This window comes from Diceros bicornis, chromosome 19 (assembly GCF_020826845.1).
Source record: "Diceros bicornis minor isolate mBicDic1 chromosome 19, mDicBic1.mat.cur, whole genome shotgun sequence".
NCBI lineage: Eukaryota > Metazoa > Chordata > Mammalia > Perissodactyla > Rhinocerotidae > Diceros > Diceros bicornis.
This window is the reverse complement of record NC_080758.1, coordinates 29,874,880-30,134,883: the sequence shown is the minus strand read 5'-3', so window position 1 is coordinate 30,134,883 and position 260,004 is coordinate 29,874,880. Positions and strand designations below refer to the sequence as shown.

The 260,004-nt window shown below is 44.5% G+C and overlaps 5 protein-coding genes and 1 long non-coding RNA gene across 12 annotated transcripts in view; all 6 read left to right on the top strand.

The window, feature by feature from the left end:
• The window catches only part of LOC131418203 (signal-regulatory protein beta-1-like), a 16,964-nt gene extending 9,629 nt beyond the window's left edge, over positions 1-7,335 (top strand). The window contains exons 3-5 of the mRNA XM_058562199.1: positions 650-969; positions 1,563-1,892; positions 7,229-7,335. Of these exons, the coding sequence (XP_058418182.1) occupies positions 650-969; positions 1,563-1,892; positions 7,229-7,335 (757 nt within the window). The remainder of the gene's footprint in view (positions 1-649; positions 970-1,562; positions 1,893-7,228) is intronic.
• A 31,115-nt stretch (positions 7,336-38,450) lies between these two features.
• On the top strand, positions 38,451-114,305 carry LOC131418586 (signal-regulatory protein beta-1-like). Of its 2 annotated transcripts, XM_058563047.1 has the most exons (6): positions 38,451-38,553; positions 46,500-46,853; positions 48,534-48,854; positions 49,445-49,774; positions 55,158-55,266; positions 110,426-114,305. In XM_058563047.1, exons 1-5 carry the CDS (start codon positions 38,481-38,483, stop codon positions 55,262-55,264), a joined length of 1,185 nt encoding a protein of 394 aa, XP_058419030.1. In that variant the 5' UTR covers positions 38,451-38,480; the 3' UTR covers positions 55,265-55,266; positions 110,426-114,305. The 2 variants fall into 2 exon arrangements, with proteins under 2 accessions (XP_058419030.1, XP_058419031.1); XM_058563048.1 differs by lacking the exon at positions 110,426-114,305 and having other exon boundaries at positions 49,445-49,800; positions 55,208-55,323.
• Positions 100,729-165,739, top strand: LOC131418588 (signal-regulatory protein beta-1-like). Of its 3 annotated transcripts, none has more exons than XM_058563051.1 (5): positions 100,729-101,079; positions 102,780-103,100; positions 103,673-104,002; positions 109,682-109,790; positions 165,190-165,739. In XM_058563051.1, exons 1-4 carry the CDS (start codon positions 100,812-100,814, stop codon positions 109,786-109,788), a joined length of 1,026 nt encoding a protein of 341 aa, XP_058419034.1. In that variant the 5' UTR covers positions 100,729-100,811; the 3' UTR covers positions 109,789-109,790; positions 165,190-165,739. The 3 variants fall into 3 exon arrangements, with proteins under 3 accessions (XP_058419034.1, XP_058419035.1, XP_058419033.1); XM_058563052.1 differs by lacking the exon at positions 165,190-165,739 and adding an exon at positions 113,844-114,305; XM_058563050.1 differs by lacking the exon at positions 165,190-165,739 and adding an exon at positions 110,426-114,305.
• On the top strand, positions 143,853-160,845 carry LOC131418202 (signal-regulatory protein beta-1-like). Its single transcript, XM_058562198.1, has 6 exons — positions 143,853-143,953; positions 152,105-152,465; positions 154,160-154,479; positions 155,073-155,407; positions 155,729-155,767; positions 160,789-160,845. Exons 1-6 carry the CDS (start codon positions 143,881-143,883, stop codon positions 160,843-160,845), a joined length of 1,185 nt encoding a protein of 394 aa, XP_058418181.1. The 5' UTR covers positions 143,853-143,880.
• A 28,476-nt stretch (positions 165,740-194,215) lies between the features above and the next one.
• Positions 194,216-212,358, top strand: LOC131418585 (signal-regulatory protein beta-1-like). The gene is made up of 6 exons (XM_058563046.1): positions 194,216-194,341; positions 202,618-202,971; positions 204,660-204,980; positions 205,569-205,898; positions 211,312-211,420; positions 212,054-212,358. Exons 1-5 carry the CDS (start codon positions 194,269-194,271, stop codon positions 211,416-211,418), a joined length of 1,185 nt encoding a protein of 394 aa, XP_058419029.1. The 5' UTR covers positions 194,216-194,268; the 3' UTR covers positions 211,419-211,420; positions 212,054-212,358.
• Positions 212,359-225,891: 13,533 nt separating this feature from the next.
• LOC131418591 (uncharacterized) lies at positions 225,892-243,679 on the top strand. 4 transcript variants are annotated; one of them, XR_009222925.1, is made up of 5 exons: positions 225,892-226,128; positions 226,838-228,518; positions 233,454-233,627; positions 240,427-240,535; positions 241,169-243,679. It is a non-coding gene; the product is annotated as an uncharacterized LOC131418591 (long non-coding RNA). The 4 variants fall into 4 exon arrangements; XR_009222924.1 differs by lacking the exon at positions 225,892-226,128 and having other exon boundaries at positions 226,135-227,415; positions 228,455-228,518; XR_009222922.1 differs by lacking the exon at positions 225,892-226,128 and having other exon boundaries at positions 226,135-228,518.
• Positions 243,680-260,004: the final 16,325 nt, after the last annotated feature.

Genomic DNA, 260,004 nt, shown 5'->3' with positions numbered 1-260,004 from the left:
GGAAGAGCCTGGCCCATAGTAAGTGATGAATAAATTTGCTAACCAAAACACTGAACAGGAAGCCAGCATTGCTCCTTTTCATCGGTTTTTCAAAGGTTCAGAATGCCCCTTGCATTCAGCCCCTGAGGCCCAAGGTGATTGGGAAGCTGTCCTCATCTTCAGCCACATCATCTGCAATCAAGCATTCCATGTCAGCACCCAGAGGTGCCCTTTGTTTCAACAGCTACATCACATCCACTGTGTGGAGACAGCATCCTTCATTTTAGTCTTCCATTGATGGATACAAAGTTGTTCCCAACCTTGGGATATTAAACCAGTGCTGCACCACTCTAATCAAGTGGGAGGTGCCCACTGGAGGTGGCATTGCTAGGTCAGCAGATACGTGTATTTTAATTTGTTGGATATTGCCAAATTTCCCGCCTAGAGGTGGTAGCAATTGAGTATCTCCACAACCCTGCCCCTTCCTCAGAGTTCACCTCTGGGAACCTGTGTGTCCTCCTCTGTAAGATGAGGATGGTGACCCGCCCTCCCAGCACTATTAGAAGGATGAAAAAATAACATATGTAAAGGGTCATAACAGTGTCACACATTTATGGTCAGTGATGATAATCACAATCATGTTTATTGTTTATAAATGTTCCTTTTTTAGCCAACCCTCTCCCCCTGTGGTATCAGGCCCCATGGCGAGGGCCCCACCTGAGCAGACAGTGAGCTTCACGTGCGAGTCCCACAGCTTCTCCCCCAGAAACATCACCCTGAAGTGGTTCAAAAATGGGAATGAGCTCCCAGCCTCCCAGACCAACATGGACCCAGAGGGAGACGGCGTTTCCTACAGTGTCTCCAGCACAGCCAAGGTGGTGCTGGCCCCGGGGGATGTTCGCTCCCAGGTCATCTGCGAGGTGGCCCACGTCACCCTGCAGGGGGGCCCTCCTCTTCGTGGGACGGCCAACTTGTCTGAGACCCTCCAAGGTAGACGCCCCTCACCCCAGCCCAAGCCCACACCTGCCCCCACGCCCCCAAGCCCCCAAGCCCACTCCTCCCCCTGCTGTTTGTTCCAGGCCTGAATTTCCTAGAATCTAGTTCCTGACCATCCTTCCCAATCACCAGGCACCTGGATGTGCTGGTCACTCACCTGTTTTAACGGCAGCTGCCAGGTGAACACCTGCCCCGTGCCAAGCTCTGTGCTAGGTCGTGTCGTCCACTTTACCAATAGCAGCTCCAGTTACTGAACACCCACTCTAAGCCCAGCCCCTACCTGCTTGGTGATTTCATTTATTTTGCTACAGTTATGCTCCCACTGTATGCCAGGGGCAGTGCTTGTTGATTTCACTCATTATGACCCTAATAGGAGCTACCAGTCCCTGAGCACCTACTGTGAGCCTGGCACTGTGCTTTGTGATCATTCATATGCAGAGAGTCCTCTCAGTGTTTGAGCGCCTGCTTCATGCCTAGCACTGTCCTGGGTGATTTCCATCTGGGGTGGTGGGAGCTAAGGTATGGAGCCCCTCCTCTGTGATCTGTCTGTTCCATAATGTCAGAGCCTCTGCCCTGTGCTGTTTCAGTTCCGCCCACCTTGGAGGTTTCCCAACAGCCCACGGCAGGGAACCTGGTGAACGTCACCTGCCAGGCGGACAAGTTCTACCCCTGGCCCCTAAAGCTGACCTGGTTCGAGAATGGAAACGTGTCCCGAACAGAAACGGCCTCAACACTCATAGAGAACAAGGATGGCACCTTTAACTGGACGAGCTGCCTCCTGGTGAACTCATCTGCCCACAGGGAGGATGTCGTGCTCACCTGCCAGGTGGAGCATGACGGGCATCCGGCGTTCACCAAACACCATACGCTGGAGGCCTCTGCCCACCAGAAGGAGCAGGACACAGGTGGAACCCCTGGTGAGGCCTCCACTCCTACTGACTTGGCTCCTTGTAAATGGTATCTTTTTTAGATATTAAATGTAGTAATTAATGCGTATTAGAGAATAATCTAGAAGTCTATAAATATAAAGCAGAACTTGGAAGTGAGCTCCCCTCCCCCACATCCCACAGCCCAAGAGTCACCACCGGTAAGAGTTTGGTGCATATCTTTATAGATGTTTTGACATAAATACATATTAAAGAAAGAAGTAGGGAATGAGGAGGGCCATCCTGCTCATCCTGTTCAATCATCCTGCTTCTTGCTTTCTTCACCTGACAATGATTATGTTCACCATCCACATCAGCCCACCTCCCTCTTCCTTGCTGTCTCTAAACTCTGCCTAGTCTCTATTCCATCCTAGACTTATCCATCCATATCACTAATGCCACCCCAGTAGACGCCTGCCCCTACTAACTACCCTGTGAAATTCTCAGAAGGGAGCCCTGAGGACGTGGGGTTTGAGTCTGGACCAGCCACCTGGGTGACCCTGAGTGGTCAAAACACCAGCCTGCTTTGTTCCTTGATTTCTGACAATGGTCCAGCAATAATCACAACCGCTCACTGCACATTTACTATATGCAAATTCCAGTTCCTCTGTGATCTCCTTTCCTGCTGCAACCACCCTGAGAGATTTGAGTGTTACCAATGAGACTTGAGGGGCAATGGTCAGTATGTTGTTGAAGAATTTTTGCTGTTAGACCAGGTGATTGGGCTAAATTAATCAAGGTAAATCTGAGTCCCTGAGGACAGGGACCACCAGCCTTTACAGGACATATCTGCTAATTAGAGACCCATTCCCCCTCTGCTGGGTATTGTCCCAAGGACCTACAAAGTCCCCCTTTCCGTGAACAATATACGTCTCATTTCTCTCTCATGTAACATCAGAAGGGAACAGAGTCAGGTTTCCAGGAGTCTTGACTCCAGAAGAACTTTCAAAGGCCCATGTTCCTTCCATCTGCCCTATGGTGTTATCCTCATCTGCTGGGTCAACTCTTGGACACCAGTGTCCATGACCCTGTCTTCTGAAAGAGTAAAGATGGGAAAAGGAAGACAATTTCCCTTAAACCAAGAGACAAACAGAAGCTGCATAACTGTGTCCACTAATAACTTGGTCAAGTATGCACATCCAGATGCAAGTGGCGTCCACTATTGTGTGGTCTATGATTAAGGACATTGGTTTTCTACAAAGCCAATACCATTACACGCTTAATAAAGTTAACAATAATTCCCTAATATCATCTAAAATGGAGTATACATTCACATTTTCCCAAATTTCTTTTATAGCTGTTTTTTTGCACCAAAATTGTTTTAATTCATCCATAAAGGCTTGGTAGAATATTCCTGTGCAACCATCAGGGTCTCAAGAATTCTTTTTCATGAATATTTAAATTATGAGTTCAATTTCCTTAATAGTTTAGGGCTATTCAAATTATTCATTTCATGTTGAGTGAATTGTGGTAGATTGTGCTTTTTGAGGAATTTGGTCCATTTTCCCTAAATTGTCAAAGCTGTCTGTAGGATTGCACACAATCTCCCCTTATTATCCTTCTGACATCTGCAGGGTCCATAGTGATGTCCTGTCTTTCATTCCCGATTTCGGAAATGTGTCATTTCTCCTTTTTTTATTGTCAGTCTTGCCAGAAATTTTTCAATGTTATTGATCTTTCCAAAGAACCTGCGTTTTGTTTCAGGGGTTTTTCTCTATTGTTTCTCTGTTTTCAATTTCATTGATTTTTCTCCTCTTTTCTGTACTATTTCCATCCTTCCTTCTGCTTTGGGTTTATTTTGCTCCTCCTTTTCTAGTTTCCTGAGGCAGGAGCTTAGATGATTGGTTTTATGCTCCTCTTTTCTCTAATGCCATCCTGGTCTCCTCCTGTGCTGGGCAGTCAGGAGAGTGGAATCTTGACCCCTGGCCGCTGTGTTCTCCCTCCAGTCCTCAGGGCCCAGCCAGTCTGCTTCCTCGTCCTCCTGTCAGCGTCCTCCTGTGCTTGTACCTCATGTTGTTTCTAGGAGTCAGAGTTGTACTGAAGGGGGAGAGTAGGGAGAGATGGGTCCACACCATCCTGTCTGGACCAGCCTGGGTTTGCTCCTCAGTCTCCACCTCCCCCGGGGCTCAGACCAGGGCTGTTAGTTCTGGTGCTCTCAGTGTGCCTGACCGAGCACCCTCGCTAGTGTACTGAGTCTGGAAATGGTTTTTGGGTTGTCCAGGTTGGCGGGCTGGAGCAAAGTGCAAGATGCCTCCATGACCCTGCTGCAGCAGGATGCCCAGCCTGTCCCGGGCATCTGAGGGCTCCAGCCACTGCAGTCCTGGGTTCAATGGGCCTGGCGTGAGGGTGAGCATCTTTGGGTTTGTTTGTATGTTGTTGGGGTATTTACAATATTTCTAGCTTAATGACCCTCTCTTCTCTCAGTACAGTATAAGCCAGGTGTGTTAATGGAGTTTGGGTGGGTTGGTTGGTTTTGACAGTGAGACAAAGGTTCTGAGGCCTCTGAGTTTTTTGGTTCTCTTTTTCTTCAGGATCTTAAATTTCCCTCCCCCCGTTTCCTTTTTCCCTTCACTACTCAATTGCCAAACAGCGCTTCTTCCTTTTTTTCTGCCTTTTTGCCCAGAAGTTACGCCCTTTAAATTGAGCCCATCCCTTTTGTCACATCTGTCCTTTGAAATGTCCCAGCCTCCTTGTATTAGGTATCTGTTGCCACTGTAAAAAATTACCACACTTTCTGTGGCTTTAAACAACACAAATGTATTACCTTACAGCTCTAGAGGTCAGGGGTCCACAGCGGGTGGCAGGGCTGCGCTCCTTCTGGAGGTTCTAGGGGAGAATCCGTGTCCTTGTCTTCTCCAGCTCCTAGAGGCTGGCTGCATTCTTTGGGTAAGGGCCCCACCTCACGCTGACCTCTGACTCTGCCATCACGTCTCCTACTCAGACTCTCCTGCCTCCCTCTTTCACTCTCAAGGATCTTTGTGATTACCCTGGCTCCACTCAGATAGCCCAAGATGATGTCCCCATCTCGAGATCCTTAACTGAATCACCAAGGTGAGTATCGTTTGCCATGTAAGTAACATATTCACAGATTCGGAGGATTCTGTGCCAGCCCTTTTCAATCAGGAATACTTTGAAACCCCCTCTGTGCTCTAACCTGCAGGACAGACACTTTTTCAATATTCTCAAATTTAATGTGGATTTACTAGTGATGGTGGGATTTCTAAATAACTCTCAGGCTCACCTTTTAGCTGCCCTTGTCACTTTTCTCATGGCTGAGTGAGGCTGGGATGGCAGCCTTGTGACAGACGGCGTACTAGGGTGTGTTGATTTTTCTCTTTGATTCAGTTATTTTGCAGTTTTAGCATTTTCTCTTCAGCTAATACTGGGCGCCAGTTTTGTGTGCAATTTACTTTCCCCGCTTTGTGTTTTCTTGTGGTTGGAGAGGTCGCTTTTGAGGTAAGGAGCTGTGCTGCTGCCATTGTCCTTGGTGCCCAGAAGTCACTGAAGATTCCTGAGTGCCTTGGCCCATGTGTCCCTGTCCCACCTCTCAGGGCCCATACGTCCCCATCAGGGCCCTATTCTGGCAGACAGGCCCACTGCCCTTGAGAGTTCAGACTCCTCTGTAGCTCTGCTAATATAATTGTGTCCTGGGCACATCCTCAGTTCTTCTGCCCCCTGGCTCTGGGATATGAGACTCTGCAGTGCCACCAGGAAGTCCTCTGGCTTTCACACTTCACCTTTCACTTGTGATTAATCTCTCTTACTTTTCATTGTCTTTCTCCAAAGGATTGATCCCCAGCAACAGGCATCCAATTCCATAGTCCTTATAATTACCATTTCCTATTCAGTTTCAAATGCTGGACACCAAGGTATTCTCTTGCTCTGGTTACACCCTCCCAGTTCACCACTGGTGAAGTCTGAACACTCGCTCAACTAGGAGAAGTAAGGGCTTCACCTGCTCTATCTCCTGCTAGTGCTGGGGTCCTCTTGGCCAGCCAGCCCAGTCATCCAATTCCAAATTTGCATTTAGAGTTTGCTTTCCAGACCACTCTCAGATGGACACCCATATGTCAGTTATGGTGGGAAGAGACCCTGAAGTGGACATAAGAATGTGGAAGTTTATCATGGAGTGCAGCCAGGGTCAATATGCCTGTGGGAGTGAGAGCAGGACTGGGACAGGGAGCTGGTGACCTACAATCAGGGCACAACACAGACTCGTGCTCTCACAGAGCTGTGGAGCCAGGGTGGTCTTTCAGAGCTGTTTTCAGTGGATGGGAAAGGGCTGAGCCTCTATACTCCAGTTCAGCCAGTTCTCTGATGCGAGCTCCCCTCCAGAAGGAGGTGCAAACTTGGGCAATGCAGCTTCTTCACCTGAGAGAAAGTCCCAGAGAGCTGCTCATGAGAACTGTCATCCTCCAGGACCCCAGGAGCAAAAGAGGGTGAGGTCTCCTCTCCTTCCTTAGAATAAATTCATTTATAAAAAATTATTTTAATATATTTCTTTAATTTTAAAATCAAAAACTGCCTATTGTAAAAATGCAAAGAACTCAAACGTACTTCCCCAGATACAATTTTCTGAGTCTAACAGAAAGATTTCAACTGACACAAGACCTGGGCTCAAGGTGGGCCGGATACTGTTAAAGCCCCTCCAAGCATGAGACCTCATTTCCTAGACTCACCAGGCTGTTCTCCAGACAGCAGCTCTCATGAGATCAAGCTACTGTGAGGGCTCCCTTAGCTCCTGACAACATGGGGTAATCCAGCCTCACCCCTGCTATGAATGAGGGCAGCCTTGCATCTCTCTCACCCACTGTGAAACCTGTCCTCACTCCACTTGCATGCTGTGTGGACATTCATTCCTAGGACCCTGAGAGTATGGACTTGTCTTGGTCCCAAAGTCACGGTCTCTGGTCAATCTACAGAAAACAGTGATGGATTTCCCCAGGATTGAATCCCACTAATCTTGTGACCCTCCCTAAACTCTCTGAGCCTCCATTTCCTCATCAGAATGAGGATAGTAATACCCGCTCCAGAGAGGTATGAGGATCAAGTAAGTAAACCAGGAGACACACTTACAGGTCACTGAGTACACCTTCTCCACCCTTCCCTCCTAGGGGACAACTCTCGCATCCTAACAGTGGGGTGAATGAGAATGAGGAACATCTTAACCCTAATTTCTACCTCAAGGTTGAGCACAGGGCAGGATGTAGGTTCAAAAGCTTCCAAATGTTGATGGACCCAGGTAGCCTCAGAGGGAGTAAGTGGAGGCCCTAGGAATGGCTCCTGTGTGGCCCCTCTAATAGCTCCTCCTGTCCCTTGATTTCTAGGCCGAGAGCTGTCTACTGTCCCTCTGGTACTCCTCCTCCTGAGCACAAAGCTGCTGCTGGCCATCAGTGTCTCTGCCATCTATGGCCACAGGAAGTTGAGGGCCTGACTGTAAGTTGTGGGGCAGGGACGGCAGGACACGGTCTGTCCCATAAAGGGTAAAGTCGGTAACAGGGGCCATCCCACAGGTCACACAGGGTCAGGACACACGTGGAGTTAAGAGAAGGTGACACACCTCCCTAAATACTCTCAGGAGTATTCTGGATCCCTCTAAGAGGTTTTCAGTCCCAGGAATTGTGTGGGGTCCTGCAGCAGGAGGGCTGGATTAAGGGTTTTCAAACGGTATCCACAGAGTCCTAGGGGTCCTGTAGTGGAAGTGGGCGGAGGGAGGCTTATTGAGGGACAGCAGAGTAGGTGGTTTCCTTGGAGATCATCTCTCAATTATTTGAACGCTCGGGCTGTATGAGGCTAAAGGAACCCACATTTTAGAGTAATGCTGAGAAGTCCTTGATGCTGCTCTGAGTGCAGTACATGCTCTGACCCTCTGAGTGACAGAGTGGAAGGGATGGGGAGGGGATCAGGACTTGGGGAGGAAGGCTGAGGTGACAGAGTCCTATCACAGGGTCAACCTGTCCTCTCACTGCAGGTTTCTCAGCAGGAGAACAGCCCCGGGGACGTAGGAGGCACACAGGGAACGTTTCTGTAATGATGAGCAGATAATTAAATGTGGACATGTTTCCCACAGCTCCTTCCTTCCTTCCCTGCTGTGTGCCACCCCCAATCTCTGCTGCTCCCCTCTCTCTGTGAGGGGCCTAGCCTAAGAGAAGGAGCCTACCAGAAGCTTCCATGACTCTGTTCCAAGAGCCTCCCCTCCCCGGAGACCTGCCTGCTCACACATTCCTGCTGCTCCTTCTCCCAGTCCCTGATGCCCCCGGAGCTGGGTCTTCATACATGGTCCTGAGCAGGGGCCATGGGACCTAGCACTGGGGACTGGCTCACGACATCTCCCTAGAAAGTGAGAAACAAGTCAAGTCTACACACATTAGGACATCTCTCATCGATCGCCTTGGGACTTGGCCATGAACTACACACCCATGCCCATGCACCAAGAGTTATTCTGTCTTCTGGATTCCTGTCTACCCCCAACTCCCCAGCCTTTTTGAGTTGCTCTATTTCCTCTTCAGGTCAAATGAACCCCATTCTGATTTTAAGCAGAAAAATTATTCTCCTTCCCCCTTGCCTAAATGTCCTGCTCCTCAAACCCAGAAAGTTTTTTCTAATCTCTCAGTCACGAAGGCACTCGTTCTTCTATCATCCAGCACCCTTTCAACCCCTTGCTCATGGTACACATGCTGTCAGTTCAAAAGCCTAGGAGTCATCTGTGATTTCTCTTTCTCTTATGTCCCATATTCATTTCTGCCTTCAACATGCTCATGTCCAATGGTGAGACGGCAAATGTTGAACAATTGATTCTCCAAAAGAAGAGAGAAAGCCTTATTTGTAGTGCCTGCCAATTTCTGGGATGTAAACTCTCCCAACGAGGCCAATTTCAAGCTACTAACAGTTTAACAACCACCTTGCAAAATTCCTGAAAATGTAGCGCTTTGCTCTCATGAGCCTATCCAAGCCTTCCCCTGCACACCACTGAGTTATCTTCATAATCTGCACACTTCTCACGCCATCACTACTCCCTGGCCCCAGCCACCATCATCTCTTCCTGGACCATTGCTAGATCCTCTAACTGGCTTTCCTGTTTCAACTACAGCAGGTCTTTAGAAATGTGAGTCAAATCCTATCACTCCTCTGCTTCTTCCCCAGCATATCTGCATGGTTCACTCTTTCCCTTCTTTCAAGTCTCTGCTCAAATGTCACTCTATAAAGGCACCTTCCATAAACCACCCTACGTAAAATATAAATTCCTCTCTCACCTGGCATTCCAATCCCTCTTGACCTGATTAATTTGTTTCCTTAGCACTTATTATCACCTGACATACTAAATATAGGAAGTGCTCACTTTGCATGGTAGTGCAGGAGTGTAATAGTGAGTGTGCAAACTGAAACCACGGAAAGTGATCTCAATAATCAATGAGATTAATAATGACTGTGCTGTGACCTTTAAATTTTTTTTTCATTTTGTTGGAAAATGTCAGTTTTAAATGTATAGGAAAAAGACAAAATAGAGAAACTAATATTTACTTAGTATACTGTCATTTGAAGATTAGAAACATTGAGAATTAAAGTGTTTGATATCTTTGTAAAAACTTATCAAGGGCAGTTTGAACAGTGTTTGCCTTCTTGTTGCATAATGTACGATACAGATCAAGCAGCTTTTCTATGCCTTGGTGAATCATCATACGCCTCTCTAAATTTCGATCAGATTCTAACATTTATCCCTTGTGCTCTCAATGTTGTGAAATCTTGACAAAACTTCCTTTAATTTGAAGTGTTTGCTTGTGTCACTGCCTCAGGGACATTTTCATCCTTTTCCTCACCACCACTTTCTTCATTTATGTGGTAAGTTTGCTGTCACTCAGTTCCTCTGGCTGCACATCTGGCATCTTTCTAACAGCATCAGTGTCGTCATTCCCACAGGCAGCTGTTCCTTCTATGACTCCACTTACTTTCTGTTTGCATTTCACTTCCAGCTTTATCACTTTTCATTTCTTCATTGCACTTTCATCTCTGTTGCCCATTCTCTTTTGCAATAATTCATTATTGTAAAATGTCATGTGGGTTCATCACTGGGAGACAAGGAGTCAACACGACTACACGCTTTGCTGTCTATACATAAACTGAGTAACAGAGTCACAGTGATCAATCACTGCAGACTGTGAAAGAAATCACGTGATTGGTTACTGATCATGATGAGCTTCTGTCAGTTACCTGGTGATTTGTGGAGTAAGAAGAGCTAGCAGCAAAGTTTGTGCTTATGCAAATGCTCAGAGTGAATTTACTGTGGTAATTGTAATTTTCACTGTGTGATGGGGACTGATGTTATTTAACTGAGCTGCGGTACCTGAAATTCATGCATATCAGCACCATGCAAAGTGAACCCTGCCTGTGTGTGTCTCTTCCTCTAGAGGATGTCAGTTCTAACAGAGAAGGGACTATCTATCTGTATCATCAGATGTCAGAACAGTGACTGCCGGATAGTAGATCATCACATTTTTAAAAGAAGAATGAATGAATACTTCATTGAGGACATTAGTTTCTACTAGATGTTGGGTTTCAAAATAAAGTTTCTCTTCATTTGACCATCTGATTTTTGTCTTCTGAAGCCCTTTTGTTAAAGACTACTCTCCCTTCTTCGTGTTTAAAAAGTCCCATCAAAAATTCAACATCATCTTGAGGCTGGCCCAGTAGCATAGTGGTTAAGTTCGGTCACTCCACTTTGGCAGCCTGGGGTTCACAGATTCAGATCCTGGGCACGGACCTCCGCGCTGCTTGTCAAGACATGCTATGGCAAGCGTCCCACATGTAAAGTAGAGGAAGGTGGGCACGGATGTTAGCTCAAGGCTATTCTTCCTCAGCAAAGAGAGGAGGATTGGTAAGAGATGCTAGCACAGGGCTAATCATCTTCACCTAAAAAAAAAAAAAAAGTTCAACATCACCTAGAAAATAAGGAAGTACCAAAAAAAAAAAACCTCATTGATTGGAGTACACGAGAGTGGTGCAGGAACCAAATGAAAGAGCTCCCAAAGGCCAAAGATGGAACAATTTGAGAAAGAAAATAAAATTGTATTATGTGATGGTCTGAATGTTTGTGTCCCCCTGAAATTCACATGTTAGAATCCTAAAGCCCAATGTGATCTGGTTAGAAGATGAGGCTGCTGGAAGGTGATTAGATCATGAGGGCTCCATCCTCATCAATGGGCCTAGCGCTCTTATAAAAGAGACCCCACAGGGATTCCTAGCCCCTTCCACCTTGTGAGGACACCATGAGAAATCTGTGAGCAGAGGAGGGCCCTCACCCAACCATGCTGGCACCCTGATTTTGGACTTCCAGCCTCCAGAATGGAGAGAAATAAATTTCTACTGTTTAGAGTGTTTTGATATAGTACCCCAGCTGAAACAAAATATGGATAAACTATGAACTTTGGTTAATAATAATGTGCCAATATAGGTTCATTAATTGAAATAAATGGACCACACTAATATAAGATGTTACAAATAGGGGAAACTGTGTGCAGCAGTACATGGAACTCTCTATTGTCATCTCACTTTTTATGTAAATCTAAATTTGCTAAAGAGAATAAATCTATTAAAAAGCCAACATCTTCTCCTCAGCTGGATCCCTGCTTCTTGCACCTTCTAGGGGAACAGCACAAGGAATGTGTGGTGGGGAGACTTCTGTGTTAATATACCCAAGTTTCATCTCACTTCCCACGTCTGAGGTTCCTTCTCTTCCTTCCTCTGTCCTCTGCCAGAGCTCACCCCAGACCTGGGCACTCAGAGATTGCAGAGGAAGCTGCTTCTCAGTCCCCCATGATGTTCATCCTAAACTTCTCCAATTAGTAAAGCCCAGGTCAGACCAAGTGAGGTTGGAGAACTTTGGATAGCTGGGTGAGATGAAGTAGCTTTGATGATCTAACTGGGGGGAGTTAATACACGTCCTGAGAAAAAGGACTCCCACCTGGAAGATGTTCCGAAGAGGCTGGTGGGTGCTGTGATGCACCAGGCTGGAGAAGATGGCCCTCAGCTCTCAGCCCTCTTTGGAATTAACTCAGCTGAGGAGAGCCTCCTGGCCCAGGGTCATGCCTGATAACATGCCACATCCAATGACGAATCAGCATGGTGATATAAAGGCCCAGCCCTCTCACTCCGGCTCAGGACACTCTGAAGGACCAGCCTAGCACCAGAGCTCCATGGGAGGTCAGCTGAGGACTTCCTTGCCGCTCAACTTCTCATTCTGTCCTGTCCTGCTCCTTCTCCTGCCTTCCACAGATATTGATCTTAAATGTAGTCTCTGAAAAATGATTTGCTTGTTAGTTTTCATCTCAGAGTCTGTTTCCCAGGGAACCCAACTTGGGACAAAGAGGCTGTGTTGAGAACGGGAAGAAGTGGATATCCCTTTGTTTCTAGGGGCCAAGCAGTCAGGGAACGAGAGATTGTTTATACTACCACATATCATAGACCATATAGTCTTACCATGCTAAGCGCAATGAGAGTCCACAGTAGCGTTTGTACAAGAAAGGGTGTAATCAGACCCGTGTTGTCAAAGACCCTCTGGATGAAGTAGGAGGAAGAGATGACATGGGGCACAAGAAAATGGGGGTAGCGTAGTTAAGAGGTAATTGTTTTCATTCAGACAATAGATAATGCTGGAGATGGAGAAATAGCTTCAAAAGGTATTCAGGAGGTAAACCCAACAGGGTCTGGTAGGAGACAGATATGGGTGGATGACTGAGGGTGTAGAACATGGGTCCCTTCTTGGTTTCACCCCATGGGCAGATGATGGGCCTCATACTGAATAGGGTGGGGTGGGAGAAGAGAATGTTTGAGTGGAGATTATGAACTCAGTTTTGAATATTTGAGGCATACAAATGAATATTTCAAGGTCAAAGTGTATATAGGTCTGCATGATGGGCTCAAGATTACTAAGCTACCAGGGAATGGATTTAAGATTTGAACCTAGATTGTATCTTGACATCCAGTTGGTTCTGAGGAAGAGGCAGGGGTCACAAGGAAGCAATGGGGAAATGGCCATAGCAGTCAGTTTCTGGTTATGGAGGCTTGGAGATTAAAGGGTCACCAGACGAATGTGGGCTGAGAATCCTTTTAGACAACATTTGTGCTTGAGTAGAGTCCATTCCAGAGGTGAAAAAGAAGGAGGTCCACATGCTGGTTCCTCTCTCTTTCTGACAGTGTTTCTTCTGCCCCTCCACTCTTCTTCTAAAGCTGGGCCCTGATGCAGCACAGACAGGAGAGGCAGCCCTCACCTAACCAGGTGTATTTCCAGGTGTGTTGCTTTCCCTTTTGGAGAGACTTCTCCGAGGCCCACTTTCCCTGGAGGGCCCCTCTATCCTCTAAAGCAGAAAACATCACGATCTCCAAAACTCTAACCTCTTTCCCAGTCAAACACAATTTCTCTGCAGGAAGGACAAGGAGGCAGCTTCCTGTATTGTATGCAGGCATCCATAGCAAACCTAAGAGCTCACAGCAGACGTTGCATCAGGACTCATTTTTACCTCTGACACCTCTGGAGTGGGGGTAATGGTCTCTTGTAAGGTTCAACTCTATTTCCAAGAGAGTGAGGCCATAGAGATACAGCCTCCTTCGTGCAGCTGTGCAGCTCAGTGAGGCCCAGATGTTGGGTTCACGTAGTATCTGGACCACATCTGCCCATCACGTGGTTCCAGAAGCCCCTGGCCGAGACACGTCACTGGGGCTCATAGATAGGCAAGGACTATGGGGTTGGGGAGAAGCTCAGATGGAAGGAGGCTCAAGAAGAAGCACTAACCTGCAGAAGTTGTGTCCCTCCACTCTGGACCCTGGACATTTCCAGCAGCAACTTCTGAGCCTGTAGCCACATTGTCTCTCCAATTTATAATCACAAAAAAGTATCACAGTCCCACAGTCTTCCCTCTCATCACAGTCCTCTTCCTCTGACCTCATGGCAGGAAGAACTGTCCTCTCTCCTCAGAGCACAGAGTCCTGGGCCTCTCCAGAACCACATCGAGACAGAGCAGGCTCCAAGGGCCACCACGAAGCCTGTCCCTGCCTCCTCGCCCTGCCCACCTCTGCCATCCCTGCTGCTGGGACTCACAGGTGAGTGGGACCTCAGGTATGCATGGTGTGGACTACCTCTGCCTGTTTATGGTGTTCTCCCCACTGATTCCTCCAGAATTTCTTTTGGGGGTGTTTTCTCTGTCTCATCCCAGAACACCAGAATTTAGAGAACTAGACTGGGATCGCATCCAGCTCACAAAATCTCCCAGTGGCCGTGTCATTTCCACACTCTTTGTGCAGGTAATGGACTCACCCCCATGGTCACAGGGCTGTGCCCTGCACACATCACAGCTCTCATCCCCCAGCCCCTGGGAACTGAGGATCTGTCTTTTAAACTTATTACCACCACACAAATGCTACCTGCTCAGTGGAGAAAAACATGTTGAAGAACATGAAATTGTAAACCAAGAGAAGAATCCACAATGCCTCCTTCCAGAAATAATCACTGTTAAAATTGGCAGAGGTTTGAGTGCTCATGGAACACTGGCCAGAAGTGGTCACTAGAGGTCTCTCTGGGTCAGTGGTGGAAGCTGAGCCCCGCAGGCTCCCCACAGAACTGCACGGTTCTGCCTCTACACGGTGAAGAGCTGAGCAGCCATGGGGAGCCCACTCCCCAAGGCCATTGGTCCTTTAGCAGAGGCTTTGAGTCCCAATTGCCACAGCAGATGGCTTGAGGGTTTCAGACCAGAGGAAAGAGGAAGGAGGACCATTATCTGAGCAGGAGGAAGGTGGAGGAAGGTGTCGATATTCGAGGACGGAATAAAATGTTTGAGACATGCAGGCCCACTGGAGAATTTTAGCAAACATTTAAAGAAGAATTAACACCAATTTTATACAATCTCTTCCAGAAAATAGAAGAGGAGGGAACGGCTCCCTGCTCATTTTATGAAGCCATTATTACCTTGATAGCAAAACCAGATAAAGACTGTACCAAAAACAAAACACAACCACAGACCAATATCTCTCATGAGCTTAGATACAAAAATCTTCAACAAAATATCAGCAAATAGAATTTAACCATGTGTAAAGCTATATGTCACGACTAAGTCAGATTTATTCCAGGTATGCAAAGCTGTTTCTGAAAATCAATCACTATAATCTATCACATCCACAGGTTAAAGGAGAACAATTGCATGATATATCAATTGACGCAGAAAAAGCATTTGACAAAATCCGACATCCGTTCATGACAAAAACTCTCAGCAAACTAGAAATAGTGGGTAATTTCCTAAATTTGATAAAGAACATCTACAGAAAAACCTACAGCTATCATTATCCTTAAGGGTGAAAGACTGAACATTTTCTCCCTAAGATAAGGAACAAGGCAAGGACATCCATTCTCAACCCTTATTCAACATAGTCCTGGAAGTTGTAGGAGAGAGAGCGAGAGGAAGTAGGGAAGGAAGCAAGGAAAGAAGGAAGGAGGAAGGAAGGACAGAGGAAAGAAGGAAGGAAGGATTGTAGAGAAGGAGGGAGGGAGGAAGAAAAGTGTAGAAATTAATAAAAGAAACTTAACTAAATTGGAGTAGGGAAGGCCTGTAGAGGGAGCTCTCATGCCCTATCGGACATCATCAAATACTGCAAAGTCAGAGAATTACCTTTGTACTTTCCACAGGAAGTAAAACTACTTTACTACTGAAGGAGAATTTCTCTCCCACCCAGGAACAGCCCAGCCATCAGAAACATCACAGCTCAGCCAACGACAAGCCGTTGCCACCCTGAACTGTTTAAGCTGAGGATGAAGGTGTTCAAGTTTCCCTGGATTAGGATGAAACTGTGCCTGTACCCACAAGGTTAACATGGGAAACAAAGCAACCAAAGTTTCTGAGCTTGCTTTTCAGAACATCAGGAGGATCGCTGATAAAGAGAGTAGCTTGCTGGCAGCCCTCCGCCTGACTGAGCATCTCGCAGGAGAATTGAGCAGTTCAAACTTCAGCCTCAAAGGCCACATGCTCCCCTCCCCGTCTTATTCTCACAATGTGCTTTGGAAAAACGCTTAGAACTGCACGTAGGCAAGCTACTCTGTGACTGGTAGAAAGAATAACGTGTCCTCTGCCCAAACTGTTCCTTCTGTCCCAGATAAAGAAGTAATTGAGATTTTCTTGGTTTCCTCAGTTCTGCTACAGAGAGGCACTCAACATTCTGTGGTCATCCATCACCTGACATTTTGAGCCCCCTCCCCAAACCCGTTTGCCTTAAATAAGTCATTTCCAAATCAGTTCTCCCTAAGACGGGTTTTTTGAGGACGATAGTCCACCGTCTTCTGATATGCTAGCTTATTGCTTATTAAAGTTCTTTCTCTTCCACCACTTGGTTGGCCTTTTATCTTGCCAACAGATGGAGCAGATGGAGCCCTTGCTCAGTTCCACTGTTACTTTCCTCCAATGGACTTTCATTAAGAACAGCCCCTCCCTGCTCTCCCTTTTTCTCTGTAATGGCAAGCTCCCCTCCTTTGTTGTCTGGATTTGTCTATGATTCTCCACAGCATGCACATCCAAAATTGCAATTCTTTTGTCTATTCCCAAATAAACTCATTTTGAGGATAAATTAACAAGTGAATGTGTTTTCAAGCTGACATATATGGCGTCAGAAAAGTGACATCCAAAAGAGGCGACCCTGGAGAGACTGTGACCCCAAGAATCAGCTGAGGTACCCCCACCCAGCCCCTTGTGCTCATCGCTTCTGAGGGTTGCTACTGCTTTCGGTTTGGTGAGTGTCCTCTCAGATTCTGAGCTCTGCTCTCCTCGTGTTTTGAGCTCTCAGGCTTTATTCAGGATCAGAAGAGTCTTTGTCCTCTTAGGAGAGGAACTTTGTCCTCCTGTTCAAGCCTCTGTCCTTGGGCTCGAGGCATTGTCTTGGTGAGTACTCAGTTGTTTTCTGAAGGTAGCACAGTTCCTTTTGGGGCTCAGGAAATAACCAGGAGTTTTTCTCTTTTATGTTTAATTTATTTTATTGAGGTTATATTGTTAATAACATTATGTAAATTTCAGGTGTACATAATTATATTTTGACTTCTATATAGACTGTATCTTGTTCACCACCAAGAGTGTAGTTTCCAACGGCCACCATACATATGTGCCCCTTTACCCCTTTCACTCTCCCCCGACCCCCTTCCCCTCTGGTAGCCACCAATGTGTTCTCCATTTTTACGTATTTGTTTGTTAGTTTATCTTTATACATATGAGTGAAGTCATACGGTAATTGTCTTTCTCCGTCTGACTTATTTAACTCAGCATAATACCCTCAAGTTACATCCATGTTGTTGCAAATGCCACGATTTCGTCTTTTTTACGGCTGAGTATTATTCCATTGTGTGTGTGTGTGTGTGTGTGTGTGTGTGTCACATCTTCTCTATCCATTCATCCATTGATGAGCACTTAGGTTGCTTCCAAATCTTGGCTACTGTGAATAATGCTGCAATGAACGTAGGGGTGCATATATCTTTTCAAATTACTGTTTTCATATTCTTTGGATAAATACCCAGAAGTGGAATAGCTCGGTCATATGGTATTTCTATTTTCAGTTTCTTGAGTAATCTCCGAACTGTTTTCCACAGTGGCTGCACCAATTTGATTCCCACCAGCAGTGTGTGAGGGTTCCTTTTTCTCCATATCATCTCCAACACTTGTTATTTCCTGTCTTTTTTAATAATAGCCATTCTGATGGGTGTGGGAGATATCTCACTGTAAATTTGATTTGCATTTCCCTAATAATCAGTGATGTTGAACATCTTTTCATATGCCTGTTGGCCATCTGTATATCTTCTTTGGAAAAATGTTCGTATCTTCTGCCTGTTTTTTGATCGGGTTGTTTGTTGATTTGTTGTTGTGTTGTATGAGTTCTTAATATATTTTGGATATTAACCCCATATTGGATATATGATTTGGAAATATTTTCTCCCAGTTTGTGGGTTGTCTTTTCATTTTGTTGATAGTGTCCTTTGCCATACAGAAGCTTTTTAGTTTGAGGTAGTTCTTTTCTAAAATTTTTTCTTTTATTTCCCTTGCTTGTGGAGATATGATATTCAAAAAGATAATGCTAAGACTGATATCAAGGAGCAAACTGCCTATGTTTTCTTCCAGGAGTTTTATAGTTTCAGGTCTTACATTCAAGTCTTTAATCCATTTGGACTTAATTTTTGGGTATGGAGTTAGATAATGGCCTACTTTCATTCTTTTGCATGTGCCTGTCTAGTTTTCCCAGCACCATTTATTGAAGAGACTTTCCTTTCTCCATTGTATGTTCTTGGCTCATTTGTTGAAAATTAGCTGTCCTTAGATGTGTGGGTTTATTTCTGGGCTCTCAGTTCTGTTCCATTGTTCTGTGTGTCTGTTTTTGTGCCAGTACCATGCTGTTTTGATTACTATAGCTTTGTAGTATATTTTGAAATCAGGGAGTACAATACCTCCAGCTGCGTACTTTCTTCTCAGCTTTATCTGTTCAGGGTCTTTTGTTGTTCCACAGACATTTTAAGATTTTTTGTTCTATTTCCATGAAAAATGTCATTGGGATTCTGATTGGGATCACATGGAATCTGTCGATTGCTTTAAGTAGTATGGACATTTTAACTATGTTTTTTCTTCCAATCTATGAGCACAGAATATCTCTATTTCTTCATGTCTTCAATATATTTCAAAAATGTCTTCTGGTTTTCAGGGTATAGTGTTTCACCTCCTTGGTTAAATTTATTCCTAGGTATTTTATTCTCTTTGTTGCAATTGTAAAGGGGATTTTATTCTTTTTATTTTTTTTGTGAGGAAGATCAGCCCTGAGCTAACATCCATGCCAATCCTCCTCCTTTTTTTTTTTGTTTCCCCCAAAGCCCCAGTAGATAGTTGTATATCATAGTTGCACATCCTTCTAGTTGCTGTATGTGGGATGCCGCCTCAGCATGGCCAGAGAAGCGGTGCGTCGGTGCGTGCCCCCGAACCAATCCCGGGCCGCCAGTAGCGGAGCCCCCGCACTTAACCACTAAGCCACGGGGCCAGCCCCCTGGGATTGTATTCTTGATTTCTCTTTCTACTCTTTCGTAATTAATGTATAGAAATGCAACTGATTTTTGTATGTTGATGTTGTACTCTGCAACTTTGCTGTATTTGTTAATTATTTCTAATAGCTTTTTGATGAATTCTTAAGGGTTTTCTATATGTAGAATCACGTCTTCTGCAAATGGTTACAGTTTTACTTCTTTTCCCATATGGATACCTTTTATTTCTTTTTCTTGCCTAATCGCTCTGTCTAGGACTTCCAATACTGTGTTGAATAAGAGTAGTGAGAGTGGGTATCCTTGTGTTGCTCCTGTTCTTAGAGAAATAGCTTGCAGTGGGACTTCCAGTACTATGTTGAATAGGAGTGATGAGAATTGGTATCCTTGTGTTGTTCCTGTTCTTAGAGAAATAGCTTTCAGTTTTTCACCATTGACTATGATGTTGGCTATGGGTTTGTCATATATGTCCTTACTGTGCTGAGATACTTTCCTTCTATATCCATTTTATTGAGAGTTTTTATCGTAAATGGGTGTTGGATCTTGTCAAATGCCTTCTCTGAATCTATTGAGATGATCATGTGGTTTTTATTCTTCGTTTCTTAATGTGGTGTATCACATTCATTGATTTGTGGAGGTTGAACTGTTGCTGCATTCCTGGAATAAATCCCATTTAGTCGTGATGTATGCTTATAATGTACTATTGTATTCATTTTGCTAATACTTTGTTGAAGATTTTTGCATCCATGTCATCAGTGATATTTGCCTGTAATTTTCTTTTTTTGTGTTGTCCTTCTGTCTTTTTGGTATCAGGGTGATGTTGGCCTCATATAATGAGTTAGGAAGTGTCTCGTCCTCTTCAATGTTTTTGAAGAGTTTCAGAAGAATTGAGAAGAGTTTGAGAAGGCATTAAATCTTTGAATGATTGGTAGAATTCACCAGAGAAGCTGTCTGGGTCCTAGACTTTTGTTTTTGGGGACATTTTTTATGACTGTTTCAATCTGTTTATGTGTGATTGGTCTATTCAGATTATCTCTTTCGTCATCTTTATTTTAAATTGTGGTAACAGTTTATAACACTATATACATTTCGACTGTACATCATTATGTTTCGACTTCCTTGTAGATTACATCATGTTCACCACCCAAAGACTAATTACAATCTATCACCATACACGTGTGCCTAATCATTCCTTTCACCCTCCTCCCTCCCGCCTTCCCCTCTGGTAACCACCAATCTAATATCTGTCTCTATGTGTTTGTTTGTTGTTGTTTATATCTTCTATTTATGAGTGTGATCATATGGTATTGACTTTGTCCCTCTGACTTATTTCAGTCAGCATATTACCCTCAAGGTCCATCCATGTAGTCACAAATGTCCAGATTTCATCTTGTTTATGGCTGAGTAGTATTCCATTGTGTATATATACCCCATCTTCCTTATCCATTTGTCCCTTGATGGGCACCTAGGTTGCTTCCAAGTCTTGGCTATTGTGAATAACGCTGCAATGAAGAGAGGGGTGCACATACCTTTACACATTCATGTTTTCATGTTCTTTGGGTAAATATCCAGCAGTGGAAGAGCTGGATCGTATGGTATTTCTATTCTTAATTTTTTGAGGAATCTCCATGCTGTTTTCCATAGTGGCTGCAGCAGTTTGCACTCCCACCAACAGTGTATGAGAGCTCCCTTTTCTCCACATCCTCTCAAACACTTACTATTTCCTGTCTCTTTCTTGTCGTAAGTACGGGAGTAATGAGCTTCGAGCTCTTTCCATGTCGGAGTCGAAACGAGAAGGCCCTGTTGTGGCCATTTTCGTAGCATCGAACTGCAGCCAGTGAGAGACGTTAAGGGTCATGAAGTCAAAGGACTATAACCTCCTTGGAATCACAAAGACTTTGACACATAGACTCAGTTTTCAACTGGGGAATCATAAATTCTAAGAATCAAGATTCTCCAGATTGAAACTCTCCATGGCTCTCCCCTGTTTACAGGATGACATCACATAAGGCGTTTCATTGTCTGGCCTGTTCCACCTCTCCAGCCTCATTTCTCACCACCTATGTCACCCCACCCCCATCCTGTCCTCACTGCCCCTCCCCCTGGAAAACAAACTCGGTGTCACACTCAGGGTTCCCACCGTGTCCTAAACGAATTGAGATCCCCTGATGCACCTTGAACATTGTCTAGAAGTTGGAAAACCTCTATGACCATTTGTTAATCTAATTAATGCATAAAATGATAAAGCTCTTATCATAGTGTGTAGCACATAGAAGTATCAACAGTGGCCAATCTCTATCATACACCTGATTTGTGCCTGAAACTCTTCTGAGCACTTCACAGCTATTGTTTATTTTATTTTCATAACATTATGGGTGGGTACTATTATTATTTCCCTTTTAAAGATGAGGAAAGTGGGGTACAGAGAGGTTGGCCTCTTGCCCCAGGTTACCCAGAGGGTAAGTGGCAGAGCTGGGATTCAAACTCAGGGAAATCTCAGCAATGGGTTGTAATTAGCATGAAGGTCCTACTATTTCCCAGGCACTGTGCTAGTGCTAGATGCATTACATCTGTGATCTCTAATTTCATGATAACCCCCATTTAAAACATGAAGAAATGGAGGCCCAGAGACATTAGGTGACTTGCCCAGGGTCACATAGCTAGAAAAAGCTAGAACTAAAGATCAAGCCACTCTGCCTGCTGTAAATCCCACACTCTTTCCTATTCTCAGCGTGGCTTCTGGGCTGTCACTTAAGGAAAGGAAGCCATCAAACTCCTATTCTTCCTTCAAAACACAGCTCAAGGGTCCCTTCTGCTGTGACACTTCCCCTGACTTCTCCCTCACCCGACCCCAGTGCCCCAGTCAGTCCCTTCCTCCTTGAGCCTCCACACCCCCAACCCCTGCCCTTCACACAATGGTCTAGTGGTTAAAACTACTGCCTTGTGCTCACGTCTTGGGTTCAAATCATGGTTCTGCTGGGGAATCTTGACTAACCATGTGTGTGGTCATTTGAGAACGATTATTTTCTCATCTGCAGAGTGGTGCTGAGAAAAGCACCTCCCTCACAGTGTCGGGTGAAAAATGCACCAATCCTAGCCCAGGGCTGTGAAGCACTTACCCCGCAGTGCTGTAATTGTCTGTTTCAATGTCTGTCTCCATCACCAACCCGAGGGCAGGAACTAATTCTGATGATCTCTCTGCCCCTAGCACCCACCCTGGCTGAGAAGGGCTATTAAATAAATGTGAAGTAAATGAATGAAAAAGAAATAACGGAATCTTAGAATCCTGGTCTCACAATTTCATACATAAAATCTAAGAACCTTGCCTCAGGTAACTGCAAAGTTGAAAGGATCTTAGAGACCAACTTCCTGAGGATTTCCATCTTTTTGACTACCACCCACAGTTAGTAACACACTTTATGTTCCCATTCAGCACAAACACACAAATACACACACACACACACACACACACACACACTGAATGTTTCAAGAAACAGTACTTTCCCTCACTGTGTGCAATAAACTCGGATATTTCTTTCCTCTTCTCTTCTCTTCCCTTTCCTTCCCTTCCCTTCCCTTCCCTTCCCTTCCCTTCCCTTCCCTTCCCTTCCCTTCTCATCTCATCTCTTCTTTCCTCTCTTTTCCAATTTTAACAATTGCTACTTTAGGTCCACTAAATTGATGCGTGACCATGATCACGTTGTGGCCTCTGGTTTGAAAAACACTTCTCCAGTCCAGCTGCTCAGTCTGTGTCTTCCTCCAGCGTCCCTGACCTGAGCCTGTACTTGCACACCCCTGGAAAGGGAAGTGCCCCTCAGAAGGTGAGAGTTTCATTGTTGGACAGCAGGAATTGTTAGAAACTCCTTTCTCTGAAGTCAAAACGAGCCTGCTGTAACTTCCCCGTTGGTGCTGTCTGGTTTGCTGGTCTCTCTGGATGCATCTTCTCAAGCAGGTGATTTCACCTGACTGGGGTCACTTTCTTCCACTTGCTCCCACACATGCGCCCCACCTAAGTGCATTGTGCCTAAAAGTCTATCATCAAAGCCAGATTTGGGGTTAAGGCCTTGATCTTCACCCATCATCTCCCATTATTGTATTTGTGAGGGTCACTGGAGCCAATCCATCCGTAGTGGCTGAGTCTTCAGCTCCTGTACGGAGAAGAGTGTTGGGACTGTGTGGGGTATCAGAGTCTGAGGGGTGGTGGGAGGGTGCTGCTGGTGATGTCAGAGAAACGGATGCCACAGAGGGGCCCTGCAGGTGTCCTCAGTCCTGCCACACAGCAACCTGAGGGGGCTCCTACCCCCTGCATCATGCCTGCTCCCTCTGGGGTAGTTTGCCTCCCCTCACCTCAGAAGGCCAAGGGCAGGTGGCAGCACAGACCACACAATTAGCAGAACCTGGTGCAAACTGAGAACGCAGGGCCTTTGTTCAAAAATCAGGAAGTGTTTCAAGACAGAGAGCAGAGCAGTAAATCAAGCATGAGCCCCTCTGAGTGTGGGACCCTGGCAGCTGCAGCGTCGGATACCCATGATGCTGACCCTGTCCCTGTGCCTGGGAGGCAGGCTCAGCGGCAGTGTGTGAGTGAGGCCTGGGACCCCCGAGTGCAGGAGAGGGCACCAGCCCCGTGAATATTCGGGGAAGAGGGTCCTTAGAGATCTCCTGGCCCAAACTCCTCCATGTCCAGTTGTAGAACCTGAGGCCCAGAGAGATGGCGCAAGGTCACCCTGCAAATTGGTGGCAGAGCCAGATCACAGCCCTCCCTCTGTTTCCTCTCCATTCCTTCTGGAGTTGGTCTCATCCTATGCGGTGTCTTTAGAAACCGTTCACACGATGACAATTTGCAAATGTCTATCCCCCCTCCCCACCACCCATCTCTCTCCCCCCAGCTCCAGACCCTGTGTCCAGCTGTCCACACCTGCAGGGGCCTCAGGCTTCCTCTCCTCCCCCCGCTTCCCCCTGACCCTCCCACCCACTCCCCCACAGCCACCAGAGTGAGTTACTAATTTATAAATTGGATCCTGCCACACCTCTGCTCTCAGTCCGCCGATGCGTTGCACACAGATTACAATTCCACCTCTTTACCACGGCCTGCGAGACCAGGCCCTGCGGTTTCTCCCATGATTGTCTGGCGCCCCCCCACCTCTCCTACCACACAGTGACCTTGCTGGTGCTCAGACGCCCCAGCTCACGCCTACCCTGCGTGCCACCTTCCTTCTCTGGAGCACTCTTCCCCCAGATCTCCCCGTGGCTCCCTCCTCCCTTCATTCAGGGCTCAGCACCTGTGCCCCTTCCCTCAGAGGTCTTCCTATGCACCCTGTCCCAAGTAAACCCCAGCACTCTCTCTCCTCTGCCTTCTTTATTTTCCTTCATGCCAGTTAACCCTCCCTGAAATAACATTGCACATTTTTCTTTTATTTTCAGCCTCCCCTCTAGAATGCAGCTTCCTTGAGGGTCGAAACCTGTCTTGCTCAGTAGCTCAACGTCTTGAATGCTGCCTGGCGCATAATTGGCGCTCTATCAAGAGCTGTTGTAGGAGTGAAGAAACTGATAATGAAATGAATTAATAGAGCAAACGGATTCAGAGGTTACTCTGTGTCAGGCCCTGTGCTGGGCTCTGAGGACTCAGACAGGGAGCAAGTGGACGTGAAAGGGTCTCTGCCCTCAAGGAGTTTTGTCATCATCTTGGGGACAGATGGATCTTTGTTTGGGGAGCAGCAGAGTGACAGGAGTGGCCTGTCTAAGCTGGGGTAAGCCTGTCTAAGACGATGGGGTGAGGGTGAAAGATAATGGATCCCTGCAGCAAAGGGTTGAATTTTAGGGACCATTGATGTCCCTTTTCTGAGGAGCTAGGGCCTCTCTGTCCCTCTCTGTTGCTTCAGCCTCTGACGCCAGGGCTGGGGCCCATATTCATGATGAGGGCTTTTGGGGCCCCAGACCCTGTAGGAGGCGGGGCTTACAGATTAGGTGAGACCCACTTCCTGCTGGCGCTGGACTCAAGAAGAAGACTGGCTTGGCTGTACCCAGAGGAAACCGAGCCTTGCCCAGTGTGCACAGGCCCCAGCCTGAGGGAGCCCTGTGGGCACCTTGGCCCTCCTCAGACCACCCCCAGAGGACTCCAATCTCCCCACTTCTCCCCGAGCCTTCCAGCCTCACAGAGCTGGCTGCCCATGTCTACCCAGCCCCTGTAGCCCCACCCTTGTGTGACCAGTCTCCTCCTTCCCTGCAGATGGGGTGACTGAAGCCGAAGGGCAAATGCAGGGGCCCTTGAAGGGAAAGTCACCACCTCCAGGGAGTCTCCTCTGCTTTCTCATTGGTAGTGCTTCCTCCTTTTTCTTACCCCCATAGCACAAACCCTCTCATTTATTTATCCAAGCATCCATCCATCCATCCATCCAACAAACACTCACTGAGCACCTACGACACTCCCAGCGCTTACAGTACTGAACGAGAACGCGGTCCTTGCCCTCGCAGAGCTTACAGTCTAATGAGGGGAAGAGTCCTATTGCAGCCACAGTCATGCACTGCATAACGATGCTTCCACCAGTGATGGATGGCATATATGATGGTGGTCCATATATGGTGGTCCCATAAGATTATAACGGAGCTGAAATGCTCCTATCGCCTAGTGACATTGTAGCTGTAGTAACAACGTAGTGCAACACATAACTCACATGTTTGTGGTGATGCTGGTGAAAACAAACCTACTGCACTGCCAGCTTTGTAAAAGTATAACAGATACAATTATGTACAGTACATAGTACTTGATAATGATAATAAATGACTATGTTACTGGTTTATGTATTTACTATGCTATACTTTTGTCATTATTTCAGAGTGTACTTTTCCTACTTATAAAAAAAGTTCCCTATAAAACAGTGTGCTGTGTTACGTTGCCAGCAGCCTCATACGTCTCAAATTTACCACATCTTTTGATTGCATCATTTTCTTTTGTGAGTTTTTTCTTTCTTTTGCTCATTATGGCCCCTAACAGTAGGAAATCCACTGCTGCTGTTGCCAGTAAGAGGCCACATTGATGATAGACCTGGAAACAAAATTAAAGTGATTAAGGATGACGAAGGTAGAAAATCAGTGATGGTTATTGCTCGCCAGTCAAGCACGTCCCATTCCACCATAGCTACGATCTTCAAGAACAAGAACAAAGTGATGGAAGCTGTTAAGGATCTGCTTCACTGCAGGCAGTGAGACTAACAACAATTCGAGAATGGTCTATATCAAACATGGAGAAACTTCTAGTGACCTGGATTGAAGACCAGTCACAGAAGCATATCCCTCTCAGCACAGTGACAATCACAGACAAAGCAAATGTTTGTGATGTTGAAGGAAAAAGCTGGACCCGATTATGATGTTGAATTTACTGCTAGCTCTGGGTGATTTAAATGATTCTAGAATCATTATTCATGATGTAATGTGAGTGGTGAGTCTGTGAGGGCTGATGTGAAGGTAGCTGAAGAATTTTTGAAAATTCTAGATAAGCCTGATTGTGGAGGAAAATTACCTGCCAGAGCAAATATTCAATATGGATGAAACTTCCCTATTCTGGGAAGGGATGACCAAAAGGACTTTCATCCATAAGGAGGCCAAGTCAATGCCGGGTTTCAAAGCTTTTAAGGACAGGATAACAGTCTCGCTTGGGGGCCACATTGCAGGCTACAAATTGACACCCTTTATGATCTGGCACAGTGACAACGCCAAGGCTTTCAAGCATGTCAATAAACACACAACGCCAGTGTACTGCAGGAGCAGTAAGAAGTCATGGATGACCCAGCTCCTCTTCCAAGATGCCCTCCTGGATTGCTATCCCTGAAATGGAGAAGTACTGTTTGGAGAATAACATACCTTTCAAGATTTTGCTTATTGTTGATAACGCTCCTGGGCAACGTCCTTTTATTGCTGATCTTCATTCCAATATCAAAGTGGTTTTTCTCCCTCCAAACACCACCTCTTTGATCCAACCAATGGATCAATGTGTTATAGCAGCTTTTAAGGCCTACTACCTGAGGAGGACCTTTGCCCGGGCTATTGGTGCAACTGAGGAAGACACTGATGCAATCCTGTAAGGATTACAACATCTATGACTGCATCAAGAACCTGCTTGGGCTTGGGGTGATGTCACTGAGGAGCGTATGAATGGCATCTGGAAGAAGACACTCATGAGGTTCGTCCATGACTTCAAAGGATTTACCAAGGTGAGGAGGTTGCAAAAATCAACAAGGCTGTAGTTGAGAAGGCAAACATTTTTAACTGGGGTGTGGATGAGGATGACACTGAGGAGCTCCTAGAGGTGGTTCCTGAAGAATTGACTAATGAGGAGTTGGAACTGGAACAGGAATGCATGGCTGAGGAACAAGCAAGAGAAAAGGAAACTGCAGAAGAAAAAGAAGAACCCCCCAGAAAATTCACAGTGAAGAGTTTAGCAGAAGCTTTTGCAGACCTCCACAAGCTCCTTAAAACATTTGAAAACATGGACCCCAACAATGAAAGGTTTTCATTAATAGAGAGGAATGTTCATGGTGCATTATCCGCTTATGCAAATCTGTGATGAAAAAAAGAAACAAACCTCCATGGACATATTTCTGAAAAGAGTGACACCTCCTCAAGGAGAGCCTCAGGCAGGTCCTTCAGGAGGTGTTCCAGAAGAAGGCATTGTTATCGTAGGAGATAACAGCTCTATGTGTGTTATTGCGTCTGAAGGTCTTCCAGTGGGACAAGACGTGGAGTTAGAAGATAGTGATGTTGATGATCCTGACCCTGTGGAGGCCTAGGCTAATGTGTGTATGTTTTTATTTTAATAAAAAAGTTTAAAAAGTAAAAAAATAAAAAATAAAAAAATTTAAAAATAAAAAAATTTTAAATAGAAAAGAGCTTATAAAATAAGGATATAAAGAAAGAAAATATTTTTGTATGACTATACAATGTGTTTGTGTTTTAAGCTAAGTGTTGATACTAAAGAGTCAAAAAGTTAAAAAAATTAAAAAGTATAAAGTAAAAACGTTACAGTAAGGTAAGGTTAATTATTGAAAAAAGAAAATTTTTTTTATACATTTAGTGTAGCCTAGTGTACAGTGTTTATAAAGTCTGCGGTAGTGTAGAGTAATGTCCTAGGCCTTCACATTCTCTCACCATCACTCACTCAGTCACTCAGAGCAACTTCTGTCATGCAGGCTCCGTTCACAGTAAGTGCCCTATAGAGGTGTACCATATTTTATCTTTTATACCATGGTTTTACTGTACCTTTTCTGTGTTTAGTTATGTTTAGAGATACAAATACCATTGTGTTACAATTGCCTACAGTATTCAGTACAGTAACATGCTATACAGGTTTGTAGCCTAGGACCAATAGGCTATGCCATAGAGCCTAGGTCTGTAGTAGGCTATACCACCTAGATTTGGGTAAGGACACTCTAGGATGTTCACACAATGATGAAATCGCCTAATGATGCACTTCTCAGAACATATCCCCGTCATTAAGCGACACATGACTGTAATTGCAAGTTAAAAATTAAATACAGCTGTGATACATGCTATGCTCGAGAAGTACCTGAACCTCTGGGGGTGTCAGGGTGGGGAAGGCTTTCCTGAGGGAACAACTTTCACCCAAGACTGCGCTGTCCAATATGGCAGCCACTGGCCACACGTGGTTGTTGAGAACTTGAAATGTGGCTTGTGCCACAGAGGAACTAAATTGTTAATTGTATTTAATCTTCATTAATTGAAATTGAAATTTAAAAACTGAAGCAGTGTAACATAGATATATATTTTTTGTTAAACACAACTTTATTGTTTTGGCAGGACTGCATTTCAGTTTGTTGAACATTTCCAAGACTAAAGGAAAAAATAATGTAAAATATCACAATATATTCTATGTTGTTTACATGTTGAAATGATATGATTTCAGGTATTGGGTTAAATAAAATATATTGGTTAAAATTAACTTCACCTGTTTCTTTTCGCTTTTTCAACGTGGACACTAGAAAATCTAAAACCCCCTATGTGGCTCACACTGTGTTTCTATGGACAGAGCTGAGCTATGAGCAGAAGGGTGTGGGAGGAGTTAACAGGTGGAAGCAGCGTGAAGGGTACGGGGGGCAGGTCACATTTCTTAGGGTGGAAACTCACATTTATTTAGCGCCTGTTTTATGCTCAGCACTTTAGACTTCATATGCACAAGACCCAGTCACAGGCAGATGTCACTAGCCTGTTGTGACAGATGAGGAAACGGAGGCTTGGTCTTGACCAAGGTCCGGTGGCTGCTGTGACCGCTTCATTGAACTGTCTGCACTTTGCAGGGGGCCAACCTGAACTGGTTCATTGGTTTCTGAGCGCTGCTTTCACCTCTGCTCTGTCAACTTTCTCCTTCCTGCCTCTCTCTGGTCTCTCAGGCAGAGCCCACGTTTCTGGACACCTGCAGAATGGGACCACGGATGAATCGTTTTATCAAACTTTCCTGAAAAAGCTATTCTGTGTCAGGCCCCATTTAAAGCCAAGTCCAAGCTAGGCTGGTTGCCACTGTCAACATCATATCCAGTGTAGTGTCAACATCACACCTCCCTTATCTCACCACAGCCAGCGCTGCCCACAAATCTCTGCTGAGGGATCTGGAAGGGCTGGATGCGAAGCGTTCTTCTGTTCCCCCTCCTTTCCCTGAATTAGGTCACAGACGTGGATCCTTTGGCGGGCCATGCGTGCGTGTGCGTGTGTGTGCATGCATGTGTGCATGCACTTGTGTGTGTGTTGTAGGGGGCTCCAGCTGCACACCTTTCTCGTGTATGATCTGATCCAGCTCCACAGCTCTGGCCCCTGGAGTCCATGCTGCCATGTCTTGCTTGAAAGGCCATCTTGATGGGCTGTGGACAGTATGCTCTGAGCTCTCTGAGGACCTCGCCCCCTTCCACTCTCCATGGGAGAAGTTCAGGCTGTTGCCCTGCCACCCCATCCCTCTGCCCTGTCATCTCTCTTCAGTACCTTTTTCTCCTGCTCAGGGCAGCAAGTCCACGGTGTGCCTTGGAAGACACCTGGGGAGGAGAAGCCGGCCTCCTCCTCCTGCAGGCACCCCGATCTCCAGAAGTTATCTTCTCGGGGTGCCTTGCTTGGCTGAGGCAGCAGTGGAGGTTGTGAGGGGAGAAATTCCACAGCAGTCTCCCCTAGGCAGACTAGTCCCGCCACAGTTAGCTGAGTGTACAGAGCACGGGGGAGATGGGATGGCTGGGGGCACAGGCCGGACTTTGCTGCTTTTTATCAGCCCTGGAACATACCTGGCCCCAAGTGTTCATTCATTATTACCCAGTACCTACTCTGTGCCCACCACGGCACTGGGTGCTGGTTACAGCAATGGGTGAAAGACAGCGATCCTCACGGCCAGTCGTTTTTCATGGGGAAACAGATCATAACAAATAGGTGTATATGTCAGGGCTGGCCACTGGGAAGCCAAATCGAGCAGAGTAAAGGGATGGAGAGGGACCAAGGGGAGAGACCAGGGCAATAGCTGCTGTGTTGAACATTCATCTTCCCCCAACTCGGAGCCTGGTACACAATTCTGGGCAACAGGAGAAGCCCCGGCCGATGCTGTGAGAGCCTAATAAAGTGGTGGGGCAGGGGCTGGGTTTCCAAGTCTATGCTCCGTCTTTGTTTTATTTGGTTGTACATGTCCAGGCCCACTTCACCAACCCTTCCTAAACCACATCCCATCCCCTCTGTGGTCCCAGAAGCCATCCCTGGGCCTGGGCCAGCGCAGGCTCTCCATCAGTCTGTTCATCGTGGAGCAGGCTCACCACATCAGAGGGAGCTCTGTGGCTCAGTGCTGTGAGTGGAGCCCAGCGCCTTCCCACTCTGGCTTGTGTGGCATCAGAGATAGTCAGCACCCAGCCCAAAGGCAGCAGACGCCTCCCAGGCTGGAGACCTCAGGCCTGAAGGTTTGGGGTTTAGAAGGAGGCTTGGGCCACAGTGACCACTTCTCTCACTGTGGCTCCAACCACTGCTCCAGGCCTGGGGTGGATGGGTGGCCAGGATGCACGTGGCCCTCCCAAGGCTGTCAGGAGACCAGGCAGTGCCTCTGGGCTCATGCAGAGCCTCATCTGGGGGTTGGTGCCTGGCATGGACCAGAGACTCTATGAAACTCTTGCCATGACTGCCACACCTGGGCAGGCCCTGGGCTCCCTCTTACCCACCCTTCTGCTGGGACTCGCAGGTGATTTGAGTCTTGCCCATAGAGACCCTCAGAGCAGGCAGGAGGCCCTCTAGGATTACAATCCAGCCACCTTGTGTTGCAGGTGGGAGACCGAGGCCCAGAGGACCTTACTGAGCCATGTGCCTGCCGGCCAGGGGGCTGTTTTGCATCTTTTCCCCATGTGGACCTTGTGAGAAATGGAGATGATGGGAGCTTGGGGGTCAGGAGGAGGACGATGTGACATGATTATGAGGTACCAGGGGAGGTCAAAGAGTGAAAGGGGAGCCCACCTCCCACCCAGTTTCCCTGACATTATCTCTGGTCTGGGTGGCTACGACATGTAGGTCAGAAAGGGGGTGAGGGTGGGAAGACAGAGGGAGAGAGTAACCCCTGAGTATGATCCCAAGTCAGGTAGACCTTTGTAACATCCCTTCTGAGCCACTGACAGGTCACGGTGTGACCTTGTGCAAGTCCCTAAACCCCTCTGAGTCTCTGTTTCTTCTTCTGGAAAGTGGGGACAATAATACCAGCCTCCTACGATTGAGATGCAGATGAAAATGAGCACCTACACCTGAAAGTGTTTTATAAATCACAGAGTGCTGTGCGGGTGGGGTGATGATTACCAGAGGAGAGGAGAGCACGATGCAGAAGGTACCAGAGCTCTGTGCTAAGAGGACATGCTCCCATGGCCTTCAGAGCTGCCCTCATCACCCATCACCCTGTGTTTTCAACGCTGGTTCGTTTCCCCACACACCTGACCAGATGCTCCTTGAGGGCAGGGGTCCCATCTGACACATCTCTGTGTCTCCAGCACCCAACTCCCATGAAGGCTTAGAGCAGGTGCTCAGGAGATGCAGTGAAGACATGGAGAGGTACCTGCTGTCAGATCTCTGTCCTCAGGGGGAGGGAAGAGGCTAGTCCTGCAGTTGTCCTGGGATGACTCCAGGAGACAGGTCTTAGGTGAGCATCCGAAATGTCTTGTCCTAGTCCCAGCTTTGTGAGCATGGAGGAAACTGCCTCAGGTGGAGAGCTCCCCGTCACTGGAGGTGAGACAGCAGAGGATGGAGGCCTGATGTGGTGTTGATGGGAAGGACCTGATTAGGAAGCACAACCATCAGGGCCTGCAGTGATTCTTGACTTCACACTTACATCCAAAATGGAAACCTTGATTCCTCACCACACCTCTCTCATTCCAAGTGGGTCCAGTTTTCCCCATCTTGAAAACTAGAAGCAACATCCACCTAGATGCTCAAGAAAAGAACCTAAGAATTATTTACCCATAATTCATTCTGTCCCTCATCCCACATCCAGTCCATCACCAAGTCCTGTTGGCTGTATCTTCCAAACATATCTCGGGTCCCTCCATGTCTCACCACCCTAGTCCAGGCACCATCACCTCACACCTGGAGGTCTGTGCCATTCTCCTCGTTGGTCTCCCTCCCTGCTCTCGTTCTGCCACCCTCCTCTCCACTCACCACAAGGCAACCCCAGTTGTTTCCTAAAACATGTCAATGAGATCCCCTTGCCCCTCTGTTTAAAGTCTCCAATGGTTTCCCATCACACCCAGAATAGAGTCAAGAGTGTCACCATGTCCCAGAAGGCTCTTCTTGATCTGGACCTCTTTGCCCACGATGCTGGAGTCCTAGAGACCTGTCAGTTTCCAAGTCCACCAAGCTCTTCCTATCCGGGATACTTCTCATCTGCTGTTCCCACTTTCTAGAATGTTCTTCCCCTGCACCTTCCCATGGCTGGCTCCTATCCATTCCTCAATTTCAGCTCAAAATGTCACCTCCTCCAGGAATCCGTCTTCCCCCACCTTTCTAGAATAAGTCCCCGCAGCATTTTCCATCTCTACACTCTTTGAGTTTCCCTGAAGTCATTGAGATCCAGTCGTAATGATATATTTGCTCATTGCTTCTTGTCATCTGTTCATACACTCCCTGACGCTGGAGCCAGACACGGCGCACAGTAAGTCTGCAGGGCCTGACCCACCACAGGCATCTCTTATAGGCTGTTGGTGTTGGATATGTCCTGCTCTGTGCAGTCACATGCCCTCTTTCGTAGCTGGGCAGCCCTTCACCTCTCTGACGGGCACGTCTCGGAGGACAACTCCTGAAAATTGGGTGCCTTTCCATACCACCGCTGGCCCCTTCAGCTCCTGGCATTTCAGTGTCACCTGGATGAAGGACAGAGATGAGCATCAGCCTCAGCTCAGCACCTGGTGGCTGACAACAAAGGCAATTACTCCATCACGGCCACAGCAAGGTGTGGGTGACACTGGCCTGACAAGATGTCTCCTTGGAAGTCACCAGTGAAGTCACCCGCGGGACCCTTGCAGAGACCCTCCCAAGTGCTCCAAGGTGAGCCGGTAGTGGGGTGGGGTGGGGGCATTATTTTCTCGGCAGCATTGGCTCTCAGAATCTTTCGCCTGAAGCCCCATTTCACATATGGGAAACCGGAATTTCTCATTACCGTGGCTGATCTCGTAGGACAGCTGGTGAAGGCACAGGTTCCAGAGCTGACCACCTGGTTTAATCCTGGCTGTCCCGCTTCACAACATGTGATCTTGGGTAAGCTACTTAACCTATCTGTGCCTCAGTTTCCTCTTAGAATGAGAATAAAATTAAGGCCTACCTCATATGTTTCACAAGAAGATTAAATGAGTTAATCTTTATGAAGCACCTAGAACACCACTTGGCACACAGGGATTTGTTTATGAATATTTCATCTTATTATTATTATTATCTGCGCCCAATCTTCCATTCCAAGCATCTTTACTCTATTACTATCATTGGGCCTAGTTTTTAATTTTAAATATTTATTATTTATTCAACATACATGAATATCTACTGTGTGTCAGGTACTGTTCTAGGTGCTGGGGATACAGCAATGACTAAAACTAAGTCCCTGTCCTCATGGGCATCATATTTTAGTAATTCTTAAATTATATTTCATGCTATGAAATATTTGAAACCTACAGAAAATAAAATACCAGAGACCCAAGATTTAGGTCCAGACACACCTGCCCTCATCTTTGTGGCTATCCTCCTGGGCCTCAAGGTGCCACTTGTGATGAGTTTCATAGTCACCTACATTCACAGGGCAGAACCTGTAACAGGAGAGTTGGGGGCAGGCCATAGTCCTTAGGGAGGGAGGTCAGGGCCACCGTCATGGGCTGGAAAGAGAAGTCCAGAGCAAGCCCACAAAGTGATGATCCAGCCTCAAGAAAAGGTAGTGAACACTCTTATTTTCTCCAACTGTCTCTTGGAATTCTCAGAGGTTTCCAACTCTCACACATTGTGCAGTTCCCTGGAGTGTGAAGGTTTTTAGATGAAGTTCATTTGGACTGTGGAGGTGGGGGTCCAAGTTATGGAGGTGGGATGAAGGTCAAAATTTTGAGACCCAAACTCCGGAGTCCCCCCATGAGTTGTTTTCATACGATATATCTTCGGAATTAATAAGGAAAGTATTATTAAAATCAACCACTAAAGTCTATCAGAGGGACTTCAGGGTGCTACTAGTGGCAAAGATGAATGTGGGTGTGGGAGAGAGTTCAGAAGTCAGAAAGAGGTGTTGGGGTGTAATGAGTAGGGTCTTCATTTCTGATCTGTGCCATGAATGCAGGCCAATCAGAGTGTCTGCAACATAGTAGGTGCTCGATAAATATTTGTGAAATTAATACTTGAATGAATGAATGAATGAATGCCTGTTTCTCCCTACAGCTCCTGCATGCCCTGTGATGCATTGCCTCCTGCCCTCCCCAAGGGGCTCAAGGGGGGAGAAGCTGCTGCAAGGACCTGGAGGTTACCCAAGAGCCCTGCTCTTGACTCTACGATCCCCACCTCCACCACGGACATGCTCCCTCCACACACCCTCCTGATGCTCCTTCTCTAATATTTGCAGCTGAGTCAAGGATGGACTTTGGTCATGGGGGCTCGGGGTGTCTGGCCCCTGATGCATTGAGCTTCAAGCTGGCCCTGCCTCCACCCAAAGAGAATCAAGCATGTCAAGAAAATACGTCTCCATCCTGCCCCTGATCATGAGCAACCCTTAATTCTCAGAGCAGATTGTATTTTTATCCAGAGCTTTTGAAGTATGATTTCTTTTTAACACATATGCATTTTGAAATCACTAAGTTGCAGAAGCATTTTTCTCTCCTGAAATATGTAAAAAACAATATAAAAAATATCCATGGACCTACCATCCTGTCTTTGCAAAATATTAACATTTTGCCACTATGTTCTTCTGTTTCTTTTAAAAACACTGTCCTGAATTGGTGTCTATCATTCTCAAGCATGAGTTTATACTTTCATGACATGTATAAATCCTTAAGCAATATTTAATATTACTTTGCTTGTTTTAAATGTTATATAATTGCAGTTATACTGTATACAGTGTTCTGGAACTTGATTTTAATTTTTATGCTTAGTAGTTTGTGGGATTTATTCATGTTTACATATGTAGCTCCACTTTCTACTGTAAGGATATGCCACTGCTCTGTAGGTTTCTGTTGTAAGAATATGCCATGATTTATCTATTCTTCTCATGATGGATATTGAAGCTTTATCTAATATTTTCCTAGGACAACTTTGCAACAAACATTCTTACCTTTGATTCCTTGGGCACATACGGGAGAGTCCCTCTTGTTCCTGTAGCGTGGTCCCCAGTGCAGCAGTGTTGGTATCATTTGGGAGTTTTTGTTCCAGAAAAAGGAGTTTTTAATTTTTGGTCAAGTTTTGTTCTTTCCATTTATACCTTTGATCTAGTTATATTTTTCAGCTGTGTGTGTGTGAGTGTGCGTCTGTGTGTTATAGGTGGAAGAGGTCTTATTTTTTCTTCCACGAGGATAAATTATCCAGCACTCAGTGATCTGTACTCCCACCTTTGCTATATATCAAGTTTCTGTAAATTTGTGGGTTTTTTTAATGAGGTCTTTGCTCCATTGAGCTTCTTGTTTATCTCCCTGTCAAGACTACACTCTATTAATTAGAATCGCTTTGTGATAAATTTTGATTCTTCTTTTGGGAAAATCTTCCCACATTTTCTTGTTTTCAAAACTATTGTCGCTATTCTTGGCCCAAATGCTTTTTTTTTTTTTGGTGAGGAAGTTTGACCATGAGCTAACATCTATTGCCAATCCTCCTCTTTTTGCTGAGGAAGATTGGCCCTGGGCTAACATCCGTGCCCATCTTTATATGGGACGCCACCACAGCATAGTTTGATGAGTGGTTCATAACTTGATCCAAAGCTATTAATCCCAGTCCACTAAGCGGAGCATGGGAACTTAACCACTATGCCATTGGGCCGGCCCCCCAAATGCTTTTTTGAATCACTTTGTCAAGTTTCATGAAAACCCTTTTAGAATTATTATTTGACTGCATTGAATTTATATATTAATTCAGGCAAACTGACATCTTTCCAATATTGAGGTTTCCCTTTCATGGATATGGTATACCTCTATTTATTTAGGTTTGATTTTGAGCTGTTCAACTCACAATTTTCTAGTTTTTTTCCCCCATAACGGTCTTATGCATCCCTAATTATAGCTGTCTTTAATGTTTCCTCATTTATGGAATCTTTAAAAATTATTATTACTGTTTTCAGTGGTTTTTGACTAGTAAATAGAATTGTAATTGAGTTTTAAACATCAATCTTAGATCCAGCAAAATTATAACATTCTCTTACTGGTGTTAATAGGATGGGCATTCTTTTCATGTGTCACTCTGATAACATTAATCTAATTAACTAAAATGAGTTTCCACCTTTGCCACAGTTACGGATGCACGTGTTTTAAGAGTGGAATAATTCTACAGGGTCTACATATAGAAACCGGAGTCTCCCCAACCTTCCACCATTCTCCACCTCCCAGGGGACACCATTTTCAACCCTTTAACTGATTATTTTATATTTTACTGCCCTACTATTGCATACAGTAGCGTTTATATTGCTACTTCTTGATTTCTCACCATTAGGCATTATTTATTGACTTCCCACTATGGAAGGGGGGGATATAATGTTCTGTTACTCCTGACCTCATGCCGCACATGCACACTTGCTATTCTCCATCACCCTAATATAATCATAGTATAATTTTGGATAACTTACTAGTCAGCATCTATGTTATAAAGACTATGAGAGTGTTATTTATGCTGAATCTTGTATCACTCCCAGGTTTTGCTTATGCTGGTCCTCTTATGTGTGTATCTGTGTAACCACCACCATATCAGGATCAGAACAATTCCATGACCACAAAGGTTTGCCTTGTGCTGGCCCTTTAGAGTGACACCCATCCCCACTGTACCAAACCTCTGGCAAATGCCAATCTGTTCTCTATCTCTGTAATTTCAAGAATGTTCTGTAAATGGAATCATACAGTACATGACCTTTTGAGATCGACTTTGTAAACTCAACACAATGCCTTCAGGAAACTTACAAGTCGTTGCCCATATAAGTAATTCATTCCTTCTTATTGCTGAGTGGTATTTCCCTGTAATGGTTGCAGCACAGTTTGTTTAACTATTCACTTATTATTGAACATTTTGGTTGTTTCTAGTTTTTGCTATAGAAAGAAAGCTACTATAAACATTCATGCACAGGTTTTTGTGTGGACATCAGTTTTCATTTCTATGAGACAAACACTTGACAGATTAATTGCTGGGTCATGGAATCCACTTCCTCTCTGAAAGAAGTCAGGAAATGATTCCTTCTGTTGGATACATTCACATACAAGTTCTGAGGTCCACATTGCTTGGTACATTTGGGCTAAGTTTTACAAGTTACCTCAATAAAGGGTTGTAATAGGGAGTCATTCAGGAACAGACCAAGTTTCGTCCCAAAGCTGAGCAGGCCCTGGAAAACCCTCTTCCTTCCTCCAGCTGAGTAGCTCTTGGTTGAGGCTGGTGCAGAATGAGGTCACAAGCCAGCCACATCCTAGGTTGCTGGGGTTTGGAATTTGGGACCCAGCCCACAGCCACAGATCCTTCTTGTCCTGGGGCTCCCAAATGGGGAATCACCATGAAGACCTCAAGATGGGGTGAGGGGCCAGGTGGAGAGAGCAGAGGCCCCACGCAGGGAGGAAGCATTGTTTCTGCTAGGCCTGTCCAAGTCTCTCCGAAAACAGAAGATGAGCAACTCCTCCACTGTAGCCACCTTTTCTTCCTGATTCCTATTTCACAATCTAGAAGCAGGAACTGTCTAGAATCTGGAAGAAGGTTACTGTCACAGCCATGTCACTGCATCATAGGCGCTTCCTCTTATATCACGGGAGGCGGGCCTTCCCTCCTCTCCACAGAGCACAGAGGTCAGGGTTCTCCCCAGCACACACACTGGGACAGAGCAGGCTCCTCAGGCCTCCAGGATGCCCATCCCTGCCTCCCGGCCCCTCCCCCCTCCTCCTTGCCTGCTGCTGACTCTACTGCTGGGACTCACAGGTGAGCATTCCTTGGGGTAGACTCCTCTCCCTCTGTCTGGGGACTTTTAGGGTCTCCAGGTAAATACACGCACACCACCCAGAGCTACCACAGAAGGCCCAGACTGGGCACTATCTGAGAGCATGAAATCGGGGATCTGAGTGCTTTCTCTGTGGATCCATCACCTGCTGGTCACCAGAGGCGTCGAAACAGATGGTGCTTCAAACAGCAACAAGGACAACTTTGTGCTTGTTAACTTGTCTAATCCTCACAATGACCCTGTGATAGCTATGACCATTATCCCAGATTTACAGATAGAGAAACTGAGGCAGACAGAGTAACTTGCCCTATGTCCTCTACCCTAAGGCAGGGGAGGAGCCAGGATTCAAGTCTAGGCTGACCAACTCCAGAGTTCATTCCTTTAACCATGTTATGCTGCTCAGCTTCTCGGAGGAGGCAAATTGCAGAAAAATTAGAAAATACAGAGAAGCAAAGAGAAGGATACTCATCACCATCACTCATCATCTGGTGATCACTGAGAGATCACCAGAATTCCAGTTCTGCTGTGTGCGCTCGCAAACCTTTGTTAATGATGTGTTGGGTGATTCCCATGTGCCCATTGTTTTCCTGAGCTTTTAGTATGTATTATAATTTTATTTAATCCCCCCAAATCCTGTACACTACCATGCTAGGCCACATTTTTATATCTATGTGTGAATGTGTATATTTATGTTTGTGTGTATGTATGAGTGGGTGTGAGGAAGTGTACACACACACACAGGAATTTTTAAAAGACTTGCCTTACAGTTTTATTCAAATCATTTTCAGTCTACATGAAATGCACATTGAACAGATGTTTAACTTTCTCTGTCTCTCAGCCAACATCCCTCATTTCTGCTTCCCTAAATTTACCCGTTACCCTGCCTAAACTCTTAAGAGAAGTAAACTTCTCTCCTCCGTGTGTTACTATCTTGGAGTCCCTCTTGCATGCTGGATAGAGGTCAGGTGGAGAGAAGGGGACACAATATACAGAGACTCCTGCCTATCTGATCTGTATCTATAATTATATCCATATCTGTATGCATATCTACATCTATACCCTCTAACGTGAGCTGAAGTCTCCTTGCCTCAGGAATCTAATGAGTAATAACTTCAATTTCTTGAACACTCCCCATGTCCAGACCCTGTCAGTAATGCCTATGCCTGTTATCTCATGTGATCACTATTTCCAAGGCAGATACTCTTGTCCCTTCTACCTTACAGAAAGAAAATAGACGCACAGGGAGCTTCAGGGTCACTCAGTGGTCAACAGTAGGGTTGTGATTTGAACTCAGGCAGTTGACTCTAGAGCTCATGGGTTTAACCGTTACCCTCCTTCCATCCCATGAGATTTCTGCAGTTCCTGCCACTGGGTGTGGGGAAGGGTGGGTGTGGGGAAGAGGGTTTGTGGTTTTCTTCTCCTGGGCTTTTCTGCTTCCTGAGTAAATGCAATTTGCTTTTGTTTTTCACCAAGTCATCTACAGGAGAAACTCATGTTATGACACAATTTCTACAGAGATTACCCACTTAAAATAGACTTCAGAGTCTCAAGGAGGTGCCACACTGGGAAATTCTGATATACAAACATTTTTTGGATACCTACTATTTACTGGGAGCTGCTATAGGAAGTTGGGGTGGATTGGTGAATAAAAGAGAGAAATTAGTTGCCCTCATGGAGCTTATATCTAAGTGGGGAAATGACAGTAAACAATAGACATGATGAATAAGTAAATAATACAGTCTATTAGAAAGTGATAACTGTTAAGGAGAAAACTAAAGTATAGCTGGATAAGAGAATTGAGAACTGACTCTGTAGGTTGGGATGTATTTTAAACAGGGTAGAGGAATCACGGAGAAGGGGAAATTCAAACAAAGAGAAAAAGAAGGTGCAAAAGTGAGCCACGTGGTGATCTGGGGGAGGAGCCTTCCTGGTACAGAACAGCATGTCCAAAGGCCCTGAGAGTAGGATCCTCCTGCTGTGCTCAAGGATTTGGGCTTTTGCTCTGAGTGACATGGCTGCCATTGCGAGGTTTTGAAGAGAGAAGTGACATGATCTGATATGAGTTTTAAATTATTCTAGCACTTGGTTGAGAACAGACTACATCAGGACATAGATAGAGGAAACTAGAGCATGTAAGAGGTCACTGCCTTCCTGCGAACAAGAAGAAGCGGCTTCCACCAGGACAGTAGCTGGTAGAGGCAGGGGAAAGAGGCCAGATTTTGGATGCGTGCTGGAGTGGAGCCAACAGGATTTCCTGATGCATAGGATTGGGATGAGAGAGAAAGTCTCTAAAGGTTTGGGGCCTGAGCATCTGGAAGAGTAAGGGTGCCTCAGCTGAGACACAGAGGGCTGTGGAGGACATTCAGGAGTTCAGTTTGGGACATGTTAACTGTAGATGTTTATTTCCATCCAAGGAACATGTCCAGTGGGTGGTTGGACATACAAGTCCAGAGTTCAGGGGAAAGGTCTGGGCCAGAGAAGTAAATATGAGAATTACAGATACACAGATGGCAGATGCATCTTGACCCTCTGCTCCTCTACTCTCCTCCCTCCTCTATTCCTTCCATTTGTCCCTCCGATATTCATCCATATTTCTCCTCATTTTTGTCTTAGCAGTTCGTTTCTTCCTCTCCAGACTTACAAACCCAAACCACCTGATGTTCTGGGCACACCAAAGGACCTGCCCTGTAGTAGCATGTGCTTCCTTAGGAGGCAGGTTTGGTTACAAGCAGTGCTAAGTGGATGGGTTTCGCCAGCTCGCCCTCTGCAAAGGTGAACACAAATATTCTCCCTGAGGAGTAGCTAAGAAATAGAAAAGAGCACAGGATTTATTTGTGGCGTCACAACAGCCTTCTCCCCTGATTTATATGCCTGCCACCAGAATCTATGACTGTTTTTTTAGGACTCCTCAAACAAGAAGGAATGCTTTTCTATTTCTCTGTGTGTCCAGAAACTGGCTAGTCACTGAGGCAGTGAAATGGAACTGGAAAGTCTCGCCCCTGCAGTTCAGTGATTGGCCCAAAGGTGACTCGTGTCCCTTCAACTCATAACTCATTGTCCAAACACAGTCAACCACCCACAATTCTTTCAAAACACAAGTTTGAAGTCTGCTGTTTCCTTGCTTGCTCCCACGGTTCTATCTCCCCATTCAAGTTCAGGTTTCTCCACTCTATCAGCCTTTGGGACCACACATTTTATCTTTTTCCTTGAGCCATTTCATCCAATCCCAAGGCTCTACATGGGGCGATCACCTTGTGTTAGTACTTATTTTTGATTGTGGTAAAGTGTACATAACATAAAACTTACCATTTTAACAGTCTTTAAGGTTACAATTCAGTGGCATCAAGTACATTCACAATGTTGTGAAACAGTCACCACTATACATTTCCAGAAATTTTCAACATCCTAAGCAGAAACTCTGTTCCCATTAAACAGTAAGTCCCCTTTCCTCCTTCCCTCCAGCCCCAGTAATCTCTGATCTACTTTTTGTATCTATGCGTTTCCCTGTTCTAGGTACTTCATATAAGTGGAATCATAGATTTGTCCTTTTCTATCTGGCTTATTTCACTAGCAAAATATTTTCAAGGTTAATCCAGGTTACGGGACGAATCTGAATGTCATCGCTTGTTAGTGCTGAATGACATTCCATTTTATGTATATACCACCTTTTGTTTATCCCTTAATCTCTTGATGCAAATTTGGGTTGTTTCCACTACCTTTTTGTTATTGTGAATAATGCTGCTATGAACATTGATGTACATGTGTCTGTTTGAGTCCCAGCTGTTAATATTTTGGGATATATACCCAAGAGTGGAATTGTTGCCGTCATATGGTAGATACTATGTGTAACTGTTGAAGAAACCTTCACTGTTTCCACAGTGGCTTCCGCATTTTATATTCCTACCAGCAATGTACAAGGGTTTCGATTTCTCCACATATTTGTCAACCATTATTTTCTGTATTTTTATCTTGTTTTTCATAATAGCCATCCTAAGGGATGTGAAGGAATATCTCATAGTGGTTTTTGCTTTGCATTTTTCTAATGACTAGTGATGTTGAGCGTCTTTTTATGTGCTTACTGATCTTTTGCATACCTTTTTTGGAGAAATGTCTATTCAAGTCCTTTGTCCATTTCTTAATTGCGTTGTCTGTTATTTTGTTGTTGAATGGTGGGAATTCTTTATATACTCTGGATATTAATCCCTTATCAGATTATGCTTGGCAAATATTTTCTCTCATTCTGTCAGTTGTCTTTTCACTATCCTGATAGTGTCCTCTGAGGCACAAAAGGTTTTAATTTTGATGAAGTCCAATTTACGTATTTTTTCTTTTGTTGTGTATACTTTTGGTGTCATAGCCAAAAAAATCATTGCCAAATCCAATGTCAGGAAAAGTTTCACTTCTGTTTTTTTCTCAGAATTTTATATTTTTAGCTCTTACATTTAGGTCTTTGATCTATTTTGAGTTCATTTGTTTATATGATACAAACCAAAGGTCCCACTTCATTCTTTTGTATGTGGATATCCAGTTTTCCCAGCATTATTTGTAGAAAAGTTTGTCCTTTCCCCATTGAATGGTCTTGGTACCCTAGTTGGAAATCACTTGACCATATATTTAAAGGTTTATTTCTAGGTTTTCTATTCTATTCCATTGGTTTATATATCTGTTCTAATGTCAGTTCCACAGTACTTTGATTATTGTAGCTTTGTAGTAAGTTTTTTCTTAAGGAAGTGTGAGTCCTCCAACTGTGTTCTTCTTTTCCAAGGTTGGTTGGTTATTTGGGGGTCCCTTGAGATTTCATATGAATTTTGGAATGTATTTTTCGATTTATGCAAAATATTTCTGCCATTGGGATTTTGACAGGAATTGTATCAAATTTGTAGATTGCTTTAGGTAGTAGTCAGTACTCAACCTAATAATATGAAGTCTTCCAATCCATGAACAGGGATGTTTTTCCATTTATTTATGTCTTCTTTAATTTCTTTCAGCAATGTTTTGTACTTTTGAGTGTATAAGGCTTTGATTTCCGTGGTTAAATTTATTCCTAGGTATTTTATAATTTTTGATGCTGTTGTAAATGGAATTGTTTGCTTAATTTCCTTTTTGGATTGTTCATCACTAATGTATAGAAATGCAACTGATTTTTGCCTGTTGATTTTTTATCTTGCAAATTTGCTGAATTCATTTATTAGCTCTAACAGTTTTGTGTGTGTGTGTATGTGTAATCACTAGAGTTGCTACATATAAAATCATGTCATGTGCAAACAGATAGCTTTACTTCTTCCTTTCCATTTTGGATGCTTTTCATTTATTTTTCTTGCCTAATTGATTTTTCTGGAATTTCGAATATTGCCTTGAATAGAAGTGGTGAAAGTGGGCATCTTTGTCTTGTTCCTGATCTTCAGGGGAAAAACTTTCAGACTTTCTCCGTCTAGTATGTTGTTCCCTGTGGGTTTTTTATCGTTTTGTGGAAGTTTCCATCTATTCCTGGTATACGGCCTGTTTTTATTATTAAAAACATTGACTTTTGTTAAATGCTTTTTCTGCACCAAATAAGATGATCGTGGGTTTTTTTTTCCTTCATTCTATTAATGTGATATATTACATTGTTTGATTTTCGTATAGTGAACCATTGTTGTATTCTGGGAATAAATCCCAGATGGTCATGTGGTAAAACTCTTTTAATATGCTGTTGAATTTGGTTTGCTAATATTTCATTGTGGATTTTTGCATCAATTTACATAAAAAATATTGGTCTGTAGTTTTCTTATAGTGAATTTGTCTGGCTTTTGTATTAGGATAATGCTGGCCTGCAATTGAGTCTAGAATGACTCTGAACAAGATAGGAAGACTTCCTTCCTCTTCAATTTTTTGGAAGAATTTGAAGAGGATTAGTGTTAGTTCTTTAAATGTTTGGTAGAATCCACCAGTTGAGTCAAGTGTTCCTTGGCTTTTCTTTTTGGGAGATTTTTGATTATTGATGCAATCTCCTTCCTAGTGGTAGGTCTATTCAGATTTTCTTGTTCTTCATGATGCAGTCTTGGTAAGGTTTGTGTTTCTAAGAATTTGCCCATTTTATCCTGGTTGTCCAATTTTTTGGTGTACAATTGTTCATAGTACTCTTTTATAATCTCTTTTACCTCTATAGAATTTTATTAGTGTTCTTTAATTTCTGATTTTAGTTATTCAGGTCTTCTCTCTGTTTTTCTTAGTCAATCTAGCTAAAAGTTTGTCAGTTGGGGTGATCTTTTTGAAGAACCTCTGTTGGTTTTGTTTATTCTATCTGTGGTTTTAATATTCACATTTTATTTATCTCTGCTTTGAAATAATAATAATAATAAATAATAAAAATTAATAAAAAATTTAAAAAATAATCATTTTTATTCTCTTCGTTTTGCTAGCTTTGGATTTTAGTTTTATTTTTCTCTTCTTTTTCTAATTTATTAAGGTATATAGTTAAGCTATTAATTTATGATCTTTCCTCTTTTGAAATGTATGCGTTTACAGCTATAAATTTCCCTCTAGCACTGCTTTCACGGCATCTTAAGTTTTGGTATGTTGTGTTTATGTTTTCACTTATCTCAAGGCATTTTCTAATTTCCCTTGTGACTTCTGTGACTTGATTTTTTTAAGAGTGTGTTGTTTGATTTCTATGTATTTGTGAATATTCCATTTCTCCTTCTATTATTGATTTCTAGTATTGTTATTCAAACTAGTTCACTGGTGCACTGCTTGGATAGCATGTCTTCCAGTTTCCAATCAGTTTCCTTTTCATTCAACCTGTGTGACAATGCCACATACATAGGTTTCTGTTGTGGCATCAGGTTTCTGAAACAATCAGAAGGGATCTGTGTGGTAGACAGAACAACAGCCCCTCGAAGAGGTCCATTTCCTAATACCTAGAACCTGTGAATATTTTACTTAATAAGGTAAAGGGATTTGGCAGGAGTGATTAACTTAAGACTCTTGATATGGGGAGATTATCCAAGATCACCAATGTGATCACACGGGTCCTTATAGGAAGGAGGCCGGAAAGTCAAAGGTAGACAAGGCCAAGACAATGGAAGCAGAAGGCTGAAGTAATTGGAGTAAAAAGAAGTAATAGGAGTAACAGAACCATGAGGAAAAGAATGTGGCAGCCTCTAGAATTAGGAAAGGCAAGGAGAGAGCCTTCTGTATTTCCAGAAGAAATACAGCTAAGCTGACACCTTGATTTTAGCCCAGTAACACCAGTTGTGGACTTCTGACCTCCAGAACTGTAAGATAAATTTCTGTTGTTTTAAGCCACTAAATTATTGGTAATTTGTTACAGCAAGATTAGGACACTAATATAACACGATTACACTGTGGAAAAAAATCCCAGGAACTTGAAACAATGTTTCACTTCTTATTTAAACTACATGTTCATTGTGTGTCGGGAGCTCTGCCCGTCAGTGTCACTCAAATATCCAGGCTGATGGAGCAGACCCATCATGAGCATGTGGAAGAGGGAAAATGATCCATAGAGGTTCTGAGAGTTAAATGCATATCCCACAAAATACATCCATCACTTCTACCGCAACTCAGTGATCTAAAGAAGTCTCCGGGCCCCGTTCAATGCAAAGGTCCAGAAATGCAACACTCTGTGAGGCCAGAGAGTGGATATGCAGAATTATTTGGTGAATCAACAGCCCTAGAGAGGGCTCAGGCACCCAGAGCGGCTCTCTACCACAACACTTAACCTCTCTGTGCCTTAGTGCTTCGTTTGTGATTCGGTCTCACATTACATACTTGTTGTGAAGGTTACATGCAGTGTCCATGCAATGTGCTGAGTTCAAGGCCCACCTGTGGCGTGCACTCAGTCAGTGAAAGCTGTTATTGATAAACGCTTGAGAAAACCTACAGGATAACATAAGCATGAATAAACGATCGGTTTGTTTTTCTCCAGGAGCAGCAGGTGTGGAGGAGCTGCAGGTGCTTCAGCATGAGTCAGTGACCATAACAGCCGGAGGGATGGCCACTCTGCACTGCACCCTGACCTCCCTGCTCCCTGTGGGGAACGTCCAGTGGTTCAGGGGGACAGGGCCACGCCGGGAGTTAATCTACAATTTCAAAGGAGGCCACTTCCCTCGAGTAACTAATGTTGCAGACACAGCAAAGAGAAACAGCACGGACTATTCCATCCACATCAGTAACATCACCCCAGCAGACACTGGTATCTACTACTGTGTGAAGTTCCAGAAAGGGAGCCCTGATGACGTGGAGTTTAAGTCTGGACCAGGGACACAGCTCACCGTGAGTGGTGAGTACAGCGGGGGCCTCCTTTGTCCCCTGGTGTGTGACAGCAAGTCAATAATAATGCTCTCCATTCTTTGAGCCACAAGTATCAGGTGTGTTGGAGGCTGCTTATGTTAATGATCTGATTTCACCCCCTTCCACAGATTAGGGAAGTTGAGGTCTGGAGAGGTCGTGCTAGTTGCTCAAGGCCCCACTGCTGGTAAATGGGGGGAAATGTCTGAACCCCCATCTGCCTGGCTCCACAGCCCTTGACTTTCCATCCCGTCCAGCCCTTTGTTCTAGGGAGGGGGGAACTGAAAGTCTGAGTGACTCGCCCAGTCACACGGTCAGACCTCGCCCCTGCCCCCAGAAAGTGCCCCTCAATGTGGCCGAGTCTTCCTTTACTCAGCACTTACTGAGCACCTACTGTGTGCCAGGCTCTGCTCTGTGCTGTGGAAGCAGCAGTGGACACAGCAGGCAAAGGCTCTTCTCCCAGGAAGCTCACGTCCTCTTCCCTTCCTGTGAGGAGAAATCCAGGCAGGGCAGGGAGGGAGAACGTGTGTTTCTTCATTTCATCCTCAGAAACATCACACTGAGAGGAATCCCTAAGAGGCCAAGACTCTCTGTTTACTCTGACAGCCTGGCTGGAGGAGATGCACAGAGATTGGGTGTTCTCTGTGTGTCTGTCCAGAAATCCTCGTGTGATTCAGGGACCAACTCACACAGTCACTGAAGGCTCCCGGCAGAGCTAGGTCATCTCAGAACGTCCCTCACCCAGGGAAGAGGTTCCTCATGTAGGTGATTTAGGGGTTCCCCGTTGAGGCAGCAAAGATGCTCATTTAGGATTTTCTGCCAGAGGACCAGGATACTGAATCCTGAAAAGTCAGTGCACAAAGGACCTTTAGGCCCATCCAGCCCCATGCCCATGTACAGATGGGGAGCTGGGCTACGTGCCCACGGTCACATGGTCAGTGAGTGAGGGGATCATTCCAGAACCCAGATCTGATTCCAGGCAGGCTCCGTCCTGCCTCAACCTTGGACACTCGTTCCCTGTAAGAGCCTGGCCCATCATTTGTGCTGGATAAAAGCTTGTTACATCAAACCATTGAACAGAGAGCTAGCATTTCTCCTTTTCTTCAGTTTCCCAAATGTTCAGAAGCCCCTTGCATTCAGACCCCGAGCCCCGAGGAGACTGGGAACCTCTCCACACCGTCAACCGCATCATCCCCATTCAAGCGTTCCATATCAGCACCAAGAGCTGCTCGTTGTTTCCACAGCTGCAAAACATGCATCATATGGAGACAGCATCCTTCATTCTACAGTCTTCCATTGATGGATACAAAGTTGTTCCCAACCTTGGGATATTAGACCAGCGCTGCACCACTCTACTCAAGTGGGAGATGCCCACTGGAGGTGGCATTGCTATGTCAGTGGTTCTGTGTATTTTAATTTGTTGGATATTGACAAATTTCCCTCCTAGACAGGGTAGAAATTGATTCTCCCTACCACCTGGCCCCGTACTCAGAGTTCACCTCTGGGAACCCGTGTGTCCTCCTCTGTAAGATGGGGATGATGACCCTCCCTCCCCAGCACTATTAGAAGGATTAAAAAATAATATATTGAAGGTTCTTAACAGTGTCACTTGCCTATAGTAAGTGATGATAATCATGATCATGTTTATTTTTTATAAATGATCCTTTTGTAGCCAAACCCTCTCCCCCTATGGTATTGGGCCCCACAGCGAGGGCCATGCCTAAGCAGAGAGTGAGCTTCACCTGTGAGACCCACAGCTTCTCCCCGAGACACATCACCGTGAAGTGGTTCAAAAATGAGAATGAGCTCCCAGCCTCCCAGACGAACGTGGACCCAGAGGGAGATGGCGTTTCCTACAGCGTCTCCAGCACAGCCAAGGTGGTGCTGACCCCGGGGGATGTTCACTCCCAGGTCATCTGCGAGGTGGCACACGTCACCCTGCAGGGGGGCCCTCCTCTTCGTGGGACGGCCAACTTGTCTGAGACCATCCGAGGTAGATGCCGCTCAGCCCCAGCCAAAGCCCCCACCTGCCCCCAAGGCCCCAAGCCCGCTCCTCCCCCTGCTGTTTGCTCCAGGCCTGGATTTCCTGGAATCTAGTTCCTGACCGTCCTTCCCGATCACCAGGCACCTGGATGTGCTGGTCACTCACCTGTTCTAATGGCAGCTGCCAGGTGAACACCTGCCATGTGCCAAGCTCTGTGCTAGGTCGTGTCATCTACTTTACCAATAGCAGCTCCAATTATTGAGCACCTACTCTAAGCCCAGCCCCTACCTGCTTGGTGATTTCATTTATTTTGCTACAGTTATTATGCTCCCACTGTATGTCAGGGGCTATGATTCTTGATTTCACTCATTATGACCCTAATAGGAGCTACCAGTCCCTGAGCACCTACTATGTGCCTGGCACTGTGGTTTGTGATCTCATTCATATGCAAAGAGAACCCTCAGCGTTTGAGTGCCTGCTGTATGCCTAGCATTGTCTTGAGTGATTCCCATCTGTGGTGGTGGGAGCTAAGTTACGGAGCCCTCCTCTGTGATCTGTCTGTTTCATAAGGTCAGAGCTTCTGTCCTGTGCTGTTTCAGTTCCGCCCACCTTGGAGGTTTCCCAACAGCCCACGGCAGGGAATCTGGTGACTGTCACCTGCCAGGTGAACAAGTTCTACCCCCGGCACCTAAAGCTGACCTGGTTGGAGAATGGAAATGTGTCCCGAACAGAAACGGCCTCAACGCTCATAGAGAACAAGGATGGGACCTTTAACAGGATGAGCTGGCTCCTGGTGAACTCATCTGCCCACAGGGAGGATGTGGTACTCACATGCCAGGTGGAGCATGACGGGCAGCCGGCGGTCACCAAACACCATACCCTGGAGGACTCTGCCCACCAGAAGGAGCGGGACACAGGTGGAACACCTGGTGAGGCCTCGACTCCAACTGAGCTGGCTCTTTTAAAATTTTATCTTTTTTAGATATTAAAATTAGTCATTAATGCTTGTTATAGAATAATCTAGATTTTATAAAAATAAAGCACAACTTGGAAGTGAGCTCCCCTCTCCCAAATCTAACACTCCAAGAGTCACCACTGGTAAGAGTTTGGTGCATATCTTTATAGATCTGTTGACATAAATATACGTTAAAGAAAAAAGAAGGGAAGGAGGGAGCTCATCCCGTTCATAGCATCCGCCTCTTGCTTTCTCTACCTAACAATGATTATGTCACCATCAACGTCAACCCACTTCCCTCTTCCTTGTTCTTTGTAACCTCTGCCTAGTCTCTATTCCGTCCTAACAATGACTACGTTCACCATCCACGTCAGCCCACCTCCCTCCTCCTTGCTCTCTCTAACCTCTGCCTAGTCTCTATTCCATCCTGGACTTTTCCATCCACATCAGTAATGTCACTCCAGCAGACACCTGCACCTGCTAACTACTCTGTGAAATTATCAGAAGGGAGCCCTGAGGACATGAGGTTTGAGTCTAGACCAGATACCTGGGTGACCCTGAGTGGTCACAACACAAGACTCCTTTGTTCCCTGATTTCTGACAATGGACCAGTAATCACAACCGCTCACTGCACGTTTACTATATGCAAATTCCAGTTCCTCTGTGATCTCTTTTCCTGCTTCAACTACCCTGTGTGTTTGGAGTTTTACTGATGAGACTTGAGGAGCAATGGCTAGTATGTTGTTGAAGACTTTTTGCTGTTATACCATGTGATTGGGCTAAATTAATTAAGGTAAATCTGAATCCCTGAGGACAGGGACCACCAGCCTGTGCAGGAAATACATGCTAATTAGAAACACTTTCCTCCTCTGCTGGGCATTGTCCCAGGGACCTACAAAGTCCCCCTTTCTGTGAACAAATTATGTCTCATTTCTCTCTCATGTAACATCAGAAGGGAATAGAGTCAGGTTTCCAGGAATCTTGACTCCAGAAGAGCTTTCAAAGGCCCACGTTCCTTCCATCTGCTCTGTGGAGTTGTCCTCATCTGCTGGGTCAACCCTGGGACACCAAGTGTCCATTACCCTTTCTGCTGGAAGAGTAAGATAGGAAAATGAAGACAATTTCCCTTAAAACAAGAGACATGCAGAAGTTGCATAATTGTGTCCACTAATAACTTGGTCAAGTATGCACATCCAGGTGCAAGTGTAGTCCACTATTGTGTGATCATATGATTAAGGACATTGGTTTTCTACAATACCAATACCATTACACACTTAATAAAATTAACAATAATTCCCTAATATCGTCTAAAGTGGAGTATACGTTTACATTTTCCCAAATTTCTTTTATAGCTATTTTTAATCCAGCAAAATGGTTTTAATTCATCCATAAATGCTTGGTAGAATATTCCTGTGCAACCGTCAGGGTCTCAAAAATTCTTTTTCATGAATATTTAAATTATGAGTTCAATTTCCTTAATAGTTTAGGGCTATTCAAATTATTCATTTCATATAGAGTAAATTGTGGCAGATTGTGCTTTTTGAGGAATTTCGTACATTGTCTCTAAGTTCACAAATCTATCTGTAGGATTGCACACAATCTCCCCTTATTATCCTTGTGACATCTGCAGGGTCTGTAGTGATGTCCCATCTTTCATTCCTGATTTTGGAAATGTGTCATTCCTCCTTTTTTATTGTCAGTCTTGCTAGAAGTTTTTCAATATTATTGATCTTTCCAAAGAACCTGCATTTTGTTTCGAGGTTTTTCTCTATTGTTTCTCTATTTTCAATTTCATTGATTTTTCTCCTCTTTTCTGTACTATTTTCATCCTTCCTTCTGCTTTGGGTTTATTTTGCTCCTCCTTTTCTAGTTTCCTGAGGCAGGAGCTTAGATGATTGGTTTTATGCTTCTCTTTTCTCTAATGCCATCCTGGTCTCCTCCTGTGCTGGGCAGTCAGGAGAGGGGAATCTTGACCACTGGCCACTGTGTTCTCCCTCCAGTCCTCAGGGCCCAGCCAGTCTGCTTCCTCGTCCTCCTGTCAGCGTCCTCCTGTGCTTGTACCTCGCGTTGTTTCTAGGGGTCATTGTACTGAAAGGGTAGAGCAGGGAGAGATGGGTCCACACCATCCTGTCTGGACTAGCCTGGGTTTGCTCCTCAGTCTCCACGTCCCCCAGGGCTCAGACCAGGGCTGTTAGTTCTGGTACTCTCAGTGTGCCTGACCGAGCACCCTCGCTAGTGTACTGAGTCTGGAAATGGTTTTTGGGTTGTCCAGGTTGGTAGGCTGGAGCAAAGTGCAAGATGCCTCGGTGACCCTGCTGCAGCAGGATGCCCAGCCTGCCCCGGGCATCTGAGGGCTCCAGCCACTGCAGTCCTGGGTCCCGTGTATCTGATGTGATGATGCACATCTTTGTGTTCATTTTAATGATATCTGGCTGTTTTACAATATTCCTGGCTTAATGGCCCTCTCTTCTCTCAGTACAGCATAATCCGGGTGTGTTAATGGAGTTTGGGTTGGCTGGTTGGTTTTGACAGTGAGACAAATGTTCTGATGCCTCTCAGTTTTTTGGTTCTCCTTTTCTTTCAGGATCTTAAATTTCCCGTTTCCTTTTTCTCTTCACCACTCAATTGCCAAACAGCACTTGTTCCTTCTTTTCTGCCTTTTTGCCTCAGAAGTTATGCACTTGAAACTGAGCCCACCCCTTTTGCCACATCGGTCCTTTTGAAATGTCCCAGCCGTCTTGTATTAGGTTCCTATTGCTGCTGTAAAAAATTACCACACTTTCTGTGGCTTTAAAGAACACAATTTTATTACGTTACAGCTCTAGAGGTCAGAGGTCCACAGTGGGTGGCAGGGCTGTGATCCTTCTGGAAACTCTAGGGGACAATCCGTGTCCTTGTCTTTTCCGGCTCCTAGAGGCTGCCCACATTCCTTGGCTAAGGGCCCCTCACTCTCACCTCTGACTCTGTCCTCACATCTCCTTCTCTGATTCTCCTGCCTCCTTCTTTCGCTTACAAGGCTCTTTGTGATTACACAGGCTCCATTCAGATAACCCAAGATGATGTCCCCATCTCGAGATCCTTAACTTCATCACCAAGGCTAGTGTCTTTTGCCATTTAAGTAACATGTTCACAGACTCTGAGGAGTCTGTGCCAACCCGTTTCAATTAGGCATACTTTGAAACCCCTTCTGTTCTCCAACCTGCAAGACAGACACTTTTTCAGTATTCTCAAATTTAATGTGGATTTACTATTGATGGTGGGATTCTAAATAATTCTCAGGTTCACCTTCCAGCTCCCCTGGTCACTTTTCCTGGTGACTGGGTGAGGCTGGGATGGCAGCCTTGTGAGAGATGGTGCACTAGGGTTTGGTGATTTTTCTCTTAGATTCAGTTATTTTGCAGTTTTAGCATTTTCTACTCAACTAATACTGGGAGCCAGTTTTGTGTAGAATTTACTTTCTTTGTTTTGTGTTTTCTTGTGGTTGGAGAGGTCATTTTTGGAGACAAGGAGCTGTGCTGCTGCCATTGTCCTTGGCACTCAGAAGTCACTGAAGAGTCCTGAGTGCTTTGGCCCATGTGTCCCTGTCCCACATCTGAGGGTCCCATACATCCCCATCAGGGTCCTATTCTGGCAGACAGGCCCACTGCAGTTGAGAATTCAACCTCCTCTGTAGCTCTGCCAATATAATGATGTCCTGGGCCCATCCTCAGTTCTTCTGCCTTCTGGCTCTGGGGGATAAGACTCTGCAACGATGCTAGGAAGTCCTCTGGCTTTCACACTTGACCTTTCACTTGTAATTAATCTCTCTTACTTTTCTTACTCTCTTACTTTGGTCTTTCTCCAAAGGTTTGATGCCCCAACAACAGCCATCTAATTCCACAGTCCTTATAATTACCATTTCCCAACTCAATTTCAAATACCAGACACCAATGTGTTCTCTTGATCTGGTTACACCCTCCCAGTTCACCACTGGTGAAGTTTGAACACTTGCTCCACTAGGGGAAGTAAGGGCCTCCCCTGCTCCACCTCTCGGCAGTGCTGGAGTCCTCTTGGTCAGCCATCCCAGTGATCCAATTCCAAATTTGCATTTCTAGACCACTCCCAGATGAACTTCCATAGGTCAGTTATGGACTCTGAAATGGACGTGAGAATGTGGAAGCTTATCATGGAGTGCGGCCAGGGTCAACATGCCTGTGGGGGTGAGAGCAGGACTGGGACAGGGATCTGGTGACCTTCAATCCAGGCACAACACAGACTCGTGCTCTCACAGAGCTGTGGAGCCAGGGTTGTCTTTCAGAGCTGTTTTCAGTGGAGGGGAGAGGGCTGAGCCTCTGCACTCCAGGTCAGCCAGTCCTCTGATGTGAGCTGCCCTCCAGCAGGAGGTGCAAACTTGAACAACACAGCTCTCTTCACCTGAAAGAAACTCCTAGAGAGCTGCTCAATGAGAACTGTCATCCTCCAGGACCCCAGGAGCAAAAGAGGGTGAGGTCTCCTCTCCTTCCTTAAGGATAAATTCATTTATAAAAAACTATTTGAATATATTTATTTAGTTAGTTTTAAAAGCAAAAACTGCTCATTGCAAAAACGCAAAGAACCCAACTGTACTTCCTCAGATACAATTTTCTGAGGCTAACAGAAAGATTTTAGCATACACTTGCCCTGGGGTCAAGGTGGGCCAGATGCTGTTTGAAGCCCCTCCAAGCATGAGACCCCATTTCCTAGACTCACCAGGCTGTTCTCCAGACAGCAGGTCTCATGAGGTCAGGTCACCCTGAGGACTCCCTCAGCTCCTGACAACATGGGGTCATCCAGCCTCACCAGTGCTATGAATGAGGGCAGCCTTGCATCTCTCTCACCCACCATGAAACCTGTCCTCACTCCACTTGCATGCTGTGTGGACATTCATTCCTATGACTCTGAGAGTTTGGACTTGGTCCAAAAGGCACAGTCTCTGGTCATTTGCAGACAGCAATGACGGATTTCCCTAGGATTGAATCCCACTAATTTTGTGAGCCTCCCTAAAGTCTCTGAGCCTCAGTTTCCTCATCAGAATGAGGATAATAATACCTGCTCCATAGAGGTATGAGGATCAAGTAAGTAAACCAGGCACCACAGTTACAGGTCACTGAATATACATTCTCCACCCTCCCCTCCAGGAAGACAATCCAGGCAGCCTGAGATGAGGAAGAGTGAGAATGAGGAACATCTTAACCCTAATTTCTGCCTCTAGGTTCAGCACAGGGCAGGATGCAGATTCAAAAGCTTCAGAATGTTGATGGCCCAGGGAGCCTCCGATGGAGTAAGTGGAGGCTCCTGTGTGGCCCCTCTAATGGCTCCTCCTGTCCCTTGATTTTCAGGTGAAGAGCTGTCTACTGTCCCTCTGGTAGTCCTCGTCCTAAGCACAAAGCTGCTGCTGGCCATCGGTGTCTCTGCCATCTACGTCCACAGGAAGTGGAGGGCCTGACTGTAAGTTGTGGGGCAGGGAGGGCAGGACAAGGTCTGTCCCATAAAGGGAAACATCAGTAACAGGGACCATCCAAAGGTCACACAGGGTCAGGGCCCACATGGAGTTAAGAGAAGGTGACACACCTCCCTCAATACGCTCAGGAGTATTGTGGATCCCTCTCAGGTTCTCCATCCCAGGAACTGTGTTCCTGGAGGAACTGGAGGAGGGCTGATCAAGGGTTTTCAAAGGGTGTGCACAGAGTCCTATGGGTTCTGTGGAGGAAGTGGGCAGAAGGGGGCTGAATGAGGGTCAGCTGAGTGGGTCGTTCCCTTGGAGACCATCTCTAGATTATTTGAACGCTCGGGCTCCATGGGGCTAAAGGAACCCACGTTTCAGAGTAATGCTGAGAAGTCCTAGAGGCTGCTCTGAGGGCTGTACCTGCTCTGACCCTCTGAGTGACAGAGTGGAAGGGATGGGGAGGGGATCAGGACTTGGGGAGGAAGGCTGAGGTGGCAGAGTCCTATCACAGGATCAACCTGTCATCTCACGACAGTCCTTTCAGGAGGAGAACAGCACTGGGGACATAGGAGGCACACAGGGAACATTTCTGTAATGATGAGCAGATAATTAAATGTGGACATGTTTCCCACAGCTCCTTTTTCCTTCCCTGCTGTGTGCCACCCCCAATCTCTGCTGCTCCATTCATTCTGTGAGGGGCCCAGCCTCAGAGAAGGATCCTACCAGAAGCTTCCATGACTCTGTTCCAAGAGCCTCCCCTCCCCAGACACCTGGCTGCTCACACATTCCTGCTGCTCCTTCTCCCTGTCCTTGATGCCCCCAGAGCTGGGTCTTCATACATGGTCCTGAGCAGGGGCCGTGGGACATATCTCTGGGGACTGACTCCTGACATCTTCCTAGAAGGTGAGAAACAAGTCAAATCTACACACATTAGGATATCTCTCATCGATTGCCTTGGAACTTGGCCATGAAGTACACACTCATCTTCATGCATCATGAGTTATTCTGTCTTCTGGATTCCTGTCTACCTCCAACTCCCCAGCCTTGTTGAGTTGCTCTATTGACTCTTGAGTACAAATGAACTCCTATTCTGATTTTAAGAAGAAAAATTGTTCTCCTTCCTCTTTGCCTAAATGTCTTGCTCCTCAAACCCAGAAAGAATTTTCTCCTAATCTCCCTGTCATGAAAGCACTAGTTCTTCTATTATCTTGCATCCTTCTGAATCCTGTTGCTCATGGTACACATCTGTCAGCCCAAAAGCCTTGGGTCATCTTTGATTTCTCTTTCTCTTATATCCCATATTAAGTTCTGCCTTCAACATGCTTATGTTCAATGGTGAGATGGCAAATGTTTAACAATTGATTCTCCAAAATAAATAAAACAAAGCCTAATTTGTAGTGCCTGCCAGTTTCTGTGGTGTAAACACTCGCAATGTCGCCAATTTTAAGCTACCAACAGTGTAACAGCCAGCTTGCAAAGTTCCTGAAAATGTGGCAGTCAGCTCTGATGAGCCTGTCCAAGTCTTTCCTGCACACCACTGAGTTATAGCCATAATCTGCACACTTCTCACACCCACCACTACTCCCTGGTCCCAGCCACCATCATTGCTTCCTGGACCATTGCTAGAGTCTCTAATTGGCTTTTCTGTTTCAACCACAGTGGTTCTTTGGAAATGGAAGTCAAATTCTATCACTCTGCTTCTTCCCGCAACATATCTGCATAGTTCACTCTCTCCCTTCTTTCAAGTCTCTGTTCAAATGTCACTCTATAAAGGCACCTTCCATAAACCACCCTACATAGAATATACCTCTCTCACCTGGCATTCCACCTCCTCTTGACCTGATTAATTTGTTTCCTCAGCACTTATTGTCACCTGACATACTAAATATAGGAAGTGCTCACTTTGCATGGTAGTGCAGGTGTGTAATAGTGAGTGTGCAAACTGAAACCATGGAAGGTGATCTCAATAATCAATGAGATTAATAATGATTGTGCTGTGACCTTTAAAATTTTTTTCAAAACCTTGGAAACTGTCAATTTTTTGTGTGTGTGTGTGTGAGGCGATCAGCCCTGTGCTAACATCTGCCAATCCTATTCTTTTTTTTGCTGAGGAAGACTGGCCCTGGGTTAACATCTGTGCCCATCTTCCTCCACTTTATATGGGACGCCACCACAGCATGGCTTGCCAAGCAGTGCGTCGGTGCACGCCTGGGATCCGAACTGGCGAACCCCGGTCCGCCACAGAGGAGAGCACACACTTAACCGCTTGTGCCACCAGGCGGGCTCCTGTCAGTTTTAAATGAGGAGGAAAAAGAAAAAATAGAACAACTAATATTTACTTAGTATACTGTCATTTGCAGATTAGAAACATTGAGAATTAAAGCATTTTATTTCTTAGTAAAAACTTACCAAGGGCAGTTTGAATGGTGTTTGCCGTTTTCTTATTGCATAATTTATGATACAGATCAAGCATCTTTTCTATCGCTTGGTGAATCATCATACTCCTTTCTAAATTTCGAACAGCTTCCAACATTTTTATCCCTTGTGCTCTGAATGTTGTGAAATCTTAACAAAACTTCAATTAATTTGAAGTGTTTGTTGGTGTCACTGCCTCTGGGACATTTTCACCCTTTTCCTCACCACCACTTTCCTCACTTATGTGGTAGGTTTGCCATCACTCAGTTCCTCTATCTGCACATCTGGAATATTTCTAACAGCACCAGTGTCAACATCCCCACTCAGCTGTTTCTTCTATGACTCCACTTACATTCTATTTGAATTTCACTTCCAGCTTTATCACTTTTCGTTTCTCCATTGCACTTTCATCTCTGTTGCCCATTCCCTTTTGCAATAACTCATTTTTGTAAAATGTCATGTGGGTTCATCACTGGGAAATAATGAGACAACACAACTACATGCTTTGCTGTCTGTGCATAAACTGATTAACAAAGGCACAGTGATCAATCACTTCAGACTGAAAGAAGTCACGTGATTGGTTACTGATCATAATGAGTATCTGTTAGTTACACGGTGATTTGTGGACGGAAGCAGAGCTAGCAGCAAAGTTTGTACTTATGCAATTGCTCACAGTAAATTTACTGTGGTCACTGGAATTTGAATCGTGTGACAGGGACTGGTGTTTTTTAACTGAGCTGTGGTAACTGAAATTCATGCATATCAGCACCATGCAAAGTGAACCCTGCCTGTGTTGTGTGTCTCTTCCTCAAATAGAATATCGGTTCTAACGGAGAAGGGACTATCTGCATCCTCAGATTTCAGAACAGTGACTGCCGTCTTACTAGATCATCACATTTTTAAAAAAATAAATGAATGAATACTTCATTGAGGATATTAGTTTCTACTTGATGTTGGGTTTCAAAATAAAGTTCCTCTTCATTTGACTATCTGATTTTTCTCTTCTGAAGCCCTTTTGTTAAAGACTACTCTCCCTTCTTTGTGTTTAAAAAGTCCCATCAAAAATTCAACATCATCTTGGGGGCGGCCTGGTGGCATAGTGGTTAAGTTCAGGTGCTCCACTTAGGCAGCCTGGGGTTAACAGATTCAGATCCCAGGCATGGACCTATGCACCGCTTATCAAGCCATATTGTGGCGAGCGTCCCACATATAAAGTAGAGGAAGATGGGCACGGATGTTAGCTCCAGGCTAATCTTCCTCAGCAAAAAGAGGAAGATTGGCATCAGATGTTAGCTCAGGGCTAATCTTCCTCACCAAAAAAAATAAATAAACGAAAAAAATTCAACATCATCTAAAAAATAGGGAAGTACCAGAAAAAAAGAAACCACATTGATGGGAGTACATCAAAGTGGTGCAGGAACAAATAAAAGAGCTCTCGAAGGTTAAAGATGGAACAATTTGAGAAAGAAAATAAAATTGGATTATGCAACGGTCTGAATGTTTCTGTCACCTGAAATTCATGTTAGAATCCTAAAGCCCAATGTGATCACGTCAGAAGGTAAGGCTTTTGGAAGGTGGTTAGATCATGAGGGCTCCATCCTTATCAATGGGATTAGTGCTCTTACAAAAGAGACCTCACAGAGATTCCTAGCCCCTTCCACCATATGAGGACGCCATAAATAATCTGTGAGCTGAGGAGGGCCCTCACCCGTCTGTGCTGGCATCTTGATTTTGGACTTCTAGCCTCCAGCACTGAGAGATATAAATTTCTACTGTTTAGAGCATTTTGCTATAGCATCCCAGCACAAACAAAATATGGATAAACTATGGACTTTGGTTAATAATAATGTGCCAATATAGGTTCACTGATTGAAATAAATGTACCACACTAATATAAGATGTTAATAGTAGGGGAAACTGTGTGCAGCAGTACATGGAACTCTCTGTATTGTCATCTCACTTTTTCTAAATCTAAATCTAATATTGATAAACCTAAATCTAAAATTCCTAAAAAGAATAAATCTATTAAAAAAACCAACATCTTCTCCTCAGCTGGATCTCTGCTTCTTGCACCCTCTAGGGGAACAACACAAGGAATGTGTGGTGGGGAGACTTCTATGTTAATATACCCAAGTTTCATCTCACTTGCCAGGTCTGAGATTCCTTCTCTCCCTTCCTCTGTCCTCTGCCAGTGATCACCCCAGACCCGGGCACTCAGAGATCCCAGAGGAAGCTGCTTCTCAGTCCCCCATGATATTCATCTTAAACTTCTCCAATTAGTAAAGTTCAGGTCAGTCCAAGTGTGGTCAAAGAACTTTGGATAGCTGGGTGAGATGAAGTAGCTTTGAGGATCTAATGGTGGGGGAGTTAATACCTGTCCGGAGTCCAAGGATTCCCAAGTGCAAGACGTTCTGAAGAGGCTGGCGGATGCTGCGATGCACCAGGCTGGAGAAGATGGCCCTCAGCTGTCATCCCTCTTTGGAATTAACTCAGCTGAGGAGAGCCTCCTTGCCCAGGGTCATGCCGGATAACATGCCATATCCAATGACTCATCTACGTGGTGATATAAAGGCCCAGCCCTCTCACTCCAGCTCAGGACATTCTGAAGGAAACTTCTAGCACCAGAACTCCATGGGAGGTCAGCTGAGATCTTCACTGAGACTTCATTGCAGCTCAACTTCTCCTTCTACCCAATCCTGCTTCCTTCCACTCCTTCCACAGATATTCATCTTAAATGTACTCTCTGAAAAATGATTTGCTTGTTAGGCTTCATCTCAGAGTCTGTTTCCCAGGAAATCTAACCTTGGACAAAGAGGCTGTGTTGAGTACTGGAAGAAGTGGATATCCCTTGGTTTCTAGGGGCCAAGCAGCCATGGAACGAGGGATTGTTCACACTACCCTATGTCATAGACCATATAGTCTTACTATAATAAGACAGATGAGAATCCACAAGTGTTTATGCAAGAAAGGAGTATAATCAGATCTGTGTTGTCAAAGACCCCTCTGGGTGAAGCAGGAGGTAGAGATTACAGGAGACAAGAGAAGATGGAGGTAGCATAGTTAAGGAGCAATTGTTTTCATTCAGGCAAGTGATGATGATGGAGATGGAGAAATAGATTCAAGAGGTGTTATGGAGGTAAACCCAACAGGGTCTGGTAGGAGATAGATATGGGTGGATGAGTGAGGGTGTAGAACATGGGTCCCTTCTTGGTTTCACCCCACGGGCAGAGAATGTGCCACATACTGAATAGGGTGGGGTGGGAGAAGAGAATGTTTGAGTGCAGATTATGAACTCAGTTTTGAATATTTGAAGCATACAAATGAATATTTCAAGGTCAAAGGATATATAGGTCTGCATGATAGACTCAAGGTTACTAAGCTATCAGGGAATGGATTTAAGATTTGAACCTAGATTGTATCTTGACATCCAGTTGGTCTTTGAGGAGGAGGCAGAGGTCACAAGGAAGCAATGGGGAAACGGCTATAGCAGTCAGTGCCAGGCACTGGAGGCTTGGACATTAGAGTCACCAGTTGAGTGTGGGCTGAAGTCCTTTACACAACATTTGTGCTTGGCTAGAGTCCATTGCAGAGGTGAAATAGAAGGAGGTAAACATGCTGGTTCCTCTCTCTTTCTGAGAGTGTTTCTTCTGCCCCTCCACTCAAGTCTTCTAAAGTTGGCCCCTGACCCAGCACAGAGAGGAGTGGCAGTCCTTATCTAACCAGGTGTATTTCCAGGTATGTTGCTTTCCCTCTTGGAGAGAGTTCTCCAAGGCCCACCTTCCCTGTATGCCCCTCTATCCTCTAAAGCACAAAATATCACCATCTCCAAAACTCTAACCTCTTTCCCAGGCAAACACAATTCCTCTGCATGAAGGAGGAGGAGACAGCTTCCAGTATTGGACGCAGGCATCCATAGCACAGCCAGGAGCCCATATCAGACATTGCATTAGGGCTCATTTTTTATCTCTAACACCCCTAGAGTGGGGGTAAGTGTCTCTTGTAAAGTTCAACTCTGTTTCCAAGAGGGTGAGGCCATAGAGATCCAGCCTCCTTCCTGCAGCTGTGCAGTTCAGTGAGGCCCACATGTTGGGTTCATGTAGTAGCTGGACCACATATGCCCATTACGAGATTCCAGAAGCCCCTGGCCGAGACATGTCACTGAGGATCCAAGATAGGCAAGGACTATGGGGTCGGGGAGAGCCTCAGATGGAAGGAGGCTTGAGAAGAAACACAAATCTGCAGAAGTTCTGTCTCTCTACTCTGGAACCCTGGACATTTCCTACAGCAATGTCTGAGCCTGTAGCAACCTTGTCTCTCCAATTTATAATTTCAAAAACGTAGCACGGTCCCACCATCATCCCTCTCATCTCAGTCCCCTTCCTCTGATATCAGGGAGGCAGAAACTATCCTCTCTCCTCAGAGCACAGTGTCCTGGGCCTCTCCAGAACCACATTCTGACACAGCAGACTCCAAGGGCCAGGATGCCTGTCCCTGCCTCCTTACCACGCCCACCTCTGCCATCCCTGCTGCTGCCTGTGCTGCTGGGACTCACAGGTGAGTGGGACCTCAGGTGTGTGTGGTGAGGACTCCCTCTGCTTGTTTACTGTGTTCTCCTCACCTGTTTCTCCAGAATTTCTTTTGGGAGTGTTTTCTCTGTCCCGATTCCAGAACAGGTGGAATTTAGATAACTAGACTGGGATGGCCCCCAGTTCACAAAATCTCCCAGTGGCCGTGTCTGGTCCATACCCTTTGTGCCGGTAAGGCACTCACCCCATGATCACAGGACTGAGCACAGCACACATCACAGCTCTCATCCCCCAGCCCCTGGGAACCGAGGATTTGTCTTTTAAATTTATTGCCACCACACAAATGCTACCTGCTCAATGGAGAAAAATATGTTGGAAAACTTGAAATTGTAAACCAAGAGAAGAATCCACAATGCCTCCTTCCAGAGATAATCACTGTTAAAATTTGCGGAGGTTTGAGTGCTCTTGGAACATTGGCCATAAGTGGTCACTAGAGGTCTCTTTGGGTCAGTGATGGATGTTGAGCCCTGCAGACTCCCCACAGAACTGCAGGGTTCTGCCTCTACTTGGGGAGCCCACTCCCCTAAGCCATTGGTCCTTTAGCAGAGGCTTTGAGTCCCAATTGCCACAGCAGATGGCTTGAAGGTGTCAGACCAGATGAAAGTGGAAGGAGGGCCATTATCTCAGAAGGAGGAAGGAGGAGCAAGGCGTGGAAGTTTGAGGAGAAAATAAAATATACGACACATCCAAGCCCACTGGAGAATTTTAGCAAAAATTTAAAGAAGAATTAACAGCAAATTATACATTCTCTTCCAGAAAATGAAGAGGAGTGGAAACCTCCCTACTCATTTTATGAGGCCATTATTACCTGGATAGCAAAACCAGATGAAGACTGTTCCAAAAACGAAATAAAACAAAACTGCAGACCAATAGCTGTCATGAGCCTAGACACAAAAATCTTCAACAAAATATCAGCAAATAGAATTTAACAATGTGTGAAGCTATATACCAAGTCATATTTATTCCAAGCATGCAAAGCTGCCTCTGAAAATCAGTCACTGTAATCTATCACATCCACAGTTTAAAGAAGAAAAATTGCACGATATGTCAATTGATGCAAAATAGTCATTTGACAAAACGCAACACTCACTCATGATGAAAACTCTCAGCAAACTAGAAATAGTGGGGAATTTCCTAAATTTGATAAAGAAAATCTACAGAAAAACCTACAGCTATCATTATAATTAGTGGTGAAATACTGGAGGTTTTCTCCCTAAGACAAGGAACAAGGCAAGGATGTCCTTTCTCAACCCCTATTCAAAATAGTCCTGGAAGTTGTAGCAGAGAGAGAGAGAAAGAGAAAGAGAGAGGAAGTAGGGAAGGAAGGAAGCAAAGGATAGAAGGAAGGAAGGAATATAGGAAGAAATGGAAAGAAGGAAGGATTGGAGAGAAGGAGGGAGGAAGGAAGAAAAGTGTGGGAATTAATAAAGGAACTTAACTAAATAGGATTAGGGAAGGCCTGTAGGGGGAGCTCTCATGCCCTATCATACATCATCCATTACTCCAAACAGGAAGAGATTTACCTTTGTGCTTTCCACAGGAAGTAAAACTGCTTGCCTACTGAAGGAAGATTTCTCTCCCACCCAGCAGCACCCCAGCCAATGACAAACACCACAGCTCACCCAATGACAAGCCATTGCCACCATGAACTGTTGAAACTAAGGATGAAGGAGTTAAAGTTTCCCTGGATTAGGATGAAACTCTGCCTGTACCCACAAGGTTAACGTGGGAAACAAAGTAACCATAGTTTCTGAGCTTGCCTTGCAGAACAGCAGGCGGACCGCTGATAAAGAGAGTAGCTTACTGACAGCCCTTCACCTGACTGAGCATCTCACAGGAGCATTGAGCAGTTGTACCTGTGCAGAAGACTCTTCTAACTTCAGCTCCCAAGGCCACATGCACCATTTCCCCATCTTATTCACACGATGTGCTTCAGAAAAAAGCTTAGAACTGCACATAGGCAAGCTATTCTGTGACTGGTAGAAAGAATAACTTATCCTCTGCCCAAACTGCTCCTTCTGTCCCAAATAAAGAAGTAACTGAGGTTTTCTTGGATTCCTCTGTAATGTTGCATTCAGCAGATCTGCTATGGAGAAGCACCAAATGTTCTACAGTCATCCATCACCTGAAATTTCTGACCCTTCCTCCCCAAATCCGTTTGCCTATATAAATCATTTCCAAATCAGTTCCCCTTTAAGATGGGTTTTTTGAGGATGATAGTCCACCATCTTCTGATATGCTATCTTATCACTTATTAAAATTCTTTCTCTATCACCACCTGCTTGGCCTTTTAACTTGAAGCAAGCAGACTGAGCCCTTGTTCAATATCAACTTGATGACCCAGATGGGATGATATAGTTCTGCCTATGGCTAGCCGACCATGGATGGACACTTTCTTGGTTAAGTCCCTAGCAGCTGCCAAGGCCCTTTTGTCTCAGGGATTTGTCCCTTTTGATTTCCCGTACCAATTCTGGCTGCCTCTAAATACTGTCTGTGGTGGAAAAGAGAAACAACTATGTGGTGAGTTGAGAATCCCAGTCTGGAGTAGGGTAAGTCACCTCAGGACACCCATGAACTCCCTTCCCATCCATCTGGGGTGCTTCCATTTATGATTGGGCCATCTGGTCTCCCTTCCATTCATGGAAAGGCCATCTGGGGTCCATTCCATTCTTGGAGGGGCCATCTGCAGTCCCTTCCATTTGCAGAGGGGCCATCTGGGGTCCTTCCCATTCATGAGGGGCCACCTTGGCACACATTTGGAGTGGGAATAGTTGTAGGACTTTTACCTGGAATCTGGGAACCCGTTCACTGCACTGGTATCTGGTTTTTCTGTGTCTGGATCTGTATGTCTGTCCATCTCTGTGTATTGGAATGGGGAACGTGCCATCTGTCCCGTAGTGGAGCCCATTTGGGCTAATTCTGAGTAGATGGTCTGATTATAGTTATAAGCTATTGTCTAAAAAGGGATGATTTTCTTTTGTAACACCACAGGGCCACAATATTCTTTGGACTCCAGAGAGAACAAATGGCCAAACAGTGGATCCTTAAGTTGGAAAAGTTTTAGAGAGCTTTCAACATCAAGAACTGTTTTATTCATACTTATGAAAAAAGAAATACGATGACTAGTCTTAAGAACTTAATCAAACTCAGAGTTTCAGTTTCCATTCATGGTCTTACAGATGCTAATGAAGGCATTGAGTTAACAGAGGAGTGAATGGAAGCTGGGAGAGAAATAAGGGGACTCCTCTCAATCAGGTGGATATTTTTACAGGAGTTTTAAAAAAATAATAAGGTAAATAAGACAGTCAGGTAAATGATGCAAAGATTTAAAGAGGAAAAAACAGAGAGGAATCAGAAAGGGAAGAGTCCTATGACTCTTGAAAAGAAAATTTTATTAATTTTCTTTATTAAAAAGAAAAATGGGATAAATGAAACAGACGTGAATGAGGTTAAAACAAAGGTTTTAATAAAACACTGCCTAAGATTGGATGGGCTAAAGGGACCCTCTACCAGCCCCTCCATCATTAAAGGACCTCAAACATGCCCCTTATATTCACTCTAGTTTGAAAAAATTTTTCAAAGCCAGAAAGCAGAAATCACAATGAGAAATCTGACCAGCAATTGCTTGGGCAACAGTTAGGCTGCTAAGGTTAGTAAAATTATCAAGATTAAAGTGTTTAAACTAATATCATATGAAGAGGTCATGTGAACTTTGCCTGAATGTTTTTTGGAAATGGATGTTATATCTAGCTGGAAATGCTTCCCCTACCAAATATCATAACGCTGACACATGTTAATGTAATCCTAATAGGAGTTTAGCTCAGAGTTATAAAAGTTGATAAAAATCAAGATAAAACTTTGAAAAAATTTTGTGTATTTAATGGGCGTTATGTGAAAGGATTGCATCTCTTTTGCCTGATCGTATTATAGATTATGTTATAAACATTGTATATTACTGGGGAATGTTTCCCTTGCCTGATATTGTAAGACTATATGCATCCACCCTTCAGGCAATGTTAATTAAACATGCTGAAGGAGATCTCACTTTAAAATGGCCATTCTGGGGAACCTCTGTTTCAGACAAGGCAACCTTAAGGGGACACCCTTAAAAGAGAGGATTCAAAACCTCTCGTAACGGAATACAATCTTTGATTGATATGCAGATACTTCTAGAAGACAAAAGGATCCTTACAGCAAAAAAAAAAAAAAAAAAAAAAAAAGAATATTTAGTGAAAACTTCTGTAGCCAACTGAACAGGTCCATCTGCCAGGGCGACATTTGGTTTCAACTATGCTTTTGAGTTTTGTACCTGAGATCTTCCTAAAATTTTGAAGCTCTCTGTTTGTGTGTATCTGACTCTGTCTATATTTGCCTGCCTCCAGATAATATAATTTATAAAGGATCTCTATTTAATTGGCTTGAAGTAGGTGCTTATCTAAATTATTTCTAATGGTAATAGAAACTTGTCCAGATGTCTTTCGAGTTAACATGATATAAAATGATCTTTGGTAAATGAAGGCTTGTTTACGTTTGTTGGTTTGGTTGAAATAAACAAGGTTTCAGAGTTATCAACATGGGATATGATACAAACATGTTCTCTCTGTTACAAAATTTGTCATTAAAAATAATAACTTAGAATAATAGCTGATTTTGTCTGATGTCTTATGAGGGTTTTATAGGCAATCTAAACGTAATTATTGGGATTAAGTAAACTAAATAGATGTGTTATGGTGTATGTACTTAACACAACTTAAGATGATGGATAACTGATTTACTGTCACCTGAAGTTTTTATGAGTAATTGAAACGTAATTGTTGGGAACAAATGACTTAGAGAAATGAAAATGGGTAAGAGTTTTTGGGTACAATAATTATGTTTTATGGTCTATTTACTTCCAAAATCTTTCGGTAACTTAAAACTTTAGAGTTTTGCTAAGTTAAATTAAATGATGACATTTATTGAGTATCTAGGTCATTTCTACATAAGACAAAATATTAGAAATTTATTACTGGCCATAGATTTGTCTGCCTTTGGTTTCTTATCTCAGAGAAACTGAAGGATGCTTAGGCTCATTGATGAACATGTTTTGTTGCAAGCTGGAGAATTTTCTATGAAAAAGTACATGTTTCTACACAGTCTGTATATAAAAATGGTAAAATGTATTTTTTGTTTTTAGTGAGGAAGATCAGCACTGAGCTAACACCTATTGCCAATCCTCCTCCTTTTTCTCCCCAAAGCCCCAGTAGATAGTTGTATGTCATAGTTGCACACCCTTCTAGTTGCTGTATGTGGGATGCCGCCTCAGCATGGCCTGACAAGCGGTGTGTCGGTGCGTGCCCAGGATCCGAACGTGGGCCACCAGTAGCGGAGTGCACGCACTTAAACGCTAAGCCACAGGGCTGGCCCCGTAAGAAGTATTTTTTCAAGAAGGTATTCAAAGAAGGTATAAAGAATAGAAATGTTTTTATTTGTTTAAAAAAAAGAGGATAAATTTTTCCTAAAGTACTAGGACAAAATGAAGGAAAGAAGACACGGGACAAATTCTGAATGTAAGAGCAAGTGACAGAAGGTTTGTGGAAGTAAAACCCTGAGGAGTTTTGTGCATAGTCAAGTTGGCTGAGATTAAAATGAGTTCAAATTAATTAAGGAGTTTCAATATCAAAAGTAAGCTGGTGCAAAATTAGAATTTGGCTTTCTCTCTCTTAAAAGGGTAATTTTCTTGACCCTTTGGTCTGCTCCAGATAGAGCTCTAGGTAAAAAGCTTATAAAAGGTTTTTCTTTACCTTTGACTAAGTTTACCTAAAAGACAGAAAATCTATATTTTGTTAAAATAATTTCCTATGTTCAAAAGGACTGAGATCTCTCTATTAACGTGGTTTTTTTGACTGTTTTAACTCTCTGTTTGCCTTTGACTATTTCTCTTGTCACTTTGATTGAATGAATAACTAAGCATTGTCAAAAAAGTGATAATAAACTTTCCTAGGTTATATTGTGTAGGTAAATGTTAATCTTATTAATATAGGTGTTTTAAGAAAAATTATATAACTTTCCTAAAATTCTGATATGTCCTGGTTGTCAGTCATAATTCTGGTTATTATCTCAAGTGTTATATGTCATAGTCATTGTCAATTGCCATTTTTGAATGTTTTGTTATTTGCAGACAGTTGTTGTTTTACTCAATGTTTTTGAAGATGTGTTTCAGCTTCAGAGAGATTCATGGAAAGAACTCTGACACTTGCTCTAAAATGCAGGTTGCTGATAAACTTTCAGATTGTAAAACTGAGTTGGATAAGAAATTACAGAACTGTAACATGGAAACTGATGGCCTCGTGAAACTGCTAACAGAAGATCAAGATTTAGTATCTAGGACTAAATAAATTGATGAAGATGATTATAATTTTTATGTCTTTTAGTTTAAAATATTGCTGATTTGTTAAAATGTTTTGTTTTCCCAGAACTGAGGATAACTTTTTCCTATTTTCTCTTAAGGAACTATGAACTATAGCAATTTGTAAGCAGAATTGAGGCATTTATCTTTTTCTCCCTATCGGATCCCTCCAGAATTTAAAAACTCTTGATTAGTGAATGTTCTTATATTCATGGCAATATAGTTGTTTGCATAAGTTCAATAGGAATCTGTTCTCCTTATAACAGCACACAATTGGAAACACTGATTATATTACCAAGGCTTTGACTGGAATATTATATTTGAGAAAAACATGCATAGACTCAAATTTGACCATACAGCTTTTGAGGAACAAAGGTTGACTTTATGAAATAGACCCACTTGGAAATATTGGTCTGGTACCTTGCTTACAAGTGAACAGGTCACTTCCCTGGCAGGTATAAGGAACCTCAGGATATCTGGGAAACCTCAAGAGAAGAAAAGAATTCACCCAAATTGTATAGGTATTGCAGGCGGAGTCTGATGACAAGTCCTTGGCTTGGCTTCCCTGGCCTTGAGAGGCCTTTAAAGTTCAATCTGAGATTCCTTATGGAAAGTTCCAGCAAAGCAGATTTAAAAAGAGCTTATATGATCAATTGTTATTCTTGCTGTGTTTATGTAAATAATTGGGCCAAGTTCATTGAAACTAGACTTACTTTACAAACCAATAAGTCTTAATTTGACTATCTTTGGTAAAAATGAGGGTGACTATAGAGAGAAAAATTTTGTTTCAACAGAAACTATAATACATATTTGTAAATATAAGATTCTGGTTCTGTAAATTGTCTCTGAGGTTGTTGTTTTCTATCTGTAAACTGGATGGGATCCTGAATTCCTCTAGTTTCCTCAAATATCTGGTTCAGATCTCCAAATTAATGTTTTCAATTCTTTCCATCCTTTTCATTTGGAATCATTTCGAACTGAGACCACTGATTTTCCTGAAGCCCTGCAAACTAAAACTGGACAACTTGATGTAAATGTAAGAGAAAGCACAATGACAGACCATGTATGAACAATCTTCATGCCTGTTGCTGTGTAAGTCACTCAAAAAGTTTACCTGAACACCTGATGATGTCACTGGAGACATTTTAAACTGCAAAAGATGCTTTGACTCTGACATCTAGAAGTCTTCTTGACTGGCCATCCCCTGGGCTCAGGAATTAGTTTATAATTTGTGCCAAGCATTAACCTAGTTTTTCTTTTGTTTCTCTAGAAAAGCTTCTCTCAAATACCTGGTTACTTGCTTACACAAGGTAGGCCTAACTTTAGGAGACCCTTCCTATGTCCTAGAGATGATCCAAAAGACTCAGAATAAAAACTTAAACTAAGGAACTAGGCACTGTCAGATGTTCCTCTGCACCATCTTTGTTGTGGAGACTGAGTCCTATTAAAATCCTAGAAACACAAGATGGGACCGTATGTGAAATACCAAAGGGAATGGAAACCATGCCATAGAAGTACATCACAACCTGGATCCCCCAAACCTTGGCTAGCATCATGCTCTAGACAATGACTTTTCTGAATGGACAAACGAAGCCCTGACAGACAACAAGTTGCTGTTCAGAAGATGGTCTCCTAAAGATAAGTAATTAATGACTCCCCGGTTCTTATTGTACTTGTTGGACTATCAGACAGCGGGCTACTTGGCTACATCAGATTTCACTTGAGATTCCGGCCCCTAACCTTGACTGGTTTACAAGCCTCTTCTTCTGGATTCCCCAAGGATTAAGGTCCATTACAAAGGGATACTAAAATTTGAGCTGTCTGTTTTGCTAATATGTGTGGTCATCTATGTAATTATAAAATGTAAACTTAAATGTTGTTCCAGAGCCAATGATCAGAGTACTGAAATATTAGTCATGCAAACCATATCTCAGTCTCCCCACCTGGTACCCAAAATGTTTTAAAAAGAAGGTAGAACAGTTTCATTACTCTGATCCTGATCGTCACCCTTTCACAACAGGAAGCAGCTACAGCAGTCTTCATCTCATTGCTCAAGATTGAGGAATGATCATCAGACAGTAGGAATTGAAAGCAGGGATGAAGGAGTTAAAGTTTCCCAGGACTAGGTGAAACCACGCCTGTGCCCACAAGGTTAATGTGGGGAACAAAGTAATCAAAGTTTCTGAGCTTGCTTTGCAGAACAGCAGGAGGACCGCTGATAAAGAGAGTAGCTTGCTGACAGCCCTCCGCCTGACTAAGCATCTCACAGGAGAATTGAGCAGTTGCCCTTGTGCAGAATATTCTTCGAACTTCGGCTCCCAAGGCCACATACACCCCTCCCTGTCTTATTCTCACAATGTGCTTTGGAATAATGCTTAGAACTGCACATAGGAAAGCTACTGTGTGACTGGTAGAATGAATAATTTGCCCTCTGCTGAAACTGTTCCTTCTATCTTAGATAGAGAAGTAACTGAGGTTTTCTTAGATTCTTCAACAATGTTGCATTCAGCAGATATGCTACAGAGAAGCACCCAACACTCTGCGGTCATCCATCACTTGACACTTCTGAGCTCCCTCCCCAACCCCGTTTGCCTTATGTGAGTCATTTCCAAATCAGTTCCACTTTAAGATGAGTTTTTTGAGGACAATAGTCCACCATCTTCTGATATGCTAGCTTATTGCTTATTAAAGTTCTTTCTCTACCACTGCCTGCTTGGCCTTTTATCTTGTGGTGAGCAGATTGAACCCTTGTTCAGTTTCACTGTTACTTTCCTCCAATGGACTTTGATTAAGAACGATCCCTCTCTACTCCCCGTTTTTCTCTATAAAAGCAAGCTCCCCTCCTTTGTCTTCTGGATTTGTCTATGATTCTCCGTAGCATGCACATCCAAAATTCCAACACTTTTGGCTATTCCCAAATAAACTCATTTTGAGGATAAATTAACAACTGAATTTGTTTTCAAGCTGACATATATGGTGTCAGAAAAGTGATATCCAAAGGAGGCGACCCTGGAGAGACTGTGACCCCAAGAATCAAGTGAAGTACACCCACCGAGCCCCTGTGCTCCTCACTTCTGAGAGTTGCTACCTGCTTTCAGTTTGGTGAGTCTGCTCTCAGATTCTGAGCTCTGCTCTCCTCGTGTTTTGAGACCTCGGACTTTACTCAGGATCAGGAGAGGCTTTGTCCTCTCAGGGGAGGACCTTTGTCCTCCCGGTTCAAGCCTCTGTCCTTGGGCTCGAGGCATCGTCTTGGTGAGTTGTTTTCTGAAGGTAACACAGATCCTTTTGGAGCTCAGGCTTGCTAAATAACCAGGAGTTTTTCTTTTTTCTATTTATTTTATTGCGGTTACATTGTTAATAACATTATATAAATTTCCGGTGTGCATTATTATATTTTGACTTCTGTATAGTCTGGATCTTGTTCACCACCAAGAGTGTAGTTTCCACCCATCACCCAATATATGTGTCCATTTACTCTTTCACCCTCCCCATATGCCCTTCCCCTCTGGTAACCACCAATGTGTTCTCCATTTCTACGTATTTGTTTGTTAGTTTATCTTCCACATATGAGTGAAGTCATATGGTAATTGTCTTTCTCCGTCTGACTTATTTCACTTAGCATAATACCCTCAAGATTCATCCATGTTGTTGCAAATGGCACGATTTCATCTTTTTATGGCTGAGTAGTATTCTATTGTATGTGTGTGTGTGTGTATATATATATATATATATATATATATATATATATATATATATATCTCACATCTTCTTTATCCATTCATCTGTTGATGGCCACTTAGGTTGCTTCCAAGTCCTGGCTACTGTGAATAATGCTGCAGTGAACATTGGGGTGCATATATCTTTTCAAATTACTGTTTTCATATTCTTTGGATAAATACGCAGAAGTGGAATAGCTGGGTCATATCATATTTCTATTTCCAGTTGTTTGAGAAACCACCATACTGTTTTCCATAGTGGCTACACCGATTTGATTCTCACCAGCAGTGTATGAGGGTTCCTTTTTCTCCACATCCTCTCCAGCACTTCTTGTTTCTCATCTTTTTAATAATATCCATCCTGATGGGTGTGAGATGTTATCCCATCATAAATTTGATTTGTATTTCCCTAATAATTAGTGATGTTGAACATCTTTTCATGTACCTCTTGGCAATCTGTATATCTTCTTTGGAATAATGTTCACACTGTCTGCCCATTTTTTGTCGGGTTGTTTGTTGTTTTCTTGTTGAGTTGTATGAGTTCTTCATATATTTTAGATATTAATCCCATATCAGATACATGATTTGGAAATATTTTCTCTCAGTTGGTGGGTGGTCTTTTCATGTTGCTGATGGTGTCCTTTGCCTACAGAAGCTTCTTAGATTGACGTAGTTCCATTTTTGAATTTTTCCTTTTGTTTCCCTTGCCTAAGGAGATGTGATATTCAAAAAGATATGGCTAAGACCAGTACCAAAGAGCATACTGCTTATGTTTTCTTCCAGGACTTTTATAGTTTCAGGTCTTACATTCAAGTCTTTAATCCATTTGGACTTAATTCTCGTGTATGGAGTTAGATAAAGGTCTACTTTCATTCTTTTGCATACGGCTGTCTAGTTTTCCCACCATTTATTGAAGAGACTTCTTTTCTCCATTGTATATTCTTGGCACTTTTGTTGAAAATTAGTTGTCCTTAGATGTGTGGGTTTACTTCTGTGCTATCAGTTCTGTTCCATTGATCTGTGTGTGTCTTTTTCTGCCAGTGCCACACTGTTTTGATTACTCTAACTTTGTAATATATTTTGAAATCAGGAAGTGCAATACCTCCAGCTGTGTTCTTTCTTCTCAGCCTTGGCTATTCAAGGTCTTTTGTTGTTCCATATACATTTTAAGATTCTTTGTACTACTTCTGTGAAAAAATGTCATTAGCATTCTGATTGGGATTGCACGGAATCTGTCAATTGCTTTAGGTAGTATGGACATTTTAACTAGGTTTATTCTTCCAATCTATGAGCACAGAATATCTCCATTTCTTTATGTCTTCTACAATTCATTTCAAAAATGTCTTATAGTTTTCAGGGTATTGTCTTTCACCTCCTTGGTTAAATTTATTCCTAGGTATTTTATTCCCTTTGCTGCAATTGTAAATGGGACTGTACTCTTAATTTCTCTTCTGCCCCTCTGTGATTAGTGTATAGAAATTCAACTGATTTTTGTATGTTGATTCTGTACCCTGCAAGTTTACTATATTTGTAAGTTATTCCTAATAGCTTTTTGATGAATTCTTAAGGGTTCTCTCTATATAGAATCATGTCATCTGCAAATAGTGACAGTTTTACTTCTTCTTTTCCCATATGGATACCTTTTATTTCTTTTTCTTTCCTAATCACTCTGGCTAGGACTTCCAACACTATGTTGAATAAGAGTGGTGAGAGTGGACGAAATGTGTTGTTCCTGTACTTAGAGAAATAGCTTTCAGTTTTTCACCATTGACTATGATGATGGCTATTGGTTTGTCATATAAGGCCTGTATTATGTTGAGATATTTTCCTTATATAACTATTTTATTGAGAGTTTTTATCATAAATTGATATTGAATCTTTTCAAATTCTTTCTCTGCATCCATTGAGATCATCACGTGATTTTTATTCTTCATCTTGTTAATGTAGTGTATCACATTGGTTGATTTGAGGATGTCGGACCATTGCTGCATCCCTGGAATAAATCCCATTTGGTTGTGGTGTATGATACTTATAATGTACTATTGTATTCAGTTTGCTAATACTTTGTTGAGGATTTTTGCATCTATGTCATCAGTGATATTTGCCTCTAATTTTCCTTTTTTGTGTTGTCCTTGTCTGGTTTTGGTACCAGGGTATTGTTGGCCTTGTACAATGAGTTAGGAAGTGTCCTGTCCTCTTCAATTTTTTTGAAGAGGTTGACAAGGATAGGCATTAAATCTTTTAATGCTTGGTAGAATTCACCAGAGAAGCCGTCTGGGTCCTGGACTTTTGTTTTTGGGGAGGTTTTTGATTACTGTTTCAATCTGCTTACTTATGATTGGTCTTTTCTGATTCTCTATTTCTTCTGCTTCTTTTTTATTTTTTTTAAGTTGTGGTAACATTGGTTTATAACATTATATAAATTTCAAGTGTACATCATTATGTTTTGATTTCTGTGTAGATTACATCATGTTCACCACTCCAAGACTAATTACAATCTTTTGCCATACACATGTGCCTAATCATCCCTTTCACCCTTTCCACCCCTTCCCCTCTGGTAACCATCAATCCGATGTCTGTCTCTATGTGTTTATTTCTTGTTGTTTTTATCATATATTTATGAGTGAGATCATACAGTATTTGACTTTGTCACTCTGACTTGGTTCACTAAGCATATTACCCTCAAGGTCTATCCATGTCGTCACAAGTGCCAAGATTTCATCTTTTTTATGGCTGCATAGTATTCCATTGTGCATATATACCCAATCTTCTTTATCCATTCGTCCCTTGATGGGCACCTAGGGTGCTTCCAAGTCTTGGCTATTAAGAATAACGCTGCAGTGAATATAGGGTTGCATATATCTTTACGCATTTGTGTTTCCACGTTATTTGTATTAATAACCAGCAGTAGAATAGCTGGATCATATGGTAGATCTATTCTTAATTTTTTGAGAAATCTCCATACTGTTTTCCATAGTAGCTACAGCAGTTTGTACTCCCCCCAGCAGTGTTTGAGAGTTCCCTTTTCTCCACATCCTCTCCAACACTTACTATTTCATGTTTTCTTGTTGTGAGGACAGGAGTAATGACCTTCAAAGTCTTTACATGTTGGAGTTGAAACCAGAAGTCCCTGTTGTGGCCATTTTCATAGCAATCTAACTACAGCAAGTAAGAAATATTAAGGGTCATGAAATCAAAGGACTATAATCTTCTTGGAATCACAAAGACTTTGACACATAGACTCAGTTTTCAACTGGGGAATCATAAATTCTAAGAATAAAACTTCCCCAGATTGAAAATCTCCATGGCTCTCCCCTGTTTACAGGATGACATCACATAAAGTGTTTTTCATTGTCTGGCCCATTCCACCTCTCCAGCCTCATTTCTCACCACCTATGTCACCCCTGCCCCCATCCTGTCCCCTCTGCCCCTCCCATTAGAAAACAAATGGTGTCACACTCAGGGTTCCAGCCATGTCCTAAACGAATTGAGATCCCTCGATGCACCTTGAACATAGCCTAGAATGTGGCAACCCTCCACAACCATTTGTTAATCTAATTAATGAGTAAAATGATAAAGATCTTATCACATTGTGTAGCACATACAAGTATCAATACTGGCCAATCTCTATCATACACCTGATTTGTGCCTGAAACTCTTCTGAGCACTTCACAGGTATTGATTTGTGCTATTTTCATAACCTTATGTGGTTGGTACTATTATTATTCCCCTTTGAAAAATGAGGAAACTGAGGCACAGAGAGATTGGCAACTTGCCCAAAGTTACCTAGATGGTAAGGGTCAGAGCTAGGATTCAAATTCAGGAAACCTCATCAATGGGTTGTAATTAGTGTGAAGCTCCTACTATTTGCCAGGCACTGTGCTAAAGCTAGATGCGTTACGTCTATGATCTCTAATTGCATGACAACTCCCATTTACTACATGAAGAAATGGAGGCCCAGAGAGGTTAGGTGACTTGCCAGGGTCACAAAGCTAGGAAAAGCTAGAACTAAAGTTCAAAACATATCTGCCTGATGTAAATCCCAGTGATTCCTATTCTCAGCATGGCTTCTGGTCTGTCCTTAAGGAAAGGAAGCCATCAAACTCCTATTCTTCCTTTAAGACACCGCTCAAGGGTCCCTTCTGCTGTCACACTTCCCCTGACCTCACCCTACCCCCACCCCAGCACCCCAGTCCGTCCCTTCCTCCTTGAACCTTCACACCCTCGACCCCTGCACTTCACACAATGGTCTAGTGGTTAAAAATACAGCCCTGTGCTCACGTGGTCTTGGGTTCAAATAATGACTCTGCTGGGGAACCTTGACTAATTCTGTGTGTGGTCATTTGAGGATGATTCTTTTCTCATCTGCAGAATGGGGCTGAGAAAAGCACCTCCCTCACAGGGTTGGGTGAAATATGCACCAATCCTATCCCAGGGCTGTGAAGCCCTTACCGCGCTGTGCTGTAATTGTCTGTTTCAGTGTCTGTCTCCATCACCAACCCGAGGGCAGGAACTGATTCTGATGATCTCTCTGCCCCTAGCACCCACCCTGGCTGAGAAGGGGTATTAAATAAATGTGAAGTAAATGAATGAAAAAGAAATAACTGAATCTTAGAATCCTGGTCTCACAATTTCATACATAAAATCTAAGAACCTGGCATCATGTAACTGCAAAGTTGAAAGGATCTTAGAGACCAGCTTCCCGAGGATTTCAATCATTTTTGACTACCACCCGCAGTTAGTAACGCACTTTATGTTCCCATCCAGCGCAAACACACAAATACACACACACACACACACGCACACACTGAAAGTTTCAAGAAACAGTACTTTCTCTCACTGTGTGGGATAAACTCAGATATTTCTTTCCTCTCCTCTCCTCTCCTCTCCTCTCCTCTCCTCTCCTCTCCTCTCCTCTCCTCTCTTCTCTTCTCTTCTCGTCTCTTCTTTCCTCTCTTCTCTTTTCCAGTTTTAACAATTGCTGCTTTAGGTCCACAAATTGATTTGTGGCCACGATTGCATTGTGGCTTCTGGTTTGAAAAACACTTCTCTAGTCCAGCTGCTCAGCCTGTGTCTTCCTCCAGCGTCCCCGACCTGAGCCTGCACTTGCACACCCTTGGAAAGGGAAGTGCCCCTCAGAAGGTGAGAGTTTCATTGTTGGACAGCAGGAATTGCTGGAAAGTCCTTTCTCTGAAGTCAAAACAAGCCTGCGGTAACTTCCCCGTTGGTGCTGTGTGGCTTGCTGGTCTCCCTGGCTGTGAATTCTCAAGAAGGTCACTTCATCTCGCTGGGCTCACTTCCTTCCCCCTGCCCCCACACATGCCGCCCACCTAAGTGCATTGTGCCGAAAAGCCCATCATCAAAGCCAGTCTTTGGGGTTAAGGCCTTGATCTTCACCCATCATCTTGCATTGTTGTGTTTGTGGGGGTCACTGGAGCCAATCCATCCGTAGTGGCTGAGGTCTTCAGCTCCTGGAACAGAGAAGTATTGGGACTGTGTGGGGTATCAGAGTCTGAGGGGTGGTGGCAGGGTGCTGCTGGTGATGTCAGAGACACGGATGCCACAGAGGGGCCCTGCAGGGGTCCTCAGTCCTGGCACATAGTAACCAGAGGGGTCTCCTGCCGCCCCATCATGCCTGCCCCCTCTGGGGTAGTTTGCCTCCCCTCACCTCGGAAGGCCAAGGGCTGGTGGCAGCACAGACCACATAATTAGCAGAACCTGGTGCAAACTGAGAACGCAGGGCCCTTATTCAAAAATCAGGAAGTGTTTCAAGACAGAGAGAGCGGAGCAGTAATTCAAGTGTGAGCCCAAGTGTGGGCAGCTGTATGGTTGAATACCCGTGATGCTGACCCCGTCCCTGTGCCTGGGAGGCGGCTCAGCGGCCGTGTGTGAGTGAGTCCTGGGACCCCCGAGTGCAGGAGAGGAAACCAGGCCCATGAATATTCGGGGAAGAGGGTCCTTAGAGATCTCCTGACCGAAACCTTCCATGTCCAGTTGTAGAACCTGAGGCCCAGAGAGATGGCCCAAGGTCACCCTACAAATTGGTGGCAGAGCCAGATCACAGCCCTGGACCCTCCCTCCGTTTCCTCTCCATTCCTTCTGGAGTTGGTCTCATCCTGTGCGGTGTCTTTAGAAATGGTTCACACGATGACAATTTGCAAATGTCTATTCCCCCTCCCCACCACCCATCTCTCTCCCCCCAACTCCAGACCCTGTGTCCAGCTGTCCACATCTGCAGGGGCCTCAGGCTTCCCCTCCTCCCCTGGCTTCCTCCCTGACCCTCCCACCCACTCCTCCACAGCCACCAGAGTGAGTTACTAATTTATAAATTTATCCTGCCACACCTCTGCTCTCCTTCCACCGACGCGTCGCACACACGTCACAATTCAACCTCTTTACCACGGCCTACAAGACCAGGCCCTGTGGTGTCTCCCATGATTGTCTGCTCCCTCCCCTCTGCTCCCACACAGTGACCTTGCTGGTGCTCAGACGCCCCAGCTCACGCCTACCCTGCATGCTGCTGTCGTTTTCTGGACATTCTTCCCCCAGATCTCCCCTTGGCTCCCTCCTGCCTTCATCCAAGGCTCAGCTCACGTGCCCCTTACCCCCAAGGTCTCCCTATGCACCCTGTCACAAATACACCCCAGCACTCTCTCTCCCCTGCCTTCTTTATTCTCCTTCATACAGTTAATCCTCCCTGAAATGACATTGCACATTTTCCCTTTGTTTTCAGCCTCCCCTCTAGAATGTAGCTTCCTCGAGGGTGGTGACCTCTCTTGCTCACTGCTCAGTTGCTCAGTGCCTTTAATGGTGCCTGGTACATAATTGGCCCTCTATCAAGAGCTGTTGTAGGAGTGAAGAAACTGATAATGAATTGAATTCATTTAGCAAAGCTGTTCAGAGGCTACTCTGTGTCAGCCACTGTGCTGGGCCCCGAGGACTCAGACATGGAGCAAGTGGGCAGGAAAGGCTCCCTGCCCTCCAGGAGTTTGGTCATCGTCTTGGGGAGAGATAGGTCTTTGTTTGTGGAGCAGCAGAGTGACAGGAGTGGCCTGTCTAAGCTGGGATAAGCCTGTCTAAGACGATGGGGTGAGGGTGAAAGATAATGGGTCCCTGCAGCAAAGCTTGGATTTTAGGGACCATCGATGTCTCTTTTTTGAGGAGCTAGGTTCTCTCTGTCCCTCTCTGTTCTTTCAGCCCATGAGGCCAGGGCTGGGCCCCATACTCATGATGAGGGCTCTTGGGTCCCCAGACCCCATAGGAGGCGGAGCTTGCAGACTAGGTGAGACCCACTTCCTGCTGGCACTGTACTCAGGAAGAAGACTGGCTTGGCTGCATGCAGGAGATGAGCCTTGCCCAGTGTGCATGGAGCCCAGCCTGAGGGAGCCTGAAGGCACCTGAGCCCTCCTCAGACCAGCCCAAGAGGACTCCAATCTCCCCACTTCTCCCCAAGACTCCAGCCTCACAGTGCAGGCTGCTGTGGCTACCCAGTCCCTGTAGCCCCACCCTGGTGTGGCCAGTCTCCTCCTTCCCTGCAGATGGGGAGACTGAAGACGAAGGGCAGGTGCAAGGGCCCTTGAAGGTAAAGTCACAGCCTCCAAGTCTTCTCTGCTTTCTCATTGGTAGTTTCTGCTCCTTTTCTTTACCCCCATAGCTCACGTAACCTCTCTTGTTTATTTATCCATCCATCCATCCATCTAGCCATCCACCCATTGATCCATCTATCCATTCATCCGTTGATTCATCTATCTATTCATCCAACATTCATTGAGCACTTAGTTCACTCCTGGCACTTACTCACAGTAGTGAATGAGAGCTTGGTCCCTGCCCTCACAGTGCTTAAAGTCTAATGAGGGGAAGAGTCATATTGCAGCCACAATCATGCACTGCGTAACAATATTTCCTTCAATGATGGATGGTATACATGATGGTGGTCCCATAAGATTGTAATGGAGCTGAAAAGTTCCTATCACCTAGTGCCATCGTAGCCATAGTAACATCATAGTGCAACACATAACACATGTTTTTAGTGATGCTGGTGTAAACAAATCTACTGCTCTTCCAGTCATATAAAGTATATCACATACAATTATGTACAGTACATGATACTTGATAATGATAATAAATGACTATGTTACTTCCTTATGTATTTACTATATTGTAATTTTTGTCATTATTTTAGAGTGTACTTTTCTACTTATAAAAAAAAAAGTTTACTGTAAAAGAATGTGCCATATAACACTGCCAGCAGCCTCATACATCTCATATTTACTACGTCTCTTGATTGCATCATTTTCTCATGTGCTTGATTTAATCTCATGTTATTTTGTTCATTATGGCCCCTAAGGGTACAAAATCCACCACTAATGTTGCCAGTAAGAGGCCACATTGAAGATTGACCTGGAAACAAAATTAAAATGGATTAAGAACTACAAAGATGGAAAATCAGTGATGGTTATTGGTCACCAGTCAGGCATGTCCCATACCACCCTAGCTACGACCTTCAAGAACAAGAACAAAGTGATGGAAGCTGTTAAAGGATCTGCTTCATTGAAGGCAGTGAGACTAACAACAATTCGAGAAGAGCCCATATCAGACATGGAGAAACTACTAGTGACCTGGATTGAAGACCAGTCACAGAAGCGTATCTCTCTCAGCACAGTGACAATCACAGACAAAGCAAAAATTTTGTGATGTTGAAAGAAAAAGCTGGACCTGACTATAACGTTGAATTTACTGCTAGCTCTGGGTGGTTTAAATGACTCAAGAATCATTATTCATGACGTAATGTGAGTTAGTGGTGAGTCTGCGAGTGCTGATGTGAAGGCAGCTGAAGAATTTTAGGAAACTCCAGATACACTGATTGTGGAGGAAAATTACATGCCAGAGCTAATATTGCGTATGGATGAAACTTCCTAGTTCCGGGAAGGGACGACCAAAAGGACTTTCATCCATAAGGAGGCCAAGTCAATGCCAAGTTTCAAGGCTTTTAAGGGATAACAGTCTTTCTTGGGGGCGAGTTACAGCTACAAATTGAAACCCTTTGTGATCTGGCACAGTGAGAACCCCAGGGCCTTCAAGCATATCAGTAAGCACACACTGCCAGTGTAACTGTACTACAGGAGCAGTAAGAAGTCATGGACGACCAAGCTCCTCTTCCAAGATGCCCTCCTGGAGTGCTATCCCTGAAATGGAGAAGTACTGTTTGGAGAATGGCATACCTTTCAAGATTTTGCTTATTGTTGATAATGGCAACTTTCTTTTATTGGTGATCTTCATCCCAATATCAAAATGGTTTTTCTCCCTCCAAACACCACCTCTTTGATCCAACCAATGGATCAAGGAGTTATAGCAGCTTTTAAGGCCTACTACTTGAGAAGGACCTTTGCCCAGGCTATTGCTGCAACTGAGGAAGACACTGATGCAATTCTAGAAGGATTACAACACCTATGACTACATCAAGAATCTTGCTTGGGCTTGGGGTGATGTCACCAAGGAGTGTATGAATGGCATCTGGAAGACGACACTCAAGAGGTTCATCCATGATTTCAAAGGATTTACCAAAGACAAAGACGAGGAGGTTGCAAAAATCAATAAGGCTGTAGTCCAGATGGCAAATAACTTTAGTCAGGGTGTGGATGAGGATGATATTGAGGAGCTCCTAGAGGTGGTTCCTGAAGAATAGACTAATGAGGAGTTGTTGGAACTGGAACAGGAATGTACAGCTGAAGAAGAAGCAAGAGAAAAGGAAACTGCAGAAGAAGAAAAAGAAGAACCCCCAAGAAAATTCACAGTGAAGAGTTTAGCAGAAGCTTTTGCAGACCTCACCCAGCTCCTTAAAAAGTTTGAAACCCTGGACCCCAACACCAAAAGCTTTTCATTGATAGAAAGGAATGTTCATGGTGCGTTATCTGCTTATAAGCGAATCTATGATGAAAAAAAGAAACAAATCAAGCAAACCACCGGAGACATACTTCTGGAAAGAGTGACACCTCCTCAAGGAGAGCCTCAGGCAGGTCCTTCAGGAGGTGTTCCAGAAGAAGACATTGTTATCACAGGAGATGTCAGCTCGTTGTGTGTTATTGCCCCTGAAGACCTTCCAGTGGGACAAGATGTGGAGGGGGAAGCCACTGATATTGATGATCCTGACCCTGTGTAGGCCTAGGCTAATGTGTGTGGTTGTGTCTTAGTTTTAATAAAAAAGTTTAAAAAGTAAAAAACAATAAAAATTTTTAAAAATAGAGAAAAGCTTATAGAATAAGGATATAAAGAGAAAATATTTTTGTACATCTGTACAATGTGTTTGTGTTTTAAGCTGTGTTGATACGAAAGAGTCAAAAAGTTAAAAAAATTAAAAAGTTTATAAAATAAAAAAGTTACAGTGAGCTAAGGTTAATTATTGAATAAAGAAAAATACTTTTTATAAATTTACTGTTAGCTAGCGTACAGTGTTTATAGAGTCTACAGTCGTGTACAGTAATGTCCCAGGCCTTCACATTCACTCTCCACTCACTCACTGACTCACCCAGAGCAACTTCCATCCTGCAGGCTCCATTCATGGTAAGTGCCATATACCGGTGTAACATTTTATTATACTGTACCTTTTCTGTGTTTAGATATATTTAGATACACAAATACCATTGTGTTACAGTTACCTACAGTATTCAGTACAGTAACATGCTCTGCACGTTTGTAGCCTAGGGGCAACAGACTGTACCATAGAGCCCAAGTATGTAGTAGGCTGTACCATCTAGGTTTGTGTAAGTACACTTTGTGATTTTTGCACAATGATGAAATCGCCCAATGACACATTTCTCAGAACGTATCCCCATCATTAAGTGACACATGACTGTAATTGCAAATTAAAAATTAAAAACAGCTGTGATGTTTTTAATGCTATGCCAGAGAAGTATCTGAACCCCTGGGGGTGTCAGGGTGGGGAAGGCTTTCCTGAGGGAGGAACTTTCACCCAAGACCGTGCTGTCCAATACGGCAGCCACTGGCCAGACGTGGTTGTTGAGCACTTGAAATGTGGCTGGTGCCACGGAGCAGCTAAATTTTTAATTGTATTTAATCTTAATTAATTGAAATTGATATTTAAAAACTGAAGCAGTGTAACATAGATATATAGTTTTTGTTAAACACAACTTTATTGTTTTGATAGGAGTACATTTCACTTTGTTGAAAATTTCAAACACTAAGGGAAAAAATAATGTAAAATAGCACAGTATTTTTTATATTGTTTACATGTTGAAGTGATATGATTTCAGGTATTGGGTTAAATAAAATATATTAGTTAAAATTAATTTCACCTGTTTCTTCATACTTTTTCAATATGGATGTTATAAAATCTAAAACTCCCTTCGTGACAGAGCTGAGCTAAGAGCAGAATGGTGTGGGAGAAGTTAACAGGTAGAAGTAGCGTGAAGGGTATGGGAGGCAGGTCACATTTCTTAGGGTGGAAACACATGTATTTAGCTCCTGTTTTATGCTCAGGACTTTAGACTTCACTTGCATAAGACTCAGTCACAGGCAGATGTCACTAGCCTGTTGTGACAGATGAGGAAACTGAGGCTCAGGCTGGACCAAGGTCTGGTGGCTGGTGAGACCACGTGATCGAACTCTCTTCACTTTGCAGGGGGCCAACTGAAGTGGTTTCATTGGTCTGTGAGCACTGCTTTCACCTCTGCTCTGTCAAATTTCTCCTTCCTGCCTCTCTCTGGTCTCTTAGGCAGAGCCCACGTTTCTGCACACTTGGAGAAAGGGACCATGGATGAATCATTTTATAAAACTTTTCTGGAAAAGCTATTCAGTGTCAGGCCCTGTTTAAAGCCCAGTCCAAACCAGGCTGGTTCCAAATGTCAATATCACATCCAATGTAGTGTCAATATCACATCCTCCTTCCCTCACCACAGCCAGCGCTGCCCCCAAGTCTCCACAAAGCGATCTGGAAGGGGTGGAGGCGAAGCGTTCTTCTGTTCCCCCTCCCTTTCCTGAGTTGAGTCGCAGGTGTGGATCCTTTGGCAGGCCATATGTGTGTGTGTGTGTGCATGTGTGTGTGTGCATGTGTGTGAATGCGTGTGTGCATGTGCTGTGTGTGTTGTAGGGGGCGCCAGCTGCACAGCTCTCTTGTGTATGATCTGATCCAGCTTCACAGCTCCTGCCCCTGGAGTCCATGCTGCCGGCTCTTGCTTCTACGGCCATCTTGAGTGGGCTATTGACAGGATGCTGTGAGCTCTCCGAGGACCTTGCCCCTTGCCACCCCACCCCTCTGCCCTGATGTCTCTCTTCAGTTCCTTTCTCTCGTGCTCAGGGCAGCAAGTCCACTGTCTTCCTCAGAAGACACCTGGGGAGGAGAAGCCGGCATCTCCTCCTGCAGGCACTCCGATCTCCAGAAGTTATCTTCTCGGGTGCCTTGCTTGGCTGAGGCAGCAGTGGGGGTTGTGAGGGGAGAAATTCCATAGCAGTCTCCCCTAGGCAGACTAGTGCCCCCACAGTTAGCTGAGTGTACAGAGCATGGGGCGATGGGATGGCTGGGGGCGCAGGTCGGACTTTGCTGCTTTTTATCAGCCCTGAGACCATACCTGGCCCCAAAGGTTCATTCATTATGACTCAGTACCTACTCTGTGCCCAGACAGTGCTGGCTGCTGGTTATAGCAGCGAACGAAAGACAGCAATCCTCATGGCCAATTGTTTTTCACAGGGAAACAGATCATAACAAATAGGGGTATATGTCAGGGCTGGCCATTGGGGAAGCCAAATCGAGCAGAGTAAAGGGATGGGGAGGGACCAAGGGGAGAGGCCTCAGCAATGGCTGCTGCCTTTAACATGCATCTTCCTCTAACTCGGAGCCTGGTAGAAAATTGTGGGCAACAGAAGCCCCAGCTGACATGATGCGAGCCTAGTAAAGTGGTGGGGCAGGGGCTGAGTTTCCCATCCATGTTCTTCCTTTGTTATATTTGGTCGTACATGTCCAGGCCCACTTCACCAACCCTTCCTGGAACCATCCCATCCTCTCTGTGGTCCCAGAAGCTATCCCTGGGTCTGGGCCAGAGTAGGCTCTCCATCAGTCTGTTCAGCGTGGAGGAGGCTCACCACATCAGAGGGAGCTCTGTGGCTTGATGCTGTGGGTGGAGCCCACTGCCTTCCCACTCTGGCTTGTGGGGCATCAGAGATAGTCAGCACCTAGGCCAAAGGCAGCAGACACCTCCCCAGACAGAGACCTCATGCCTGAAGTTTGGGGTTTGGAAGGAAGCCTGGGCCACAGCAACCACTTCTCTCACTGTGACTCCAACCACTGCTTCCAGGGCTGGGGGTGGGTGGGTGACCCAGAAGCGCGTGGCCTGCCCCATGGTCTCAGGAGACCAGGCAGTGGCTCCTGGGCTCATGTAGAGCCTCATCCGGGCGTTGGCGCCCGGCATGGACCAGGGACTCTACGAATCTCTTGCCATGACTGCCACACCTGGGCAGGCCCTGGAATTCCTCCTGCCCACCCTTGTGCTGGGACTCGCAGGTGAGTCTGAGTCTTGCCCACCGAGACCTTCAGAGCAGGCAGGAGGCCCTCGGGGATTACAATCCAGCCACCTTGTGTTGCAGGTGGGAACCCGAGGCCCAGAGCACCTAGCTGAGCTGTGTGCCTGCCTAACAGGGGGCTGTTTTGCATCTTTTCCCCATGTGGACCTTGTGAGAAATGGAGATGATGGGATCTTGGGGGTCAAGAGGAGGACGATGTGACACAAGGGTGAGGGGCCAGGGGAGGTCAAGGAGGGAAAGAGGAGACTACCTCCCACCCAGTCTCCCTGACATCAGCTCCAGTCTGGGTGGCTACCAGATCTAGGTCAGAAAGGCCATGACTTTGGGAAAGATAGAGGGAGAGAGAAACCCCTGAGTGATGATCTAAGGCCAGGCACCCCTGCTTAACATTCCTTCTTAGTCATTGACATGTCATGTGTGACTTGTGTAAGTTCCTAAACCTCTCTGAGTCTCTGTTTCTTCTTCTGGGAACTGGGGACAATAATACCAGCCTCCCACGGTTGAGATGCAAATGAAAATGAGCACCCACGCCTGAAAGTGTTTTATAAACCACAGTGTGCTGAGTGCGAGTGGGGTGATGATTATTAGAGGAGAGGAGAGCATGATGTGGAAGGTACCAGAGCTCTGTGCTAAGAGGACATGCTACCATGGCATCCAGAGCTGCTCTCATCACCCGTGTTGACAGCTCTGGGTGTTGTCAATGCTGGTTTATCCACCGCCAACACTCACACACACACCTGACCAGATCCACCTCGAGGGCAGGGGACCCATCTGACACATCTCTGTGTCTCCAGCACCCAGGTCCCATACTGGCTCAGAGAAGGTGCTCAGATCATGTGGTGAAGACTTGGAGACGTCCCTGCTGTCAGATCTCTGCCCTGAGGGGGAGGGCAGACATCACCCTGCTCAGGCATCAGGCTGGGGAAAGGTGAGTGTGGCCTCTCACCCAGCCCCTCTGGGCAGCATGGCTGGGAGGGTCAGGGTGAAAACCTGGGCCTTCTGCCTGGAGTGTAGACAGCAGTAGGTCAGGGACTCAGGGCAACTGGATGAAGGGAAAGGAAGGGAGGACACCTTAGGCTGGAGAAAAAACTGGCAGGCAGTCCCCCCTAATTTCCACTCCTCCCTCCCTCCCCCACACCCCCACCAAGAAGAGGGAGCGGGACCTCCCTCCCCAATTCCCTGCACTCTTCAAGTTGAAAGATCTCAGTCTTAACAATTGACTGCAAGAAATGGCCGAGATTAAGTTAATGACTGTTTGGCACCAAAGTGCCTTCGAGGAATGCTATTAATCAAGATTGGTTCAGCTGGAAGTTTTTGGAAGTCAGTCTTAAAGAGAGACCAGAATTCTTGACTCAGCTGGGAACAGGGTGGGTGCAGGTGCGGGATTCTCATTCTCTCTACTGCTCAGTGTGCTCTCTCTCTCTCTCCTTTCTCTACCTTTCTTTCTCTCTTCCTCCTCTTCTTCCTCCTTCTTCTCCTCCTCACCTGCCCCTTTTCTGTCTCCTCCTCCCTCCCTCTCACCGTTTGTGTCCTCAGATGACTTTCTCCACTAGGGGGGAGCTGCCCACTAGACGTTCAGACCCAGAGGAGAGCACTGCTTTTCTTGGTCCAGCTTGGATCAGCTTGCGAGAGTGAATGACTGGCTTTTCCGGAGAAGGGAAAATGAGGATTGGCCACGCCTGGGCGAGCCAGAGGTAAGCAGAGGACTGACAGCTCACCAGAACTGCATGAAGTGGGCAAGGACAGCTCCCCACAGGAATGTGAGCCTCTGTGCCTGCCTGTGTGTTTTTTAGCCCATATCATTACCAGTGAGAGGGTGAGGGGAATGCTAGGCTGGCAGAACAACACATCTTCACAACAGGGGCTCTGACCTGCATTCTCTCTCTCCCTGAGAGAGCTGGCTTTCAGCTGCCTGCTGTAAGAATTCTCGCGGATGATACCATTCGCCGTTCAGTTTCTCCTTGCCCTTTTTTGTTGTGCAGCAGAAATAAGAAAAATGTTCGCCCAGCGGGATATGCAGATCTGGGTAAAAACCTCCAAACTGGTCATTTCTGATGGGAAGCAAGTTACATTATTTGCGCAGTGACAGTGTCCCAGTCTTCACCCTCCTTGGACTTGGTGACTCTTACCTGCCATGCGCAGAAATTCCATCCAGAGAGTGTGCATCTCACATGCCTGGAGAACTGCCATGTGTTCAAGGGAGCTGAGCAAGCCACATCTAAGCAGAATGGCAATGGGACCTACAACCTGGAAAGACTGCAGTTGGTGAATCTGTCGGTACAGGAGTCTGAGTGGGTGCTCATCTGTAAGGTTCAGCATGAGGCACAGCCTCCCATCCAGGTCAACCTCATATTGTCTGCAGCAGGCTACTTACAAACCCATTGTTAGCCCAGGTAAGCTCACCGGTACTCAGCTCTACAGGTGAGCAGCTGGTTCCCCTCTATCTCCTGAATGGAGTGAGGTATTTAAACTCACAGAGCCCCATTTGGTGTCTCCTTCTGCCCATTGGTATTTAGGTCCAGAGACGCCTGCCCTTATCTTTGTGGCTATCCTGCTGGGCCTCAGAGCGCTGCTGGTGGTGAGTTTCATAGTCTTTGCATTCACAGGTGGCAGAACAAGTAACAGGAGAGTTGGGGGCAGGCCACAGTCCTTAGGGAAGGAGGTCAGGGCCACCAGCATGGGCTGGCAAGAGGAGTCCAGAGCCAGCCCATAAAGTCACATGGTACCTACAAGGGTGATCCAGCCTCAAAAAAAGGTTGTGAACACTCTTAGTTTCTCCAAATGTCTCTTGGAATTCTCAGAGGCATCCAACTCTCATGCATTGTGCAGTTCCCTGGAGTTTGAAGGTTTTCAGATGAAGTTCATTGGGACCGTGGAGGTGGGGGCTCCAAGGTATGGAGGTGGGATGAAGGTCAAAGCTTTGAGACTCAAACTCTGGAGTCTGCGCATAAGCTGTTTTCATAGGATACATCTTTGGAATGAATAAAGAAAGTATTACCAAAATCCAGTACTAGAGTCTATCTGAGGGACTTGGAGGCACTGACTAGTGGCAAAGATGAATGTGGGTGTGGGAGAGAGGTCAGAAGTCAGAAGGAAGTGCTGGGGTGTAATGAGTAGGGTCTTCATTTCTGATCTGCACCATGAACCCAGGACAAACAGAGTGCCTGCCAAACAGTATGTGCTCAATAAATATTTGTGTAATTAACAAATGGATGAATGAATGGATGAATGAATGCCTGCTTTTCCCTACAGCTGCTGCATGCGGTGTGATGCATTGCCTCCTGCCCCCTCCAAGGGGCTCAAGTGGGGAGAAGAAGCTGCAGGGACCTGGAGGTTACCCAAGACCCCTGCCCTTCACTCTACCACCCCCACCTCCACCACGGACATGCTCCCTCCACACACCCTCCTGACGCTCCTTCTCTCTGACATCTGGAGCTGAGCCAAGGATGGACTTTGGTCATGGGGCTCAGGAGGTCTGGACCCTGATGCATTGAGCTTCAGACTGGCCCTGCCTCCACCCAAAGAGAATCAAGCAGATCAACAAAACAGGTCTCCATCCTGCCCCTGATCATGACCAACCCTTCATTTTCAGAGCAGTTTGTACTTTTATCCAGAGCTTTTGAAGTATGATCTCCTTTTAACACATACATATTTTGAAATCACTAAGTTGAAGAAGCATTTTTCTCTTCTGAAATCTATAAAGAATGATACAAAAAATATCCACAGACCTACCATCCTATCTTTGCAACATATTAACATTTTCTCATTGTGTTCTTCGGTTCCTTTGAAAGACACTGTCCTGAATTTGATATTTATCATTCTCAAGCATGATTTTATACTTTTACAACATACGTATAAATCTTTGAGCAATATGTAATATTACTTTGCGTGTTTTGAATGTTATATAATTGTTGTTATACTATATGCAGCATTCTGGAACTTTACATCAATTTTTATGCTTAACACAGTTTGTGGGATTTATTCAGGTTGATACATGTAGCTCCATTTTGTTAATTTTCCACTGCTCTATAGGTTTCTATTGTGAGAATATGCCACAATTTATCCATTCTTTTCGTGATGGATATTGAGGCTTTATCTAATGTTTTGTTAGGACAACTTTGCAACAAACATTCTTATCTTTGTTTCCTTGGGCATATGTGGGAGAATCCCTCTTGTTTCTCCCAGTGTGATCCCCAAAGCAGCAGTGTTGGTATCATTTGGGAGTTTTTGTTGCAAAAAAATGTTTTCAATTTTTGATCAAGTTTTGCTCTTTCCATTTACACCTTTGATCTAGTTAGATTTTTCTGCTGTGTGTGTGTGAGTGTGTGAGCGTGTCTGTGTGTTGTAGGTGGTAGGGATCTTATTTTTTTCTTCCACAGTGATAAATTATCCAGCATTCACTGATCTGCACTGCCCCCTTTGCCATATATCATGTTTCCATAAGTCTGTCATTGTAAATGAGGTCTTTGTTCCCTTCAGCTTCTTGGCTATCTCCCTGTCAAAACTACACGTTCTTAACTAGAATTGATTTATCATAAGTTTTGACACCTCTTTGGGGCAAATCTTGCCACCTCTTCTGGTGGTTCAAAACTGTTGTGGCTGTTCTTGATCCAAAAGCATCTTTGAATCACTTTCTCAAGTTTTATGAAAAACTCTTACAATTATGATTTGAGTGCACTGAATTTATATATTAATTCCAGTAAATTGAATCTTTCCAATATTGAGTTTTCCCATTCATGGACATGACGTACCTCTATTTATTTAGGTTTACTGGTATGACTTTCAATTTACAATTTTACAGTGTTTTTTCGCCTATAATGGTCTTATGCATCCCTAATTAGAACTATCTTTAATGCTTTCCAGTTTATGGAATCTTTTTGTGTGTGTGTGAGGAAGATCAGCCCTGAACTAACATCCATGTCAATCCTCCTCTTTTTGCTGAGGAAGACTAGCCCTGAGCTAACATCCGGGCCAATCTTCCTCCACTTTATGCAGGATGCCGCCACGGCATGGCCCGAGAAACGGTGCGTTGGTGCGCGCCTGGGATCCGAACCCCGGCCGCCAGCAGCGGAGCGCACGCACTTAACTGCTATGCCACGGGACCGGCCCCTAGTTTATGGAATCTTTAAAAATTATTATTATTGTTTTTGACTTTTTGTTTTTGTTTTAGAGTGGTTTTTGACTACTGTATAGGATTGTAATTGAGTTTTGAACATCAGTCTTATACCCCATAAGCCTATGAAACTCTCTTACTAAAGCTAATAGTATGGACATTCTTTTTATGTGCAACTCTGATTACATTAATCTACTTATCTAAAATTAGTTTCTACATTTATCAAAAGTACATACACACATGGTTTGAGAGTCAAATAGTCCTACAAGTTCTACAGATGAAAACGGGAGTCTTCTTAACGTCTCATTTTCCACCTCCCGGAGGCGGCTATTGTCAACTTTTTAACTGATTATTGTAGATTTTACGGCCCTATTGCATCCAATTCACTTATATTGCTACTTCTTGATTTCTCACTCTTAGACATTATTTATTGAATTTCCACTATGAAGGGGAGGATATAATGGTCTTTTACTCCTGACATCATGCCATACATGCACACCCTCTATTCCCCATCACCCTAGTATAATTATACTATAATTGTGGATGACTTAATACTCAGTGTCTATGTTATAACGACTATGATATTGTTGTTTATGCTGAATCTTGTAACATTCCCACCTTTTACTTATGCTGGTCCTTGTGTGTGTGTGTTTGTGTAACCCCCACCGTATCAGGATCAGAACAATTCCATGACCACAAAGGTTTGTCTTGTGCTGGCCCTTTAGAGTGACACCCATCCTCACCATACCAAACCTCTGGCAAATGCCTGTTTTCTCTCTCTGTAATTTCAAGAATGTTATATACGCAGAATCATGCAGTATGTGACATTTTGAGACTGAACCTGTTCACTCAACATAATGCCTTCGAGGAACTTACAAGTGTTGCACATATAAATAATTCATTCTTATTGCTGAGTGGTACTTACTTGTAATGGACGCACCACAGTTTGTTTAACCATTCAGTTATTATGGAGCATTTTGGATGTGTCCCAGTTTTTGCTATTACAAAGAAAGCTGCTATAAACATTCATGCGTGGGTGTTTGTGTGGACATCAGTTTTCATTTCTCTGAAAAAAATGCCTGGGAGCGTAATTGCTGGTCATATAACCCACTTCCTCTCCTGAAAGAAGTCAGGAAATGATTCTTTTTGTTGACAGGAGGAAGCATTATTTCTGCTAGGCCTGTCCATGTCTCTCTGAAGATAGAAGTTGAGTAACTCCTCAATTGTAGCTGCCTTCTCTGCCTGATTCCTGTTTCACAATCTAGAAGCAGGAACTGTCTAGAATCTGGAAGAAGGTTGCTGTCACAGCCACGTCACCCTGTCATTGGCGCTTGCTCTTATATGACTGGAGGCAGGCCTTCCCTCCTCTCCACAGAGCACGGAAGTCAGGGTTCTCCCCAGCACACACAGTGGGACAGAGCAGGCTCCTCAGGCCTCCAGGATGCCTGTCCCTGCCTCCCGGCCCTGCCCTCCTCCTCCTTGCCTGCTGCTGACTCTACTGCTGGGACTAACAGGTGAGCATTCCTTGGTGTAGTAGCCCTTCCCTCTGCCCCTGGACTTTTAGGGCCTCCAGGTAAATATGGATACAGCACCCAATGCCACCACAGGTGGCCCAGGACCAGGCACCATCTGAGAGCATGAAATCAGGCATCTGAGTGATTTCTCTGTGGATCTATCACCTGCAACTGGTCAACAGATGCGTCGAAACAGATGGTGCTTCAAAGAGCAACAAGGACAATTTTGTGTGTATTAACTCGTCTAATCCTCGCAGCAACCCTGTGTGATAGCTATGATGATTATCCCTGATTTACTGATGGGGAAACTGAGGCAGAGTTGGAGATGCCCAGTGTCATCTACCTAAGGCAGTGGAGCAGCCGGGATTCAAGTCCAGGCCGACCAGCTCCAGAGTTCATTCCTTTTTGTGAGGGGAACTAGCCCTGAGCTAACATCCGATGCCAATCCTCTCCTATTTCCCTTGAGGAAGATAGGCCTGAGCTAACATCTATGCCCATCTTCCTCTACTTTATGTGGGACACCGCCACAGCATGGCTTAACAAGCTGTGCGTCAGTGCAAGCCCGGGATCCAAACGCCGACTCCGGGCCGCCGAAGTGGAGCGCGCACTTAACCGCTTGCGCCACCGGGCCGGCCCCCAGAGTTCATTCCTTTAACCACGTTATGCTGCTCGGCTTCTCAGTGGAGGCTGATTGCAGAAAAATCAGAAAGTACAGAGAAGCAAACAGAAGAATAGTCATCACCATCACGCCCCTGAGAGATCACCAGAGTTCCACTTCTGCTATGTGTACTCGCAAATCTTTGTTAATGATGTGTTGGGTGGTTCCTATGTGTCAATTGTTTTCCTGAGTTAATATATATAACATATGTTATGATTTCATTTAATCCTCCAAACAACCTTGTATACTAGTGCTAAGCCACACTTTTATAACTATTTGTGAATGCATGTATTTATGTGTGTGTGCAAAGGTATGAGATGGTGTGAGGAAGTACATACACACACACACACGCGCGATTTTTGAAAAAACTTTCCTTATTGATTTCTTCAAATCATTTTCAGTCTACATGAGATACACATTGAACAGATGTTTAACTTTCCCGTCTGTCAGCCAACATCGCTCCTTTTCTACTTCTGTAAATTTAACCCTTACCCTCCCCAAACTCTTCAGAGAAGCAAACCTTCCCTGTTTTGTGTGTTACTATCTTGGAGTCCTTCTTCCATGCTGGACACAGGTGAGGAGGAGAGACGAGGATAAAGATACAGAGACTCCTGCCTATCTGATCTGTACTATAACTATATTCATATCCATATCTTTATCCATATTCATATTCTATCATGTAATGTCAGCCGAAGCCTCCATGCCCCAGGAATCTAATGAGTAATCACTATAATTTCTTGAACACTCCCCATGTCCAGACACTGTTGGAAATGCCTAGAGCTGTTATCTAATGTGATCGTTATATCCAAGGTAGATACTCTTGTCACCTCTACCTTACAGAAAGAAAACGGAAGCAGAGAGAGGTTCAGGGTCTCTCAATGGTAAATGGCAGAGCTATGATTTGAACTCAGGCAGTGGAGCTCATGAGTCTCATCATAACCCCACTTCCATCCTATGAGATTTCTGCAGATTCTGTAACTGAGTATTGGGAAGGATGGGGTGTGGGGAAGAGGGTTTGTAGTTTTCTTCTCCTGGGCTCTTCTGCTTCCTGTATATATGCAATTTACTTTTGTTTTTCACCAAGTCATCTACTTGGGAAACCGAGTTTCTGACAGAATTTCCATAAAGATTAACCACTTTAAATAGACTTCAGGGTCTCAGGGAGGCGTCACACTGGGCAATTCACACATCATACAAATATTAATCGGATACCTACAGTGTGAGAGGAGCTCACATGGGAACTTGGGGTGCATTGGTGAATGCAAGAGACAAAGCAGTTGTCCTCATGGAGTTTATATCTTAGTGGGGAATTTACAGTAACAATAGACATAATAAATAAGTGAATAATGTAGTGCAGTAGAACGTGATAAGTGTTAAGGAAAAAATTGAAGTAAGCTGGATAACAGAATTGGGAGTCTCTGTTGGGTGGGATGTATTTTAAACAGGTAGTCAGGGTGGGCATCCCTGAGAAGGGGAAATTTAAGCAAAGAGAAAAAGAATGCGCAGAAGTGAGCCATGTGGTGATCTGGGGGAAGAGCCTTCCTGACAGGGAACAGCATGTGCAACAGCCCTAAGAGTAGGATTTCCCTGCTGTGTTCAAGGATTTGGGCTTTTGCTCTGAGTGGCGTGGCTGTCATTGCAAGGATTTGAAGAGAGAACTGACATGAGTTTTACATTATTCTAGCATTTGGTTGAGAACAGACTACAACAGGACTTAGATAGAAGCTACTAAGAGCGTTTAAGAGGTCATGGCCTTCATGCAGACAAGAAGAAGTGGCTTGCGCCAGGACAGTAGCTAGTAGAGGTAGTGGAAAGAGGCCAGATTTTGGATGCGTGCTGGAGTGGAGCTAACAGGATTTCCAGATGCATAGGATTGGGATGGGACAGAAAGACTCCTAGGGTTTGGGACCTGAGCATCTGGAAGAGTAATGGTGCCTCAGCTGAGACACAGAGGGCTGTGGGGGACATTCAGGAGTTCAGTTTGGGACATGTGAACTATAGACGTTTATTTCAATCCAAGGAACATGGCCATGGTGGTTGCACATACAAGTCCAGATTTCAGGGGAAAGGTCTCAGCCAGAGGTGTAGCTATGGGAGTTAGAGATACACAAATGGCAGGGGTTTTGCCATTCCATGGCTCCTTTCGACCCTCTGCTCCCTCTTCTCTCCTCCCTCCTCTATTCCTTCCATTTCTCCCTCCAAGATTCATTCAGATTTCTCCCCATTTTTGTCTTAGCCGTTCCCATCTTCGTCTCCAGACTTAAAAACCCAAACCACCTGAGGTTCTGGGCCCACCAAAGGACCTGCCCTGGAGTAGCATGTGCTTCCTTAGGAGGCAGGTTTGGTTACACACAGTGCTTAGTGGTGGGTTTTACCAGTTCACACTCTGCAAAGCTGAACACAAATTTTCTCCCTGAGGAGTAGCTAAGAAACAGAAAAGATCACAGCATTTATTTGTGGCGCCACAACAGCCTGCTCCTCTGATTTATATCGCTGCCACCAGAATTGATGCCTGTGTTTTAGGACACTTCAAACAAGAAGGAATGCTTTTCTATTTCTCTATATATCCAGAAAGTGGCTAGTCCCTGAGGCAGTGAAATGGAACTGGAAATTCTTGCCCCTGCAGTTCAGTGATTGGCCCAAAGGTGACTCGTGTCCCTTCAACTCGTAACTCATTGTCCAATCACAGTCAACCACCCACAATTCTTTTCAAAACACAAGTTTGAAGTCTGCTGATTCCTTGCTTGCTCCCATGGCTCTATCTCCCTGTTCAAGTGCAGGTTTCTCTTATCTATCAGCCTTTGGGACCACACATTTTATCTGTTTCCTTGAGACATTTAGTCCAATTCAAAAGCTCTACATGGGACTATCACCTTGTTTTAGTACATGTTTTTGATTGTGGTAAAATATACATAACAGAAAACCTCCTATTTTAACCATTTTTAAGGATACAATTCAGTGGCATGAAGTACATTCACAATGTTGTGAAACAAGCTCCGCCATACACTTCTAGAACCTTTGCAACATCCTAAGCAGAAATTCTGTTCCCATTCAACAGAAAATCCCCTTTCCTCCCTCCCTGCCCCCAGCCCCTGATAACCTTTGGTGTACTTTTTGTATCTAGGCAATCTCTGTTCTAGGTATTTTATATAAGTGGAATCATATATTTGTCTTTTTCTATCTCGCTTATTTCACTTACCATAATATTTTCAAGGTCCATCCGTGTTATAGGACATTTCAAAATGTCATTGCTTCTTAAGGTTGAATTACTTTACTTAACACATATGTGTATATATACCATATTTTGTTTATCTATTCATTTCTTGATGGAAATTTGGGTTGTTTCTACTACATTTTGGCTATTGTGAATAATGCTGCTATGGACATTGATGAACATGTGTCTAAGTCTCAGCTTTTGATATATTGCGGTATATACCTAAGAGTGGAATTATTGTGTCCATATGGTAAATTCTACATTAAACTTTTTAAGAAACCGCCACAGGTTTCCACAGTGGCCGCACCATTTTATATCCCTACCAGCAAGGCACAAGTGTTTCAATTTCTCCACATCTTTGCCAACACTTATTTTCTGTTTTTTATTTTGTTTTTGATAAAAGTCATCCCAAGAGTTGTGAAGGAGCATCTCATAGTGTTTTGATTTGCATTTTTCTAACGACTAGTGTTGTTGAACATCTTTTCATGTGCTTACTGACCATTTGTATATCTTTTTTGGAGAAATGTCTATTCAAGTCCTTTGTCCATTTTTTAATTGTATTGTCTGTCTTTTTGTTGTTGAATTGTAGGAGTTCTTTATGTATTCTGGATATTAATCCCTTATGAGATATATGCTTTGCAAACATTTTCTCCCAGTCTGTGAGTCCTTTTTTCACTGTCTTGATAGTGTCCTCTGTGCACAAAAGTTTTTAATTTTGTTGAAATCCAATTTACATATTTTTGTTGTTGTTGCCTGTACATTTGGTGTCATATCCAAGAAATCATTGCCACATCCAATGTCATGAAGGGTTTTACTCTTGTTTTTTCTCAGAATTTTATAGTTTAACTCTTATATGCAGTCTTTTATCCATTTTGAGTTCTTTTGTGTATCTGGTGTCAAGTAAATGTCCAGCTTCATTCTTCTGCATGTAGATATCCAGTTTTCCCAGCATCATTTGTTGAAAACACTGTCCTTTCCCCATTGAGTGGTCTTGGCACCCTTGCTGAAAATCACTTGACCATATATGTGAGGGTTTATTTCTAGGGTTTCTATTCTATTCTGTTGGTCTCTATATCTGTTCTAATGTCAGTACCACACTATGTTGATTATTGTAGCTTTGTAGTAAGTTTTTATATCAGGAAGTGTGAGTCCTCCAAATATGCTCTTCTTTTTCAAGGTTGTTTGGTGATTTAGAGTCCCCTGAGATTCCATATGACTTTCAGAATGGGCTTTTCTATTTCTCCAAAAGATATTTCTGCCATTGAGATTTACACAGGGATTGTATTGAATCTGTAGGTTGCTTTATGTAATATTCAATACTCATCTTAACAATATGAAGTCTTCCAATCCGTGAACACGGGATGTTTTTCAATTCATTTATGTCTTCTTTCATTTCTTTCAGCAATGTTTTCTACTTGTCAGTGTACAAGTCTTTCATCTCCATGGTTAAATTTTGATGCTATTGTAAATGGAATTGTTTGCTTGATTTCATTTTTGGATTGTACATCACTAGTGTATAGAAATGCAGCTGATTTTTGTCTGTTGATTTTGTATCCTTCCACTTTGCTGAATTCATTTATTAGCTCCATTAGTTTGTGTGTGTGTGTATAATCTTTAGAGTTGTTATGTATAAAATCAAGTCATGCACAAACAGAGAGAGTTTTACTTCTTCCTTTCCAATTTGAATGTCTTTTTAAAATTTTTCTTGCCTAACTGCTTTTTCTGGAACTTCCAGTATTGCGTTGAATAGAAGTGGTGAAAGTGGGCATCTTTGTCTTGTTTCTGGTCTTAGGGGAAAACCTTTCAGACTTTCTCCATCTTGTATGATGTTCGCTGTGGGTTTTTCATATATGACTTTATCATTTTGTCATTTTGTGCATTTCCATCTATTTCTAGTTTATTGATTGTTTTTATCTGAACAATGTTGACTTTTATCAAATGCTTTTTGTACATCAAATAAGATGATCATGTGAGGTTTTTTCTCTTCATTCTATTAACATGGTACATTACATTGTTTGGTTTTCATATGTTGAACCATCCTTGCGTTCCAGGAATAAATCCCACTTGGTCATAGTGTACAATTTTTTCACAGGCTGTTAAATTTGGTTTTCTAATATTTTGTTGTGGATTGTTGCATAAATTTTCATAAGACATATTGGTCTGTAGTTTTTTTAAGTGCATTTGTCTGGTTTTGGTATTAGGATAATGCTGGCCTGTATATGAGTCTAGAATGACTCTGAATAAGATAGGAACACTTCTTTCCTCTTCAATTTTTTGCAAGAATTTGAAGAGGATTAGTGTTAGTTCTTTTTTAAATGTTTGGTAAAATTCACCAGCAAAGCCTAGTTGTTGTGAGATTTTCTTTGTTGGGACATTTTTTATTATTGATTTCAATCTCCTTCCTAGTTATAGGTCTATTCAGATTTTCTATTTCTTCATGATGCAGTCTTGGTAAATTGTGTTTCTAGGAATTTGCCCATTTTATCTAGGTTATCCAATTTATTGGTGTACAGTTTTTCACAGTACTCTGTTATAATCTCTTTTATTTCCGTAAAATTTTAGTAGTGTCCTTTAATTTGATTTTAGTTATTTGGGTCTTCTCTCTGTTTTTCTTAGTCAATCTAGCTAAAGGTTTCTCAATTTTGTTGATTTTTTTGAAGAACCACTCTCGGTTTTGTTGATTTTCTCTGTTGTTTGTCTATTCACATTTTATTTATCTCTGCACTAATCTTTATTATTTCCTTCCTTCTGCTACCTTTGGATTTTGTAATTATTTTGCAATTCTTTTTCTAATTTCTGAAGGTGTATAGTTAAGTTATTGATTTATGATCTTTCCTCTTTCTAAATGTCTGCATTGACAGCTGTACATTTCCCTCTAGCCCTGCTTCCACTGCATCTCATAACTTTTGGTATATTGTGTTTTGGTTTTCATTGGCCTCAAAGTATTCCCTAATTTCCCTTGTGATTTCTTCTTTCACTTATTGATGTTTTACGAGTACATTGTTTGATTTCTGTATATTTACAAATATTCCATTTCTCCTTCTGTTATTGATTTCTAGTTTTATTTTTCAAACTATTTCTCCAGAGCACTGCTTGAATAGCCCTTCTTCCAAATTCCCATGAGTTGCCTTGTCCTTCACCTTGTAAGACAATACCACACACCTAGGTTTCTATTATGACAAATGGTTTCTGAAAGTTAGGAGAGATGAGTGTGGGAGACAGAACATTGGCCCCTCAAAGAGGCCCATGTCCTAATACCCAGAACCTGTCAATATTTTACTGTATCTCGCAAAAGAGATTCTGCATGAGTGACTAAGTTAAGACGTTTGATATGGGGAGATTATCATTGATTATCAAAGTGAGCCCAATGCAAACACCAGGGTCCTTATAAGAAGGAGTCAGGAAAGTCAAAGATTGACAAGGACAAGTGACAATGGAAGCAAAAGGCTAGAGTAACAGGAGTAACAGGAGCAATAGGAGTAATAAGAAGTGACAAGAATAAAAGGATCCAGGGGTAAAGGAATGTGGGCAGCATCTAGAATTTGGAGGGCAAGGAAGAGAGCTTCCAGAAGAAATGCAGCTTGGCTGACCCCTGGATTATATTCCTGTAACAGCAGTTGTGTACTTCTGATCTCCATAACGACAAGTCAATAAATTTCTGTTGTTTTAAACCACAACGTTTTGGGTAATTTGTTACAGCAGGAGTAGGAAACTATAAAACATGATTATGCTGTGGAAAGTAATCCCAGGAACTTGAAACAATGTTTTAGATCTTATTTAATCTACATGTTCATTGTGTCTTGGGAGCTCTGCCATCACTGCCACTCAAGTATCCAGGCTGATGGAGCAGACCCATCATGAGCATGTGGATCTCTGCGGAAGAGGGAAGTTGATCCATAGATGTTCTTGCAGTGAAATGCGTATCCCACAAAATTCCTTCATCACTTCTGCTGCAAACCAGTGGTCTAAAATACTTTCATGGTCCCACCCAATGCAAAGGTCGAGAAGTACAACCCTCCATGAGGCCAGAAATTGGACATCCAGAATATTTGGTGAAGCACGAAACTCCCAGAGAAGGCTCAGGCACTCAGACCCACACTCTGCCGCGTCGCTCAGCCTCTCTGTGCCTCAGTTCACCATCTGGGGTAGTCTCACATGACAGGCTCGTTGTGAGGGTTACATGAGGTTTGGTCTATGCAACGTGCTGAGCTCAAGGCACACTCATTGTGTGCGCTCAGTCAGAGAAAGCTGCTGTTGACAAACACTTGAGAAAACCCACAAGATCACATAAGGATGAATAAATAACGGGTCTGTTCCCCTCCAGGAGTGGCAGGTGAGGAGCTGCAGGTGATTCAGCCTGAGAAGTCAGTGTCTGTTGCAGCTGGAGAGACGGCCACTCTGCGCTGCACCATGACCTCCCTGCTCCCTGTGGGGCCCACTCAGTGGTTCAGGGGGACAGGGCCAGGCCGGGAGTTAATCTACAGTTTCAAAGGAGGCCACTTCCCCCGAGTAGAAAATGTTGCAGACACCACAAACAGAAACAGCATGGACTATTCCATCCGCATCAGGAACATCACCCCAGCAGACACTGGTATCTACTACTGTGTGAAATTCCAGAAAGGGAGCCCTGATGACGTGGAGATTAAGTCTGGACCAGGCACCCAGCTCACCGTGAGTGGTGAGTACAGCGTGGGCCTCCTTTGTCCCCTGGTGTGTGACAGCAAGTCAATAATAAGGCCCGCATTCTTTGAGCAACAGCGAGAATCAGGTGTGGCAGTGGGTGCTTATATTCATGATCTGATTTCACCCCCTTCCACAGATCAGGGAAGTTGAGGCCTGGAGAGGTCGTGCTAGTTGCTCAAGGCCCCACAGCTGGTAAATGGGGGGAAATGTCTGAACACCCATCTGCCTGGCTCCACAGCCCTTGCCTTTTCCATCCCGTCCAGCCCTTTGTTCCAGGGAGGAGGGAACTGAAAGTCTGAGTGACTCTCCAAGTCACACGGTCAGACCTCACCCCGGCCCACAGAGAGTGCCCCTCAATGAGGCTGAGTCTTCCTTTACTCAGCACTTACTGAGCACCTACTGTGTTCCAGGCTCTGCTCTGTGCTGTGGAAGCAGCAGTGGACACAGCAGGCAAAGGCTCTTCTCCCAGATGGCTCACGTCCTCTTCCCTTCCTGTGAGGAGCAATCCAGGCAGGGCAGGGAGGGAGAACGTGTGTTTCTTCATCTCATCCTCAGAAACATCACACTGAAAGGAATCCCTAAGAGTCCCAGACTCTCTGTTTACTCTGACAGCCCAGCTGGAGGAGACACACACAGGTTGGGTGTTTGCTGTGTGTCTGTCCAGAAAACCCTCGAGTGATTCAGAGACCAACTCACACAGTCACTGAAGGCTCCCGACAAAGCTGGGTCATCTCAGAATGTCCTTCACCCAGGGAAGAGGTTCCTCATGGGACTGACTTATGGGTTCACTGTTGAGGCAGCAAAGAAACTCGTTTAAGGTTTTCTGCCAGAGGCCCCGGATCCTGAATCCTGAAATGTCTTGCACAGGAAGGACTTTCAGACCCATCAAGCCCAATGCCCCATGTACAGATGGGGAGCCTGAGGCCAAGAGATGATGGGGGTGTGCTCACAGTCACATGGCCAGTGTGTAAGGGGATCATATCAGAACCTGGATCTGATTCCAGGCAGGCTCCTTCCTGTGCTGACATTGCACACTCTTTCGATGGCAGAGGCTGGCCCATAGTAAATGCTGGATAAAAGCTCGCTTCACAAAACCACTGAACAGGGAGCCAGCATTTCTCCTTTGTGTCAGTTTTCCAAAGGTTCAGAAAGCTCCTCACATTCAGACCCTGAGGCCCAAGGTGATTGGGAACCTCTCCCAACCTTCAGGCACATCACCCCCAATCAAGCAATCCATGTCAGCACTAGAGCTGCCCGTTGTTTCCACAGCTGCATAACATCCATCGTATGGAGATAGCACATTCATTCTACAGTCTTCCATTGATGGATACAAAGTTGTTCCCAACGTTGGGATACTAAACCAGTGCTGCACCACTCTACTCCAGTGAGAGATGCCCACTGGAGATGGCATTGCTCGGTCAGTGTGTGTGTGTATTTTAATTTGTTGGATATTGACAAATTTCCTGCATAGGCAGGGCAGGAATTGAGTTTCCCCACAACCTATCCCCTTCCTCAGAGTTCACCTCTGGGAACCTGTGTGTCCTCCTCTGTAAGATGAGGATGATGACTCACCCTCCTGGCACTATTAGAAGGATTAAAAAATACTATATGTGAAGGTTCTTAAGAGCGTCACACACTTATGGTCAGTGATATAATCACAGTCATGTTTATTGTTTACAAATGCTCCTTTTCTAGCAAAACCCTCTGCCCCCGTGGTATCGGGCCCCATGGCGAGGGCCCCACCTGAGCAGACAGTGAGCTTCACGTGCGAGTCCCACGGCTTCTCCCCCAGAAACATCACCCTGAAGTGGTTCAAAAATGGGAATGAGCTCCCAGCCTCCCAGACCAACGTGGACCCAGAGGGAGACAGTATTTCCTACAGCATCTCCAGCACAGCCAAGGTGGTGCTGGCCCCGGGGGACGTTCGCTCCCAGGTCATCTGCGAGGTGGCCCACGTCACTCTGCAGGGGTGCCCTCCTCTTCGTGGGACGGCCAACTTATCTGAGACCCTCCGAGGTAGATGCCCTCACCCCAGCCCAAGCCCACACCTGCCCCCAAGGCCCCAAGCCCACTCTTCCCCCTGCTGTTTGCTCCAGGCCTGAATTGCCTGGAATCTAGTTCCTGACCATCCTTCCCAATCACCAGGCACCTGGATGTGCTGGTCACTCACCTGTTCTAATGGCAGCTGCCAGGTGAACACCTGCCATGTGCCGAGCTCTGTGCTAGGTCGTGTCATCTACCTTACCAATAGCAGTTCCAATTACTGAGCACCTACTCTAAGCCCAGCTCCCTGGTGCTTGGTGATTTGATTTATTTGGATACAGATATTATGCTCCCACTGTATTGCCAGGGGCTGAGCTTATGACCCTAAAAGAGCTATCAGTCCCTGAGCACCTATTGTGTGCCTGGCACTGTGCTTTGTGATTTCATTCATATGCAGAGAGTACTCTCAGTGTTTGATAGCCTACTGCACGCCTAGCACTGTCCTGAGTGATTCCCATCTGTGGTGGTGGGAGCTAAGGTATGGAGCCCTCCTCTGTGATCTGTCTGTTCCATAAGATCAGAGCCTCTGCCCTGTGCTGTTTCAGTTCCGCCCACCTTGGAGGTTTCCCAACAGCCCATGGCAGGGAACCTGATGAACGTCACCTGCCAGGTGAACAAGTTCTACCCCTGGCATCTAAAGCTGACCTGGTTGGAGAACGGAAATGTCTCCCGAACAGAAATGGCCTTGACACTCATAGAGAACAAGGATGGGACCTTTAACTGGATGAGCTGGCTCCTGGTGAACTCATCTGCCCACAGGGAGGATGTGGTGCTCACCTGCCAGGTGGAGCATGACGGGCAGCCGGCGGTCACCAAACACCATACCCTGGAGGCCTCTGCCCACCAGAAGGAGCAGGACACAGGTGGAACCCCTGGTGAGGCCTCCACTCCTACTGACCTGACTCCTCATCTTTTTTTTTTATGTTAAAAGTAGTAATTCATGCTTATCATAGAATAATTTAAAAGTCTATAAATATAAAGTAAAACTTAGAAGTAAGCTGCCCTCCCCCAAATCCCACACTCCAAGGGTCATTTCTGGTAATATTTTGGTACATATCTTTGTAGATCTTTTTTTTTTGTGTGGAAGATTACTCCTGAGCTAACATCTGCCAATCTTCCTCTGTTTTTGCTTGAGGAAATCAGCCCTGAGCTAACATCTGCCAATCTTCCTCCATTTATATATGGGTCACCACCACAGCATGGCTGATGACTGGTGTATTTCCGTGCCTGGGATCTGAACCCATGAACCCAGGCCACCAAGCAGAGTGCACCTAATTCAACCACTTCGCCACAGGGCCGGCCCCAATACAGGTCTTTTGACATAAATATACATTAGAGAAAGAAGTAGGGAAGGAGGTAGCTCATCCTGTTCATAGCATCCTGCCTCCTGCTTTCTTCACCTAACAATGATTACATCACCATCCATGGCAGCCCACCTCCCTCCTCCTTGCCATTTGTAACCTCTGCCTAGTCTCTATTCCATCCTAGACTTTTCCATCCACATCAGTAATGTAACCCCAGCACACGCCTGCACAACCTACTCTGTGAAATGCTGGAAGAAGAGCCCTGAGGACATGGGGTGTGAGTCTGGACCAGTCACCTTGGTGACCCTGAGTGGTCACAGTACAGGCCTCCTTTGTTTCCTGATTTGTGACAATGGACCAGCAATAGACAACCACCGGGGCACCTTTACTACATGCAAATTCCAGTTCCTCTATGATCTCTTTTCCTGCTTCAACCACCCTGAGAGTTTGGAGTTTTACAGAAGAGACTTGGGGAGCAATGGGGGAAATATTGTTGAAGACGTTTTGCCATTAGACCAGGTCATTGGAGTAAACTAATCAAGGTGATTCTGAGACCCTGATGACAGGGACCACCAGCCTATACAGGACATATGTGCTAATCAGAGACACGTTCCCCTCAGCTGGCCATTGTCCCAAAGACATACAGAGTCCCTCTTTCTATGAAGAAAATATGTGTTATTTCTCTCTCAGGTAACATCAGAAGGGAGTCGAGTCAGGTTTCCAGGAGTCTTTACTCCAAAAGACGTTTCAAAGGGCCATGTCCCTTCCCACATGCCCTGTGGTGTTGTCCTCATCTGCTGGGTCAACCCAGGACACTGAGTGTCCATGACCTTGCTTGGTAGAAAAGTGAAGATAGGAAATTGTCTAATTTCCCTTAAAACAAAAGACATAACTGAAGTTGCATAATTGTGTCCACTAATAACTTAGTCTTGTAGGCACATCCAGGTGCAAATGGAGTTCACTACTGTGTGGTCATATGATTAAAGACATTTTTTTCTACAAAACCTATACCATTACACGCTTAATACAATTAAAATTAATTCCTTAATACCATCTAAGTGGAGTATATATTCACATTTTCCCAAATTTCTTTTATAGCTGTTTTTGTCTTCCAACATTGGGTTTAATTCATCCATAAATACTTGATAGAATATTCCTGTGAAACCATCTGGACCTGGAGAATCCTTTTTCAGATTTGAAAAAGAATTTGAGGAGTTTGGGGCTATTTAAATTATTTCATTTCATATGGGGTGAATTGTGGAAGGTTGTGCTTTTTGAGGAATTTAATCCATTTTCTCTTGTTTCTTGAGGCAGGAAATTAGATGACTGATGTTACACTTCTCCTTTGTCTAATGCCATCCTTGTCTCCTCCTGTGCTGGGCAGTCAGGAGAGTGGGATCTAGACCCCTGGCCGCTGTGTTCTCCCTCCAGTCCTCAGGGCCCAGCCAGTCTGCTTCCTCGTCCTCCTGTCAGCGTCCTCCTGTGCTTGTACCTCACGTTGTTTCTAGGAGTCAGATTGTACTGAAGGGGGTGAGCAGAGAGAGGCGGGTCCACACCATCCTGTCTGGACCAGCCTGGGTTTGCTCCTTAGTCTCCACCTCCCGCGAGGCTCAGACCAGGGCTGTTACTTCTGGGTGCTCTCAGTGTGCCTGACCGAGCATGCTCGCTAGTGTACTGAGGCGGGAAACGGTTTTTGTGTTGTCCGTGTGGGCGGGCTGGAGCAAAGTGCAAGATGTCTCTATGACCCTGCTGCAGCAGGATGTCCAGCCTGCCTCAGGCGTCTGAGGGCTCCAGCCACTGCAGTCCTGGGTCCAAGGGGTCTGGCGTGAGGATGCACATCTTTGTGTTCATTTCTACGGTGTTGGCGCGCTTTACAATATTCCTGGCTTAACGGCCCTCTCTTCTCTCAGCACAGCATAATCCAGGCATGTTAATGGAGTTTGGGTTGGTTGGTTGGTTTTGACAATGGGAGAAAGGTTTTAGGCCTCTGAGTTTTTTATTTCTCTTTGTCTTTTTGGACCTTAAACTTCCTTCCCCCCCTTTTCCTGTTTCCTTTCACTACTCTATCGCCAAACAGCACTTCCTCCTTCTTTTTTGCCTTTTCCTCTCAGAAGATATACACTTCAAATTGAGTGACAACAGTCACATCTGTCCCTTTGAAATGTCCCAGCCTCCTTGTATTAGTTTCCTATCCTGGCTGTAACAAATCACCACACTTTCACTGGCTTTATTTTTTATTTTTTTCGTGAGGAAGACCAGCCCTGAGCTGACACCCTATGCCAATCCTCCTCTTTTTGGCTGAGGAAGACTGGCCCTGGGCTAACATCCGTGCCCATCTTCCACTACTTTATATGGGACACCGCCACAGCATGGCTTAATAAGCGGTGCATCGGTGCATGCCCAGGATCCGAACCGGCGAGCCCCAGGCCACTGCAGTGGAGTGCGCGCACCCAACTGCTTGCGCCACTGGGCCGGCCCCTTGAGTGGCTTTAAACGACACAAATTTATTACCTTACAGCTCTAGAGGTCAGGGGTCCACAGTGGGTGGCAGGGCTGCGCTCCTTCTGGAGGCTCTAGGGCAGAATATGAGTCCTTGTCTTTTCCGGCTCCTAGAGGCCGGCTGCATTCCTTGGCTAAGGGCCCCACCTCACGCTGACCTCTGACTCTGCCATCACGTCTCCTTCTCCGACTCCCCTGCCTCCCTCTTTCACTTATAAGGATCTTTGTGATTACACTGGCTCCACTCAGATAAACCAAGACAATGTCCTCATCTCAAGATCGTTAACTTAATCACCAAGGCAAGTGCCTTTTCCCATGTAAGTAACATATTCACACACTCTTAGGATTCTGTGCCAGCCCTTTTCAATCAAGCATACTTTGAAACTCCTTCTGAGCTCAGCTCTGCAGCATACTTTTGAAACATTTTCTAATTTATGATGGATTTAATATTGGTGGTGAGTTTTCCAAATAACTCTCAGGACCCTTTGTTCTCCTGAGCCATCATCACTCTTCCTGGTGGTTGGGTGAGACTGAGATGGCAGCCCAGTGACAGATTGTGCACAGGGTTTGGTGATTTCTTTCTTTAACTCATAGTTATTTTGCAGTTTTAGCATTTTCTCTTCAACTAATACAGAGATCTAGTTTTCTGTAGAATTTTCTTTCCCCCCTTTGTGTTTTCTTCTGGTTTGGAGACGCCGTTTTTGGAGACAAGGAGTGTGATGCTGCCCTTGTCCTCAGTGCCCAGAAGTCACTGAAGTGTCCTGAGTTCTTTGGCCCATGTGTCCCCGTCCCACATCTCAGGGTGCCATACGTCCCCATCAGGGCCCTATTCTGGCAGACAGGCCCACTGAAGTTGAGAATTCAGCCTCCTCTGTAGCTCTGCTAATATAATGATGTCCTGGGTCCATCCTCAGCTTCTGCCTCTGGCTCTGGGAGATAAGACTCTGCAGTGTTGCCAGGAAGTCCTCTGGCTTTCACACTTGACCTTTCCCTTGTGATTCATCTCTCTTAATTTTCATTGTCTTTCCTCAAAGGATTGATGCCACAGCAACAGCCATTAATTCCATAGTCCTTATAATTACCATTTCCCACATCAATTTCAAATGCCTGACCCCAAAGTACTCCATTCCTCTGGTTACACCCTCCCAGTTCACCACTGGTGAAGTTTAAACTCTTGCTCCACTAGGGGGAGCCAGGGCCTCCCCTGCTCCACCTCCTGCCAGTGCTGGGGTCCTCCTGGCCAGCCAGCTGATGAGTGGTCCAGTTCCGTATTTGCATTTTAGAGTTGGCTTTCCAGACCACTCCCAGACGGACTCCCATAGGTCTACTATGCTCAGAAGCAGACTCTGAAATGGACATGAGAATGTGGAGCTTCTTCTGGAGTGCAGCCAGGACCAACGTGCCTGTGGGAGTGAGAGCAGGACTGGGACAGGGAGCTGGTGACCTACAATCCAGGCACAACACAGACTCGTGCTCTCACAGAGCTGTGGAGCCAGGGTGGTCTTTCAGAGCTGTTTTCAGTGGAGGGCAGAGGGCTGAGCCTCTATACTCCAGTTCACCTGTTCCTCAGAAGTGAGCTGCCCTCCAGAAGGAGGTGCACTCGGGCAGTGCAATTTCTTCACCGGACAGAAAGTCTCAGAGAGCCGCTCAATGAGAACTGTCATCCTCCAACACCCCCAGAAGAGGTCTCCTCTCCTTCCTTAAGGATAGTTTTATTTATAAAAAATTATCTTAGGGGCTCGCCACATGGTATAGTGGTTAAGTTCAGTGCACTCCCCCTCGGCAGCTGGATTTCAGTTCCCAGGTGTGGACCTACAGCACTCGGTGGTGGCGACCCACAAACAAAATAGAGGAAAATTGGCACAGATGTTAGCTCAGGGAAAATCTTCCTCAGCAAAAAAAAAAAAAAAAGTTATTTTATTATCATTATTTATTTAATTTTAAAAGCAAAAACTGGTCATTCTAAAAATGCAAAGAGCCCAAATGTACGTCTTTAGATACAATTTTCAGAGTCTAAGAGAAAGATTTCAGCTGACATCCTCACTGGGGTCCAGGTGGGCTGGATGGTGTTTGAAGCCCCTCCCAAGCATGAGACCCCATTTCCTAGACTCACCAGGGTGTGCTCCAGGCAGCAGGTCTCATGAGGTCAGGCACCCTGAGGGCTCCCTCAGCTCCTGAGAACATGGGGTCATCCAACCTCGCCCCTGCTGTGAACGAGGGCAGCCTTGTATCTCTCCCTCTGACCATGAAACCTGTCCTCACTCCACTTGCATGCTGTATGGGCATTCATTCCTATGACTCTGACAGCTTGGACATGTCTTGGTCCAAGAGACAAGGTCTCTGGGTCATTCTACAGGAGAACAATGATGGATTTCCCTAGGATTGAAGCCCACTAATCTTGTGACCCTCCCTAATGTCTCTGAGCCTCAGTTGCCTCATCGGAATGAGGATAACACCTGCTCCATAGAGGTATGAGGATCAAGTAAGTCAACCAGGAGACACGCTTATAGGTCACTGAGTACACATTCTCCACCCTTCCCTCCAGGGGGACAGCACTGGTAGCTTGAGAAGGGGTTGAGTCAGAATGAGGAACATCTTCACCCTAATTTCTGCCTCAAGGTTGAGCAGGATGCAAGTTCAAAAGCTTCAGAATGTTGATGGCCTGGGTAGCCTCAGATGGAGTAAGTGGAGGCCCTAGGAATGGCTCCTGTGTGGCCCCTCTAATGGCTCCTCCTGTCCCTTGATTTTCAGGTGAAGAGCTGTCTACTGTCCCTCTGGTAGTCCTCCTCCTAAGCACAAAGCTGCTGCTGGCCATCGGAGTCTCTGCCATCTACGTCCACAGCAAGTGGAGGGCCTGACTGTAAGTCGCGGGGCTGGGAGGGCAGGCCAAGGTCTGTCCCATAAAGGGGAAGGTCAGTAACAGCGGCCATCCCACAGGTCACAAAGGGTCAGGACCCACGTGGAGTTAAGAGAAGGTGACACACCTCCCTCAATACACTCAGGAGTATTGTGGATCCCTCTCAGAGGTTCTCCATCCCAGGAACTGTGTGGGGTCCTGCAGCAGGAGGGCTGGATCAAGGGTTTTCAAAGGGTGTCCACAGAGTCCTTGTGGTTCTGTGGAGGAAGTGGGCAGTGGGAGGCTGAATGAAGGGGAGCTGAGTGAGCGGTTCCCTTGGAGACCTTCTGTAGATTACTTGAACGCTGGGGCTCATGGGGCAAAAGGAACCCACACATTAGAGTAATGTTGAGAAGTCCTAGAGGCTGCTCTGAGGGCTGTTCCTGCTCTGACCCTCTGAGTGACAGAGTGGAAGGGATGGGGAAGGAGAATCAGGCCTCGGGGAGGAAGGCTGAGGTAGCAGAGTCCTATCGCAGGGTCAACCTGTCGTCTCATGACAGTTTTCTCAGGAGGAGAACAGCACCGGGGACATAGGAGGTACACAGGGAACGTTTCTGTAATGATGAGCAGATAATTAAATGTGGACATGTTTCCCACAGCTCCTTCCTTCCTTCCCTGCTGTGTGCCACCTGCAATCTCTGCTGTCTCCTTCCTTAGCTGAGGGGCCCTGCCTAATGGAAGGATCCTACTAGAAGCTTCCGTGACTCTGCTCCAAAATGCCTTCCCTCCCCGGAGACCTGCCTGCTTACACACTCCTGCTGCTCCATCTCCCAGTCCTTGATGCCCCCAGAGCTGGGTTTGCAAACATGGTCCTGAGGAGGGGCCATGGGACTTAGCTCTGGGGACTGGCTCACAGCATCTCCCCAGAATGTGAGAAACTATTCAAGTCTACATCTATCAGGATATCTCTCATCCATTGCCTTGGGACTTGGCCATGAACTACACACTCATGTCCATGCATCAGGAGTTATTCTGTCTTCTGGATTCCTGTCTAACCCAACTTCCCAGCCTCACTGAGTTGCTCTATTGCCTCTTGAGTACAAATGAACTCCCATTCTGATTTTCTTTTTTTTTTTCAGGAAGATCAGCCCTGAGCTAACATCCATGCCAATCCTTCTCTTTTTGCTAAGGAAGACTGGCCCTGAGCTAACATCTATTGCCAATCCTCCTCCTTCTTTTTTTTTTCTCTTTTTCTCCCCAAAGCCCCAGTAGATAGTGGTATGTCATAGTTGCCCATGCTTCTAGTTGTTGTATGTGGGACACGGCCTCAGCATGGCTGGACAAGCGGTGCGTCGGTGGGCGCCCAAGATCCGAACCCGGGCTGCCAGTAGCAGAGCACGGGCACTTAACTGCTAAGCCATGGGTCTGGACTCCTCCCATTCTGATTTTAAGAAGAAAAATTGTTCTCCTTCCTCTTTGCCTCAGTGTCCTACTCCTCAAACCCAGAAAGAAGCTTTTCCTAATCTGTCTGTGATGAAAGCACTAATTCTACTATCATCTTGCATCCTTCTTAACCCTGTTGCTCATAGTACACATGGCATCAGTCCAAAAGCCGTGGAGTCATCCTTGATTTCTCTTTCTCTTATATCCTGTATTTAATTCTGCCTTCAATAGGCTTATATCCAGAGGCGAGATGGCAATTGTTTGACAATTGATTCTCCAAAAGAAAAAAAAGCCTAATTTGTAATGCCTGCCAATTTTTCTGGTGTAAACACTCCCAACGTTGCCAATTTTAAGCTACCAACAGTTTAACAACCAGCTTCCATAACTCCTGAAAATGTAGCAGTCAGCTCCCCTGAGCCTGTCCAAACCTTCCCCTGCACAGCACTGAGTTATCTCCATAATCTGCACACTTCTCCCCCACCACTGATCCCTGATCCCAGCCACCATCATCTCTTCCTGGGCCACTGCAGGAGTCTCTAGCTGGCTTTCTTGTTTCAACCATAGTGGTTCCTTGGAAATATGAGTCAAATTGTATCACTCCTCTGCTTCTTCCCCCACCATATCCACATGGTTTACTCTCCCCTTTCTTTCAAGTCTCTGCTCAAATGTCACTCTAGTAAAGGCACCTTCCATAAACCACCCTACATAAAATATAAATTCCTCTCTCACCTGGCATTCCAATTCCTCTTGACCTGATTAATTTGTTTCCTTAGTACTTATTATTACCTGACACACTAAATATAGGAAGTGCTCACTTTGCTTGGCAGTGCAGGAGTGTAATAATGAGTGTGCAAACTGAAACCATGGAAAGTGATGTCAATAATCAATGAGATTACTAATAATTGTGCTGTGACCTTTAAAAATTTTTTCAAAACATTGGAAACTGTCAGTTTTAAATGTAGAGGAAAAAGAGAAATAGAAAAACTAATATTTATTTAGTATACTGTCATTTGAAGATTAGAAACACTGAGAAGTAAAGTGTTTTATTATCTTTGTAAAAACTTATCAAGAGCAGTTTGAACAGTGTTTGCCATCTTCTTATTGCATAATTTATGATACAGATCAAGGATCTTTTCTATGCCTTGGTGAATCATCATACTCGTTTCTAAGTTTGGACCAACTTCCAATATTTCTATCCCTTGTGTTCTCAATGTTGTGAAATCTTTACAGAATTTCCTTTAATTTGAAGTGTTTGCTGGTGTCACTGCCTCCGAGACATTTCCACCCTTTTCCTCACCACCACTTTCTTCATTTATGTGGTAAGTTTGCCGTCACTAAGTTCCTCTGTCTGACACATGGAATCTTTCTAACAGCATCAGTGTCGTCATTCCCACAGGCAGCTGTTTCTTCTATGACTCCACTTACATTCTATTTGCATTTCACTTCCAGCTTTATCACTTTTCGTTTCTCCATTGCACTTTCATCTCTGTTGCCCATTCCCTTTTGCAATAACTCATTTTTGTAAAATGTGATGTGGGTTCATCACTGGGAGACCAGGAGACAACACGACTACATGCTTTGCTGTCTGTGCATAAACTGAGTAACAGAGTCACAGTGATCAATGGCTGCAGACTGTGAAAGAAATCATATGATTGGTTACTGATCATGATGAGTATCTGTCAGTTACATGGTGATTTGCGGCCTGAAGAAGAGGTAGCAGCAAAGTTTGTACTTCTGCAATTGCTCACAGTAAATTTACTGTGGTAATTGGAATTTCAACCATGTGATGGGGACTGATGTTATTTAACTGAGCCATGGTAACTAAAATTCATGCATATCAGCACCATGGAAAGTGAACCCTGCCTGTGTGTGTGTGTGTGTGTGTGTGTGTGTCTTCCTCAAATAGCATGTCAGTTCTAGCAGAGAAGGGACTATCTGCATCCTCAGTTGTCAGAACAGTGACTGCCATATAGTAGATCATCATATTTTAGAAAAAATAAATGAATGACTACTTCAGTGAGGACATTAATTTCTACTAGATGTTGGCTTTTGAAGTAAAGTTTCTCTTCATTCCACCATCTGATTCTTGTCTTCTGAAGCCCTTTTGTTAAAGACTACTCTCTCTTCTTTGTGCTTAAAAAGTCCCATGAAAAATTCCACATCATCTTGGGGTGGGCCCGGTGGCATAGTGGTTAAGTTCACGCTCCACTTCACCTGCCTGGGCTTCTCAGGCTCAGATTCCTGGCACGGACCCAGGCACTGCTTCTCAAGCCATGCTGTGGCGGCGTCCCACATATAAAGTAAAGGAAGATGGGCACAGATGTTAGCCCGGGGCCAATCTTACTCAGCAAAATAGGAGGATTGGCAACAGATGTTAGCTCAGGGCTAATCTTCCTCAAAAAAAAAAAAATTCTATAGCACCTAGAAAATAAGGAAGTACCAAAGGAAAAATAAAACAGCTCATTGATTGGAGTAGGTCAAAGTGGTGCAGGAACCAACTGAAAGAGCTCCCGAAGGCCAAATCTGGAATAATCTGAGCACCAAAAAAAATTGGATTATGCTGTGGTCTGAATGTTGTGTCCCCCTGAAATTCACATGTTAGAATGCTAAAGTCCAATATGATCATGTTGGAAGGTGAGGCCTTTGGAAGGTGATTAGATCATGAGGGCTCCATCCTCATCAATGGGATTAGTGCTCCTATAGAAGAGACCCCACAGAGATTCCGAGCCCCTTCCACCTTGTGAAGACACCATGAGAAATCTGTGAGCAGAGGAGGCCCTCACCCATCCATGCTGGTGCCCTGATTTTGGACTTGCAGCCTCCAGAGCTGAGAGAAATAAATTTCATTGTTTAGAGGGTTTTGTTATAGTACCCCAGCTAAAACAACATCTAAATAAACTATGGACTTTGGTTAATAATAATGTGCCAATATAGGTTCATTATTTGAAATAAATGTACCACACTAATATAAGGTATTAATAATAGGGGAAACTGTGTGCAGCAGTACATGGAACTCTGTATTATCATCCCAATTTTTCTGTAAATCTAAAATTGCTAAAAGAAATAAATCTATTAAAAAAATTCAACCTCCCCTCAGCTGGATCTCTGCTTCTTGCACCATCTAGGTAAACAACACAAGGAATGGGTAGTAGGAAGACTTGTGTGTTAATATACAGAAGTTTCATCTCACTTCCCAGGTCTGAGGTTACCTTCTCTTCCTTCCTCTGTCCTCTGTCAGAGCTCACCCCAGACCCAGGCACTCACAGAACCCAGAGGAAGCTGCTTCTCAGTCCCCCAGGATATTCATCTTAAACTTCTCCAGTTAGTAAAGTCCAGTTCAGACCGAGTGGGGTCAGAGAAACTTGGGTTACCTGGGTGAGGTGAGGTAGCTTTGAAGATCTAACTGGAGGTGTTACTAGACGTCCTGAGTCCAAGAATTCCCAGGTGGAAGACATTCTGAAGTGCCTGGTGAATGCTGTGATGCACCAGGCTGGAGAAGATGGCCCTCAGCTGTCAGCCCTGTCTGGAATTGCCTCAGCTGAGGAGAGCCTCCTTGCCCAAGGTCATGCCTGATAACATGCCACACCCAATGACTCATCAACATGGTGATATAAAGGCCCAGCCTTCTCACTCCAACTCAGCACACTTTGAAGGACCATCCTAGCACCAGAGCTCCATGGGAGGTCAGCTGAGGTCTTCGCTGAGACTTCATTGCAGCTCAACTTCTCCTTCTACCCAATCCTGCTTCCCTCTCCTCCCTTCCACAGATATTGGTCTTAAATGTACTCCCTAAAAAATGATCTGCTTGTTAATCTCAACTCAAAGTCTGTTTCCCAGTGAACCCAATCTGGGACAAAGAGGCTGTGTTGAGTACCAGACAAAGTGGGTATCCCTTTGTCTCCAGGGGCCAAGCAGTCATGGAAGGAGTGATTGTTTATACTACCATATATCACAGACCATATAGTCTGACTATACTAAGAGCAATGAGAGTCCACAAAAGTGTTTATGCAACAAATGTGTGTAATGAGACCCGTGTTGTCAAAGAGCACTTGGGTGAAGGAGGAGGAAGAGATGATGGGGGCACAAGAAGAAGGAGGTTAGCCTAGTTAAGAGGTAATTGTTTTCTTCAGGCAATAGATAATGCTGGAGATGGAGAAATAGATTCAAGAGGTATTCTGGAGGTAAAACTAACAGGGTCTGGTAGGAGACAGATATGGATGGATGACTGAGGGTGTAGAACCTGCGTCCCTTCTTGGTTTCACTCCATGGGCAGATGATGGGCCTCAAACTGAACAGGGTGGGGTGTGAGAAGAGAATGTTTGAGTGCAGATTATGAACTCAGTTTTGAATATTTGAGGCACACAAGTGAACATTTCAAGGTCAGAAAATATACAGGTCTGCGTGAGGAGCTCAAGGTTACTCTGCTACTAGGATATGGAATTAAGATTTGAACCTAGATTGTATCTTGACATCTAGTCGGTGTCTGAAGTGGAGGCAGGGGTGACAAGGAAGCAATTGGGAAACGGCCATAGCAGCCAGTACCTGGCTATGGAGGCTTGGACATGAAAGGGTCATTAGCTCAGTGTGGGCCAACTGTCCTTTTAAACCACAATTGTGCTTGAGTAGAGTCCATTTCAGAGGTGAAAAAGAAGGAGGTCCACATGCTGGTTCCTCTCTCTGAGAGTGTTTCTTCTGCCCCTCTACTCCCTTCCTCCAGAGCTGGCCCCAGACCCAGGACAGACAGGAAAGGCAGTCCTCACCTAACCAGGTGTATTTCCAGGTGTGTTGCTTTCCCTCTTGGAGAGTGTTCTCCCAGGCCCACCTTCCCTGGAAGCCCCTTCTATCTTCTAAAGCACAAAACATCACCATCTCCAAAACTCTAACCTCTCTCCCAGTCAAACACAATTCCTCTGCAGGAAGGAGAAGGAGGCAGCTTCCTGTATTGTATGCAGGCATCCATAGCAAACCCAAGAGCTCACAGCAGACGTTGCGTCAGGACTCAATTTTACCTCTGACACCTCTGGAGTGGGGTAAGGGGTCTCTTGTCAAGTTCAACTCTATTTCCAAGAAGGTGAGGCCATAGAGATCCAGCCTCCTACCTGCAGCTTTGCAGCTCAGTGAGGTCAGATGTTGGGCTCATGCAGAAGCTGGACCACATCTGCCCATCATGAGGTTCCAGAAGCCCCTGGCTCAGACCATGTCTCCAGGGATCCTAGATAGGCAAGGACTATGGGGGTGGGGAGAACCTCAGATGGAATGAGGCTCGAGAAGAAGCACAAATCTGCAGAAGTTGTTTCCCTCCACCTTGGAACCTCCGACATTTCCAGCAGCAACTTCTGAGCCTGTAGCAACCTTGTGTCTCCAATTTGTGATCACAAAAAATGTGTCACAGTGCCACGGCCTTTCCTCTTATCACAGTCCCCTTCCTCTGACATCATGGAGGCAGGAACTGTCCTCTGTCCTCAGAGTACAGAGTCCTTGGCCTCTTCTGGACCAGATTAAACAGAGCAGGCTCCAAGGGTCACCAGGACGCCTGTCCCCGCCTCCTCCCCCTACCCACCTCTGCCATCACTGTTGCTACCTCTGCTGCTGGGACTCACAGGTGAGTGGGACCTCAGGTGTGTGTGGTGAGGACTCCCTATGCCCGTTTACTGTGTTCTCCCCACTGATTCCTCCAGAATTTCTTTTGGGAATGTTTTCTCTGTCCCTATTCCAGAACAGGTGGAATTTAGATAACTAGACTGGGATGGCACCCAGCTCACAAAATCTCCCAGTGGCCGTGTCTGTTCCAAAACCTTTGTGCAGGTAATGGACTCACCCCCACAGTCACACGGCTGAGCACTGCCCACATCACAGCTCTCATCCCTCAGCCCCTGGGAACTGAGGATCTGTCTTTTAAACTTATTACCACCACACAGATGCTACCTGCTCAGTGGAGAAAAACACGTTGAAGAACATGAAATTGTAAACCAAGATAAGAATCCACAATGCCTCCTTCCAGAGGTAATCACTGTTAAAATTTGCGGAGGTTTGAGTGCTCATGGAACACTGGCCAGAAGTGGTCACTCTGGGTCAGTGGTGGAAGCTGAGCCCCGCAGGCTCCCCACAGAACTGCATGGTTCTGCCTCTACACGGTGAAGAGCTGAGCAGCCATGGGGAGCCCACTCCCCAAGGCCATTCGTCTATTGGCAGAGGCTGTGAGTCCCAATTGCCACAGCAGATGGCTTGAGGGTGTCAGACCAGATGAAAGAGGAAGGAAGACCATTATCTGATTAGGAGGAAGGAGGAGGAAGGCTTGGATGTTTGAGGAGAAAATAAAATATATGAGACATGCAGGCCCACTGGAAAATTTGAGCAAACATTTAAAGAAGAATTAACACCAATTTTATACAATCTGTTCCAGAAAATAGAAGAAGAGGGGCCACCTCTCTACTCATTTTATGAAGCCATTAATACCTTGATAGCAAAACCAGATACAGACTCTACCAAAAACAAAACAAAACTACAGACCAATATGTCTTACGAACTTAGACACAAAAATCTTCAACAGAATATGGGCAAATAGAATTTAACAATGTGTAAAGCTATATACCATGACTAAGTCATATTTATTCCAGGTGTGCAAAGCTGATTCTGAAAATCAATCACTGTAATCTATCACATCCACAGGTTAAAGAAGAACAATTCCGTGATATATCAATTGATGCAGAAAAAGCATTTGACAAAATCCAACACCCATTCATGATGAAAACTCGCAGAAAATTAAAAACAGTGGGGAACTTCCTAAATTTGATAAAGAAAATCTACAGGTATCGTTATAATTAATGGTGAAAGACTGGAGGTTTTCTCCCTAAGAGAAGGAACAAGGCAAGGATGTCCATTCTCAACCCCTATTCAACATAGTCCTGGAAGTTGTAGGACAGAGAGAGGGAGAAAGAGAGACGAAGTAGGGAAGGAAAGAAGGAAGGAAGGAAGGAAGGAAGGAAGGAAGGAAGGAAGGAAGGAAGGAAGGAAGGAAGGTAGGAAAGGGGGAAGGAAGGAAGGGATGAAGGAAAGAAGGAAGGATTGGAGAGAAGGAGGGAGGAAGGAAGAAAAGTGTGGAAATTAATAAAAGAAACTTAAATAAATTGGCACAGGGAAGGCCCGTAGGGGGAGCTCTCATGCCCTATCATACATTGTGGATTACTCCAAACACTAAGAGACTTACCTTTGTACTTTGCACAGGAAGTAAAACTACTTTACTTCTTCTTCTTCTTTTTGTTTTGTGTGAGGAAGACCAGCCCTGAGCTAACATCCCTTGTCAATCCTCCTCTTTTTGCTGGGCAAGATTGGCCCTGGGCTAACTTCTGTGCCCATCTTCCTCTATTTTATATGGGATGTCCCCACAGCATGGCTTGACAAGTGGTGCGATGGGCTGTGCCCAGCACCTGAACCTGCGAACCCCGGGCCCCCGAAACAGAGCGGGTGAACTTAACCCCTAAACAACCGGGCGGGCCCCTACTTTACTTCTGCTGGAACATTTCTCTCCCACCCAGCAACAGCCCAGCCAATGAGAAACTCCACAGCTCAGCCAAAGATAAGCCATTGCCACCCCGAACTGTTACTTTCCTACAACAGACTTTAGGACAGCACCTCCCTGTTCTCCATTTTTCTCTATAAAACCAGCTCCTCTCCTTTATTTTCTGGATTTGTCTATGATTCTCCACGGCATGCACATCCAAAATTGCAATTCTTTTGTCTATTCAAATAAACTCATTTTGAGGACAAATTAACAAGCGAATTTGTTTTCAAGCTGAAATATATGGTGTCAGAAAACTGAGATCCAAAGGAGGAGACCCTGTAGAGACTGTGACCCCAAGAATCAAGTGAGGTACCCCCACCGAGCCCCTTGTGCTCTTCGCTTCTGACAGTTGCTCCCTGCTTTCAATTTGATGAGTGTCCTCTCAGATTCTGAGCTCTGCTCTCCTTGTGTTTTGAGCTCGCAGACTTTATTCAGGATCTGAAGAGGCTTTGTCCTCTCTGGGGAGGACCTTTGTCCTCCCAGTTCAAGCCTCTGTCCTTGGGCTCGAGGCATCGTCTTGGTGAGTACTCAGTTGTTTTCTGAAGGTAGCACAGTTCCTTTTGGGGCTCAGGCTTGCGAAATAACCAGGAGATTTTCTTTTTTCTATTGAATTTATTTTATTGAGGTTACATTGTTAATAACATTATATAAATTTCAGGTGGACATAATTATATTTTGACTTCTGTATACACTGTATCACGTTCACCACCAAGAGTGTACTTTCCATCGGCCACCATACAATGTGTTCCTTTACCCCTTTCGCCCTCCCCTCACCCTCTTCCCCTCTGGTAACCACCAATGCGTTCTCCATTTCTACGTGTTTGTTTGGTAGTTTATCTTTACACATATGAGTGAAGTCATACGGTAATTGTTTTTCTCTGTCTGACTTATTTCCCTCAGCATAATACCCTCAAGTTTCATCCATGTTGTTGCAAATGGGACAATTTCATCTTTTCTATGGCTGAGTAGTATTCCATTGTGTGTGTGTGTGTGTGTGTGTGTGTGTATCTATCCCTCTTCTCTATTCATTCATCCATTGATGGGCACTTAGGTTGCTTCCAAATCTTGGCTGGCAACTGTGACTAATGCTGCAATGAACATAAGGGTGCATATATCTTTTCAAATTACTGTTTTCATGTTCTTTGGATAAATACCCAGAAGTAGAATAGTTGGGTCAAACGGTATTTCTATTTTCCATTTCTTGAGAAATCACTGAACTTTTTTCCATAGTGGCTGCACCAATTTGATTCCCACCAGCAGTGTATGAGGGTTCCTTTTTCTCCACACCCTCTCCAACACTTGTTATTTCCTGTCTTTTTAATAATAGCCATTCTGATGGGTGTGGTGATATCTCATTGTAAATTTGATGTGCATTTCCCTGATAATTAGTGATGTTGAACATCTTTTCATTGTCCCTGTTGGCCATTTGTATGTCCTCTTCGGGAAAGTGTTCATCTCTTCTGACCATTTTTTGATCAGCTTGTTTGTTGTTTTGTTGTTGAGTTGTATGAGTTCTTTACATATTTTGGATATTAACACTGTATTGGATATATGGCTTGGAAATATTTTCTCCCAGTTGGTGGGTTGTCTTTTCATTTTGTTGATGGTATCCTTTGCCGTACAGAAGCTTTTTAGTTTGAGGTAGTCCCTTTTTAAAATTTTTTCTTTTGTTTCCCTTGCCTGAGGAGATATGATATTCAAAAAGATACTGCTAAGACCAATATCAAGGGCATACTGCCTATTCTTCCAGGAGTTTTATAGTTTCAGGTCTTACATTCAAGTCTTTAAGCCATTTGGACTTAATTTTTGGGTAGGGAGTTAGATAATGGTCTACTTTCCTTCTTTTGCATGTGGCTGTCTAGTTTTGCCAACACCATTTATTGAAGAGACTTTCCATTCTACATTGTATGTTCTGGGCTCCTTTGTTGAAAATTAGCTGTCCTTTGATGTGTGGGTTTATTTCTGGGCTATCAGTTCTGTTCCATTGATCTGTGTGTCTGTTTTTGTGCCAGTACCATGCTGTTTTGATTACTATAGCTTTGTAGTATATTTTGAAATCAGGGAGTGCAATACCTCCAGCTGTGTTCTTTCTTCTCAGCTTTGTCTATTCAGGGTCTTTTGTTCTTCTATATACATTTTAAGATTCTTTGTTCTATTTCCATGAAAAATGTCATTGGGATTCTGATTGGGATCACAGTGAATCTGTCAATTGCTTTAGGTAGTATGGACATTTTAACTACGTTTATTCTTCCAATCTATGAGCACAGAATATCTCCATTTCTTTAGGTCTTCTTCAATATATTTCAAAAATGTCTTATAGTTTTCAGGGTATAGTCTTTCACCTCCTTGGTTAAATTTATTCCTAGGTATATTATTCTCTTTGTTGCAATTGTCAATGAGATTGTATTCTTGATTTCTCTCTCTCTTCCTTCGTGATTATTGTATAGAAATGCAACTGATTTTTGTATGTTGAGTTTGTACCCTGCAAGTTTACTGTATTTGTTAATTATTTCTAATAGCTTTTTGATGATTTCTTAAGGGTTTTCTATATACAGAATCATGTCATTTGCAAATAGTGACAGTTTTACTTCTTCTTTTCCCATACGGATACCCTTTTCTTGCCTGATCGCTCTGGCTAGGACTTCCAGTACTATGTTGAATAAGAGAGGTGAGAGTGGGCATCATTGCATTGTTCCTGTTCTTAGAGAAATAGTTTCCAGCTTTTCACCATTCACTATGATATTGGCTATGGGTTTGTTATATATGGCCTTTATTATGTTGAGATACTTTCCTTCTATACCCATTTTATTGAGAGTTTTTATCATAAATTGATGTTGGATCTTATCAAATATCTGCTCTGCATCTATTGAGATGCTCATGTGATTTTTATTCTTTGTTTCTTAATGTACTCTATCACATTGATTGATTTGTGGATGTAGAACCATTGCTGCATCCCTGGAATAAATCTCATTTGGTCGTGGTGTATGATACTTATAAAGTACTATTGTATTCAATTTGCTACTACTTTATTAAGGATTTTTGCATCTATCTCAGCAGTGATATTTGCCTGCAATTATATTTTTTTGTGTTGTCCTCATCTGGTTTTGGTATCAGGGTGATGTTGGCCTCGTATAATGAGTTAGGAAGTGTCTCGTCCTCTTCAATTTTTTTGAAGAGTTTGAGAAGGATAGGCATTAAATCTTTGAATGTTTGGGAGAATTCACCAGAGAAGCCGTCTGGGTCCTGGACTTTTGTTTTTGGGGAGGTTTTTTATGATTATTTCAATCTGTTTACTTGTGATTGGTCTGTTCAGATTCTCTCTTTCTTTATCTTTTTTTTTTTTAATTGTGGTAACACGGTGTATAATGTTATATAAATTACGAGTGTCCATCATGGTTTGATTTCTTTGTAGATTACATCATGTTCACCACCCAAAGACTAATTACAATCCAAAACCATACACATGCGCCTAATCATCCCTTTCACCCACCCCCTCATCCATTCCCCTCTGGTAACCACCAATCCAATAACTGTCTCTATGTGTTTGTTTGTTGTTGTTTTTATCTTCTATTTATGAGTGAGATCATATGATATATGACTTTGTCCCTCTGACTTATTTCACTCAACATATTACCCTCAACGTCCATCCATGTTGTCACAAATGACCAGATTTCATCTTTTTTATGGCTGAGTAGTATTCCATTGTGTATATATACCCCATCTTCTTGATCCATTCGTCCCTTGATGGGCACTTAGGTTGCTTCCAAGTCTTGGCTATTGTGAATAATGCTGCAGTGAATAGAGGGGTGCATATATCTTTACACATTCGTGTTTTCACGTTATTTGGATAATTACCCAGCAGTGGAAGAGCTGGATTGTATGGTATTTCTATTCTTAATGTTTTGAGGAATCTCCATACTGTTTTCCATAGTGGCTGCAGCAGTTTGCACTCCCACCAGCCGTGTATGAGAGTTCCCTTTTCTCCACATCCTCTCCAACACTTACTATTTCCTGTCTTTTTCTTGTCATAAGGGCGGGAGTAATGACCTTCGAGCTCTTTACTTGTCAGAGTTGAAACCAGAAGGCCCTGTTGTGGCCATTTTCACAGCATCTAACTACAGCCAGTGAGAGACATTAAGGGTCATGAATCAAAGGACTATAATCTTCTTGGAATCACAAAGACTTTGACACATAGACTCAGTTTTCAACTGGGGAGTCAGAAATTCTAAGAGTAAAACTTCACCAGATTGAATCTCTCCATGGCGCTCCCCAGCTTACAGGATGACATCACATAAAGCGTGTTTCATTGTCTGGCCCATTCCACCTCTCCAGCCTCATTTCTCACCACCTATGTCACCCCACCCCTATCCTGTCCCCACAGCCCCTCCCCCTAGACAACAAACTTGGTGTCACACTCAGGGTTCCCACTGTGTCCTAAACAAATTGAGATCCCCTGATGCACCTTGAACATTGCCTAGAATGTGGCAAACCTCCGTGATAATTTGTGGAACTAGTTAATGAATAAAAGTATAAAGCTCTTATCATAGCGTGTAGCACACAGAAGTATCAAAAGTGGCCAATCTCTGTCGTGCACCTGATTTGTGCCTGAAACTCTTCTGAGCACTTCACAGGTATTGATTTATTTTATTTTCATAACCTTATGTGGTAGGTACCATTATTATTCCATTATAAAGATGAGGAAACTGAGGCACAGAGAGGTTAGCAACTTGCCAAAGGTTACCAAGATGGTAAGTGGCAGAGCTGGGATTCAAACACAGGGCAACCTCATCAATGAGTTGTAATTAGCATGAAGCTCCTACTATTTGCCAGGCACTGCGCTAGTGCTAGATGCATTACATCCGTGATCTCTAATTTCATGATAACTGCCATTTAATACATGAAGAAATGGAGGCCCAGAGATGTTAGGCAACTTGTCCAGGGTCACATAGCCAGGAAGAGCTGGAACTAATGATCAAGGCAGATCTTCCTGCTGTAAATCTCATACTCTTTCCTATTTTCAGCATGGCTTCTGGGCTGTCACTTAAGGAAAGGAAGCCATCAAACTCCTAGTCTTCCTTTAAGATACAGCTCAAGGGTCCTTTCTGCAGTGACACTTCCCCTGACCTCTTCCTCACCGAACCACAGTGCCCCAGTCAGTCCCTTACTCCTTGAGCCTCCACAACCCCAACCCCTGCCCTTCACACAACGGTCTAGTGGTCAAAAATACTGCTCTGTGCTCACGTGGACTCGGATTCAAATCATGGTTTCCCTGGGGAACCTTGACTAAACCCTGTGTGTGATCGTTTAAGGGTGATTATTTTCTTATCTGCAGAATGGTGCTGAGAAAAGCACCTCCCTCACAGGGTGGGGTGAAATATGCACCAATCCTAGCGCAGGGCTGTGAAGCCCTTACCCCGCTGTGCTGTAATTGTCTGTTTCAGTGTCTGTCTCCATCACTGACTCGAGGGCAGGAACTGATTCTGATGATCTCTCTGCCCCTAGCGCCCACCCTGGCTGAGAAGAGGTATTAAATAAATGTGAAGTAAATGAATGAAAAAGAAATAACTGAATCTTAGAATCCTGGTCTCACAATTTCATACATAAAATCTAAGAACCTGGCCTCACGTTACTGCAAAGTTGAAAGGATCTTAGAGACCAACTTCCCGAGGATTTCAATCATTTTGACTATCACCCACAGTTAGTAATGCACTTTATGTTCCCATCCAGCGCAAACACACAAATATACACACACACGCACACACACACACACGCTGAAAGTTTCAAGAAACAGTACTTTCTGTTACTGTGTGGGATAAACTAGGATATTTAGTTCCTCTTCTCGTCATTTCTTTTCTTTCTCTTCTCTTCTCTTCTCTTCTCTTCCCTTCTCTTCTCTTCTCTTCTCTTCTCTTCTCTTCTCTTCTCTTCTTTCCTCTCTTTTCCAATTTTAACAGGCGTGGCTTTAGGTCCACTAAATTGATTCGTGACCATGATTGCGTTGTGGCCTCTGGTTTGAAAAACACTTCTCCAGTCCAGCTGCTCAGCCTGCGCCTTCCTCCAGCGTCCCTGACCTGAGCCTGTACGTGCACACCCCTGGAAAGGGAAGTGCCCCTCAGAAGGTGAGAGTTTCATTGTTGGACAGCAGGAATTGTTAGAAAGTCCTTTCTCTGAAGTCAAAACGAGCCTGCGGTAACTTCCCGGTTGGTGCCATCTGGCTTGCTGGTCTCTCTGGCTGCATCATCTCAAGCAGGTCACTTCCTCTCGCTGGGGTCACGTTCTTCCCCTGCCCCCACCCATGAACCCAGCTAAGTGCATTGTGCCTAAAAGTCTATCATCAAGTCTTTGGGGTTAAGGCCTTGATCTTCACCCACCATCTCCCATTGTTGTGTTTGTGGGGGTCACTGGAGCCAGTCGATCCGTAGTGGCTGAGTCTTCAGCTCCTGTACAGAGAAGTGTGGGGACTGAGTGGGGTATCAGAGTCTGAGGGATGGTGGCAGGGTGCTGCTGGTGATGTCAGAGACATGGATGCCACAGAGGGGCCCTGCAGGGTCCTGGGTCCTGCCACACAGCAACCTGAGGTGGCTTCTACCCCCCGCATCTGACCTGCTCCCTCTGGAGTAGTTTGCCTCTCCTCACCTGAGAAAGGCAAGGGCGGGGGGCAGCACAGACCACATAATTAGCAGAACCTGGTGCAAACTGAGAACGCAAAGCTCTTGTTCAAAAATCAGGAAGTGTTTCAAGACAGAGAGCAGAGCAGTAAATCAAGCACGAGCTCCTCTGAGTGTGGGCCCCTGGCAGCTGTGGGGTCGGATACCCATGATGCTGACCCCGGGCCTGTGCCTGGCAGGCAGGCTCAGTGGTCACGTGTGAGTGAGGAAACCAGGCCCGTGAATATTCGGGGAAGAGGGTCCTTAGAGACCTGCTGGCCCAAACCCTCCATGTCCAGTTGTAGAATCTGAGGCCCAGAGAGATGGCCCAAGGTCACCCTGCAAATTGGTGGCAGAGCCAGATCACAGCCCTGGACCCTCCCTCTGTTTCCTCTCCATTCCTTCTGGAGTTGGTCTCATCCTACGCGGTGTCTTTAGAAACCGTTCACATGATGACAATTTGCAAATGTCTATTCCCCCTCCCCACCACCCATCTCTCTCCCCACAAGCTCCAGACTCCCGTGTCCAGCTGTCCACACCTGCAGGGGCCTCAGGCTTCCTTTCCTCCCCCAGCTTCCTCCCTGACCCTGCCACCCACTCCCCCACAGCCACCAGAGTGAGTTACTAATTTATAAATTTATCCTGCCACACCTCTGCTCTCAGCCCACCGATGCGTTGCACACACGTCACAATTCAACCTCTTTACCACGGCCTACAAGACCAGGCCCTGTGGTGTCTCCCATGATTGTCTGCTCCCTCCCCTCTGCTCCCACACATTGACCTTGCTGGTGCTCAGATGCCCCAGCTCACGCCTACCCTGTGTGCCGCCTTCCTTCTCTGGAGCTTTTCCCCCAGATCTCCCCGTGGCTCCTTCATTCATTCAGGGCTCAGCTCACGTGTCTCTTCCCCCAGAGGCCTTCCTATATACCCTGTCCCAAATACACCCCCGCACTCTCTCTCCCCTGCCTCCTTTATTTTCCTTCATACACTTAACCCTCCTTTTAATGACATTGCATATTTGTTCCTTTATTTTCAGTCTTCCCTCTAGAATGTAGCTTCCTCGAGGGTCGAAATCTGTCTTGCTCACTGCTCAGTTGCTCAGTGCCTTGAATGGTGCCTGGTACATAATTGGCCCTCTATCAAGAGCTGTTGTAGGAGTGAAGAAACTGATAATGAAATGAATTCATGTAGCAAACATGCTCAGAGGCTACTTTGTGTCAGCCACTGTGCTGGGCCCCAAAGACTCACACATGGAGCAAGTGGGCAGGAAAGGCTCCCTGCCCTCCAGGAGTTGGGTCATCATCTTGGGGAGAGATAGGTCTTTGTTTGTGGAGGAGCAGAGTGACAGGAGTGGCCTGTCTAAGCTGGGGTAAGCCTGTCTAAGACGATAGGGTGAGGGTGAAAGATAATGGGTCCCTGCAGCAAAGCTTGGATTTTAGGGACAATCAATGTCCCTTTTATGAAGAGCTAAGGCCTCTCTGTCCCTCTCTGCTCCTTCAGCCCATGAGGCCAGGGCTGGGGCCCACACTCATTATGAGTGCTCTTGGGGCCCCAGACCCCGTAGGAGCTGGAGCTTACAGACTGGGTGAGACCCATTTCCGGCTGGTGCTGGAATCAGATAGAAGAATGGCTTGGCTCCACCCAGAGGAGATGAGCCTCCCCCAGTGTGCATGGGGCCCAGCCTGAGGGAACCTGTGGGCACCTTGGCCCACCTCAGACCACCCTAAGAGGACTCCAATCTCCCCACTTCTCCCCAAGCCATCCAGCCTCACAGAGCAGGCCGCCCGTGGCTACCCAGCCCCTGTAGCCCCACCCTGGTGTAGTTACTCTCCTCCTTCACTGCAGATGGGGGGACTGAAGCCCAAGGCCAGATGTGAGGGCCCTTGAAGGTAAAGTCACTACCTCCAAGTCTTCTCTGCTTTCTCATTGATAGTGTTGGCTCCTTTTCCTTACCCCCATAGCACGCGTACCCTCTCTTGTTTATTTATCCATCCATCCATCCATCCATCCATCCATCCATCCATCTATCAATCCATCCATCCATCTATCCATCCATTCAACAAACATTCATTGAGCACTTACTACGCTCCCGGCACTTACTTACAGTAGTGAATGAGAGCTTCATCCCTGCCCTCACAGTGCTTAGAGCCTAATGAGGGGAAGAGTCATATTGCAGACACAGTCATGCACTGCATAACAATATTTCCTTCAATGATGGTTGACATAAATGATGGTGGTCCCATAAGATTTTAATGGAGCTGAAAAGTTCCTATTGCCTAGTGCCATCGTTGTCATAGTAACACCGTAGTGCAACACATAACTCACGTGTTTGTAGTGATGCTGGTGTAAACAAACCTACTATTCTGCCAGTCTTATAAAAGTAAATCACATACAATTATGTACAGTACATGATACTTGATAACGGTAATAAATGACTATGTTACTTGTTTATGTATTTACTACATTGTACTTTGTGTCATTATTTTAGAGTGTACTTTTCTACTTACAAAAAAAGTTTACGGTAAAAGAATGTACCATATAACACTGCCAGCAGCCTCACACATCTCCTGTTTACTGCGTCTCTTGATTGCATCATTTTCTCTTGTGCTTGATTTAATCTCATGTTGTCTTGTTCATTATGTCCCCTAAGATTACAAAATCCACTGCCTCTGTTGCCAGTAAGAGGCCACATTGTTGACTGACCTGGAAACAAAATTAAAAGGGATTAAGGACTACAAAGGTGGAAAATCAGTGATAATTATTGCTCACCAGTCAAGCACGTCCCATTCCACCCTAGCTACGACCTTCAAGAACAAGAACAAAGTGATGGAAGCTGTTAAAGGATCTGCTTCATTGAAGGCAGTGAGACTAACAAAAATTCGAGAAGAGCCCATATTAGACATAGAGAAACTTCTAGTGACCTGGATTGAAGACCAGTCACAGAAGCGTATCTCTCTCAGCACAGTGACAATCACAGACAAAGAAAAAATTTTGTGATGTTGAAAGAAAAAGCTGGACCTGACTATAATGTTGAATTTACTGCTAGCTCTGGGTGGTTTAAATGACTCAAGAATCATTCTTCATGACATAATGTGAGTGAGTGGTGAGTCTGCGAGTGCTGATGTGAAGGCAGCTGAAGAATTTTTGGAAACTCCAGATGAGCTGATTGGGGAGGAAAATTACTTTCCAGAGCAAATATTCGATATGGATAAAACTTCCCTATTCTGGGAAGGGATGACCAAAAGGACTTTCATCCATGAGGAGGTCAAGTCAACGTCAGGGTTCAAAGCTTTTAAGGACAGGATAACAGTCTTTCTTGGGGGCAATGTCGCAGTTACAAATTGAAACTGTTTGTGATCTGGCACAGTGACAACCCCAGGGCCTTCAAGCATATCAGTAAACACACACTGCCAGTGTAACTGTACTACAAGAGCAGTAAGAAGTCATGGACGACCCAGCTCCTCTTCCAAGATGCCCTCCTCAATTGCTATCGCTGAAATGGAGAAGTACTGTTTGGAGAGTAACATACCTTTCAAGATTTTGCTTATTGTTGACAATGCTCCTGGGCAACTTCCTTGTATTGGTGATCTTCATCCCAATGTCAAAGCAGTGTTTCTCCCTCCAAACACCACCTCTTTGATCCAACCAATGAATCAAGGAGTTATAGCAGCTTTTAAGGCCTACTACTTGAGAAGGACCTTTGCCCAGGCTATTACTGCAACTGAGGAAGACACTGATTCAATTCTGGAAGGAATACAACATTTATGACTACATCAAGAATCTTGCTTGGGCTTGGGGTGATGTCACTGAGGAGTGTATGAATGGCATCTGGAAGAAAATACTCAAGAGGTTCATCAATGCTTTCAAAGGATTTCCCAAAGATGAGGAGGTTGCAAAAATCAACAAGGCTGTAGTCGAGATGGCAAACAACTTTAATCAGGGTGCGGATGAGGATGACATTGAGGAGCTCCTAGAGGTGGTTCCTGAAGAATTGACTGATGAGGAGTTGGAACTGGAACAGGAATGTACAGCTGAAGAAGAAGCACGAGAAACAGAAACTGCAGAAGAAGAAAAAGAAGAAGCCCCAAGAAAATTCACAGTGAAGAGTTTAGAAGAAGCTTTTGCAGACATCAACCAGCTCCTTAAAAAGTTTGCAACCATGGACCCCAACACCAAAAGCTTTTCATTGACAGAAAGGAATGTTCATGGTGCGTTATCTGCTTACAAGCAAATCTATGATAAAAAGAAACAAACCAAGCAAACCACCACAGACATACTTCTGGAAAGAGTGACACCTCCTCAAGGAGAGCCTCAGGCAGGTCCTTCAGGGGGTGGTCCAGAAGAAGGCATTGTTATCATAGGGGATGACAGCTCCATGCATGTTGTTGCCCCAGACGACCTTCCAGCGGGACAAGATGTGGAGGGGGAAGCCAGTGATATTGATGATCCTGACCCCGTGTAGGCCTAGGCTAATGTGTGTTTCTCTCTTAGATTTAATAAAAAAGTTTAAAAAGTAAAAAACAATAAAAATTTTTAAAAATAGAGAAAAGCTTATAGAATAAGGATATAAAGAAAGAAAATATTTTTATACAGCTGTGCAATGTGTTTGTGTTTTAAGCCAAGTGTTGATACGAAAGAGTCAAAAAGTTAAAAAATTTAAAAAGTTTATAAAGTAAAAAAGTTACAGTAAGATAAGGTTAATTACCGAATAAGGAAAATATATATATACATATTTATTTTTTGTGAGGAAGATGAGCCCCTAGCTAGCATCCATGCTAATCTTCCTCTTTTTGCTGAGGAAGACCAACTCTGAGCTAACATCTATTGCCAATCCTCCTTCTTTTTTTTCCCCAAAGCCCCAGTAGATAGCTGTATGTCATAGTTGCACACCCTTCTAGTTGTTGTATGTGGGACGCTGCCTCAGCATGGCCGGAGAAGCAGTGCGTCAGTGCATGCCCGGGATCTGAACCCGGGCCACCAGTAGTGGAGCGCGTACACTTAACCGCTAAGCTACGGGGCCGGCCCAAAAGAAAATATTTTTTATAAATTTAGTGTAGCCTAGTGTACAGTGTTTATAGAGTCTACAGTCGTGTACAGTAATGTCCTAGGCCTTTACATTCACTTACCACTCACTCACAGAATCACCCAGAGCAACTTCCATCCCGCAGGCTCCATTTGTGGCAAGTGCCTTATACGGGTATACCATATTTTACCTTTTATACTGTATTTTTAGTGTACCTTTTCTATGTTGAGATACACAAATACTTACCATTGTGTTACAATTGTCTACAGTATTCAGTACAGTAACATGCTCTGCATGTTTGTAGCCTAGGACCAATAGGCTGTACCATAGCCCAGGTGTGTAGTAGGCTATAACATCTAGATCTGTGTAAGGACACTCCAGGATGTTTACACAATGATGAAATCGCCAAACACATTTCTCAGAACGTATCCCCACCATTAAGCGACACATAACAGTAATTGCAAATTAAAAATTAAATACAGCTGTGATAACTGCTATGGAAGAGAAGTACCTGAACCCCTGGGGGCGTCAGGGTGGGGAAGGCTTTCCTGAGGGAGGAACTTTCACCCAAGACCGTGCTGTCCAATACTGCAGCCACTGGCCACACATGGTTATTGAGCACTCAAAATGTGCCTGGTGCCACGGAGGAACTAAATTTTTAATTGTATATAATCTTAATTAATTGAATTTAAATTTAATAACTAAAGCAGTGTAACATAGATATATAGTTTTTGTTAAACACAACTTTATTTTTTTGGTAGGAGTACATTTCACTTTGTTGAAAATTTCAAACACTAAAGGAAAAAATAATGTGAAATAGCACAATATTTTTTATATTGTTTACGTGTTGATGATATGATTTCAGATATTGGGTTAAAGAAAATATATTAGTTCAAATTAATTTCACCTCTTTCTTTTTACTTTTTCAGTGTGGACACTAGAAAATCTAAAACTCCCTCCGTGGCTCACACTGTATTTCTATGGACAGAGCTGAGCTAAGAGCAGAAGGGTGTGGGAGGAGTTAACACATGGCAGCAGCGTGAAGGGTACGGGGGGCACTTCACATTTCTTAGGGTGGAAATTCACATTTATTTGGCTCCTGTTTTATGCTCAGCACTTTAGACTTCATATGCACAAGACCCAGTCACGGTAGATGTCACTAGCCTCTTGTGACAGGTGAGTAAACTGAGGCTCAGGCTTGACCAAGGTCCGGTGGCTGATGAGACCGCTTCATTGAACTGTCTGCACTTTGCAGGGGGCAACCTGACCTGGTTTCATTGGTCTCCGAGCGCTGCTTTCACCTCTGCTCTGTCAACTTTCTCCTTCCTGCCTCTCTCTGGTCTCTTAGGCAGAGCCCGTGTTTCTGGACGCTTGCAGAATGGAACCATGGATGAATCGTTTTATCAAACTTTTCTGAAAAAGCTATTCTGTGTCAGGCCCTGTTTAGAGCCCAGTCCAAGCTGGGCTGGTTCCCAATGTCAACATCACGTCCAGTGCAGAGTCAACATCACACCCTCCTTCCCTCACCACAGCCAGCGCTGCCCCCAAGTCTCTGCTGAGGGATCTGGAAGGGGTGGAGGTGAAGTGTTCTTCTGTTCCCCCTCCCTTCCCTGAATTGGGTCGCAGGTGTGGATCCTTTGGCGGGCTGTGTGTGTGTGTGCATGTGTGTGCATGCGTGTGTGCATGTGCTGTGTGTTGTAGGGCTGCCTGCTGCACAGCTCTCTCGTGCATGATCTGATCCAGCTCCACAGCTCCGGCCCCTGGAGTCCATGCTGCCATCTTGATGGGCTGTCGACCATATGCTCTGAGCTCTCCGAGGACCTCGCCCCCTTCCACTCTGCATGGGGGAAGTTCAGGCTGCTCCCCTGCCACCCCATCCCTCTGCCCTGCCCTCTCTCTTCAGTTCCTTTCTCTCGTGCTCGGGGCAGCAAGACCACTGTCTTCCTCAGAAGACACCTGGGGGTGAAAGGCTGGCCTCCTCCTCCTGCAGGCACCCCGATCTCTAGGATTTATCTTCTCGGGGTGCCTTGCTTGGCAGCAGTGGGGGTTGTGAGGGGAGACATTCCATAGCAGTCTCGCCCAGGCAGACTAGTCCCCCCACAGTTAGCTGAGTTTACAGAGCAGGGGGGCAGATGGGATGGCTGGGGCCAGGCCAGACTTTGCTGCTTTTTATCAGCCCTGAGAACATACCTGGCCCCAAAGGTTCATTCATTATGACTCAGTACCTACTCTGTGCCCAGCACAGAGCTGGGTGCTGGTTACCACAATGAATGAAAGACAGCAATCCTCACGGCCAATCATTTTTCATGGGGAAACAGATAAAACAAAGAGGTGTGTATGTCAGCTCTGGCCATTGGGGAAGTCAAATTGAGCAGAGTAAGGGGATGGAGAGGCCAGGGCAAGGGCTGCTCCATTTAACATTCATCTTCCCCTAACTCAGAGCCTGGTAGACAGTTCTGGGCAACAGGGTAAGCCCTGGCCGACGCTCTGCAAGCCTAGTAAAGTGGTGGGGCAGGGGCTGGGTTTCCAAGTCTATGCTCTGTCTTTGTTTTATTTGGTCACATATGCCCGGGCCACTTCACCAACCCTTCCTAGACCACATCCCATCCACTCTGTGGTCTCAGAAACCCTCCCTGGGCATGGGCCCGAGCAGGCTCTCCATCACATCTGTTCATCGTGAAGGAGGCTCACCACATCAGAGGGAGCTCTGTTGCTTGAAGCTGTAGGTGGATCCCAGCCCTTGCCATTCTGGCTTGTGGGGCATCAGAGACAGTCAGCACCCAGTCCAAAGGCAGCAGACGCATCCCAGGCTGAAGACATCCGGCCTGAAGTTTTGGGGTATAGAAGGAAGCCTGGGCCACAGTGACCACTTCTCTCACTGTGGCTCCAACCACTGCTCCAGGCCTGGGGGTGGATGGATGGCCAGGAAGCACGTGGCCCTCCCCAGGCTGTCAGGAGAACAGGCAGTGACCCTGGGCTCATGTAGAGCCTCATCAGGGGGTTGGTGCGCGTGGCCCTCCTGGGCTTCTACCCCGTCTCCCTGACATCAGCTCTGGTCTGGGTGGCTACCAGATCTAGGTCAGAAAGGGCATGAGGGTGGGAAGATGGAGGGAGAGAGGAACCCCCTGAGTTATGACCCTAAGTCAGTTAGACCTGCTTAACATCCCTTCTGAGCCACTGACAGGTCATGGTGTGACCTTGTGCAAGTCCCTAAACCTCTCTGAGTCTCTGTTTCTTCTTCTGGTAAGTGGGGACAATAAGACCAGCCTCCCATGGTTGAGATGCAGATGAAAATGAGCACCCACATCTGAAAGTGCTTTATAATTCACAGGTGCTGTGTAGGGGTGGGGTGATGGTTACCAGAGGAGGGGAGAGCACGATGCAGAAGGTACCAGAGCTCTGTGCTAAGAGGCCATGCTCCCTTGGCCTCCAGAGCTGCCCTCATCACCCGTCACTCTGTGTTGTCAATGCTGGTTTATTCCCCACACACCTGACCAGATACTCCTCAAGGGCAGGGGTCCCATCTCACACATCTCTGTGTCTCCAGCACTCAACGCCCATACTGGCTCAGAGCAGGTGCTCAGGAGATGCAGTGAAGACTTGGAGAGGTCCCTGCTGTCAGATCTCTGTCCTCAGGAGAATGGAAGAGTCTAGTCCTGCAGTTGTCTTGGGATGACTCCAGATGACAGATCCTAGGGGAGCAGCAGAGGTACTTTGTCATAGTCCCAGCTTTGTGAGGATGGAGGAAGCTGCCTCAGGTGGAGAGCTCCCTGTCACTGGAGATGAGAAAGCAGAGGATGGAGGCCTGATGAGGTGTTGATGGGAAGGACCTGATTAGGAAGGACAACCATCAGGGTCTGCAGTGCTTCTTGACTTCACACTTATGTCCAAAGTGGAAACCTTGATTCCTCAGCACACCTCTCCTATCCCAAAAGGGTCCAGTTTTCCCCATCTCAAAAACTAGAACCACTGTCCACCCAGATGCTCAAGAGAAGAACCTAAGAATTATTTACCCAAAATTATTGCGTCCCTCGTCCCACAAGCAGTCTATCACCAAGTCCCGTTGGGTGTATCTTCCAAATGTCTCTAGGGTCCCTCCATGTCTCACCACCCTAGTCCAGGCACCATCACCTCACACCTGGACGTCTGCGCCAGCCTTCCCACTGGTCTCCCTTCTCCCATCCTGCCACCCTCCTCTCCACTCTCCACAAGGTAACCCCATTTATGTCATCAAACATGTCAATGAGATCCCCTTGCCCCTCTGTTTAAAGTCTCTGATGGCTTCCCATCACACCCAGAATAGAGTCAAGAGTGTCACCATGTCCCACAAGGCTCTTCTTGATCTGGACCTCTTTGCCCATGATGCTGGAGTCCTGGAGACCTGTCAGTTTCCAAGTCCACCAAGCTCTTCCTATCCGAGATGCTTCTCATCTGCTGTTCCCCCTTTCTAGAATGTTCTTTGCCTGCCCCTTCCCATGGCTGCCATTCCTCAGTTTCAGCTCAAAATGTCACCTCCTGCAGGAATGCTTCTTCCCCCACACTTCTAGAATAAGTCCCCCAGCATTTTCCATCTCTACACTCTTTGGGTTTCCCCAAAGCCGTTGAGATCCAGATGTAATGATTTATTTGCTCGTTTGCTTGTTATCATCTCGTCATACACTATTCAAGGCTGGAGGCAGACACGGCACACAGTAAGTCCACAGGGCCCGACCCACCATGGGAATCTCTTACAGGCTGTTGGTGTTGGATGTGTCCCACTCTGTGCAGTCACAAGTGCCCTCTTTCGTAGCTGGTCAGCCCTTCATCTCTCTGACAGGCACGTCTCGGAGAACAACCCCTGGACATTCGGTGCCTTTCAAGTGCACTGCTGGCCCCTTCAGCTCCAGGGATTTCAATATCGACTGGATGAAGGACAGACATGAGCATCAGCCTCAGCTCAGCACCTGGTGACTGACAACAAAGGCAATTACTCCATCACATCCATAGCAAGGTGTGAGTGACACTGGCCTCACAAGATGTCTCATCAGAGGTGACCTATGAAGTCACTCGCAAGCTCTGGCAGAGCCCGTCCCAAGTGCTCTAAGGTGAGCAGGTGGTGGGGTGGGGTGGGGTGCGTCGTTTCCCTGGCAGCATTGGCTTTCAGAGTCTTTCGCCTGAGGCCCCATCTTACAAATGGGATACAGGAGTTCCTCATTGCCGTGGCTGATCTCGTAGGACAGCGGTGAAGGCACAGCTTCCAGAGCCAACCACCTGGTTCAATCCTGGCTGCCCCACTTCACAACTCGTGTGATCTTGGGTAAGTTACTCAACTTCTCTGTGCCTCAGTTTCCTCTTAGCATGGGGAAAAAATTAAGACCTACCTCATAGGTTTCATGAGAGGATTAAAAGAGTTATTCCTTATAAGATGCCTAGAACACTGCCTGGCAACAGGGAGTTCTTTATGAATGTTTGATCCTATTATCATTATTATCTGGCTCTGATCTTCCATTCCAGGAATCTTTATTCTATTAATATCATTATTAGTTTTTAATTTTAAATATTTATCATTTATTCAACACACAATGAATATCTACTGTGTGCCAGGCACTATTCTAGGTGCTAGGGAAACAGCAATGACTAAAATTAAGTCCCTGTCCTCAGGGGCATCATATTTTAGTAATTCTTGAGGGTATATTTCATGATATGAAATATTTCAAACATACAGAAAATAAGATACCAGACAACCGTGTACCAGGATCCATATTAATGAATATTAACATTTAGCTCTATTTGCCTTACACTGAGCATAGAAGAAAAAGTTATTTCTTTCTTTAAAGAAAAGGTAACTGATGAGAGAGTGAGAGATCTTGTGCTGGTTCCTGAGAGAGGAAAACTTAGGGGCAGGCGGGCAGGGGTAATTTCATCAGCTGTTTCTTTCTGTCCCTCTGTCTAGTTGGCCCCACCCTGAAGATCACCAGGCCCTCAGGGACACAAGTCCATGTGCATCAGAGAGTGAATCACACTCGCCACACGAGCCGCTTCTATCCCTCGTCCCTGCACCTCACCTGGATGGAGAACAGGCACAAGATCCAGACCGTGGAGTCCCCCCAGGTCATGATAAACGAGACGGAACTTGCTCTCTGGAGCACACGTGCCAGGCAGAGGCCATGCTGGATGGGAGCGAGTTTGCCTTCTGGGTGGTCCAGGATGAGCAACCCCCAGTTCAGGCCAACATCACCCTGCTCAGGCATCAGGCTGGGGAAAGGTGAGTGCGGCCTCTCACCCAGCCGCTCTGGCAGCATGGCTGGCAGGGTCAGGGTGGAAACCCGAGGCTTCTGCCTGGGGTGTAGACAGCTGTAGGTCAGGGACTCAGGGCAGCACTGGATGAAGGGGAAGGGAGGGAGGATGCCCTAGGCTGGAGATAAAACTCTCAGGCATTCCCCCCTAAATTCCACTCCTCCCTCCCTCCCCCAGACCCTCACGAAGAAGAAGGAGCGGGACCTCCCTTCCACAATTCCATGCACTCTTCAGGTTGAAAGATCTCCACCTTAACACTTGACTGCAGGAAATGGCAGAGAGTAAGGACTTTTGGGCGCCACAGTGCCTTCTGGGAGGGCTAGTAATGAAGACTGGTTCAACTGGAAGTTCCGGGAAGTCTATTTTAAAGAGAGACCAGAATTCCTGACTCAGCCAGGAACAGGGTGGGTGCAGGTGCAGGATTCTCATTCTTCTACTGCTAAGTGTGCTCTCTCTCCCTCTCCTTTCTCTGCCCTTTTTTTCTCTGCTCCTCCTACTCTTCCCCCTCCTCATCCTCTTTCTCCCCCTCCACCACCCCAGTCCTAATCCTCTTTCTCTTCCTCTCTCTCACCCTTTGTGTCCTCAGATGACTTTCTCCACTAGGGGGAGCTGCTCGCTATCAGTTCAGAGCCAGAGGAACGCACTGCTTGGTTCAGCAGGATCAGCTGGAGAGAAAGAATGACTGGCTGGGAGGAGAGTGGGTGGAGAAGGGAGGGTTATGATTGGCCAGGCCTGGGCGACAGGGGTAAGCCAAGTGTGGACTGACAGCTCTCCAGAACCACCTGAAGTGGGCAAGGACAGCTTCCCACAGGAATGTGAGCCTCTGTGCCTGCCTGTGTGTTTTATAGCCCATATCACTACCAGTGAGAGGGTGAGGGGAATGCCAGGCTGGCAGAACCACATGTCTTCACAACAGGGGCTCTGACCTGCATTCTCTCTGTTCCTGAGAGAGCTGGCCTTCAGCTGCCTGCTGTAAGAATTCTCAGGGGATGATCCCACTTACCACTCAATTTCTCTATGCCCTTTTTTTTGTTGTCCAGCAGAAATAATAAAAACGTTTACCCAGCGGGATATGCAGATCTGGGTGAAAACCTCCAAAGTGGTCCTTTCTGATAGGAAGCAAGCTACATTATTTCTGCAGTGGCAGTGCCCCAGTCTTTACCCTCCTTGGCTTTGGTGGCTGTTACCTACCACGTGCAGAGATTCTATGCACAGAGTGTGCATCTCACGTGGCTGAGAAGTGCCATATGTTCAAGATAGCTGAGCAACCCTCGTCCAAGCAGAATAGCGATGGGACCTCGACCCTGGAAGGCTTGCAGTTGGTGAGTTTCTTGGTGCAGGGATCTGAGCGGTGCTAGAATGTAAGGTGCATTAAGAGGCATAGACTCCCATTCAGGCCAACCTCACACTGTCTGCAGCAGCCTACACACACACAAGCCCATTGGGAGCCCAGGTAAGCTCGCGTCTACTCCTGTGATCAGCTGGTTCCCCTCTGTCTCCTGAGTGGAGTGAGGTATTTATTTATTTACCTATTTATTTTTTAAACTTTTTTTTAACTTTTTTTGTTTGTTTATTGCAGTAACATCGGTTTATAACATTGTATAAATTTCAGGTGTACATCATTATACTTCTATTTCTGCATGGATTACATCATGTTCACCACCCAAATACTAATTACAACCCATCACCACACACATGTGCCTAATTATCCCTTTCACCCTCCTCCCTCCCCCCTTCCCCTCTGGTAACCACCAATCCAATCTCTGTCTCTATGTGTTGGTTTGTTGTTGTTATTATCTACTTCTTAATGAGGGAGATCATATGGTATTTGACCTTCTCCCTCTGACTTATTTCACTTTGCATAATACCCTCAATGTCCATCCATGTTGTCACAAACGGCTGGATTTCATCATTTCTTATGGCTGAGTAGTATTCCATTGTGTATATATACCACATCTTCTGTATTCATTCGTCCCTTGATGGGCACTTAGGTTGCTTCCAAGTCTTAGCTATTGTGAATAACGCTGCAATGAACACAGGGGTGCATGTATCTTTACGCATTGGTGTTTTCAAGTTCTTTGGATAAATACCCAGCAGTGGAATATCTGGACCATATGATAGTTCTATCCTTAATGTTTTGAGGAATCTCCACACTGTTTTCCATAGTGGCTGCACCAGTTTGCACTCCCACCAGCAGTGTATGAGAGTTCCCTTCTCTCCACATCCTCTCCAACACATGTTGTTTCCTGTCTTGTTAATTATAGCCATTCTGATGGGCATGAGGTGATATCTGGAGAGAGATATTTAAACTCACAGAGCCCCATTTGGTGTCTCCTTCTGCCCATTGGTATGAGGTCCAGAGATGCCTGCACTTATCTTTGCTCCTGGACTTCAAGGTGCTGCTGGGTTAGGGTTAGGGTACCTACAAGTGTGATCCAGCCTCAAGAAAAGGTGGTGAACACTCGTAGTTTCTCCAAATGTCTCTTGGAATTCTCAGAGGCTTCCAAACTCACGTATGGTGTAGTGCCCTGGAATTTCAAGATTTTCAAATGAAGTTGGGAATCCAAGATATGCAAGTGGGGTGAAGGTTAAAGTTTTGAAAGCCAAACTCCAGAGTCCCCCCCCCCCCATAAACTGTTACATAATTCAGTTTTCACGTGATATATCTTTGGATTGAATAAAGAAAGTATCAGTAAAATCAACTCATAGAACCTATCTCAGGGACTTGGAGGCACTGACTTGTGGCAAAGTGAATATGGTCTTGGGGAAGAGGGAGCATCCCCCTCTGCCCTTTCCCTTAAGGTTCTTATGGCTGGCCAAATGATTAAGACAGGTTAGCAGGGAAAACCAGGGAAACTGAGTTTCTCAACACAATAGCAGCGATTTTCATCTTAAATACCATCTTCAGCTAAAGACAAAGGAGGATGTTGGAGGGGGGTAGGTTGGGATTTCAGAGGGGAAAAAGATAATTTACATGGAGAGGGAAATGTAAATGTTTGTCAGACAATTCTTTGCAGGGCCGCCTATAAAGAATGTGGCCGGAGAGACAAAAATTATAGTAATCAAGAGTATGTAGACTTAAGGCTTCTCCTTCTGTCCTGATAAGAGTTTCCACAGATAAGGTCATCCCCACCTCTTCTCAGAACACAGAGGAAGATACCTTTACAAATGAAGAGTTCCCTTCTAAATGTAAATGTTTAGTAAACAAAACTTTGTTAAAAATGGGCTTAGCGAGAACCCTGCCAATCTGTCTATACCCAGAGTTAACTTCCTTTAGACAGTTAATGGGAGAGGTCAAATGTCTGTCAGAAAAAATAATTAAAATAAAAAAAAACATATTTCAGCGTGGCCAATTTTGATCTCAGACAATGGGTATGGGAGAGAGTTCAGAACTCAGAGAGAGGTGTTGGGGTGTCATGAGTAGGGTCTTTACTTCTGATCTGCTCCATGAACCCAGGAGAAACAGAGTGCCTGCCACATAGTAGGTGCTCAATAAATATTCATGGATGAATGAATGAATGCCTGTTTTTCCCTACGGCTCCTGCATGCCCTGTGATGCATTGCCTCCTGCCCTCCCCAAGGGACTCAAGCAGGGACAAGAAGCTGCAAGGACCTGTAGGTTTCCCAGACCCCTGCCCTTCACTCTGTCACCCCCACCTCCACCACAGACATGCTCCCTCCACACACCCTCCTGATGCTCCTTCTCTCTGGCATTTGGAGCTGAGTCAAGGATGGACTTTGGTCATGGGGGCTCGGGGATGTCTGGACCCTGATGCACTGAGCTTCAGACTGGCCCTGCCTCCACCCACAGAGAATCAAGCACGTGAAGAAAACATGTCTCCATCCTGCCCCTGATCATGACCAACCCTTCATTTTCAGAGCAGTTTGTACTTTTATCCAGAGCTTTTGTTGTATGATTTCTTTTTAACACATATGCATTTTGAAATCACTAAGTTGCAGAAGCATTTTTCTCTCCTGAAATATGTAAAAAATAATATAAAAAATATCCATGGACCTACCATCCTGTCTTTGCAAAATATTAACATTTTCCCATTATGTTCTTCTGTTTCTTTTAAAAACACTGTCCTGAATTGGTGTTTACCATTCTCAAACATGATTTTATACTTTCACAACATGTATAAATCCTTAAGCAATATTTGATATTACTTTGCTTGTTTTAAATTTTATATAATTGCAGTTATACTGTCTACAGCCTTCTGGAACTTGATTTTAATTTTTATGCTTAGTAGTTTGTGGGATTTATTCATGTTTACATATGAAGCTCCACTTTCTACTGTAAGGATATGCCACTGCTCTGTAGGTTTCTATTGTAAGAATATGCCATGATTTATCTATTCTTCTCATGATGGATATTGAGGCTTTATCTAGTATTTTCCTAGGACAACTTTGCAACAAACATTCTTACCTTTGTTTCCTTGGGCACATACGGGAGAGTCCCTCTTATTCCTGTAGCGTGGTCCCCAGTGCAGCAGTGTTGGTATCATTTGGGAGTTTTTGTTACAGAAAAAGGAGTTTTTAATTTTTGGTCAAGTTTTGTTCTTTCCATTTATACCTTTGATCTAGTTATACTTTTCAACTGTGTGTGTCTGTGTGTTATAGGTGGAAGAGGTCTTATTTTTTCTTCCACAAGGATAAATTATCCAGCACTCACTGATCTGTACTCCCACCTTTGCTATATATCAAGTTTCTGTAAATTTGTGGGTTTTTTTAATGAGGTCTTTGTTCCATTTAGCTTCTTGTTTATCTGCCTGTCAAGACTACACTCTATTAATTAGAATCGCTTTATGATAAATTTTGATTCCTCTTTTGGGAAAGTCTTCCCACATTTTCTTGTTTTTAAAACTATTGTGGCTATTCTTGTCCCAAATGCTTTTTTTTTTTTTTTCATGAGGAAGATTGACCATGAGCTAACAGCTATTGCCAATCCTCCTCTTTTTGCTGAGGAAGATTGGCCCTGGGCTAACATCCGTGCCCATCTTTACATGGGATGCCGCCACAGCATAGCTTGATGAGTGGTTCATAGCTTGATCCAAACCTATGAATCCCAGTCCACCGAAGCGGAGCATGGGAACTTAACCACTATGCCATTGGGCCGGCCCCCCAAATGCTTTTTTGAATCACTTTGTCAAGTTTCATGAAAACCCTTTTCGAATTATTATTTGACTGCATTGAATTTATATATTAATTCAGGCAAACTGACATCTTTCCAATATTGAGGATTCCCTTTCATGGATATGATATACCTCTATTTATTATGTTTGATTTTGAGCTGTTCAACTCACAATTTTCTAGTTTTTTCCACCCATAATGGTCTTATGCATCCCTAGTTATAGCTGTCTTTAATGTTTCCTCATTTATGGAATCTTTAAAAATTATTATTACTGTTTTCAGTGGTTTTTGACTAGTAAATAGAATTGTAATTGAGTTTTAAACATCAATCTTAGATCCAGCAAAATTATAACATTCTCTTACCGGTGTTAATAGGATGGGTATTCTTTTCATTTGTAACTCTGATAACATTAATCTAATTAACTAAAATGAGTTTCCACCTTTACCACAGTTACAGATGCACGTGATTTAAGAGTGGAATCATTCTACAGGGTCTACCTATAAAAACCGGAGTCTCCCCAACCTCCCACCATTCTCCACCTCCCAGGGGACACCATTTTCAACCCTTTAACTGATTATTTTATATTTTACTGCCCTACTATTGCATACAGTAGCGTTTATATTGCTACTTCTTGATTTCTGACTCTTAGGCATTATTTATTGACTTCCCACTATGGAAGGGGGGAAATAACGTTCTGTTACTCCTGACCTCATGCCGCACATGCACACTTTCTATTCTCCATCACCCTAATATAATCATAGTATAATTTTGGATAACTTACTAGTCAGCGTCTATGTCATAAGGACTATGAGAGTGTTATTTATGCTGAATCTTGTATCACTCCCAGGTTTTGCTTATGCTGGTCCTCTCATGTGTGTATCTGTGTAACCACCACCATATCAGGATCAGAACAATTCCATGACCACAAAGGTCTGCCTTGTGCTGGCCCTTTAGAGTGACACCCATCCCCACCATACCAAACCTCTGGCAAATGCCAATCTGTTCTCTATCTCTGTAATTTCAAGAATGTTCTGTAAATGGAATCATACAGTACATGACCTTTTGAGATTGACTTTATTCACTCAACACAATGCATTCAGGAAACTTATAAGTCGTTGCCCATATAAGTAATTCATTCCTTCTTATTGCTGAGTGGTATTTCCCTGCAACGCATGCAGCACAGTTTGTTTAACTATTCTCTTATTATTGAACATTTTGGTTGTGTCTAGTTTTTGCTATAGAAAGAAAGCTGCTATAAACATTCATGCACAGGTTTTTGTGTGGACATCAGTTTTCATTTCTATGAGACAAACACTTGACAGATTAATTGCTGGGTCATGGAATCCACTTCCTCTCCTGAAAGAAGTCAGGAAATGATTCCTTCTGTTGGATACATTCACATACAAGTTCTGAGGTCCACATTGCTTGGTACATTTGGGCTAAGTTTTACAAGTTACATCAATAAAGGGTTGGAATAGGGAGTCATCCAGGAACAGACCTGGTTTCATCCCAAAGCTGAGCAGGCCCTGGAAAACCCTCTCCCTTCCTCCAGCTGAGTAGCTCTTGGTTGAGGCTGGTTCAGAATGAGGTCACAAGCCAGCCACATCCTAGGATGCTGGGGTTTGGAATTTGGGACCAGCCCACAGCCACAGATCCTTCTTGGCCTGAGGCTCCCAAGTGGGGAATCACCATGAAGACCTCAAGATGGAGTGAGGGGCCAGGAGGAGAGAGCAGAGGCCCCACACAGGGAGGAAGTATTATTTCTGCTAGGCCTGTCCAAGTCTCTCCGAAAACAGAAGATGAGCAACTCCTCAACTGTAGCCACCTTTTCTGCCTGATTCCTATTTCACAATCTAGAAGCAGGAACTGTCTAGAATCTGGAAGAAGGTTACTGTCACAGCCATGTCACTCCATCATAGGCGCTTCCTCTTATATCACGGGAGGCGGGCCTTCCCTCCTCTCCACAGAGCACAGAGGTCAGGGTTCTCCCCAGCACACACACTAGGACAGAGCAGGCTCCTCAGGCCTCCAGGATGCCCATCCCTGCCTCCCGGCCCCTCCCCCCTCCTCCTTGCCTGCTGCTGACTCTACTGCTGGGACTCACAGGTGAGCATTCCTTGGGGTAGACTCCTCTCCCTCTGTCTGGGGACTTTTAGGGTCTCCAGGTAAATACACGTACACCACCCAGAGCTACCACAGAAGGCCCAGACTGGGCACTATCTGAGAGCATGAAATCGGGGATCTGAGTGCTTTCTCTGTGGATCCATCACCTGCTGGTCACCAGAGGCGTCGAAACAGATGGTGCTTCAGACAGCAACAAGGACAACTTTGTGCTTGTTAACTTGTCTAATCCTCACAATGACCCTGTGATAGCTATGACCATTATCCCTGATTTACAGATGGAGAAACTGAGGCAGAGAGAGTAACTTGTCCAGTGTGCTCTACCCTAAGGCCGGGGCGGAGCCAGGATTCAAGTCTAGGCTGACCAACTCCAGAGTTCATTCCTTTAACCATGTTATGCTGCTCAGCTTCTCGGAGGAGGCTAATTGCAGAAAAATCAGAAAGTACAGAGAAGCGAACAGAAGGATACTCACCACCATCACGCCACTGACACATCACCACAATTCCAGTTCTGCTGTGTGCACTTGCAAACCTTTGTTAATGATGTGTTGGGTGACTCCCATGTGCCCATTGTTTTCCTGAGCTTTTAGTATGTATTATAATTTTATTTAATCCCCCCAAATCCTGTACACTACCATGCTAGGCCACATTTTTATATCTATGTGTAAATGCGTATATTTATGTCTGTGTGTATGTATGAGTGGGTCTGAGGAAGTGTACACTCACACACAGGAATTTTTAAAAGACTTGCCTTACACTTTTATTCAAATCATTTTCAGTCTACATGAAATGCACATTGAACAGATGTTTAACTTTCTCTGTCTCTCAGCCAACATCCCTCATTTCTGCTTCCCTAAATTTACCCCTTACCCTGCCTAAACGCTTAAGAGAAGTAAACTTCTCTCTTCCGTGTGTTACTATCTTGGAGTCCCTCTTGCATGCTGGATAGAGGTCAGGTGGAGAGAAGGGGACACAACATACAGAGACTCCTGCCTATCTGATCTGTATCTATAATTATATCCATATCTGTATGCATATCTACATCTACACCCTCTAAAGTGAGCTGAAGTCTCCTTGCCTCAGGAATCTAATGAGTAATAACTTCAATTTCTTGAACACTCCCCATGTCCAGACACTGTTAGAAATGCCTATGCCTGTTATCTCATGTGATCACTATTTCCAAGGCAGAGACTCTTGTCCCTTCTACCTTACAGAAAGAAAATAAAAGCACAGGGAGCTTCAGGTCACTCAGTGGTCAACGGTAGAGCTGTGGTTTAAACTCAGGCAGTTGACTCTAGAGCTCATGGATTTAACCGTTACCCTCCTTCCATCCCATGAGATTTCTGCAGTTTCTGCCACTGGGTGTGGGGAAGCGTGGGTGTGGGGAAGAGGGTTTGTGGTTTTCTTCTCCTGGGCTTTTCTGCTTCCTGAGTAAATGCAATTTGCTTTTGTTTTTCACCAAGTCATCTGCACGAGAAACTCAGGTTATGACACAATTTCTACAGAGATTACCCACTTAAAATAGACTTCAGAGTCTCAAGGAGGTGCCACACTGGGCAATTCAGATATCATACAAACATTTTTTGGATACCTACTATTTACCGGGAGCTGCTTTTGGAAGTTGGGGTGGATTGGTGAATAAAAGAGAGAAATTAGTTGCCCTCATGGAGCTTATATCTTAGTGGGGAAATGACAGTAAACAATAGACATAATGAATAAGTAAATAATATAGTGTATTAGAAAGTGATAACTGTTAAGGAGAAAACTAAAGTATAGCTGGATAAGAGAATTGAGAACAGACTCTGTAGGGTGGGATGTATTTTAAACAGGGTAGAGGAATCACGGAGAAGGGCAAATTTAAACAAAGAGAAAAAGAAGGTGCAGAAGTGAGCCACGTGGTGATCTGGAGGAGGAGACTTCCTGATACAGAACAGTGTGTGCAAAGGCCCTGAGAGTAGGATCCTCCTGCTGTGCTCAAGGATTTGGGCTTTTGCTCTGAGTGACATGGCTGCCATTGCGAGGTTTTGAAGAGAGAAGTGACATGATCTGACATGAGTTTTAAATTATTCTAGCATTTGGTTAAGAATAGACTATATCAGGACATAGGTAGAGGAAACTAGAGCACGTAAGGTCACTGCCTCCCTGCGAACAAGAAGAAGCGGCTTGCACCAGGACAGTAGCTGGTAGAGGCAGGGGAAAGAGGCCAGATTTTGGAAGCATGCTGGAGTGGAGCCAACAGGATTTCCTAATGCATAGGATTGGGATGGGAGAGAAAGTCTCTAACGGTTTGGGGCCTGAGCATCTGGAAGAGTAATGGCGCCTCAGCTGAGACACAGAGGGCTGTGGGGGACATTCAGGAGTTCACTTTGGGTCATGTTAACTGTAGCTGTTTATTTCCGTCCAAAGAACATGTCCAGTGGGTGGTTGGACATACAAATCCAGAGTTCAGGGGAAAGGTCTGCGCCAGAGAAGTAAATACAAGAATTACAGATACACAGATGGCAAATGGATCTCGACCCTCTGCTCCTCTTCTCTCCTCCCTCCTCTATTCCTTCCATTTGTCCATCCAAGATTCATCCATATTTCTCCCCATTTTTGTCTTAGCAGTTCCCATCTTCTTCTCCAGACTTACAAACCCAAACCACCTGATGCTCTGGGCGCACCAAAGGACCTGCCCTGTAGTAGCATGTGCTGTCCTTAGGAGGCAGGTTTGGTTACAAGCAGTGCTAAGTGGATGGGATTTGCCAGCTCACCCTCTGCAAAGGTGAACACAAATATTCTCCCTGAGGAGTAGCTAAGAAATAGAAAAGAGCACAGGATTTATTTGTGGTGACACAACAGCATTCTCCCCTGATTTATATCCGTGCCACCAGAATCTATGACTGTTTTTTAGGACACCTCAAATAGGTAGGAATGCTTTTGTATTTCTCTGTGTGTCCGGAAACTGGCTAGTCACTGAGGCAGTGAAATGCAACTGGAAAGTCTCGCCCCTGCAGTTCAGTGATTGGCCCAAAAGTGACTCATGTCCCTTCAACTCATAACTCATTGTCCAAACACAGTCAACCACCCACAATTCTTTCAAAACACAAGTTTGAAGTCTGCTGTTTCCTTGCTTGCTCCCATGGTTCTATCTCCCCATTCAAGTTCAGGTTTCTCCACTCTATCAGCCTTTGAGACCACACATTTTATCTTTTTCCTTGAGCCATTTCATCCAATCCCAAGGCTCTACGTGGGGCGATCACCTTGTGTTAGTACTTATGTTTGATTGTGGTAAAGTGTACATAAAATAAAACTTACCATTTTAACAGTCTTTAAGGTTACAATTCAGTGGCATCAAGTACATTCACAATGTTGTGAAACAGTCACCACTATACATTTCCAGAAATTTTCAACATCCTAAGCAGAAACTCTGTTCCCATTAAACAGTAAGTCCCCTTTCCTCCTTCCCTCCAGCCCCAGTAATCTCTGATCTACTTTTTCTATCTATGCATTTCCCTGTTCTAGGTACTTCATATAAGTGGAATCATAGATTTGTCCTTTTCTATCTGGCTTATTTCACTTAGCAAAATATTTTTAAGGTTAATCCAGGTTACGGGACGTATCTGAATGTCATCGCTTGTTAGTGCTGAATGACATTCCATTTTATGTATATACCACCTTTTGTTTATCCCTTAATCTCTTGATGCAAATTTGGGTTGTTTCCACTACCGTTTTGTTATTGTGAATAATGCTGCTATGAACATTGATGTACATGTGTCTGTTTGAGTCCCAGCTGTTAATATTTTGGGATATATACCCAAGAGTGGAATTGTTGCCGTCATATGGTAGATACTATGTGTAACTGTTGAAGAAACCTTCACTGTTTCCACAGTGGCTTCCGTATTTTATATTCCTACCAGCAATGTACAAGGGTTTCAATTTCTCCACATCTTTGCCAACAATTATTTTCTGTATTTTTATTTTGTTTTTCATAACAGCCATCCTAAGGGATGTGAAGGAATATCTCATAGTGGTTTTTGCTTTGCATTTTTCTAATGACTAGTGACGTTGAGCGTCTTTTTATGTGCTTACTGATCTTTTGCATACCTTTTTTGGAGAAATGTCTATTCAAGTCCTTTGTCCATTTTTTAATTCTGTTGTCTGTTATTTTGTTGTTGAATGGTGAGAGTTCTTTATATATTCTGGATATTAATCCCTTATCAGATTATGCTTGGCAAATATTTTCTCTCATTCTGTCAGTTGTCTTTTCACTATACTGATAGTGTCCTCTGAGGGACAAAGTGTTTTAATTTTGATGAAGTCCAATTTACGTGTTTTTTTGTTGTTGTTGCGTATACTTTTGGTGTCATAGCCAAAAAAATCATTGCCAAATCCAATGTCAGGAAGAGTTTCACTTCTGTCTTTTTCTCAGAATTTTATATTTTTAGCTCTTACATTTAGGTCTTTGATCTATTTTGAGTTCATTTGTTTATATGATATAAACCAAAGGTCCCACTTCATTCTTTTGTATGTGGATATCCAGTTTTCCCAGCATTATTTGTAGAAAAGTTTGTCCTTTCCCCATTGAATGGTCTTGGTACCCTAGTTGGAAATCACTTGCCCATATATTTAAAGGTTTATTTCTAGGTTTTCTATTCTATTCCATTGGTTTATATATCTGTTCTAGTGTCAGTTCCACAGTACTTTGATTATTGTAGCTTTGTAGTAAGTTTTTTATTAAGGACGTGTGAGTCCTCCAACTGTGTTCTTCTTTTTCAAGGTTGGTTGGTTATTTGGGGGTCCCTTGAGATTTCATATGAATTTTGGAATGTATTTTTCGATTTATGCAAAATATTTCTGCCATTGGGATTTTGACAGGAATTGTATCAAATCTGTAGATTGCTTTAGGTAGTAGTCAGTACTCAACCTAATAATATGAAGTCTTCCAATCCATGAACAGGGATGTTTTTCCATTTATTTATGTCTTCTTTAATTTCTTTCAGCAATGTTTTGTACTTTTGAGTGTACAAGGCTTTGATTTCCGTGGTTAAATTTATTCCTAGGTATTTTATAATTTTTGGTGCTGTTGTAAATGGAATTGTTTGCTTAATTTCCTTTTTGGATTGTTCATCACTAATGTATAGAAATGCAACTGATTTTTGCCTGTTGATTTTTTATCTTGCAAATTTGCTGAATTCATTTATTAGCTCTAACAGTTTTGTGTGTGTGTGTATGTGTAATCACTAGAGTTGCTACATATAAAATCATGTCATGTGCAAACAGAGATAGCTTTACTTCTTCCTTTCCATTTTGGATGCCTTTCATTTATTTTTCTTGCCTAATTGATTTTTCTGGAATTTCGAATATTGCCTTGAATGGAAGTGGTGAAAGTGGGCATCTTTGTCTTGTTCCTGATCTTCAGGGGAAAAACTTTCAGACTTTCTCCGTCTAGTATGTTGTTTGCTGTGGGTTTTTTATGGTTTTGTGGAAGTTTCTATCTATTCCTGGTATACGGCCTGTTTTTATTATTAAAAACATTGACTTTGTCAAATGCTTTTTCTGCATCAAATAAGATGATCATGGGGTTTTTTTTCCTTCATTCTATTAATGTGATATATTACATTGTTTGATTTTCGTATAGTGAACCATTTTTGTATTCTGGGAATAAATCCCAGTTGGTCATGTGGTAAAACTCTTTTAATATGCTGCTGAATTTGGTTTACTAATATTTCATTGTGGATTGTTGCATCAATTTACATAAGAGATATTGGTCTGTAGTTTTCTTATAGTGCATTTGTCTGGCTTTGGTATTAGGATAATGCTGGCCTGCAATTGAGCCTAGAATGACTCTGAATAAGATAGGTAGACTTCCTTCCTCTTCAATTTTTTGGAAGAATTTGAGAGGATTAGTGTTCTTTAAATGTTTGGTAGAATCCACCAGTTGAGTCAAGTTTTCCTTGGCTTTTCTTTTTGGGAGATTTTTGATTATTGATGCAATCTCCTTCCTAGTTGTAGGTCTATTCAGATTTTCTTGTTCTTCTTGATGCAGTCTTGGTAAGGTGTGTGTTTCTAAGAATTTGCCCATTTTATTCTGGTTATCCAATTTTTTGGTGTACAATTGCTCATAGTACTCTTTTATAATCTCTCTTACCTCTATAAAATTTTATTAGTGTTCTTTAATTTCTGATTTTAGTTATTCAGGTCTTCTCTCTGTTTTTCTTAGTCAATCTAGCTAAAAGTTTGTCAGTTGGGATGATCTTTTTGAAGAACCTCTGTTGGTTTGTTTATTCTCTCTTTGGTTTTTATATTCACATTTTATTTATCTCTGCTTGAAAATAGTAATAATAAAAATTAAGAAATTTAAAAAAATAATCTTTGTTATTCTCTTCGTTTTGCTAGCTTTGGGTTTTAGTTTTATTTTTCTCTTCTTTTTCTAATTTCTTAAGGTATATAGTTAAGCTATTAATTTATGATTTTTCCTCTTTTGAAATGTATCCATTTACAGCTATAAATTTCCCTCTAGCACTCCTTTCGCTGCATCTTAAGTTTTGGTATGTTGTGTTTATGTTTTCACTTGTCTCAAGGCATTTTCTAATTTCCCTTGTGACTTCTGTGACTATTGATTTTTTTAAGAGTGTGTTGTTTGATTTCTATGTATTTGTGAAAATTCCATTTCTCCTTCTATTATTGATTTCTAGTATTGTTTTTCAAACTAGTTCACTGGTTCACTGCTTGGATAGCATGTCTTCCAGTTTCCAATCAGTTTCCTGTTCATTCAACCTGTGTGACAATGCCACATACACGGGCGTTCTGTTGTGGCATCAGGTTTCTGAAACAGAAGGGATCTGTGTGGTAGACAGAACAATGATCGCTCATTGTTCTATGCATTTGTGAATATTCCGTTTTTCCTTCTGTTATTGATTTCTAGTTTTATTTTTCAAACTGTTTCACCATTGCACTGCTTGAGTAGCCCTTTCTCAGATTCTCATAAATTGCTTTGTCATTCAAACTATGTGACAATGCCATATATATGGGATTTGTTATGGAAACTGGTTTCTGTAACAGGCAGAAGAGATCTATGTGGTAGACAGAACAATAGCCCCTCGAAGAGGTCCATTTCCTAATACCTGGAACCTGTGAATATTTTACTTTATAAGGCAAAGGGATTTGGCAGGAGTGATTAACTTAAGACTCTTGATATGGGGAGATTATCCAAGATCATCAAGGTGGGCCCAGTGTGATCACAAGGGTCCTTATAGGAAGGAGGCAGAAAAGTCAAAGGTAGACAAGGCCAAGCCAACGGAAGCAGAAGGCTGAAGTAATAGGAGTAAAAAGAAGTAATAGGAGTAACAGAACCATGAGGAAAGGAACGTGGCAGCCTCTAGAATTAGGAAAGGCAAGGAGGGAGCTTCCAGAAGAAATGCAGCTCAGCTGACACCTTGATTTTAGCCCAGTAACACCAGTTGTGGACTTCTGACCTCCAGAACTGTAAGATAATAAATTTCTGTTATTTTAAGCCACTAAATTATTGGTAATTTGTTACAGCAGGATTAGGACATTAATATAACATGATTACGCTATGGAAAAAAATCCCAGGAACTTGAAACAATGTTTCACTTCTTATTTAAACTACATGTTCATTGTGTGTTGGGAGCTCTGCCCGTCAGTGTCACTCAAGTATCCAGGCTGAAGGAGCAGATGCATCATGAGCATGTGGAAGAGGGAAGTTGATCCATAGAGGTTCTGAGAGTTAAATGCATATCCCACAAAATACATCCATCACTTCTACTGCAACTCAATGATCTAAAGAAGTCTCCGGGCCCCGTTCAATGCAATGGTCCAGAAATGCAACCCTCTGTGAGGCCAGAGAGTGGATATGCAGAATTATTTGGTGAAGCATGACATCTAGAGAGGGCTCAGGCACTCAAAGCGGCTCTCTGCCACATCACTTAACCTCTCTGTGCCTCAGTTGCTCATTTGTGATACAGTCTCACATTACATACTTGTGAGAGTTACATGCAGGGTCCGTGCAATGTGCTGAGCTCAAGGTCCGCCTGTGCTGTGCACTCAGTCAGTGACAGCTGTTATTGATAAACGCTTGAGAAAACCTACAGGATCACATAAGACTGAATAAACGATTGGTTTGTTTTTCTCCAGGAGCAGCAGGTGCGGAGGAGCTGCAGGTGCTTCAGCCTGAGAAGTCAGTGTCTGTTGCAGCAGGAGAGACGGTCACTCTGCACTGTATCATGACCTCCGTCATCCCCGTGGGGCCCGTCCAGTGGTTCAGGGGGACAGGGCCAGGTCGGGAGTTAATCTACAGTTTCAAAGGAGGCCACTTCCCCCGAGTAACAAATGTTGCAGACACCACAAAGAGAAACAGCATGGACTATTCCATCCGCATCAGTAACATCACCCCGGCAGACACTGGTATCTACTACTGTGTGAAGTTCCAGAAAGGGAGCCCTGATGACGTGGAGTTTAAGTCTGGACCAGGCACCCAGCTCACCGTGAGTGGTGAGTACAGCGTGGGCCTCCTTCATCCCCTGGTGTGTGACAACAAGTCAATAATAACGCCCCCCATTCTTTGAGCAACAGCAAGAATCAGGTGTGGCTGTGGGTGCTTATATTCATGATCTGATTTCACCCCCTTCCACTGATCAGGAAAGTTGAGGCCTGGAGAGGTCGTGCTTATAGCTCAAGACCCCACAGCTGGTAAATGGGGGGGAATGTCTGAACCCTGGTCTGCCTGGCTCCACAGTCTTTGCCTTTTCCATCCTGTCCAGCCCTTTGTTCCAGGGAGGAGGGAACTGAAAGTCTGAGTGACTCGCCCAGTCACACGGCCAGACCTTGCCCCTGCCCCCAGAGAGTGCCCCTCAATGTGGCCGAGTCTTCCTTTACTCAGCACTTACTGAGCACCTACGGTGTGCCAGGCTCTGCTCTGTGCTATGGAAGCAGCAGTGGACACAGCAGGCAAAGGCTCTTCTCCCAGGAAGCTCACGTCCTCTTCCCTTCCTGTGAGGAGCAATCCAGGCAGGGCAGGGAGGGAGAACGTGTGTTTCTTCATCTCATCCTCAGAAACATCACACTGAGAGGAACCCCTAAGAGGCCCAGACTCTGTTTACTCTGACAGCCCGGCTGGAGGAGACGCACACAGGTTGGGTGTTTGCTGTGTGTCTGTCCAAAAAACCCTCGAGTGATTCAGAGACCAACTCACACAGTTCCTGAAGGCTCCCGGCAGAGCTGGGCCATCTCAGAATGTCCCTCACCCAGGGAAGAGGTTCCCCATGTGTGTGACTTGGGTGTTTCCTGTTGAGGCAGCAAGGATGGTAATTTAGGGTTTTCTGCCTGAGGCCCAGGATACTGAATCCTGAAATGTCTGCACAGAAAGCACCGTTAGACCCATCCAGCCCAAACCCCACATGTACAGATGGGGAGCCTGTGGCCAAGAGATGACGGGGGACTTGCCCACGGTCACATGGCCAGTGAGGGAGGGGATCATTCCAGAATCCAGATCTGATTCCAGGCAGGACCCTTCCTGCCCTGGCATTTTACACTCTTTCTCTGGAAGAGCCTGGCCCATAGTAAGTGATGAATAAATTTGCTAACCAAAACACTGAACAGGAAGCCAGCATTGCTCCTTTTCATCGGTTTTTCAAAGGTTCAGAATGCCCCTTGCATTCAGCCCCTGAGGCCCAAGGTGATTGGGAAGCTGTCCTCATCTTCAGCCACATCATCTGCAATCAAGCATTCCATGTCAGCACCCAGAGGTGCCCTTTGTTTCAACAGCTACATCACATCCACTGTGTGGAGACAGCATCCTTCATTTTAGTCTTCCATTGATGGATACAAAGTTGTTCCCAACCTTGGGATATTAAACCAGTGCTGCACCACTCTAATCAAGTGGGAGGTGCCCACTGGAGGTGGCATTGCTAGGTCAGCAGATACGTGTATTTTAATTTGTTGGATATTGCCAAATTTCCCGCCTAGAGGTGGTAGCAATTGAGTATCTCCACAACCCTGCCCCTTCCTCAGAGTTCACCTCTGGGAACCTGTGTGTCCTCCTCTGTAAGATGAGGATGGTGACCCGCCCTCCCAGCACTATTAGAAGGATGAAAAAATAACATATGTAAAGGGTCATAACAGTGTCACACATTTATGGTCAGTGATGATAATCACAATCATGTTTATTGTTTATAAATGTTCCTTTTTTAGCCAACCCTCTCCCCCTGTGGTATCAGGCCCCATGGCGAGGGCCCCACCTGAGCAGACAGTGAGCTTCACGTGCGAGTCCCACAGCTTCTCCCCCAGAAACATCACCCTGAAGTGGTTCAAAAATGGGAATGAGCTCCCAGCCTCCCAGACCAACATGGACCCAGAGGGAGACGGCGTTTCCTACAGTGTCTCCAGCACAGCCAAGGTGGTGCTGGCCCCGGGGGATGTTCGCTCCCAGGTCATCTGCGAGGTGGCCCACGTCACCCTGCAGGGGGGCCCTCCTCTTCGTGGGACGGCCAACTTGTCTGAGACCCTCCAAGGTAGACGCCCCTCACCCCAGCCCAAGCCCACACCTGCCCCCACGCCCCCAAGCCCCCAAGCCCACTCCTCCCCCTGCTGTTTGTTCCAGGCCTGAATTTCCTAGAATCTAGTTCCTGACCATCCTTCCCAATCACCAGGCACCTGGATGTGCTGGTCACTCACCTGTTTTAACGGCAGCTGCCAGGTGAACACCTGCCCCGTGCCAAGCTCTGTGCTAGGTCGTGTCGTCCACTTTACCAATAGCAGCTCCAGTTACTGAACACCCACTCTAAGCCCAGCCCCTACCTGCTTGGTGATTTCATTTATTTTGCTACAGTTATGCTCCCACTGTATGCCAGGGGCAGTGCTTGTTGATTTCACTCATTATGACCCTAATAGGAGCTACCAGTCCCTGAGCACCTACTGTGAGCCTGGCACTGTGCTTTGTGATCATTCATATGCAGAGAGTCCTCTCAGTGTTTGAGCGCCTGCTTCATGCCTAGCACTGTCCTGGGTGATTTCCATCTGGGGTGGTGGGAGCTAAGGTATGGAGCCCCTCCTCTGTGATCTGTCTGTTCCATAATGTCAGAGCCTCTGCCCTGTGCTGTTTCAGTTCCGCCCACCTTGGAGGTTTCCCAACAGCCCACGGCAGGGAACCTGGTGAACGTCACCTGCCAGGCGGACAAGTTCTACCCCTGGCCCCTAAAGCTGACCTGGTTCGAGAATGGAAACGTGTCCCGAACAGAAACGGCCTCAACACTCATAGAGAACAAGGATGGCACCTTTAACTGGACGAGCTGCCTCCTGGTGAACTCATCTGCCCACAGGGAGGATGTCGTGCTCACCTGCCAGGTGGAGCATGACGGGCATCCGGCGTTCACCAAACACCATACGCTGGAGGCCTCTGCCCACCAGAAGGAGCAGGACACAGGTGGAACCCCTGGTGAGGCCTCCACTCCTACTGACTTGGCTCCTTGTAAATGGTATCTTTTTTAGATATTAAATGTAGTAATTAATGCGTATTAGAGAATAATCTAGAAGTCTATAAATATAAAGCAGAACTTGGAAGTGAGCTCCCCTCCCCCACATCCCACAGCCCAAGAGTCACCACCGGTAAGAGTTTGGTGCATATCTTTATAGATGTTTTGACATAAATACATATTAAAGAAAGAAGTAGGGAATGAGGAGGGCCATCCTGCTCATCCTGTTCAATCATCCTGCTTCTTGCTTTCTTCACCTGACAATGATTATGTTCACCATCCACATCAGCCCACCTCCCTCTTCCTTGCTGTCTCTAAACTCTGCCTAGTCTCTATTCCATCCTAGACTTATCCATCCATATCACTAATGCCACCCCAGTAGACGCCTGCCCCTACTAACTACCCTGTGAAATTCTCAGAAGGGAGCCCTGAGGACGTGGGGTTTGAGTCTGGACCAGCCACCTGGGTGACCCTGAGTGGTCAAAACACCAGCCTGCTTTGTTCCTTGATTTCTGACAATGGTCCAGCAATAATCACAACCGCTCACTGCACATTTACTATATGCAAATTCCAGTTCCTCTGTGATCTCCTTTCCTGCTGCAACCACCCTGAGAGATTTGAGTGTTACCAATGAGACTTGAGGGGCAATGGTCAGTATGTTGTTGAAGAATTTTTGCTGTTAGACCAGGTGATTGGGCTAAATTAATCAAGGTAAATCTGAGTCCCTGAGGACAGGGACCACCAGCCTTTACAGGACATATCTGCTAATTAGAGACCCATTCCCCCTCTGCTGGGTATTGTCCCAAGGACCTACAAAGTCCCCCTTTCCGTGAACAATATACGTCTCATTTCTCTCTCATGTAACATCAGAAGGGAACAGAGTCAGGTTTCCAGGAGTCTTGACTCCAGAAGAACTTTCAAAGGCCCATGTTCCTTCCATCTGCCCTATGGTGTTATCCTCATCTGCTGGGTCAACTCTTGGACACCAGTGTCCATGACCCTGTCTTCTGAAAGAGTAAAGATGGGAAAAGGAAGACAATTTCCCTTAAACCAAGAGACAAACAGAAGCTGCATAACTGTGTCCACTAATAACTTGGTCAAGTATGCACATCCAGATGCAAGTGGCGTCCACTATTGTGTGGTCTATGATTAAGGACATTGGTTTTCTACAAAGCCAATACCATTACACGCTTAATAAAGTTAACAATAATTCCCTAATATCATCTAAAATGGAGTATACATTCACATTTTCCCAAATTTCTTTTATAGCTGTTTTTTTGCACCAAAATTGTTTTAATTCATCCATAAAGGCTTGGTAGAATATTCCTGTGCAACCATCAGGGTCTCAAGAATTCTTTTTCATGAATATTTAAATTATGAGTTCAATTTCCTTAATAGTTTAGGGCTATTCAAATTATTCATTTCATGTTGAGTGAATTGTGGTAGATTGTGCTTTTTGAGGAATTTGGTCCATTTTCCCTAAATTGTCAAAGCTGTCTGTAGGATTGCATACAATCTCCCCTTATTATCCTTCTGACATCTGCAGGGTCCATAGTGATGTCCTGTCTTTCATTCCCGATTTCGGAAATGTGTCATTTCTCCTTTTTTTATTGTCAGTCTTGCCAGAAATTTTTCAATGTTATTGATCTTTCCAAAGAACCTGCGTTTTGTTTCAGGGGTTTTTCTCTATTGTTTCTCTGTTTTCAATTTCATTGATTTTTCTCCTCTTTTCTGTACTATTTCCATCCTTCCTTCTGCTTTGGGTTTATTTTGCTCCTCCTTTTCTAGTTTCCTGAGGCAGGAGCTTAGATGATTGGTTTTATGCTCCTCTTTTCTCTAATGCCATCCTGGTCTCCTCCTGTGCTGGGCAGTCAGGAGAGTGGAATCTTGACCCCTGGCCGCTGTGTTCTCCCTCCAGTCCTCAGGGCCCAGCCAGTCTGCTTCCTCGTCCTCCTGTCAGCGTCCTCCTGTGCTTGTACCTCATGTTGTTTCTAGGAGTCAGAGTTGTACTGAAGGGGGAGAGTAGGGAGAGATGGGTCCACACCATCCTGTCTGGACCAGCCTGGGTTTGCTCCTCAGTCTCCACCTCCCCCGGGGCTCAGACCAGGGCTGTTAGTTCTGGTGCTCTCAGTGTGCCTGACCGAGCACCCTCGCTAGTGTACTGAGTCTGGAAATGGTTTTTGGGTTGTCCAGGTTGGCGGGCTGGAGCAAAGTGCAAGATGCCTCCATGACCCTGCTGCAGCAGGATGCCCAGCCTGTCCCGGGCATCTGAGGGCTCCAGCCACTGCAGTCCTGGGTTCAATGGGCCTGGCGTGAGGGTGAGCATCTTTGGGTTTGTTTGTATGTTGTTGGGGTATTTACAATATTTCTAGCTTAATGACCCTCTCTTCTCTCAGTACAGTATAAGCCAGGTGTGTTAATGGAGTTTGGGTGGGTTGGTTGGTTTTGACAGTGAGACAAAGGTTCTGAGGCCTCTGAGTTTTTTGGTTCTCTTTTTCTTCAGGATCTTAAATTTCCCTCCCCCCGTTTCCTTTTTCCCTTCACTACTCAATTGCCAAACAGCGCTTCTTCCTTTTTTTCTGCCTTTTTGCCCAGAAGTTACGCCCTTTAAATTGAGCCCATCCCTTTTGTCACATCTGTCCTTTGAAATGTCCCAGCCTCCTTGTATTAGGTATCTGTTGCCACTGTAAAAAATTACCACACTTTCTGTGGCTTTAAACAACACAAATGTATTACCTTACAGCTCTAGAGGTCAGGGGTCCACAGCGGGTGGCAGGGCTGCGCTCCTTCTGGAGGTTCTAGGGGAGAATCCGTGTCCTTGTCTTCTCCAGCTCCTAGAGGCTGGCTGCATTCTTTGGGTAAGGGCCCCACCTCACGCTGACCTCTGACTCTGCCATCACGTCTCCTACTCAGACTCTCCTGCCTCCCTCTTTCACTCTCAAGGATCTTTGTGATTACCCTGGCTCCACTCAGATAGCCCAAGATGATGTCCCCATCTCGAGATCCTTAACTGAATCACCAAGGTGAGTATCGTTTGCCATGTAAGTAACATATTCACAGATTCGGAGGATTCTGTGCCAGCCCTTTTCAATCAGGAATACTTTGAAACCCCCTCTGTGCTCTAACCTGCAGGACAGACACTTTTTCAATATTCTCAAATTTAATGTGGATTTACTAGTGATGGTGGGATTTCTAAATAACTCTCAGGCTCACCTTTTAGCTGCCCTTGTCACTTTTCTCATGGCTGAGTGAGGCTGGGATGGCAGCCTTGTGACAGACGGCGTACTAGGGTGTGTTGATTTTTCTCTTTGATTCAGTTATTTTGCAGTTTTAGCATTTTCTCTTCAGCTAATACTGGGCGCCAGTTTTGTGTGCAATTTACTTTCCCCGCTTTGTGTTTTCTTGTGGTTGGAGAGGTCGCTTTTGAGGTAAGGAGCTGTGCTGCTGCCATTGTCCTTGGTGCCCAGGAGTCACTGAAGATTCCTGAGTGCCTTGGCCCATGTGTCCCTGTCCCACCTCTCAGGGCCCATACGTCCCCATCAGGGCCCTATTCTGGCAGACAGGCCCACTGCCCTTGAGAGTTCAGACTCCTCTGTAGCTCTGCTAATATAATTGTGTCCTGGGCACATCCTCAGTTCTTCTGCCCCCTGGCTCTGGGATATGAGACTCTGCAGTGCCACCAGGAAGTCCTCTGGCTTTCACACTTCACCTTTCACTTGTGATTAATCTCTCTTACTTTTCATTGTCTTTCTCCAAAGGATTGATCCCCAGCAACAGGCATCCAATTCCATAGTCCTTATAATTACCATTTCCTATTCAGTTTCAAATGCTGGACACCAAGGTATTCTCTTGCTCTGGTTACACCCTCCCAGTTCACCACTGGTGAAGTCTGAACACTCGCTCAACTAGGAGAAGTAAGGGCTTCACCTGCTCTATCTCCTGCTAGTGCTGGGGTCCTCTTGGCCAGCCAGCCCAGTCATCCAATTCCAAATTTGCATTTAGAGTTTGCTTTCCAGACCACTCTCAGATGGACACCCATATGTCAGTTATGGTGGGAAGAGACCCTGAAGTGGACATAAGAATGTGGAAGTTTATCATGGAGTGCAGCCAGGGTCAATATGCCTGTGGGAGTGAGAGCAGGACTGGGACAGGGAGCTGGTGACCTACAATCAGGGCACAACACAGACTCGTGCTCTCACAGAGCTGTGGAGCCAGGGTGGTCTTTCAGAGCTGTTTTCAGTGGATGGGAAAGGGCTGAGCCTCTATACTCCAGTTCAGCCAGTTCTCTGATGCGAGCTCCCCTCCAGAAGGAGGTGCAAACTTGGGCAATGCAGCTTCTTCACCTGAGAGAAAGTCCCAGAGAGCTGCTCATGAGAACTGTCATCCTCCAGGACCCCAGGAGCAAAAGAGGGTGAGGTCTCCTCTCCTTCCTTAGAATAAATTCATTTATAAAAAATTATTTTAATATATTTCTTTAATTTTAAAATCAAAAACTGCCTATTGTAAAAATGCAAAGAACTCAAACGTACTTCCCCAGATACAATTTTCTGAGTCTAACAGAAAGATTTCAACTGACACAAGACCTGGGCTCAAGGTGGGCCGGATACTGTTAAAGCCCCTCCAAGCATGAGACCTCATTTCCTAGACTCACCAGGCTGTTCTCCAGACAGCAGCTCTCATGAGATCAAGCTACTGTGAGGGCTCCCTTAGCTCCTGACAACATGGGGTAATCCAGCCTCACCCCTGCTATGAATGAGGGCAGCCTTGCATCTCTCTCACCCACTGTGAAACCTGTCCTCACTCCACTTGCATGCTGTGTGGACATTCATTCCTAGGACCCTGAGAGTATGGACTTGTCTTGGTCCCAAAGTCACGGTCTCTGGTCAATCTACAGAAAACAGTGATGGATTTCCCCAGGATTGAATCCCACTAATCTTGTGACCCTCCCTAAACTCTCTGAGCCTCCATTTCCTCATCAGAATGAGGATAGTAATACCCGCTCCAGAGAGGTATGAGGATCAAGTAAGTAAACCAGGAGACACACTTACAGGTCACTGAGTACACCTTCTCCACCCTTCCCTCCTAGGGGACAACTCTCGCATCCTAACAGTGGGGTGAATGAGAATGAGGAACATCTTAACCCTAATTTCTACCTCAAGGTTGAGCACAGGGCAGGATGTAGGTTCAAAAGCTTCCAAATGTTGATGGACCCAGGTAGCCTCAGAGGGAGTAAGTGGAGGCCCTAGGAATGGCTCCTGTGTGGCCCCTCTAATAGCTCCTCCTGTCCCTTGATTTCTAGGCCGAGAGCTGTCTACTGTCCCTCTGGTACTCCTCCTCCTGAGCACAAAGCTGCTGCTGGCCATCAGTGTCTCTGCCATCTATGGCCACAGGAAGTTGAGGGCCTGACTGTAAGTTGTGGGGCAGGGACGGCAGGACACGGTCTGTCCCATAAAGGGTAAAGTCGGTAACAGGGGCCATCCCACAGGTCACACAGGGTCAGGACACACGTGGAGTTAAGAGAAGGTGACACACCTCCCTAAATACTCTCAGGAGTATTCTGGATCCCTCTAAGAGGTTTTCAGTCCCAGGAATTGTGTGGGGTCCTGCAGCAGGAGGGCTGGATTAAGGGTTTTCAAACGGTATCCACAGAGTCCTAGGGGTCCTGTAGTGGAAGTGGGCGGAGGGAGGCTTATTGAGGGACAGCAGAGTAGGTGGTTTCCTTGGAGATCATCTCTCAATTATTTGAACGCTCGGGCTGTATGAGGCTAAAGGAACCCACATTTTAGAGTAATGCTGAGAAGTCCCCGATGCTGCTCTGAGGGCTGTACCTGCTCTGACCCTCTGAGTGACAGAGTGGAAGGGATGGGGAGGGGATCAGGACTTGGGGAGGAAGGCTGAGGTGGCAGAGTCCTATTGCAGGGTCAACCTGTCCTCTCACTGCAGGTTTCTCAGCAGGAGAACAGCACCGAGGACGTAGGAGGCACACAGGGAACGTTTCTGTAATGATGAGCAGATAATTAAATGTGGACATGTTTCCCACAGCTCCTTCCTTCCTTCCCTGCTGTGTGCCACCCGCAATCTCTGCTGCTCCCCTCTCTCTGTGAGGGGTCCAGCCTAAGAGAAGGAGCCTACCAGAAGCTTCCATGACTCTGTTCCAAGAGCCTCCCCTCCCCGGAGACCTGCCTGCTCACACATTCCTGCTGCTCCTTCTCCCAGTCCCTGATGCCCCCGGAGCTGGGTCTTCATACATGGTCCTGAGCAGGGGCCATGGGACCTAGCACTGGGGACTGGCTCACGACATCTCCCTAGAAAGTGAGAAACAAGTCAAGTCTACACACATTAGGACATCTCTCATCGATCGCCTTGGGACTTGGCCATGAACTACACACCCATGCCCATGCACCAAGAGTTATTCTGTCTTCTGGATTCCTGTCTACCCCCAACTCCCCAGCCTTTTTGAGTTGCTCTATTTCCTCTTCAGGTCAAATGAACCCCATTCTGATTTTAAGCAGAAAAATTATTCTCCTTCCCCCTTGCCTAAATGTCCTGCTCCTCAAACCCAGAAAGTTTTTTCTAATCTCTCAGTCACGAAGGCACTCGTTCTTCTATCATCCAGCACCCTTTCAACCCCTTGCTCATGGTACACATGCTGTCAGTTCAAAAGCCTAGGAGTCATCTGTGATTTCTCTTTCTCTTATGTCCCATATTCATTTCTGCCTTCAACATGCTCATGTCCAATGGTGAGACGGCAAATGTTGAACAATTGATTCTCCAAAAGAAGAGAGAAAGCCTTATTTGTAGTGCCTGCCAATTTCTGGGATGTAAACTCTCCCAACGAGGCCAATTTCAAGCTACTAACAGTTTAACCACCACCTTGCAAAATTCCTGAAAATGTAGCGCTTTGCTCTCATGAGCCTATCCAAGCCTTCCCCTGCACACCACTGAGTTATCTTCATAATCTGCACACTTCTCACGCCATCACTACTCCCTGGCCCCAGCCACCATCATCTCTTCCTGGACCATTGCTAGATCCTCTAACTGGCTTTCCTGTTTCAACTACAGCAGGTCTTTAGAAATGTGAGTCAAATCCTATCACTCCTCTGCTTCTTCCCCAGCATATCTGCATGCTTCACTCTCTCCCTTCTTTCAAGTCTCTGCTCAAATGTCACTCTATTAAAGGCACCTTCCAAAAACCACCCTACGTAAAATATAAATTCCTCTCTCACCTGGCATTCCAATCCCTCTTGACCTGATTAATTTGTTTCCTTAGCACTTATTATCACCTGACATACTAAATAAGGGAAGTGCTCACTTTGCTTTGCAGTGCAGGAGTGTAATAGTGTGCAAACTGAAACTATGGAAAGTGATCTCAATAATCAATGAGATTAATAATGACTGTGCTGTGACCTTTAAAATTTTTTTCATTTTGTTGGAAAATGTCCCTTTTAAATGTATAGGAAAAAGAAAAAATAGAAAAACTAATATTTACTTAGTATACTGTCATTTGAAGATTAGAAACAGTGAGAATTAAAGTGTTTGATTTCTTTGTAAAAACTTATCAAGAGCAGTTTGAACAGTGTTTGCCTTCTTGTTGCATAATTTATGATACAGATCAAGCAGCTTTTCTATGCCTTGGTGAATCATCATACGTCTTTCTAAATTTCGATCAGCTTCTAACATTTATCCCTTGTGGTCAGTGTTGTGAAATCTTGACAAAAGTTCCTTTAATTTGCAGTGTTTGCTTGTGTCACTGCCTCAGGGACATTTTCACCCTTTTCCTCACCACCACTTTCTTCATTTATGTGGTAAGTTTGCTGTCACTCAGTTCCTCTGGCTGCACATCTGGCATCTTTCTAACAGTATCAGTGTCGTCATTCCCACAGGCAGCAGTTCCTTCTATGACTCCACTTACATTCTGTTTGCATTTCACTTCCAGCTTTATCACTTTTCATTTCTTCATTGCATTTTCATCTCTGTTGCCCATTCCCTTTTGCAATAACTCATTTTTGTAAAATGTGATGTGGGTTCATCACTGGGAGACAAGGAGTCAACACGACTATACACTTTGCTGTCTATACATAAACTGAGTAACAGAGTCACAGTGATCAATCACTGCAGACTGTGAAAGAAGTCACGTGATTGGTTACTGATCATGATGCGCATCTGTCAGTTACCTGGTGATTTGTGGAGTAAGAAGAGCTAGCAGCAAAGTTTGTGCTTATGCAAATACTCAGAGTGAATTTAGTGTGGTAATTGTAATTTTCACTGTGTGATGGGGACTGATGTTATTTAACTGAGCTGTGGTACCTGAAATTCATGCATATCAGCACCATGCAAAGTGAACCCTGCCTGTGTGTGTGTCTCTTTCTCTAGAGGATGTCGGTTCTATCAGAGAAGGTGCTGTCTATCTGTATCATCAGATGTCAGAACAGTGACTGCCGGATAGTAGAACGTCACGTATTTAAAAGATGAATGAATACTTCATTGAGGACATTAGTTTCTACTAGATGTTGGGTTTCAAAATAAAGTTTCTCTTCATTTGACCATCTGATTTTTGTCTTCTGAAGCCCTTTTGTTAAAGACTACTCTCCCTTCTTCGTGTTTAAAAAGTCCCGTCAAAAATGCAACATCATCTTGAGGCTGGCACAGTAGCATAGTGGTTAAGTTCGGTCACTCCACTTGGCAGCCTGGGGTTCACAGATTCAGATCCTGGGCACGGACCTACGCACCGCTTATCAAGCCATGCTGTGGCAAGCGTCCCACATGTAAGGTAGAGGAAGATGGGCATCGATGTTAGCTCAAGGCTAATCTTCCTCAGCAAAGAGGAGGATTGGCAACGGATTCTAGCACAGGGCTAATCTTCTTCACTTAAAAAAAAAAAAAAGTTCAACATCACCTAGAAAATAAGGAAGTACCAAAAAAAAAAAAGTTCAACATCACCTAGAAATAAGGAAGTAACAAAAGAAAAATCCTCATTGATTGGAGCACATGAGAGTGGTGCAGGAACAAAATGAAAGAGCTCCCAGAGGCCAAAGATGGAACAATTTGAGCAAGAAAATAAAATTGGATTATGCAATGGTATGAATGTTTGTGTCACCCTGAAATTCACGTGTTAGAATCCTAAAGCCCAATGTGATCCGGTTAGAAGATGAGGCTGTTGGAAGATGATTAGATCATGAGGGCTCCATCCTCATCAATGGGCCTAGTGCTCTTATAAAAGAGATCCCACAGGGATTCCTAGCCCCTTCCACCTTGTGAGGACACCATGAGAAATCTGTGAGCAGAGGAGGCCCCTCACCCAACCATGCTGGCACCCTGATTTTGGACTTCCAGCCTCCGGAATGGAGAGAAATATTTTTCTACTGTTTAGAGTGTTTTGATATAGTACTCCAGCTAAAACAAAATATGGATAAACTATGAACTTTGGTTAATAATAATGTGTCAATATAGATTCATTAATTGAAATAAGTGGACCACACATATAAGATGTGAGTATATAGGGGAACCTGTGTGCAGCAGTACATGGAACTCTCTGTTGTTACCTCACTTTTTATGTAAATCTAAATTTGCTAAAAGAATAAATCTATTAAAAAAGCCAACATCTCCTCAGCTGGATCCCTGCTTCTTGCACCTTCTAGGGGAACAGCACAAGGAATGTGTGGTGGGGAGACTTCTGTGTTAATATACCCAAGTTTCATCTCACTTCCCACGTCTGAGGTTCCTTCTCTTTCTTCCTCTGTCCTCTGCCAGAGCTCACCCCAGACCCGGGCACACAGAGATCCCAGAGGAAGCTGCTTCTCAGTCCCCCAGGATATTAATCCTAAACTTCTCCAATTAGTAAAGCCCAGGTCAGACCAAGTGAGGTCGGAGAACTTTGGATAGCTGGGTGAGATGAAGCAGCTTTGAGGATCTAACCGCGGGGAGTTAATACACGTCCTGCAACAAAAGACTCCCACCTGGAAGATGTTCTGAAGAGGCTGGTGGATGCTGTGATGCACCAGGCTGGAGAAGATGGCCCTCAGCTGTCAGCCCTCTTTGGAATTAACTCAGCTGAGGAGAGCCTCCTGGCCCAGGGTCATGCCTGATAACATGCCACATCCAATGATGCATCAACATGGTGATATAAAGGCCCAGCCCTCTCACTCCAGCTCAGGACACTCTGAAGGACCAGCCTAGCACCAGAGCTCCATGGGAGGTCAGCTGAGGAATTCATTGCCGCTCAACTTCTCGTTCTATCCTGTCCTGCTCCTTCTCCTGCCTTCCACAGATATTGATCTTAAATGTACTCTCTGAAAAATGATTTGTTTGTTAGTTTTCATCTCAGAGTCTGTTTCCCAGGGAACCCAACTTGGAACAAAGAGGCTGTGTTGAGTACCTGAAGAAGTGGATATCCCTTTGTTTCTAGGGGCCAAGCAGTCAGGGAAGGAGGGATTGTCTATACTACCATGTATCATAGACCATATAGTCTTACCATGCTAAGCGCAATGAGGGTCCACAGTAGTGTTTATACAAGAAAGGGTGTAATCAGATCTGTGTTGTCAAAGACCCTCTGGGTGAAGTAGGAGGAAGAGATGACATGGGGCACAAGAAAATGGGGGTAGCGTAGTTAAGAGGTAATTGTTTTCATTCAGACAATAGATAATGCTGGAGATGGAGAAATAGATTCAAGAGGTATTCAGGAGGTAAAACTAACAGGGTCTGGTAGGAGACAGATATGGGTGGATGACTGAGGGTGTAGAACATGGGTCCCTTCTTGGTTTCACCCCATGGGCAGATGATGGGCCTCATACTGAATAGGGTGGGGTGGGAGAAGAGAATGTTTGAGTGCAGATTATGAACTCAGTTTTGAATATTTGAGGCATACAAATGAATATTTCAAGGTCAAAGTGTATATAGGTCTGCATGATGGGCTCAAGATTACTAAGCTACCAGGGAATGGATTTAAGATTTGAACCTAGATTGTATCTTGACATCCAGTTGGTTCTGAGGAAGAGGCAGGGGTCACAAGGAAGCAATGGGAAAATGGCCATAGCAGTCAGTTCCTGGCCTTGGAGGCTTGGACATTAAAGGGTCACCAGACAAATGTGGGCTGAGATCCTTTTAGACAACATTCGTGCTATGGTAGAGTCCATTCCAGAGGTGAAAAAGAAGGAGGTCCACATGCTGGTTCCTCTCTCTTTCTGAGAGTGTTTCTTCTGCCCCTCTACTATTCTTCTAAAGCTGGCCCCTGACGCAGCACAGACAGGAGAGGCAGCCCTCACCTAACCAGGTGTATTTCCAGGTGTGTTGCTTTCCCTTTTGGAGAGACTTCTCTGAGGCCCACCTTCCCTGGAGGGCCCCTCTATCCTCTAAAGCACAAAACATCACCATCTCCAAAACTCTAACCTCTTTCCCAGTCAAACACAATTCCTCTGCAGGAAGGACAAGCAGGCATCCATAGCAAAGCCAGGAGCCCACAGCAGGCATTGCATTAGGACTCATTTTTAACTCCAACACCTCTGGAGTGGGGGTAATGGTCTCTTGTAAGGTTCAACTCTAATTCCAAGAGAGTGAGGCCATAGAGATCCAGCCTCCTTCCTGCAGCTGTGCAGCTCAGTGAGGCCCAGATGTTGGGTTCACATAGTAGCTGGACCACATCTGCCCATCACGAGGTTCCAGAAGCCCCTGGCCGAGACACGTCACTGGGGCTCATAGATAGGCAAAGACTATGGGGTTGGGGAGAAGCTCAGATGGAAGGAGGCTCAAGAAGAAGCACTAACCTGCAGAAGTTGTGTCCCTCCACACTGGACCCCGGACATTTCCAGCAGCAACTTCTGAGCCTGTAGCCACATTGTCTCTCCAATTTATAATCACAAAAAAAGTGTCACAGTCCCACAGTCTTCCCTCTCATCACAGTCCCCTTCCTCTGACATCATGGCAGGAAGAACTGTCCTCTCTCCTCAGAGCACAGAGTCCTGGGCCTCTCCAGAACCACATTGAGACAGAGCAGGCTCCAAGGGCCACCACGATGACTGTCCCTGCCTCCTCGCCCTGCCCACCTCTGCCATCCCTGCTGCTGGGACTCACAGGTGAGTGGGACCTCAGGTGTGCATGGTGTGGACAACCTCTGCCTATTTATGGTGTTCTCCCCACTGATTCCTCCAGAATTTCTTTTGGGTGTTTTCTCTTTCTCATTCCAGAACAGACAGAGTTTAGAGAACTATACTGGGATGGCCTCCAGCTCACAAAATCTCCCAGTGGCCGTGTCTTTTCCACACTCTTTATGCAGGTAATGGACTCACCCCCATGGTCACAGGGCTGAGCACTGCACACATCACAGCTCTCATCCCCCAGCCCCTGGGAACCGAGGATCTGTCTTTTAAACTTATTACCACCACAGAAATGCTACCTGCTCAGTGGAGAAAAACATGTTGAAGAACATGAAATTGTAAACCAAGAGAAGAATCCACAGTGCCTCTTTCCAGAAATAATCACTGTTAAAATTTGCGGAGGTTTGAGTGCTCATGAAACATTGGCCAGAAGTGGTCACTAGAGACCCGTCTCTCTGGGTCAGTGGTGGAAGCTGAGCCCTGCAGGCTCCCAACACAACTGCTCAGTTCTGCCTTTACATGGTGATGAGCTGAGCAGCCATGTGGAGCCCACTCCCCAAGGCCATTGGTCCTTTAGCAGAGGCTTTGAGTCTCAATTGCCACAGCAGATGGCTTGAGGGTTTCAGACCAGAGGAAGGAGGAAGGAGGACCATTATCTGAGCAGGAGGAAGGTGGAGGAAGGTGTCGATGTTCTAGGACGGAATAAATGGTTTGAGACATGCAGGACCACTGGAGAATTTTAGCAAACATTTAAAGAAGAATTAACACCAATTTTATACAATCTCTTCCAGAAAATAGAAGAGGAGGGAACACCTCCCTACTCATTTTATGAAGCTATTATTACCTTGATAGCAAAACCAGATAAAGACTGTACCAAAAACAAAACACAACCACATACCAATATCTCTCATGAGCTTAGATACAAAAACCTTCAACAAAATATCAGCAAATAGAATTTAACAATGTGTAAAGCTATATGTCACGACTAAGTCAGATATATTCCAGGCATACAAAGCTGTTTCTGAAAATCAATCACTGTAATCTATCACATCCACAGGTTAAAGGAGAACAATTGCATGATATATCAATTGACGCAGAAAAAGCATTTGACAAAATCCAACATCCGTTCATGATGAAAACTCTCAGCAAACTAGAAATAGTGGGGGACTTCCTAAATTTGATAAAGAACATCTACAGAAAAACCTACAGCTATCATTATCCTTAAGGGTGAAAGACTGGACATTTTCTCCGTAAGATAAGGAACAAGGCAAGGACGTCTATTGTCAACCCTTATTCAACACAGTCCTGGAAGTTGTAGGAGAGAGAGAGAGAGAGGAAGTAGGGAACGAAGGAAGGAAAGAAGGATGGAAGGAAGAAAGAAACAAAAGAAGGAAGGAGGAAGGAAGGACAGAGGAAAGAAGGAAGGAAGGATTGGAGAGAAGGAGGGAGGAAGGAAGAAAAGTGTGGAAATTAATAAAAGAAACTTAACTAAATTGGAGTAGGGAAGGCCTGTAGAGGGAGCTCTCATGCCCTATCAGACATCATCAAATACTGCAAAGTCAGAGAATTACCTTTGTACTTTCCACAGGAATTGAAACTACTTTACTAGTGACGGAGAATTTCTCTCCCACCCAGCAACAGCCCAGCCATGAGAAACTTCGCAGCTCAGCCAACGACAAGCCGTTGCCACCCTGAACTGTTTAAGCTGAGGATGAAGAAGTTCAAGTTTCCCTGGATTAGGATGAAACTGTGCCTGTACCCACAAGGTTAACATGGGAAACAAAGCAACCAAAGTTTCTGAGCTTGCTTTGCAGAGGATCGCTGATAAAGAGAGTAGCTTGCTGGCAGCCCTCCGCCTGACTAAGCATCTTGCAGGAGCATTGAGCAGTTCAAACTTCAGCCCCAAAGGCCACATGCTCCCCTCCCCGTCTTATTCTCACAATGTGCTTTGGAAAAACGCTTAGAACTGCACGTAGGCAAGCTACTCTGTGACTGGTAGAAAGAATAACGTGTCCTCTGCCCAAACTGTTCCTTCTGTCCCAGATAAAGAAGTAATTGAGATTTTCTTCGATTCCTCAGATCTGCTACAGAGAAGCACTCAACATTCTGTGGTCATCCATCACCTGACATTTTGAGCTCCCTCCGCAAACCCGTTTGCCTTAAATAAGTCATTTCCAAATCAGTTCTCCCTGGGATGGGTTTTTTGAGGACGATAGTCCACCATCTTCCGATGTGCTAGCTTATTGCTTATTAAAGTTCTTTCTCTACCACTGCCTGCTTGGCCTTTTATCTTGCCATGAGCAGATGGAGCCCTTGCTCAGTTCCACTGTTACTTTCCTCCAATGGACTTTCATTAAGGTGGTTACCAGAGGGGAAGGGGGGAGAGAGGAGGGTGAAAGGGATAATTCGGTACATGTGTGTGGTGATGGGTTGTAATTAGTATTTTGGTGGTGAACATGATGTAATCTATGCAGAAATAGAAGTACAATGATGTACACCTGAAATTTTTACAATGTTATAAACCAATGTTACTGCAATAAACAAAAAATTAAAATAAAAAATACAACAAGCCTAAATATGCCTGCAAAAAAATAAAAAAAATAAATAAATAAATTACCTTTTATAATTTTATGGGAAAATAAGTAGCACAGCATAAGAATGTAATCTTCACACACAATTGAGATAAACATAAGCCCACTGACTAAGATGCAGTGAATCCAAGTAGTGAAAATTCTTTTGCGGTCATAAAAAAATGTGTTTTTAGAAAAACAAATTCTGATAAAAATCTATGTTAAAATAAAGTAATCAATATGTAAAAAAAAAAAAAAAAGAAAAGAACAGCCCGTCCCTGCTCTCCATTTTTCTCTGTAATGGCAAGCTCCCCTCCTTTGTTTTCTGGATTTGCCTATGATTCTCCATAGCATGCACATCCAAAATTGCAATTCTTTTGTCTATTCCCAAATAAACTCATTTTGAGGATAAATTAACAAGTGAATTTGTTTTCAAGCTGACATATATGGTGTCAGAAAATTGAGATCCATGGAGAGACTGTGACCCCAAGAATCAACTGAGGTACCCCCACCCAGCCCCCCGTGCTCATCGCTTCTGAGTGTTGCTACTGCTTTCGGTTTGGTGAGTGTCCTCTCAGATTCTGAGCTCTGCTCTCCTTGTGTTTTGAGCTCTCAGGCTTTATTCAGGATCAGAAGAGTCTTTGTCCTCTTAGGAAAGGAACTTTGTCCTCCCGGTTCAAGCCTCTGTCCTTGGGCTCGAGGCATCGTCTTGGTGAGTACTCAGTTGTTTTCTGAAGGGAGCACAGTTCCTTTTGGGGCTCAGGCTTGTTAAATAACCAGTTTTTCTCTTTTCTATTTAATTTATTTTATTGAGGTTATATTGTTAATAACATTATGTAAATTTCAGGTGTACATAATTATATTTTGACTTCTATATAGACTGTATCTTGTTCACCACCAAGAGTGTAGTTTCCAACGGCCACCATACTTATGTGCCCCTTTACCCCTTTCGCTCTCCCCCGACCCCCTTCCCCTCTGGTAGCCACCAATGTGTTCTCCATTTTTACGTATTTGTTTGTTAGTTTATCTTTATACATATGAGTGAAGTCATACGGTAATTGTCTTTCTCCGTCTGACTTATTTAACTCAGCATAATACCCTCAAGTTTCATCCACGTTGTTGCAAATACCATGATTTCGTCTTTTTTTACAGCTGAGTAGTATTCCATTGTGTGTGTGTGTGTGTGTGTGTGTGTGTGTGTGTCACATCTTCTCTATCCATTCATCCATTGATGAGCACTTAGGTTGCTTCCAAATCTTGGCTACTGTGAATAATGCTGCAATGAACGTAGGGGTGCATATATCTTTTCAAATTACTGTTTTCATATTCTTTGGATAAATACCCAGAAGTGGAATAGCTGGGTCATATGGTATTTCTATTTTCAGTTTCTTGAGTAATCTCCGAACTGTTTTCCACAGTGGCTGCACCAATTTGATTCCCACCAGCAGTGTGTGAGGGTTCCTTTTTCTCCGCATCATCTTCAACACTTGTTATTTCCTGTCTTTTTTAATAATAACCATTCTGATGGGTGTGAGAGATATCTCACTGTAAATTTGATTTGCATCTCCCTAATAATCAGTGATGTTAAACATCTTTTCATATGCCTGTTGGCCATCTGTATATCTTCTTTGGAAAAATGTTCGTATCTTCTGCCTGTTTTTTGATCGGGTTGTTTGTTGATTTGTTGTTGAGTTGTATGAGTTCTTTACATATTTTGGATATTAACCCCATATTGGATATATGATTTGGAAATATTTTCTCCCAGTTTGTGGGTTGTCTTTTCATTTTGTTGATGGTGTCCTTTGCCATACAGAAGCTTTTTAGTTTGAGGTAGTTCTTTTCTAAAATCTTTTTCTTTTGTTTCCCTTGCCTGAGGATATGTGATATTCAAAAAGATACTGCTAAGACTGATATCAAGGAGCAAACTGCCTATGTTTTCTTCCAGGAGTTTTATAGTTTCATGTCTTACATTCAAGTCTTTAATCCATTTGGACTTAATTTTTGGGTATGGAGTTAGATAATGGTCTACTTTCATTCTTTTGCATGTGGCTGTCTAGTTTTGCCAGCACCCTTTATTGAAGAGACTTTCCTTTCTCCATGGTATGTTCTGGGCTCCTTTGTTGAACATTAGCTGTCCTTAGATGTATGGGTTTATTTCTGGGCTCTCAATTCTGTTCCATTGATCTGTGTGTCTGTTTTTGTGCCAGTACCATGCTGTTTTGATTACTATAGCTTTGTAGTATATTTTGAAATCAGGGAGTGCAATACCTCCAGCTGTGTACTTTCTTCTCAGCTTTGTCTGTTCAGGGACTTTTGTTGTTCCATAGACATTTTAAGATTTTTTGTTCTATTTCCATGAAAAATGTCATTGGGATTCTGATTGGGATCACATGGAATCTGTCGATTGCTTTAAGTAGTATGGACATTTTAACTATGTTTATTCTTCCAATCTATGAGCTCAGAATATCTCCATTTCTTTATGTCTTCAATATATTTCAAAAATGTCTTATAGTTTTCAGGGTATATTGTTTCACCTCCTTGGTTAAATTTATTCCTAGGTATTTTATTTCCTTTGTTGCAATTGTAAAGGGGATTTTATTTTTTTTCTTTTTATTGTGAGGAAGATCAGCCCTGAGCTAACATCCATGCCAATCCTCCTCTTTTTGCTGAGGAAGACCGGCTCTGAGCTAACATCAATTGCCAATCCTCCTCCTTTTTTTTTTCGTTTCCCTCAAAGCTCCAGTAGATAGTTGTATGTCATAGTTGCACATCATTCTAGTTGCTATATGTGGGATGCCACCTCAGCTAGGCCGGAGAAGCGGTGCGTCGGTGCATGCCTGGAATCCGAACCTGGACTGCCAGCAGCGGAGCCCACGCACTTAACCAGTAAGCCATGGGGCCAGCCCCCTGGGATTGTATTCTTGATTTCTCTTTCTACTCCTTCATAATTAGTGTATAGAAATGCAACTGATTTTTGTATGTTGATTTTGTACCCTGCAACTTTGCTGTATTTGTTAATTGTTTCTAATAGCTTTTTTATGAATTCTTAAGGGTTTTCTATATGTAGAATCACGTCATCTGCAAATGGTTACAGTTTTACTTCTTTTCCCATATGGATACCTTTTATTTCTTTTTCTTGCCTAATCGCTCTGGCTAGGACTTCCAATACTCTGTTGAATAAGAGTAGTAAGAGTGGGTATCCTTGTGTTGCTCCTGTTCTTAGAGAAATAGCTTGCAGTGGGACTTCCAGTACTATGTTGAATAGGAGTGGTGAGAATTGGTATCCTTGTGTTGTTCCTGTTCTTAGAGAAATAGCTTTCAGTTTTTCACCATTGACTATGATGTTGGCTATGGGTTTGTCATATATGCCCTTACTATGCTGAGATACTTTCCTTCTATACCCATTTTATTGAGAGTTTTTATCGCAAATGGGTGTTGCATCTTGTCAAATGCCTTCTCTGCATCTATTGAGATGATCATGTGGATTTTATGCTTCGTTTCTTAATGTGGTGTATCACATTCATTGATTTGCGGAGGTTGAACCATTGCTGCATTCCTGGAATAAATCCCATTTGGTCGTGATGTTTGCTTATAATGTACTATTGTAGTCATTTTGCTAATACTTTGTTGAAGATTTTTGCATCTATGTCATCAGTGATATTTGCCTGTAATTTTCTTCTTTTGTGTTGTCCTTCTGTGGTTTTGGTATCAGGGTGATGTTGGCCTCGTATAATGAGTTAGGAAGTGTCTCGTCCTCATCAATGTTTTTGAAGAGTTTGAGAAGGATTGAGAAGAGTTTGAGAAGGCATTAAATCTTTGAATGCTTGGTAGAATTCACCAGAGAAGCGGTCTGGGTCCTGGACTTTTGTTTTTAGGGACATTTTTTATGACTGTTTCAATCTGTTTACTTGTGATTTGTCTATTCAGATTCTCTCTTTCTTCATCTTTTTTTTTAAATTGTGGTAACAGTTTATAATATTACATATATTTCAACTGTACATCATTATGTTTCGATTTTCTTATAGATTACATCATTTTCACCACCCAAAGACTAATTACAATGTATCACCATACACGTGTGCCTAATCATTCCTTTCACCCTCCTCCCTCCCGCCTTCCCATCTGGTAACTACCAATCCAATGTCTGTCTCTATGTGTTTGTTTGTTGTTGTTTATATCTTCTATTTATGAGTGTGATCATATGGTATTTGACTTTTTCCCTCTGACTTATTTCAGTCAGCATATTACCCTCAAGGTCCATCCATGTAGTCACAAATGGCCAGATTTCATCTTGTTTATGGCTGAGTAGTAGTCCATTGTGTATACATACCCCATCTTTTTTATCCATTTGTCCCTTGATGGGCACCTAGGTTGCTTCCAAGTCTTGGCTATTGTGAATAACGCTGCAATGAACACAGGGGTGCATATACCTTTACACATTCATGTTTTCACGTTCTTTGGGGAAATACCCAGCAGTGGAAGAGCTGGATTGTATGGTATTTCTAGTCTTAATTTTTTGAGGAATCTCCATACTGTTTTCCATAGTGGCTGCAGCAGTTTGCACTCCCACCAGCAGTGTATGAGAGTTCCCTTTTCTCCACATCCTCTTCGACACTTACTATTTCTGGTCTCTTTCTTGTCGTAAGAACGGGAGTAATGAGCTTCGAGCTCTTTCCATGTCAGAGTTGAAACCAGAAGGCCCTGTTGTGGCCATTTTCATAGCATCGAACTACAGCCAGTGAGAGACATTAAGGGTCATGAAGTCAAAGGACTATAACCTCCTTGGAATCACAAAGACTTTGACACATAGACACAGTTTTCAACTGGGGAATCATAAATTCTAAGGATAAAAATTCTCCAGATTGAAACTCTCCATGGCTCTCCCCTGTTTACAGGATGACATCACATAAAGCGTTTCATTGTCTGGCCTGTTCCACCTCTCCAGCCCCATTTCTCACCACCTACGTCACCCCACCCCCATCCTGTCCCTACTTCCCCTTCCCCTAGAAAACAAACTCAGTGTCACACTCAGGGTTCCTGCCATGTCCTAAATGAATTGAGATCCCCTGATGCACCTTGAACATTGTCTAGAAGTTGGATAACCTCCATGACCATTTGTTAATCTAATTAATGAATAAAATTATAAAGCTCTTATCACAGTGTGTAGCACATAGGAGTATCAACAGTGGCCAATCTCTATCATACACCTGATTTGTGCCTGAAACTCTTCTGAGCCCTTCACAGGTATTGATTTATTTTATTTTCACAACCTTATGTGGTGGGTAGTATTATTATATCCCTTTTAAAGATGAGGAAACTGGGGCACAGAGAGGTTGGCCTCTTGCCCCAAGTTACCCAGATCGTAAGTGGCAGAGCTGGGATTCAATCTCAGGGAAACTTCATCAATGGGTTGTAATTAGCATGAAGATCCTACTATTTGCCAGGCACTGTGTTAGTACTAGATACATTCCATCCATTATCTCTAATTTCATGATAACCCCCATTTAAAACATGAAGCAATGGAGGCCCAGAGACATTAGGTGACTTGCCCAGGGTCATATAGCTAGGAAAAGCTAGAACTAAAGATCAAGCCAGGTCTGCCTGCTGTAAATCCCACACTCTCTCCTATTCTCAGCATGGCTTCTGGGCTGTCACTTAAGGAAATGAAGCCCTCAAACTCCTATTCTTCCTTCAAAACACAGCTCAAGGGTCCCTTCTGCTGTGACACTTCCCCTGACCTCTCCCTCACCCGACCCCAGTGCCCCAGTCAGTCCCTTCCTCCTTGAGCCTCCACACCCCCAACCCCTGCCCTTCACACAATGGTCTAGTGGTTAAAACTACAACCCTGTGCTCCCGTGGTCTTGGGTTCAAATCATGGCTCCGCTGGGGAACCTTGACTAATCTTGTGTGCGATCATTTGAGGATGATTATTTTCTCATCTGCAGAATGCTGCTGAGAAAAGCACCTCCCTCACAGGGTCGGGTGAAATATGCACCAATCCTAGCCCAGGGCTGTGAAGCACTTACCCCGCTGTGCTGTAATTGTCTGTTTCAGTGTCTGTCTCCATCACTGACTTGAGGGCAGGAACTGATTCTGATGATCTCTCTGCTCCTAGCACCCACCCTGGCTGAGAAGGGGTACTAAATAAATGTGAAGTAAATGAATGAAAAATAAGTGACTGAATCTTAGAATCCTGGTCTCACAATTTCTTACGTAAAATCAAAGAACGTGGCATCACGTTACTGCAAAGTTGAAAGGATCTTGGAGACCAACTTCCCGAGGATTTCAATCATTTTGACTACCACCCACAGTTAGTAACGCACTTTATGTTCCCATCCAGTGTAAACACTCACACACACACACACACACACACACACACACACACACACACACGCATGCTAAAATTTCAAGAAACAGTGCTTTCCCTTACTGTGTGGGATAAACTTGGATATTTATTTCCTCTTCTCTTCTCTTCGCTTCTCCTCTCTTCCCTTCCCTTCCCTTCCCTCTCTTCTTGTCTCTTCTTTCCTCTCCACTCTTTTCCAATTTTAACAATTGCTGATTAGGTCCACTAAATTGATTCGTGACCATGATTGTGTTGTGGCCTCTGGTTTGAAAAACACTTCTCTAGTCCAGCTGCTCAGCCTGCGTCTTCCTCCAGTGTCCCTGACCTGAGCCTGTACTTTCAACCCTTGGATAGGGAAGTGCCCCTCAGAAGGTGAGAATTTCGTTGTTGGACAGCAGGAATTGTTAGAAAGTCCCTTCTCTGAAGTCAAAACGAGCCTGCGGTAACTTCCCGGTTGGTGCCGTCTGGCTTGCTGGTCTCTCTGGATGCATCTTCTCGAGCAGGTCACTTCCTCTCGCTGGGGTCACTTTCTTCCACTTGCTCACACACATGAGCCTCACCTAAGTGCATTGTGCCTAAAAGCCCATCATCAAAGCCAGTCTTTGGGGTTAAGGCCTTGATCTTCACACATCATCTCCCATTATTGTGTTTGTGGGGGTCACTGGGGCCAGTCCATCCGTAGTGGCTGAGGTCTTCAGCTCCTGTACAGAGAAGTGTGTTGGGACTGCTGGGGTATCAGAGTCTGAGGGGTGGTGGCAGGGTGTTGCTGGTGATGTCAAAGACACGGATGCCACAGAGGGGCCCTGCAGGTGTCCTCAGTCCTGCCACACAGCAACCTGAGGTGGCTCCTACCCCCTGCATCGTGCTTGCTCCCTCTGGGGTGGTTTGCCTCACCTCTCCTCAGAAGGCCAAGGGCAGGTGGCAGCACAGACCACATGATTAGCAGAACCTGGTGCAAACTGAGAATACAGGGCCCTTGTTCAAAAATCAGGAAGTGTTTCAAGACAGAGAGCAGAGCAGTGAATCAAGCATGAGCCCCTCCGAGTGTGCGCCCCGGGCTGCTGTAGGGTCGGATACCCATGATGCTGGCCCCGGCCCTGTGCCTGGGAGGCAGGCTCAGCGGCCGCGTGTGAGTGAGGCATGGGACCCCCGAGTGCAGGAGAGGAAACCAGGCCCGTGAATATTCGGGGAAGTGGGTCCTTGGAGATCTCCTGGCCCAAACCCTCCATGTCCAGTTGTAGAATCTGAGGCCCAGAGATGGCCCAAGGTCACCCTGCAAATTGGTGGCAGAGCCAGATCACAGCCCTGGACCCTCCCTCTGTTTCCTCTCCATTCCTTCTGGAGTTGGTCTCATCCTATGCGGTGTCTTGAGAAACCGTTCACATGATGACAATTTGCAAATGTCTATTCCCCCTCCCCATGACCCATCTCTCTACCCCAAGATCCAGACCCTGTGTCCAGCTGTCCACAGCTGCAGGGGCCTCAGGCTTCCTCTCCTCCCCTGGCTTCCTCCCTGACCCTCCTACCCACTCCCCCACAGCCACCAGAGTTAGTTAACTAATTTATAAATTGGATCCTGCCACACCTCTGCTCTCAATCCCCCGATGCGTTGCACACAGATTACAATTCAACCTCTTTACCATGGCCTACAAGACCAGGCCCTGTGGTTTCTCCCATGATTGTATGTCCCCCCCACCTCTGTTCCCACACAGTGACCTTGCTGGTGCTCTGACACCCCAGCTCACGCCTACCCTGCGTGCCGCCTTCCTTCTCTGGAGCACTCTTCCCCCAGATCTCCCCGTGGCTCCCTCCTCCCTTCATTCATGGCTCAGCTCACCTGCCCCTTCCCTCACAGGTCTTCCTATGCACCCTGTCGCAAATGCACCACAGCACTCTCTCTCCCCTGCCTCCTTTATTTTCCTTCATGCCAGTTAACCCTCCCTGAAATAACATTGCACATTTTTCTTTATTTCCAGCCTCCCCTCTGGAATGTAGCTTCCTTGAGGGTCGAAACCAGTCTTGCTCAGTTGCTCAGTGTCTTGATTGCTGCCTGGCGCATAATTGGCGCTCTATCAAGAGCTGTTGTAGGAGTGAAGAAACTGATAATGAAATGAATACATTGAGGAAATGAGTTCAGAGGCTACTGTGTGTCAGGCAATGTGCTGGGCTCTGAGGACTCAGACAGGGAGCAAGTGGACGTGAAAGGGTCTCTGCCCTCAACGAGTTTTGTCATCAACTTGGGGAGAGATGGATCTTTGTTTGGGGAGCAGCAGAGTGACAGGAGTGGCCTGTCTAAACTGGGGTAAGCCTATCTAAGATGATGGGGTGATGGTGAAAGATAATGGGTCCCTGCAGCAAAGGGTTGGATTTTAGGGACCATCGATGTCCTTTTTCTGAGGAGCTAGGTTTTCTCTGTCCCTCTCTCTTCCTTCAGCCTCTGACGCCAGGACTGGGGCCCATATTCATGATGAGGGCTCTTGGGGCCCCAGACCCTATAGGAGGTGGGGCTTACAGATTAGGTAAGACCCACTTCCTGCTGGCGCTGGACTCAGGAAGAAGACTGGCTTGGCTGCACCCAGGAGATGAGCCTCACCCAGTGTGCATGGGGCCCAGCCTGAGGGAGCCTGTGGGCACCTGGGCCCTCCTCAGACCCACCCAAGAGGACTCCAATCTCCCCACTTCTCCCCAAGCCTTCCAGCCTCACAGAGCAGGCTGCCCATGTCTACCCAGCCCCTGTAGCCCCACCCTGGTGTGACCAGTCTCCTCCTTCCCTGCAGATGGGGTGACTGAAGCTGAAGGGCAAATGCAGGGGCCCTTGAAGGGAAAGTCACCACCTCCAGGGAGTCTCCTCTGCTTTCTCATTGGTAGTGCTTCCTCCTTTTCTTTACTCCCATAGCACAAACCCTCTCATTTATTTATCCAAGCACCCATCCATCCATCCAACAAACATTCACTGAGCACCTACTACGCTCCCAGCACTTACAGTACTGAATGAGAACACGGTACTTGCCCTCGCAGAGCTTACAGTCTAATGAGGGGAAGAGTGCTATTGCAGCCACAGTCATGCACTGCATAATGATGCTTCCATCAGTGATGGACAGCATGTATGATGGTGGTCCATATATGGTGGTCCCATAAGATTATAACGGAGCTGAAAAGCTCCTATCGCCTAGTGACATCGTAGCCGTAGTAACAACGTAGTACAACACATAACTCACATGTTTGTGGTGATGCTGGTGAAAACAAACCTACTGCACTGCCAGCTGTGTAAAAATATACAGCACATACAATTATGTACAGTACATAATACTTGATAATGATAATAAATGACTATGTTACTGGTTTATGTATTTACTATGCTATACTTTTGTCATTCTTTTAGAGTGTACTTATCCTACTTATAAAAAAAGTTTCCTATAAAACAGTGTGCGGTGTTACGTTGCCAGCAGCCTCATACGTCTCAAATTTACCACGTCTTTTGATTGCATCATTTTCTTTTGTGAGTTTTTTCTTTCTTTTGCTCATTATGGCCCCTAAGAGTAGGAAATCCACTGCTATTGTTGCCAGTAAGAGGCCACATTGATGATTGACCCGGAAACAAAATCAAAGTGATTAAGAATGACGAAGTGGAAAATCAGTGATGGTTATTGCTCGCCAGTCAAACACGTCCCATTCCACCATAGCTACAATCTTCAAGGACAAGAACAAAGTGATGGAAGCTGTTAAAGGATCTGCTTCATTGCAGGCGGTGAGACTAACAACAATTCGAGAATGGTCTATATCAAACATGGAGAAACATCTAATGACCTGGGTTGAAGACCAATCACAGAAACGTATCCCTCTCAGCACAGTGACAATCACAGACAAAGCAAATGTTTGTGATGTTGAAGGAAAAAGCTGGAACCAACTATGATGTTGAATTTACTGCTAGCTCTGGGTGGTTTAAATGATTGAAGAATCATTATTCATGATGTAATGTGAGTGGTGAGTCTGTGAGTGCTGATGTGAAGGTAGCTGAAGAATTTTTGAAAATTCCAGATAAGCCTGATTGTGGAGAAAATTACTTGCCAGAGCAAATAATCAATATGGATGAAACTTCCCTATTCTGGGAAGGGATGACCGAAAGGACTTTCATCCATAGGGAGGACAAGTCAATGCCAGGGTTCAAAGCTTTTAAGGACAGGATAACAGTCTCACTTGGGGGCCACACTGCAGGCTACAAACTGACACCCTTTATGATCTGGCACTCTGACAACCCCAGGGCCTTCAAGCATATCAGTAAACACACAACGCCAGTGTAACTGTACTACAGGAGCAGTAAGAAGTCATGGATGACCCAGCTCCTCTTCCAAGATGCCCTCCTGAATTGCTATCAGTGAAATGGAGAAATACTGTTTGGAGAATAGCATACCTTTCAAGATTTTGCTTATTGTTGATAATGCTCCTGGGCAACTTCCTTTTATTGGTGATTTTCATCCCAATATCAAAGTGGTGATTCTCCCTCCAAACACCACCTCTGTGATCCAACCAATGGATCAAGGAGTTATAGCAACTTTTAAGCCTACTACCTGAGGAGGACCTTTGCCCAGGCTATTGCTGCAACTGAGGAAGACACTGATGCAATCCTGTAAGGATTACAACATCTATGACTGCATCAAGAACCTGCTTGGGCTTGGGGTGATGTCGCTAAGGAGCGTATGAATGGCATCTGGAAGAAGATACTCATGAGGTTAGTCCACGACTTCAAAGGATTTACCAAGATGAGGAGGTTGCAAAAATCAACAAGGCTGTAGTTGAGAAGGCAAACATTTTTAACTGGGGTGTGGATGAGGATGACATTGAGGGATGAGGATGACATTGAGGAGCTCCTAGAGGTGGTTCCTGAAGAATTGACTAATGGGGAGTTGGAACTGGAACGAGAATGCATAGCTGAAGAAGAGGAAACTGCAGAAGAAAAAGAAGAACCCCCAAGATAATTCACAGTGAAGAGTTTAGAAGAAGCTTTTGCAGACCTCAACAAGCTCCTTAAAACATTTGAAAACATGGACCCCAACAATGAAAGGTTTTCATTAATAGAGAGGAATGTTCATGGTGCATTATCTGCTTAAAAGAAAATCTGTGATGAAAAAAAGAAATCAAACAAACCACCATGGACATATTTCTGGAAAGAGTGACACCTCCTCAAGGAGAGCCTCAGGAGGACCTTCAGGAGGTATTCCAGAAGAAGGCATTGTTGTCGTAGGAGATGGCAGCTCCATGCGTGTTGTTGCCCCTGAAGGTCTTCCAGTGGGACAAGATGTGGAGTTAGAAGATAGTGATGTTGATATCCTGACCCTGTGTAGGCCTAGGCTAATGTGTGTATGTTTTTGGTTTAATAAAAAAGTTTAAAAAGTAAAAAAATAAAAAAACTTAAAAGTAAAAAAAAAATTTTAATAGAAAAAAGCTTATAGAATAAGGATATAAAGAAAATATTTTTGTACAACTGTACAATGTGTTTGCATTTTAAGCTAAGTGTTAATACTAAAGAGTCAAAAATTTAAAAAAATTAAAAAGTATAAAGTAAAAATGTTACAGTAAGGTAAGGTTAATTATTGAAGAAAGAAAAATATTTTTTTATAGATTTAGTGTAGCCTAGCGTGCAGTGTTTATAAAGTCTGAGGTAGTGTAGAGTAATGTCCTAGGCCTTCTCATTCACTCACCATCACTCACTCACTCACCCAGAGCAACTTCTGTCCTGCAGGCTCCGTTCACGGTAAGTGCACTATATAGGTGTACCATTTTTTATCTTTTATACCATATTTTTACTGTACCTTTTCTGTGTTTAGATATGTTTAGAGACACAAATACCATTGTGTTACAATTGCCTACAATATTCAGTACAGTAACATGCTATACAAGTTTGTAGCCTCGGACCAATAGGCTGTACCATATAGCCTAGGTGTGTAGTAGGCTATACCACCTAGATTTGGGTAAGGATACTCGAGGATGTTCACACAATGATGAAAGCGCCTAATGATGCATTTCTCAGAACGTATCCCCATCATTAAGTGACACATGACTGTAATTGCAAATTAAAAATTAAATATGGCTGTGATACATGCTATGCGTGAGAAGTACCTAAACCTTTGGGGGCATAAGGGGAGGGAAGGCTTTCCTGGGGGAGCAACTTTCACCCAAGACTGCACTGTCCAATATGGAAGCCACTGGCCACACGTGGTTATTAAGCACTTGAAATGTGGCTTGTGCCACAGAGGAACTAAATTTTTAATTGTATTTAATCTTAATTAATTGAAATTGAAATTTAAAAACTGAAGCAGTGTAACATAGATATATATTTTTTGTTAAACACAACTTTATTGTTTTGGCAGGACTATACTTCAGTTTGTTGAACATTTCCAAGACTAAAGGAAAAAATAATGTAAAATATCACAAGATTTTCTGTGTTGTTTACATGTTGAAATGATATGATTTCAGGTATTGGGTTAAATAAAATATATTGGTTAAAATTAACTTCACCTTTTTCTTTTTGCTTTTTCAACGTGGACACTAGAAAATCTAAATCTCCCTATGTGGCTCACACTGTGTTGCTATGGACAGAGCTGAGCTAAGAGCAGAAGGGTGTGGGAGGAGTTAATAGGTGGAAGCAACGTGAAGGGTATGGGGGCAGGTCACATTTCTTAGGGTGGAAACTCACATTTATTTAGCTCCTGTTTTATGCTCAGGACTTTAGACTTCATATGCACAAGACCCGGTCACAGGCAGATGTCACTAGCCTGTTGTGACAGATGGGGAAACTGTGGCTCGGGCTTGACAATGTCTGGTTGCTGGTGTGACCGATTCATTGAACTGTCTGCACTTTGCAGGGGGCCAACCTGAACTGGTTTTGTTGGTCTCTGAGCGCTGATTTCACCTCGGCTCTGTCAAATTTCTCCTTCCTGCCTCTCTCTGGTCACTTAGGCAGAGCCCACGTTTCTGGACACTTGCAGAAGGGACCATGGATGAATCATTTTATATCAAACTTTTCTGAAAAAGCTATTCTGTGTCAGGCCCTGTTTAAAGCCCAGTCCAAACCAGGCTGGTTCCCAAGCTCAACATGATGTCCAGTGTAGTGTCAACATCACATCCTGCTTCCCTCACCACAGCCAGCACTGCCCACAAGTCTCTGCTGAGGGATCTGGAAGGGCTGGAGGCGAAGCGTTCTTCTGTTCCCCCTCCTTTCCCTGAATTAGGTCACGGGCGTGGATCCTCTGGCAGGCCCAGAGTGCGTATACGTGTGCGTGCATGTGTGTGTGCACATGCTGTGTGTGTTTGTTGTAGGGGGAGCCCGCTGCACAGTTCTCTCATGTATGATCTGATCCAACTCCGTAGCTCTGGCCCATAGAGTCCATGCTGCCATCTCGTGCTTCTATACCCATCTTGAGTGGGCTATCGACAGGATGCTCTGAGCTCGCCGAGGACCTCGCCCCCTTCCACTCTCCATGGGGGAAGTTCAGGCTGCTCCCTGCCACCCCATCCCTCTGCCCTGTCGTCTCTCTTCAGTTCCTTTTTCTCCTGCTTAGGGCAGCAAGTCCACTGTGTGACTTGGAAGACACCTGAGGAGGAGAAGCCGGCCTCCTCCTCCTGCACACAACACGATCTCTAGGAGTTGCCTTCTCGGATGCCTTGCTTGGCTGAGGCAGCAGTGGGGGTTGTGAGGGGAGAAATTCCATAGCAGTCTCCACCAGGCTCACAAGTCTCCCCACAGTTAGCTGAGTGTACAGAGCACGGGGGAGATGGGATGGCTGGGGGCACAGGCCATACTTTGCTGCTTTTTATCAGCCCTGAGAACATACCTGGCCCCACATGTTCATTCATTATTACCCAGTACCTACTCTGTGCCCACCACGCCACTGGGTGCTGGTTACAGCAATGGGCGAAAAACAGCAATCCTCACAGCCAGTCATTTTTCACGGGGAAACAGATCATAAGAAATAGGTGTATGGGTCAGGGCTGGCCACGGGAAGCCAAATCGAGCAGAGTAAGGGGATGGAGAGGGACCAAGGGGAGAGGCCAGGGCAATGGCTGCTGTGTTTAACATTCATCTTCCCCCAACTCAGAGCCTGCTAGACAATTCTGGGCAACAGGAGAAGCCCCGGCCGACACTGTGTGAGCCTAGTAAAGTGGTGGGGCAGGGATTGGGTTTCCAAGTCTATGCTCTTTCTTCCTTTGATTTGGTTGTACATGTCCAGGCCCACTTCACCAACCCTTCCTGGCCCACATCCCATCCACTCTGTGGTCCCAGAAGCCATCCCTGGGCCTGGGCCAGAGAAGGCTCTCCGTCACGTCTGTTCAGCATGGAGGAGGCTCACCACATCAGAGGGAGCTCTGTGGCTCAGTGCTGTGAGTGGAACCCAGCCCTTCCCACTACGGCTTGTGGGGCATCAGAGATAGTCAGCACCCAGCCCAAAGGCAACAGAAACCTCCCAGGCTGGAGACCTCAGGCCTGAAGGTTTGGGGTTTGGAAGGAGGCTTGGGCCACAGTGACCACTTCTCTCACTGTGGCTCCAACCACTGCTCCAAGTCTGGAGGGAGATGGGTGGCCAGGAATCACATGGCCCTCCCCAGGCTGTCAGGAGACCAGGCAGTGCTCCTGGGCTCATGTAGAGCCTCATCCAGGGGTTGGTGCCCGGCATGGACCGGAGACTCTACGAAACTCTTGCCATGACTGCCACACCTGGGCAGGCACTGGGATCCCTCCTGCCTACCCTTCTGCTGGGACTCGAAGGTGAGTCTGAGTCTTGCCCACAGAGACACTCAGAGCAGGCAGAAGGCTCTCTGGGATTACAATCCAGCCACCTTGTGTTGCAGGTGGGAGACCGAGGCCCAGAGGACATAGCTGAGCTGTGTACCTGCCGGCCAGGGGGCTGTTTTGCATCTTTTCCCCATGTGGACCTTGTGAGAAATGGAGATGATGGGAGCTTAGGGGTCAAGAGGAGGACGATGTGACATGATGATGAGGGACCAGGGGAGGCCAAAAAGTGAAAGAGGAGCCCACCTCCCACCCAGTCTCCCTGACATCAGCTCTCATCTGGGTGGCTACCGAACCTAGGTCAGAAAGAGCGTGAGAGTGGGAAGACAGAGGGAGAAAGGAACCCCTGAGTGATGACCCGAAGTCAGGTAGACCTGCTTAACATCCCTTCTTAGCCACTGACAGGTCATTATGTGACCTTGTGCAAGTCCCTAAACCCCTCTGAGTCTCTGTTTCTTCTTCTGGAAAGTGGGGACAATAATACCAGCCTCCTACGGGTGAGATGCAGATGAAAATGAGAACCTACACCTGAAAGTGTTTTATAAATCACAGGGTGCTGTGTGGGTGGGGTGATGATTATCAGAGGAGAGGAGAGCACGATGCAGAAGGTACCAGAGCTGTGTGCTAAGAGGACATGTTCCCATGGCCTCCAGAGCTGCCCTCATCGCCTGTCACCCTGTGTTGTCAATGCTGGTTCATTTCCCCACACACCTGACCAGATGCTCCTTGAGGGCAGGGGTCCCATCTGACACATCTCTGTGTCTCCAGCACCTAACTCCCATACTGGCTCAGATAAGGTGCTCAGGAGATGCAGTGAAGACTTGGAGAGGTCCTTGCTGTCAGATCTCTGTCCTCAGGGGAAGGGAAGAGTCTAGTCCTGCAGTTGACCCGGGATGACTCCAGGAGACAGATCCTAGGTGAGCATCAGAAGTGCTTTGTCATAGTCCCAGCTTTGTGAGGATGGAGGAAGCTGCCTCAGCTAGAGGGTTCCCCGTCACTGGAGGTGAGCAGGCAAGAGGATAGGAGGCCTGATGAGGTGTTGATGGGAAGGACCTGATTAGGAAAGACAACCATCTGGGCCTGCAGTGATTCTTGACTTCACACTTATATCCAAAATGGAAACCTTGATTCCTCACCACCCCTGTCTCATCCCAAGTGGGTCCAGTTTTCCCCATCTCAAAAACTAGAAGCAACATCCACCCAGATGCTCAAGAGAAGAACCTAAGAATTATTTACCCATAATTCATTCTGTCCCTCATCCCACATCCAGTCCATCACCAAGTCCTGTTGGCTGTATCTTCCAAACGTATCTCGGGTCCCTCCATGTCTCACCACCCTAGTCCAGGCACCAACACCTCATACCTGGAGGTCTGTGCCAGCCTTCCTGCTGGTCTCCCTGCTCTCATCCTGCCACCCTCCTCTCCACTCTCCACAAGGCAACCCCAGTTGTTTCCTAAAACATGTCAATGAGACCCCCTTGCCCCTCTGTTTAAAGTCTCTGATTGCTTCCCATCACACCCAGAATAGAGTCAAGAGTGTCAGCATGTCCCACAAGGGTCTTCTCGATCTGGACCTCTTTTCCCACGATGCTGGAGTCCTAGAGAGCTCTCAGTTTCCAAGTCCACCAAGCTCTTCATATCTGAAATGAATCTCATCTGCTGTTCCCCCTTTCTTAAAGGTTCTTCCCCTGCACCTTCCCATGGCTGGCTCCTATCCATTCCTCAGTTTCAGCTCAAAATGTCACCTCCTCCAGGAATCCTTCTTCCCCCACCCTTCTAGAATAAGTCCCCCCAGCATTTTCCATCTCTACACTCTTTCGGTTTCCCTGAAGTCATTGAGATCCAGTCATAATGATATATTTGCTCGTTTGCTTGTTATCATCTCTTCATACACTCCCGGATGCTGGAGCCAGACACGGCACACAGTAAGTCTGCAGGGCCTGACCCACCATGGGCATCTCTTACAGGCTGTTGGTGTTGGATATGTCCCACTCTGTGCAGTCACATGCCCTCTTTCGTAGCTGGGCAGCCCTTTATCTCTCTGACGGGCACGTCTCGGAGGACAACCCCTGGACTTTCGGTGCCTTTCAACAACACTGCTGGCCCCTTCAGCTCCTGGGATTTCAATGTTGCCTGGATGAAGGACAGAGATGAGCATCAGCCTCAGCTCAGCACCTGGTGGCTGACAACAAAGGCAATTACTCCATCACGGCCCCAGCAAGGTGTGGGTGACACTGGCCTGACAAGATGTCTCCTTGGAGGTCACCTGTGAAGTCACCCACGCGGCCCTGGCAGAGCCTCTCTCAAGTGCTCCATGGTGAGCGGGCAGTGGGTTTGGGTGGGGGGCATTGTTTCCCTGGCAGCATTGGCTTTCAAAAGTCTTTTGCCGGAAGCCCCATCTCACAGATGGGAGACCGGAGTTCCTCATGCCGTGGCTAATCTCGTAGGACAGCGGGGAAGACACGGCTTCCAGAGCCGACCACCTGGTTCAATCCTGGCCATCCCACTTCACAACTCGTGTGATCTTGGGTAAGCTACTTAACCTCTCTGTGCCTCAGTTTCCTCTTAGAATGAGAATAAAATTAAGACCTACCTCATATGTTTCACGTGAGGATTAAATGAGTTAATCTTTGTGAAGCACCTAGAATACCACCTGGAACACAGGGAGTTGTTTATGAATGTTTCATCCTATTATTATTATTATCTGGGCCCAATCTTCTATTCCAAGCATCTTTATTCTATTAATATCATTGGTATTAGTTTTCAATTTTAAATACTTATTATTTATTCAACATACATGAATATCTACTGTGTGTTAGGCACTGTTCTAGGTGCTGGGGATACAGCAATGACTAAAATTAAGTCCCTGTCCTCATGGGCATCGTATTTTAGTAATTCTTAAATTATATTTCATGCTATGAAATATTTGAAACCACAGAAAATAAAATACCAGAGACCCAAGTACATGTACCCATATTAATAACATTTAGCTCTATTTGCCTTACACTGAGCATAGAAGAAAAAGTTCTTTCTTTCTTTCAAGAAAAGGTGACTAAGGAGATTGTGAAAGATCTTGTGGCTGGTTCCTGGGAGAGGGAAACTTAGGGGCAGGCGGGCAGGGGTAATTTCTTCAGCTGTTTCTTTCTGTCCCTCTGTCTAGTTGTCCCCACCCTGAAGATCACCAAGCCCTCGGAGACACACGTCCACGTGGGTCAGAGAGTGAATCTCACCCCGCCACTTGAGCGACTTCTATCCCTCGTCCCTGCACCTCACCTGAGTGGAGAACAGGGAGAAGATCTAGACCGTGGAGTCCCCCCAGGTCACGAGAAACCAGATGGGATCTGCTCCCTGGCACACACGTGTCGGGCAGAGGCCATGCTGGACGGAAGCCAGTTTGCCTTCTGGATGGTCCAGGATGAGCAGCCCCCAGTCCAGGCCAACATCACCATTCTCAGGCATCAGGCTGGGGAAAGGTGGGTGTGGGCTCTCACACAGACCCTCTGGGCAGCACGGCTGGGAGGGTCAGGGTGGAAACCGGGGCCTTCTGCCTGGGGTATAGACAGTAGTTGGTCAGGGACTCAGGGCAGCACTGGATGAAGGGGAAGGAAGGGAGGACACCTTAGGCTGGTGATAAAACTCTCAAGCATTCCCCCCTAAATTCCACTTCTTCCTCCCTCCCCCACACCCCCACCAAGAAGAAGGAGCAGGACCTCCCTTCCCCAATTCCATGCACTCTTCAGGTTGAAAGATCTCCACCTTAACACTTGACTGCAGGAAATGGCAGAGTTAAGAACTGCTTTTGGAGCCCAAGTTCCTTTTGGGAAGGCTATTAATCAAGACCGGTCTAGCTGGAAGTTCCTGGAAGTCAATTTTAAAGAGAGACCAGAATTCTTACTCAGCTGGGAACAGGGTGGGTGCAGGTGCAGGATTCTCCTTCTCTCTAGTACCCAGTGTGCTCTACTCTCTCCTTGTTCTCTGCCTCTTTTTTCTCTCCTCCTCCTCCACTTTCTCCTCCTTCCCTTCCCCCCATCCTAATCCTCTTTCTCCTCCTCCCTCCAGCTCACCCTTTGTGTCCTCAGATGACTTTCTCCACTAGGTGGAGCGGCCGCTAGCAGTTCAGACCCAGAGGAGAGCACTGCTTTTCTTGGTCAAGCTGGATCAGCTTGGGAGCATGAATGACTGGCTCAGAGGAGATTCCAGACAGGGAGGGGAGAAGGGAGGATTAGGATTGGCCAGGCGTGGGCGACAGGGGTAAGCAGAGTGTGGACTGACAGCCCTCCAGAACCATGTGAGGTGGGCAAGGACAGCTCCCCACAGGAATGTGAGCCTCTGTGCCTGCGTGTTTTATAGTCCGTGCCACTACCAGTGAAAGGGTGGACAGGACACCGGGCTGGTGAAACAACACATCTTCACAACAGGGGCTGTGACCTACTTTCTTTCTCTCCCTGAGAGATCTGGCCTTCATCTATCTGCAGTGAGAATTCTCAGGGGATGATCCCACTCCCCCTCAATTTCTCTGTGCCATTTTTTTGCTGTCCAGCAGAAATAAGAAAAATGTTCACCCAGCGGGATATGTAGATCTGGGTGAAAACATACAAACTAGTCCTTTCTGATGGGAAGCAAGTTACATTATTTGTGCAGTGACAGTGTCCCAGGCTTAACCCTCCTTGGACTTGGTGTCCTTTACCCGCCACATGCAGAAATTCCATCCACAGAGTGTGCATCTCACCTGGCTGGACAACTGCCGAATGTTCAAGGGAGCTGAGAAACTCACGTCTAAGCACAATGGTGATGGGACCAACACTCTGGAAAGATTGCAGTTGATGAATGAGTTGGTGCTGGTGTCTGAGCAGGTGCTCACTTCTAAGGTGCAGCATGAAGCACAGCCTCCAATCAGGGCCAACGTCACACTGTCTGGAGCAGCCTATACCAGATACAATCCCATTTCGAGCCCAAGTAAGCTCACCGGTACTCCTGTGAGCAGCTGGTTCACCTCTGTCTCCTGAGTAGAGTAAGGTATTTAAACTCACAGGGCCCCATTTGATGTCTCCTTCTGACCATTGGTATTTAGGTCCAGAGACACCTGCCCTTATCTTTGTGGCTAACCTCCTGGGCCTCAAAGTGCCACTTGTGATGAGTTTCATAGTCCCCTACATTCACAGGTGGCAGAACCTGTAACAGGAGAGTTGGGGGCAGGCCATAGTCCTTAGGGAGGGAGGTCAGGGCCACCGTCATGGGCTGGCAAGAGGAGTCCAGAGCAAGCCCACAAAGTGATGATCCAGCCTCAAGAAAAGGTAGTGAACACTCTTATTTTCTCCAACTGTCTGTTGGAATTCTCAGAGGTTTCCAACTCTCACACATTGTGCAGTTCCCTGGAGTTTGAAGGTTTTTAAATGAAGTTCACTGGGACTGTGGAGGTGAGGGATACAAGTTATGGAGGTGGGATGAAGGTCAAAGTTATGAGACCCAAACTCCAGAGTCCCCTCATAAGATGTTTTCATAGGACATGTCTTCGGAATTAATAAGGAAAGTATTATTAAAATCAACCACTAAAGTCTATCTGAGGGACTTGTGGGTGCTACTAGTGGCAAAGATGAATGTGGGTGTGGGAGAGAGTTCAGAAGTCAGATAGAAGTGTTGGAGTGTAATGAGTAGGGTCTTCGTTTCTGATCTGCGCCATGAACCCAGGCCAGTCAGAGTGCCTGCAACATAGTAGGTGCTAGATAAATATTTGTGGAATTAATAGATGAATGAATGAATGAATGCCTGTTTCTCCCTTCAGCTCCTGCATGCCCTGTGGTGCATTGCCTCTAGCCCTCCCCAAGGGACTCAAGGGGGGAGAAGCTGCAAGGACCTGGAGGTTACCCAAGACCCCTGCCCTTGACTCTACCACCCCCACCTCCACCACGGACATGCTCCCTTCCTCACACCCTCCTGATGCTCCTTCTCTGATATTTGCAGCTGAGTCAAGGATGGGCTTTGGTCATGGAGGCTCAGGGTGTCTGGACCCTGATGCACTGAGCTTCAGACTGGCCCTGCCTCCACCCAAAGAGAATCAAGCATGTCAAGAGAATACATCTCCATCCTGCCCCTGATCGTAACCAACCCTTAATTTTCACAGCAGTTTGTACTTTTATTCAGAGCTTTTGAGGTATGATTTCCTTTTAATATATATGTATCTTGAAATCACTAAGTTGAAGAAGCATTTTTCTATTCTGAAATATATAAAGAATAATATAAAATGTATCCATGGACCTACCATCCTATCTTTGTAAAATATTAACATTTTGCTATTATGTTTTTCTGTTCCTTGTGTTTTTGGTGAGGAGGATTAGCCCTGAGCTAACATCTGTTGCCAATCTTACTCTTTTTGCTGAGGAAGACTGGCCCTGGGCTAACATCTGTGCCCATTTTCTGCTACTCTATATGGGATGCCACCACAGCCTGGCTTTGATAAGCTGTGTGTTGGTCTGTGCTTGGGATCCCGACAGGCAAACCCCGGGACACCGATGGGGAGTGCACGAACTCAGCCACTATGCCACCGGGCTGGCTCCTTCTGTTCCTTTTAAAAATACTGCCCTGAGTTTGGTGTTTATCATTCTCAAGCATGATTTTATACTTTTATAACATATGTATAAACCTTCAAGCCATATGTAATATTATTGCATGTTTTAAATGTTATATAATTGCTGTTATACTATATGCAGTATTCTGGAACTTTATGTCAATTTTTATGCTTAACACAGTTTGTGGGATTTATTCATGTTGATACATGGAGCTCCATTTTCTTACTTTTCCACTGCTCTATAGGTTTCTATTGTGAGAATATACCACAATCTATCAATTCTTCTCATGATGGATATTGAGGGTTTATCTAATGTTTTGTTAAGACAACTTTGCAACAAACATTCTTATCTTTGTTTCTTTGGGCACATATAGGAGATTTCCTCTTGTTCCTCTAATGTGGTCTGCAAAGCAGCAGTGTTGGTATCATTTGGGAGTTTTTGTTGCAAAAAAAGTTTACAATTTTTGATCAAGTTTTGCTCTTTCCATTTATGCCTTTGATCTAGTTAGATTTTTCTGCTGTGGGTGTGTGTGAGCGTGTGAGTGTGTGTCTGTGTGTTATAGGTGGTAGAGATCTTATTTTTTTCTTCCACAATGATAAATTATCCAGCATTGACTGATCTGCACTGCCACCTGTGCCATATATCAAGTTTCCATAAATCTGTGGTTCTTTTCATGAGGTCTTTGTTCCCTTGAGCTTTGTGGCTATCTCCCTGTCAAAACTACACGTTGTTAATTAGAATTGCTTTATCATAAGTTTTCATACTTCTTTGGGGCAAATCTTCCCACCTCTTCTGGTTGATCAAAACTGCTGTGGCTCTTCTTGGTCCAAATGCATTTTTGAATCACTTTGTTGAGTTTTATGAAAAAGTCTTTTAGAATTATTATTTGAGTGCGTTGAATTTATATATTAATTCAGGTAAACTGACATCTTTCCAGTATTGATTTTTCCCATTCATGGACATGATATACCTCTATTTATTTAGGTTTTCTTTTATGACTTGCAATGTACAATTTTGCAGGTTTTTTTCCCCCTGTAATGGTCTTATGCATCTCTAATTAGAGCTATCTTTAATGCTTTCTGATTTATGGAATCTTTAAAATTATTATTATTGTTTTCAGTGGTTTTTGACTAGTGTATAGGATTATAATTGAGTTTTGAACATCAATTTACACCCAGCAAGCTTATAAAACTCTCTTATTAATGCTAATAGTATGAACATTCTCTTTATGTGTAACTCTGATAACATAAATCTAATAATCTAAAATTAGTTTCTCCCTTTATCAAAGTTACATACTCACACGGTTTAAGAGTCAAATAGTTCTACAGGTTCTAATATGAAAACTGGAGTCTCCCTAACCTCCCATCACTTCCACCTCACAGGGGCAACCATTTGCAACTCTTTAACTGATTATTTTAGATTTTACTGCCATATTGCATAGAGCACACTCATATTGCTACTTCTTGATTTCTGACTCTTAGGCATTATTTATTGACTTCCTACTAAGGAAGGTGAGCATACAATGTTGTGTTACTCCTGACCTCATGCCTCACATGCACACTTTCTATTCCCCATTGCCCTAATATAATTATACTATAATTTTGGATAACTGACTAGTCAGTGTCTATGTTATAATGACTATGAGATTGTTGTTTATGCTGAATCCTGTAACATTCCCACCTTTTGCTTATGCTGGTCCTCTCATGTGTGTGTCTATGTAACCACCACCATATCAGAATCAGAACAATTCCATGACCACAAAGGTCTGCTTTGTGCTGGCCCTTTAGAGTGACACCCATCCCCACCATACCAAACCTCTGGCAAATGCTAATCTGTTCTCTATCTCTATAACTTCAGGACTGTTATACAAGCAGAATCATACAATATGTGACATTTTGAGATTGATTCTGTGCATTCCACAAAATGACTTCAAGAAACTTACTAGCTGAGTGTTATTTCCTTGTATGGATGCAGCACAGTTGTTTAACCATTCACTTATTATTGAGCTTTGGGATGTTTCCCATTTCTTGCTATTACAAAGAAAGCTACTATAAACATTCATGCGTGGGTTTTTGTGTGGACATCAGTTTTCATTTCTCTGAAATAAATGCCTGGGAGTGTAATTGCTGGTCATATAACCCACTTCCCCTCCTGAAAGAAGTCAGGAAATGATTCCTTTTGTTGACAGGAGGAAGCATTATTTCTACTAGGCCTGTCCATGTCTCTCTGAAAACATAAGTTGAGTAACTCCTCAACTGTAGCTGCCTTCTCTTCCTGATTCCTATTTCACAATCTAGAAGCAGGAACTGTCTAGAATCTAGAAGCAGGTTGCTGTCACAGCCATGTCACCCCGTCATAGGCGCTTCCTCTTATATCACGGGAGGCGGGCCTTCCCTCCTCTCCACAGAGCACAGAAGTCAGGGTTCTCCCCAGCACACACTGGAACAGAGCAGGCTCCTCAGGCCTCCAGGATGCTCATCCTTGCCTCCCGGCCCCGCCCCCCTCCTCCTTGCCTGCTGCTGACTCTACTGCTGGGACTCACAGGTGAGCACTCCCTGGGGTAGAAGCCCCTCCCTCTCTCTGGGGAACTTTAGGGCCTCCAGGTAAACACCGGTGCACCACCCAGAGCTATCGGAGCTGGCCCAGGACCGGGCATTATCTGAGAGCATGAAATCAGGGATCTGAGCGTTTTCTCTGTGGGTCCATCACCTGCAGCTGATCACCACAGGCGACAAAACAGATGGTGCTTCAAACAGCAACAAGGACGACTTTCTGTATATTAACTCGTCTAATCCTCACAGCAACCTGTGTGATAGCTAGGACCATTATCCCCAATTTACAGATGGGGAAACTGAGGCAGAGAGAGTAACTTGTCAAGTGTCACCTATCTAAGGCAGTGGAGTAGCCGGGATTCAAGTCCAGGACAACCAGCTCCAGAGTTCATTCCTCTACCATGCTTTGTTGCTCAGCTTCTCAGTGGAGGCCAATTGCAGAAAAATCAGAAAGTACAGAGAAGCAAACCTAAGGATACTCACCACCATCACGCCACTGAGAGATCACCAGGGTTTCACTTCCGCTGTGTGTACTCGCAAATTTTGTTAATGATGTGTTGGGTGGTTCCTTGTGCCAATTATTTTTACTGAGTTCTTAATATGTATTATAATTTCATCAAATCTTCAGAACAACTTTGTATACAGGCTAGGCCATACTTTTATATCTATTTGTGAATGCATGTATTTATGTCTGAGTTCATGTGTATCAGTTGGTGTGAGGAAGTGTACACACACACATAACACAGGCACACACACAGAGGACTTTTGAAAAGACTTTCCTGATTGTTTTCTTCAAATCATTTTCAGTCTACTTGAAATGTACATTGACCAGATGTTTAATTTTCCCTGTCTCTCAGCCAACATCCCTCCTTTCTACTTCTCTAAATTTACCCCTTACCCTCCCCAAACTCTTAAGAGAAGCAAACTTCTCTGTTTTGTGTGTTACTATCTTGGAGTTCCACTTCCACACTGGATAGAGGTGAGGAGGAGAGAAGGGGATGAAGATACAGAGACTCCTGCCCATGTGATCTGTATCTGTAATTATATCCATATCCGTATCTGTAGCCATACCCATATCTGTGTCTCTGCCATCTAACGTCAGCTGAAGCCTCCCTCCCTCAGGAAATCTAATGAGTAATAACTTCAATGCCTTGAAGACTCACCATGTCCACACACTGTTGGAAATGCCTATGGCTGTTTTATCAAGAGAGCATTATATCTAAGGTAGATAATCTTGTCACCTCTACCTTACAGATAAGAAAACGGGAGCATGGAGAGGTTCAGGGTCCCTCAGTGGTCAATGGTAGAGCTATGATTTGAACTCAGAACAAATTCCAGAGCTCACGGATTTAACCATTACCTGAATTCCATCCCATGAGATTTCTGCAGCTTCTGCCACTGGGTGTGGGGAATGGTGAGGTGTGGGGAATAGAGTGTGGTTTTCTTCTCCTGGGCTTTTCTGCTTCCTGCATATATGCAATTTGCTTTTGTTTTTCACCAAGTCGTCTACATGGAAAACTCAGTTTCTGAAAAATTTCCATAGGGGTTACCCACTTAAAACACACTTCAGGGTCCCTGGCAGGTGTCACACTGGGCAGTTTACACATCATACAAATATTTATTGGACACCTACTATGTGCCAGGACCTTATGTAGGAACTTGGGGTACATTGGTGAATAAAAGAGACAAAGTAGTTGTCCTCACGAAGCTTATAACCTAACGGGGAAATGACAGTAAACAATAGACACAATAAATGAGTAAAGAACGTGTTGTAATGGAAAGCAATAAGTGATAAGTAAGGAATTAAAGTATAGGTGGATAAGAGAACTGGAAGACTCTGTCGGTGGGATATATTTTAAACAGGGTAGTCTGGATGGGCTTCACTGAGAAGGGAAATTTGAGCAAATAGAAAAAGAAGGTGGAAAGCACCCGGGTAATCTGGGGGAAGAGCCCTTCTGACAAGGAACAGCGTGTGCAAAGGCCCTAGAATAGGATCTTCCTGCTGTGTTCAAGGATTTTGTCTTTTGCTCTGAGTGACATGGCTGCCATTGCAAGGTTTTGAAGAGAGAAGTAACATGATCTGACATGAGTTTTAAATTATTCTAGCATTTGGTTGAGAGTAGACTAAACAGGACATAGATAGAAGCAACTAGAGCATGTAAGAGGTCACTGCCTTCATGCAAACAAGAAGTGGCTCGCGCCAGGACAGTAACTAGTAGAGACAGGAGAAAGAGGCCAGATTTTGGATTCATGCTGGAGTGGAGCCAACAGGATTTCCTGATGCATAGGATTGGGGTGAGAGGGACAGACTCCTAGGGTTTGGGGCCTGAGCATCTGGAAGAGTAAGGGTGCCTCAGCTGAGACACAGAGGGCTGTGGGGGAAATTCAGAAGTTCACTTTGGGTCATGTTAACTGTAGATGTTTATTTCCATCCAAGGAACATGTCCAGTGGGCAGTGGACATACAAGTCCAGAGTTCTGGGGAAAGGCCTGGGCCAGAGAAGTAAATACAAGAATTACAGATACACAGATGGCGGATGGGTCTCGACTCTCTGCTCCCTCTTCTCTCCTCCCTCCTCTATTCCTTCCATTTCTCCCTCCAAGATTCATTCATATTTCTCCCCATTTTTTTTTCTTAGCAGTTCCAATCTTCTTCTCCAGACTTAAAAACCCAAACCACCTGATGTTCTGGGCACACCAAAGGACCTGCCCTGGAGTAGCATGTGCTTCCTTAGGAGGCAGGTTTGGTTACAAACAGTGCTAAGTGGGTGGGGGTCACCAGCTCACACTCTGCAAAGGTAAAGCACATTTTTTTTCCCTGAGGAGTAGACAAGAAATAGAAAAGAACACAGGATTTATCTGTAGCGCCACAACAGCCTGCTCCTCTGATTTATATCCCTGCCACCAGAACCCAGGCCTGTTTTTTAGGACACTTAAGATAAGAAGGAACGATTTTCTATTTCTCTCTGTGTCCAGAAACTGGCTAGTCCCTGAGGCAGTGAAATGGAACTGGAAAGTCTTGCAGCTGCAGTTCAGTGATTGGCCCAAAGGTGACTTGTGTCCCTTCAACTCATAACTCATTGTCCAAACACAGTCAACCGCCCACAATTCTTTCAAAACACAAGTTTGAAGTCTGCTGTTTCCATGCTTGCTCCCATGGCTCTCTCTCTCCATTCAAGAGCAGGTTTCTCAAATCTATCAGCCTTTGGGACCACACATTTTGTCTTTTTCCTTGAGCCAGTTAGTCCAATTCAGAAGCTCTTCATGGGGCGATCACCTTGTGTTAGTACATATTTTTGATTGTGGCAAAATACACATAACCTAAAATTTACCATTTTAACCATTTTTAAGGATCCAATTCAACAGCATTAAGTACATTCACAATGTTGTGAAACAGTCACCACCATACATTTCCAGAGCTTTTTCAACATCCTAAGCAGAAACTCTGTTCCCGTTAAACAGTAAGTCCCCTTTCCTCCTTCCCTCCAGTGGCTAACCTCCGTTCTACCTTTTGTTACTATGAATTAGCCTCTTCTAGGTGCTGCATATAAGTGGGATCATATATTTGTCCTTTTGCATCTGGCTTATTTCACTTAGCATATTTTCAAGTTTCATCCATGTTACAGGATGTATCAAAATGTCATTGCTTTTTAGGGCTGAATAACATTCCATAATATTTGTACACCACATTTTGTTTATCCATTCATCTCTTGGTGGAAATTTGCGTTGTTTCTACTACCTTTCAGCTATTGTGAATAATGCTGCTATGGACATTGATGTATGTGTGTCTGAGTCCCAGCTTTTGATATTTTGGGGTATATACCTAAGAGTGGAATTGTTGTGATCATATGGTAAATTTTATGTTTAACTTTTTAAGAAACTACCACTGTTTTCCACAGTGGCTGCAACATTTTATATTCCTACCAGCAATGCACAAGAGTTTCACCTTCTCCACGATTTTGCCAACACTTATTTTCTGTTTTTTATTTTGTTTTTGAGGATAGACATCCTAAGCAATGTGGAGGAGTGTCTCATAGTGGTTTTGATTTGTATTTTTCTAATGACTAGTGTTGTTGGGCATCTTTTCTTGTGTTTACTGACCATTTGTATATCTTCTTTGGGAAAATGTCTTTCAAGTCCTCTGTCCGTTTTTAATTGGGTTTTCTGTTAATTTGTTGTTGAATTGTAGGAGTTCTTCATATATTCTGGTATCAATCCCTTATGAGATACTTGCTTTGCAAATACTTTCTCCCATTCTGTGAGTTGTCTTTTCATTCTCTTGGTAGTACCCTCTGATGTCCAAAAGTTTTTAATTTTGATTAAGTCCAATTTACATATTTTTTCTTTTGTTGCCTGTACTTTTGGTGTCATATCCAAAAAAAATCATTGCCAAATCCAATGTCTTGATGACTTTTACCTGTGTTTTTTTCCTCAAATTTTTATAATTCAAGCTCTCACATATAGGCCTGTATCTATTTTGAGTTCATTCGTGTATATAGTATAAAGTAAAGGTCCAACATCAGTCTTTTGTGTGTGGATATCCAGTTTTCCCAGTATTATTTATTGAAAACACTGTCTTTTCCCCATTGAATGGCCTTGGCACCATTGTTGAAAAATCACTCGACCATGTACGTGAGGGTTTATTTCTAGGCTCCCTATTTATTCCATGGTTTATATATCTGTAATGTCAGTACCAAACTACTTTGATTATTGTAGATTTGTACAAACTTCTTAAATCAGGAAGTGTGAGTCCTCTAACTGTGTTCTTCATTTTCAGAATGGTTATTTGGGGTCCCTTGGGATTTCATATGAGTTTTAGAATGCTTTTTTCTATTTCCTCAAAAAATATTTCTGCCATTGAGATTTTTTTTTTCTTTTGTGAGGAGGACTAACCCTGAGCTAACATCCGATGCCGATCATCCTCTTTTTTCTGAGGAAGATGGCCCTGGGCTAACATCCATGCCCATCTTCCTCTACTTTATATGGGATGCTGCCACAGCATGGCTTGAGAAGCAGTGCGTTGGTGGGCGCCCAGCATCCGAATCTGCGAACCCCGGGCCGCCAATGTGGAGCGTGCGCACTTGCATGCTGGGCCATCAGGCCAGCCCCCTGCCATTGAGATTTTGACAGAGATTGTATTTTTTGTTTTTATTGAAGTAACATTGGTTTGTAACATTGTATAACTTTCAGGCGTACATCATTATACTTCTATTTCTGCACTGATTACATCATGTTCACCACTCACATACTAATTACAGTCCATCACCACACACATGTGCCTAATCATCCCTTTTGCCCCCCTCCCTCCGGTCCTCCCCTCTGGTAACCACCAATCCAAACATAGATTGTATTGAATCTGTAGATTGCTTTAGGTAGTATTCAGTATTTATCTTAACAATATGAAGTCTTCCAACCCATGAACATGGGATGTTTTTCCCTTTATTTATGTCTTCTTTAATTTCTTTCAGCAATGTTTTGTACTTTTCAGTGTACAAGTCTTTCCTCTCCATGGTTCAATTTACTCCTAAGGATTTTATACCTTTTGATGCTATTGTAAATGGAATTGTTTGCTTGATTCCCTTTCTGGATTGTTCATCACTAATGTATAGAAATGCAACTGATTTTTACCTGTTGATTTTGTATCCTGCAAATTTGCTTAATTTATTTCTTAGCTCTAACAGGTGTGTGTGTCTGTGTGTAATCTTTGGTGTTGCTACATATTAAATCATGTCATGTGCAAACAGAGGTGGTTTTACTTCTTCCTTTCTATTTTGAATGCCTTTTATTTATTTTTCTTGCCTCATTGCTTTTGCTAGAAATTCCAGTATTGTGTTGAATAGAAATGCTAAAAGTGAGCATCTTTTTCTTGTTCCTGATTTTCAGGGGAAAAACTTTCAGACTTTCTCCATTTCTGAGTACGATGTTAGCTGTGGTTTTTTCATATATGACTTTATGATTTTGTAGAAGTTTCCATCTATTCCCTGTTTATTGATTGATTTTATCATGAAAAAATTTGGCTTTTGTCAAATGCTTTTCTGCATCAAATAAGATGATCATGTGGCTTTTGTTTTTCATTCTGTTAATGTCATAGATTACATTGTTTGAATTTCATATGTTGAACCATTCTTGCATCCCAGGAAAAAATCCTACTTGGTCGTGGTATGAAATTGTTTTAATATGCTGTTGAATTTGGGGTGCTAGTATTTTGTTGAGGATTGTTGCTTCAGTTATCTTGTAGTGCATTTGTCTGGCTTTGGTATTAGGATAATGCTGGCCTTCAAATGAGTCTCAGAATGACTTTGGATAAGATAGGAAGACTTCCTTCATCTTCAACTTTTTGGAAGAATTTGCAGAGGATTAGTGTTAGTTCTTCCTTACATGTTTGGTAGAATTCACCAGTGAAGTCTGGTGCTCCTGGGCTTTTCTTTGTTGGGAGATTTTTGATTATTGATTAATCTCCTTCCTAGTTAAAGGTCTATTCAGATTTTCTATTTCTTCGTGATGCAGTCTTGGTAAGTTGTGTATTTCTAGGGATTTGTCCACTTCATCTAGGTTATCCAATTACTGGTGTACACTTGTTCATAGCAGTGTTTTATCATCTCTTTTATCTCGGCAAAATTTTGGTAGTGTTCTTTAATTTCTGATTTTAGTTATTTGGGTCTTCTCTCTGTTTTTATTAGTCAGTCTAGCCAAAGATTTGTCAATTGTGTTGATCTTTTTGAAGAATCTCTCTTGGTTTTGTTGATTTTCTCTGTTGTTTTTCTATTTACATTTTAGTTATCTCTGCACTAATCTTTATTATATTCTTCCTTTTCCTATCTTTGAGTTTATTTTTCTCTTCTTTGTCTAATGTCTTAAGGTATATAGTTATTAATTTATGATATTTTGGTATGTTGTATTTTTGTTTTCATTTGTCTCAAGGTATTCTCTAATTTCTCTTGTGATTTCTTCCTTGACTATTGATTTTTTAAGAGTATGTTGCTTAATTTCTTTTTATTTATGAATATTCCATTTCTCCTTCTCTTATTGATTTCTAGTTTTATTTTTCAGACTGTTTCACCAGTGGACTGCTTGAATAGTCCTTCATCCAGATTCCAATAAGTTGCCTTATTCAACCTGTGTGTCAATGCCATATACACAGATTTTTGTTATGGAAACTGGTTTCTGAAAGTCAGAAGAGATCTGTGTGGTAGGCAGAACAATGGCCCCCCAAAGTGATCCTTTTCCTAATACTCAGAACGTGTGAATATTTTACGTTTCATGGCAATTTTTTTACATTTTGCAGAAGTGATTAAGTTAAGACTGTTGATATGTGGAGATTATCCTAGATTACCAAGGTGAGCCCAATGATATCATAAGGCTCCTCAGAAGAAGGAGGCAGGAAAGTCAAAGGTAGAGAAGTACAAGTGATAATGGAAGCACGAGGTTGGAGTGATAGGAAGACTGGAACCATGAGAAAAGGAATATGTGCAGCCGCTGGGACTTAGAAGACAAGGAAGAGAGCCTCCAGAAGAAATGCAGCTTGACTGACACCTTGATTTTATCCCAGCAACACCAATTGTGCACTTCTGACCTCCTGAACTATAAGATAAAAAATTTCTATTGTTTTAAGCCACTAAGTTTTTGGTAATTCGTTACAGCAGGATTAGGACACTAATGCCACATGATTATGCTATGAATTAAAAAATCCCAGGTACTTGAAAGAATGTTTTACTTCTTAATTAAACTATATCTTCATTCTGTGTTGGGAGCTCTGCCCATCAGTGTCACTCAAGTATCCAGGTTGATGGAGCAGACCCATCCTGAGCATGTGGATCTCCGCGTAAGAGGGAAGTTGATCCATAGAGGTTCTTGTAGTTAAATGCATATCCCACTAAATTCCTTCGTCACTCTTGCTCACAACTCATGGTCTAAAAACGTCTCATTGTCCTACCCAATGCAAAGTTCCAGAAATGCAACACGCCCTAAGGCCAGAAAGTGGACAGCCAGAAATATTTGGCAAAGCATGAAACCCCCAGAGAGGGCACAGGCACTCAAACCCACCCTCTGCCACATCTCTTAACCTCTCTGTGCCTCAGTTCCCCATTTGTACTAGGGTCTCACATTGCAGGCTTCTTGTGAAGGTTACCTGTGATGACATATGCAACGTGCTGGCCTCAAGGCCCGCTCGTGCTGTTCTCTTGGTCAGTGAAAGCTGTTGTTGATAAACACTTGAGAAACCTACAAGATCACATAGGGATGAATAAATGATGGATTTGTTCTCCTCCAGGAGCAACAGGTGAGGAGCTGCAGGTGATTCAGCCTGAGAAGTCAGTGTCTGTCGCAGCTGGAGAGAAGGCCACTCTGCGCTGCACCCTGACCTCCCTGTTCCCTGTGGGGCACGTCCAGTGGTTCAGGGGGACAGGGCCAGGCCGGGAGTTAATCTACAGTTTCAAAGGAGGCCACTTCCCCCAAGTAGAAAATGTTGGAGACACCACAAAGAGAAACAACACGGACTATTCCATCCGCATCAGTAACATCACTCCAGCAGACACTGGTATCTACTACTGTGTGAAGTTCCAGAAAGGGAAACCTGATGACGTGGAGTTTAAGTCTGGACCAGGCACCCAGCTCACCGTGAGTGGTGAGTACAGCGTGGGCCTCCTTCGTCCCTTGGTGTGTGACAACAAGTCAATAATTATGCCCCTCATTCTTTGAGCAACAGCAAGAATCAGGTGTGGCAGTGGGTGCTTATGTTAATGATCTGATCTCACCCCCTTCCACAGATCAGGGAAGTTGAGGCCTTAAGAGATCGTGCTAGTTACTCAAGGCCCCACTGCTGGTAAATGGGGGAAAAATTCTGGAATGCCCATCTGCCTGGCTCCATAGCCCTTGCCTTTTCCAATCCTGTCCAGCCCTTTGTTCCAGGGAGGAGGGAACTGAAAGTCTGAGTGACTCGCCCAGTCACAAGGTAAGACCTTGCCCCTGCCCCCAGAGAGTGCCCCTCAATTTGGCTGAGTCTTCCTTTACTCAGCACTAGCTGAGCACCTACTGTGTGCCAGGCTCTGTTCTGAGTGCTGTGGAAGCAGCAGTGGACACAGCAGGCAAAGGCTCTTCTTCCAGGAGGCTCACCTCCTCTTCCCTTCCTGTGAGGAGAAATCCATGCAGGTCCAGGAGGGAGAACGTGTGTTTCTTCATTTCATCCTCAGAAACATCACACTGAGAGGAATCCTTAAGAGGCACAGACTCTCTGTTTACTCTGACAGCCGGCTGGAGGAGACGCACAGAGATTGGGTGTTCTCTGTGTGTCTGTCCAGAAAACCCTCATGTGATGCAAGGACCAACTCACACAGTGCCTGAAGGCTCCAGGCAGAGCTGGGCCATCTCAGAATGTCCCTCACCCAGGGAAGAGGTTCCTCATGTAGGTGATTTAGAGGTTGCCCGTTGAGGCAGCAGAGATGGTCATTTAGGATTTTCTGCCAGAGGGCCAGGATCCTGAATCCTGAAAAGTCAGTGCACAAAGGACCTTTAGGCTCATCCAGCTCCATGCCCCTTGTACAGATGGGGAGCTGGGCTACATGCCCATGGTTACACGGCCAGTGAGTGAGGGGATCATTCCAGAACGCAGATCTGATTCCAGGCAGGCTCCGTCCTGCCTCAACCTTGGACACTCTTTCCCTGGAATAGCCTGGCTCGTCATTTGTGCTGGATAAAAGCTTGTTACACCAAACCATTGAACAGAGAGATAGCATTTCTCCTTTTCATCAGTTTCCCAAAGGTTCAGAAGCCCCTTGCATTTAGACCCTGAGGCCCGAGGAGATTGGGAACCTCTCCACACCTTCAACTGCATCATCCCCATTCAAGAGTTCCATATCAGCACCAAGAGCTGCACGTTGTTTCCACAGCTGCATAACATCCATCATATGGAGATAGCATCCTTCATTCTACAGTCTTCCATTGATGGATACAAAGTTGTTCCTAACCTTGGGATATTAGACCAGCGCTGTAGCAATCTACTCAAGTGGGAGATGCCCACTGGAGGTGGCATTGCTATGTCAGTTGGTGTGTGTATTTTAATTTGTTGGATATTGACAAATTTCCCTCCTAGACAGGGTAGAAATTGATTGTCCCTACAACCTGGCCCCGTACTCAGAGTTCACCTCTGGGAAACCGTGTGTCCTCCTCTGTAAGATGAGGATGATGACCCGCCCTCCCAGCACTATTAGAAGGATTAAAAAATAATATATCAAATGTTCTTAACAGAGTCACTTGCCTATAGTAAGTGATGATAATCATGATCATGTTTATTTTTTATCAATGATCCTTTTGTAGCCAAACCCTCTCCCCCCGTGGTATCGGGCCCCACGGCAAGGGTCCCACCTGAGCAGACAGTGAGTTTCACCTGCGAGTCCCACGGCTTCTCCCCCAGACACATCACTCTGAAGTGGTTCAAAAATGGGAATGAGCTCTTAGCGTCCCAGACCAACGTGGACCCAGAGGGAGACAGTGTTTCCTACAGCGTCTCCAGCACAGCCAAGGTGGTGCTGGCCCCGGGGGATGTTCGCTCCCAGGTCATCTGCGAGGTGGCCCACATCACCCTGCAGGGGGGCCCTCCTCTTCGTGGGACAGCCAACTTGTCTGAGACCCTCCAAGGTAGATGTCCCTCACCCCAGCCCAAGCCCACACCTGCCCCCAAGCCCCCAAGTCTGCTTCTCCCCCTGCTGTTTGCTCCAGGCCTGGATTTCCTGGAATCTAGATCCTGACCATCCTTCCCAATCACCAGGCACCTGGATGTGCTGGTCACTCACCTGTTCAAATGGCAGCTGCCAGGTGAACACCTGCCATGTGCCAAGATCTGTGCTAGGTCGTGTCGTCTGCTTTACCAATAGCAGCTCCAATTATTGAGCACCTACTCTAAGCCCAGCCCCTACCTGCTTGGTGATTTCATTTATTTTGCTACAGTTATTATGCTCCCACTGTATGTCAGGGGCTGTGATTCTTGATTTCACTCATTATGACCCTAATAGGAGCTACCAGTCCCTGAGCACCTACTGTCTGCTTGGCACTGTGGTTTGTGATCTCATTCATATGCAAAGAGCACCCTCAGAATTTGAGTGCCTGCTGTATGCCTAGCACTGTCCTGGGTGATTCCCCCTGTGTTGGTGGGAACTAAGTTATGGAGCCCTCCTCTGTGATCTGTCTGTTCCATAAGGTCAGAGCTTCTGTCCTGTGCTGTTTCAGTTCCGCCCACCTTGGAGGTTTCCCAACACCCCACGTCAGGGAACCTGGTGAACGTCACCTGCCAGGCGAACAAGTTCTACCCCCGGCACCTAAAGCTGACCTGGTTGGAGAATGGAAATGTGTCCCGAACAGAAATGGCCTCAACACTCATAGAGAACAAGGATGGGACCTTTAACTGGACGAGCTGGCTTCTGGTGAACTCTTGTGCCCACAGGAAGGATGTGGTGCTCACCTGCCAGGTGGAGCATGACGGGCAGCCGGCGATCACCAAACATCAAACCCTGGAGGCCTCTGCCCACCAGAAGGAGCAGGACACAGGTGGAACAGCTGGTGAGGCCTCGACTCCAACTGAGCTGGCTCTTTTAAATTTTGTATTTTTTAGATATTAAAATTAGTCATTAATGCTTGTTATAGAATAATCTAGAAGTTTATAAATATAAAGCACAACTTGGAAGTGAGCTCCCCTCTCCCAAATCAAACACTCCAAGAGTCACCACTGGTAAGAGTTTGGTGCATATCTTTATAGATCTGTTGACATAAATATACGTTAAATAAAGAAGAAGGGAAGGAGGGAGCTCATCCTGTTCATAGCCTCCACCTCTTGCTTTCTCCATCTAGCAATGATTATGTCACCATTAACGTCAACCCACTTCCCTCTTCCTTGTTCTTTGTAACCTCTGCCTAGTCTCTATTCCGTCCTAACAATGATTAAGTTCACCATCCACGTCAGCCCACCTCCCTCCTCCTTGCTCTCTCTAACCTCTGCCTAGTCTCTATTCCATCCTGGACTTTTCCATCCACATCAGTAATGTCACTCCAGCAGACGCCTGCACCTGCTAACTACTCTGTGAAATTCTCAGAAGGGAGCCCTGAGGACGTGGGGTTTGAGTCTAGACCAGATACCTGGGTGACCCTGAGTGGTCACAACACAAGACTCCTTTGTTCCCTGATTTCTGATAATGGACCCGTAATCACAACCGCTCACTGCACATTTACTATATGCAAATTCCAGTTCCTCTGGGATCACTTTTCCTGCTTCAACTACCATGTGTGTTTGGAGTTTTACCAATGGGACTTGAGGAGCAATGGCTAGTATGTTGTTGAAGATTTTTTGCTGTTAGACCATGTGATTGGGCTAAATTAATCAAGGTAAATCTGAGTCCCTGAGGACAGGGACCACCAGCCGGTACAAGAAATACATGCTAATTAGAAACACATTCCTCCTCTGCTGGGCATTGTCCCAGGGACCTACAAAGTCCCCCTTTCAGTGAACAAAATATGTCTCATTTCTCTCTCATGTAACATCAGAAGGGAATAGAGTCAGGTTTCCAGGAATCTTGACTCCAGAAGAGCTTTCAAAGGCCCACGTTCCTTCCATCTGCCCTATGGAGTTGTCCTCATCTGCTGGGTCAACCTGGGACATCAAGTGTCCATGACCCTGCCTGCTGGAAAAGTAATATAGGAAAACGAAGACAATGTCCCTTAAAACAAGAGACATGCAGAAGTTGCATAATTGTGTCCACTAATAACTTGGTCAAGTATGCACATCCAGGTGCAAGTGTAGTCCACTATTGTGTGATCATATGATTAAGGACATTGGTTTTCTACAATACCAATACCATTACACACTTAATAAAATTAACAATAATTCCCTAATATCGTCTAAAATGGAGTATACGTTTACATTTTCCCAAATTTCTTTTATAGCTATTTTTAAACCAGCAAAATGGTTTTAATTCATCCATTAATGCTTGGTAGAATATTCCTGTGCAACCATCAGGGTCTCAAAAATTCTTTTTCATGAATATTTAAATTATGAGTTCAATTTCCTTAACAGTTTAGGGCTATTCAAATTATTCATTTCATATAGAGTAAATTGTGGCAGATTGTGCTTTTTGAGGAATTTCGTCCATTTTCTCTAAGTTCTCAAATCTATCTGTAGGATTGCTCACAATCTCCCCTTATTATTCTTCTGACATCTGTAGGGTCTGTAGTGATGTCCCGTCTTTCATTCCTGATTTTAGAATGTGTCATTCCTCCTTTTTTTATTGTCAGTCTTGCTAGAAGTTTTTCAATATTATTGATCTTTCCAAAAAACGTGCATTTTGTTTCAGGGATTTTTATCTATTGTTTCTCTGTTTTCACGTTCATTGATTTTTCTCCTCTTTTCTTTACTATTTCCATCTTTCAGTCTGCTTTGGGTTTATTTTGCTCCTCCTTTTCTAGTTTCCTGAGGCAGGAGCTTAGATGATTGGTTTTATGCTTCTCTTTTCTCTACTGCCATCCTGGTCTCCTCCTGTGCTGGACAGTCAGGAGAGTGGAACCTTGACCCCTGGCCACTGTATTCTCCCTCCAGTTCTCAGGGCCAAGCCAGTCTGCTTCTTTGTCCTACTGTCAGCATCCTCCTGTGCTTGTACCTCGCATTGTTTCTAGAGGTCAGATTGTACTGATAGGGGAGAGCAGGGAGAGATGGGTCCACACCATCCTGTCTGGACCAGCCTGGGTTTGCTCCTCAGTCTCCACCTCCCCCGGGGCTCAGACCAGTGCTGTTAGTTCTCGTGCTCTCAGTGTGCCTGACCAAGCACCCTCACTAGTGTACAGAGTCTGGAAATGGTTTTTGGGTTGTGCAGGTTGGCAGGCTGGAGGAAAGTGCAAGATGCCTCTGTGACCCTGCTGCAGCAGGATGTCCAGCCTGCCCTGGGTGTCAGAGTGCTCCAGCCACTGCAGTCCTGGGTCCAGTGGGTCTGGTGTGAGGATGCACATCTTTGTGTTCATTTTAATTATATCTGGGTGTCTTGCAATATTCCTGGCTTAATGGCCCTCTCTTCTCTCAGTACAGCATAATCCAGGTGTGTTAATGGAGTTTGGATTGGCTGGTTGGTTTTGACAGTGAGACAAATGTTCTGAGGCCTCTCAGTTTTTTGGTTCTCTTTTTCTTTCAGGATCTTTAATTTCCATACCCCGTTTCCTTTTTTTCTTCACCACTCAATTGCCAAACAGCACTTGCTCCTTCTTTTCTGCCTTTTTGCCTCAGAAGTTATGCACTTTAAACTGAGCCCATCCCTTTTGCCACATCGGTCCTTTTGAAATGTCCCAGTCTCCTTGTATTAGGTTCCTATGGCTGCTGTAAAAAATTACCACACTTTCTGTGGCTTTAAACAATACTATTTTATTACCCTACAGCTCTAGAGGTCAGAGGTCCACAGTGGGTGGCAGGGCTGCGATATTTCTGGAAGCTCTTTGGGACAATCCGTGTCCTTGTCTTTTCCGGCTCCTAGAGGCTGCCCACATTCCTTGGCTAAGGGCCCCACCTCACTCTCACCTCTGACTCTGTCCTCATGTCTCCTTCTCCGTTTCTCCTGCCTCCTTCTTTCGCTTACAAGGCTCTTTGTGATTACACAGCTTCCATTCAGATAACCCAAGATGATGTCCCCATCTCGAGATCCTTAACTTAATCACCAAGGCTAGTGTATTTTGCCATGTAAGTAACATGTTCACAGACTCTGAGGAGTCTGTGCCAACCCTTTTCAATTAGGCATACTTTGAAACCCCTTCTGTTCTCTAACCTGCAAGACAGACACTTTTTCAATATTCTCAAATTTAATGTGGATTTACTATTGATGGTGGGATTTCTAAATAATTCTCAGGTTCACCTTCCAGCTCCCCTGGTCACTTTTCCTGGTGGCTGGGTGAGGCTGGGATGGCAGCCTTGCGAGAGATGGTGCACCAGGGTTTGGTGATTTTTCTCTTTGATTCAGTTATTTAGGAGTTTTAGCATTTTCTACTCAACTAATACTGGAAGCCAGTTTTGTGTAGAATTTACTTTCCTTTCTTTGTGTTTTGTTGTGTTCTAGAGGTCATGTTTGGAGACAAGGAGCTGTGTTGCTGCCATTGTCCTCGGTGGCCAGAAGTCACTGAAGAGTCTTGAGTGCTTTGGCCCATGTGTCCCTGTCCCACATCTCAGGGTCCCATATGTCCCCATCAGGGTCCTATTCTGGCAGACAGGCCCACTGGAGTTGAGAATTCAGCCTCCTCTGTAGCTCTGCTAATATAATTATGTCCTGGGCCCATCCTCAGTTCTTCTGCCCCCTTGCTCTGGGGGATAAGACTCTGTAATGCTACCAGGAAGTCCGCTGGCTTCCACACTTGACCTTTCACTTGTGATTAATCTCTCTTACTTTTCTTATTCTCTTACTTTGGTCTTTCTCCAAAGGATTGAACCCCAGCAACAGCCATCTAATTCAATAGTCCTTATAATTACCATTTCCCAACTCAATTTCAAATGCTGGACACCAATGTATTCTCTGGCTCTGGTTACACCCTCCCAGTTCATCACTGGTGAAGTTTGAATACTTGCTCCACTAGGAGAAGTAAAGACCTCCCCTGCTCCACCTCCCCCAGTGCAGGAGTCCTCTTTGTCAGCCAGCCCAGTCATCCAGTTCCAAATTTGCATTTAGAGTTTGCTTTCTTACCACTCCCTGATGGACACCTATAGGTCAGTTACAGTGGGAAGTGACCCTGAAATGGACAAGAGAATGTGGAAGCATATTGTGGAGTGCTATCACAATCAACATGCCTGTGAGAGTGACAGCAGGACTGGGACAGGGAGCTGGTGACCTACAATGCAGGCACAACACAGACTCGGTGCTCTCACAGAGCTGTGGACCAGGGTGGTCTTTCAGAGCTGTTTTCAATGGAGGGGAGAGGGCTGAGCCTCTGCACTCCAGTTCAGACAGTACTCTGATGCAAGCTGCCATCCAGAAGGAGGTGCAAACTTGAACAACACAGCTCTCTTCACCTGAGAGAAAGTCCCAGAGAGCTGCTCAGTGAGAACTGTCATCCTTCAGGTACCCCAGAGCAAAAGAGGGTGAGGTCTCTTCTCCTTCCTTAGGGATAAATTCATCTACAAAAAACTATTTTAATATATTTATTTAGTTAGTTTTAAAAGCAAATACGGCACACTGTAAAAATGCAAAGAACCCAACTGTACTTCCTCAGATACAATTTTCTGAGACTAACAGAAAGATTTCAGCATACACTCGCCCTGGGGTCAAGGTGGGCCAGATGCTGTTTGAAGCCCCTCCAAGCATGAGACCTCATTTCCTAGACTCACCAGGCTGTTCTCCAGACAGCAGGTCTCATGAGGTCCGGCCACCCTGAGGGTTACCTCAGCTCCTGAGAACATGGGGTCATCTAGCCTCACCCCTGCTATGAATGAGGGCAGCCTTGCATCTCTCTTGCCCACCGTGAAACCTGTCCTCACTCCACTTGCATGCTGTGTGGACATTCATTCCTACGACCCTGAGAGTTTGGACTTGGTCCAAAAGGCACTGTCTCTGGTCATTCTGTAGACCGCAATGATGGATTTCCCTAGGATTGAATCCCACTAATTTTGTGTGCCTCCCTAAAGTCTCCGAGCCTCAGTTTCCCTATCAGAATGAGGATAATAATACCTGCTCCATAGAGGTATGAGGATCAAGTAAGTAAATGAGGCACCACACTTACAGGTCACTGAGTACCCATTGTCCACCCTTCCCTCCAGGAGGACAATCCAGGCAGCCTGAGATGAGGAAGAGTGAGAATGAGGAACATCTTAACCCTAATTTCTGCATCAAGGTTGAGCACAGGGCAGGATGCAGATTCAAAAGCTTCAGAATGTTGATGGCCCAGGGAGCCTCCGATGGAATAAGTGGAGGCTCCTGTGTGGCCCCTCTAATGGCTCCTCCTGTCCCTTGATTTTCAGGTGAAGAGCTGTCTACTCTACCTCTGGTAGTCCTCGTCTTAAGCACAAAGCTGCTGCTGGCCATCGGTGTCTCTTCCTTCTACGTCCACAGGAAGTGGAGGGCCTGACTGTAAGTTGCGGGGCTGGGACGGCAGGACAAGGTCTGTCCCATAAAGGGGAAGGTAAGTAAAAGGGGCCATCCCAAGGTCACACCAGGTCAGGGCCCACGTGGAGTTAAGAGAAGGTGACACACCTCCCTCAATATGTTCAGGAGTATTGTTGATCCCTCTCAGAGGTTCTCAATCCCAGGAACTGTGTGGGGTCCTGTAGGAGGAGGGCTGGACCTAGGGTTTTCAAAGGGTGTGCACAGAGTCCTATGGGTTCTGTGGAGGAAGTGGGCAGAGGGAAGCTGACTGAGGGTCAGCAGAGTGGGTGGTTCCTTTGGAGACCATCTCTAGTTTATTTGATCTCTCAGGCTCCATGGGGCTATTGGACCCCACATTTTAGAGTAATGCTGAGAAGTCCTTGATGCTGCTCTGAGGGCTGTACCTGCTCTGACCCTCTGAGTGACAGAGTGGAAGGGATGGGGAGGGGATCAGCACTTGAGGAGCAAGGGTGAGGTGGCAGAGTCCAATCACAGGATCAACCTGTCATCTCACGACAGTCCTTTCAGGAGGAGAACAGCACTGGGGACATAGGAGGCACACAGGGAACATTTCTGTAATGATGGGCAGATAATTAAATGTGGATATGTTTCCCACAGCTCCTTCCTTCCTTCCCTGCTGTGTGCCACCCCCAATCTCTGCTGCTCCATTCATTCTGTGAGGGGCCCAGCCTCAGAGAAGGATTCTACCAGAAGCTTCCATGACTCTGCTCCAAACGCCTCCCCTCCCCAGACACCCGCCTGCTCACACATTCCTGCTGCTCCTTCTCCCTGTCCTTGATGCCCCCAGAGCTGGGTCTTCATACATGGTCCTGAGCAGGGGACATGGGACCTAGCTCTGGGGACTGACTCATGACATCTTCATAGAAGGTCAGAAACAAGTCAAATCTACACACATTAGGATATCTCTCATTGATTGCCTTGGAACTTGGCCATGAAGTACACACTTATATTCATGCATCAAGAGTTATTCTGTCTTCTGGATTCATGTCTACCCCCAACTCCCCAGCCTTGTTGAGTTGCTCTATTGACTCTTGAGTACAAATGAATTCCTATTCTGATTTTAAGAAGAAAAATTGTTGTCTTTCCTCTTTGCCTAAATGTCCTGCTCCTCAAACCCAGAAAGAAGTTTCTCCTAATCTCCCTGTCATGAAAGCACTAGTTCTTCTATTACCTTGCATCCTTCTCAATCCTGTTGCTCATGGTACACATGCTGTCAGCCCAAAAGCCTTGCGTCATCTTTGATTTCTCTTTCTCTTATATCCCATATTAAGTTCTGCCTTCAACATGCTTATGCCCAATGGTGAGAAGGCAAATGTTTAACAATTGATTCTCAAACAGAAAAAAAACAAAGCCTAATTTGTAGTGCCTGCCAATTTCTGTGGTGTAAACACTCCCAAAGTGGCCAATTTTAAGCTACCAACAGTTAACAGCCAGCTTGCAAAATTCCTGAAAATGTAGCAGTCGGCTCTCACGAGCCTGTCCAAGTCTTTCCTGCACAGAAGTGAGTTATATCCATAATCTGCACACTACTCACCCCCACCACTACTCCCTGGTCCAAGCCACCATCATCTCTTCCTGGACAATTGCTAGAGTATATAACTGGCTTTCCTGTTTCAACCACAGTGGTTCTTTGGAAATGGAAGACAAATCCTATCACTCCTCTGCTTCTTCCCGCAACATATCTGCATAGTTCGCTCTCTCCCTTCTTTCAAGTCTCTGCACAAATGTCACTCTATAAAGGCACCTTCCATAAACCACCCTACATAGAATATACCTCTCTCACCTGGCATTCCACCTCCTCTTGACCTGATTAATTTGTTTCCTCAGCACTTATTGTCACCGACATACTAAATATAGGAAATGCTCACTTTGCATGGTAGTGCAGGAGTGTAATAGTGAGTGTGCAAACTGAAACCATGGAAGGTGATCTCAATGAGATTAATAATGATTGTTCTGTGATCTTTAAAATTTTTTTCAAAACGTTGGGAACTGTCAGGTTTTTTTTGCATGTGTGAGGAGATCAGCCCTGTGCTAACATCTGCCAATCCTCTTCTTTTTTTTTGCTGAGGAAGACTGGCCCTGGGCTAACATCTGTGCCCATCTTCCTCCTCTTTATATGGGACGCCGCCACAGAATGGCTTGCCAGGCGATGCATTAGTGCGCGCCTGGGATCTGAACCTACGAACCCCGGGCTGCCGCAGCGGAGTGCGCACACTTAACCGCTTGTGCCAACAGGCCAGCTCCTGTCAGTTTTAAATGTAGAGGAAAAAGAAAAAATAGAAAAACTAATATTTACTTAGTCTACTATCATTTGAAGATTAGAAACATTGAGAATTAAAGTGTTTTATTTCTTAGTAAAAACTTATCAAGGGCAGTTTGAATGGTGTTTGCCGTTTTCTTATTGCATAATTTATGATACAGATCAAGCATCTTTTCTATGCCTTGGTGAATCATCATACTCCTTTCTAAATTTCGAACAGCTTCCAACATTTTTATCCCCTGTGCTCTGAATGTTGTGAAATCGTAACAAAACTTCATTTAATTTGAAGTGTTTGCTGGTGTCACTGCCTCTGGGACATTTTCGCCCTTTTCCTCACCACCACTTTCCTCACTTATGTGGTAGGTTTGCCATCACTCAGTTCCCGTAGCTGCACATCTGGAATATTTCTAACAGCACCAGTGTCAACATTCCCACTCAGCTGTTTCTTCTATGACTCCACTTACATTATATTTGAGTTTCACTTCCAGCTTTATCACTTTTCGTTTCTCCGTTGCACGCTCATCTCTGTTGTCCATTCCCTTGTGCAATAACTCATTTTTGTAAAATGTCATGTGGGTTGATCACTGGGAAATAATGAGACAACACAACTACATGCTTTGCTGTCTGTGCATAAACTGAGTAACAAAGTCACAGTGATCAATCACTTCAGACTTTGAAAGAAGTCACGTGATTGGTTACTGATCATAATGAGTATCTGTTCGTTACACAGTGATTTGTGGACTGAAACAGAGCTAGCAGCAAAGTTTGTACTTATGCAATTGCTCACAGTAAATTTACTGTGGTCACTGGAATTTGAATCGTGTGACAGGGACTGGTGTTATTTAACTGAGCTTTGCTAACTGAAATTCATGCATATCACCACATGCAAAATGAACTCTGCCTGTGTTGTGTGTCTCTTCCTCAAATAGGATATCGTTTCTAACAGAGAAGGGACTATCTGCATCCTCAGATGTCAGAACAGTCACTGCCGTCTTACTAGATCATCACATTTTTAAAAAAATAAATGAATGAATACTTCATTGGGGATATTAGTTTCTACTAGATGTTGGGTTTCAAACTACAGTTTCTCTTCATTTGACTATCTGATTTTTGTCTTCTGAAGCCCTTTTGTTAAAGACTACTCTCCCTTCTTTGTGTTTAAAAAGTCCCATTAAAAATTCAACATCATCTTGGGGGCGGCCTGGTGGCATAGTAGTTAAGTTCAGGTGTTCCACTTAGGCAGCCTGGGGTTCACAGATTCAGATCCCAGGCATGGACCTATGCACCGCTTATCAAGCCATGCTGTGGCGAGCATCCCACATATAAAGTAGAGGAAGATGGGCACAGATGTTAGCTCCAGGCTAATCTTCCTCAGCAAAAAGAGGAAGATTGGCATCAGATGTTAGCTCAGGGCTAATCTTCCTCACCAAAAAAAATAAATAAACAAACAAAATTCAACATCATCTAGAAAATAAGGAAGTACCAGAAAAAAACAAACCACCTTGATGGGAGTACTTCAAAGTGGTGCAGGAACAAATGAAAGAGCTCTCGAAGGCCAAAGATGGAACAATTTGAGAAAGAAAATAAAATTGGATTATGCAATCGTCTGAATGTTTCTGTCACCCTGAAATTCACGTTAGAATCCTAAATCCCAATGTGATCATGTCAGAAGGTAAGGCTTTTGGAAGGTGGTTAGATCATGAGGGCTCCATCCTCATCAATGGGATTAGTGCTCTTATAAAAGAGACCCCACAGAGATTCCTAGCCCCTTCCACCTTGTGAGGACACCATGAGAAATCTGTGAGCCGAGGAGGGCCCTCACCCATCCATGCTGACATCTTGATTTTGGACTTCTAGCCTCCAGCACTGAGAGATATAAATGTCTACTGTTTAGAGCCTTTTGTTATAGCACCCCAGCTAAAACAAAATATGGATAAACTATGGACTTTGTTTAATAATAATGTACCAATATAGGTTCATTGATTGAAACAAATGTACCACACTAATATAAGATGTTAATTGTAGGGAAACCTGTGAGCAGCAGTACATGGAACTCTGTATTGTCATCTCACTTTTTCTAAATCTAAATCTAAAATTGCTAATTCTAAATCTAAAATTCCTAAAAGGAATAAATCTATTAAAAAAGCCAACATCTTCTCCTCAGCTGGATCTCTGCTTCTTGTACCCTCTAGGGGAACAACACAAGGAATGTGTGGTGGGGAGACTTCTATGTTAATATACCCAAGTTTCATCTCACTTCCCAGGTCTGAGCTTCCTTCTCTTCCTTCCTCGGTCCTCTGCCAGAGATCTCCCCAGACCCAGGAACTCAGAGATCCCAGAGGAAGCTGCTTCTCAGTCCCTCATGATATTCGTCTTAAACTTCTCCAATTAGTAAAGCCCAGGTCAGTCCAAGTGAGGTCAAAGAACTTTGGATAACTGGGTGACATGAAGTAGCTTTGAGGATCTAACAGTGGGGGAGTTAATACCTGTCCTGAGTCCAAGGATTCCCAAGTGGCAGACGTTCCGAAGAGGCTGGTGGATGCTGTGATGCACCAGGCTGGAGAAGATGGCCCTCAGCTGTCATCCCTCTTTGGAATTAACTCAGCTGAGGAGATCCTCCTTGCCCAGCGTCATGCCGGATAACATGCCACATCCAATGACTCGTCAACATGATGATATAAAGGCCAAGCCCTCTCACTCCAGCTCAGAACATTCTGAAGGAACATTCTAGCACCCGAACTCCATGGGAGGAAAGCTGAGGTCTTCATTGAGACTTCATTGCAGCTCAACTTCTCCTTCTACCCAATCTTGCTTCCTTCTCCTGCCTTCCACAGATATTCATCTTAAATGTACTCGCTGAAAAAGGATTTGCTTGTTAGTCTTCATCTCAGAGTCTGTTTCCCAGGGAATCCAACCTGGGACAAAGAGGCTGTGTTGAGTACTGGAAGAAGTAGATATCCCTTGGTTTCTAGGGGCCAACCAGTCAGGGAAGGAGGGATTGTTTACAGTACCGTATATCATAGACGATATGGTCTTACTATACTAAGACAGATGAGAATCCACAAGTGTTCTGCAAGAAAGGAGTATAATCAGATCTATGTTGTCAAAGACCCCTCTGGGTGAAGTAGGAGGTAGAGATTACAGGAGGCAAGAGAAGATGGAGGTAGCATAGTTAAGAGGCAATTGTTTTCATTCAGGCAAGTGATGATGATGGAGATGGACAAATAGATTCAAGAGGTATTATGGAGGTAAACCAAACAGGGTCTGGTAGGAGATACATATTGGTGGATGACTGAGGGTGTAGAACATGGGTCCCTTCTTGGTTTCACCCACATGGGCAGAGAATGTGCCACATACTGAATAGGGTGGGGTGGGAGAAGAGAATGTTTGAGTGCAGATTATGAACTCAGTTTTGAATATTTGAAGCATACAAATGAATATTTCAAGGTCAAAGGATTTATAGGTCTGCATGATAGGCTCAAGGTTACTAAGCTATCAGGGAAGGGATATAAGATTTGATCCTAGATTGTATCTTGACACCTAGTTGGTCTCTGTGGAGGAGGAAGAGGTTGCAAGGAAGCAATGGGGAAACGGCTATAGCAGTCAGTGCCAGGCTCTGGAGGCTTGGACATTAGAGTCACTAGCTGAGTGTGGGCTGAGAGTCCTTTACACAACATTTGTGCTTGGCTAGTGTCCATTGCAGAGGTGAAATAGAAGGAGGTAAACATGCTGGTTCCTCTCTCTTTCTGAGAGTGTTTCTTCTGCCCCTCCACTCTCTTCTTCTAAAGCTGGCCCCTGACCCAGCACAGACAGGAGAAGCAGTCCTCATCTAACCAAGTGTATTTCCAGGTATGTTGCTTTCTCTCTTGGAGAGAGTTCTCCAAGGCCCACCTTCCCTGTATGCCCCTCTATCCTCTAAAGAACAAAACATCACCATCTCCAAAACTCTAACCTCTTTCCCAGGCAAACACAGTTCCTCTGCAGGAAGGAGGAGGAGGCAGCTTCCCGTATTGTATGCAGGCATCCATAGCACAGCCAGGAGCCCATATCAGACATTGCATTAGGGCTCATTTTTTATCTCTAACACCCCTAGAGTGGGGGTAAGTGTCTCTTGTAAAGTTCAACTCTGTTTCCAAGAGGGTGAGGCCATAGAGATCCAGTCTCCTTCATGCAGCTGTGCAGCTCAGTGAGGCCCACATGTTAGGTTCACGTAGTAGCTGGACCGCATCTGCCCATCACGAGGTTCCAGAAGCCCCTGGCTGAGACATGTCACTGGGGCTCCTAGATAGGCAAGGACTATGGGTTGGAGAGAGCCTCAGATGGAAGGAGGCTTGAGAAGAAACACAAGTCTGCAGAAGTTCTGTCTCTCCACTCTGGAACCCCGGACATTTCCTGCAGCAATGTCTGAGCCTGTAGCAACCTTGTCTCTCCAATTTATAAATTCAAAAAACGTGGCACAGTCCCACCATCATCCCTCTCATCTCAGTCCCCTTCCTCTGATATCAAGGAGGCAGGAACTATCCTCTCTCCTCAGAACACAGAGTCCTAGGCCTCTCTAGGACCACATTCGGACAGAGCAGACTCCAAGGGCCGGGATGCCTGTCCCTGCCTCCTTACCACGCCCACCTCTGCCATCCCTGCTGCTGCCTCTGCTGCTGGGACTCACAGGTGAGTGGGACCTCAGGTGTATGTGGTGAGGACTCCCTCTGCCTGTTTATGGTGTTCTCTCCACTTATTCCTCCAGAATTTCTTTTGGGAGTGTTTTCTCTGTCCCATCCCAGAATAGACAGAATTTAGAGAACTAGACTGGGATGCCCCCTAGGCACAAAATCTCCCAGTGGCCATGTCTGGTCCACACCCTTTGTGCAGGTAAGGGACTCACCCCATGGTCACAGGGCTGAGCACAGCACACATCACAACTCTCATCCCCCAGCCCCTGCGAACCGAGGATCTGTCTTTTAAACTTATTACCATAACACAAATGCTACCTGCTCAATGGAGAAAAATATGTTGGAAAACAGGAAATTGTAAAGCAAGAAAAGAATCCACGATGCATCCTTCCAGAGATAATCACTGTTAAAATTTGCGGAGGTTTGAGTGCTCATGGAACACTGGCCAGAAGTGGTCACTAGAGGTCTCTCTTGGTCAGTTCTGGAAGCTGAGCCCTGCAGGCTCCCCACAGAACTGCACGGTTCTGCCTCTACGCGGTGAAGAGCTGAGCAGCCATGTGGAGCCCACTCCCCAAGGCCATTGGTCCATTGGCAGAGGCTTTGAGTCCCAATTGCCACAGCAGATGGCTTGGGGGTGTCAGACGAGATGAAAGAGGAAGGAAGACCATTATCTGAGAAGGAGGAATGAGGACGAAGGCGTGGAAGTTTGAGGAGAAAATAAAATATACGACACATCCAAGCCCACTGGAGAATTTTAGCAAATATTTAAAGAAGAATTAACACCAATTTTATACAATCTCTTCCAGAAAATGAAGAGGAGGGGACACCTCCCTACTCTTTTTATGAGGCCATTATTACCTGGATAGCAAAACCAGATGAAGACTGTTCCAAAAACAAAAGAAAACAAAACTACAGACCAATATCTGTCATGAGCTTAGACACAAAAATCTTCAACAAAATATCAGCAAATAGAATTTAACAATGTGTAAAGCTATATACCAAGTCATATTTATTCTAAGCATGCCAAGCTCCTTCTGAAAATCAATCACAGTAATCTATCACATCCACAGTTTAAAGAAGAAAAATTGCACGATATATCAATTGAGGCAGAATAGTCATTTGACAAAATGCAACACTCACTCATGATGAAAACTCTCAGCAAACTAGAAATAGTGGGGAATTTCCTAAATTTGATAAAGAAAATCTACAGAAAAACCTACAGCTATCGTTATAATTAATAGTGAAAGACTGGATTTTCTCCCTAAGACAAGGAACAAGGCAAGGATGTCCTTTCTCAACCCCTATTCAATATAGTCCTGGAAGTTGTAGGAGAGAGAGAGAGAAAGAGAGAGGAAGTAGGGAAGGAAGGAAGCAAAGGAAAGAAGGAAGGAAGGAAGATAGGAAGAAATGGAAAGAAGGAAGGATTGGAGAGAAGGAGGGAGGAAGGAAGAAAAGTGTGGGAATTAATAAAGGAACTTAACTAAATAGGATTAGGGAAGGCCTGTAGGGGGAGCTCTCATGCCCTATCATACATCATCCATTACTCCAAACAGGAAGAGATTTACCTTTGTGCTTTCCACAGGAAGTAAAACTGCTTGCCTACTGAAGGAAGATTTCTCTCCCACCCAGCAGCATCCCAGCCAATGACAAACACCACAGCTCACCCAATGACAAGCCGTTGCCACCATGAACTGTTGAAACCAAGGATGAAGGAGTTCAAGTTTCCCTAGATTAGGATGAAACTGTGCCTGTACCCACAAGGTTAACGTGGGAAACAAAGTAACCATAGTTTCTGAGCTTGCCTTGCAGAACAGCAGGCAGACCACTGATAAAGAGAGTAGCTGGCTGGCAGCCCTTCACCTGACTAAGCATCTCTCAGGAGCATTGAGCAGTTGTCCCTGTGCAGAAGATTCTTCTAACTTCAGCTCCCAAGACCACATGCACCATTTCCCCATCTTATTCACATGATGTGCTTCAGAAAAAAGCTTAGAACTGCACATAGGCAAGCTATTCTGTGACTGGTAGAAAGAATAACTTGTCCTCTCCCCAAACTGCTACTTCTGTCCCAAATAAAGAAGTAACTGATGTTTTCTTAGATTCCTCAGTAATGTTGCTTTTAGCAGATCTGCTATGGAGAAGCACCCAATGTTCTACAGTCATCCATCACCTGAAATTTCTGACCCTTCCTCCCCAAACCCGTTTGCCTATATAAGTCATTTCCAAATAAGTTCCCTTTTAAGATGGGTTTTTTGAGGATGATAGTCCACCATCTTCTGATATGCTATCTATCACTTATTAAAATTCTTTCTCTATCACCACCTGCTTGGCTTTTTAACTTGAAGCAAGCAGATCGAGTCCTTTTTCAGTATCAACTTGAAGACCCAGATGGGATGATATAGTTCTGCCTATGTCTAGCCGACCATGGATGGACAATCTCTTGGGTAAGTCCCTAGCAGCTGCCGAGGCCCTTTTGTCTCAGTACCAATGCTGGCTGCCTCTAAATACTGTCTGTGGTGGAAAAGAGAAACAACTATCTGGTGAGTTGGGAAGCCCAGTCTTGAGTAGGGTAAGTCACCTCAGGACACCCATGAACTCCCTTCCCATCCATCTGGGGTCCTTCCATTTATGATTGGGCCATCTGGTCTCCCTTTCATTCATGGAAAGGCCATCTCGGGACCCTTCCATTTGTGGAGGGGCCATCTGGCCCTTCCATTTGCAGAGGGGCCATCTGGGGTCCTTCCCATTCATGAGGGGCCACCTGGGCACACATTTGGAGTGGGAATAGCTATAGGACTTTTACCCGGAATCTGGGAACTCGTTCACTACACTGGTATCTGGTTTTTCTGTTTCTGGATCTATATGTCTGTCCATCTCTGTGTTGGAATGGGGAACATGCGATCTGTCCCATTTGGGCTAATTCTGAGTAGATGGTCTGATTATAGTTATAAGCTATTGTCTAAAAAGGGATGATTTTCTTTTGTAACACCACAGGGCCACAATATTCTTTGGACTCCAGAGAGAACAAATGGCCAAACAGTGGATCCTTAAGTTGGAAAAGTTTTAGAGAGCTCTCAACATAAAGAACTGTTTTATTGATACCTATGAAAAAGGAAATACAATGACTAGTCTTAAGAACTTGATCAAACTCAGAGTTTCAGTTTCCATTCATGGTCTTACAGATGCTAATGAAGGCATTGAGTTAACAGAGGAGTGAATGGAAGCTGGGAGAGAAATAAGGGGACTCCTCTCAATCAGGTGGATATTTTTACAGGAGTTTTAAAAAAATAATAAGGTAAATAAGACAGTCAGGTAAATGATGCAAAGATTTAAAGAGGAAAAAACAGAGAGGAATCAGAAAGGGAAGAGTCCTATGACTCTTGAAAAGAAAATTTTATTAATTTTCTTTATTAAAAAGAAAAAAGGGATAAATGAAACAGACGTGAATGAGGTTAAAACAAAGGTTTTAATAAAACACTGCCTAAGGTTGGATGGGCTCAAGGGACCCTCTACCAGCCCCTCCAACATTAAAGGACCCCAAACAGGCCCCTATATTCACCCTAGTTTGAAAAAATTTTGAAAAGCCGGAAAGCAGAAATCGCAATGAGAAACCTGACCAGCAATTGCTTGGGCAACAGTTAGGCTGCTAAGGTTAGTAAAATTATCAAGATTAAAGCTTTTAAACTAATATTATATGAAGAGCTCATGTCAACTTTGCCTGAATGTTTTTTGGAAATGGATGTTATATCTAGCTGGAAATGCTTCCCCTACAAAATATCATAACGCTGACACCTGTTAATGTAATCCTAAGAGGAGCTTTGCTTAGAGTTATAAAAGTTGATAAAAATCAAGATAAAACTTTGAAAAAATTTGGCATATTTAATGGGCATTATGTGAAAGGATTGCATCTCTTTTGCCTGATCGTATTATAGATTATGTTATAAACATTGTGTATTACTGGGGAATGTTTCCCTTGCCTGATATTGTAAGACTATATGCATCCACCCTTCAGGCAATGTTCATTAAACATGCTGAAGGAGCTCTCACTTTAAAATGGCCATTCTGGGGAACCTCTGCTTCAGACAAGGCAACCTTAAGGGGACACCCTTAAAAGAGAGGATTCAAAACCTCTCATAATGGAATACCATCTTTGATTAGATACTTCTAGAAGACAAAAGAATCCTCATAGCAAAAAAAAAAAAAAAAAAAAAAAAAAAAGAATATTTAGTGAAAACTTCTTTAGCCAACTGAGCAGGTCCATCTGCCAGCGAGACATTTGATTTCAACTATTCTTTTGAGTTTTGTACCTGAGATCTTCCTAAAATTTTGAAGATCTCTGTTTGTGTGTATTTGACTGTGTCTATATTTGTCTGCCTCCAGATAATATAATTTATAAAGGATCTCTATTTCATTGGCTTGAAGTAAGTGCTTATATAAATTATTTCTAATGGTAATAGAAACTTGCCCAGATGTCTTTCAAGTTAACATGATATAAAATGATCTTTGGTAAATGAAAGCTTGTTTACATTTGTTGGTTTGGTTGAAATAAACATGGTTTCAGAGTTATCAACATGGGATATGATACAAACATGTTCTCTCTGTTACAAACTTTGTCATTAAAAATAATAACTTAGAATAATAGCTGATTTTGATGTCTTATGAGGGTTTTATAGGCAATCTAAATATAATTATTGGGAACAAGTAAACTAAATAAATGTGTTATGGTGTATGTACTCAACGCAACTTAAGATGATGGATAACTGATTTAATGTCACCTGAAGTTTTTATGAGTAATTGAAACGTAATTGTTGGGAACAAATGACTTAGATAAATGAAAATGGGTAAGAGTTTTTGGGTACAAGAATTATGTTTTATGGTCTATTTACTTCCAAAATCTTTTGGTAACTTAAAACTTTAGAGTTTTGCTAAGTTAAATTAAATGATGAAATTTATTGAGTATCTAGGTCATTTCTACATAAGATAAAATATTAGAAATTGATTACTGGCCATAGATTTGTCTGCCTTTGGTTTCTTATCTCAGAGAAACTGAAGGACGCTTAGGCTCATTGATGAACATGTTTTGTTGCAAGCTGGAGAATTTTCTATGAAAAAGTACATGTTTCTACACAGTCTGCATATAAAAATGGTAAAATGTATTTTTTTTTTTTTTTGGTGAGGAAGATCAGCCCTGAGCTAACATTAATGCCAATCCTCCTCTTTTTGCTGAGGAAGACTGGCCCTGAGCTAACATCTATTGCTAATCCTCCTCCTTTTTCTCCCCAAAGCCCCAGTAGATATTTGTATGCCATAGTTGCACACCCTTCTAGTTGCTTTATGTGGGATGCCGCCTCAGCATGGCCTGACAAGCGGTGTGTCAGTGCGCGCCTGGGGTCCGAACGTGGGCCACCAGTAGTGGAGTGCTCGCACTTAACTGCTAATCCACGGGGCTGGCCCCGTAAGATGTATTTTTTCAAGAAGGTATTCAAAGAAGGTATAAAGAATAGAAATATTTTTATTTGTTTAAAAAAAAGAGGATAAATTTTCCTAAAGTACTAGGAAAAAAATGAAGGAAAGAAGACACAGGACAAATTCTGAATGTAAGAGCAAGTGACAGAAGGCTTGTGGAAGTAAAACCCTGAGGAGTTTTGCGCATAGTCAAGTTGGCTGAGATTAAAATGAGTTCAAATTAATTAAGGAGTTTCAATATCAAAAGTAAGCTGGTGCAAAATTAGAATTTGGCTTTCTGTCTCTTAAAAGAGTAATTTTCTTGACCCTTTGGTCTTCTCCAGATAGTGCTCTAGGTAAAAAGGTTATAAAAGGTTTTTCTTTACCTTTGAGTAAGTTTACCTAAAAGACAGAAAATCTATATTTTGTTAAAATGATTTCCTATGTTCAAAAGGACTGAGATCTCTCTATTAACGTGTTTTTTTTGACTGTTTTAACTCTCTGTTTGCCTTTGACTATTTCTCTTGTCACCTTGATTGAATGAATAACTAAGCATTGTCAAAAAAGTGATAATAAACTTTCTTAGGTTATATTGTGTAGGTAAATGTTAATCTTATTAATATAGGTGTTTTAAGAAAAATTATATAACATTCCTAAAATTCTGATCTGTCCTGGTTGTCAGTCATAATTCTGGTTATTATCTCAAGTGTTATATGTCATAGTCATGGTCAATTGCCATTTTTGAATGTTTTGTTATTTGCCGACAGTTGTTGTTTTACTGGATGTTTCTGAACATGTGTTTCAGCTTCAGAGAGATTCATGGAAAGGACTCTGACACTTGCTCTAAAATGCAGGTTGCTGATAAACTTTCAGATTGTAAAACTGAGTTGGATAAGAAATTACAGAACTGTAGCATGGAAACTGATGGCCTCATGAAACTGCTAACAGAAGATCAAGAATTAGTATCTGGGACTAAATAAATTGATGAAGATGATGATAATTTTTATGACTTTTAGTTTAAAATATTGCTGATTTTTTAAAATGTTTTGTTTTCCCAGATTTGAGGATAACTTTTTCCCCTTTTCTCTTAAGGAACTATGACTTATAGCAATTTGTAAGCAGAATTCAGACATTTATCTTTTTCTCCCTATTGGATCCCTCCAGAATTTAAAAACTCTTGATTAGTGAATCTTCTTATATTCATGGCAATATAGTTGTTTGCATAAGTTCAATAGGAATCTGTTCTCCTTATAATAGCACACAATTGGAAACACTGATTATATTACCAAGGCTTTGACTGGAATATTATATTTGAGAAAACCATGCATAGACTCAAATATGACCATACAGCTTTTGAGGAACAAAGGTTGACTATATGAAATAGAGCCACTTGGAAATAGTGGTCTGGTACCTTGCTTACAAGTGAACAGGTCACTTCCCTGGCAGGTATAAGAAACCTCAGGATATCTGGGAAACCTCAAGAGAAGAAAGGAATTCACCCAAATCTGTAGGTATTACAGGCGGAGTCCAATGACAAATCCTTGGCTTGGCTTCTCTGGCCTTGAGAGGCCTTTAAAGTTCAATCTGAGATTCCTTATGGAAAGTTCCAGCAAAGCAGATTTAAAAAGAGCTTATATGATCAATTGTTATTCTTGCTGTGTTTATGTAAATAATTGGGCCAAGTTCATTGAAACTAGACTTATTTTACAACCCAGTAAGTCTTAATTTGACTATCTTTGGTAAAAATGAGGGTGACTATAGAGAGAAAAATGTTGTTTCAACAGAAACTATAATACATATTTGTAAATATAAGATTCTGGTTCTGTTGATTGTCTTTGAGGTTGTTGTTTTCTATCTGTAAACTGGACGGGATCCTGAATTCCTCTAGTTTCCTCAAATATCTGGTACAGATCTCCAAATTAATGTTTTCAATTCTTTCCATCCTTTTCATTTGGAATCATTTCAAACTGAGACCACTGTTTTTCCTGAAGCCCTGCAAACTAAAGCTGGACAACTTGATGTGAACGTGAGAGAAAGCACCGTGACAGCCCATGTTTGAACAATCTTCATGCCTGTTGCTGGGTAAGCCACTCAAAAAGTTTACCTGAACACCTGATGATGTCACTGGAGACATTTTAAACTGCAAAAGATGCTTTGACTCTGACATCCAGAAGTCTTCTTGACTGGCCATCCCCTGGGCTCAGGAATTAGTTTATAATTTGTGCCAATCATTAACCTAGTTTTTCTTTTGTTTCTCTACAAAAGCTTCTCTTAAATACTTGGTTACTTGCTTACACAAGGTAGGCCTAACTTTGGGAGACCCTTCCTATGTTCTATAGATGATCCAAAAGACCCAGAATAAAAACTTAAACTAAGGAACTAGGCACTGTCAGATGTTCCTCTGCACCATCTTTGTTGTGGAGACTGAGTCCTATTAAAATCCTAGAAACACAAGATGGGACCGTATGTGAAATACCAAAGGGAATGGAAACCATGCCATAAAAGTACATCACAACCTGGATCCCCCAAACCTTGGCTAGCGTCATGCTCTAGACAGTGACTTTTCTGAATGGACAAACGAATCCCTGACAGACCACAAGTTGCTGTTCAGAAGATGGTCTCCTAAGGATAAGTAATTAATGACTCCCAGGTTCTTACCGTACTTGTTGGACTATCAGACAGCAGGCTACTTGGCTACATCAGCTTTCACTAGAGATTCCGGCCCCTAACCTTGACTGATTTTCAGGCCTCTTATTCTGGATTCCCCAAAGATTAAGGTCCATTACAAAGGGATACTAAAATTTGCGCGTCTATTTTGCTAATATATGTGGTCATCTATGTAATTATAAAATGTAAACTTAAATGTTGTTCCAAAACCAATGATCAGAGTACTGAAATATTAGCCATGCAAACCATATCTCACTCTCCCCACCTGGTACCCAAAATATTTTAAAATGAAGGTAGAACAGTTTCATTACTCTGACCCTGATCTTCGCCCTTTCACAACAGGAAGCAGCTAGAGCGGTCTTCACCCCATTCCTGAAGATTGAGGAATGATCATAAGACAGTGGGGATTGAAAGCAAAGATGAAGGAGTTAAAGTTTCCCAGGACTAGGATGAAACCATGCCTGTGCCCACAAGGTTAATGTGGGGAACAAAGTAATCAAAGTTTTTGAGCTTGCTTTGCAGAACAGCAGGAGGACCGCTGATAAAGACAGTAGCTTGCTGACAGCCCTCTGCCTGACTAAGCATCTCACAGGAGCATTGAGCAGTTGCCCCTGTGCAGAAGATTCTTCGAACTTCAGCCCCCATGGCCACATACACCCCTCCCTGTCTTATTCTCACAATGTGCTTTGGAATAATGCTTAGAACTGCACATAGGAAAGCTACGGGGTGACTGGTAGAATGAATAATTTGTCCTCTGCTGAAACTGTTCCTTCTATCTTAGATAGAGAAGTAACTGAAGTTTTCTTAGATTCTTCAACAGTGTTGCATTCAGCAGATCTGCTATAGAGAAACCCCCAATGCTCTGCGGTCATCCATCACTTGACACTTCTGAGCTCCCTCCCAAAGCCCGTTTGCCTTATGTGAGTCATTTCCAAATCAGTTCCACTTTAAGATGAGTTTTTTGAGGACAATGGTCCACCATCTTCTGAAATGCTAGCTTATTGCTTATTTAAAGTTCTTTCTCTACCACTGCCTGCTTGGCCTTTTGTCTTGTGGCGAGCAGATTGAAGCCTTGCTCAGTTTCACTGTTACTTTCCTGCAACAGACTTTGATTAAGAAGTCTACTCCCTCCCCACTCCCTCTCTACTCCCCGTTTTTCTCTATAAAAGCAAGCTCCCCTCCTTTGTCTTCTGGATTTGTCTATGATCCTCCATAGCATGCACATCGAAAATTGCAACATTTTTGGCTATTCCCAAATAAACTCATTTTGAGGATAAATTAACAAGTGAGTTTGTTTTCAAGCGACATATATGGTGTCAGAAAAGTGAGATCCAAAGGAGGCGATCCTGGAGAGACTGTGACCCCAAAAATCAAGTCAGGTACACACACCAAGCCCCTGTGCTCCTCACATCTGAGAGTGCTCCCTGCTTTCGGTTTGGTGAGTCTCCTCTCAGATTCTGAGCTCTGCTCTCCTCATGTTTTGAGATCTCAGACTTTACCCAGGATCAGGAGAGGCTTTGTCCTCTTGGGGGAGGGCCTTTGTCCTCCCGATTCAAGCCTCTGTCCTTGGGCTCAAGGTATCGTCTTGGTGAGTACTCAGTTGTTTTCTGAATGTAGCACAGTTCCTTTTGGAGCTCAGGCTTGCTAAATAACCAGGAGTTTTTCTTTTTTCTATTTATTTTATTGAGGTTACATTGTTAATAACATTATATAAATTTCCGGTGTGCTTTATTATATTTTGACTTCTGTATAGTCTGGATCTTGTTCACCACCAAGAGTGTAGTTTCCACCTGTCACCCAATATATGTGTCCATTTACTCTTTCACCCTCCCCATATGCCCTTTCTCCTCAGGTAACCACAAATGTGTTCTCCATTTCTACCTGTTTGTTTGTTAGTTTATCTTCCACATATGAGTGAAGTCATATTGTAATTGTCTTTCTCCATCTGACATATTTCAGTTAGCATAATACCCTCAAGATTCATCCATGTTGTCACAAATGGCATGATTTCATCTTTTTATGGGTGAGTAGTATTCCATTGTATGTGTGTATATTTATATATATATATCACATCTTCTTTATCCATTCATCTGTTGATGGCCACTTAGGTTGCGTCCAAGTCCTGGCTACTGCGAATAATGCTGCAATGAACATTGGGGTGCATATATATTTTCAAATTACTCTTTTCATATTCTTTGGATAAATACCCAGAAATGGAATAGCTGGATCATATGATATTTCTATTTTCAGTTTTTTGAGAAACCTCCATACTGTTTTCCATAGTGGCTACACCAATTTGATTCTCACCAGCAGTATATGATGGTACCTTTTTCTCCACATCCTCTCCAACACTTGGTTTTTCTCATCTTTTTAAATAATAGCCATTCTGACGGGTGTGAGATGATATCCCATCATAAATTTGATTTGCATTTTCCTAATAATTAGTGATGCTGATCATCTTTTCATGTACCTCTTGGCAATCTTTATATCTTCTTTGGAAAAATGTTCATATTGTCTGCCCATTTTTTGATCGGGTTGTTTGTTGTTTTCTTGTAGAGTTGTATGAGTTTTTCATATATTTTGGATATTAATCCCATATCGGATATATGATTTGGAAATATTTTCTCTCAGTTGGTGGGTTGTCTTTTCATGTTGTTGATGGTGTCCTTTGCACTACAGAAGTCTTTTAGTTTGACGTAGTTCCATTGTTTAAATTTTTCTTTTGTTTCCCTTGCCTAAGGAGATGTGATATTCAAAAGGATATGGCTAAGACCGATATCAAAGAGCATACTGCTTATGTTTTCTTCCAGGACTTTTATAGTTTCAGGTCTTACATTCAAGTCTTTAATCCATTTGGACTTAATTTTTGTGTATGGAGTTAGATAAAGGTCTACTTTCATTCTTTTATCACATGGCTGTCCGGTTTTCCCAACACCGTTTATTGAAGAGACTTCTTTTCTCCATTGTATGTTCTTGGTTCCTTTGTTGAAAATCAGTTGTCCTTAGATGTGTGGGTTTATTTTTGGGCTATCAGTTCTGTTCCATTGATCTATGTATCTCTTTTTCTGCCAGTGCCATGCTGTTTTGATTACTATAGCTTTGTAGTATATTTTGAAATCAGGGAGTGCAATACCTCCAGCTGTGTTCTTTCTTCTCAGCCTTGGCTATTCAAGGTCTTTTGTTGTTCCATATACATTTTAAGATTCTTTGTACTATTTCTGTGAAAAAATGTCATTAGCATTCTGATTGGGATTGCACGGAATCTGTCAATTTCTTTAGGTAGTATGGACATTTTAACTATGTTTATTCTTCCAATCTATGAACACAGAATATCTCCATTTCTCTATGTCTTCTTCAATTCATTTCAAAAATGTCATATTGTTTTCAGGGTATAGTCTTTCATCTCCTTGGTTAAATTTATTCCTAGGTATTTTATTCTCTTTGCTGCTATTGTAAGTGAGATTGTATTCTTGATTTCTCTTTCTGGCCCTCTGTGATTAGTGTATAGAAATGCAACTGATTTTTGTGTGTTGATTTTGTACCTTGCAAGTTTACTGTATTTGTAAATTATTTCCAATAGCTTTTTGATGAATTCTTAAGGGTTCTCTATATATAGAATCATGTCATCTGCAAATAGTGACAGTTTTACTTCTTCTTTTCTCATATGGATACATTTTATATCTTTTTCTTTCCTAATCACTCTGGCTAGGACTTCCAACACTATGTTGAATAAGAGTGGTGAGAATGGGCACCCTTGTGTTGTTCCTGTACTTAGAGAAATAGCTTTCAGCTTTTCACCATTGACTATGATGTTGGCTATTGGTTTGTCATATATGGCCTTTATTATGTTGAGATACTTTCCTTCTATACCCATTTTATTGAGAGTTTTTATCATAAATGGATATTGAATCTTGTCAAATTCTTTCTCTGCATCCACTGAGATGATCACGTGATTTTTATTCTTCTTCTTGTTAATGCAGTGTATCACATTGATTGATTTGAGGATGTTGGACCATTGCTGCATCCCTGGAATAAATCCAATTTGGTCGTGGTGTATGATACTTATAAGGTACTATTATATTCAGTTTGTTAATATCTTGTTGAGGATTTTTGCATCTATGTCATCAGTGGTATTTGCCTGTAATTTTCCCTTTCTGTGTTGTCTTTGTGTGGTTTTGGTATCAGGGTATTGTTGGCCTTGTAAAATGAGTTAGGAAGTGTCCTGTCCTCTTCAATTTTTTGGAAGAGTTTGAGAAAGTAGGCATTAAATCTTTGAATGTTTGGTAGAATTCACCAGAGAAGCTGTCTGGGTCCTGGACTTTTGTTTTTGAGGAGATTTTTGATTTCTGTTTCAATATGTTTACTTGTGATTGTTTTTTTCAGATTCTCTATTTCTTCTTCTTCTTTTTTATTTTTTTTTAATTGTGGTAACATTGGTTTACAACATTATATAAATTTCAAGTGTACATCATTACGTTCTGATTTCTGTGTAGATTACATCATGTTCACCACCCAAAGACTAATTACAATCAATTACCATACACATGTGCCTAATCATCACTTTCACCCCCTCCATCCCTTCCCCTCTGGTAACCATCAATCCAATGTCTGTCTCTATGTGTTTGTTTGTTTTTGTTGTTATGATATATTTATGAATGAGATCATACAGTATTTGACTTTGTCCCTCTGACTTATTTCACTAAGCATATTACCCTCAAGGTCCATCCATGTTGTCACAAATGCCGAGATTTCATCTATTTTATGTCTGTGTAGTATTCCATTGTGTATATATACCTAATCTTCTTTATCCATTCGTCCCTTGATGGGCACCTAGGTTGCTTCCAAGTCTTGGCTATTGTGAATAACGCTGCAGTGAATAAAGGCAGTACCTTTACGCATTGGTGTTTTCAAGTTCTTTGTATTAATACCCAGCAGTAGAATAGCTGGATCATATGGTAGAACTATTCTTAATTTTTTGAGGAATCTCCATACTGTTTTCCATAGTGGCTACAGCAGTTTGCACTCCCACCAGCAGTGTATGAAAGTTCCCTTCTCTCCACATCCTCTCCAACACTTACTATTTCCTGTCTTTTTCTTGTTGTAAGGACAGGACTAATGACCTTCGAGCTCTTTCCATGTTGGAGTTGAAACAAGAAGGCCCTGTTGTGGCCATTTTCATTGCATCTAACTACAGCCAGTGAGAGACATTAAGGGTCATGAAGTCGAAGGACTATAACCTCCTTGGAATCACAAAGACATTGACACATAGACTCAATTTTCAACTGGAGAGTCAGAAATTCTAAGAATAAAACTTCCCCAGATTGAAAATCTCCACGATTCTCCCCTGTTTACAGGATGACATCACATAAAGTGTTTTTCATTGTTTGGCCCGTTCCACCTCTCCAGCCTCATTTCTCACCACCTATGTCACCCCACCCCCATCCTGTCCCTGCTGCCCCTGCCCCTAGAAAACAAACTCAGTGTCACACTCAGGGTTCCAGCCATGACCTAAACGAATTGAGATCCCCAGATGCAACTTGAAGATAGCCTAGAATGTGGCAAACCTCCACAACCACTTGTTAATCTAATTAATGAATAAAATGATAAAGCTCTTATCACAGCATGTAGCACATAGAAGTATCAACACTGGCCAATCTCTATCATACACCTGATTTGTGCCTGAAACTCTTCTGAGCACTTCACAGGTGTTGATTTGTGCTATTTTCCTAACCTTATGTGGTAGGTACTATTATTATTCCCCTTTGAAAAATGAAGAAACTGAGGCACAGAGAGATGGGCAACTTGCCCAAAGTTACCCAGCTGGTAAGGGTCAGGCCTGGGATTCAAACTCAGGAAACCTCATCAATGTGTTGTAATTAGTATGAAGCTCCTAGTATTTTCCAGGCACTGTGCTAAGGCTAGATGCATTACGTCTAAGATCTATAATTGCATGACAACTCCCTTTAATACACGAAGAAATGGAGGCCCAGAGAGGGTAGGTGACTTGCCCAGGGTCACAAAGCTAGGAAAAGCTAGAACTAAAGTTCAAAACAGATCTGCCTGCTGTAAATCCCACAGTGATTCCTACTCTCAGCATGGCTTCTGGTATGTCCTTAAGGAAAGGAAGCCATAAAACTCCTATTCTTCCTTTAAGACACAGCTCAAGGGTCCCTTCTGCTGTCCCACTTCTCCTGACCTCACCCTCCCCAATCAGTCCTTTCCTCCTTGAACCTCCACACTCCCCACCCTGCACTTCACACAGTGGTCTAGTAGTTAAAAATACAGCCCTGTGCTCAGGTGGTCTTGGTTTCAAATCATGGCTCCATTGGGGAACATCCTTGACTAGCCCTGTGTGCAATCATTTGAGGATGATTATATTTTCATCTGCAAAATGATGCTGAGAAAAACACCTCCCTCATAGGGTCGGGTGAAATATGCACCAATCCTAGCCCAGTGCTGATTGAAGCCCTTCCACCGCTGTGCTGTAATTGTCTGTTTCAATGTCTGTCTCCATCACCAACTCGAGGGCGGGAAGTGATTCTGATTTATCTCTGTGTCCCTAGCACCCAATCCGGATGAGAAGAGGTATTAAGTAAATGTGAAGTAAATGAGTGAAAAAGAAATAACTGAATATTAGAATCCTCATCTCATAATTTCATACATAAAATCTCAGTATTTCGCCTCACGTAACTGCAAAGTTGAAAGGATCTTAGAGACCAACTTCTGGAGGATTTCAATATTTTTGGACCTTTTTGAACCACCCACAGCTAGTAACGCATTTTATGTTTCCATCCAGTGCAAACACACACACACACACACACACCAACACACACACCAACACACACATCCTGAAAGTTTCAAGAAACAGTACTTTCCCTCACTATGTGGGATAAACTCAGATATTTCTTTCCTCCTCTCTTCTCTTCTCGTCTCTTCTTTCCTCTCCTCTCTTTTCCAGTTTTAACAATTGCTGCTTTAGGTCCACTAAATTGATTCGTGACCACGATTGCGTTGTGGCCTCTGGTTTGAAAAACACTTCTCCAGTCCAGCTGCTCAGCCTGCGCATTCCTCCAGCGTCCCTGACCTGAGCCTGTACGTGCACACCCCTGGAAAGGGAAGTGCCCCTCAGAAGGTGAGAGTTTCATTGTGGGACAGCAGGAATTGTTAGAAAGTCCTTTCTCTGAAGTCAAAACGAGCCTGCGGTAACTTCCCGGTTGGTGCCGTCTGGCTTGCTGGTCTCTCTGGCTGCATCATCTCGAGCAGGTCACTTCCTCTCGCTGCGGTCACGTTCTTCCCCTGCCCCCACCCATGAACCCACCTAAGTGCATTGTGCCTAAAAGCCCATCATCAAAGCCAGTCTTTGGGGTTAAGGCCTTGATCTTCACCCACCATTTCCCATTGCTGTGTTTGTGGGGGTCACTGGAGCCAGTCCATCCGTAGTGGCTGAGTCTTCAGCTCCTGGAACAGAGAAGTGTGTTGGGACTGCGTGGGGTATCAGAGTCTGAGGGGTGGTGGCAGGGTGCTGCTGGTGATATCAGAGACCCGGATGGAACAGAGGGGCCCTGCAGGGGTCCTCAGTCTGGCACATAGCAACCTCAGGGCGTTCCTACCGCCCGCATCATGCCTGCTCCCTCTGGGGTAGTTTGCCTCTCCTCACCTCAGAAGGCCAAGGGCAGGTAGCAGCACAGACCACATAATTAGCAGCACCTAGTGCAAACTGAGAATGCAGGGCTCTTGTTCAAAACTCAGGAAGTGTTTCAAGACAGAGAGCAGAGCAGTAAATCAAGTGTGAGCCCCTCTGAGTGTGGGCCCTGGGCAGCTGCAGGGTCGGACACCCATGATGCTCACCCCGGCCCTGTGCCTGGGAGGCAGGCTCAGCGGCCGCGTGCGAGTGAGGCCTGGGACCCCCGAGTGCAGGAGAGGAAACCAGGCTTGTGAATATTCGGGGAAGAGGGTCCTTAGAGATCTCCTGGCCCAAACCCTCCATGTCCAGTTGTAGAACCTGAGGCCCAGAGAGACGGCCCAAGGTCACCCTGCAAATTGGTGGCAGAGCCAGATCACAGCCCTGGACCCTCCCTCTGTTTCCTCTCCATTCCTTCTGGAGTTGGTCTCATCCTATGCGGTGTCTTGAGAAACCGTTCACATGATGACAATTTGCAAATGTCTATTCCCCCTCCCCACCACCCATCTCTCTACCCCAAGATCCAGACCCTGTGTCCAGCTGTCCACAGCTGCAGGGGCCTCAGGCTTCCTCTCCTCCCCTGGCTTCCTCCCTGACCCTCCTACCCACTTCCCCACAGCCACCAGAGTTAGTTAACTAATTTATAAATTGGATCCTGCCACACCTCTGCTCTCAATCCCCCGATGCGTTGCACACAGATTACAATTCAACCTCTTTACCACGGCCTACAAGACCAGGTCCTATGGTTTCTCCCATGATTGTCTGCCTCCCTCCTCTCTACTCCCACACAGTGACCTTGCTGGTTCTCAGACACCCCAGCTCACGCCTACCCTGCGTGCCACCTTCCTTCTCTGGAGCTCTTCCCCCAGATCTCCCCATGGCTCTTTCATTCATTCAGGGCTCAGCTCACATGTCTCTTCCCCCAGAGGTCTTCCTATGCACCCTGTCCCAAATACACCCCCGCACTCTCTCTCCCCTGCCTCCTTTATTTTCCTTCATACAGTTAACCCTCCTTGAAATGACATTGCACATTTGTTCCTTTATTTTCAGTCTTCCCTCTAGAATGTAGCTTCCTTGAGGGTCGAAATCTGTCTTGCTCACTGCTCAGTTGCTCAGTGCCTTGAATGGTGCCTGGCATATAACTGATGGTCTATCAAGAGCTGTTGTAGGAGTGAAGAAACTGATAATGAAATGAATTCATTTAGCAAAGCTGTTCAGAGGCTACTCTGTGTCAGGCGCTGTGCTGGGCCCCGCGGACTCAGACATGGAGCAAGTGGGCAGAAAAGGCTCCCTGCCCTCCAGGAGTTGGGTCGTCGTCTTGGGGAGAGATAGGTCTTTGTTTGTGGAGCAGCAGAGTGACAGGAGTGGCCTGTCTAAGCTGGGGTAAGCCTGTCTAAGACGATGGGGTGAGGGTGAATGATAATGGGTCCCTGCAGCAAAGCTTGGATTTTCGGGACAATCAATGTCCCTTTTTTGAAGAGCTAAGGCCTCTCTGTCCCTCTCTGTTCCTTCAGCCCGTGAGGCCAGGGCTGGGGCCCACACTCATGATGAGGGATCTTGGGGCCCCAGACCCCGTAGGAGCTGGAGCTTACAGACTGGGTGAGACCCATTTCCTGCTGGCGCTGGAATCAGATAGAAGAATGGCTTGGCTCCACCCAGAGGAGATGAGCCTCCCCCAGTGTGCACGGGGCCCAGCCTGAGGGAGCCTGTGGGCACCTTGGCCCACCTCAGACCACCCCAAGAGGACTCCAATCTCCCCACTTCTCCCCAAGCCATCCAGCCTCACACAGCAGGCCGCCCGTGTCTACCCAGCCCCTGTAGCCCACCCTGGTGTTGTCACTCTCCTCCTTCCCTGCAGATGGGGGGACTGAAGCCCAATGGCAGATGTGAGGGCCCTTGAAAGTAAAGTCACTACCTCCAAGTCTTCTCTGCTTTCTCATTGGTAGTATTTACTCCTTTTCCTTACCCCCATAGCACACGTACCCTCTCTTGTTTATTTATCCATCCATCCATCCATCCATCCATCCATCCATCTATCCATCCATCCATCTATCTATCTAGTCAACAAACATTCATTGAGCACTTACTACGCTCCTGGCACTTACTTACAGTAGTGAATGAGAGCTTCATCCCTGCCCTCACAGTGCTTAGAGTCTAATGAGGGGAAGAGTCATATTGCAGACACAGTCATGCACTGCATAACAATATTTCCTTCAATGATGGTTGACATATATGATGGTGGTCCCATAAGATTTTAATGGAGCTGAAAAGTTCCTATTGCCTAGTGCCATCGTTGTCATAGTAACACCGTAGTGCAACACATAACTCACGTGTTTGTAATGATGCTGGTGTAAAGAAACCTACTACTCTGCCAGTCTTATAAAAGTAAATCACATACAATTATGTACAGTACATGATACTTGATAACGGTAATAAATGACTATGTTACTTGTTTATGTATTTACTACATTGTACTTTGTGTCATTATTTTAGAGTGTACTTTTCTACTTATAAAAAAAGTTTACGGTAAAAGAATGTGCCATATAACACTGCCAGCAGCCTCACACATCTCCTGTTTACTGCGTCTCTTGATTGCATCATTTTCTCTTGTGCTTGATTTAATCTCATGTTGTCTTGTTCATTACGTCCCCTAAGATTACAAAATCCACTGCCTCTGTTGCCAGTAAGAGGCCACATTGATGACTGACCTGGAAACAAAATTAAAAGGGATTAAGGACTACAAAGGTGGAAAATCAGTGATAATTTTTGCTCACCAATCAAGCACGTCCCATTCCACCCTAGCTAATGCCAGTCCCTATCTCCTCCTGTGGTGGGCAGTCAGGAGAGTGGGATCTACACCTCTGGCCTCTGTGTTCTCCCTTCAGTCCTCAGGGACAAGGCCAGCCTGCTTCTTCATCCTCCTTTCAGATTCCTCCTGTGCTTGTACCTCGCGTTGTTTCTAGGGGTCAGAGTTGTACTGAAGGGGGAGAGTAGGGAGAGGTGGGTTCACACCATCCTGTCTGGACCAGCCTGGGTTTGCTCCTTAGTCCCCATCTCCCGTGGGGCTCAGATCAGGGCTGTTCCTTCCGGTGCTCTCAGTGTGCCTTGGCTGAGCACGCTTGCTAGTGTACTGAGGCTGGAACTGGTTTTTGTGTTGTCCATGTTGGCGGGCTGGAGCAAAGTGCAAGATGCCTCTATCACCCTGCTGCAGTGGGATGCCCAGCCTGCCCCGGGCATCTGAGTGCTCTGGCCAGTGCAGTCCTGGGTCCAATGGGTCTGGTGTGAGGATGCACATCTTTGGGTTCGTTTTTATGTTGTTGGGGTGTTTTACAATATTTCTAGCTTAACGGCCCTCTCTTCTCTCAGTACAGCGTAATCCAGGTGTGTTACTGGAGTTTGGGTTGGTTGGTTTTGACAGTGGGACAAAGGTTCTGAAGCCTCTGAGTTTTTTGTTTCTCTTTGTCTTTAAGGATCTTAGATCTCCCCCCACCCCGTTTCCTCGTTCCCTTCACCAAACAGCACTCCTTCCTTCTTTTCTGCCTTTTTGCCCCAGAAGTTATGCACTTTAAATTGAGCCTGTCCCTTTTGTCACATCGGTCCTTTCAAAATGTCCCAGCCTCCTTGTAGTAGGTATCTGTTGCCACTGTAATAAATTACCACACTTTTTGTGGATTTAAATTTATTATATTACTTTATTTATTATATTTATTATATTACTGTTGTAGAGGTCAGAAGTCTACAGTGGGTGCCAGGACTGTGCTCCTTCTGGGGAATCTAGGGGAGAATCCGTGTCCTTGTCTTCTCCAGCTCCTAGAGGCCGGCTGCATTCTTTGGGTAAAGGCCCCACCTCACTCTGACCTCTGACTCTGCCATCACATCTCCTACTCGGACTCTCCTGCCTCCCTCTTTCAATTATGTGGACCTTTGTGATTACCCTGTCTCCACTCAGATAACCCAAGATAATGTCCCCATCTTGGGATCCTTACCTGAATCACAAGGGTAGTGTCTTTTGCCATGTAAGTCACATATTCAGAGATTCTGAGGATTCTGTGCCAGCCCTTTTCAATCAGGCATACTTTGAAAACCCTTCTGTGCTCTAAACTGCAGGACAGACACTTTTTCAATATTCTTAAATTTAATGTGGATTTACTATTTGTGGTGGGATTTCCAAATAACTCCTCCTGCTAGCTGCCCTTGTCACTTTTCCTGGTGGCTGGGTGAGGCTGGGATGGCAGCCTTGTGACAGACGGTGCACTAGGGTTTGGTGATTTTTCTCTTTGATTCAGATATTTTGTACTTTTAGCATTTTCTCTTCAACTAATACTGGGCGCCAGTTTTGTGTAGATTGACTTTTCCCTCTTTGTGTTTTTTGTGGTTGGAGAGGCCATTTTTGGAGATAAGGAGTGTGCTGCTGCCCTTGTCTTCTGCGCCCAGAAGTCACTGAAGATTCCTGAGTGCTTTGGCCCATGTGTCCCTGTCCCACATCTCAGGGCCCATATGTCCCCATCAGGGCCCTATTCTGTCAGACAAGCCCACTAAAGTTGAGATTTCAGCCTCCTCTGTAGCTCTGCTAATATAATCGTGTCCTGGGCCCATCCTCAGTTCTTCTGCCCTCTGGCTCTAGGAGATAAGACTCTGCAATGCTGCCAGGAAATGCTCTCACTCTCACACTTGATCTTTCCCTTGTGATTAATCTCTCTTACTTTTCATTGTCTTTCTCCAAAGGATTGATGCCACAGCAACAGCCATCCCATTACATAGTCCTTATAATTACTATTTTCCAACTCAATTTCAAATGCCTGATGCCAAAGTATTCTCTCCCCCTTGGTTCACCACTGGTGAAGTTTGAACACTTGCACCACTAGGGGGAGCAGGGCCTCCCGTGCTCCACCTCCTGCCAGTGCTGGGATCCTCTTGGTCAGCCAGCCCAGTCATCCAGTTCAAATTTGCATCTAGAGTTGGCTTTCCAGACCACTCCCAGATGAACTCCCATAGGTCAGTATACTGGGAAGAGACTGAAATGGACATGAGAATGTGGAGCTTTGTGTGGAGTGCGGCCAGGGTCAGCATGCCTGTGGGGGTGAAGGGGCAGGACTGGGACAGGGAGCTGGTGACCTACAATCCAGGCACAACAAAGACTCGTGCTCTCATAGAGCTGGGGAGCAGGGTGGTCTTTCAGAGCTGTTTTCAATGGATGGGAAAGGGCTGAGCCCCTATACTCCAGTTCAGCCCGTCTTCTGATGCAAGCTGCCCTCCAGAAGGAGATGCAAACTTGGGCAATGGAGCTTCTTCACCTGAGAGAAAGTCCCAGAGATCCGCTCCTGAGAACTGTCATCCTCCAGGACCCCAGGAGCAAAAGAGGGTGAGGTCTCCTCTCCTTCCTTAGAATAAATTCATTTATAAAAAATTATTTTAATATATTTCTTTAATTTTAAAATCAAAAACTGCCCGTTGTAAAAATGCAAAGAACTCAAACATACTTCCCCAGATACAATTTTCTGAGTCTAACAGAAAGATTTCAGCTGACATAAGCCCTCGGGTCAAGGTGGGCCGGATTCTGTTTGAAGCCCCTCCAAGCGTGAGACCCCATTTCCTAGACTCACCAGGCTGTTCTCCAGACAGCAGGTCTCATGAGATCAAGCTACCGTGAGGGCTCCCTCAGCTCCTGACAACATGGGGTAATCCAGCCTCACCCCTGCTATGAATGAGGGCAGCCTTGCATCTCTCTCACCCACTGTGAAACCTGTCCTCACTCCACTTGCATGCTGTGTGGACATTCATTCTTCGGACCCTGAGAGTTTGGACTTGTCATGGTCCCAAAGGCACGGTCTCTGGTCATTCTACAGACAACAATGATGGATTTCCCTAGGATTGAATCCCACTAATCTTGTGACCTTCCCTAAACTCTCTACACCTCAGTTTCATCATCAGAATGAGGATAGTAATACCTGCTCCAGAGAGGTATGAGGATTAAGTAAGTAAACCAGGAGACACACTTACAGGTCACTGAGTACACCTTCTCCGCGCTTCCCTCCAGGAGGACAACTCTCGCATCCTGACAGTGAGGTGAATGAGAATGAGGAACATCTTAACCCTAATTTCTACCTCAAGGTTGAGCACAGGGCAGGATGTAGGTTCAAAAGCTTCCAAATGTTGATGGCCCAGGTAGCCTCAGATGGAGTAAGTGGAGGCCCTAGGAATGGCTCCTGTGTGGCCTCTCTAATGGCTCCTCCTGTCCCTTGATTACCAGGCCGAGAGCTGTCTGCTGTCCCTCTGGTAGTCCTCCTCCTAAGCACAAAGCTGCTGCTGGCCATCGGTGTCTCTGCCATCTATGTCCATAGGAAATGGAGGGACTGACTGTAAGTCGCAGGGCTGGGGGGGCAGGCCAAGGTTTGTCCCATAAAGGGGAAGGTCAGTAAAAGGGCCAGCCCACAGGTCACACAGGGTCAGGACACACATGGAGTTAAGAGAAGGTGACACACCTCCCTCAATATGCTCAGGAGTATTCTGGATCCCTCTCAGAGGTTCTCAATCCCAGGAACTGTGTGGGGTCCTGCAGGAGGAGGGCTGGATCAAGGGTTTTCGAAAGGTGTCCACAGAGTCCTAGGGGTCCTGTAGTGAAAGTGGGCGGAGGGAGGCTTATTGAAGGTCAGCAGAGTAGGTGGTTTCCTTGGAGACCATCTCTAGATTATTTGAACGCTCGGGCTGCATGGGTCTAAAGGAATCCACATTTTAGAGTAATGCTGAGAAGTCCTTGATGCTGCTCTGAGAGCTGTACCTGCTCTGACCCTCTGAGTGACAGAGTGGAAGGGATGGGGAGGGGATCAGGACTTGGGGAGGGAGGCTGAGGTGGCAGAGTCCTATCGCAGGGTCAACCTGTCCTCTCACTGCAGGTATCTCAGCAGGAGAACAGCACCGGGGACATAGGAGGCACACAGGGAACGTTTCTGTAATGATGAGCAGATAATTAAATGTGGACATGTTTCCCACAGCTTCTTCCTTCCTTGCCTGCTGTGTGCCACCCCCATCTCTGCTGCTCCATTCATTCTGAGGGGCCCAGCCTAAGAGAAGGAGCCTACCAGAAGCTTCCATGACTCTGCTCCAAATGCCTCCCCTCCCTGGAGATCTGCCTGCTCACACACTCCTGCTGCTCCTTCTCCCAGTCCTTGATGCCCCCAGAGCTGGGTCTTCATACATGGTCCTGAGCAGGGGCCATGGGACCTAGCACTGGGGACTGACTCATGACATCTCCCTAGAAAGTGAGAAACAAGTCAAATCAACACACATTAGAATATCTCTCATCGATTGCCTTGGGAATTGGCCATGAAGTACACACTCATGTCCATGCATCAAGAGTTATTCTGTCTTCTGGATTCCTGTCTAGCCCTGACTCCCCAGCCTTTTTGAGTTGCTCTATTTCCTCTTCAGGTCAAATGAACCCCCATTCTGATTTTAAGAAGAAAAATTATTCTCCTTCCCCTTTGCCTAAATGTCCTGCTCCTCAAACCCAGGAAGTTTTTTCTAATCTCTCAGTCACGAAGGCATTCGTTCTATCATCCAGCATCCTTTTCAACCCTGTTGCTCATGGTACACATGCTGTCAGTTCAAAAGCCTAGGAGTCATCTTTGATTTCTCTTTCTCTTATGTCCCATATTCATTTCTGCCTTCAACATGCTCATGTCCAATGGTGAGATGGCAAATGTTGAACAATTGATTCTCCAAAAGAAGAGAAAAAGCCTTATTTGTAGTGCCTGCCAATTTCTGGGATGTAAACACTCCCCACGTGGCCAATTTCAAGCTACTAACAGTTTAACCACCACCTTGCAAAATTCCTGAAAATGTAGCAGTTTGCTCTCATGAGCCTATCCAAGCCTTCCCCTGCACACCACTGAGTTATATCCATAATCTGCACACTTCTCACGCCACCACTACGCCCTGTCCCCAGCCATCATCATCTCTTCCTGGACCATTGCTAGAGTCTCTAGCTGGCTTTCCTGTTTCAACCACAGTTCTTTGGAAATGTGAGTCAAATTGTATCACTCCTCTGCTTCTTCCCCAGCATATCTGCATGCTTCACTCTCTACCTTCTTTCAAGTCTCAGCTCAAATGTCACTCTATTAAAGGCACCTTCCATAAACCACCCTACATAAAATATAAATTCCTCTCTCACCTGGCATTCCAATTTCTCTTGACCTGATTAATTTGTTTCCTTAGCACTTATTATCACCTGACATACTAAATATAGGAAGTGCTCACTTTCCTTGGCAGTGCAGGAGTGTCATAGTGAGTGTGCAAACTGAAACCATGGAAAGTGATCTCAATAATCAATGAGATTAATAATGACTGTGCTGTGACCTTTAAAATTTTTTTCATTTTGTTGGAAAATGTCAGTTTTAAATGTATAGGAAAAAGAAAAAATAGAAAAACTAATATTTACTTAGTATACTGTCATTTGAAGATTAGAAACAGTGAGAATTAAAGTGTTTGATTTCTTTGTAAAAACTTATCAAGGGCAGTTTGAACAGTGTTTGCCTTCTTGTTGCATAATTTACGATACAGATCAAGCAGCTTTTCTATGCCTTGGTGAATCATCATACGCCTCTCTAAATTTCGATCAGATTCTAACATTTATCCCTTGTGCTCTCAATGTTGTGAAATCTTGACAAAAGTTCCTTTAATTTGCAGTGTTTTCTTGTGTCACTGCCTCAGGGACATTTTCACCCTTTTCTTCAACACCACTTTCTTCATTTATGTGGTAAGTTTTCTGTCACTCAGTTCCTCTGGCTGCACATCTGGCATCTTTCTAACAGCATCAGTTTCGTCATTCCCACAGGCAGCAGTTCCTTCTATGACTCCACTTACATTCTGTTTGCATTTCACTTCCAGCTTTATCACTTTTCATTTCTTCATTGCACTTTCATCTCTGTTGCCCATTCCCTTTTGCAATAATTCATTTTTGTAAAATGTCATGTGGGTTCATCACTGGGAGACAAGGAGTCAACCCGACTACATGCTTTGCTGTCTATACATAAACTGAGTAACAGAGTCACAGTGATCAATCATTGCAGACTGTGAAAGAAGTCACGTGATTGGTTACTGATCATGATGAGCATCTGTCAGTTACCTGGTGATTTGTGGAGTAAGAAGAGCTAGCAGCAAAGTTTGTACTTATGCAAATGCTCAGAGTAAATTTACTGTGGTAATTGTAATTTGAACCATGTGATGGGGACTGATGTTATTTAACTGAGCTGTGGTACCTGAAATTCATGCATATCAGCACCATGCAAAGTGAACCCTGCCTGTGTGTGTCTCTTCCTCTAGAGGATGTCGGTTCTAACAGAGAAGGGACTATCTATCTGTATCATCAGATGTCAGAACGGTGACTGCCGGATAGTAGATCATCACATTTTTAAAAGATGAATGAATGAATACTTCATTGAGGACATTAGTTTCTACTAGATGTTGGGTTTCAAAATAAAGTTTCTCTTCATTTGACCATCTGATTTTTGTCTTCTGAAGCCCTTTTGTTAAAGACTACTCTCCCTTCTTCGTGTTTAAAAAGTCCCATCAAAAATTCAACATCATCTTGAGGCTGGCCCAGTAGCATAGCGGTTAAGTTCGGTCACTCCACTTTGGCAGCCTGGGGTTCACAGATTCAGATCCTGGGCACGGACCTATGCACCGCTTATCAAGCCATGCTGTGAAAGGCATCCCACATATAAAAGAGAGGAAGATGGGCACGGATGTTAGCTCAAGGCTAATCTTCCTCAGCAAAGAGAGGAGGATTGGTAAGAGATGCTAGCACAGGGCTAATCTTCTTCACCTAAAAAAAAAAAAGTTCAACATCACCTAGAAAATAAGGAAGTACGAAAAAAAAAAAAAAAACCCTCATTGATTCGAGCACATGAGAGTGGTGCAGGAACCAACTGAAAGAGCTCCCGAAGGCCAAAGATGGAACAATTTGAGCAAGAAAATAAAATTGTATTATGTGATGGTCTGAATGTTTGTGTCACCCTGAAACTCACGTGTTAGAATCCTAAAGCCCGATGTGATCCAGTTAGAAGATGAGGCTGTTGGAATGTGATTAGATCATGAGGGCTCCATCCTCATCAATGGGCCTAGTGCTCTTATAAAAGAGACCCCACAGGGATTCCTAGCCCCTTCCACCTTGTGAGGACACCATGAGAAATCTGTGAGCAGAGGAGGGCCCTCACCCAACCATGCTGGCACCCTGATTTTGGACTTCCAGCCTCCAGAATGGGGAGAAATAGTTTTCTACTGTTTAGAGTGTTGTACCCCAGCTAAAACAAAATATGGATAAACTATGAACTTTGGTTAATAATAATGTGTCAGTATAGGTTCATTAATTGAAATAAATGGACCACTCTAATATAAGATGTTACAAATAGGGGAAACTGTGTGCAGCAGTACATGGAACTCTCTATTGTCATCTCACTTTTTATGTAAATCTAAATTTGCTAAAAAGAATAAATCCATTAAAAAAGCCAACATCTCCTCAGCTGGATCCCTGCTTCTTGCACCTTCTAGGGGAACAGCACAAGGAATGTGTGGTGGGGAGACTTCTGTGTTAATATACCCAAGTTTCATCTCACTTCCCACGTCTGAGGTTCCTTCTCTTTCTTCCTCTGTCCTCTGCCAGAGCTCACCCCAGACCCGGGCACACAGAGATCCCAGAGGAAGCTGCTTCTCAGTCCCCCAGGATATTCGTCCTAAACTTCTCCAATTAATAAAGCCCAGGTCAGACCAAGTGAGGTTGGAGAACTTTGGATAGCTGGGTGAGATGAAGTAGCTTTGAGGATCTAACTGCGGGGAGTTAATAAACGTCCTGAAACCAAGGACTCCCACCTGGAAGACGTTCTGAAGAGGCTGGTGGATGCTGTGATGCACCAGGCTGGAGAAGATGGCCCTCAGCTGTCAGCCCTCTTTGGAATTAACTCAGCTGAGGAGAGCCTCCTGGCCCAGGGTCATTTCTGATAACATGCCACATCCAATGACTCATCAACATGGTGATATAAAGGCCCAGCCCTCTCACTCTGGCTCAGGACACACTGAAGGACCAGCCTAGAACCAGAGCTCCATGGGAAGTCAGCTGAGGACTTCATTGCTGCTCAACTTCTCATTCTATCCTGTCCTGCTCCTTCTCCTGCCTTCCACAGATATTGATCTTAAATGTAACCTCTGAAAAATGATTTGCTTGTTAGTTTTCATCTCAGAGTCTGTTTCCCAGGGAACCCAACTTGGGACAAAGAGGCTGTGTTGAGAACGGGAAGAAGTGGATATCCCTTTGTTTCTAGGGGCCAAGCAGTCAGGGAACGAGGGATTGTTTATACTACCATGTATCATAGACCATATAGTCTTACCATGCTAAGCGCAATGAGAGTCCACAGTAGTGTTTATACAAGAAAGGGTGTAATCAGATCTGTGTTGTCAAAGACCCTCTGGGTGAAGTAGGAGGAAGAGATGACATGGGGCACAAGAAAATGGGGGTAGTGTAGTTAAGAGGTAATTGTTTTCATTCAGGCAATAGATAATGCTGGAGATGGAGAAATAGATTCAAGAGGTATTCAGGAGGTAAAACTAACAGAGTCTGGTAGGAGACAGATATGGGTGGATGAGTGAGGGTGTAGAACATGGGTCCCTTCTTGGTTTCACCCCATGGGCAGATGATGGGCCTCATACTGAATAGGGTGGGGTGGGAGAAGAGAATGTTTGAGTGGAGATTATGAACTCAGTTTTGAATATTTGAGGCATACAAATGAATATTTCAAGGTCAAAGTGTATATAGGTCTGCATGATGGGCTCAAGATTACTAAGCTACCAGGAAAAGGATTTAAGATTTGAACCTAGATTGTATCTTGACATCCAGTTGGTTCTGAGGAAGAGGCAGGGGTCACAAGGAAGCAATGGGGAAACGGCCATCGCAGTCAATTCCTGGCTATGGAGGCTTGGACATTAAAGGGTCACCAGACGAATGTGGGCTGAGAGTCCTTTTAGACAACATTTGTGCTTGGCTACAGTCCATTCCAGAGGTGAAAAAGAAGGAGGTCCACATGCTGGTTCCTCTCTCTGAGAGTGTTTCTTCTGCCCCTCCACTCTTCTTCTAAAGCTGGCCCCTGACGCAGCACAGACAGGAGAGGTGTGTTGCTTTCCCTTTTGGAGAGGCTTCTCCGAGGCCCACCTTCCTTGGAGGGCCCCTCTATCCTCTAAAGCACAAAACATCACCATCTCCAAAACTCTAACCTCTTTCCCAGTCAAACACAATTCCTCTGCAGGAAGGACAAGCAGGCATCTTCCAGTATTGTATGCAGGCATCCATAGCAAAGCCAGGAGCCCATAGCAGACATTGCATTAGGACTCATTTTTAACTCTAACACCTCTGGAGTGGGGGTAATGGTCTCTTGTAAGGTTCAACTCTATTTCCAAGAGAGTGAGGCCATAGAGATCCAGCCTCCTTCCTGCAGCTGTGCAGCTCAGTGAGGCCCAGATGTTGGGTTCACGTAGTATCTGGAACACATCTGCCCATCACGAGGTTCCGGAAGCCCCTCGCCGAGACACATCACTGGGGCTCCTAGATAGGCAAGGACTGTGGAGTTGGGGAGAAGCTCAGATGGAAGGAGGCTCAAGAAGAAGCACTAACCCGCAGAAGTTGTGTCCCTCCACTCTGGACCCCGGACATTTCCAGCAGCAACTTCTGAGCCTGTAGCCACATTGTCTCTCCAATTTATAATCACAAAAAAAGTGTCACAGCCCCACAGTCTTCCTTCTCATCACAATCTCCTTCCTTTGACATCATGGCAGGAAGAACTGTCCTCTCTCCTCAGAGCACAGAGTCCTGGGCCTCTCCAGAACCACATTGAGACAGAGCAGGCTCCACAGGCCACCACGATGCCTGTCCCTGCCTCCTCACCCTGCCCACCTCTGTCATCCCTGCTGCTGCCTCTGCTGCTGGGACTCACAGGTGAGTGGGACCTCAGGCATGCATGGTGTGGACTACCTCTGCCTGTTTATGGTGTTCTCCCCACTGATTCCTCCAGAATTTCTTTTGGGGGTGTTTTCTCTGTCTCATCCCATAACAGACAGAATTTAGAGAACTAGACTGGGATCGCATCCAGCTCACAAAATCTCCCAGTGGCCGTGTCTTTTCCACACTCTTTGTGCAGGTAATGGACTCACTCCCATGGTCACAGGGCTGAGCACTGCACACATCACAGATCTCATCCCCCAGCCCCTGGGAACTGAGGATCTGTCTTTTAAACTTATTATCACCACACAAATGCTACCTGCTTGGTGGAGAAAAACATGTTGAAGAACATGAAATTGTAAACCAAGAGAAGAATCCACAATGCCTCCTTCCAGAGATAATCACTGTTAAAATTTGCGGAGGTTTGAGTGCTCATGGAACACTGGCCAGAAGTGGTCACTAGAGGTCTCTCTGGGTCAGTGGTGGAAGCTGAGCCCCACAGACTCCCCGCAGAACTGCACGGTTCTGCCTCTACACCGTGAAGAGCTGAGCAGCCATGGGGAGCCCACTCCCCAAGGCCATTGGTCCTTTAGCAGAGGCTGTGAGTCCCAATTGCCACAGCAGATGGCTGGAGGGTTTCAGACCAGAGGAAGGAGGAAGGAGGACCATTATCTGAGCAGGAGGAAGGAGGAGGAAGGTGTCGATGTTTGAGGATGGAATAAAATGTTTGAGACATGCAGGCCCACTGGAGAATTTTAGCAAATATTTAAAGAAGAATTAACACCAATTTTATACAATCTCTTCCAGAAAATAGAAGAGGAGGGAACGCCTCCCTACTCATTTTATGAAGCCATTATTACCTTGATAGCAAAACCAGATAAAGACTGTACCAAAAACAAAACACAACCACAGACCAATATCTCTCCTGAGCTTAGATACAAAAATCTTCAGCAACATATCAGCAAATAGAATTTAACAATGTGTAAAGCTATATGTCACGACTAAGTCAGATTTATTCCAGGTATGCAAAGCTGTTTCTGAAAATCAATCACTGTAATCTATCACATCCACAGGTTAAAGGAGAACAATTGCGTGATATATCAATTGACACAGAAAAAGCATTTGACAAAATCCAACATCCGTTCATGATGAAAACTCTCAGCAAACTAGAAATGGTGGAGAACTTCCTAAATTTGAGAAAGAACATCTACAGAAAAACCTACAGCCATCATTATCCTTAAGGGTGAAAGACTGAACATTTTCTCCGTAAGATAAGGAACAAGGCAAGGACGTCCATTCTCAACACTTATTCAACACAGTCCTGGAAGTAGTAGGAGAGAGAGAGAGAGGAAGTAGGGAAGGAAGGAAGGAATAAAGGATGGAAGGAAGAAAGAAACAAAAGAAGGAAGGAGGAAGGAAGGACAGAGGAAAGAAGGAAGGAAGGATTGGAGAGGAGGGAGGAAGGAAGAAAAGTGTGGAAATTAATAAAAGAAACTTAACTAAATTGGAGTAGGGAAGGCCTGTAGAGGGAGCTCTCATGCCCTATCAGACATCATCAAATACTGCAAACAGTCAGACTTACCTTTGTACTTTCCACAGGAAGTGAAACTACTTTACTAGTGACGGAGAATTTCTCTCCCACCCAGCAACAGCCCAGCCATGAGAAACTTCGCAGCTCAGCCAACCACAAGCCGTTGCCACCCTGAGCTGTTTAAGCTGAGGATGAAGAAGTTCAAGTTTCCCTGGTTTAGGATGAAACTGTGCATGTACCCACAAGGTTAACATGGGAAACAAAGCAACCAAAGTTTCTGAACTTGCTTTGCAGAACATCAGGAGGATCGCTGATAAAGAGAGTAGCTTGCCGGCAGCCCTCCGCCTGACTAAGCATCTCGCAAGAGCATTGAGCAGTTCAAACTTCAGCCCCAAAGGCCACATGCTCCCCTCCCCGTCTTATTCTCACAATATGCTTTGGAAAAACGCTTAGAACTGCACGTAGGCAAGCTACTCTGTGACTGGTAGAAAGAATAACGTGTCCTCTGCCCAAACTGTTCCTTCTGTCCCAGATAAAGAAGTAATTGAGATTTTCTTGGATTCCTCAGATCTGCTACAGAGAAGCACTGAACATTCTGTGGTCATCCGTCACCTGACATTTTGAGCTCCCTCCCCAAACCCGTTTGCCTTAAATAAGTCATTTCCAAATCAGTTCTCCCTAAGATGAGTTTTATGAGGACGGTAGTCCACCATCTTCCAATATGCTAGCTTATTGCTTATTAAAGTTCTTTCTCTACCACTGCTTGGTTAGCCTTTTATCTTGCCATGAGCAGATGGAGCCCTTGATCAGTTTCACTGTTACTTTCCTCCAATGGACTTTCATTAAGAACAGCCCCTCCCTGCTCTCCCTTTTTCTCTGTAATGGCAAGCTCCCCTCTTTTGTTTTCAGGATTTGCCTATGATTCTCCATAGCATGCACATCCAAAATTGCAATTCTTTTTTCTATTCCCAAATAAACTCATTTTGAGGATAAATTAACAACCGAATTTGTTTTCAAGCTGACATATATGGCGTCAGAAAAGTGAGATCCAAAGGAGGAGACCCTGGAGAGACTGTGACCCCAAGAATCAAGTGAGGTACACACACCAAGCCCCTTGTGCTCATCGCTTCTGAGGGTTGCTCCCTGCTTTCAGTTCAGTGAGTCTCCTCTCAGATTCTGAGCTCTGCTTTCCTCGTGTTTGGAGCTCTCATACTTTATTCAGGATCTGAAGAGGCTTTGTTCTCTCAGGGGAGGGCCTTTGTCCCCCCAGTTCAAGCCTCCGTCCTTGGGCTCAAGGCATCGTCTTGGTGAGTACTCAGTTGTTTTCTGAAGGTAGCACAGTTCCTTTTGGAGCTCAGACTTGCTAAATAACCATATTTTCTCTTTTCTATTTAATTTATTTTATTGAGGTTATATTGTTAATAACATTATGTAAATTTCAGGTGTAAATAATTATATTTTGACTTCTGTATAGACTGTATCTTGTTCACCACCAAGAGTGTAGTTTCCATCGGCCACCATACATATGTGCCCCTTTACCCCTTTCCCCCTCCCCCCCACCCCCTCCCCCTCTGGTAACTACCAATGTGTTCTCCGTTTTTATGTGTTTGTTTGTCAGTTTATTTTTATACATATGAGTGAAGTCATACGGTAATTTTCATTCGCCGTCTGACTTATTTCACTTAGCATAATACCCTCAAGTTTCATCCACGTCGCAAATGCCATGATTTTGTCTTTTTTATGGCTGAGTAGTATTCCATTGTGTGTGTGTGTGTGTGTGTGTGTGTGTGTATCACATCTTCCTTATCCATTCATCCTTTGATGGGCACTTAGGTTGCTCCAAATCTTGGCTACTGTGAATAATGCTGCAATGAACGTAGGGGTGCATATATCTTTTCAAATTACTGTATTCATATTCTTTGGATAAATACCCAGAAGTGGAATAGCTGGGTCATATGGTATTTCTATTTTCAGTTTCTTGAGTAATCTCCGAACTGTTTTCCACGGTGGCTGCACCAATTTGATTCCCACCAGCAGTGTGTGAGTGTTCCTTTTTCTCCACATCCTCTCCAACACTTATTTCCCATTTTTTTTAATAATAGCCATTCTGATGGGTGTGGGTGATATCTCACTTCAAATTAGATTTGCATTTGCCTAATAATCAGTGATGTTGAACATCTTTTCATATGCCTGTTGGCCATCTGTATATCTTCTTTGGAAAAATGTTCGTATCTTCTGCCCGTTTTTTGATCAAGTTGTTTGTTGATTTGTTGTTGAGTTGTATGAGTTCTTTACATATTTTGGATATTAACCCCGTATTGGATATATGATTCAGAAATATTTTCTCCCAGTTGGTGGGTTGTCTTTTCATTTTGTTGATGGTGTCTTTTGCCATACAGAAGCTTTTTAGTTTGAGGTAGTCCCTTTCTAAAATTTTTTCTTTTGTTTCCCTTGCCTGAGGAGATATGATATTCAAAAAGATACTGCTAAGACCGATATCAAGCAGCAAACTACCTATGTTTTCTTCCAGGAGTTTTATAGTTTCAGGTCTTACATTCAAGTCTTTAAACCATTTGGACTTAATATTTGGGTATGGAGTTAGACAATGGTCTACTTTGATTCTTTTGCATGTGGCTGTCTAGTTTTCCCAGCACCATTTATTAAAGAGACTTTCCTTTCTCCATTGTATGTTCTGGGCTCCTTTCTTGAAAATTAGCTGTCCTTAGATGTGTGTGTTTATTTCTGGGCTCTCAATTCTGTTCCATTGTTCTGTGTCTGTTTTTGTGCCAGTACCATGCTGTTTTGATTACTATAGCTTTGTAGTATATTTTGAAATCAGGGAGTGCAATACCTCCAGCTGTGTTCTTTCTTCTCAGCTTTGTCTGTTCAGGGTCTTTTGTTGTTCCATAGACATTTTAAGATTCTTTGTTCTATTTCTGTGAAAAATGTCATTGGGATTCTGATTGGGATCATATTGTATCTGTCGATTGCTTTAAGTAGTATGGACATTTTAACTATGTTTATTCTTCCAATCTATGAGCTCAGAATATCTCCATTTCTTTATGTCTTCAATATATTTCAAAAATGTCTTATAGTCTTCAGGGTATAGTCTTTCACCTCCATGGTTAAATTTATTCCTAGGTGTTTTATTCTCTTTGTTGCAATTGTAAAGGGGATTTTGTTCCTTTTTATTTTGTGAGGAAGGTCAGCCCTGAGCTAACATCCATGCCAATCCTCCTCTTTTTGCTGAGGAAGACCGGCTCTGAGCTAACATCTATCAACAATCCTCCTCCTTTTTTTTTTTTTTTCCCTTCCTCAAAGCCCCGGTGGAAAGTTGTATGTCATAGTTGCCCATCCTTCTAGTTGCTGTATGTGGGACGCGGCCTCAGCATGGCTGGAGAAGCAGTGCGTCGGTGCGCGCCCGGGATCTGAACCCAGGTCGCCAGTAGCGGAGCACGCGCACTTAAACACTAAGCCACGGGGCCGGCCCCCTGGGATTGTATTCTTGATTTCCCTTTCTACTCCTTCGTAATTAGTGTATAGAAATGCAACTGACTTTTGTATGTTGATTTTGTACCCTGCAACTTTACTGTATTTGTTAATTAATTTTAATAGCTTTTTGATGAGTTCTTAAGGGTTTTCTATACGTAGAATCATGTCATCAGCAAATAGTTACAGTTTTTCTTCTTTTCCCACATGGATACCTTTTATTTCTTTTTCTTGCCTAATCGCTGTGGCTAGGACTTCCAATACTATGTTGAATAAGAGTAGTGAGAGTGGGTATCCTTGTGTTGCTCCTGTTCTTAGAGAAATAGCTTGCAGTGGGACTTCCAGTACTATGTTGAATAGGAGTGGTGAGAATTGGTATCCTTGTGTTGTTCCTGTTCTTAGAGAAATAGTTTTCAGTTTTTCATCATTGATTATGATGTGGGCTACGGGTTTGTTATATACGGCCTTACTAGGCTGAGATACTTTCCTTCTATACCCATTTTATTGAGAGTTTTTTTCACAAATGGATGTTGGATCTTGTCAAATGACTTCTCTGCATCTATTGAGATGATCATGTGGTTTTATTCTTCGTTTCTTAATGTGGTGTATCACATTCATTGATTTGTGGAGATTGAACCATTACTGCATCCCTGGAATGAATCCCATTTGGTCGTGATGTATGCTTATAATGTACTATTGTATTCAATTTGCTAATACTTTGTTGAAGATTTTTGCATCTATGTCATCAGTGATATTTGCCTGTAATTTTCTTTTTTAGTGTTGTCCTTCTGTAGTTTTGGTATCAGTGTGATGTTGGCCTCGTATAATGAGTTAGGAAGTGTCTCATCCTCTTCAATGTTTTTGAAGAGTTTGAGAAGGATTGAGAAGAGTTTGAGAAAGCATTAAATCTTTGAATACTTGGTATAATTCACCAGAGAAGCCGTCTGGGTCCTGGACTTTTGTTTTTGGGGACGTTTTTTATGACTGTTTCAATCTGTTTACTTGTGATTGGTCTATTCAGATTCTCTCTTTCTTCATCTTTTTTGTAAATTGTGGTAACACAGTTTATAACATTATATACATTTTGAGTGTACATCATTATGCTTCGATTTCCTTGTAGATTACATCATTTTCACCACCCAAAACTAATTACAATCTATCACCATACACGTGTGCCTAATCATCCTTTTCACCCTCCTCCCTCTCGACTTCCCCTCTGGTAACCACCAATCGAAATCTGTCTCTATGTGTTTGCTTGTTGTTATTTTTATCTTCTATTTATGAGTGTGATCATATGGTATTTGACTTTGTCCCTCTGACTTATTTCAGTCAGCATATTACCCTCAAGGCCCATCCATGTCATCACAAATGGCCAGATTTCATCTTTTTTATGGCTGAGTAGTATTCCATTGTGTATATATACCCCATCTTCCTTATCCATTTGTCCCTTGATGGGCACCTAGGTTGCTTCCAAGTCTTGGCTATTGTGAATAATGCTGCAATGAATAGAGGGGTGCATGTGTCTTTACACATTCGTGTTTTCACGTTCTTTGGGTAAATACCCAGCAGTGGAATAGCTGGATTGTATGGTATTTCTATTCTTAATTTTTGGGGAATTTCCATACTGTTTTCCATAGTGGCTGCAGCAATTTGCACTCCCACCAGCAGTGAATGAGAGTTCCCTTTTCTCCACATCCTCTCCAACACTTACTATTTCCTGTCTTTTTCTTGTTGTAAGGACAGGAGTAATGACCTTCAAGGTCTTTACATGTCGGAGTTGAAACCAGAAGTCCCTGTTGTGGCCATTTTCACAGCAATCTAACTACAGCAAGTGAGAGACATTAAGGATCACATAATCAAATGACTATAAATTTCTTGGAATCATACAGACATTGACACATAGACTCAGAGTTTTGCAACCAGGGAATCAAAAATTCTAAGAATAAAAATTGCCCACATTGAATCTCTCCATGGCTCTCCCCAGCTTACAGGATGACATCACATAAAGTGTTTTTCATTGTCTGGTCTGTTCCACCTCTCCAGCCTCATTTCTCACCACTATGTCACCCCTGCCCCCATCCTGTCTCCACTGCAACTCTCCCTAGAAAACAAACTCAGTGTCACACTCAGGGTTCCTGCTGTGTCCTAAATGAATTGAGATTCCCTGATGCACCTTGAACATTATCTAGAAGTTGGAAAACATCCATGACCATTTGTTAATCTAATTAATGAATAAAATTATAAAGCTCTTATCATAGTGTGTAGCACATAGCCGTATCAACAGTGGCCAATCTCTATCGTGCACCTGATTTGTGCCTGAAACTCTTCTGAGCACTTCACAGGTATTGATTTATTTTATTTTCGTAACCTTATGTCGTGGGTACTATTATTATTTCCCTTTTAAAGATGAGGAAACTGGGGCACAGAGAGGTTGGCCTCTTGCCCCAAGGTTACCCAGATGGTAAGTGGCAGAGCTGGGATTCAAACTCAGGGAAACCTCATGAATGGGTTGTAATTAGCATGAAGCTCCTACTATTTGCCAGGCACTGTGCTAGTGCTAGATGCATTCCTTCCATTATCTCTAATTTCATGATAACCCCCATTTAAAACATGAAGAAATGGAGGCCCAGAGATGCTAGGTGACTTGCCCAGGGTCACATAGCTAGGAAAAGCTAGAACTAAAGATCAAGCCAGGTCTGCCTGCTGTAAATCCCACACTCTTTCCTATTCTCAGCATGGCTTCTGGGCTGTCACTTAAGGAAAGGAAGCCATCAAACTCCTATTCTTCCTTCAAAACACAGCTCAAGGGTCCCTTCTGCTGTGACACTTTCCCTGACCTCTCCCTCACCCAACCCCAGTGCCCCAGTCAGTCCCTTCCTCCTTGAACCTCTACAGCCCTCACCCCTGCCCTTCACACAATGGTCTTGTGGTTAAAAGTACAGCCCTGTGCTCAGGTGATCTTGGGTTCAGACCATGATTTCGCTGGGGAACCTTGGCTAATCCTGTGTGTGGTCATTTGAGGATGATTATTTTTTCATCCGCAGAATGGTGCTGAGAAAAGCACCTCCCTCACAGGGTCGCGTGAAATATGCACCAATCCTAGCCCAGTGCTAACTGAAGCCCTTACCCCACTGTGCTGTAATTGTCTGTTTCAATGTTGGTCTCCCTCACTGACTTGAGGGCAGGAACTGATTCTGATGATCTCTCTGCCCCTAGCACCCACCCTGGCTGAGAAGGGGTATTAAATAAATGTGAAGTAAATGAATGAAAAAGAAATAACTGAATCTTAGAATCCTGGTCTCACAATTTCATACATAAAATCTAAGAACCTGGCATCACGTAACTGCAAAGTTGAAAGGATCTTAGAGACCAACTTCCCAAGGATTTCAATCCTTTTGACTACCACCCACAGTTAGTAATGCACTTTATGTTCCCATCCAGTGCAAACACACAAATACACACACACACACACAAACACGCCCGCGCACGCACGCTAAAGTTTTAAGAAACAGTACTTTCCCTCACTGTGTGGGATAAACTCAGATATTTCTTTACTCTCCTCTCCTCTCCTCTCCTCTCTTCTCCTCTCTTCTTTCCTCTTCTCTCTTTAGCATTTTTAACAAATGCTGCTTTAGGTCCACTAAATTGATTCATGACCACGATTGCATTGTGGCCTCTGGTTTGAAAAACACTTCTCTAGTCCAGCTGCTCAGCCTGCGTCTTCCTCCAGCATCCTTGTAGCCTATAGAGCATACTGAGCCTGTACTTGCACACCCCTTGGAAAGGGAAGTGCCCCTCAGAAGGTGAGAGTTTCATTGTGGGACGGCAGGAATTGTTAGAAAGTCCTTTCTCTAAGTCAAAACGAGCCTGCGGTAACTTCCTGGTTGGTGCCGTGTGGCTTGCTGGTCTCTCTGGCTGCATCTTCTGGAGCAGGTCACTTCCTCTCGCTGGGGTCACTTTCTTCCCCTGCCCCCACCTATGCGCCCCACCTAAGTGCATTGTGCATAAAAGTCTATCATCAAGTCTTTGGGGTTAAGGCCTTGATCTTCACCCATCATCTTCCATTGTTGTATTTGTGGGAGTCACTAGAGCCAATCCATCCGCAGTGGCTGAGTCTTCAGCTCCTGGAACAGGAAAGTGTGTTGGGACTGTTGGGGTATCAGAGTCTGAGGGGTGGTGGGAGGGTGGTGCTGGAGACGTCAGAGATGTGGATGCCACAGAGAGGCCCTGCAGGGTCCTCAGTCCTGGCACACAGCAACCTGATATGGCTCCTACCCCCTGCATCATGCCTGCTCCCTCTGGGGTAGTTTGCCTCCCCTCACCTCAAAAAGCCAAGGGCAGGTGGCAGCACAGACCACATAATTAGCAGAACCTGGTGCAAACTGAGAATACAGGGCCCTTGTTCAAAAATCAGGAAGTGTTTCCAGACAGTGAGAGCCGAGCAGTAAATCAAGCATGAGCCCCTATGAGTGTGGGCCCCGGGCAGCTGCAGGGTCGGGTACCCATGATGCTGACCCCGGCACTGTGCCTGGGATGCAGGCTCAGCGGCTGTGTGAGTGAGGCCTGGGACCCCTGAGTGCAGGAAATGAAACCAGGCCTGTGACTATTTGGGGAAGAGGGTCCTTAGAGATCTCCTGGCCCAAACTCCTCCATGTCCAGTTGTAGAATCTGAGGCCGAGAGAGATGGCCCAAGGTCACCCTGCAAATTGGTGGCAGAGCCAGATCACAGCCCAGACCCTCCCTCTGTTTCTTCTCCATTCCTTCTGGAGTTGGTCTCATCCTATGCAGTGTCTTTAGAAAGAGTTCACATGATGACAATTTGCAAATGTCTATCCTCCCTCCCCACCACCCATCTCTTTCCCCACGAGCTCCAGACTCCTGTGTCCAGCTGTCTACACCTGCAGGGGCCTCAGGCTTCCTCTCCTGCCCCGGCTTCCTCCCTGACCCTCCCACCCAATCCCCCACAGCCACCAGAGTGAGTTACTAATTTATAAATTGGATCCTGCCACACCACTGCTCTCAGTCCGCCGATGTGTTGCACACAGATTACAATTCAACCTCTTTACCACGGCCTGCGAGACCAGGTCCTGCGGTTTCTCCCATGATTGTCTGGCACCACCCCCAGCTCTAATCCCACACAGGGACCTTGCTGGTGCTCAGAAGCCCCTGCTCACACCTACCCTGCGTGCCGCCTTCCTTCTCTGGAGCACTCTTCCCCCAGATCTCCTCGTGGCTCCCTCCTCCCTTCATTCAGGGCTCAGCTCACGTGCCCCTTCCCCCAGAAGTCTCCCTATGCACTCTGTCCCAAATGCACCCCAGCACTCTCTCTCCCCTGCCTTCTTTATTTTCCTTCATGCAGTTAACCCTCCCTGAAATAACGTTGCACATTTGTCTTTTATTTTCAGCCTCCCCTCTTGAATATAGCTTCCTTGAGGGTGGAGACCTGTCTTGCTCAGTTGCTCAGTGCCTTGAATGGTGCCTGGGACATAACTGATGGTCTATGAAGAGCTGTTGTAGGAGGGAAGAAACTGATAATGAAATGAATTCATTGAGCAAACGTATTCAGAGGCTACTCTGTGTCAGCCACTGTGCTGGGCCCCGAGGACTCAGACATGGAGCAAGTGGACGTGAAAGGGTCTCTGCCCACAAGGAGTTTGGTCATCATCTTGGGGAGAGATGGATCTTAGTTTGGGGAGCAGCAGAGTGACAGGAGTGGCCTGTCTAAGTTGATGGGGTGAGGGTGAAAGAGAATGGGTCCCTGCAGCAAAGGGTTGGATTTTAGGCACCATCAATGTCCCTTTTCTGAGGAGCTAGGGCCTCTCTGTCCCTCTCTGTTCCTTCAGCCCATGAGGCCAGGGCTGGGTCCCATATTCATGATGAGGGCTCTTGGGGCCCCAGGCCCTGTAGGAGGCAGGGCTTACAGATTAGGTGAGACCCACTTCCTGCTGGCACTGGACTCAGGAGGAAGACTGGCTTGGCTGCACCCAGAGGAAACCGAGCCTTGTCCAGTGTGCACGGGGCTCAGCCTGTGGGCACCTTGGCCCTCCTCAGACCACCACCAGAGGACTCCAATCTCCTCACTTCTCCCCGAGCCTTCCAGCCTCACAGTGCAGGCTGCCCATGTCTACCCAGCCCCTCTAGCCCCACCCTGGTGTGACCAGTCTCCTCCTTCCCTGCAGATGGGGTGACTGAAGCCGAAGGGCAAATGCAGGGGCCCGTGAAGGGAAAGTCACCACCTCCAGGGAGTCTCCTCTGCTTTCTCATTGGTAGTGCTTCCTCCTTTTCCTTACCCCCATAGCACAAACCATCTTGTTTATTTATCCAAGTATCCATCCATCCATCCAACAAACATTCACTGAGCACCTACTACGCTCCCAGCACTTACTCACAGTAGTGAATGAGACTATGGTTCCTGCCCTCGTAGAGCTTACAGTCTAATGAGGGGAAGAGTCCTATTGCAGCCACAGTCATGCACTGCATAACGATGCTTCCATCAGTGATGGACAGCATATGTGATGGTGGTCCATATATGGTGGTCCCATAAGATTATAACGGAGCTGAAAAGCTCCTATCGCCTAGTGACATCGTAGCCATAGTAACATCGTAGTGCAACACATAACTCAAATGTTTGTGGTGATGCTGGTAAAAACAAACCTACAGCACTGCCAGCTGTGTAAAAGTATAACACATACAATTATGTAAAGTACATAGTACTTGATAATGATAATAAATGACTATGTTACTGGTTTATGTATTTACTATGCTATACTTTTGTCATTGTTTCAGAGTGTACTTTTCCTACTTATAAAAAGAATTACCTATAAAACAGTGTGCTGTGTTACGTTGCCAGCAGCCTCATACATGTCAACTTTACCACATCTATTGATTGCATCATTTTCTTTCTTTTGCTCATTGTGGCCCCTAAGAGTAGGAAATCCACTGCTATTGTTGCCAGTAAGAGGCCACATTGATGATAGACCCGGAAACAAAATTAAAGTGATTAAAGATGACGAAGTGGAAAATCAGTGATGGTTATTGCTCGCCAGTCAAGCATGTCCCATTCCACCCTAGCTACGATCTTCAAGAACAAGAACAAAGTGATGGAAGCTGTTAAAGGATCTGCTTCATTGAAGGCAGTGAGACTAACAAAAATTCGAGAATGGTCTATATCCAACATGGAGAAACTTCTAGTGACCTGGATTGAAGACCAGTCACAGAAGCGTATCCCTCTCAGCACAGTGACAATCACAGACAAAGCAAATGTTTGTGATGTTGAAGGAAAAAGCTGGACCCAACTATGATGTTGAATTTACTGCTAGATCTGGGTGGTTTAAATGATTCTAGAATCATTATTCATGATGTAATGTGAGTGGTGAGTCTGTGAGGGCTGATGTGTAGGCAGCTGAAGAATTTTTGAAAATTCTAGATAAGACTGATTGTGGGGGAAAATTACTTGCCAGAGCAAATATTCAATATGGATGAAACTTCCCTATTCTGGGAAGGGATGACCGAAAGGACTTTCATCCATAGGGAGGCCAAGTCAATGCCGGGTTTCAAAGCTTTTAAGGACAGGATAACAGTCTCGCTTGGGGGCCACATTGCAGGCTACAAATTGACACCTTTTATGATCTGGCACAGTGACAACCCCAGGGCTTTCAAGCATGTCAGTAAACACACAACGCCAGTTTACTGCAGGAGCAGTAAGAAGTCATGGATGACCCAGCTCCTCTTCCAAGATGCCCTCCTGGATTGCTATCCCTGAAATGGAGAAGTACTGTTTGGAGAATAACATACCTTTCAGGATTTTGCTTATTGTTGATAATGAT

Coding starts and splice junctions, on each gene's coding strand:
- LOC131418586 (XM_058563047.1), top strand. CDS start 38,481: ATGCCCATCCCTGCCTCCCGGCCCCTCCCCCCTCCTCCTTGCCTGCTG. Junction 46,854..48,533: donor GACACAGCTCACCGTGAGTG/GTGAGTACAGCG, acceptor ATCCTTTTGTAG/CCAAACCCTCTCCCCCTATG. Junction 48,855..49,444: donor CTTGTCTGAGACCATCCGAG/GTAGATGCCGCT, acceptor GTGCTGTTTCAG/TTCCGCCCACCTTGGAGGTT.
- LOC131418588 (XM_058563051.1), top strand. CDS start 100,812: ATGACCTCCCTGCTCCCTGTGGGGCCCACTCAGTGGTTCAGGGGGACA. Junction 101,080..102,779: donor CACCCAGCTCACCGTGAGTG/GTGAGTACAGCG, acceptor CTCCTTTTCTAG/CAAAACCCTCTGCCCCCGTG. Junction 104,003..109,681: donor GGACACAGGTGGAACCCCTG/GTGAGGCCTCCA, acceptor CTTGATTTTCAG/GTGAAGAGCTGTCTACTGTC.
- LOC131418202 (XM_058562198.1), top strand. CDS start 143,881: ATGCCCATCCCTGCCTCCCGGCCCCTCCCCCCTCCTCCTTGCCTGCTG. Junction 152,466..154,159: donor CAGCTCACCGTGAGTGGTGA/GTACAGCGTGGG, acceptor TTCCTTTTTTAG/CCAACCCTCTCCCCCTGTGG. Junction 155,768..160,788: donor CTGTCTCTAAACTCTGCCTA/GTCTCTATTCCA, acceptor CTGAGCACAAAG/CTGCTGCTGGCCATCAGTGT.
- LOC131418585 (XM_058563046.1), top strand. CDS start 194,269: ATGCTCATCCTTGCCTCCCGGCCCCGCCCCCCTCCTCCTTGCCTGCTG. Junction 202,972..204,659: donor CACCCAGCTCACCGTGAGTG/GTGAGTACAGCG, acceptor ATCCTTTTGTAG/CCAAACCCTCTCCCCCCGTG. Junction 205,899..211,311: donor GGACACAGGTGGAACAGCTG/GTGAGGCCTCGA, acceptor CTTGATTTTCAG/GTGAAGAGCTGTCTACTCTA.